The sequence below is a fragment of the Dama dama genome, chromosome 30 (assembly GCF_033118175.1).
Source record: "Dama dama isolate Ldn47 chromosome 30, ASM3311817v1, whole genome shotgun sequence".
Classification (NCBI taxonomy): domain Eukaryota; kingdom Metazoa; phylum Chordata; class Mammalia; order Artiodactyla; family Cervidae; genus Dama; species Dama dama.
The window spans coordinates 28706729-28910797 of NC_083710.1; the positions used below are offsets into that span (position 1 = coordinate 28706729).

The window sequence follows — 204069 nt, forward strand, 5'->3', positions numbered from 1 at the left end:
AAAATGTATAAATGTATAGTTATAGAGTAAATAATATGGATGTAATAAACAGCATGGTGACTACAGTTAATAATACTGCATTGTATATTTTAAAGTTGCTCAGAGAGTAGATCTTAAAAGTTCTCATCACAAGAAAGAAATATTCACAGATGATTTATTGAAGTCAAAGACAGAACTGAAGAAATTACACATGATACAGCACAAAGAGAAAAATATAAGAGAGATCAGAATCATAGAGGATAGAACAAAAATTGAATATAAAAAAATTGAATATTTCTTGGAGTTCCTGAAAGAGAATAGGCAGAATAGGGCAGAAACAATGTTCTAAAATATAAGAGTTAGGGAACTGAATTGTTCACTTCAAATGGTTAATTTTTCTGTATGAATTTCATCTCAAATTATTTTAATATATATTTCTTAACAAATATGATTTCTTATACATATTACACATATAAGGAATTTAATATACATGATACATATCTTAGGGCTTCCCTGATGGCTGAGTGGAAAAGAATCTGCCTGCCAGTGCAGGAAACACATGTTCGATCCCTGGGTTGGGAAGATCCCCTGAAGAAGGAAATGGCAACCCATTCCAGTATTCTTACCTGAGAAATCCCATGGACAGAGGAGCCTGGCAGGAAACAGTCAGATACAACTTAAGGACTAAGCACATACACACACATTATGTTTATCAGATTAATGAAGCAAGATATATCCCACATAGGATAAGTAAAAAAAAAATGTACAATGAGAGAAAACACAGAAGCATTGACAATCAACTGAAGTCTTAATAGAAGCCAGAATTGTGTGAAAAATATCATATCCTCAAGATGCTGGGAGACAATCACATCAAAGTAGAGTACTTTACCTAGCTAAAATGTTACTCAGGAGTGTGAACAAAGGAAAGACCTTTTCCTTTACTTAAGAAATAAGTAAAATTATTCCACAAGGAAAAACTGAGATAAAAAGAATAGCAAACAAAGAAATTTGCAAATATGCATAAATCTATACAAATATTATAACATAATTTAGGGAATGACATTTGGCAGGGTTATCAAAGCATTTAATCTACTTCATAAATTTCTCCTCCAGCACATTCCTTTCTCCTGTTATGTGATCAGGCCTTGGCTTCATCCTTCAAAGATTTTAACATGTGGCCTTTCTTTCTCCCCTTTTTTTGTCTCTTTCAGTACTGTAGCCTACAAATTTATAAATGTAAGACTTTTATTCATGTTTTCATCAACCATTCATGAAGTACTTGCTTTTCACCAGGGATTGTGCCAGGCACTGGAAATAACCAAACAGCTTACTGTCTGGACAGATAGATGAATAAGGACAGGAAATATCATGTTAGAGATGCTGTTACCAACATATCCTAACCCTTAGGAGAACAAAGGAGGGAGTAATTGATTATGAAACCTGAGGAGATTGGCGACAACTTAATAGAAAATGTATTTCCAAGCCAGCAAGGGAATCAAGGGCATTCCAGGCAGAAGGATACATGTGTGTGCAGAGAGGATTGGAGTGAAATCATATAACATATTAGAGGAACTGCAAAAAATTTTCCCATGGCCTTAGCATGAAAAAAAGAGGGGCTGGGGCCACCCCTAAAGACAGGGCTGGTGAGAAAGGCAAGGGTCAGCTCAGAAGGCAATTGGTCTGCCACAACTAAGAAGCTTGTGTGCACGTTCAGCCACTTGGTCATGTTCAACTCTTTGTGACCCCATGGACTATAGCCCTCCAGTCTCCTCTGTCTTTGGGATTTTCCAGACAAGGAAATGGAGTGGGTAGCCACATCCTTTTCCAAAGGATCTTCCCTACCCAGGGATCAAACTTGGGTGTCCTGCATTGGCAGGTGAATTTTTTTTACCACTGCACCACCCGGGAAGCCCATTTCAGTAGATGAACAGCAGGGAATTACTGAAGAGTTTTTAAGCTGGGCAGTTACATGGTTAGATTTGCCTTTAGATATATTTCTTGCTATCTATGTTGTAGGTTGGAGAAGGCAATGGCATCCCACTCCAGTACTCTTGCCTGGAAAATCCCATGGACAGAGGAGCCTGGTGGGCTGCGGTCCATAGGGTCGCTAAGAGTCGGACACAACTGAGCGACTTTACTTTCACTTTTCACTTTCATGCATTGGAGAAGGAAATGGCAACCCACTCCAGTGTTCTTGCCAGGAGAATCCCAGGGATGGGGGAGCCTGGTGGGCTGCTGTCTATGGGGTCGCACAGAGTCAGACACAACTGAAGCGATTTAGCAGCAGCAGCAGCAGCATGTGGTAGATAAATCATAAGATGGGATTTCCGGTTGAAAACCAGATACAATTGAATGTCAGTCTGTAGAGCTGACCAAGAAAACATCTAAAAAGTAGAGATTAAGATCAGAAAATATGGTCACCCAATATGAAAAATGTAGAGAATTAATAAAATGATAAAGAGATCAGTCAGCCTCAAAATATTTTAAATATATATCATCAGCCAAATGAGCTGACTAGAGATGTCACATATCAAGGACTGGACAGCCCTTCCATTACCTGGGATGACAGCAGGTTGATGAAGAGGATCTGATACCTAGATAGGTTTGTCTCCAGTATTGCAGAGAGCATTCATTGTTGGTCAGCCCCTCGTTCCATTTATTCTGCCTCTGCTCTCAGCCTCGTATTTATTCCTCGGAGCAGATTCCAGGACAGAGTGCCCTTAACAAGTGGCATGTACCAAAGTATCCTGAGTTATTGCTCCCAATATAAATTAATACCTTAATTTTCAGGTTTATGAGTCTCACTTTTGGTTTGAATAAATCAACCCCAAAGAATTCCCTCAACTTCAAACCCACTGGTAATATTTATTTTCCTCAGCCTAAGAAAGCTGGTGACTATGGATTCATCCAAGATAATTCTCACCCACCAGCAAGTTTTTCCTTGGCAATATTTCTGTTGCAATAATTAGCTATGATTAGCTAATGTCCTAAGAAGCATCCATCCTCCCTCTGAGATCCTCCAAGCTACATCCAACTCACCATGAAGAAAAGCTTAAAGAGATGAATCTCTGAATTTCTGTTCCTAAAGTGCTTAGTCATTCAGTCGAGTCCGACTTTGAGACCTCATGGACTGTGGCCCTCCAGGCTCCACCGTCCTTGGGACTTTCCAGGCAAGAATACTGGAGTGGATTGCCATTTCCTTCCCCAGGGGATCTTTCTGACCCAGGGATCGAACCGGCGTTCCTGCATCTACTGCATTGGCAGGTGGATTCTTTATCTGCTGAGCCATTGGGGAAGTACAGCGCTCAAATTTTAATTGATTGAACAGCTAGTTTCCTTTTACCCAAGGAACCAATGGTGACATTTTATAACACACTGGGAGATTTTTATAAATTTGTATTTTGGATCTATGGGCTTTGGATCTGAGGGCTTTAAAATAATAGAGTGATAAAATACATTAGCATTCCACATATTTTAATAACATGTTAATGAGGCAGTTTTAGAATTTCCGTTGACTTATGCCTTAAAAACTTTAGTATTACTTTTAAATTTTCTCAAATTTGTCATATTATAGCCAACAACAGATTTTAAAATAATTGGAAGCATTTCAAACACCATTGGTCAACCTCCCAGAAGAAGTTGTGATCTTTATGTGTAATTACATTTCTATAGTTAAATCCACATTTCTTTTTAGTTATGTTACAAGATATTTATAGTATCAATTATCAGCTTTGGACTGTACTTGAATCTTGTCACTTTCTAAAGTTGTTAATGAGCATGATATTCTGTAAAAACCAACACTTACATAATCACTGTACTATTGTCTTTCATCCTGAAATCATCACTTACTTGCTATCACGTTCTTTTCTTTCTTTTGTTATTTCACAGCTATAGTATTAATTAGCAAATAGCAGCTGCACCTCTGGTCCTTCATTGTCCTTTAATTCCTTCTCCAATCCATAAACCATTTTCAGTACTGACTCCCTTACCTACGTGTCTCTTTGTTCCATTCTGTTAACACTCATCCTCATATTTCCAAACTGGGTCAACTGCCATTGATTTTAGAACTGTTGGCATACTGCAATGGTGAGAACAATTCCCCACCCCACCCCCCCACCCCCCCCCCCCCCCCGCCCCGGGATATCTGAACATGTTGTGGTTTAAGTAGAAGAAAAGGGATTTTTCCTGCTGCAACCACATCTTATGGTGATTTCTTACTCACTTCTGATCCCTTGGCTCCCCCATAGGACACGGCTTGATTGTAGAGAAGCAGAGATGATATAAGAGCAAGCAGTGTGAAGTTCCATTCAATAGCAAGAATTTATTGAGCCCCACTCTCTGTGCAGCTTTGTCCTGGTATTCTGGCCGGTGGAGATGTTAGCTTCTCTTTTTTTAAGATCAAGGACAGACCCCACCCCCACCCAACTCACATCCTTGGTTATAACTGATAAGAGTTTCAGGAGAATCTCCATCTGAGAAGAAATTGCAGCACAAGCAGTACCTACCATTTGCAGCAACATGAATGAATCTAGCAGACACTATGTTAAGTGAAACTAGCCAGATGAAGACAAATACTGTACCATCCCACTTATAAATGTGGAACATTTAAAAAAAAAAGTTGAACTCACAGAAACAGACAGTAGGATGGTGGTTACCAAGAACTGATGAGTTGGGGAGATAAGGAAATGTTGGTCAAAGGTACAAACCTTCAGTTAAAATAAATAAGCTCTGGGGACTGAATGTACAGCATGGTGATTGAGTTAATAATAGAGCACTATGTAATTGAACTTTCCTAAGAGAATAGATTTTAAGAAAATGCAGTTATATGAGGCAATAGATGTGTAAATTAACCTGCTTGTGAAGTATGTTGTTGTTCAGGTTTCCCTGTCCATCACCATCTCCCGGAGCTTGCTCAAACTCATGTCCGTTGAGTCAGTGATGCCATCCAACCATCTCATCCTCTGTTGTCCCCTTCACTTTCCTTCGCTCTTTCCCAGCATCAGGGTTTTTTCTAATGAACTGACTCCTCACATCAGTTGGCCAAAGCGTTGGAGCTTCAGCTTCAGCATCAGTCCTTCCAATGAATATTCAGGACTGATTTCCTTTAGGATGGACTGGTTGGATCTCCTTTTAGTCCAAGGGACTCTCAAGAGTCTCCTCCACCACTACAGTTCAGAAGCATCCATGCTTCAGTGCTCAGCCTTCTTTATGGTACATCTCTCATAGCCATACATGACTACTGGAAAAATCATACCTTTGACTATGCAGACCTTTGTTGGCAAAGTAGTGTCTCTGCTTTTTAATATGCTGTCTAGGTTTGTCATAGCTTTTCTTCCAAGGAGCAAGTGTCTTTAGTCTCATAGCTGCAGTCACTATCTGCAGTGATTCTGGAGCCCAAGAAAATAAAGTCTTGTCACTGTTTCCATTGTTTCCCCATCTATTTGCCATGAAATTATGGGACCAGATGCCATGCTCTTCATTTTTTGAATGTTGAGTTTTAAACCAGCTTTTTCACTCTCCTCTTTCACCTTCATCAAGAGGCTCTTGAGTTCCTCTTTGCTTTCTGCCATAGGTTTGTAAAGTATACCTATGTCAAATAATCATGTTGTTCATTTTGAGTATGTACAATTTATTGTCAATCATACCTCAGTAAAGCTGAAAAAGAAATAGTAATGAAGCTCTTCTGATTGGGGAGAGATTTTCATAGACCCACAGTATTAGATAAATGGCATTAACTGTTAATATGGGTATCATCTTTCTAGAGTTTACAAAATATCTTCATTTCACTTTTTTCTCCATTTGAGATGTTCTCGGACTTAAATAGACTGGGACTCAATATGAGATCTGAGAATGTGGTAGGCTGAATAATAATGTTCCAAAGATGCCCACACCATAATCCCTGAAACCTGTGAATAGTAAAAGAGACCTTATGTGGTAGAAGGACCTCATGAATATGATTAAGGTAAAGATATTGAGATGGAGAGATTATCCTGGATTATCTGGGTGAGCCCAGTGAAATCACAGAGTTCCTTATAAGAAAAACCAGAAGATGATGAGGATAGTAGACGACTGGAGTGATTGGGAGGAAATGACTATGAGCCAAGGCACGTGGGAAGCTTCTAAAAACTAGAAGAGGCAAGGAGTGGACTGTCACCTGGAGGTACCAGAAGGAGCCAGCCCTGTGGAGACCTTGATTTTAGCCTTAAAACTGTGAAATAATAAATGTATGCTGTTTCAAGCCACTATATTTGTGATAATTTGTTGTAGCAGCAACATGTTAACTTACACACCTATGAAATGTTCCTGTTAAGTGTTTTCAGTGCTAGGGTAGGATTGATATTTCTGGTACTGAGTGCCTATGGTGCTTATATTATTACTGTTTTGCAGAAAAATCTCAAAGTTTTTATATCATCAAGTGAAGTGTGAGTGAAAGTCACTTAGTTGTGTCTAACTCTTTGCAAGCCCATGGACTATACAGTCCATGGAATTCTCCAGGCCAGAATACTGGAGTAGGTAAGCCTTTCCCTTCTCCAGGGGATCTTTCCAACCCAGGGATCAAACCCAGATCTCTGGCATTGCAGGCAGATTCTTTACCAGAGAAGTCACCAGGGAAGCCCAAGAATACTGGAGTAGGTAGCCTATCCCTTTTCCAAGCGATCTTCCTGACCCAGGAATCAAACCGGGGTCTCCTGCCTTGCAGGTCGATACTTCTTTTCTTTCTTTTTTTTTCATTTATTTTTATTAGTTGGAGGCTAATTACTTTACGATATTGTAGTGGGTTTTGCCATACATTGACATGAATCAGCCATGGATTTACATGTGTTCCCCATCCTGATCCCTCCTCCCGCCTCCCTCCCCATCCCATCCCTCTGGGTCTTCCCAGTGCACCAGCCCTGAGCACTTGTCTCATGCATCCAAACCTCGGCAGGTGATCTGTTTCACCCTTGATAGTATACTTGTTTCAATGCTATTCTCTCAGAACATCCCACCCTTGCCTTCTCCCACAGAGTCTAAAAGTCTGTTCTGTACATCTGTGTCTCTTTTTCTGTTTTGCATATAGGGTTATCATTACCATCTTTTTAAATTCCATATATATGCGTTAGTATACTGTATTGGTCTTTATCTTTCTGGCTTACTTCACTCTGTATAATGGGCTCCAGTTTCATCCATCTCATTAGAACTGATTCAAATGAATTCTTTTTAACGGCTGAGTAATATTCCATGGTGTATATGTACCATAGCTTCCTTATCCATTCGTCTGCTGATGGGCATCTAGGTTGCTTCCATGTCCTGGCTATTATAAACAGTGCTGCGATGAACATTGGGGTGCACGTGTCTCTTTCAGATCTGGTTTCCTCGGTGTGTATGCCCAGGAGTGGTATTGCTGGATCATATGGCAGTTCTATTTCCAGTTTTTTAAGGAATCTCCACACTGTTTTCCATAGTGGCTGTACTAGTTTGCATTCCCACCAACAGTGTAAGAGGGTTCCCTTTTCTCCACACCCTCTCCAGCATTTATGGCTTGTAGACTTTTGGATAGCAGCCATCCTGACTGGCGTGTAATGGTACCTCATTGTGGTTTTGATTTGCATTTCTCTGATAATGAGTGATGTTGAGCATCTTTTCATGTGTTTGTTAGCCATCTGTATGTCTTCTTTGGAGAAATGTCTGTTTAGTTCTTTGACCCATTTTTTGATTGGGTCATTTATTTTTCTGGAATTGAGCTGCAGGAGTTGCTTGTATATTTTTGAGATTAATCCTTTGTCTGTTGCTTCATTTGCTATTATTTTCTGCCATTCTGAGGGCTGTCTTTTCACCTTGCTTATAGTTTCCTTTGTTGTGCAAAAGCTTTTAAGTTTAATTAGGTCCCATTTGTTTAGTTTTGCTTTTATTTCCAATATTCTGGGAGGTGGGTCATAGAGGATCCTGCTGTGATTTATGTCAGAGAGTGTTTTGCCTATGTTCTCCTCTAGGAGTTTTATAGTTTCTGGTCTTACATTTAGATCTTTAATCCATTTTGAGTTTATTTTTGTGTATGGTGTTAGAAAGTGTTCTAGTTTCATTCTTTTACAAGTGGTTGACCAGTTTTCCCAGCACCACTTGTTAAAGAGGTTGTCTTTTTTCCATTGTATATCCTTGCCTCCTTTGTCAAAGATAAGGTGTCCATAGGTTTGTGGATTTATCTCTGGGCTTTCTATTCTGTTCCATTGGTCTATATTTCTGTCTTTGTGCCAGTACCATACTGTCTTGATGACTGTGGCTTTGTAGTAGAGCCTGAAGTCAGGCAGGTTGATTCCTCCAATTCCATTCTTCTTTCTCATGATTGCTTTGGCTATTCAAGGTTTTTTGTATTTCCATACAAATTGTGAAATTCTTTGGTCTAGTTCTGTGAAAAATACCGTTGGTAGCTTGATAGGGATTGCATTGAATCTATAGATTGCTTTGGGTAGTATAGCCATTTTCACAATATTGAGTCTTCCAATCCATGAACATGGTATATTTCTCTATCTATTTGTGTCCTCTTTGATTTCTTTCATCAGTGTTTTATAGTTTTCTATATATAGGTCTTTCATTTCTTTAGGTAGATATACTCCTAAGTATTTTATTCTTCTTGTTGAAATGGTGAATGGTATTGTTTCCTTAATTTCTCTTTCTGTTTTCTCATTGTTAGCATATAGGAATGCAAGGGATTTCTGTGTGTTAGTTTTATATCCTGCAACATTACTGTATTCATTGATTAGCTGTAGCAATTTTCTGGTAGAATCTTTAGGGTTTTCTATGTAGAGGATCATGTCATCTGCAAACAGCGAGAGTTTTACTTCTTCTTTTCCTATCTGGATTCCTTTTATTTCTTTTTCTGCTCTGATTGCTGTGGCCAACACTTCCAAAACTATGTTGAATAGTAGTGGTGAGAGTGGACACCCTTGTCTTGCTCCTGACTTTAAGGGAAATGCTTTCAATTTTTCACCATTGAGGATAATGTTTGCTGTGGGTTTGTCATATATAGCTTTTATTATGTTGAGTTATGTTCCTTCTATTCCTGCTTTCTGGAGAGTTTTAATCATAAATGGATGTTGAATTTTGTCAAAGGCTTTCTCTGCATCTATTGAGATAATCATATGGTTTTTATCTTTCAATTTGTTAATGTGGTGTATTACATTGATTGATTTGCGGATATTAAAGAATCCTTGCATTCCTGGGGTAAAGCCCACTTGGTCATGATGTATGATCTTTTTAATATGTTGTTGGATTCTGTTTGCTAGAATTTTGTTAAGGATTTTTGCATCTATGTTCATCAGTGATATTGCTCTGTAGTTTTCTTTCTTTGTGGCATCCTTGTCTGGTTTTGGTATTAGGGTGATGGCCTCATAGAATGAGTTTGGAAGTTTGCCTTCTTCTGCAATTTTCTGGAAGAGTTTGAGTAAGATAGGTGTTAGCTCTTCTCTTAATTTTTGGTAGAATTCAGCTGTGAAGCCATCTGGTCCTGGGCTTTTGTTTGCTGGAAGATTTCTGATTACAGTTTCAATTTCCGTGCTTGTGATGGGTCTGTTAAGATCTTCTATTTCTTCCTGGTTCAGTTTTGGAAAGTTATACTTTTCTAAGAACTTGTCCATTTCTTCCAAGTTGTCCATTTTATTGGCATAGAGCTGCTGGTAGTAGTCTCTTATGATCCTTTGTATTTCAAAGTTGTCTGTTGTGATCTCTCCATTTTCATTTCTAATTTTGTTGATTTGGTTCTTCTCCCTTTGTTTCTTGATGAGTCTGGCTAACGGCTTGTCAATTTTATTTACCTTTTCAAAAAACCAACTTTTAGCTTTGTTGATTTTTGCTATGGTCTCTTTTGTTTCTTTTGCATTTATTTCTGCCCTAATTTTTAAGATTTCTTTCCTTCTACTAACCCTGGGGTTCTTCATTTCTTCCTTCTCTAGTTGCTTTAGGTGTAGAGTTAGGTTATTTATTTGACTTTTTTCTTGTTTCTTGAGGTAACCCTGTATTGCTATGAACCTTCCCCTTAGCACTGCTTTTACAGTGTCCCATAGGTTTCGGGTTGTTGTGTTTTCATTTTCATTCATTTCTATGCATAGTTTGATTTCTTTTTTGATTTCTTCTATGATTTGTTCATTATTCAGAAGCGTGTTATTTAGCCTCCATATGTTGGAATTTTTAACATTTTTTTTCCTGTAATTGAGATCTAATCTTACTGCATTGTGGTCAGAAAAGATTACTGGAATGATTTCTTTTTTTTTTTTTTAATTTACCAAGGCTAGATTTATGGCCCAGGATGTGATCTATTCTGGAGAGGGTTCCATGTGCACTTGAGAAAAAGGTGAAGTTGATTGTTTTGGGGTGAAATGTTATAGATATCAATTAGGTCTAGCTGTACCATTGTGTCATTTAAAGTTTGTGTTTCCTTGTTAATTTTCTGTTTAGTAGATCTGTCCATAGGTGTGAGTGGGGTATTAAAGTCTCCCACTATTATTGTGTTATTGTTAATTTCCCCCTTCATTCTTGTTAGCATTTGCCTTACATATTGCAGTGCTCCTATGTTGGGTGCATATATATTTATAATTGTTATATCTTCTTCTTAGATTGATCCTGTGATCACTATGTAGTGTCCTTCTTTGTCTCTTTTCACAGCCTTTATTTTAAAGTCTATTTTATCTGATATGAGTATTGCGACTCCTGCTTTCTTTTGGTCTCCGTTTGCGTGGAATATTTTTCTCCAGCCCTTCACTTTCAGTCTGTATGTGTCCCTTGTTTTGAGGTGGGTCTCTTGTAGGCAGCATATATAGGGGTCTTGCTTTTTTATCCATTCAGCCAGTCTTTGTCTTTCGGTTGGGGCATTCAACCCATTTACATTTAAGGTAATTATTGATAAGAATGGTCCCGTTGCCATTTGCTTTGTTGTTTTGGGTTCATGTTCATACAACCTTTCTGTGTTTCCTATCTAGAGAAGATCCTTTAGCATTTGTTGAAGAGCTGGTTTGGTGGTGCTGAAATCTCAGCTTTTGCTTGTCTGTAAAGCTTTTAAATTCTCCTTCATATCTGAATGAAATCTTTGCTGGGTACAGTAATCTGGGTTGTAGGTTATTCTCTTTCATAACTTTAAGTATGTCCTGCCATTCCTTTCTGGCCTGAAGAGTTTCTATTGAAAGATCAGCTGTTATCCTTATGGGAATCCCCTTGTGTGTTATTTGTTGTTTCTCCCTTGCTGCTTTTAATATTTGTTCTTTGTGTTTGATCTTTGTTAATTTGATTAATATGTGTCTTGGGGTATTTCACCTTGGGTTTATCCTGTTTGGGACTCTCTGGGTTTCTTGGACTTGGGTGGCTATTTTCTTCCCCATTTGGTGGAAGTTTTCAGCTATTATCTCCTCGAGTATCTTCTCATGGCCTTTCTTTTTGTCTTCTTCTTCTGGGACTCCTATGATTCGAATTTTGGGGTGTTTCACATTGTCCCAGAGGTCCCTGAGGTTGTCCTTATTTCTTTTAATTCTTTTTTCTTTTTTCCTCTCTGCTTCATTTAGTTCCACCATTTTATCTTCTACCTCACTTATCCTATCTTCTGCCTCCATTATTCTACTGTTGGTTCCCTCTAGAGTGTTTTTGATCTCATTTATTGCATTATTCATTTTTAATTGACTCTTTTTATTTCTTCTAGGTCCTTGTTAAACATTTCTTGCATCTTCTCAATCCTTGTCTCCAGGTTATTTATCTGTAACTCCATTTTTTCAAGGTTTTGGATCATTTTTATTATCATTATTCTAAATTCTTTTTCAGGTAGATTCCCTATCTCCTTCTCTTTTGTTTGGCTTGGTGGGCATTTTTCATGTTCCTTTACCTGCTGGGTATTTCTCTGCCTTTTCATCTTATTTAGATTGCTGGGTTTGAGGGTGGCCTTTTTGTATTCTGGTAGTCTGTGGTTCCTTTTTATTATGGAGGTTTCTCCCAGTGGGTGGGGCTGGGTGTTTGGCTTGTCGAGGTTTGCTGGTTAGAGAAGCTTGTGTCGGTGTTCTGGTGGGTGGAGCTGGATTTCTTCTCTCTGGAGTGCAATGGAGTGTCCAGTAGTGAGTTTTGAGATGGGTCTATGGGTTTGGTGTGACTTTGGGCAGCCAGTATATTGACGCTCAGGGCTATGTTCCTGCGTTGTTGGAGAATTTGTGTGGTATGTCTTGCTCTGGAACTTATTGGCTCTTGGGTGGTGGTTGGTTTCAGTGTAGGTATGGAGGCTTTTGAATGATCTCTTATTAATTAATGTTCCCTGTAGTCAGGAGTTCTCTGGTGTCCTCAGGTTTTGGGCTTAAGCCTCTTGCCTCTGGATTTCAGTCTTATTCTTTCAGTAGCCTCAAGACTTCTCCCTCCATACAGCACTGATAACAAAACTTCTAGGTTAATGGTGAAAAGATTCTCCACTGTGAGGGACACCCGGAGAGGTTCACAGTGTTACATGAAGAAGAGGAGAGGGAGGAAGGAGATAGAGGTGAGCAGGAGGAGAAAAAGGGGGATTCAAGAGAGGAGAGACAGATATAGGTTGTACTCTGTTCCCTAAGTGTTCTCAGCAGCCCAGAATACCCACAGAGATTCACAGAATTGGATTGAGAAAAGAAGGGGGAGGGAGGAAATAGAGGTGATCTGGGGGAGAAAAAGGAGAATCAAAAGGGGGAGAGAGTGATCAAACCAGTAATCACACTCCTGAGTAAAAATGGGTACTGAAGGTTGGATTCTTAAATGTCCAAAATTGATATCAAATACTGAAAAACAAAGATTAAAAATCTAGAGTAGAGGTTAGACTCTTAAAAATACAATAGTAAAAAACCACAAAAACACACAAAAAATTAAGAAATATATATGGAGTTTGCTTTAAAAATAGGGTTCTTTTTTTTTTTTGGCCAGGTTATAGTGGGTTATAAAAATGAAAATTAAGGAATAATAGAGGAATAATAGAGGACTTAACAAAAAAGAAAAAGGAAAAAGTAAAAAAAGAAAAAGAAAAAAAATTTTTAATTAAAAATTTAAAAAATAGTAGTAAAAATATATCTAGGAATTTCTCTGGAGCTGTTGCAGGCAGTGTGGGATCAGTTCAGTTTCAGATAGCTCCTTGTTCGAGCTTACACTTCTTGATATCTATAGGCCCCTTCCAGTGTAGTCGGTGTTTACTACAGGGATTTTAATCTGTTGCACCTGTCACTTCTGAAGCGGTTCCCTTTGTTTCTTTGGCTTCTGTTTGAAGGTCTCTTCAGTGTCTAATTTCTGCCCTGACACAAGCGGGTGGAGGTGGTCTCTTGTTTAGGTTCTCTTGTTCAGTCGTGCTGTGGGGAGGCGGGGCGCTGCAGACAAATATCACTGGTGTGTATGGGAAGCACTCGCAGTGTTCTGGCCACACTGGGTTTGCCCCCGCTCGGGGCGGGTGTGTCTGCTTTCCCCGTCTACATTGCTCAGGCTTCAGGCTGCTCTCCAGGGAGCGGGCCCTACATTTCATGGACTTCCCAGGCCTAAGCTGCTCAGATTCAGGTTCTCGGGTACTCCACAAAAGCACAGACTCGGTTGGGCCTGCGTTTTGTGCCTTCCCTGCCCGAGCAGCTCAGGCAGCCAGGAGCTTGACGGGCGCACTCTCCCAGGGTGTGGTGCGCCTTATCCCCTCCCCGTCCCCGCCTCAGTTTCCGTGCGCACCGGTCACGGGTGCGCCTTGTGTCCCTTCTGGGAAGCTGATTTCTGGCTGCGACCCTCCCAGCTGATGTCGACCATCCAGAATCTCAGTAAGTCTTTGGTTAGAAGCTGGAAGCCCGTTTGCAGTTTGGAAGGGGATGCCGTCTCTGGGGCCCAGTTTGCCCCTTTCCCCTCCCCCCTGCCTCCAGCCTCCGGTGGGGGATGGGCCAGTCCGCCTCCGGCTAGCTCTTCTCTGGTATTTGCTCAGTCCTTCGTTCTGGGAACCGGTGGGTAGTGCCTAAGTTTAGGGCTTTTCCCAGGTTAATTGTCTCTCTCTTGCTATCCCACAGTTTAAGTTGCTATCTCACGTTAGCTCCCTCCAATTGCCCTCAGGGCATTCGGGCCCAGTCCTTACCCTAAGCAATGCCGCGCTCCTTTCTGTTCTGCCCCCACTTGCTGGTGGCGGATGCGAGCGTCTGGGGTAATTTTCTGCTAGGAGTTGCTTTTAGGCATGTAATCTGTGGGTTTTATTTATTTTTCCTCCCAGTTAGGTTGCCCTCTGAGATTTGAAAACTTCCCCAGACCTGCCAGTGAGAGGGTTTCCTGGTGTCTGGAAACTTCCTCTATTAAGACTCCCTTCCCAGGACGGATCTCCGTCCCTAACTCTATTGTCTCTCTTTTTATCTTTTATATTTTGTCCTACCTCCTTTCAAAGACAATGGGCTGCTTTTCTGGGTGTCTGATGTCCTCTGCTAGTGATCAGAAGTTGTTTTGTAGAGTTTGCTCAGCATTCAAATGTTCTTTCGATAAATTTGTAGGGGAGAAAGTGGTCTCCCCGTCCTATTCCTCTGCCATCTCAGTTCCCTCCGCAGGCCAATTCTTTACCAGCTGAGCTACTAGGGTACTACTAGTACCCTACTAGTACTTAGTATAGTAGTACTGCTTAAAGTACTACTTTAGTAGTACTATATACTACTTATATCATCGAAGTTGATCTTCTATCAAGTCCCAGTATTTTCCTGACAAGAATGCAAGATGTCTTTGCAAACTAAAGAAAAGTAAAATTGCTTAGTTGTGTCCGACTCTTTGTGACCCCATGGACTGTAGCCCACCAGGCTTCTATATTCATGGAATTTTCCAGGCAAGGGTACTGGAGTGGGTTGCCATATCCTTCTCCAGGGGATCTTCCCAACCCAGGGATCAAACCTGGGTCTCCTGCATTGGAGGCTGACGCTTTACCGTCTGAGCCACCAGGGAAGCAAATGCATAGCTACAAAGGAAAATTTCTTCTTTTTCAGTTGCCAAATAGGCAATCTCCTTGGGATTGGGCAAAGTTTTAATTACTCCTAGACTAATTAGCATTTTATATTAATAATGATTAGAATTTCACTAAAAAATTAAAGAAAAAAAACCCTCAAGTGGGATGGACTGAATAGATCCTGAAATTATCCTGCTACTCTAAAATCTTAATTCCAGTAGGGATTTTCTTGTTTCACACAGTTTCACTGAAAGTATAAACAGCTAAAATATAGTCTATGCTGTAATTTCTAACTAATGGTCCCATTTTTGCCTCTAATAAATCCTAATATGATAATGATAGACTTGCCTTTTGCTAAAATCCCTTCAGCAAATTTCAAGTTTATGCAACTGAGACCAAAAGAAAATTGAATTTTTTCTGCAAGGGAGACTGTCAAGCTAATTTCTCTAATGCTGTATGAGTCACGTAAGCCACAGTTAAAAGATTATATGTATTCAAATTTCAGAATTCTAGTGATTACTTAGGTTTCCTGATAGTGCTTCAGAAAGAGAAGTAGCAGCCAATTATATTTTAGGGGACAGACATATCGTATTAGTTTAAAGAAGGTGATTTTTTTCCCCCACAAAACACCAGATGGTCACTACCGAAATCGGAATGATTATATTCTTTGCAGCCAAAGATGGAGAAGCTCTATATAGTCAGCAAAAATAAGACCGGGAGCTAACTGTGGCTCAGATCATGAACTCCTTATTGCAAAATTCGGACTTAAATTGAAGAAAGTAGAAAAAACCACTAGGCCATTCAGGTATGACCTAAATCAAATGCCTTATGATTATACAGTGGAAGTGACAAATAGATTCAAGGGATTAGATCAGATAGACAGAGTGCCTGAAGAATTATGAATAGAGGTTTGTTACACTGTACAGGAGGCAGTGATCAAGACCATCCCCAAGGAAAAGAAATACAAAAAGGCAAAATAGTTGTCTAACGAGACGTTATAAATAGCTAAGAAAAGAAGAGAAGCTAAAGGAGAAGCTGGAATCAAGATTGCCGGGAGACATATCAATAACCTCAGATATGCAGATGACGCCACCCTTATGGCAGAAAGTGAAGAGGAACTAAAAAGCCTCTTGATGAAAGTGAAAGAGGAGAGTGAAAAAGTTGGCTTAAAGCTCAACATTCAGAAAACTAAGATCATGGCATCTGGTCCCATCACTTCATGGTAAATAGATGGGGAGACAGTGGAAACAGTGTCAGACTTTATTTTTTTGAGCTCCAAAATCACTGCAGATGGTGACTGCAGCCATGAAATTAAAAGACACTTACTCTTGGGAAGGAAAGTTATGACCAACCTAGATAGCATATTGAAAAGCAGAGACATTACTTTGCCAACAAAGTTCTGTCTGGTCAAGGCTATGGTTTTTCCAGTGGTCATGTATGGATGTGAGAGTTGGACTGTGAGGAAAGCTGAGCACTGAAAAATTTATGCTTTTGAACTATGGTGTTGGAGAAGACTCTTGAGAGTCCCTTGGACTGCAAGGAGATCCAACAAGTCCATCCTAAAGGAGATCAGTCCTGGGTGTTCATTGGAAGGACTGATGCTGAAGCTGAAACTCCAATACTTTGGCTACCTCATGCGAAGAGTTGACTCATTGGAAAAAACCCTGATGCTGGGAGGGGTTGGAGGCAGGAGGAAAAGGGGCTAACAGAGGATGAGATGGCTGGATGGCATCACCAACTCGATGGACATGAGTTTGAGTAAACTCCGGGAGTTTGTGATGGACAGGGAGGCCTGGCGTGCTGCGACTCATGGGGTCGCAAAGAGTTGGACATGACTGAGCAACTGAACTGAACTGAACTGAAAGGCAAAGGAGAAAAGGAAAGATATATCCATTTGAATGCAGAGTTCCAAAGAACAGCAAGGAGAAATAAGAAAACCTTCCTCAGCAATCAGTGCAAAGAAATAGAGAAAAACAATAGAATGGGAAAGACTAGAGATCTCTTCAAGAAAATTAGAGATACCAAGGGAACATTTCATGTAAAGATGAGCACAATAAAGGACAGAAATGGTGTGGACCTAACAGAAGCAGAAGAGGTGGCAAGAATATCCAGAAGAACTATACAAAAAGATCTTCATGACCCAGATAACCACGATGGTGTGATCACTAATCAGAGCCGGACATCCTGGAATGCAAAGTCAAGTGGGGCATCACTACGAGCAAAGCTAGTGGAGGTGATGGAATTCCAATTGAGCTATTTCAAATCCTAAAAGATGATGCTGTGAAAGTGCTGCACTCAATATGTCAGCAAATTTGGAAAACTGAACAGTTGCCACAGGACTGGAAAAGGTCAGTTTTCATTCCAATCCCAAAGAAAGGCAATGCCAAAGAATGTTCAAACTACCACATTATTGCACTCATCTCACACGCTAACAAAGTAATGCTCAAAATTCTCCAAACCAGGCTTCAATAGTAGTGAACCCTGAACTTCCAGATGTTCAAGCTGGATTTAGGAAGGGCAGAGGAACCAGAGATCAAACTGCCAACATCCGTTGGATCATTGAAAAAGCAAGAGTTCCAGAAAAACATTTACTTTTGCTTTATTGACTACGCCAAAGCCTTTGACTGTGTGGATCACAACAAACTGTAGAAAATTCTTAAAGAGATTGGAGTACGAGATCACCTGACCTGCCTCTTGAGAAATCTGTATGCAGGTCAGAAGCAACAGTTAGAACTGGACATGGAACAACAGACTGGTTCCAAATCGGGAAAGGAGTTCGCAAGGCTGTATATTGTCACCCTGCCTATTAAATGTATATGCAGAGTACATCAGGAGAAATAGTAGGCTGGATGAAACACAAGCTGTAATCAAGATTGCCAGGAGAAATATCAATAACCTCAGATACGCAGATGACACCACCCTTATGGCAGAAAGCGAAGAAGAACTAAAGAGCCTCTTTATGAAAGTGAAAGAGGAGAGTGAAAAAGTTGGCTTAAAACTCAACATTCAGAAAACTAAGATCATGGCATCCAGTCACATCACTTCATGGCAAATAGATGGGGAAACAATGGACAGTGACAGACTTTAATTTGGGGGGCTCCAAAGTAACTGCAGATGGTGACTGCAGCTGTGAAATTAAAAGATGCTTGCTCCTTCGAAGAAAAGCTATCATCAACCTAGATACCATATTAAAAGCAGAGACATTAGTTTGCCAACAAAGGTCCATCTAGTCAAAGCTATGGTTTTACCAGTAGTCACGTATGGATGTGAGATTTGGACAATAAAGAAAGCCGAGCACTGAAGCATGAATGCTTTTGAACTATGGTGTTGGAGAAGACTGTTGAGAGTCCCTTGGACTGCAAGGAGATTCAGCCAGTCCATCCTAATGGAGATGAGTCCTAAGTATTCATTAGAAGGACCGATGCTAAAGCTGAAACTCCAATACTTTAGCCACCTGATGCGAAGAACCAACTCATTGGAAAAGACCCTGATGCTGGGAAAGATTGAAGGTGGGAGAAAGGAACGACAGAGGATGAGATGGTTGTATGGCATCACTGACTCGACGGAGATGAGTTTGAGTAGGCTCCAGGAGTTGGTGATGGACAGGGAAGCCTGGCGTGCTATGGTCCATGAGGTCGGAAAGATTCAGACACAACGGAGCAACTGAACTGAACTGATGGGCATTTTTCAGGGTAGATGTGGGACATTGTTTCAGGAGTCAGAGAAACCTCTTTAAAAAGAGAAATAGAGGTCTTCTGTGGTGCTTCCGTGGATAAAACTCTACCCTCCCAATGCAGGGGGCCTGGGTTCAATATCTGATCAGGGAACTAGGTCCCACGTGCTACAACTGAGACCCAGCACAGCCAAATAAGTTTGCTTGTTTTTAGGAGAGAAACAGGACTGTTTGGACTGAGGGTGGAGGAGGTTCCCACTGTGTCTGGCCTTGTTGACCATCCTCAAACAACTTCCAGAGATTAATGTTTTGGGATCAAAACTAACTCAAAAAGAAATCAAATATAAACTCCAAGGATAAAAAGGAAATAAAGAGACTCTCCGACTCACCTCCATAGGTTTGCCACTCTAACCATAGCTTCTAGAACAGTCCTGGGCCCATGATAGACACTCAGTAGTGTTCTGCAATGCATGCATGAATTCATGAATACAAAAGGAGTTGCTTCCTTGAATAGCTTGCTAGGAACTACTGACCTGGAACCATGCCAGAGGGCTCTGTACATAGATATGTGAATGAAATAAAAGGTACAAGCAATGAGGTGAGAGAACGGGATTGTTGACTCCTTGATATTAGGCACCTTCTTGAATATGATGGGCATGAAAATGCAATAAATAGAAGGAGAGTAGCAGAGAATGAAATGTTTCTGCTTATACCTACTTGAATCCATACCATCAACCAGACGTCCATGCCCAGAACACAGAATACCTTGGCTGCCAGAAGCTCAGAGTCCTAACAAAGCCTGACATTTGGAGCCCAGTGAGGTATCCTCTGGTGAATTATGAAAGACAAAAACTGAATTTAAAATAGATTTGCCCAAGAGGATGGTAGAGTTGTTGAATCTTGAACTTTCATACCAGTTGTCTAGTAAGAGACTCCACATGCACCTTCAGAAAAAAAGAGGTACTACTTTAGAAACAAATGCATGAATTGATATATGAGCACAGAAAGCTATTTTATATACTCTGGTAAGTTTCTTTTTCGAACATCACCTTTTGTGAAAATTATAAACCTCAGAATTGCTATTATAAAGAAAAAGAAGAAGAACATTTTCCTCTGAGGATACAGCCCTCAGTAAGACTGTCTTAACACCAGTAAAGAAGTTGATCTGGACCAGCAGAGTGAGCCTGGCCTTAAGTGTATCTTTCCAACATTCCTAACAATGCCTATGTTCCGTTTAGCTGAGGGTCTCCATTTCCCTTGGAGAGTGAGGCTTTGAGATTTAACACAAATCTCCCAGGGAGAAGTCACACTTGAAATGATACCAATCTTTTCTACTAGGATAATTATCAAAGTTGTCAGGGGGACAGGGAGTTAGAGTCTGACAGCAGAGGAATGGGCCTGAAGGTGGGCTGAGGTCAGACTCACTAATTTACACTTTGCTTGGAACTGGCGCCAGGCGTCTTCAATGTTATCAAGCCCACAGTGCCCCCTGCAGGGCAGAAGGACAGGAATTTTGGTTGTTTTTTGTTTTGCTTTAGGTTATGCAATTGTCAAGTATTATTTTGTTAGAAATAGGATAAGGAGATATAGACTATGAATTGTCTTAATCTTCCAAAACAGTGGGAATTTAGCTTTGCCAGCTTGAATTTGAGTTTGCCAAGCTTATAGTCAGCGAAATCAGTACAATCTGAGGAATGACAATCTTTTCTTTCAAAAAACAAAGTCCTAAAAATTTAAATAATCTTAGAGAAAATATATAACCCACTTCCCTTCCCTTTAAGAGATATATTTTGCATCTTTATAACTTTTATGAATTTTAATTCTGTGTATGCTTAGTTTTAAATGGTTATAATTATATGTATTCTAAATGTCATTTAATATTTTTTTTAATCGAAGTTTCAATGGCTACACAGGTCTGTTAAGTTGCTGGATAATAATTTACTTAATCAGAGTTTTGTGCCTTGACAGTTTGACCGGTATTTAATCTAAATGACATATATGAATGATTTGTTTCCCTTTCAATTAGTTCTTTAAGGTAACAGGCATAGTGACTAGTGACACACACACAAACTTTGGAGGAAGAAAGGTTGAATTCAGACCTTGACTTGACTGCATTTAGACAATGCTCTGTGGGGATATTAATTAATCTTTAGGAAGCTCAGACATCTCTTTTTTGTAACGAGGCTGCTGCTGCTGCTCCTGCTAAGTCGCTTCAGTCGTGTCCGACTCTGTGTGACCCCATAGACGGCAGCCCACCAGGCTCCGCCATCCCTGGGATTCTCCAGGCAAGAGTACTGGAGAGGGTTGCCATTTCCTTCTCCAACGAGGCCAGTGAGACTTAAATGATAAAACACAAACACAGCCTCTGACACATGGTAGCGATGTAATAATAGCATGATGAAAGACAGCTATTGTGCTGCAGCAATAATTATTAACTCTCAAAATTATTAAGTAGAATACCTTTCCTCATTCTCCACTTCTAAACCGCATACAGCCAGTAATCCAGTAAAAACTGGATTTACTCACAGACTTGAGATTATAAGATGAGGTGGGTAAAATCAGTTTCATGGCTATTAATAATAACATATTTCTGTTTGGTTAACACTGGTTTGGCTTCCTTTCAAAAGGATTCATCATCTTTTGTGTCCGGGCTACAGCTGTTTGAGGTACTTTGGTCATCAAGCGTCTGGTTAGAAACCTGAGTGCATGTCTGGCCTTGTGGGTGAGGGGATTTACAGAATATTCTGGGAGAAGGGAGGTAACCAGAGAGGCTTTTTCTTTTTTTCCATGAGCAGCAAAAGCAAAGCAAGCCCTTGACAGCTGTTCCCTCCCCAGCCCTTTCCTGGCTCCTCTGGCAGTCATAGCTTCGAGGCCAATCCTTCACGTTCACTGTCCCAGAAACTCTGTAGTACATGGACACAACTACATCACAGTTCAGTTCAGTTGCTCAGTCGTGTCCAACTCTTTGTGACCCCGTGGACTGCAGGACGCCAAGCTTCCCTGTCCATCACCAACTCCTGGAGTTTGCTCAAACTCATGTCCATCAAGTTGATGATGCCATCCAACCATCTCATCCCCTGTCATCCCCTTCTCCTCCTGCCTTCAATCTTTCCCAGCATCAGAGTCTTTTCCAGTGAGTCGGTTCTTCAAATCAGGTGGCCAAAGTGTTGTAGTTTCAGCTTTAGCATCAGTCCTTCCAATGACTATTCAGGTCTGATTTCCTTTAGGGTGAACTGGTTGGATCTCCTTGCAGTCCAAGGACTCTCAAGAGTCTCAGCAACTCTGTAGTACATGTACACAGCTACGAATGTACATGTACAAACTACATCACAAATCACCAAAAAAAAAAAAAAAAAAATGGTTGAATCTAGATTTACCAAAGTGTTGAGAACAGCAGTTTCAGTCTTGAAGGGATCCAATTCTTAGAAGCTCCTCAGAGAAGTTCTGCTATCATACAGGGTTCAAATAGGAGATCTGTTACCTTCTTGACTGGAATATCTAATGAAAAGCTGCAAACAAACATCTGTATTAGCTCAAGATTGCAGTTAAATGGAAAGCAAAATTTAGAACAATAAGACCCTGATACAGATTAGTTTACAGGGGTCATATAACATTATCAGTTCTGTAAATAAATAATGCCCTTGGCCAGAGTGAATAAATAGGAAGCATCTATTTTTGTATTATAAATGGCAATAGAAATGAAGATATTCACACTTACAAATGGAATGGCCACTCTAGTACCTCAGTCTAACTAAAGCATAAAATAAAATGTAAGAAATCTAGAAAAATAAATGTTTAGGTCAGTCTTTACTAACAGAAGTCATGGAGTAATACTGTCCCTTCTGAGCACAGTAATAATTCACAACCCAGCCCCTAAAGTCAAAGCGATGTGTTGAATAAGTTTTGTGTGACACTGGAATCTCTTCAGTGAGATACGATAAGCGTTTCTGGAAATGTGGTGTCAAGGATGTCATGAAGTGAAAAGCTTTGAAAAAGAAATTATTTGACAGATTTAAGCCATTCTAAAGGGAAGTTTGAAGTTCTACTGAGTAGATTAAATTTGACAGAAAGTTTTAATTCAGAAACATTTCGAGGAAAATAATTTTGAAACCCTGAGATAGAGGGCAACATCTAAGGTAGTTAAGTCCTGAAGCATAGTGACCCTTACCCACCCAAACACACACGCGTGCACACACACACACACACGCACACACACACACACCCCACCACCATGTACTGCAAACATACATGCAAGTTTTTAAACATATCACAGACCACCATGAATGGGAAAGAAATGTTTCAGTGCCTGGGAGGCCCGCTGGGTGACCTGAACTTGGAAAACCCTCTGCTCTCTCTGCTCCCACTGGCCTCCTCCTCATCATGGACTCATTGGGGGTGGGCGTGGGGTGGGGGGACAGCGGGTATGGAAAAAAGGAGCACCTAACAAGGCAGTGGGCCTTGCTTCAGCATCTTGACAAGGGTCACTAAATAAGTCTCTAGAGTTATCTTCTTTGAATGCTGGCCCTCTAACAATACATTGGGCTTGACTCCTTATATTGGCAGATGGTAAATGAATAGAGTATGTACCTATATCTCTAGCATATGGTATCAGCCTTTTAAGAAATTAAGTCATCTAAGCACTTTTCTGGTAAAGCTATGGGTTTTATTTTATGCAAATCAACACCCCTTCTTCCTTCTCCTGTGCTATACCACAGACTTGCCAGGGTAATTTATTCTCTATATCCCTCTTAAAAGACAGAGATCTGAGATCACATTGATTCTAAAGAAATATCAGGACTTCCCTGGTGGTCCAGCAGTTAAGACTATGCACTTCCACTTCAGGAGGCATGGTTTCAATCCCTGGTGGGGGAACTAAGATCCCGCATGTCTCATGGTGCAGCCAAAAAATAAAAAAAAAAGAAGCAGCATTAACTGAAGGATATTTCCTGTAGTTAGTCCTATAGACCTAAAATGCTTCTTTTTTACTAAAGACTGTCTACCCAAATACCACAAAATAAATTTTTTGGAGAGACTCCTTCCTTCTACAGTCTTGGGCTCCTATCCTGCTTAAAGCAAAGATGGAGACTTGGTACAGACCCTGCCCCTCTAGGAGCGCACACTAAATCACTGCACACACGCTGCCTTACTGCCCTGACTTGAGTGTCCTCTTGTCCTTCCATTCATTTCCTGTTCTGGGCAGCACAAAAGTTCCTGCAAAGAGTTTCAGACCACAGTGGCTGAGGGATTAAAAAGGGATATGTACTAGTGGTAGTACTTGATCTGCTGCAAAAAATAAAGCAAAACAAAGGAAAAGTTTCATCAGTTCAGTTCAGTCCAGTTGCTCTGTCGTGTCCGACTGTTTGCGACCCCATGGACTGCAGCACGCCAGGCCTCCCTGTCCATCACCAACTCCTGGAGTTTAGTCAAACCCATGTCCGTTGAGTTGCTGATGCCATCCAACCATATCGTCCTCTGTCGTCCCCATCTCCTCCCACCTTCAATCTTTCCCAGCATCAGGGTCTTTTCAAATGAGTCAGTTCTTTGCATCACGTGGCCCAAGTATTGGAGTTTCAGCTTCAGCATCAGTCCTTCCAATGCATATTCAGGACTGATTTCCTTTAGGATGGACTGGTTTGATCTCCTTGCAGTCCAAGGGACTGCCAAGAGTCTTCTTCAACACCACAGTTCAAAAGCATCAGCTCTTTGGCACTCAGCTTTCTTTATAGTCCAACTCTCACATCTGTACATGACTACTGGAAAAACCACAGCTTTGACTAGATGGACCTTTGTTGGCAAAGTAATGTCTCTGCTTTTTAATATGCTGTCTAGGTTGGTCATGACTTTTCTTCCAAGGAGCAAGCATCTTTTAATTTCATGGCTGCAGTCACCATCTGCAGTGATTTTGGAGCCCCCCCAAAATAGAATCTGTCACTGTTTCCACTGTTTCCCCATCTATTTGCCATAAAGTGATGAACCAGATGCCATGATCTTAGCTTTCTGAATGTTGAGTTTTAAGCCAACTCTTTCACTCTTCTCTTTCACTTTCATCAAGAGGCTCTTTAGTTCTTCTTTGCTTTCTGCCATAAGTGTGGTGTCATCTGAATATCTGAGGTTATTGATATTTCATGCTTTTATGATATTTCATAAAAGTTTCATGCTAGATGTTAAAATGCAGGTTTTATAGTAGCTTGAAATCCTTTCAAGGAAACAGAGAAATTAGTAGGCAATGGATTATAAATAGGTGGAAAGTGCTTTGGCATGAAGGATAACACTACCGTCCTCAGGACTTTCTGACAACTGAGAAATAGAAGGGAGAAAAGATTGCCTGAGACATAGCATGACTTTAAGGGATTTGAAGAGAACGGACACAGGGACTGTGTCTCCAAGGTAACTGTGCTCAGTAACAATGGTTCTAAATGTGTGGTCCTGGATCAGCTGGACTGGTACCTCGATCAGTATCACCTGGGACTTTTTAGAGAGAGTCATTCTGGGACTCTTCTTTACCTACCTAGGTAGATGATTCCAATACTTGCTAAAGTTTGAGAACCACTGGAGTTAGATCTTGGTGGGGGTTTCATTTCCATGTTTTACCACCCATAGTGTGTTTGTGTGCATGTGTGTTTAAAATCTTAGAAGATAATAACCTTTAATTGTTTGCTTGTTTTGATCCATGAATGGAGGGAATAATAAAAATGAAAGTGGCATCAGTAAATAACAACCAGTGATCTTAAAATGATACTTTGGCCATCTGATGCAAAGAGATGACTCACTGGAAAAGACCCTGATTCTGGGAAAGACTGAAGGCAAAAGAAGAAGAGGGTGGCAGAGAATGAAATGGTTAGATAGCATCACCAACTCAATGGAAATGAATTTGAGCAAACTCCTAGAGACAGTGAAGAACAGGGAAGCCTGAAGTGCTATAGTCCATGGAGATGCAAACAGTCAGACACAACTTAGCAAGGGAAAAACAACAATCTTAAAATGATAGAAAAAGGCCAATAGGAAAATATGCAAATTGTTTTATATATTCTTTTACTTATCAAGTAGGAGGCCCTGGAAAATCTGTTGATGTAAAAATCATATTTATTCTCATTTGGAAAGAACCTTGGGAACATCTGGTACCTTCTCATTTTACAGATGAGCAACCTGATGGGTAAGGACTTACTGACACACCTGTGAAACAGAACTTCACAATCCGGGTTCTGAGGAAGAGGGACCACAGGTAAAAGTTCAAATTGAGTAGATATTCTTACTTTGAAAAAAAAATAAAATATGTAACCACATTCTATGAAATTAAATGGCTTAATTAACTGTCTTCCCCATCTCCTGGCTGCTTCCAGAGGCTGGTGGCTAAGACTCAGATCCTTAGAGGAACACATGCTCTCTCTGGAGGCCATGGATCAGCAGAGCAGACCGTGGCCCCAGCTGCAAGGCTCCCTCTGCCAAGGAAATGAAAGAGCCTTTTCACTCTCTACTTCTTCCCTCCCCCATGCCAGGCATGGCACCAGCTATAGCCCCCACCATCCTTCTGTGAATGCATGCCTCAATTCTGGAAGGAAATCCTAAGCAACTTGCCCAGGGAGAATTACTCTTGAGTGAGTGAAAGAATAAACATTAATATAATTATTAACCACTATTATTTTATTTATGCACAATATCCTTCCTTCCTTCAGAAGGTATGTAAGGGGACACTTTGTTTTTAAGGGGTGGGTATCTGTCTTATCCTCTCCAGACCTCAACATCTTTACACAGCAACGGGTTGGAGAGTCAGACCTGGACCTGTGTCTCAGTCATTCCTACAGTGCTGAGTTCACTACCTTGAACACATTAGGAGGTCCATGAATATTCGGTGAATTACTGAATGGATGTGAAACAGGAACAGGGGAAACTGGCAGTGGAAAGCATAGGGAAATGTTCCCATTTGTCAGATGAGGATAAGTTCCTAAGAGTTGAATCCTTTGTTTTGTACCTTTAGGAGTAAAGATTCTAAGAGTACATAGAGTCATGTTAGGATCACCCTGGAATAAAGCACAGCAAATGAGATCCATATGTGTCTCTGAGTCTGGGCAAAGAGATCTTCTGTATTCTCATGAAGGAAGGTACCTTGGGTTTGGAAATGTTCCAAGTCAGAGTCCAGACAATCTTCAAAACTGGGATGACTCTGGTTCCAGTTGAAAATGAAAACTCGGAGCTAACAAAAAAGGAACGGTGAGATAATAATAAGATTTTGAGACAAATTATGTTATATTCCATCATATAACATAGAAGGCATCTGCTAATACCAAACTATGAGAGCCCAATACCTATTACTCTGAAGAGGATAAGACTCAAGTGTCAGATAAACTTTCCCTTGCAATACTCCTAATAATTCTATTATTTTTCCTACTACCACTTCTATGATAGCTTTTAAGTGACTAAATGAATTAATACAATTTTCTTTTTTCATTTTGCCTGGGCCTCTTACTATTTAAAGTCTTAATAAGCAGTGAAGTGAAAAATATGTGGACCATTGGAAGAAAAAAAAAGATGGGAGGCAAATGACTTTGGAAGCAAATCAATAGCTGCTTTAACTTAGAAAATAATGGAGTATTTCAAGAACAAAGTCTGCAATTTCTTTTTTCTTAATCATCTTACTTGTGCTCAAAAAACTTTCATGCAACATAGTAAGATTTTATATTTTAGCATCAGTAATATGCATCCCAGATTTGATGGACATGAGTTTGAGCAAGATTTGGGAGTAGGTGAAGGATAGGGAAGCCTGGGGTGTTGCAGTCCATGGGGTCGCAAAGAGTCAGACACAACTGAGTGACTGAACTAAGTAACTGATTGGAAAATTAAAACAAATATCGTTAATATATTAGTAACTTGGACTTGTCTAAATATTAAATATCTCTAAGTATTAAATTTGACACATAGTAACCAATGGATTATCTTGACAAGATGTTTTAGGTTCTAACACTTTGATTTGCAAATTTTTCAGGCAAGGCATTTATTTTATTTTTTAGCCCCTAAACTACATAAAGAAAAGGTTCATTTTAAAAATTACAAATTAGTCCATTATTTTATTTTATTTTATTTTTATTTAAATTATTTATTTATTTTACTTTACAACATTGTACTGGTTTTGCCATACATTGACTTGAATCCACCATGGGTGTACATATGTTCCCCATCCTGAACCCCTCTCCCAACTCCCTCCCCATCCCATCCCTCTGGGTCATCCCAGTGCACCAGCCCCCAGCATCCTGTATCATTAGGCAAGGCAATTAAATGACATATTAGAAATAACTTCCTATGGGCAAATTATTAAAAATAAAGACAAGTAAAATATCTTGGATGAGAATCATAGAGATCGTGGGGAGGTAATATTTTTGAAACTGAGTCCTCCTAAAACCAAGTTCCCTTACAGAGTTTATGAGTTCCCTTACAGAGTTTAGCCTCTTTATCCAAGACTGCTTTCTTTTTCTTGTCCCACCCCTGGTCCCCTCAGGATTGAAGTATTCAAAAAAAAAAAAAGTGTGTTGGGGGGAGATTGAATAAAGCAGGACCCTGTGGGGCCTTCCAAGGTACATGTAAGTTTTCAGCCTTTTAGAGCTAATTTATTTTTGGAATTCAGCTGCATTCCAAAGTTTAGCTGGAAATTAAGTTGAGTATCATAAATGGGGTCAGTACTTTACACATAATAGCTACTCAGATATTTGACTGATGCTCTAAAATTGCTGATCCAGAATTCCTATGCAGGCAGGAAGTTAGAATAAAGAGAGCGAGAGAAAACAATAAGGAAGTATGGAGGTATGCGAGACAAGGGTGTTCTTGTGGTGGTGGTGCTGACTGTGGTGTGATTGTAGTGCGATAATTCTGGTGGAGGGATGGGATGAGCTTCCATGGTATTTCTGACATTTGAAAGATCTGAAAAGCAAAGAATTGTGGAATGCAAAGTCTATCCTAGAACAGCTGAAAGTGTGATGTGGCTGGAACACAGATGTAAAGAGAGGGAGGGAAGAGGGCTGAGGCGGAGATGGAAGGTCTTGGATGCCTTTGTAAAGAGTTTAGATTTATTCTCCAGGCAATATTAAAGCTTTTAAGTGAAAGAATGAAATGAACAAATTACGTTTTAGAAAACTCTGGTCATAGTTGGGGAAAGAATTGGGTTAGAGAGACTAGACAGAGGAGGCTATTGCAAAAATCCTAGTAAGAAATGACAGTAGTCTGAACTAGGGAGGCCATTGTGGGAGGTTTAAAGACATTTCAAAAGTAGAATTCACAAGATTTGGCTGTTGATCCTGTGCAAGGAGTAAAGAAATCAGAGGATGAGACTTCACTTCCAAAACACTGGGCACTGTAAAGTGAGGTGATGTGTCTTTAGTCCACTCATTACACAAATATTCATCAACCACCTATTCTATTGCAGGCTTGTGCTAGATTCTGGTGCTGAAGAGGTAAAAAGTGGGTAGATATTGATAGGCAGTTCTTGGGAGAAGAAACACATGAAGAGATGCTTGGCTTTCTTTGTGATCAATGTTGTCCATTAAGACAACAACAAAAAACATTTGGGGGGAGAACTGGCAGAATGATAAAGACGGAAAAGAATAATAATATCACAGTAACACATCCCAGTTTTATAGAATAGTGTACTCACACATACACACACACACACACGCAAACACTAATGTGCAGGAAAAATGGAAAGTATATACACTAAATTATTTATAATGATTCTTCTCAGATGATGAGGTTGTGGTCTGGTGGCTCCTATTTAATTTCTTGTGCTTTTTTTTTTTTTTTTTTGCATTTATCTGTATATATTTTTAATTTAACTACATATTACTCCTATAAACTAAAAATAACTAATAATGCTATTTTCACTTTGGAAAAAATGATCAAGAGCATTGATAGATAGTTAGGAGGATAGTAAGAGAACAGTCCTGGGAGCAGGAAAGGTGAGTGGAAAGGGGTTGAAAGCATGGAGAGTGGAGAGAGTCACTAGCAGTTCAGCATCACGTGCAAGAGACAGCCCGGCATCGTGCCTGCAAAAGGTAAGAGGGAGGGACTTCCCTGGCAGTCCAGTGGTTGACTTCACCTTCTAATGCAGGGGGTGTGGGTTCTATACCTGGTCGGGGAGCTAAGATCCCACATGCCTTGGGGCCAAAAACACCAAAACATAAAGCAGGAGCTGCAGTGTAATAAATTCAATAAAGATTTTTAAAAATCTTAATGAATAAATAAACAGTCAAAAGAAATAGGTTAAAAAAAAGGGTAATAGGGAACTAGGTACAGCTCCTAATCAGGAGAAAGACCTGGTCCCATGCACAGATCCATTTAGAGTCAGCACGGAGAATGAACTGAAGGGGGGCTGGTTAGTGTTTGGGAGATCACAGGACCTCCCATGGCAGGAGGACTCTGGTCAAGCTAAATGTTTAACCTTCCTGTGCCTCCTCTACCATGGAAATAAGAATAGCAGCTGCCTTACAGGGGGATGCATCATGAAACTAACGAAGGTCAGTTTTCAGGACTCTTCACTGTTATAAGTACTAATTTTGGTAATTGTGGTTTCCTTTTTTCTTTTTTTTTTAATTTTATTTTCCTGCGATAAGAGCACTTGACATAAGATCTATCATCTTAGCAAAATTTTAAGTGTACAACACAGTACTGTTAATCATGGGCACAATGTCCTAAGTAGATCTTTAGAATTTGCTCATCTTGCATAATTTAAACTACTTGTTGATTAACAACTCCCCATTTCCCCTTCTGCCAGCCCCTTGTAACCATCATTCTACTGTCTGACTCTATGAATTTGACTATTTCAGAATCTCATACAAGTGGAATTATGTAGTATTTGTCCTTCTGAGACTGGCTTATTTCACTTCTATAATATCTGTCTTCAGGTTTCATCCATGTTGCTCTATATTGCAGGATTTTTTTTGGTACTTGTACTTTTCTGTTCTTTTTCTTTACAACCTCTAAAACCAGACAAGTTTCAGGCCTCGGGAAACTTGAAGCCATTTCTGGCAAGGCTTAGCATTGCGTTCACGGTGAAATGAGCTAATCTGTGTTGAGTGTGTGACACATGGTACTTTCCATAGGAGTGTCAGCTGCTTCTATTATGTGGAAGTGCAATATGGATGGTGGGTGTATCTAGGATGATCCCTGAGTGTTCTGGCTTGGGCTGCAGCAGGCTAGTTTCCCATAGACAGACTATTTAGTTTTAAAATGAAGGAATACTGGTTTAGTTTTGGATATGTTGAAATTTAAAGTGAAGATAAAATATTCAGTGAGTGTACAGAAGGAAGTAGGTCGTGAAATGGTTAGAGAGCTCAAGAGTTGTTGCCCAGGCTCTAAGTTGTGTCTGACTCTGTGACTCCATGGACTGTAGCATGCCTGGCTCCTCTGTCCATGGGGATTTTTCAGGCAAGAATACAGGAGTGAGTTGCCATTTCCTTCTCCAAGGGATTCTCCTGACCCAAACCTATGGGAATCAAACCTGTGTCTCCTGCATTGGCAGGCAGATTCTTTACCACTGAGCCACTGGGGAAACCCAGAGTGCTCAAGAGAGAGGATATCAATTTGAAAATTATCCAAATACAAAGAAATAATTAACCTCACAATTATGGATGAGAAGGTCCAGGGAGCATGTGTAAAATAAAAATTGAAGAGGGCTCAGAACAGAATCCTGGGAGACACTAATCTTTAAGAATGAGTCAGATTGTGATGGTGGTTACACGAATCTGTATAATTTCAAAATACTGTGCACTGCCCTCCCGCACAAAAAGATTGCATATAAAAACTGGTGAAATCCAATCAAGGTCTGAAGTTGAGTTAATAGCACTGTACTGGTATAAATTTATTTTTTGATTATGTATTATGGTTATGCAAGATGTTATTTGGGGGAAAGTTAGGGAAAGAGTCCATGAAATCACTATTTTTGCATCTTCTTTGTTTTTATTTCAAAATTAGAAAAAAATTAAAAAAACAAAAAGCCTTGACTGCAACAGATTCACTGCAGATAGGGACGGACATACTCATTTATTAATAGATAAGGCTGACCCAAAGTTGTTGGATAATTTGGAGTAAGATATTGTGTGCTGACACTATTTTATGGTCTTCTTGAGCAGTGATCTCATTTCAGGCTAAGTTCTAAAGAATGCAACCAACTGCACAAGCTAAAACAACTGCGACATTCCTGCTACAGTCTGTCTCAGGTCAACAATAACCCTAAGACTTTATAGGAACAAAAAGAAAAGAATCTGGTAGAGGCAGAGAAGACTAGAGGGGAAAATTCTAAAAGGGAGTGGATCTAAGAGAGAGAGAAAAGCACCTGTTCAACCCAACACTAGGTTTATTCCCAGACATTAAGAAACAGAAACACTTCCATAGAAAAATTAACAAAGAAAAAGTAAAATTAACTAGTTTTTCTTTGGAGTTGTTGTTGCTTTCAGAAAAATAGCATCATTAATAATCTTCATGTATGTGCTCAGTCGCTCAGTTGTGTCCAACTCTTTGCGAACCCATAGACTCTAGCCTGTTGGCCTCCTCTGTCCACAGAATTTTTCAGGCAAGAATACTGAAGTGGGTTGCCATTTTCCAGGGGATCTTCCTGATGCAGGGATTGAACCTTCATCTCTTGTGTCTCCCGCACTGGCAGGCGGATTATTTATTACTGCACCATCTGGGAAGCCCTTAATCATCTTTGGATGTGTCCTACTCTCACAGATCCTTGGGGATGTAAGGATTGTTTGAAGTGATTTAATGCTGTGCTCTCAAAACGTGGTCTGTGGACCAGCAACATCGCATTCCCTGGGGACCTGCCAGAAATGCAGAATCTCAGGGCCCCTCCTTAGACCTATGGAATCTGAATCTGTTTATTTTTTAAAGCCTTCAGAGGAAGGCTTTGCAGTTCAGAGTTCAAGCTGTGCAAGCTGAAGAATTCAAAGCCCTGGTCCAGCCAATCCTGCCCTTCCACCACATTCATAATCATCAATAGAAAATAAAGAGGGCACTTCCTGCCACCATGGGAGAATAACCTCACATATGCAAGAAAGCAGTGGAGTAAAATTAATTTTTAAATTCTCTAGGAACAAAATCATATGAACTTTGCTCTTTATGAACTATTAGGTGGAGCCATATTAAAGTGCTTGTATCAGTGCTTTTGTATGGATCTACACAGTAAACCCGGTGATAGTGAAGGAAAGGGAAGCCTGTCATGCTACAGTCCACGTGGACACAAAGAGTCAGACATGACTTAGTGACTGAACAACAACAACAACCCAATATTTGCGCTATAGTAAATTTTAAAAATGAATTAAAATTTCCTCTGGTGGGGCTTTTTTTAAAAACATCAAGGGTTATATGATTCAGGACTTGTATTTTTTTGTTGTTGTCAGAAAGTTAAGGAATATCTCCCTTAAAAAGACAAATTCTTTTGACCATTTGAGGTTATGCTTAGTTTAATGCATTTCTTTCCAGAGAAGGCAATGGCAACCCACTCCAGTACTCTTGCCTGGAAAATCCCATGGACAGAAGAGCCTGATAGGCTGCAGTCCATGGGATCGCTAAGAGTTGGACATGACTGAGTAACTTCACTTTCACTTTTCACTTTCATGCATTGGAGGAGGAAATGGCAACCCACTCCAGTGTTCTTGCCTGGAGAATCCCAGGGACGGGGGAGCCTGGTGGGCTGCCGTCTATGGGGGGTCGCACACAGTCGGACACGACTGAAGTGACTTAGCAGCAGCAGCAATGCATTTTTTTCCAGAAGTTTGAGATAATGCAGATGGTATGCATTATTCAAAAGACTAGAGTAGAAACATACTTTTATTTGCTTTCAGTTGGAACCAGTTATACTATATTAGTATTGAAGCTGATAACAGGCAACATTACTAAGTGAATATGCAATATTACTTCCCAAGTAGCTCAAATGGTAAAGAATGTGCCTGCAATGCCAGAGACCTCTGTTGGATTCCTGGGCCGGGAAGATCCCCTGGAGAAGAGCATGGCAACCCACTCCAGTATTCTTGCCTGGAGAATCCCATGGACAGAGGAACCTGGCAGGCTACAGTCCATGGGGTCACAAAGAGTTGGACATGACTGAGCCACTAACACACACACACGCACATGCATTTTAGCTCCATGTTAGTATGTCTGTGCCTAAAGTATTAGAGAAATACAGCAACTCTCATGACATTTCTGGGCAGAGCAATCTAATTATAGATTTCCAAGTTGTTAGTGAACTTTTACAGACTGCATGGCATCTCAAAATGTTCTTTGTCTATGAAGGTATTAAATAAAGGACTTCAGGAAATAATAGGAAAAGGGTCACTTTGAGTTGAAAGTAGTGACTGTTCCAACACAACAAAACAAATATAGATGTGAAATTTCAGAACTTAAGGGCAAGGGGAGGAGGTAGGCTGTCCTCTTGCCACTTCATGTTAAAAAAAAAAAAAACTTTTCATTTGACAAGTTGATTCACTTGCCTACATAGCATAGCAGATTTCTTCAAAGATTTTCACAGATCTGTAAAATGGAGAGAGTGGTACCCACAGGATGGCTCTGAGAGGGAAATGGCATAATATATATACAAAGTGCCCAGCACAGTGTGAGATTCCTGGAAAACACCAAACAGCTGTTAGTTTTCTTATGTGCAGTCCTCCAGTGTCTCCTATTTCAGTAGTAGCACCTGGAGGCACAGCCAGTTGGTTAATCCCCAATCTGAAAACTATGCTTAGTCCCTTCCCCTCCACATCTCCTCTCCACTCCCAAACTCCAGGGGACTTATTCAGTTCAGTTCAGTCGCTCAGTCATATCTGACTCTGTGACCCCATGGACTGCAGCACGCCAGGCCTCCCTGTCCAGCACCAACTCCCAGAGCTTGCCCAAACTCATGTCCATCGAGTCAGTGATGCCATCCAACCATCTCATCCTCTCTTGTCCCCTTCTCCTCCTGCCTTCAATCTTTCCCAGCATCAGGGTCTTTTCCAATGAGTCAGTTCTTCACATCAGGTGGCCATAGTATTGGAGCTTCAGCTTCAGCATCAGTCCTTCCAACGAATATTCAGTACTGATTTCCTTTAGGATTGACTGGTTGGATCTCCTTATTAGGGTAGATATAAGACTAATCATTCTGGGACTGCTGATTTAGTTTCACATATTCCTTTAATGGCAATAAAATAATTTTGTCCAAGGACCAAAAATGTTAATTTTAGTTTTTACATTATATATGTATTGTTTGTTGTTTAGTCACTAGGCCATGTCCAACTCTTTTATGACCTCATGAACAGTAGGCCTGCCAGGCTCCTCTGTCCATGGGATTTCCCAGGCAAGAATACTGGATTGGGTTGTCATTTCCTTTTACAATATATGTATTACATGTGTGTGTATATATATAATATTAAAATCACCCAAGTAACTGCCAAGTAAAGTAGCTACCATTTATTCAGCATCTATTATGTTCAAATATTTTTAAAATTTAACAACATCTTAAATAGTGCTTACAATATGCCAGGCACATTTAATTTAATGGAACAGTTTTTTTCCTAAGCACTTTACACACAGTAACTCATAAAGTAGTTATCATTACCTCATTTTACCTGTGAGAAAATGGTGATACAGATGGCTAAAGTAAATTTGCCTAAGATCACAGAGCTGACATGGGGACTCAGAGGTTGAACTCGGGTAGCTGGTTTTAGGGTGTGAGCTCTTAACCACTCCAAACTGCTGCCTCTTTGTAGGGTACAGAGTGTGGCATACATTATCTTTGATATTGGCCAGGACAGTCCTCCAAAGTAGTTATTGTTATCCCAGTTATGTATAGGTGAGAACTGAAGCTTTGAGCTTAAATTGCCTATGTTTATGTAGGTAGTAGGTAAGACTGGCAAGGATTCAAACATAAGCACATTTGATAGTTCATGATTCTATGTTTATTTTTGGAACTAAATTAAAGAAACCCCTGAATTTCTAGTCTCGGTAAAATTTTCTTTCCTAGGATGTTTCAGATTCGTTCAAAATATGTTACCCCTTGGGAATTAGATAACCAACGAGACACTATCTTATAGTAGGAAATTTTAACTTTTAAAAAATATGTATTTATTTTAGTTTACTCATTTGGCTGCTCCAGGTCTTAGTTGCAGCTTGCAGGATCTTTTAGTTGTGGCACGAGAACTCTTAGTTGTTGCATGCGGGATCTAGTTCCTTGACCAGGGATCAAACCTGGACCCCCTGCATTGGGAGCTCAGAGTCTTAGCCACTGGACCACCAGGAAGGTCCCAGAAATGCTAACATTTTAAAGTTAAAAATTCTGGTTTAAATTGTAGTTCTACAACTTACTAGCCTTGAGATTTTGATCATATTACTGAATGTTAATAAACCTCATTCCATACTATTTGGGGGAATTCAAAGATATGATAAGGAAACTACTCATACTGAAATATAGTAGTAGAAAATGTCAATTTCAACAAAATAATTCTGAAAACAATCTTTGGGAATCTTGGCTTAGTCAGGTATTTGCTGTGTGGTTTAGAATATATTATATAAATCTTCTGAGCTTCCGTTTCTTCATCTGACAATTGCCTTCTTATTCCTGGTTCATAGAGGGTGAAATAAATGAAGTAGGTAAAATGGCCAGTAGAGGACCTTCCATAGAGTTGGTCTACACAAAAAAGATATTTATTACTACACCCCAAATTTATTTTTTCAAAAAATTTAATAGAAACTGTTTTTAATCTGAGTTAATCAAATTCCAAAAACTCTTACTTAAATTACTCTAATGGAGTAATTTATAGACTCTGAGAGTAGGCTTAATATATATACACAGTTTTCTATGGACTGGTTTAAACGTGATTTTGTTAGTATTTTAATTTCTGTTACCTTAGAACTGCCTAAGAAGCACCCTGCTGTTACAATCAAGCCTTGTGACTAAATAAAGATCAGTGATGCTTAGTTATGCTGTGAGCTGACAACACAGGGACTTGTCTATATGCAAATTAAACTAAAGAAATGTTTTGGATGGCAGAACTGGCTCTTTTAAAAGAAATAAGCATCCTCAAGATCACCTTCTATCCAGAATATGATTTTTAAAAAGCCAATAACTTTGTTGTTGGTAGTAATAAGTGTTCCAGACAAACTGGGACTGTAGGGGAAAAAAATAATCCAAATTTATTGAATTTCTTATCTTCACGTATTAATTATGACACCAAGTCATTGCAGCTGTCTTATAGGAAGATGAATATTGTTTAAAGTTTGCATTACTTTAGGAAAAGAAACTTTATTTATTTATTTATTTATTTGATAGTGGAGTGCAGTTTATTACACCGGCGGGCCCAAGGCAGAGTCTCCTCTTAGCCAAGGGCCCCGACCAGCATTTGTGAAAATCTTTTATACCCCATGTGTCCAAACCCACTACCCCAATTCCCTTGAGACTTACATAAACAAAGGAAGGGTAAATACAACTACAGTAACCCCATCATTCACGTGTTATGTGTTCAAACAGTCAATAATCAATAAGCCCGCAGTTACATTCCAAATAGTTAATAACTGATAAGCCTGTGCTTACATTCTGATAGATAGTGTCCGGAGGCAGGGGTGATTAGTGTCTGTTCTTCAAGATTCCCCTGCCCAGAGGGGGGTCTTATCCTTCCATTGTCATTCCCACAGGCGCTAAGCACAGAGTTCAGAGTCCACTGGAGAGGTGGCCACGCACGATCAGCACAGACAGGCCTGAGATGGAGTCCAGGCCCTATGAATTCCTTCTTCAATCCCCCCTCTTGATGCTCTTAGTTTCCATAACGAGCATCATTTATTGAGATATATTGTACCTTAGCCCTCCTGCCACCCACATGAGAGAATGCTATCAACCTCTGGGTTACAAAATTCACAAGGCATTGTAGGAAGCAGGGTCCACAAAGCAGTATGATCAAGATTACTATAACAACAGTTCATTAGACATGGCTTTCACTTTATTTTTAAAGCAACATCACCAATTAGAAATCCAAACATGTAAAAAAGACTAAGAAACACAGGCTGTTCAGGAAATAAATATGATTGAACCACAAAGAAAGAATTTCTGGATAGAATTGTTTGAAGTTTTTAATTATAAAATGTAACCCATGGTGTATTTTTACAAAATTTCATAAAATAGCAGACTTTTTTTCCCCCCATGAATAGCATCTTTTCTTTTGAACTCTGTGTGAACTGATGCATTCAAATCTGTGTCCAGTATTGTGTCATCTGCTGTAACATCAGTTTTGGGGACAATCAGGTTAGGATGGAGCTGCCCCAAGTAATGAAAGTGCTGAGGATGGAATTTCTGGATCTAGATCTTTCCATTCAAATTGCCTGAATATTGCCAGAAAAGACTTAGCTGTTCTATAAGGGGAATCCCCCCAAGACAATCAAAGATGTCCAATAATGAATTCCTGGTGTTCAGTGGATTTTAGTAGCAACTCATTGCACATTTTTCTTTTTTTCTTTAAAACCAATTCAACATAATTAAGATTTATGCAATTTTCACAGAAAAGTAGGATACAAATTCTATTCGAGTGCCCATAGACTATAAACTAGGAGGCACTGGAACATATTCAGGGACATAAAACAAGGTGCAAACATTGCATGGTCTAAAGGTACTAAAGTCAGAGTCTGTTCTCTTAACACTGTGGAATTACGTTAGAAATCAGTATCAAAATATATTTGAAAACATCTCACATATTCTCAAGTGCAATGTGACATTTACCAAGCGAGATCTTTGACTTAGTCATTGAAAGTCTCAATAAAGTTGGAAGACTGAAAAAACACAGAGGAGGTGATTGCAGAAAAGAAAACATTTAAATGAGAAAATTAATATGAAAGATAATTTAAAAACCCCAGGCATTTGGAAATTAAATGTCCACTTTTAAATGATGAGTGGATCTAAAAAGCCATAATAAGGAAAATTAGAACAGTATAAAAATGTATAGTAACAGTATAAAAATGAAAAGAGAATTTACCAGAATTTGTTGCATGATGCTCAATGCAACTAAATACAATGCAGAATCTTGAATAAGATATGAAAACAAATAATGGACAGTAGCATGACATTTTGTGAAATTTAAATAAAACTCTGTACCTCAGTTAATAACACTGTATCACATGTTAATTTCCTGTTTTTTTTTTTTTTTTTAGCAACTGTATTTATATTCTCAGAACTGGATTAGAAGTTTTAAGCCTCGTTCAATTTTTTTTTTTTAATCAGTAAGATGGTAAGCTTTCTAGACTTTTAGCAGTAACACTAGATGCCAGAATACATGGAACTATATCGGTTTTGAGTCGTCACATATTTTTCTTCTGCGCTTCCCCATAGGTGATATAGTCAAGAAGGAAAAGGAGCTAACATATAACTAGCCAACCAGCGCTGAAGATACCCTGTTCCCTTTATGCTTGTCATCCCTAATTACACAAAACTTGGAAAACCTTTACACATGGACATGGAATACTTAAATATAACCACCATTTTCGTTATGCATAAAATGAAACAACTTCACTGTTTTATCAAGGCGTTCTTTCACATTCCACTCACAGGTTTCTCCTACAAAAAGACATGCAGTGTTTAAACAGAAGTTTAGACTTCGTATGTATCCTTGATGGTCTTAGACTGAAGGGCACTGACATTTCCTTTGAGCCTCCATCTCCACCTCTTGTAGAAAATCTGATGCTCTCATCCAAATGTCCAGACATTCCCAAGGCATTCACAGTCTACAGGACAATTCTGTTTCTGAGATTATGCCTTCCCTAGTTTAGTTCTGTTCAGCATCAATTGTATATTTGTCTTGTTCTGGACAATGTAAGCAAGATGGATATTGAAATTTTAGAGAAATTTCCCAAAATTTTTAGTTCAAATTAAACAAAAACAAAACACAATGCATTTCTTTTCTTTTTTTGCAAACTACACTAAAGATTCAGGAAATTTAGGTTTCTTAATCACAAATCAAAACAGAATCAAATGCAATATGAGGTAAATTTTTTTCTTTTGAGTTTTCTTTTGAGTTTTTGTCAGTCTACTAGGATGCTTGCCTTCTCCTCTCTTCTGAGTGTGCACTGCTTCTCATGCTTCACTCCACTTTCTGCCAATCTCTGCTCATTTCTAATCTAGTAACAGTATTACAAAATGCTATGAGTATTCTTTCATTTATTTGTCTCTTATCTGCCTGTGTCCTTAGGAACTTGTGTGTACTTGCTCAGTAGCTTCAGTCCTGTCCGACTCTTTGTGACCCTATGGACCCTAGGTAGGCCACCAGGCTCCTCTGTCCATGGAATTCTCCAGGCAAAAATACTGGAGGAGGTTGCCATGCCCTCCTCCATGGGATATTCCCACCCAGGGATCAAACTTGCATCTCCTGCAATATACCTCTGAACCACTTGGGAAGCCTAAGTGGCTTACTGAAGCCATGCAGAGTAAGAACTCTAGTGTCTGGTGTTAAACCCCACTCTATTATGCATATTTTGTTGTTCTGTCATTCAGTCATGTCTGACTCTTTGTGACCCCATGGACTGCAGCACACCAGGCTTCCCTGTCCTTCATCATCTCCCGGAGTTTGCTCAAACTCATGCCCACTGAGTTAGTGATGCCATCCAACTGTCTCATCCTCTGTTGTCCCCTTCTCCTCCTGCCTTCAGTCTTCCCCAGAACTGGGGTCGTTTCCAATGAGTCAGCTCTTTGCATCAATTGGCCAAAGTATTGGAGCTTCAACTTCAACATCAATCCTTCCAATGAATATTCAGGGCTGATTTCCTTTAGGACTGACTGGTTGGATCTCCTTCCTGTCCAAGGGACTCTCAAGAGTCTTCTCCAGCACCACAGTTCGAAGGCATCAGTTCTTTGAGTTTTTCCAAGATATCAATTCTTCGGCACTCAACGTTCATTATGGTCCAACTCTCAACATCCATACATGACTACTGGAAAAACCATAGCTTTGACTATATGGACCTTTGAGGGTAAAGCAATGTCTCTGCTTTTTAACAGAGACATATATTTATACATATAAATATATAGAAAATAAGGTACTTTACTGAGCATGTCATTAACCTCTTTATAATATAAAAAGTATCAACTTGATCAGAACAAAGCCAAATCAGGTTAGTAAGAAATGTTAAAAGAATTGTTTTCCATAGTTTAATTAATAGGTTCTTTTTAAAAGATATTTGTGTATTTGGTAAAGAAACCAACTGAAGATCCTCTAGAGAAGGAAATGGCAACCCACTCCAGTAATCTTGCCTGGAAAATTCCATGGATAGAGGAGCCTGGTGGGCTACGGTCCATGATGTGGCAGAGTCGGTCCATGATGTGGCAGAGTCAGACATGACTGAGCACACACCCATGCAGGCATCCTTTCATGTCTGATGACTGGAATCATTTGAAATAGATTTGCTTCTAGCCCTATATATTTCAAACGTTGTTTCTCTTCCATCAGTCTTTTGATGCTGTGTACTGTAGGACATGTTCATAGAGCAATATGACCCTTAGCTGGCAACTTTATGTTAAATGGCAACAGATAAGCCTGCAGAATAAGAATTTTCCTGGAAGTCAGTGCTACAACAGGATGGCTAGCAATAACACAATCACACACAGAAGCAACTATAAACATATCTCATAATTAAATGCACAACATTGACGGTGCTAAAGCCTTTGATTGTGTGGATCACAACAAAGTGTGGAAAATTCTTAAAGAGATGGGAATACCAGACCACCTTAACTGCCTCCTGTGAAACCTGTATGCAGATCAAGAAGCAACAGTTAGAACCGGACAAGAAACAACAGACTGGTTCCAAATTGGAAAGGAATATGTCAAGGCTGTATATTGTCACCCTGCTTATTTAACTTACATGCAGAGTACATCATGAGAAACGCTGGGCTGGATGAAGCAGAAGCTGGAATCAAGATTGCCAGGAGAAATAGCAATAACCTCAGATATGCTGATGACACCACCCTTATGGCAGAAAGGGAAGAGGAACTAAAGAGCTTCTTGATGAAAGTGAAAGAGGAGAGTGAAAAAGCTGGCTTAAAACTCAACATTCAGAAAACTAAGATCATGGCATCCAGTCCCATCACTTCGTGGCAAATATATGGGGAAACAGTGGAAACAATGAGAGACTTTATTATCTTGGGCTCCAAAATCACTGTAGATGGTGACTGCAGCCATGAAATTAAGACACTTGCTCCTTGGAAGAAAAGCTATGCCCAACCTAGACAGCATATTAAAAAGCAGAGACATTACTTTGCCAACAAAGGTCCGTCTAGTCAAAGGTATGGTTTTCCTAGTAGTCATGTATGGATGTGAGAATTGGACCATAAAAAAAGTAGAGCACCAAAGAATTGATGCTTTTGAACTGTGGTGTTGGAAAAGACTCTTGAAAGTCCCTTGGACTGCAAAGAGATCAAACCAGTCCATCCTAAAGGAAATCAGTCCTGAATATTCATTGGAAGGATTGATGCTGAAGCTAAAACTCCAATACTTTGGCCACCTGATGGGAAGAACCAACTCATTAGCAAAGACCCTGATGCTGGGGAAGGTTGAAGGCAGGAGGAGAAGGGAACTGCAGAGGATAAGATGGTTGGATGGCATCACCGACTCAATGGACATGACTTTGAGCAAGCTCTGGGAGATGATGAAGGACAGGGAGGCCTGGCATGCTGCCATCCTTGGGGTCGCAAAGAGTCGGACACGACTGAGTGGCTGAACAACAACGGCAACCAACTCCACTTCTCCCTGAAAGTGAAAGTTGCTCAGTTGTGTCCGACTCTTTGAGACCCCATTGACTGTAGCCCACCAGTCCATGGAATGCTCCAGGCAAGAATACTGGAGTAGATAGCTCTTCCCTTCTCCAGGCACCCATGGATCAAACCCAGGTCTCCTGAATTGTGGATAGATTCTGAGCTACCAGGGAAGCCCTAGATCTGAAACGTGCTGCAGTCATGTAAACACCAAGGACAGGAAGGGAAGTCAAGTGTAGAGTCAGTGGTCTTAACTGACTGTGACTAAAATCTTTTTTCTTTCTGCAAATTTTAGTAAAACATACAGGTGAGCACATTTCAAGTGCTGCCTTGGAGGAAGCCTCTGCAAATAGCCTGTGCAAATAAAGGACCTTAATAGTTAACCAAATAACCCACATTATGGTGATCACTTAAAATAGAGTGGTAATGTTTAACGGGCTACAAAATCAAGTCATACAGGATAAAACACAGAGAGGAAAACTTTAATATGAGTTTAGTTTTTGTGGATTTTCAGTAAGGCAATTAAAACCCACCTTATTGAGAGTGTCAATTCTGCCTTAACAGCATAAGCACTGTGCAGACCAGTCCCCCCAAAAATCTGAAATCGCAAGAACAGAGTTTGTGTTATTTAAATCGAGTCACTCTGTCCCTTCCTCTGCCCTCCCGCCCTCTACGCTCCCACTTCCCAGACCTAGGAGTGCGCCCCACACCAGTGCTAGGTGTGGGCTCTCTGCTAGGAGGGTTGGGGCCCCAGCATTCCTCCTGCCCCAGTTACCTGTTGCTGAAGCTGAGTTCTGAGTGAGTGTGCCCAGCCACCACTAGAGGTATTCAGCACTCCCTTGAATGTGGCATTACTAAGGATACTGGGACCTCAGTGGTACCAGATGGTCAATGTTAATGAAGCCTTTTTGGTGTTCTTCCCAGAAACTGAGGAGGCAAATAACTATTATAACTTGGTGACAGATATTTTGGCTGTGAAGTGATTTTCAGTTTTTTAATTTAAAAAAATGGAATAAGGATCCATTGGAGTAAAATACAAATTTGCAAGATGTATCATAGTGATATGCAGCATAAGATTTGATAGTTTAAAGAATTGAATGACAATGCTGTTATAAAATTCCTTCTGTTAATTTTATTTTGTTTATGCAGGCAGTTTCTCAAGTTTTACATTTTTAAATATTAAAATTAGGATAGAATTGATGCTAAATCCTGTCTCATTTTGGAAAATAAATGATAGTCATCCACAAATATATGAATTAATTGAAGAAGTCTCTATCACCTTATCAGGGTATATTTCCAATAAATATATACTCTTTGTTCAATAAATGTTTATCCAAATGTATAATACATATAATATAAATAATTATAATAGTCAATCAAGGAGTTGTTATTTTTTCTCTGGCTGCACTTTGCAGCTTGTGGAATCTTAGCTCCCCAACCAGGCACTGACCCCAAGCCCTTGGCAGTGAGAATGTGAAGTCCTAACCACTGGATCACCAGGGAATTCCCCAGGAGATATTTTTAAACTGTTTCAAATATAATTTAAATATCATAAAATTCACTTATTTTAAATATGCAATTCAAGTGAATTTCATTGTACTTACAGAGCTGTACAACCCTCATCACAATCTAATTTTAGAACATCTTCATCACCCTAAAGGAAAAACCTCCTGTCCATTTACAGTCAATTCCATTACCAAGCCCAGCCCTCAGCAACCAGTAATCTACTTTCTGCCTCTTTATATTTGCCCTTCAAAGAAAAATCATTGAAAAAGAAATTTATGTTCATGTCTGGCTTCTTTCGCTGAGCATAATGTTTTTGAGGGTCATCCATTTTGTGGTAACTTTGGGAGTAGAATAGTATTTCATTGTAGTGCTATATTGCATTTTCAAAGATCAATTCATCTGTTGATTGACACTTGGGTTATTTTCTCTTTTGGCTGTTTTAAATAAGGTTGCTATGAACAATTCTGTCAAGTCCTTTTGTGCACTTTGTATATGTGTACAAGTATTTATATTATTGTTTGTATTATATGTAAACTATTTCCAGAACAAGACAGAATTCAACATCCTATTTCACTTTTAATATTTATAGATATGAAAACAGAAACTCTAGTCACCTAAACACACTATTAATAAATATATAGGTGTAGAAAGAGTTTTATAACAGGAACATCTCCCAGAATTTTGAACCAAGTAAAATGAAAACATCAGTTCAGTTCAGTTGCTCAGTCGTGTCCAACTCTTTGTGACCCCATGAATCGCAGCACGCCAGGCCTCCCTGTCCATCACCAACTCCCGGAGTTTACTCAAACTCATGCCCATCGAGTCAGTGATGCCATCCAGCCATCTCATCCTCTGTCATCCCCTTCTCTTCCTGCCCCCAATCCCTCCCAGCATCAGGGTCTTTTCCAATGAGTCAACTCTTCACATGAGGTGGCCAAAGTATTGGAGTTTCAGCTTCAGCATCAGTCCTTCCAATGAACATCTCCCAATATTTTGAACCAAGTAAAATTAAAACATATGTCTATAGAATCTCACCTATAAGAGGAGTTTCTAAGTCATATATTAATGGTAAGTCTATGTATAACCTTTTAGGAAACAAACTGTTTTTCAAAAAATGCATCATTTTACATTGCTACTAGTAATGCATGAGGTTTGAACCTCTCCACATTTTTGTAGGACACTGCTAAGCTGCTAAGCCACTTCAGTCTTGTCCGACTCTGTGCAACCCCATAGACCGAAGCCCACCAGGCTCCCCCGTCCCTGGGATTCTCCAGGCAAGAACACTGGAGTGGGTTGCATTTCCTTCTCCAATGCATGAAAGTGAAAAGTGAAAGTGAAGTCACTCAGTCATGTCCAGACTCTTCCTGACCCCATAGATTGCAGCCTACCAGGCTCCTCTGTCCGTGGGATTTTCCAGGCAAGCGTACTGGAGTGGGAGCACCATTGCCATTGGTACCTAATACCTAATAGTATTGCCTTCTCCATTGTAGGACACTAGTTAGTGTCTTTTTATTACTAGTGTCTTTTTATTACAACCATTGTAGTGAGTAAGTAACAGCATCTCATTATGTTTTTGACTTGCACTTTCTGAAAGACTAATGACATTGAGAATCTTTTCATGGACATTTGTATATCTTTGGAGAAATACCTATTCAAATCTTTTGCCCACTTAAAATTTTATTACTTAGGTTGTTGATAACTTTCATGTGTTTGAAATACAAGTAAAATATGATGATTTGAAAATATATTCTCAGTCTGTAGGTTGTACTTTTAGTTTCTTGATGGTGTCTTTTGAAGAGCAAATTGTTTTAATTTTGATGACACACAATTTACCTTTTTTTCTCTTTTTAGTGCTTATATTTTGGGGATAACTAGAATAAATATCAGGGTAAAATTTCATCAAGTGATATGGAAACATGAGTTTAAGGCAAAAAGGAATGGGGATTTCCCTAGTTGTTCAGTGGCTAACTCTCTGTGCTCCTAAATCAGGGGGAATGGGTTTGATATCTGGTCAGGGAATTAGATCCCACATGCCACAACAAAAGATCCTGTCTGAGATCTACAGGATCTACAGCTAAGACCTGGTGCAGCTAAATAAACAAATAAAAAGAAGAAAAGGAATGGTGTAACATTTTCCCCTATTAAAGAAATGCTTGTTAATATAGTTTTAAAAATTGATGATGATATAAAACTATCTGGTATTTAGGCTCTACTGGCTACAATTAAAAGTTCTGTATCTCTTATTTCAGAATGTCAACTTACTAGAAAACAATTTGTATCCTTTACAATTCTTTAAGTGAGATGAAAATTTTTGGTGCTCAATCAAAAATGAGGGAGAAGGTACATAGTCACAGTTTTTCAGAATTCTTTTTAAGGTGTATGAGAAAAATCATTTAAAACCACTGTATTAATGTATACCACCCCCTCCCCCAGTAGGTTTTTCTCTTTGGGATGGATGGCTGTTATCTTTCTCAGATTTCAGATAACTATTAATATACCAAATGGAACTACCAAATTTTAAACTTAAAACCCTCCCCCAGTAGTCATCCAGTATTTCCCATCATTAATTTTGACTGAAAGAAAGTGAAAGTCGCTCAGTGGTGTCCAATTTTTTGCGATCCCATGGACTCTATAGTCCATGGAATTCTCCAGGCCAGAATACTGGAGTGGGTAGCTTTTCCCTTCTCCAGGGGATCTTCCCAACCCAGGGATCGAACCCCGGTCTTCCGCATTGGCAGGCGATTCTTTACCGGGTGAGCCACAAGGGAAGCCCAATTTTGACTGAACAGAATAACAATTCATCTGGAATTAAGTCACTGCCATTCTCAAACAAGTCACTTAGCTAGTCTTAAGAGCTCAGGGCACTTTATACATATGTATATAGTTTTTTAAGGCAAGTCTATTCAAGACTGTAAAACCTGCCATTTGCAGACTGAAGAAAAACATACAATCTAACTTTCAAGAGTAAGCTTTATACCAGGCTCTTACTAAAGACTACTGCCCTGGAGACAGCGTCTTAGGTAATTTTGAAGAACTGCTCTGAAGAATCAGGGAGAAACCAGAATATGTAGTTTTGTGGAGTGTTTTCCCCTTAAGAGGAAAAAAAGTGGAACTTCAAAAGATTACTGCTAATCACAAAGAACAGATTATCTAAAGTTCATGCTCTTAGTCCCTTTCTCTATATCAGAAGATGCAAGAGTCTGGGTTCATTAATCTTTAGATAGGCATCTTCACTATCTAGGACCAAAGCACAGACCTGCTGTTGTGTTTTTTCTCCATCCTAAACTCGCCTCAGGGCTCATATGCGGGGGCAGGGGTGGCTGTACTGGCTTGATCCTTGCAGAACTGGAAAATCAGGCAACATTCCCTGTCCACGCACCGAAACTATCTTATTAACTTTAAAGAACTTTTAAAGAAGCATATGTTTACTTTGATTTTCCCTTTTTGACGTTCCATAGTCATAAATGGAATCAGCACATTTGCTATTTAACCTTAGGCGTCAAGAACTTTTTTTTTTTTTTTTTTAAACCATGCTGTTGCTACAAACTTCTAGCGCACACAGCTTCCCCTAACCATCAACCCTCATCGCCCACCGCTCTGGACCACTCCCTTCCGAGGCCTCGGGTCCGCAAGAGAGTAAGAGTCTGCGCAAGCGCCGGACCGTCAACGTGGCAGGGAGACCCCAGTTGGGGAGTCCGCGCTGAGTCGCTGGCTCAAGTGGTTCTGCCCAGGCCTTCGGCCCTTTATCTTTTTCTCCCCCTAGAGTTTTACGGTGACTCAGACGTTCCAAGTGGACTGACGTCACCCCAGAAGCCATTCAGAAGGTCTGAGCGGACAAAACTGAGGCTGGGAAGGTGGGGGACGAATCCGCCAGGCGGCGGGCCAGGCCCGCGTGGGCGTCACGTGAGGGCCGAGCTGCGGGGGCCGCACGCTCGGGTCACGCGGGAGCCGCGCTGGCGGGCGGGGCGGCGCGGCCGCGTGACGTGGTGCGCTCCGCAGCGCGCGCCTCCTCAGGCTTTGTCAGCCCCGGCGGGCGCGCGCGCGCGTGCGGGGCTCTGGGACCCGCGGGCCAGTCTGCGCGGAGCGCTGGGGGCGGGTGGCGGCGGCGGCGGCGACAACGACGACGGCACCGCGTCTGAGGGAGCGGACTCTGCGCAGCGGCCGAAGGGCCCGGCGGTCTGGCAGGCATAGGTGGGGAGGCGGCCGGAGGGAGGGAAGGAGTCGCCCCTGAGCGGACCCCCCCCCCCCCCCCCCACCAAGGCGGGCGGGTGGAGTCAGCGACCCGGGCCCGCGGCAGGCTGGCCGGGCGGGAAGGGCCGAGAAGGCCTCGGGCCCCCATCCAGGTCTCAGAGATGGAACTTTCGTGGAAGGGAGCGGTTTCGGGAGGGATTCGTTTGAGAACTTGTTCTTAGTTAACCCTCATCTCGTGTATCTACGGAACCTTGGAACTCGCTACGTCCCCTCCCTATTTACCGTTGGGTTGGAGGGCGCCGCCTGGCCCCCTGCCTGGCGGTCCTCCCGGAGCATCTGGGGACCATTCTGGCCGTCCCACCCCAGGTGTTTACCGATTATTCACCCTCTCCCGGCGCATACAGCTTAGTGAAAGTTCCGTAACCTTTCAGAAAGTCAGCCACATGGGGGTGGGTAGCTCGCGATTTTACTCCTTCGAAAACAGTTGTTCGTGTTTTGGGGGGTCGCGGGGCACTGAACGCTGCAGAAGATCCCTCCGACTTAGTTTCTCTGCCTGGAAAGTTGCTCTTGGAATGCGCAGTTTCGTGACACGGCATTATTGCGTTACTGTAGGGTTGGCCCAGTTCTCCGCTCTCGTAATTGTAAATGAATTGCTTTACTCTGTCACCTGAGGATGCTCGAGATTTGCTTTATTATATTGTAGTTTAATGAGCTTGTCTTCACTGTTGTTGCCTGTGAAATGCGTGGCCTTAAATGTTTAGGAATTCAACAATTTTATTTGAAATTTCCGAAAGCAAAAGTAGTATGAGAAGGGCCCCCTGCCATTATAAGTGCAGGTACTTTTTGGTTCACTCTCTTTTACATTAGCAGACTTAAGTTGTTGACTTTATGTGAAACGTATTTGGAATAAGAAGCTCTTTTCTCCTGTGCTCTCTGTTACCTGTGAGGCTTTATGAAATGTCACTATATATAGTTCCTGTAGCAAGCCAAAATAGGGCGGGTTGCTACAGAAGGCAGTTACAGATAGATATTTGGGGAAAGTTCCTGCCACTTTTGTTTGTTTGGTTGCTTTTATTTTGTAAAGGGCGAGATGGGTGGACATCAGAACAGCTTCTGCTGCTGCTCCTTCTAGGGAGATAAATGGTTATATTATTAAAGACCTGTTGTGATATTGATTGTTAGCATGATTGTTACTACTTTTAGTGTTTATGAGATTGAACTAATAAAGACGAAGTGTTTGGTTCAGAATTGAACCTCTTTGCTCCTAGTATTTTTTTAAAGCGCACGCGCGCGCGCACACACACACACACACACTGTTATATGAAATAAATGCATTTTATTTTTATTAGAACGTTTAAAAAATAGTTTAAATGCGCCATTGGTATCTGGAGCCAGGTTTTGATTTGTGATTGAAGGTGAATGTGGTGGTGTAGGTATTGTTTTATTTGATACTTGAGATTGACGTTTCAAGGACTTTTTTTCTGTTCTCAACTTTAAAAATTAAAGCGAGAAGTCATGTAATAATAGTGTTTATCTTTTCAAGGCATTTGATAAGCGCTTGACTATGGTTTGGGGTAGGATAGACTTCTTTGTTTTTAAGTCACCATCGTATAGTCCTTTTTTCTGTGAAATGCATCTTCTCAGAGACTACTGAGAAAAAGCAAATCCTGTAACAACCACAAAATGAAAATGTAATATTTTAGTAGGAAGTTTCTTTCTGTGATGAGATTACAAACTACATTTCATCTGCTAGACCTCCAGGCTGTTCTCTCTGCTATATATTTCCTTCTTCAAAGTGAAGAGGACAGCAAGGAAGGCTCTTCAGCAGCAGCTGACCCAGGAACCCCCCACCCCACACACAACATGGATGTGTGCACACACACACCTGCCTTCACTGTGAATAGCTCCCCCTGCCTTTCCTCCAGTGACACATTATTTAGGAAATTTTTCAGCTCACGCTGTGAAATAAGTTTTCAAATAAAGACGTTTGAAAGGTAATACTCCTTCTACCTAGGGTTCTTTTCTCATGCATTCTGTCTTCAAATGCTGTCTACCCTTTAAGACTTAAACCTGAAGTCTTTCTAAGTAACTGAAACAGTTCAGTTACCCTTCACACCTCCTCACTCTGCTCACTTGTTCATATAGCATGAGGTTTATCTTTGGAGTCAGACATGTCGTTTTCTTGACAAATACCTATTGAACCTGGCTCTTTGAATCTGTCTCTTCCACTCACCAGCTCACTGACTAGTCCTTGAGCAAGCTGCTGAGTATTTGTTAAACATTTTCTAAATCAGAACAACCCTCCAAGGATATGAGGAGTAAATGGAGCATATAACAGTGCCAAGCATATCCAGAGAGCTTAATAAAAGGTAGTAAATTATGGTGCTTCTAAGTGTCACAGACCATGGGTGTCTCATGTTTGCAATATAATATAGTGAGTGGATTTAGAACTGTGTTTTTAATTTACTTGTGAACCCCCAAAATAATTTGTGTAAAACAACTCCCCTTGCATAGGTCTAAGATGATTTATAATGTTTTGCATTATACTCTCAGGTGGTTGGAAGGGATGCAGTATCCCACATAGTATAGATACTGACATTTTAATATAAAATTGGTTCATCACTCTTAACTGTATCTCATGGGGTATAATATTGCACTTTTATATCCATCACCGTCAGTTTTTAAAATATATGCTATTTTACACTGTTCCTTTTTCTTGAAATTGTACTCTGATTTTATCCACTTCTACTTTTACCAACTCCTGAGTATTATCTTAATGTAATTTATTTATACTCAAAAGCTTTTTATTCTCTGTCATACATGTCTTCAATAAAAATACTTGTGTAAGTTGAAACTAAGTTTTAAATTTTTTCTTTGACTATTGCTCTAGGAGTTACTTTTCTTCTGGATTTAATTATTACAAGTAGTAATAGTTACTCAGAACAGCATAATACCTGTGGATTTTGATAAAGGCTAATTCAATATAAAAATGGAATTTTAGTGGAAATTTATATTTTAAGGAGATGGATAGTTGGAGTCATGCATAAAATTAAAATTGACACCTGTGACTTTTGGGCTGTTTCATTCTACCATGAATTCTGCCTTTCCATGCTGGGAAATACACCATACTAAAAATAGGAATGGGAGTGTGGTATATTTGGTAAAGTTTTGCAAATTGGAAAGACTATGAAAGGAGCTTGAAAGAGGAAAAGCAATAGCATGATAGCTAAACTGCAGGCATGTTGCCTATAGGTCTGTTTTAGTGAGGAGGGATCTGAAAGCCTTTTTCTTTCTTTCTTTTTTTTTTTTTTTTGTTGGTTTTTTTTTATTTATTTCTTTTCTTTTCTTTTCTTTTTTTTCCCCCATTGAAAGCCTTTTTCTTAAAATTATATATGTTGTTACACGTTCCTCGACAAATCTTCATGTTCCCCTGGGTACACATTCCCTCATTTAAAGACCATTTGAGCTGTGGTTGTCAACAGGGGATGATTTTGCAGCCAGGGTACGTTTGGCAATGCCTGGAGATTTTTTTAAAAAGTAATTTTATTTACTTATTTTTTAAATATTTGGCTGTGAAGGGTCCTAGTTGCTATGTGGGCTTTTCTCTAGTTCCAGTTGTGACTTCTCTTGTTGCAGAACATGGGCTCAAGGGCACTTGGGCTTCAGTAGTTGCAGTTCCCAGGCTCTAAAGCATAGGCTCAGTTGCTTAGCCTCATGTGGGATCTTCCCAGATCAGGGATCGAACCTGTGTCTCTTGCATAGGCAGGCAGATTCTTTACCACTGAGCCACCAGGGAAGCCCTGGAGACATTTTTGATCGTCACGTGGTTGGTAGAGGGGGGCGCTGCTTCTGGCACCTAGTAGATAGAGATCAGAGTGGGGATAAACATCCTCCAGTGATCAGGACGGCCTCCCATAACAAAGAATTTTCCAGCCCAAAATGTGAATCAAACTGAGATTGAGAAACCCTGATTTAGAGGATTAGTTTTGGAATCAGACTATCTAATTCTGTAATCTAAGGTGACGGGTTAGTAAACTCTTTTTGTAAAGTTCCAGAAAGTAGATAGTAAGATGTTTTAGGCTTGTGGGCCACATCATCTCTGTTGCATATCCTTGTTTTTATATGCTTTTAAAAATATGAAAGTAATTCTTAGCTCCAAGGTCTTTCAGAAACATGTGATCTAAAGCAGTTATGGCCTTCAAACCTCATTTTTCTTCCTTCTGCAAAGTACTAGTAACAGTAACAATGTCTCAAGAGTTGTTTGTAAGGACTGAATGAAATGCACATGTAGCTTGGTCTCCAGCACACATTAAAAGCTCTGTAAATGGTGTCCTTGGTAGTCATGATGTCCTGTGAAAGTGAAGTCGCTCAGTCCTGTCTGACTCTCTGCGACCCCATGGACTATATATAGTCCATGGAATTCTCCAAGCCAGAATACTGGAGTGGGTAGTCTTTCCCTTCTCCAGGGGATCTCCCCAACCCAGGAATTGAACCCAGGTCTCCCGCATTGCAGGCAGATTCTTTACCAGCTGAGCCACAAGGGATGTCCAAGAATAGTGGAATGGTAGCCTATCCCTTCTCCAAGGGATCTTCCCTACCCAGGAATCAAACCGGGGTCTCCTGCATTGTAGGTGGGTTTTTTACCAGTTGAGCTATCAGGGAAGAACACATGATATCCTATAGCACAGAGCAAAAAATGCCAAGTCACGGTGTTGTTCAAGACCCTGTTCAAGGCATTTGAGCAGACTTAAGAGTGCTGGTTAAATTCCTGGGTCAGCTCGCTATAGCCTGTGTAACCTCTGCTGTCTTGCTTTCTGAACTCTGAGTCTGCTTCCTAAGGAAGGTGGAATGCAGAATTCCTATCCCATGGTGTCTGAGGAAAGAAAGCATTCTACTGGCATTCTGTTCTAAAGACAGGATTTCAGGGTGGGATTATCAGTTTTCGTAGGGGATTCAAGGTGGGACAAGTAAGATCTCCGATGATGGTCGATTGTATGTGATGTTTTCTAAATTGAGGACAAATATATATAAATGTACACACACACACACACACACACTCAACTACTGTGAAGTCCCTGTATGTGACTGACCAGTGGTTTATTTTTCAGGTTAGAAAGTATGGTTAGGCTAGTTTGGTGATGCCTTTATAGTGCAGATGGTTGCTAAAAGAGCCTTAAGTCCTTTAAATTATCCTATCATTATAATTTTTACTGAGATCGCAGGAAAATAAAACCACAGTGTCTGTAGTAGGCACATGTGGGTATTGAGGGCTTGAGATGAAGGTAGTGGAAATTAAGGTATGCCTCAAGTGTAAAATACACACTAGGTTTTGAAGACTTAATGCCAAAAATAAGGAAAACTATCTCATTAATAATTTTTATATTGGGCACATGGTGAAATAATATTTTGGATGTTTTTGGATAAATAAAATGCTATCACTGAAATTTTTTACTTTTTAAATGTGGCTATTAGAAAATTTTAAATTACATATGTAGTTAACATTTATAATTCTGTTGGACAGTGCTGCTCTAAAGCTTTAGTTTACTTTTTTAAAATTAGTAATTGTTTTTATCCTGCACATATAAAGAATTAAATATTTTTATAAGGCTTGCAGTGAAAATCAGAGATCCCACCACCCTAGTCTAATCCCTTACTCCCAAAGCTTGTATCCATTTTCTTACCACACCTGGTCTTTCTGTCTGAATCTGTAATAAACAGGATGCTTATATTGTTACTTTATTTTTCAGTGTTAGGCATTGTCCATTAACTTCCTAGTAGGAAAGATGGAAGTTTAGGTCTCCCATGCTATGTACCACAGGCACATAAACTTTCTATCCATTCATCTTCCCATCTTCTCATGATGGTTGTATTATAATTTGGCTTGTATCAGGATTCATTATTTATATTATTATGATATTAATCAAAATTGAAACATGAAGTACATTGATTACTTTTCTTTCTAACTCAGCATCTTGTTTTCCTTGGAGTTAATAATTGTCTTGATTTTTATTTCCTTAGTTTACTGTGTACTTATCACTGATTAAACCCTGAGTCCTCTCACAGTTAATATGGATCTCTTCTGAAAACTTAAGAACACATTAGGTATTTTCTTCTATGCTCTTTTGAATTAAAGCACCCAGTCTTCTTTCAGGGCTGGAGAGAAATAGTGTTCTTGGTCTTGTTTAGGAGAGATCTGAGGGTCTACTTTGTAAATTAGCTTTGTTGTTGTTGTTTTTTTCCCATTTATTTTTATTAGTTGGAGGCTAATTACTTTACAATATTGTAGTGTTGTTTGTTTTGTTTTTTTTTTTTGCCACACATTGACATGAATCAGCCATGGATTTACATGTGTTCCCCATCCCGATCCCCCCTCCCACCTCCCTCTCCATCCCATCCCTCTGGGTCTTCCCAGTGCACCAGCCCTGAGCACTTGTCTCATGCATCCAACCTGGGCTGGTGATCTGCTTCACCCTTGATAGTATACTTGTTTCAATGCTGTTCTCTCTGAACATCCCACCCTCGCCTTCTCCCACAGAGTCTAAAAGTCTGTTCTGTACATCTGTGTCTCTTTTTCTGTTTTGCATATAGGGTTATCGTTACCATCTTTCTAAATTCCATATATATGTGTTAGTATACTGTATTGGTCTTTACCTTTCTGGCTTACTTCACTCTGTATAATGGGCTCCAGTTTCATCCATCTCATTAGAACTGATTCAAATGAATTCTTTTTAATGGCTGAGTAATATTCTATAGTGTATATGTACCACAGCTTCCTTATCCATTCATCTGCTGATGGGCATCTAGGTTGCTTCCATGTCCTAGCTATTATAAACAGTGCTGCGATGAACATTGGGGTGCACGTGTCTCTTTCAGATCTGGTTTCCTCGGTGTGTATGCCCAGGAGTGGGATTGCTGGGTCATATGGCAGTTCTATTTCCAGTTTTTTAAGGAATCTCCACACTGTTCTCTATAGTGGCTGTATTAGTTTGCAAATTAGCTTTGAATCCATCCCACATTCAGTCCTCTACTCTCTCTTCCAGAGGAGGACTGAATCCCATCAGTTCCTGTGCCTTTTGGAGGTTCTACCAGGAAATATATGTGGGGCTGCTTCCATGATTTCCTGATTGACAGTGTAGGCTTCAGCTTTCTCAGATCTGTTTTATGAGTTACCGTGTCTGCCGCCCCTTTGAAAAACGAGGTACTGTTGACTCCCTTCATCCTCCCTCTTTGTGAGTTATGGCTTTGTTATTTATTTTATTAAATGGATATATAATTATGGATATATGGATATATAATTAATGGATATATTAATGGGTATAACAAGGTGCAGTATAGTGCATTAATCCTAAATTTACAGATTTTTAATATATGCATACACTATATAGTCACCACTCAGATCTAGATAGAGAGCATTTCCATATGCTGTAAGGTCCCCTTGTGACCCTTTCAAGTCTGTACCAGCACCTGTAGTCATTATTTTTTTTTCTCTCATCAAAGACTAGTTTTGCTTGTTCCTCAAAATCATACAGTATAGTAGTCTCAGTATTAAATCTTTTGTATGTAGCTTCTTTTGTGCAAAGACTTGGTAAGTCATCCCCATTGCAGGCATCAATTAAAAAAAAAAAAATCCTGTGTATTACTGCGTAATATGAACAAGCCACTGTTTATCCCTTCTCCTGCGAGCGGGCATTTGGGTTGTTTTGAGATTTTGGCTTTTGTGAATAAAGCTGCTATGAATATTATTGTACATATTTTTGGTGTGTATATTCATTCATTTCTCTCAGTTATATACCTTTAAGTGGAATTGCTGGATCATAGAGTGAGTGAACGTACCTTAGATAGAAGTGCCAGACTTCCATAGTGGCTGTACCATTTTTCACTTACACCAGCAAAGTATATGAGAGTTCCAGTTTCCATCTTCTCTAACATTTGCCAGTATTCAATTTTAGCCACCTGATAAGTATATATAATTGACCTTGAACAATGGGATTAGAGGTGCCAGTCACCACATAGTTAAAAATCTCTGTATTACTGTCTCTGCCTCAGACATAAAGGAATTGATAAATAACAAGGGCAGAAAACTGAAACACTTTGGATTGAATCAGGACACAGACCCTCTTTCTTTTGATTCCACATGCTGTGATCTCTAATCAAACACAAACTTTTCCCCACACTTAATTAAAGAGCCATAAAATGAAAACAGTACTGTGTTTATTGAAAAAATAATCCATGTCTAGGTGGACCCATACTGTTCAAGGGTCAGCTGTAGTCCATATTTTGGGTTTTAGTTTCATTTCCATGAAGGAGTCATGTGTTGAATGCCTTTTCACATGACCATTTGTGAAGTATCTGTTCATGCCTCTTTCTCATTGAAAGAAATGGTTGTGCCTTTTAAATAATTTTGTGAGTCATTTTAATGGAGAGGGAAGGGGGATAACTGCATGTGAGAAACCTGCCACCTTTAAATAAAAGTAAGGTAACTTTAAAGCTTCATTCAGATACATTTTTTCCTCCTCATTTCTGTCCTCTCCAATATGCGATTCAACTTCATTTTTAATTAGCTACTGTAATCCAGAAGTATAATGAATTTTAGAATGAGATTCTTTTGTTCCAACCTAAAAGATATAGGAAACTTTTCTTTCTTAAAGAAACTGGAACAAGAAAATTATTCAGTATCTATATTCTGGCTTATTCTCTTATGTTTTTAATTAAAAAGATACTTAGGAGCAAGAGCAATATTTATCCATTTAACAAATACATACTGAGTATTTCCTGTATGTCATATCTAAATAGGCTTGGGAAATACATCAGTGAACAAAGACAAGCAAGGCTCCAGTCCTCTGAAGTATATTCAGGTGGGAGGAATTGATAATAAATAAATAAACAAATATCTAAATTAAAATATTTTAAAATATTTAATTTAATTAAATTTATTTATTATTTAAATTAATTTAATAATTTAATTTTAAATTAAATTAAAATATCTAATTAAAAATATATTTCCTGCTTTGCAGAAATGGAACAAGAACCCCAAGATGGAGAACCTATTGAAATTAAGATCATCAAGGAAGCATACAAGAAAGCCTTTGTATTTGTTAATAAAGGACTGAATACAGATGAATTAGGTCAAAAGGAAGAAGCAAAGAACTACTATAAGCAAGGAATAGGACACCTGCTTAGAGGAATCAGCATTTCATCAACGGATCCTGAATACACAGGTCCTGAGTGGGAATCTGCTAGGCAGATGCAACAGAAAATGAAAGAAACACTACAGAATGTACGTACCAGGTTGGAAATTCTGGAGAAGGGTCTTGCCACTTCTCTACGGAATGATCTTCAGGAGGTGCCCAAGTTGTATCCAGAATTTCCACCTAAAGACATGTCTGAAAAGTCACCAGAGCCTCAGTGCTTTAGTTCACTTCCTCAACACAGTGAAGTAAATGAAAGCACTTCAACTGCAAGTGCGGAGTCAAGTAGTACACCTGCTACTTTGTCCTTGCCGTGTCAGAGTCGTCCGTCCGAAGCACCTCCTGCTTACACTCCTCAGGCTGCTGAGGGTCACTACACTGTATCCTATGGAACAGAATCTGGGGAGTTCTCGTCAGTTGGGGAGAACTTCTATAGGAATCACTCTCAGCCACCACCTCTTGAGACCTTAGGGCTGGATGCAGATGAGTTGATTTTGATACCAAACGGAGTACAGATTTTCTTTGTAAATCCTGCAGGGGAGGTTAGTGCACCTTCATATCCTGGGTACCTTCGAATCGTGAGGTTCTTGGATAATTCTCTTGATACCTTTCTAAATCGTCCTCCTGGATTTCTCCAGGTAAGCCAAAGAAAGAGGTAAACAAATTTGAAATGTGTGTAGAATATACTACTTTTATTTGATAATATTTATGATGTGTCCAAGACAGTGAATGCAAAAAGGTTACTATAATTTCTAGTTCCTTTTTAAATTCATGAAATTTATGCGCCTTCAGCATCCATGTTTGCATTTGACAACATTTATTTTTCTTTAGATATAAAGTCTTGTTTTAGTATTAAATTTGTGATGACAGGACCTGAAGGAGATTGAAATATTCATTCTTTTAGTTTTTTATCTGAAGAAGAAACCTAATAACTTTAATTTCAAAAGGGATTTGTGTAATTCATATGTGAATGTGTAACCGTAAATTTCCACAGATGTTGTCAAGCCCTCACTGAGGGGCTAAACTGGGCTTGATGCACCCTGGTGTCTGGAATAGTCGTTCTCAACTAGTAGGAACCACCCCTGCAGTCTCCACACACCCTGGGATATTTAGACAGTAGTGGGGACGTTTTTGGTTGTCACAGCTGGGACTGGGGTGTGTGCTGTTGGTACTGGTATATATAGTGGGTAGAGGCCAGGCATACTGCTAAACATTAAACAGGATGGCTCTTATCAGTTAAAAAAATAACTGAAAATGTCAGTCATGCCAAGATTAAGAAACCATGGTCTGCAAGTAGAGACTGTGATGATAATCATCTGAGAAGCAATTCTAACTTTCCAAACATATACATTTACCAGGATACACTTGGTCCAAGAGCATAGACTGTTGCTAAATAAAGGTTGAGGTTAGGACACTGTTATGGAATTCCCGAGGTATTCTGAAGATGATGGTCCAGTATCAATCTGTTTTACTTTGGAGAGATGGGGAGATGGGTTTCTGGAAGTATAGATTCATATTTATTGAATATAACAAAAGGATCTGCATGGTAGGGAGATGACTATTTGAGCGAGGCACGTGCTTTTAAAAGTCCAGGTGATGTGGTTTAGCTACAGTACTAGTTATCTACATTTGTTTTCTTTTTTGGTATATTATATTTTCAATTCTTATGCAGCCTTTACTTTGTGAAGTCCACTTGAAGGTTGTTTACAGATAGTTGGAGATTTACTAGGAGTGTATGAAGGAGATATCTGGGAGCATTGTTGGAAGAAAGACTTCATTAATGGACAGGAAGAATAGTGTGAATCATAAGTTATTTTTTAAAAAGAAGCCTTAGTTAAGGTTGAAAAGAGTAGGCTTACTGATTCTGAGGGGTCTGATAAAAGATAAAACATTTTCTGCTGACCTGGTAATAAAGTGGCATTGTAAGAGTGGAATTTAAAAAACCTTTGGGTCCTGGTCTATTGGAGGCGCAGGGAGTGAAAACTTGAAACAGTCTATTGATTACATGAGCTCAACCATTAAAATGACTTATCCTTTAGTAAAAATTTGTTCTGTGCTTTTAATTCTGTTTTTCTAGTCTCTCCTATTTTGAGTCCTAAATAAAAAAGTAAGATTGTACCCAAAATTTAAGTCTTTTTAATGGACTCTTGTTTACATGTATTCAGGTATTTATAACAGTGTCCTAAAAAAGAATTGCCCTGTGTTTACTTAATTTTTTGTTCTTAGCAATCACTATTGCTTTATTTAGGAAATTAGAAATTAATTTAAAGTTGGCAGATTAGAATTCTGTGGCTTCTAAAAACTATTTTTCTCTTGAATTTAGTTTTAATATACTTTTTAAACCTGTCAGATTTGTAGTCAGTTCATATGGAACTTGGATATGAAGCTGCTCTGTGAAAGTGAAACTGGGAAGTCAGCCTGTGGTGGGTGAGCTCACCAATTTATAATACTCTGTCCTAAGAAAGGTCTGTAAATTTTATTTGAGATTTGAGGATACTCCATTTCAATCAAGGTGACCAGAATGTAGTTTATCTTAGAGAATCATGACACAGTAAAAGAAACCTTTCCCTAACTTGTGTCGTGTAAGTGTAACCATTACGACTTTTTTGGTTAAATCCACCACCTGTTGTTCGTATTTTTTAAAATGTCTCATTTTTTTAAACTTTAAGCAATAACAGCTGTGAAATTGAGGGAAAGATGTTATATTTTTCCCTAATACATATTGAAATATGTAGCTACTCAAATTTAAATAGTTTGTATATTACTTGAAGTCATTTCACATACTACAGATGGTTGTATATCATACTTTGGAAAACACAGCCATCAATTTTATTGTAACTTGTCTGAAGTTTGATTTTTATTAAAGCTGGAGACTGGCTTTTGAAATGACTAAAACAAAGATAATCCACTAAAATAAGAATTTGAAAATGTTTGTTAACCACTTTTCTAGGAAAGAGTCAGCCTTGCGTGCCTGATCTCTATGTATTTGTATTCTGTTGGTCAGAGATATGATAGTACACCAGAATTTTCCATTGTTTATATGAAATCTTTCATCTCTTTGACTCATATACATCACACAATATTTGATAATAATCAATTGTTCTTCCAAGTTTCTTAATATTAGAGAATGTCTTGGTGAGGGACAAAATTTTATTCTGGTCACTCCAAGAATAATGAAAATTAATACATTAGGATATTCTGATTTAAACTTAATTTCTTCTGAATTTAGATCTTCAGGAGGTGAGTTTAAGTCTTAATGTGATAATCTGACCTCCCCATATGATGTTGCTGGGCTACTTTTGGTTTAACTTGACAATAGATAGTGAATCCATAAATGTAACTTAATGTTCTTGCTCTATCAGATCAGGTTGGACTTAGTAAAAAAACAACAACAACAACAAAAAACCGTGTTTCTAATTAAAATAATTGTTTAGCTTCTCCGGTGGCAGATAGCATGTGTTTAAATCCTAGCTTCACTTTTTTTTGGTTGTTGGCTCTGAGCAGCTTAATTAACCTCTCATTGCCTCAGTTTTCTTGTGGTTAAAGTGACACTAACCAATTTCATAGTATTATTTTGAGGATTAAATCAGTAAATACATGTGGAGTACTTGGAAACAGTTTGATTTTATTTTATTTCCACAAAGAGATGTTTAATAATAAAGAAAAGCTTAAATTGCTTTGACCATTATTTATTTAAAGCTAGACTCATTATCGGTTAACAGTGGGCTATTTCAGGACACTGGTTTTAAGACTTTTAATTAGAGGAGCAGTAAGATTTTTAGTACAGTTGCTGTGTTGTGCAGGGGGATCAGACTAGCAAATGACTGATTTTTATTGGGGGTTTGTTGATGCTGATGGTTCTACAGAGTCTTGTAAATGCATTTCAAACCTTAAAGTGTGTATTTGCTAGTAAAACAATATCTAAAATCTCAGTGAAAACCTTGTTTTGTTAATTGATTTGTTTTCAATTAATCCTTTCAGGTTTGTGACTGGTTGTATCCTCTAGTTCCTGATAGGTCTCCAGTTCTTAAATGTACTGTAGGTGCCTACATGTTCCCTGATACGATGTTACAAGCATCAGGATGCTTTGTTGGGGTCGTTTTGTCATCTGAATTACCAGAAGATGACAGAGAACTCTTTGAGGATCTGTTAAGACAAATGTCTGACCTTCGGCTCCAGGTAACTTGTGTGATCACCTTCAGGATGAAAACCTACTTTAACATAATCACTCCTGCTTTCAAAGAAATTGTAATAAGCTCCAGTTTGATCAGTAGGAAATAGTATATAATTTGCTTGTGTGTTCACAAATATTTAATACACGTTGGGAATTGGCTATAAATAGTGATTATTGTGGTCTCTGAAATCAAATTGTCTCGGTTTGAATTTGAACTCTTGCACTTAATAGCTGTCTAATTCAAGTTGTTGATCTTCCCTATACTTTAGTTTCTTTATCATAAAATGAAGATAATAACATCTACTTTATTGGGCTATGATGAAGATTTAAAGTTAATGCCTTAAGGCACTTACATCAGTGCTAGCAAGTAGTGTGGGTATTAGCTCTTGTTATGGCCACTGTCTTACTTCTCAGTTGGAAAAGTGGACTAATGGGACTCAGTGGTAAAGTGAAGGTAATTTCGGCATTGAAAGTGAAGTCGCTCAGTCTTGTCCCCACTCTGTGACGCCATGGACTGTAGCCTACCAGGCTTCTCGGTCCATGGGATTTTCCAGGCAAGAGTACTAGAGTGGGTTACTATTTCCTTTTCCAGGGGATCTTCCTGACCCAGGGATCGAACCAGGGTCTCCCGTGTTGCCCGCGGACAGTTTACTGTCTGAGCCACCAGGGAAATTAATTTCAGCATTAGCAGATGGATAGTGTTAGACGTTTTAGCGGTATGTCTTGAGGAATAGGTTTTGTCTGAGGAAATTGTCTTTGTTCTTATGATTAACAAAGGCAAAATGTGATTTAGAAAGTGGTTGGTCATCCTGTGAACTTGCCTCATTTAACCCATTTTCTCTGCCCAATACTGATCTGTTTTAGGAAGTTGAAATAGAGTATAATGGAGATATTTTCTTTAGGTGTTCTTGCCCATCTTAATGTAGGACAAGGGAGGAAACCAGTTTTGATTGTGCCTATTGACAGTTATTAGAGGTTGAAGAAGATTGACAGCCTGGTAACATATATATATATATAGTATATATAGAAAACTTTTTATTTTCTCCTTCAATCAACAGATATTTAGAATTCATTATTTAACCTGGTTCTGTGTTAAATGATGGAATGGTAAGAAAGAACAGAGAGGGCTATAAAAAATACATATATAACAGCTCCTATTCTTGAGCATGTTAACAGTCTGTTAAATAACAGTATAGTGTAATCGATGATGGAAAAAAGTGAAAGGAGGTCAGGGAGGATTTCACAAAATAGTTTTGAGTTCAGTTATGAAAGATTTGTTCCTTTTATCTCAGAAAGTAGAATACACCTTCAGTCCATACCTATATTAAACATTTAAGGGCAAAGGTGATGGGAGCAGATCACCAGGTAAGAGATAGGCCAGAGAGTCATCTCAGTGTTAGACTGTAAGAACTGTATATGAGAATGACCTGATGATCAGTATGAACTAAAATGCCAGTTATTTAAGCTATGCCAGCAAAACCTATGACCCCCATATGGAAGTGTGTGTAGCCTCAATATGCTCAGGAGAGTTTACAAAGACAGCAATGTGGTCAAATGGGTATGGGTTCAAATCTAAGCTTTGCTGTTTACTAGCTGAAGAGAGTGCCGTTCTTAAGTAATCCAGACTTTTTATGGAGCTGTTACTCTCTTCACCCCTACATTCATTTGACCTGTATTACCAAGCTCTAGGCAAGAAATTAAACTGACCTTTAGTTGTTTATTTCCTCTGTTCGGTTTTATTTTTCGGTTGCATGTTATTTTTAGTTTTCTGTATTATCCTAGAACTCCAACAGTAAAAAAAAGCTTAGCTACTCACTGTGCTTTTGACTTGTCTTTACTCTTAAGCATTCATTCAGCAAAGTGTATGTAAGCAGATTACTTTCAGTGTTGAGAGCAGAAGTGAAAAAAACAAAAGCAGCCTTCCAACAATGCAGAGTAATTAAACTGGATATGAGGTTTGTTAACTTCCTTTAAACTCATTTAGTCCTGTATGTGTTTCCTAAAACTTACTTATTATTTAACTAAATTCAAATGTATCTGCATCTGATTTTATGATCACTTATACCAGCAACTGCTATAAGTTTATCTCGCATACCTTTTTGTCTTTTGAAATTTACTTTAGGCCCTATCATATGAACCAGAGAACTCAAAAAGGCTTGAGATTTGGTGATGCGATAAAAATAGAAAGACTAGCAAAAGTAGTTGTAAAACACTGTCATTTGAATAAGTATATTACTGCAGCATGATGTACCATAGCTTAGAAGAAATGCGAATTTGAACTAAACTGAGTACTTTATCCCTAGACCAACTGGGACCGGGCAGAAGGAGAAAATGAATTCCAGATCCCTGGGAGATCAGGATCTGCCTCTGACCAGTTGAAGGAAGCCAGTGGCACTGATGTGAGACAGCTGGACCCAGGCAGTAAGGATGTGCGTCATAAGGGAAAACGGGGGAAAAAGGTAAGTAAAGTGAATGAAAAATCAACAAGGTATGAGGGTGTGTTCTAGCCTAAAGGTACCTTTCACCAGTTTAAATTATTTATAAGATCCCCATTTACTAAAGCAGAGCAACTTGCAGCTTCACGGAGTGATCACTGGTAGGGTAATTAGAATCAGTGTTAATGTTTCCCTTTCCAAGTATTTATTTAAACTGTCTTAAACAATAGCCTGTGTTTGGAGGATACATCTTTTTCAACTATTGGAAAGATTTTTATATTTACATTAATGATGAATATGCTTTTTTGTTTTGTATTATCTTCTACCTTCCTATATACAGCGAGATCTTGGGTCTAGGTATACTTTTCCTTATACTGCCATTTTTATTAGGTTCCTTATGTCTTCATGTAGTCAGAAGAACAGAAAATGGGCTTTTAAAAATATTTATTTAGCAATTTTTTCTTTCATTTCTTAGATTCTGTGTTAATGTACCAAATGGTGAATTTGGATTAGAGGTCAGTAAGTATTTATTGAGTGCTAGAAAGCTGATCATAATAGAAAAAAGTTGAAATTCCCCATCTCAAATATTTACCATCTAGTGGGGAGGATGGATTAGCAAAGAGAGAATTTCTACCCAACGTGATGGTTAGATGAAAGTACACAGGTTGTATAGAAGGCTCGGTTGTACCTTCCAAGAAGATGTGTGGTGTGGGAAGCAATTGAGGAGGCTCCTCCTAGAGGGCATTATGGCTGAGATGAGTCCTGAAGTGAAGTAATCAAACCTATGAAGAAGGAAAGTACCGTTGTGTAGTATTGAATTATAAACAATTTGGCACTGTTCATTGTTGTAACTCATAAGTGCTTGGTAATTGTCTTTGAAGTTAATGAATGTCACATGAATATTGTACTTTTATACACCAGCTGTCACTGTGGGTTATGTTGAGCATCTTGAACCAGCTTTATGAGAACATGGGCATTCAAAATGGAAGTTAGAAGTTCATTTTTAAAAATTTAATTCATTGATTAAAAAAATCAAATTACATGAGATGGTAGATACCTTCAAAAAGCTTTACTTCCTCCTCATCCCAATCTACACCTTTTCTTTTGCCACTCTAGGTAATTTTATTAGTGTCTTCTGTTTCTTTTCTGGGTTTTTTGAGGTAGATGAAAGCAAACAAAATCTGTTATTATTTCTCTCTCTTTCTTATACAAAAGGTGGCATCATATAGAGTGTCCTAGAATTTCCTCAGTCTTTTTTATGTTGTATTTCATCGTATGAATAGAAAACAGTTTATTTAATCAGCCTCTTATTGAGGGGTATTTGGTGTGGTTGTTTGCTATTACAAACAGTACATCAGTGAATAACTTTGTAGAGCTATTGATTCATACATCTGTAGGTAATTCATCACATTCTTAGAGGTGGGGTTACTGTATCACCAGATCAGTGCATTTGTGATTTTGATAGATCTTGCTGCATTACCCTTCCTAAGGATTACACAGTTCAGACAGTACCAGGGGTACGTGAACACCTGTTTCCCCATAGCCTGCTCAGCAGAGTGGATGGTTGCTCTTTCTGTATTTTGGCAGTGTGATGATGAGAGAAATATACTGGAATATATTAGTTTGCATTGATCTTTTTGTGAGTAAAGTTGAGCAGATGTGTAAGGGTAACTCGAATTTTGCTTTCTGCATGGTGTCTAGTCATATCCTTTCTCTGTGATGTCTGGTCATGTCCATTTTTATTACTGGGTTGCCAGTCCTTCTTGATTTCTAAGAATTCTTAATATATTAGGGACATTAGCCCATTGTCAAAGATATGTAACTTGCAAGTATTTTGTTCATTTTGTCTTTAGGTTTTGTTTGTGAGTGGCTTTTCCCCATGTGTAGAAATTTTTGTTTTTAATGTTTTATGTTTTAAATCAGGTTGTATTTCTGTTGGGTTAAATTTGAGTTTCAAGTTGTTTTATAATATTATGAGGTCTGAATTAGCCTACTGCTAAGTATTTAGAATGAAAAAATAAATTTAGCTTTGAAATTTTGAGTGTTGGCCCTAGCCATTGGATTAGCAGGTATTTCTGTGTTTCCTGTTTCCATTAAAATGGAATGGCAGATTCTGTATTTATGTATTTTTATTTGCTTTTACTTGATGTCTGTCAAAACCAGTTCATTTGGATGCATTCTTCATTACTGATTGAGTCATTTAACACATCTTTTAACCTTACCGAGGACTGTATGCGTATGGGTATTTAGCCCTCTGAAGGAGCTCAGTCTAGTCAAGGAAAGAAAAAAGTCAATTTACATATAATCTGATAAATGCTGTATTGGAGGTATGTTGGTATTTAAATCTTACTTACCAGTGGGACCTAACATAAGACCAGAACAATTTTTAGCTTCATGGTGGTTATGGGTATTGTGTTTTATGTACTAAAATGTACTAATAATTAGGTTGGCTGGAAATACTTTCATTCATTAGTATTTATTGGATTAGTATTTTATTACAAAACGCTTATGGTTTTCTCTCATCTTAGTTTTTATTGTTTTCACTTCTTGAAATCTTTTTACCTAACATTTAGACCAAAGGTACTTCAAGTGAAGAAGTTAATCTGAGTCACATTGTGCCCTGTGAGCCAGTTTCAGAAGAGAGAGCAAAGGAGTTACCTGAGTGGAGTGAGAAGGTGGCTCACAACATTTTGTCAGGTATGGAGTAGTGGTAACTTTTTTCACTTAGGATGTGAAGCTTTTGGGTGGGTCCCATTAGAGAATACTTGGAAAGATACTATTTTATGTTCTGGTTTTAAATGATCAGTTTATAAATACTTAAAAATAGAACTGATCTCTTCGAATGTTACATATTGTCATATTGTTGTAAGTTCTTCTTGGTTTATTTTTCTCTTTTTTTACTCTTGGGAGAATTGGTAGTGAAAAGCTTCAAGAAACCCCAAGCTTTCAGAATAACTCTGAACGTAAAATCAGTTATTTTCCTTTCCCCTTGGAAATCCCCCCTTAATCTTGGTATAGGTATTAAATGTATAGTATGAAAGTGCAAGTCACTCAGTTGTGTCCAACTCTTTGCGACCCCATGGACTGTATGGTCCATGGAATTCTCCAGGCCAGAATACTGGAGTGGGTAGCATTTTCCTTCTCCAGGTGATCTTCCCAACCCAGGGATCGAACCCAGATAATGAGTCCTAATTTTATCCAGTTATTTCTCCCTTTAAAAGGTGCTTCCTGGGTGAGCTGGGGTTTGGTCAAAGGTGCTGAGTTTACTGGCAAAGCCATCCAGAAAGGAGCATCTAAACTCCGAGAACGGATTCAACCAGAAGAAAAGCCTGTGGAAGTTAGTCCAGCTGTGACCAAGGGACTTTATATGGCAAAGCAGGCGACTGGAGGAGCAGCCAAAGTCAGTCAGTTTCTGGGTAAAGTGACTTTAGATTCCTTTACTACTTTTTACTTAAATTAAAAATCTTCTTTTAGTCCAGATTAACCTAATCTCACTTAGATGGTTTCACTTTGAGGGTAAAGAATTCAGACAAAGCAGTTCTGCGTTGCTCCTTGTGGTAGGATCTGTAGACCAGCAGCACTGACCTGAAAGCCTTAGAAGTGTGTCGGGCACTGACACACCTGCTGATTGGGTGTTTCCAGTTCACAAAGTGTCTCAGTGAGTCACTTACCAAAGTGTGAGAAGCGCTGGTTAAAGGTTCTTTTGATGGGTTGGAGAGGGGAGCATCTGTGCCTTTGAAAGGGAATGTATTTGCCAAGTGTATTTACCATCCTGGAGTATGACATGCTTTCAAGGACAAGTCATTGCATTTGAATCAGGTTTTTGGTGTGTTTACTTTTATATACACTTAAATACTTTATTACTATTTCAGTTGAGTATTTGCTGATAGGGAGAAAAAGTACAAATTTGCTTAGCTGGAAAACATGATAGTTGGATCTACCAATCTTACATTGCAAATAGAAAAGGTGAATGATTCTCTTACTAAGCAAAGTGATAAAACATTATATTTAAGACGCAGTAGTTGGAGAAGACTCTTGAGAGTCCCTTGGACTGCAAGGAGATCCAACCAGTCCATCCTAAAGGAGATCAGTCCTGGGTGTTCATTGGAAGGACTGATGCTGAAGCTGAAACTCCAATACTTTGGCCACCTCATGCGAAGAGTTGACTCATTGGAAAAGACCCTGATGCTGGGAGGGATTAGGGGCAGGAGGAGAAGGGGGTGACAGAGGTTGAGATGGCTGGATGGCATCACCGACTCGATGGGCATGAGTTTGAGTAAACTCAGGGAGTTGATGATGGACAGGGAGGCCTGGCGTGCTGCGATTCATGGGGTCGCAAAGAGTCAGACACGACTGAGTGACTGAACTGAACTGAAGCTCTGCAAACACATCCTTAAACCAAACAATAGCCTTTGTTTAAAAAAATAACCAGCCTTGTTTTCATCCTTTTTTAAATACGAATGGTAACATTATACAATGAAACAACTTTAGATACTCATGAAAGAATTTTGCTTAGTGAGAATGGTAAAATCAAGGGGAAAATACATGTTTTTCTAAGTTTTTTTCTTTTAAATGGTTATACTAGTTGACGGAGTTTGTACTGTGGCAAACTGTGTTGGAAAGGAATTGGCTCCACACGTCAAGAAGCACGGAAGCAAACTTGTTCCAGAGTCTCTTAAGAAAGACCGAGATGGAAAGTCTACCCTGGATGGTGCTATGGTTGTAGCAGCAAGTAGTGTTCAAGGTAACATAAAACTCTGAAAACTGAGGAAGGTCTGTTTCCCAAGGGTTGGTTTTACTTACTTTTGAATATATTTTCAGGATTCTCAACTGTCTGGCAAGGATTGGAATGTGCAGCTAAATGCATTGTTAACAATGTTTCAGCAGAAACTGTACAAACTGTCAGATACAAGTAAGTTGAATTTTAGACAATTAAAATGATTGTATAGCTATTTTTTATTAAATATCTGATAAAGTTTTTTTCACTTGCTATTTCTAAATAGGGAGAAGAATAAAGATTCTAGAAATCAATAGTATTACTGTGACTTTGCTTCATATTACTAATTTTGTTATATTTGTCTATCATTAATGGAAAGAATAGATTCATGTTATTTTTAATGCCTGGAGTTTCTATATGCCTTCATGTTCTTGATGAGTGATGTTTATCTGTGATTTTGGTGGGGAAAAACTTGAATTATATTTAAGGTAGTATACTTTGCTAGTACTAGCCCCTTCTATATACAAGAATATTCAATTTTCACATCTTATTTGAATGTACCACTACGCATATGTATTGGAACAGACAGATGGTATAAGACATGCCTTTAAGAAATGGGCAAACATAGAACTGAATGATTTATCCAAGCTCATCTGATAAGTGGTATTAAAGATGAGACTTAAAAACAGGGTTTTAGCTCTTTCTTCTGTCTTTATAAGTACTGAAAGTCTAAACTCAAATTTAGTATGAAGGACCTGAGTTGCTTTTTTTAACTTTGAGTTTGTTTAGATCTTAATAGTTAATGTTTATTTAGAAGAAAAAATTAATCGTGTTCTCAGCTCTTGGTTACATGTGTTAATTATTTACTCACTGACAGCATTTGAGTTCATACTTATGCATCAGACATTGTGTTCAGTGCTTTCCATATGTCGTGTTTAATTTTTAATGCTGTTATCTCCATTTTATAGATGAAGAAACCAAAAGCATAGAGCATTAAATACCTGATTAAGAATTGCACTCCAGTAAGTGGTAGAGCTGAGATGTAAGCCAGGTCTTTGTCATGCAGTGTCAGGAAACAGTGCCAGGCCACCGCTCTCCTTAATGGGATATCTGTGTGAGTTTAGTATCTTTAATTCTTTTCCAGCACTACATCGGTATGTTTAGACTCCCTCCCATCATAGTAAATTAGCTAACTAGTAAATTACTAACTTAATTTCCAGCCTAAGTTGGTTTGGTCTGCCCAGTCTGGGGCAAACATACCTTTGAGTAAAAGCAACATGGCATATCATCAAGGAGCATCAGTTTTACCAGAGGACTTGGAAAACCAGATGCAGAGTAGATCTGAAATTTTGATGGAAATGTAAAACCCAAGTCTCCCAGCTGACTTCTTGCTACTCTTGGCATTGACCTCTAATCTGATACTCTGTTTGTTATGCCTTTTAGGTTACTTTGATGGATTAGTCATCATTAGAAAAATGGCTTCTTTTTTTGTTGCAAGTGCAGGAGAAAGTCAGTAGTGTTTTTTAGACCAAAAGTGGATTATTTTTAGATTATTATGTGCTAGCATGGCTAAATAGGTGGTCACATGAGTAAGTAGGAAGTGCTTTATTGGATTTGTCCATTTCCTACTCTTTAAAAAAATGTACTTAAGTGCTTGAATTAAGTTGAGTCTTTTAAAAAGTTTGAAATTCACCTAACTAGGAAGTACAAGGTTTTGGTGTAGATTTTGTATTTCTTGTCCTTAGTGAGGAGAACTTAATGTGATGTTAGAGTATTTTTACTGTGGTTTGGAGCTAATTTATTTCTGTTATGGTGTATATTGCTAGTTTTATCCTTTTTTCCAAAGATTCAGTTCTTTTTTTCAGAAAAGAAGCAGGTGAAGATTTAGTTAATTAGATTTGTATTTCCAATTATCAGGATACCTTAGTGTTGGCAGTAACTTTAATTAGAAACTTGGAAAGACGGGAGGGACAGTGGGAAATAACAGGTTTGTCCAAGTAATACTATTTTCTCATTTATGAATACTGTTGCCCAGAAGTAGAAATTACCTTTTAGGAGAAGAAACTGCAGGTATTAAACCAGTAATAATTCAGTGATATTTTTCACTGAAGAATTGGAAAATCTAGTTCTTCCATTTAGTTTAGTTCTCCATAATTGACATAAATTTATATTTGTTTACATTTATGAATATACACTTATTTACACTATGAAAGCTATTTGATAGATGGAACATTTGTATTTTTCTACTCTAATCCAACTGATGATGGTATTGTGAAGATAACTTACTATTATTTGAACATGTGTATTTTTATTGCCTATGAGAAATTACTCTCCCAAGTAGTTGTTTCAAATCTGCCTTAATTATTTTCACTATGCCTAGGAGAAAAATATGTTACATAAATTTCCATATCTGGTTTCTTGTAGTATAAGCAAATACAAATAATTATTATTTTTTTTAATTTAGGTATATTTAAAGGCAGGTTGTAGTAGATAAGTATATTCTCCATGCCTTTTATGGTTTTGATTCTGATTCAGGACTGTGTTCATTCATTATGAATGACTTACCTAATGACCTATATAATTAATTACACTCCTACTAATTTTTTGAGGTAAATGTATAAGAAAGATTTGTTAAGACTTTGTTTTTGTCAGTTATATTACTACTTTTATTATAATTTAGATTTAGGAGCAAGAAGACCTACAGGAATAAGGAAAAAGCAATTGAGGAACTTTAAACCTACTATACCTAATTGCAGTATAGTACCTATTAAATAATTCATCACTCTTCTTCATAGCTTCTAACTTTCACCTTTAAGTTCCTTTTTTCCACTCTAAATTGTTTAAAGGAAAATAATGTAACTTTAGTAAGTTAGGTGCATTTTTGTTTCCACCTCAGTAATATTTTATCTTAGAACATATATCTGTGAAGAATAAGCTTAGTAAAAATATTTTCCTGTAACAAATTAATTCTTTTAAGGTATAGTATTTAACTGGTTTATTTAGTAAATTTTAATTAAAGTTTCCCTTAAATTTTCACTGGGTGAAGGGGCAAATTCAAATCCGTTTGAGGGTACCCTCTTTAGCAGATGTCATATTATTCATAAAACTCTATATCACATCTACTCAGGAGTTCTATGGGATCAGTCTTGTCTTTTCAATATTGTAACTGTAGACATATTTAAATATGATCATTATGTCTTTCGCTTATTTTTTCTTTTCTACTAAATACTCCCAGTTTAACAATTCCATATATAGTGTGGTTTCCAGATCTTTGCTTTGTGAATGTTGTTCTCAAAATATGGAACCCAGAGTTGAATCTAATATTCTAGAGGTATTGCAACCAGATTGAGTACAGTGGGGTTGTCTCCCTTGTTTTGGTCATATTTAGCATGTGATAAATATGGAATAGAAGACAAAGGGTATGTCTTTATAGTAGCTGTTACTTTATTGACCCATATCAAACTTGTTTTTCTTAACTGAATTATAATTACTTTACAGTCTGAACCTTTGCCTTATTTTTAGACAGTTGATATTTGTACCTAAATAAAAACTTTACATTTATTTTGGCTTAATTGCACTTTGTTGATTTTGACCCATCATTAATTCTATTACTTTGGCTTCAGATTTTGATGTGTGCCATGTTAGCCTTATACATTTTGAGTTACCTGTAGGTTGAAAGACATGTCTTTCTTATGTCTTAAGATTTTTTCCACAGGTTTTTTTTTGTGTGTGTGTGGATAAAGTCAAATCACATGCTTACCGTAGCCTTTCTTCCTGATTGATCTTTATGCAAGATTTAATACTTACTGAGACTGGTGGGTCAGCTGTCTACACATCTCCTCACAGTACTGTCATTTCCCACCTTTCAGTTTTGTCTTACAGTTACTTCTCAGGGTGGCTGTTTTCCACACTCATTCCTTCAATATTTGTTCTGTCTGTGCTTGTACTCTGTACTCCCTTTTCTGCTCTGTGTGGCTATCATATATATACGCACACATACACACACCTGTGGCCACCTATATCACCTATATCTCAGCGACTCTTAGATCTTTATTTCCTCTTAACTTTTAATCTACAGGCTTATACATCCCAGCTGCATACCACTGCAGCTATTCAGTTCACAAGCCTTTTTTTTTTTAATTGATCCCTTTAGCTCCAGCCTCATTACCATTACCTTAGAATAGATATTCATCATTTTTCATCCAGCTTAAAACTTGTTTCCTAACTGGTTCCTCAGTCTTAAACCCTTACAGTTCATAATGCAACCTGTGATAGATCCTTCTGAAATAAAATTTGGTCATACCATTCCTACTGATTTCAAGATAAAGTTTAAACTCCTTAGCTTCACCTGTAAGGTTGCTTGTAACCCATCTCTGTTTGAGAACTATTAAGAAGCTATTTCTGTTTTAAATATTTAAGGTTAACATTTCTAAGAATAACTTTGAAGGTTGCATGTAAATTGAATTTTAGGCAGATTTATTAGAAAATTGTGATGAAATTTTGCTATAATGAGTGAAATCTGGAATCACTGCCAGGGTGTTATTTTGCTAAAGGTTACTGAATGCACTGGAGAAATTCCTGAAAAGTCTCATTCAAATTGACATCTAAATCCCATTGACTTATTTAGAGCATTCTTTATATTCATTTTTTATTGTTCTTAAATTGGTAGTATTCAGTATATAAGATGTAATTCAATTAGCTAATTATAGTTAACTTTTTTAAAAGGAAGAATAAAAAATAAGTTTTTTTTTTTTTTTGCCAGAGATAGGCTTTCTAGGAGTGTAGGGTCTGAATAAAGAGAAGAACTGAAGAGTTATTTATCAAGGCAAGAGAGGAGAAAGGGATGTCTGCCAGGAATCCTGGCTCCTGGACATGTTGGGAAGCAGAGGTGATGAGTGAGGAGATATTTAAAAAATAAACACAACTTCTGAAAAACTGTTCTGTATGGTCTTTAAAAATATCTTTAGTCCTATGGAATTTTCAAAGTGCTATCACATACACATTTCATAAGATAAAGGAGAGGAAATTTTATGAGGTACAAAGAGGTGGGGACTTCACTTGGGTCACATGGCTAATTGTTGGCCCATTTGGTATTAGAATCTTAATTTTCTGACTCCCAGTTTATGGCCACATTCTTCAGTCATCATGTCACTTCACTGTAGTTAACCCAGGCCTGGAGAGAGGAGCCCTGAGAGGGACCTGCTCAACCAGGAGTTTTGGGCACCCTTCCAGTGCTGAAACTGCCTCCGCCCTTTTCTTCTCATAGAGCCTGAGCCATTGCCACGTGATGACTGCATTTGTGACTGGGGCTTAATTGACTCTGAGAAGGCCCCATGTCTTTTGCAACATCAGCAATTCTGTGGAATTCTGAGGGGTTGCAAAGCAGCAGGGACTGGCAGAAAGCAGTCAGGAGCTTTTCCATTGGGTAAATGTTGCGAAAGCCCTAATCAAGAGTGGTGTAGACATAAGGTTTGACAGATTGTAGGCTCTGCTGTGCTCTAGTTCTGATTAACATTCTGAATGAAATATCATTCAGAAGCATTACAAGATTTTGCATATTTCTAGCACTGAAGTTGAAAAAAAAAGCAAAAAAACATGAATAAACCAGTAGGATCACAAATCACAGAAGGCCAGGTTAATAGTAATAGAGGACTTGTTAATTTGGAGGTCTGATCCTGTGTAAGAAAAAATGTCCAGATAGTGGTCACAAAGCATCTAGGAAACTTCAGTATATTCTGGAAAAAAGACTGTAAAATTTTGCCTTTTGTTCTTAATTGTTGTTTAAGCAATCCTCTATTTGGGGAAACCTATGGACAGGAAAAGATTTTAAAGCCTGGTACTTAGAAAAAGGTAAAGGGTAGAATAAGAAATAAGGGTAGAATAAGAATAAGAAAAAGGTAAAGGTAGAATATTCTACAGAAGGTAGAATAAGGTTTAGTGTCCTTGTATAACACCTCAAGTTGTATTTTCTTATGGAAATGGTATTAAACACCATCAGTTGTATTGATTGTGGTCAGGAATAACTGCTTTGTGTGATGTTTTACAATTTCCCAAGTCCTTTGCTCTACTTGAGAACCCAGGAAACTGTTAGAAGGCTAAGGCAGGGCTTACTTATTTTATTCATTCAACAAATATTAGGTATTAGGCACTGTTCTAAGTACTTAAGATACATTAATGAACAAAGCAAAGAGATCCTTTTATAATGGGGTTTATATTCTAGTGAGACAAACAAGCAAAACAAAAATAGTGGGTGTTTTTGTTTTGGTATTTAGAAAGTTGTTCTGTAGTTGTTGGTTCAGTCGCTCAGTCATGTCTGACTCTGTGACTGTAGCACGCCAGGCTTCCCTGTCCATCACCAACTCCCAGAGCTTGCTCAAACTCCTGTTCATCAAGTCGGTGATGCCATCCAGCCATTTCATTCTCTGTCATCCCCTTCTCCTACCTGCAATCTTTCGCAGCATTAGGGTCTTTTCCAGTGAGTCAGTTCTATAGTAGAAAAAGTCATTACTTTAGAGAAGAAAGAGCTGTTAAGGGAGGATTGATTGGCTGTGGGATGAGGCAATTAAAATAGGTAAAATGCTAAGAGGATTATAGCTGACTTGAAGAAGGTGAGGCAGTTAGCCATGTGGATACCTGGGGTGAGAGTAGTCTGCATGGATACCAGCCAGTATGAAGGTCATAGGGCCCTACATGCGTGCTTGGTGGGTTCAAAGAACAGCAGGAAGGCCAGTGAGTCTGCAGTGGGGTAGGGCAGAGTATAGTGAGAGAGATAGTTGTAAAATCTGTGTTTAGAGACAGTCTCAGATTCCAGTAGTTTGAAAGGCTTAACTAGAGTTAAGTTCTAACTTAAGTTAGAACTCAAAACCATTTATAGTGACCTATAGTTGTTTCAGTTAAAATTCTCTAACATTTCTAGAAAGAGATAAAAAAGGAAATAATGACTGATTAACAACCTTTATTAAAATTTACATTCTGTTCTTCAGCATAAACAGCCTTCATTGCATTAATCTCAGCCTCAGTTTATTTCATTTTTACTGAAGGAGAAAATACAGTGTTGGCACAATGTGATTTTATTCTTTACTGTGTTTTACATTATTAATTAAATTGAAACTTAATCTTTGATTTTGCTTCCAAGGATAATTTACTAATCACGTGACCTATTTAACACTAATTCAGAAGACTTTGATTTATGTTTGTAATTTTGTTGTGCTTTCTCTAATCTTTTTTTTTTTAAAGATATGGGCATACTGCAGGAGAAGCTACGCACAACGCAGTAGATTCTGCCATCAATGTTGGTGTAACTGCCTATAATATTGACAACATTGGCATCAAAGCAATGGTGAAGAAAACTGCAAAACAAACAGGACACACACTGCTTGAGGACTATAAAATCATTGATAATTCTAAGGGGGAAAATCAAGGAGGAGGAGCAAGTGCAAACATAAAAGGGGAGAAAGATGAGCAGAAAGGGGGACCAGAGAAGAACGGGGCAAAGAAGAAAGATAAGTGATGGAAGTGCTGTGCATTGCCTATACCAAAGCCTTACAGACGGATGCAATTTTGTTAAATAGGCTAATGTGGTAATCCTCACAGGTTAACCAGGATTTTTAAAATGTATTCATTCCTACAAAGTGACTATTTCATAAGCTTTATGTCATGTATTCTACTTCTGTGGAAAAGAATCAGTATTCTTGCATCTGATCTTTAGAAATATAGTTAACATTCTCTGTGAATTTATTTTTTTCTAAATGTGGCTAAAATATTTTTGCAGTTAAGAAAAGACTAATAATAGATGTGCTATAAACCTCATTAAACCTAATGATAATCTATTTTTGTATTTGCTGTCTTTGAGAAAGTGAAGTAGGAAGTTATTGTATTCACATATACATAAAATTGGCACTTCGTAACCTTAGTTCTATGTGTACTGGGAAGGAATTACTTAAAATGTTTCCTCTTTTTGCACTAATTGTGGATTTTTTTTAGGGTGCTTGTCAGAATTGTCAGTATGTAAGCTAAACAAAAACTGTGATCCTAAATGAAAAGAATTCTTGCATGACATTTAAATGACTTTTTCAAAACAAGGAATAGACTAATCATGAAAATTAAAATGAGTTTCTATAAAATAATATGGTAGCTTACCTCTTTGTTAGAAAATGGGACAGTCTTTTTGATTTTAAAAGAATACAAACAGATTTTTAAGTCTTCTAGATTTATACTGTTACTGATATATTAGGAACCTAGGAAATTTGGGACTGTGGTTGGTATTGTAACAATTTAAAGTGATTATTATCAGCTTAATTGGACAAAAATGTAATCACTTCTACTGTAAGTTTTTCCAAAAGGCTAAAATTTAGTGAAAACTAAAATATAAACAGTTGAGTTAATGAGTGGTAAATAATTTTTATTTTGGGATTCAGTCATTAAAATTGTATATACTAAAAAGCCAATGAATTAAATTATTAGAAAGGTTTTATTCATAGTTCAGATAATTCAGACTTTAGGCATCTATCCATCATGGATGGCATAACTGTGTCTTTTTTGGCAGAAGACAGGATATTCACAGACCTGTAAGCTACAAACATGTAATTAAAATAGCTAGTGGCATTTTATTTTTGTTTCTTGATTTTAAAAGATTGGCATTGGTTTTCATACTATAGTCCATTCTGATATTTCTGAACCTCCAATTGCTATTTACTTTATTAGACTTTATTTGAAACTAGAGTGCACTTTGTGAATAAACTGTCTTTCATTTACGTGGCCTCAAATGTATTCATGGGCTTGTATTTCAGGAACACAGAATTGGAGCCTTTTCCTAGGGCCAAGGATAATGTTCTATTTGAAATGGAAATAAAGTTGAATTAGTAAATAGCTTTCAGTCAGTCTCTTATTTAAGAAATGTAATGACAATTATGGAGCCTGAAGTTTAAAAAATTACTTTAGAGCAGAGGTCAGCAAAGCTGGATTGTCAACAGGAACCTAGTTGTCCCATTCACTTCATTCTACTCTGTTCACTTGTTTGTGGGTTGCTGTTTCAGATCAACAGCAGTTTTTAAATTAAGGCTTTTGAACTAAAGCCACACTGATGACAGGATTCAGTCTGTAACTATGGAAGTGGAGTGGAAATTAAGTGCTGAGAGTTGCAAACTGAAGGGTGAAGAAAGACTTACAGTGGAAAGTTACTTCTTAGTCAGAGTTAGTAGACAGGTTGTGACTAGTAAGTCTGGGTGAAGCAAGGGGAAAAGTAGATGTGTCACCCCCAAGATGGCATATCAGAGGAGTGGGTTTTTACATGAAGATGGAAGCGTGTAGTGGTGCTGGAAGCAGCATTAGAGGCAGGGAGGATTCCTGACCCTCCTTACCCAAAGGAGCAGGAATTTCTATAGACAAACTAGAGAATTAAACCCATCAGTTCTCAGCTTTTTACATTTCAAAAGCTATGATTTATGTGTGAATCAGATTTGGGAGAATCTGTGACTATCTCTCTACCATCCAGCTCACTCTCATCCCCACCTTCCCGGTCTATGAGAGAACTAAGAACAGTGGCTGAGGACGAAGAAGGGGAACGGAACAGACACTGGTGAGTGTCTGAGAGGGGACCAGCACCTTGCTCCCCACCACCTGCCTCAGGCTGGGCACAGAAGTTAGGAGTACAAAATCTGCCATACCATGTGACTACTGACATGCTGTGAGGAGAGTTCTTTTGCACTTTTCAGTTAAACTGTAGATTCTTTGAAGGCAGTGAACCTACTTGGTATCTTACACATAACTTTGTACAAAATAAGCCCTCAATTGCATTTAATTGAATTGATGCCTCAAAATGCTGCCAGTTATCTTTGGCCCACAACTCAGGACGGTTCATTTGGACACTAAACACCCTATCTGTCTAACGTACCACACTAGCTCACGTTCTGTTTAAACAATTCAATTCGAAACTTCCAGCACTGGCCCTCTTAACACCTGTGAACAGCAGTGGGAAGCCCAGCCGGGCGGGCGCCGCCCTGTGACGTCACAGGGAGGAGCCTGGCCGCGACCGTGAGGCCGTTCCCCCGACCAAGACTGTGAGAGCCTCCCCTCACCCGGCTTCTGAGTGTCCCCTCAGGCCTAGTGTTGTCAGCTGTGTGAGGGAGGGGCGTGGGTGGCCTCTGAACTGACACTATGTTGGAAGAAAGAGGCGACAACTTCGACGGTGTGAGCACCGACCGCCTTAAATTGAAGTTACCAGAAGAAATGCACCTGAAGTGAGTTTGGGGCCGGCGCGCGCTCCCGCCGGGTGTGGGGGTCACGGCCACGCCGCCAACGCGAAGGCCGAGTCTGGGGGGAGTCCAGGGCTCAAGGTCGAAGGCCCTGCGGCCGATGTGACAGCTGCAGGGTCACTGATACCCGGGGAGAGCTCTTGACATCTGAAAACAGTGTAAATTGACCTCGTACATTTGGTGTTACAAAGAGGCAGGTTTTGGACTGCCTTCAGGATCAGGTCAAATGGAGTATACTGTGTGCATATGCTTTAATACTAAAATGTGTGTGTGCTTTTGATGTTCCAGTAAGTTCAGGTTTTCTGTTTCAATTGCCAGACATTTTGTTCAGTTATTATACTGCTGTTTCATCCCTTTAGAAGCACTTAAGAATTGGTGACATTTTGTAAAAATGAAGCCCCCTCCTATATATATACTTATTAAAAAACACCATGTAAGTATTCTTACTAAAACTTTGGAACATTTTAAGCAGTTTTTTTTTTTTTTTTTTTTTTTAAGGTTCCCCTGTCCCCACCAGTAAGGCCACAGGAGGGTAGACTCACCTGTGTGGAAGCAGTGGTCTTCCTTTGCTTTCCTCTGTTAACAGCTCCAACCACACTCTTAGTTGCTCAGTCATTTCTTGGTCTGATAATAAGCTGTAAGCCCTCTGAGGACAGGTCCTGTAGTCCCTGAAACAGTAGAGTATAGGTACCAGTACTTTAGAAGAATCCTGCATAAGTTCAAATCCCAGCACTCTTCACTCAGCAACTACATGATCTTGGGGAAGTTAATGAACCTCTCAAGCCGCAGTTTTCTCAAATCTAAGACTGCAGTAGAAATGTTTATCTCACACATCATGTGGTTGTTACCAGGACTAAATGCCATGTTTGTAACACACTTAGCATTGGCTTGTGATAAACATTCAGTGGAAGTTGGCTGCTGCATATTGCTGTTCTTACTGGGTATATCTTCAGCACTTATCACAATGCCTCTAACATAATAGGCATTCAAAAATATGTATTGAATAAATGATTCTGTTGTATTTTGAGAACTACTATGCTTATTGATGTCCTAAATTGATTCTCTCTGTAGTGTTATGTGTGTATGTATTTTTTTTTTTCAGTGCTTCTTTTTTTCTGTTTGTATCAGGTTACCAGTTGTTACCTGTTGTCCTAGCTATTCCTTTTTATAGTAATTTGCAGCTCATTTGTTGGGCTTTGAGAAACCAGATAACCAAAAACTGTCAGACTTCTTGGGGTCAACTTTAAGAATAAAGGGTGTTAAGTGGTTACATGGAGAGCTTTGAGCTTTAGTGCATTTGAGTGTCCTTCTGGACCCAGGTTATCAGAAGCCTGTATTTTTTTCTTGATTCCTTATTCTCAACCAGACCATCAGTGAGTGATGTTTCATAGTATGGTGTTTCTGAAGTAGTGAGTTACCATGTGTTATTCTTTTCATGTTATTTTTAATTGAATCATAATTAACTAAATGTGTTCAGTAATAGGGATATAGTGCAACTCTCAGCGTTTGAAATAAGATACAAGATTGCAGAACTGGAAACCAAACTCAATACTGATGGTGAAGGTACAGAAGTAAATATTTTTATGTGTGACTCCTATATAGTTACTGTTCACTGTACTAAGATATCTGTAGTACGTTACGTATTTGGGATAATAGTTCCCAAATTTTAGTGTCACTTTTTGGCAGCATTAATAATAATTTAATATCGAGGCTTTAAAAATTGATTTTTGGAATGTCAAACCTGTTATTTTATAATTATTTATCAACTTAGGAGTTCAAAATGTTCATTCTTCAATTAGAAGAACCTTTGTTATGTGAAATCAATTATTTCCTTGATAAATAAAAAATATATATAAATAAATATATAAAATATATTATTTATCAAGGAAATATTTGATAAGGTATTTATTAATAAATATCAGTAAAGTTGTTACATAGATAATATCTGATATTACTATATTTGTTACAATATATTAATATCTAATTATATCAATAATTAATTTAATAAATATTTATTTAAATAAATAGTTACCACAAAGTTTTCTACATAATTTGAGTAATAACTTTTATACCTTAACTGCTAAAGTTGAGGTATAACCTTAAAATCCTTATCTAGGTTTTGACTATTTGTGTTGGAAGAATGGGGGAGGGGCAGGCGAGTGTTGTATACACACGGCACACCTAACACACAGGCATCCATATGTCCTTAAAATTTGTAATGTTTGTAAGATGTTAATTTGTTACACTTGATTGAGATCCTGCCATATGTCAACACTTTTAATGGAGGACCTTTCTTTTCCCTTTTCTAAAGAGGTTCACTGACTATTGGGAGGAAGTGTCAAATTAAAATATGAACATGACAAGTAATGTAAATTTTGCATAAGGAGAAATGGCACCTCAGGTAAGGGCAGCCTAACACAACTTGCATGAGGGAAGGGGCAGTCTTGAACTGAACGCTGGAGGACAGTAGGAGCTTATTAGGGTTATGGGGGTGGGCTTTGGTTCTTAAACCTGCTCATGCTGCTCTCTTCTATTGGGGAAGCTGTAAACAAAATGGATTAGCAGCCATATGATGACTATAATGCTACTTTTCATAATGCCCAATGCTCTGTTAGAGCTTGATTGGAGAACACTACTTTATCCCAAGGCTGAAGTAGCTTCCTCTGCCTCCCTTTCTATATCCTTAATGAAACCAGCTCCACGGGTGCAGACTGTTGGGTACACTTACTGAGTATTTGCACTGTCAAGGCTGGCTGGAATTTCCTCGTCCAGCTATTTACAGACAAAACAGGTCGTGCTCACAGGTACACACACAGTGCAATAACTTTGGCCACTGGTGAAATGTACGCCCAACAAGTTGTATTACCAACAGCTCTTCTCACAGGGAAGAGCTGGTTTGTGGGTATAAAGAGAAAAGGTAAAATGACAGGCGAGAAAGTTCTTTCCTCAGTGGGCCAAGCTAAAGCCTAAGATGGAAGGTGGAAACATTTATGCCTTCTTCAGCATCAACTAAGGCCAGGAACTGTGTCAGCAGAGGTAACTATTATTATCCCCATTTATGGAAAAATGAAGTTCAGGAATTTAAGTCACTTGCCAAGATCACATAGCCAGAGAGCGGCACAACCGTGACTTTATCCTAAATCACCTGTCTACTGCTACCGCCATTACTATGATGACTGCTGTCTCCCTGGTCAGTGCTCAACAGTTCTGGTTATCTGCTGTTGCACAGCCAATCACCCTGTGATCTAGGGGCCTAAATAACATCTCTCTCACAAGCCTTTGGATTGATTGTCTTCATCTGGGATGTTCCTAATTGGGGTCTCTTGTGTCATTGCAGTCAGATGTAGTCTGGCACTCAGTCATCTGTAGGTTCAGTGGGGTTGGACATTCCCAGATGATTCACTCACATGGCTGGTATCTCATCCTGGGTGTTGGTTGGGAGCCCAGCTGGGACAGCCCATCAGAAGTGCCTGCTCATGGCTCTACAGAGCTTTTGCTTCTCATAACATGGCATCTGGGTTTCAAGAGGCTGTACCCAAAAGCAAGCTTTCTAAAAGGCACAAGGACAGAAACTGCCAGGCTAGTTAAGGGCTACTCCCGAAACTGACAGTGTCATTTCCACTGTATTCTATTGGTCAAAACAATCATAGATTTGAGAGGATGGAGAAAATCTACTTGTCAAGGTCACATTGCACAAAGTCATGTAAGATGAGATAGATTCTTGGAGTCATCTTTGGAAAATGCAGTCTGCCATAGGGAGCATTAAATATGTCTTTTGAGAACTCTGATGAAGATGGAACATAGATTGTGATGAGAATGTGGCAGGAGATGAGATTAAGGTTTATGAAGAAGAGGAAGAGTAATATTTAATATGATACTGATGTATTTTTATTTATCCTGAAGAAGTGAAGTGAAGTGAAAGTTGTATCCAAATTCTTTGCAACCCCGTGGAATTCTCCAGGCCGGAATACTGGAGTGGATAGCCTATCCCTTCTCCAGTGGATCTTCCCAACCCAGAAATTGAACCCAGGTCTCCCACATTGCAGGTGGATTCTTTACCAACTGAGCTGTGAGGAAAGCCCTTTTATCCTGAAGGCAATGGGATGATATTAAAGGACTTTTCAAAATGAATTTAGTATTACTCAACATTATGAAAGAAATACATGCACAAGTGATGACCATGATACATCTGTTTAGGTGATTCTTTCACACTTCGCTCTCCTCAAATCTTGTCACCTCTCTCCCCATTCTCTCAGCGAATGAGCTTACTTTCCTCTTTCAAAAAGAGATAATCAGAAGAGAATTTACAAGTGTTTCTACCGAGAAAGCTACCCACCTGCCTGCATCTTTGCACATCATTTTATCTCCCTCCTGTTCCTTTGCATGTTCCGTGTTCCTCTTAGTTAAGGTTAATCCCGCCACCTGTGCAGCAGATCCAGTCTACCCTCACCTCCAGGATAGAACTTCAACAATTGATCGTCTTCTCTCTTTCCTGCACCATCTGTTTTCGCTGCTCCATTGGCTCATCCCTAACAGCACGCAGACATGCCAACTTTATTTTATCTAAAAAACAAGTAGCAGCTCTCTTTTGGCCTCACATTTCACCTTCTATAAACCCTTTCACTACTCCATGTATAGCAAAACTTTTCAATTTTTTTTTTAAATTTCCACTCTTACCTCTTTATTCCTGTTTAATCCACCTGGCTTGTGACAGGATTAATTTTTAGGCAAAACAGCCAACACAATGAACTTCAAAGGGATTCACATATTTTAATGGCCTTTTGAAGCCCTTTGGGATTCATAGGAAACTATATGCAAAAAAATGGTTTATGTTTGAAGTAAATCTGAATTTCACCATCTTAAAACTGGGCCACAAGACAAGGAATAGGAAAAAAAAACTACCTAGGGGACTTAAAAAGTGAGAAGAGTCATATTGGTGTAGGGGGGTTTGAGTGCATTTTTAAAAATTGAAACCTCACAACTACCCTTTGAAAAATGTATCACTTCATTTTATAGATGAAAAACAGACTTGGGGATTCATTAAGCTTTCTCAAGGCTGCGAAGGTGGGGAGGGACAGATCTGGAATTTGGATCCAGGCATTCTGGCATCAGAACCCCAACTCAGCCTCTATTTCTTTCCACTTAAGTTTCTTCAGTTTGCTTCTCAAGTTTTTTTTCATCTCGAGAAGAGAACCTTGATTTACTGAGGCTCTGGGACATTGACAATCTAGGTTCATCTCAGTAAATGCTAAAATATGTTTTTAATAAAATTTATCTTTCTTATTAAAAAATATTTCTATTTATCTTGATCTGGCATAATATTTAATGATGAAACATTAGAGGCACCCCCATTCCTGGAAAAACAGCAAAGATGCCTCCTGCCACCATTAAAATTTAATGTTGTTTTGAAGATTCCAGTCAAGCAATAAAATATGAAACAGAAATAAGAGTTATAGCTATTAGATAGGAAGAAATAAAATTATTATAATTTTAAACTTTTATAATTTGATATCTGTAACTTTCCAGAGGATCAGTGGAAAAACTAGTATATTAGTGAAAAATTAGAAAATGGTTGGATACAATAGTGGAAGAAATTTTTATTAAAAACATTTTGTGTAATAGTAACCAGTTAGAAAATAGAGTTTTTTAATATTGCACAACAGTTCCAGCCTAAATCATAAAATATCTGATAATATCCTTGATAAGAAATATTCAGGATCCACATGAAAAGAAAAAAGAAGACTATGACTATAGTGAGGTAATAGCCAGTCAGCAAGAATTCTCACCTTATTTAACATGAGAAATTTAATACTGGAGAGAAACCCTAAAATAAAATGTAATTGGAGAATTTATTAATAAGGTTTTATAAGAAGGACATAGACTTTTTCTATATCAGAGAATTGGGTATTATAAATATGCTCATTCTCATCAAATTAATTTACTCTTATTAAAACACCGAGCTATTTTTTCTTAACTTCAATAACTGACTCTAAAGTTAATTAGGTGAATAAATAGATGTGGATAACTGATAAGAATTTGTGTAGTGGGTGTCGACTGAAAAAAGATGTACAACTTGAGAGTTGTGAGTTGAGTTTTATTTGGGGCAAAATAAGGACTGTAGCTCAGGAGGCAGCATCTCAGATAGCTCTGAGAGACTGCTCCAAAGCAGAAGTGGGGGAAAGTCAACATATAAGGTTTTGGTGAAGGGGAGTTCAGTGCCATGAAGCACTCATTTTACAAAAGGTTTTTGTTAGTCATGAGGATTTAGTGCTTCTCTAGATATGAGGAGATGCAAGGATTGAGATCATAAAATCTGTTCCTAAAAACATCTAACTATCTATAAAGACCTGTCCCACGAGATTCCCTGGAGCACAGAGTGCCTCACTTCTCTCTGAACTCCCTCAGGGCTTGTTGAAGTTCAACAGCTAGAGCAGCTTGGGGCTCAATCTCCGTAGAGGCAGATGGCAAATGCCTTTGTTCTTCTGTCGTTGGCAGTGCTCTTGGTAAGTGCCAATTTGTAGTTGACAGGGGGTTGGGGGACTCCTGTAAGATAAAATAGAGCTATAATGACTAAAACTGGAAACAAATCAGTAGAACAGAATAGATAGTGTACCAGTTTGCTAAAGCTTCCATAGCAAAGTACTGCAGACAGACTGGGTTATTTTCTCACAGTTCTGGAGACTGGAAATCCAAGATTGTGATACTGGCAGAGTTGGTATCTTCTGAGATCTCCCTTCTTGGCTTGTATCCTCTGCAGTTTCAGTTAGAAAACACTAAGTCCCAGTAGATAAATACGAGTAGGACATAGAGACAACTCTTGAATGTGGAAAAGTACCCAAATTGTTTTTAAGTTAAAGAAATGTGTTGCCTATCAAAAAAGTAGAGTTTTTTGTTTTGTTTTAAGTGAAATAGGAACGTTATACTCTACTGATAGCAGTGTAGTACTACCCTTTGGGGAAACAATTTTGCAGCAAATTTCTTATGATAAAAATAACAAAACCAACTAACTTCTATAGCAATTTCTGTGTGTGCTGCACTGTCTTAAGAATTTCAAATGTTTAATTAATCCTCTCAATACCCAAGAGGGTAGGAACTTTAATTATCCTCATTTTACAGATGAGAAATTGAGGCACAGGAAAGGTAACTTGCTCAAGATCATAGAAAGACACTAGTGAATGGTGGAGACATGACTTAAACCCACTAGTCCTTCTTTGGAGGTGTTTTTCCTTATGGAGTCTCTTGAAAATTTGGTTAGGAGGACAACTTTACCCAAAGGAGATACTCTTTGCACCATACTTCCCTTTGGGACACATTGGTATTTTTATTCATGTAATTCTCACTGTTTGAATATTGTTATTCTCTGGCTTAGAATAGATGTCATTTCCCTCAAGAAGCATTTTCTGACCCTCTTCAATCTTGATCTCATTTCTCATTCCCTTCTGCCACCTTCCAGGTTGGATGTCCTTCTCTGTGTTCCATTACATCCAGTTAACCAAAGACTCTCACAAATATTCTGGCTATATGTCTCTCTACTCTCTGTGCTTCCCAGCTGTCCTACTGCTGATTGATTGACAGCAGGGACTATGTCTATTTTAGTTTTGTATCCCTCGTGCCTCGTATAGTGCCACATAGTAAGCTCTTTCCTTTCCTTGTTAACATTTTCTTATCTTACAGAATTTTTTCAAGTTAATATAACTCCATCACTGTAATAAATATAGTGAACAATACAGACATGAAAATCCATGTAGGGTCAAGTTTCAATTTAACTATGTTCTTTTTAACAGTTAAATATTTGGCATTGTTGTTTAGTTGGGCTTTGTTTTGTTAACGTGCTATCTCTCTTTGGGGGAAAAAGAAAAGTCTATATCTGAAAGGTAGGCCTCCACCTAGTATTGTCTTGCTTTATGAACTTCCTTCTTTAAGGTCAATTTTGACCATAAATCAAATTTCCAGTATTTTTCAATTTTTGGTTTGATTTTGCTTTTCATTGTAGTGATTCTAGCCAAGATTCCTTTTGAGATTACAAAGCAGTTTGATTTTTCCCCTCCAAAGTACAGTGCTTGTTTTTTGTTTGAGTTTAGAGTTAACGTAAAGGCAATGGTTTCATGAAATTATTACTGTACTTTTTCTCCCAAGAGACACAGATGTTTCTGCTAAACTTTATCCTCATAATCTGCATTTTAATAATGACTTGTTATGGGTTCATCTTAGGCCTTGATAGGTTGGCTGCTGTTGTGCTCAAGGCCATGGATCATCTTTTTTGGAGTCATGTTCATTGTGATTGTCTAATGACAGCACCACATCTCTTATCTGGGCTGTTTTCAGATGGCTGTTAACATTCCTTAGAATCAAGATTATTTCCAAAATTTGCCATTTTGAATTGTTAATCTTATTCCCAGTCAAGAGCATAATTTAAATAGTATTGCATTTTAAAGACAGATGAAAAATTATTTTTCAAGAAATTTTGCAAAAAAATTACAAACCTCAGTATATTCAATACTTTTGGCTTATCATGGAACAAAGTGTGGTAGGGAAAATAAAACTGTGTGCTCATTTTTTTCAGAAAAATAAAACAGTTGATAGTAGGAAATTGACCAGATTTTTTGGGGGGGGGGGCGTGGCAATACTGTTTTGTAGCAAGAAAGCAAAAAAGTTGTTAATTTCCAGTTTTGTGGACCTTCATCCACTTGTTGAGTATTTGGATTAATGACTTTGGACTTGGGTATGGGAGGATGTTCCTGCCCCCTTTCCTTGTAGACTACATTTGCTTAGAGATGAGGGTGAGGGCAGGGTTGTGCAGGGTTGAAGACCTTGGCAGTGATGTGAGCTAATGTCTTTCTGCTTAGTCTTCCATCAACTATTGTGTAGCAGAAATTGCCTCATATATGTAAAGAACATTTAAAGTTTAGAAACAGGCTATTTTTTTCTCTTCTACAAAGTGTGACTTTCCAGACTCAAAAACAAAAAGAATTAGCTTTGAGCCTTAAAGCTGAAAAGGAACTTTGTGTGTGTGTGTGTATATATACTTCTATTTATTCTTTTAAGTATTTCTTGAGAAATTTTAAATCTCATTCATGTCTTATTTTTAAAATCTTTGGTTTATTTTTTAAAATTTTTTAAATTTGTATATTTTAAATGAAATAAGGATGGATATTTTTAATGGTAAAAAGATAAAATTCACAAAGAAGATAGACATCATGAAAAGGAGCTTTTGATTCTAGGCTGTATCCTCCTCCTCCGCCTACAGCAATAAGGCAGATTGATGTTTTGGCCTCAACAGCCAAAGGAATTTAGTTAAAGAAAACTGCTTACAGATAAGAAAAGATGCCTGAACAGGTGGCCAGATATATAAGTAGTGTTACCATAGCACAGAGGTTAAGAGGACACACTTTCAAGTCTGAACAAACTGGGTTGAAACCCCAGTTCCCCATTCATTAGCTTTGTCACCTTAATAATGTTATTTGACATCTCTGAGCCTGTTTTCCTTATCTGTTAAATGGATAACTAAATGTTTGTAAATTAGGATTGAATCTGTTAATATATATAAGGCACTGTGTGCTTTTAAGATAGCAAACACATAATTTGTAGTTGTTAAATGGACTTCAGAATTCTTTTGCAAAGGAAAAAAAATGAATATTACATTGGATGTAACCCAAACATTTGGGTTTGGCCAAGAAGTTTGTTCGAGTTTTCCATAACATCTTATGGAAAAACCCAAACAAACTTTTTTGGCCAGCCCATTTATAGCTATTTCAAGTTCTGAGGAAAGAAACATGTTCCTGATATTTCCTCTAATAGAATTCCTTATAAGTATACACAAAGAACTCAAAGAACAAAAGAGGGCGGAGAGTGAGCAGACGAGCAATCACAGTATAGTGACTCTGAGGTCCAGGCTGGTGGGAATCTGTGAGTCTGCTGTCTACACAAATCCTGTCTAACAGAGAGTCCCTCCTTAGACATTAGTTCACTCTGGTGCATCTGTGTTACTAATAAAGCCCAGTATAGTGACAGAGTCAGGCTGAGCTGATTAATGTTGTTTTCATGAATAATGAGAGATGGTGAGGTGCTCTTGATCCTGCCCCCCTTTTCACTCAGGTGGTGAATGAAAAACTCATTAGGAGACACAACTTGAACTAAATGATCAACTAGAAAAGCAAATTGTTTCTCTCAAAGAGAAAATGGAAAAAATTTGTGAAAATCTTTCAGGTATGGAAGCAACTATATATATGTATGTTTCACAAGTTGAGTAAAAACTGGTAAAAGATCAATTACTTATATTTGCTTTGTTGTATACAGACTGTCTTCTATTTGTGTCTATGAACAGATGCCAGTGGTGAGTAAAAGATAGTTAAACTAAAGGAATAATTGAAGGAAATTATGTATATTTCCTGCCCCCAGGCAGATTCTACACAAAATTTTAAAGGTCCAAATAAAATACTTTGCTCAGTGGAGCTTTTCCTAGAATGTAAGGAATCCTATACATAAGGCCTTGATCTCTCCCTTATAAACTTGGACAGAGATTCTGTTGCAGGTACAAACAAAATGGAAGTGAAAGGATCTCAGTGGTCAGGCTGGGGAGGGGGGGGACTTGAGTGTGTGTATTCCTTGCAGTCTAAAAGTGCCTGTGTGCTGTGTGCTAAATCTCTTCACTCGTATCCAACTCTTTGACCCTATGTACTGTAGCCTGCCAGACTCTTCTGTCCATGGGATTCTTCAGGCAAGAATACTGGAGTGGGTTCCATTTCCTCCTCCAGGGAATCTTCCCGACTCAGGGATTGAACCATGTCTCTTCATGTCTTCTACATTGTCAGGTGGATTCTTTACCACTAGCGCCAATTGGAAATAGCTCTCCTCATACCCATCAGTTCCATCCTTGTTCCTCTAGAATACACACACACACACACACACACACACACACACACACAATATGTATAAAATCTAACAAAGAACCCATTCAATTAACTCACTGGGCTGCTTTACCTACTTCGTTTTTTGGTTGCCTTGTGACATTGTTTTTCCTTTGAGAGCTAATTTTCAGTTCAGTTCAGTAGCTCAGTCATGTCCGACTCTTTGCGACCGCATGGACTGCAGCACGCCAGGCTTCCCTGTCCATCACCAACTCCCAGAGTTTACTCAGAGTCATGCCAATTGAGTCAGTGATGCCATCCAGCCATCTCATCTCCTCTGTCGTCCATTTCTCATCCTGCCTTCAGCCTTTCCCAGTATCAGGGTCTTTTCTAATGAGTCAGTTCTTTGCATCAGGTGGACAAAGTATTGGAGTTTCATCTTCAGCATCAGTCCTTCCAGTGAATATTCAGGACTGATTTCTTTTAGGATGTACTGGTTGGATCTCCTAATTTTAATCCCTGATAAGTGAATTTATGTTTTATACTTTACAGAGCATATTCATTTGCGTTTCATTCATTCAAATATTTTTGAATATTTGTTTAAAATGTAGAGGAGGCCCATAACATGACTTATGTTGAACTCTTGCTGTTTTTATTGCAAGAATACTCAGACACATGAAAACCTTGTAAATAAATCAAGGGTACTGTGCATGAAGATGAAGATACAGTACTCAGCTAAATTGGCAGGACTTAACATTACTCTTAATAGTAGTAATAATTTGTCCTTAATTAAACATATCTGTATAATATGCAAATTAATTTCATATACATTATTTCTGTCTTGCAACAAACCCCATGTCATACAATTTAATATTGTTATTTTAATATATGTGATTCTAAGCTTAAAGAGATTGAATGATTTACTCAGTTTCACATGTCTGGAAATGTGTATTCAAATTCTCTTACTCTTAAACCTATGCCATTTAACTCTGCTGTACCAACAGCCCTGTGGTACTGCTGGTCAGAAGTAATGTGTGTTTTAGTAACTGTGGTAAGGCACTAAGCTGCTGCTCTATTCCTGGGCATTTATGGAGAGTACTCTGAATACCTGCAAACCTTTAGGCAAAGGTATAGAAAAATCATCTACTTTTGTTAATGAATTTAGGGATAAAGAAACTTTTTTTGCAAACCTATTATTTACAATCCAGAAATACCACTGTGACTATGTTTTAGAAAGTCAGAAAAATAACATGGGTTTTTTTGTTTGTTTTTGTTTTTTATTGTTGGAAAAGTGGCCAAGTTTTTTTCCTCTGCCATGGAGTCATATCTCCATCTTGTGGTATTTAGAAATTGCTGCAAGGGCTGTTTTAACTATGGGTAGAATTTTACTACTGCCTACAGAATGTAAAATTTCAAGTACTGCCTACAGAATATAAAATGTTCTGGCTTCCTTCTTCTAGATAACCCACCCCCAGTCCTAGCTCAAGAAATGAGGGCATCTAGCGTTATGGAAGTTAGCAACAAAGTGCTGGTGTGACCTGAGAGAAGGCTCCGCAGCATATCTAGGAAGCATTTCATCAGTTTTCTCATTGCTACCTCAGACTCTGTGACATACTCCTGTTCACAAAAAATGCATTTATTTCCCTTGATGAATTGTTATTCTTTTTTTTTCTTTTTTCTTTTTATTTTATTTTATTTATTTTTTTAATTTTTATTAGTTGGAGGCTAATTACTTCACAACATTTCAGTGGGTTTTGTCATACATTGACATGAATCAGCCATGGAGTTACATGTATTCCACATCCCGATTCCCCCTCCCACTTCCCTCTCCACCCGATTCCTCTGGGTCTTCCCAGTGCACCAGGCCCGAGCACTTGTCTCATGCATCCCACCTGGGCTGGTGATCTGTTTCACTATAGATAATACACATGCTGTTCTTTTGAAACATCCCACCCTCGCCTTCTCCCACAGAGTCCAAAAGTCTGTTCTGTACATCTGTGTCTCTTTTTCTGTTTTGCATATAAGGTTATCATTACCATCTTTCTAAATTCCATATATATATATATGTGTGTTAGTATGCTGTAATGTTCTTTATCTTTCTGGCTTACTTCACTCTGTATAATGGGCTCCAGTTTCATCCATCTCATTAGAACTGATTCAAATGAATTCTTTTTAACGGCTGAGTAATATTCCATGGTGTATATGTACCACAGCTTCCTTATCCATTCGTCTGCTGATGGGCATCTAGGTTGCTTCCATGTCCTAGCTATTATAAACAGTGCTGCGATGAACATTGGGGTGCACGTGTCTCTTTCAGATCTGGTTTCCTCAGTGTGTATACCCAGAAGTGGTATTGCTGGGTCATATGGCAGTTCTATTTCCAGTTTTTTAAGAAATCTCCACACTGTTTTCCATAGTGGCTGTACTAGTTTGCATTCCCACCAACAGTGTAAGAGGGTTCCCTTTTCTCCACACCCTCTCCAGCATTTATTGCTTGTAGACTTTTGGATAGCAGCCATCCTGACTGGCGTGTAATGGTACCTCATTGTGGTTTTGATTTGCATTTCCCTGATAATGAGTGATGTTGAGCATCTTTTCATGTGTTTGTTAGCCATCTGTATGTCTTCTTTGGAGAAATGTCTGTTTAGTTCTTTGGCCCATTTTTTGATTGGGTCATTTATTTTTCTGGAATTGAGCTTCAGGAGTTGCTTGTATATTTTTGAGATTAATCCTTTGTCTGTTTCTTCATTTGCTATTATTTTCTCCCAATCTGAGGGCTGTCTTTTCACCTTACTTATAGTTTCCTTTGTTGTGCAAAAGCTTTTAAGTTTAATTAGGTCCCATTTGTTTATTTTTGCTTTTATTTCCACTATTCTGGAAGGTGGGTCATAGAGGATCTTGCTGTGATTTATGTCAGAGAGTGTTTTGCCTATGTTCTCCTCTAGGAGTTTTATAGTTTCTGGTCTTACATTTAGATCTTTAATCCATTTTGAGTTTATTTTTGTGTATGGTGTTAGAAAGTGTTCTAGTTTCATTCTTTTACAAGTGGTTGACTAGTTTTCCCAGCACCACTTGTTAAAGAGGTTGTCTTTTTTCCATTGTATATCCTTGCCTCCTTTGTCAAAGATAAGGTGTCCATAGGTTTGTGGATTTATCTCTGGGCTTTCTATTCTGTTCCATTGATCTATATTTCTGTCTTTGTGCCAGTACCATACTGTCTTGATGACTGTGGCTTTGTAGTAGAGTCTGAAGTCAGGCAGGTTGATTCCTCCAGTTCCATTCTTTCTCAAGATTACTTTGGCTATTTGAGGTTTTTTGTATTTCCATACAAATTGTGAAATTATTTGTTCTAGTTCTGTGAAAAATACCATTGGTAGCTTGATAGGGATTGCATTGAATCTGTAGACTGCTTTGGGTAGAATAGCCATTTTGACAATATTGATTCTTCCAATCCATGAACACGGTATGTTTCTCCATCTGTTTGTGTCCTCTTTGATTTCTTTCATCAGTGTTTTATAGTTTTCTATGTATAGGTCTTTTGTTTCTTTAGGTAGATATACTCCTAAGTATTTTATTCTTTTTGTTGAAATGGTGAATGGTATTGTTTCCTTAATTTCTCTTTCTGTTTTTTCATTGTTAGTGTATAGGAATGCAAGGGATTTCTGTGTGTTAATTTTATATCCTGCAACTTTAGTATATTCATTGATTAGCTCTAGTAATTTTCTGGAAGAGTCTTTAGGGTTTTCTATGTAGAGGATCATGTCATCTGCAAACAGCGAGAGTTTCACTTCTTCTTTTCCTATCTGGATTCCTTTTACTTCTTTTTCTGCTCTGATTGCTGTGGCCAAAACTTCCAACACTATGTTGAATAGTAGTGGTCAGAGTGGGCACCCTTGTCTTGTTCCTGATTTCAGGGGAAATGCTTTCAATTTTTCACCATTGAGGGTGATGCTTGCTGTGGGTTTGTCATATATAGCTTTTATTATGTTGAGTTATGTTCCTTCTATTCCTGCTTTCTGGAGAGTTTTAATCATAAATGAGTGTTGAATTTTGTCAAAGGCTTTCTCTGCATCTATTGAGATAATCATATGGTTTTTATCTTTCAATTTGTTAATGTGGTGTATTACATTGATTGATTTGCGGATATTAAAGAATCCTTGCATTCCTGGGATAAAGCCCACTTGGTCATGGTGTATGATTTTTTTAATATGTTGTTGGATTCTGTTTGCTAGAATTTTGTTAAGGATTTTTGCATCTATGTTCATCAGTGATACTGGCCTGTAGTTTTCTTTTTTTGTGTGGCATCTTTGTCTGGTTTTGGAATTAGGGTGATGGTGGCCTCATAGAATGAGTTTGGAAGTTTACCTTCTTCTGCAATTTTGATGAATTGTTATTCTTGAAGAAAATGTCATTCTCTAAGAAGCAGAGAATTATATTTCTCTTCAAAAGAACAAAAAAATGTTAGAAGAACCAAGAGTGGGGCCACATACTAAGCAGAAAGGAAAGATAATGAAAGTTCAGGCTCCTAAGGAACTGACCCTTTCTATTCTCTGGGTAGATACCCTGAGTGTTCTGCTTTTCTTACACAGTGGAATTCAGGAGGGGTTTGTCTAAAGAGCAGGGATTAGGAATCTAAGCCAGGGAGCTGGTGCTGGAAGTAGCCAGTGAAAGTGAAAGTCGCTCAGTCCTGTCCGACTCTTTGTGAATTCTCCAGGTCAGAATACTGGAGCGGGTAGCCTTTCCCTTCTCCAGGGGCTCTTCCCAATGCAGGGATCAAACCCAGGTCTTCCGCATTGCAGGTGGATTCTTTAGCAGCTGAGCAAGGGAAGCTGAACAAAGGAAGCCCAACAACACTGGAGTGGGTAGCCTACCCTTCTCTAGCGGATCTTCCCCACCCAGGAATTGAACCGGGGGTCTCCTGCATTGCAAGCAGATTCTTTACCAACTGAGCTATGAGGGAAGTTGGAAGTAACCAACTGCTAAGCAAAAAAAAAAACTTGGGATCCTAGAATGCTGCATCCAGTCAAGAAATCTCTCTTTTCCAAGGACAGAAGAGATATTGTCTTATTCTTTATAGAAAAAGCAGTATTTGTGAGGATCAGACATGTACCATTTGTGTAATGCAAACATTTTGGTCTTATGTTAATATTAGGTTGATAATCAGAGAAAAGGGCTTAAATTAGTTGTTTCTGTTTGTAAATTTACAGACACTTTATCCTTGTTGTAGATTGCTTAGTCTTTTGGAGTAACCTATACATGCATACCAGAGAAGGCAATGGCACCCCACTCTAGTACTCTTGCCTGGAAAATCCCATGGACGGAGGAGCCTGGTAGGCTGCAGTCCATGGGGTTGCGAAGAGTCGGACATGACCGAGTGACTTCACTTTCACTTTTCACTGCCATGCATTGGAGAAGGAAATGGCAACCCACTCCAGTGTTCTTGCCTGGAGAATCCCAGGGATGGTGGAGCCTGGTGGGCTGCCGTCTATGGGGTCACACAGAGTCGGACACGACTGAAGCGACTTAGCAGCAGCAGCATACATGCATACTTAAGAAACTGATGTTTCTTAGTTTGAATACTGATGTTGAGTAACTTCAAATTGCAAGTTTGCTTATGAGCAACAAAAGGATGAATGCTTCTTTTGTCGTGAAGGCTATTAGAGATATATAAAGCCAGTACACACAGTGCCTGACAGAGTGAGCAGCATATTAGTTCCCTTCCTTCCTTCCCTTGATGAAAGAGAAGTATAATTTCATTGAAGCAAGTCTGTTGTGAAATTAACCTTGATCCACTTGAAGGAATAAGGGCAAGGGCAAAGCCCAGAGATGTGCAATCTGACTTACTAAGCTCTGCTGTCACACAAGTTGTGAATCTTCTGGTACCTTCTGAAAGCTCTGGTAGAATTCTGTGGGTTTTTGTACCTGTCCAGATAGCAGGGACTTCTGTAGGGATTTAATGCTTCAAATAAAAAGTGTAGAACCTTTACTTCCCTTAGGCCAGCTGGGTTATACATTTTCTAGCCCCTTTTGTTTGCATCCACTGGAAACAGAACCTAGAGCCTCCCTAATGTTCCAAGAATTTTCAGGTGTGTCCCACAAAGATCTGTAGCCTTTCCTTGGAAAGCTAGAATCTGTTTCAAGTGTACCAAACAACTAATGTCAAGGCTAATTAGGTTGTTTCACCTCTGATGAGCACTAGCTATTTCTCAGGTTCTGATCTGGCCCTCTGGGTTTCTTCATTAATCTCATTTAGGTAGGTTTTACGGAGCTGAAGACGCACTATGCTCTTTATCAGAGCTTGATGACCTCCAGTGTGCAGCCCCACAGATGATTCCCCAGCAGTATTCTGAGCAATCTTTCAGTGCTTTACTGTCATGACTAACATTTGGCGACGCGTGCCTTCTTTCCTAGGTTAGCTGCTTTAGGCCAAGTCAAGCTTAGTACCCATGACACTGCACCACATACAGGGAAGAAGATTGGCTCCTCTGCTTCCCAGCTTCTCTTTACTGACCAGCACTGCCACATCCTTAGCTGCTAGCCTGTCTATCAAGTTGTGTTCTTTAACTTTCAAACTCTTTAAGAATCACATGGATAATGTATTGAAAGTTTATGTTTTGGGGTTTACTCCAAGAGATCCTCATTTCGTAGGTCTAGGGTAAGCCCTGAACACTAGTATTTTTAGTAGACATTTCAATAGGTTCTATTGCAGAGCACAATTTGAAGGAAAAAAAAAAAAAAGATTTGGGGAATTTATATCCCTCAGAGAAAGATGGTGCAGACAGCCTGTGTTGTGACAAGTTAACTATAAAGTTTTTATCACCAAGTTCCGCCATTTCCCTGTGGCCTGCTCTACTGCAAAGTGGAAGTCCTAGTCCTGACACATCTGGAATCATGAAATCAATGATCCCTTATCTCTGTTTGGGATACTATTAAAAAAAAAACACAAAACCACAAACTGAGTGGTTTTTAAGTAGCAGAAATTTATCTGTCACAGTTCTGGAGGCTGAGAAGTCCAGGATGATGATGCCAGCGGATTCAGTGTTTGCTGAGGGCTCGCTTTCTGGTTCATAGACGACACCCTCTTATTGTGTCGTCACATGGTGCAAGGGGTGAAGGGCATCCGAGGGGGTCTATTTCATAAGGGCATTAAGCCTGTTCATGAGGGCTCCACCCTCATAAGCTAAGCGTCTCCCAGAGTCCCCCATCTCCTGATACCATCACATCAGGCATTAAGATTTCAGTATATGAGTTTGGGAGAGGGACATTCAGACTGTAGCACTCCTATTTCTCTCTGCTTATAATCTTCCCCCAGTGTCCTCTCCTTTGTTTTCCACCACATCCAGACAACTTGGACCCTTCAAGGAAACCTCTTGCCAACACATGTGCTCTGTCAATCAGACGGTAAGTGCACAGGAGATTCTGTTCCTAAAGCCAACAGACGGGCTGGTGGTGTGAGGCACAAGGAAGGGGGTGGAGAAACAGAAAAGAAACATTATTTATTTAGGAAAATATTTGGTCCACCTCAAGTGTTCTCTGCAGGACTTTTGGTCAATCTATAGAAAATCAATTCATAGAAAGACAATTTGCCAAAATCCAAATCCTTATAATTTGTTCTTATAATCTTAAGACATTTTCAGGAAGGTTCGATTTGTTGAAAATGGCCTGTAGAATCAATATGAGGTATTCTGTCACAGACGTCACCAGATTTGTGTTCTCCCCAAAGATCAGAATGGTTTATTTGGAGACAAATGTAACCTCAAATCAGAGTAAAGTTAAATTTTATGTGTAAATCTATTATAATAACAATGTTGTCCACCAGGGGGCGCTTGACACTTAAGCATGCAGAATGCTGTGTTCATTGTTACAATTGCCTTCCTTGAGAAGTATGACATATCTGCAAGTTGTGATTAACTGTTTTCTTAGAGTTTTCTCTTATAAACATTCAATAGAATGATTTTTTTAAGCTTGTAGTTTTTATATGTTCTTTAATAGAGCAATTACCACTATTTAGAAAAATAGGTGGCTAATACTTTGGCCACCTGATGTGAAGAACTGACTCATTTGAAAAGACCCTGATTCTGGGAAAGATTGAAGGCAGGAGGAGAAGGGGACGATAGAGGATGAGATGGTTGGATGGCATCACCGACTCAATGGACATGAGTTTGAGTAAACTTCAGAGTTGGTGATGGACAGGGAGGCCTGGCGTGCTGTAGTCCATTGTGTTGCGAAGAGTCAGACACGACTGAGCGACTGAACTGAATTGAGGTGGCTAATAGAGCCTCTTTTCTACTTGGGATAAAGGAAAGGGACACACAAAAAAAATCTTTAAGTATGTTGATTTCAGGTGTGTAAATATACCCTGAAATTTCTTATTCTTACCCTGTTGTTTCAGTCTTCTGTTAGAAGGTGACTTTTTACAAACAGATTAAGACATGAATATAGGTGAAGTATGATACTGCTTGCAATGCTAAGAACTGACTAGTTTCAAAAATAAAACAGCTCTTCCATAATAGGAGTAGAATTAATTGTGTGTGTGTGTGTGTGAGAGAGAGATTTGGGGTGGGGGAGGAAGGGGCATAGTTTCTAGTGGAGTCTTCAATTTAGCTGTAGCTTTAGTATATCTTTCCAAGCTGCAGTTTTCTAGCATGTGACCACTGATTATATAATCAGATAAAACCAGCTCTTTGGGAAGACCAAGAACTTGTGAGTCTTCCAGTGATTTGGATGTGATGGGATAAGAGACTGTGTGCCTTTGATAAAATTGTTTTTAAATAGTAGTTTATTTTGAAGTCAGTAAAATAAAGAATCAAAATCTAGAATGAATCTTAATGTTATTGTAGTATGACTTTATAATTTTTAAAGGATTTCCAATGTGTGTAACAATTTTATAAATGGAATTACAAATGTCTTGCATTTAATGGTCCATGACTGATGTAGTTTTCACAAAATCCAGTGTTTGTCCCCATTCTTTCAGCTCTCTTCCCCTTGCTCTACTCCAGAAAACCAGCAGCCAGGATTACTCCTCACAGCACAGGAAATTGGGGGGTTCTTCAGTTGAGATGTCCTTAAGAAAAGCAGTCAGTGTGTCCACCCAGAGAATGTATCTCACAGACTTCCCAGCACAGGGAGGGTCATTGACTGAGGACCCTTGGTCTTGGGCTTTGAAGTCCATCACTGCTTTTCACCAAGACCACACCTCCCACCGTTCCTACCACATGATCAGATGCAGGGGGGATACCAAGGCAGACGTATTCCTGGGAAACATAGTTACCCTCTTGTCGGTAATTTTGCCAGACTTTGCTTAGGTGGCTGCCAGCCTGGGCTGCTTCCGCTTCCTCCTGACGTCTCTTTCTCCCGTTCACGGGGGGGGGGGGGGGGGGGGGGGTCACACTTACATTACAGTTGACTACTTTCCCAGCCCTCTCCCACTCCTTTCCTATTTCCTTTCACACAGGCGTTTCTAATAATGGATTATTTTCACATCTAATCCCATCTTGGTATCTGCTTCTTAGAAGACCACGTCTACAGCTGGTGGTCCTGGGGGTGCTATGAGAAAACAGGGGTAACATGAGATTTGGGCCTGGCCCACTTACTATGTGACAGCCAGCAGGTGCTGTCCTAATCAGTAGATTAGTAGATCGGCACCAACGGATCCCGGCTCAGTGTGGCCATTCAGTTGCTAAGGACTTCACCAATGGCAACCTTGGAAAATGTTCTTATGGAGGAAAATACTGTGAAAGCAGCCGACAGACATTTGGAAAATACAGGATTATTACTAAGTTGTATTTTCATCCTTTGTAAGGATAATGAGAGGCTGAGAATAGTTAGTAAGCCCTTAATACCTAACAATGAAAAGCAGAGAGCCTTGGTGTGGTAGTGTCTAAAAGAAGCTGTATACAGTAGTGAAAGGGTGGCCACAACAGAACAGCAGGGCTGTCCAAGCAGGCCTTCTGGGAAGGGTGGGGCCCTGATGGGAAGAACCAGGGACCCTAAACCTGTGGCAGGACATCTGGATGACTGCCCATCGTGACTCTACCCCTCCACCCGGCCCCTCCGGGTGAGCAGAGGCGGCCCACCTCCAGCTCTGGGAAGGGCTGGAGCCCTCACAGTCCTGGAAGCTGCTGCACAGGCCTCTCACCGATAGGGTAACCATCTGCCCCTCTGGAGCTGCCCCTGCCTCTTCTCCTGGCTGCCAAGACGGTCAGGGAGGGTGGTGCTAAACATCTGTAATGTTTAAAACGAAAACATTCAGAACAGAGGAGCGGAAGCTGAGGACAGTTAGCCTAGTGAAAAGCATGACTCTTTGCTCATTTCCCAGAAATCACTGACCAAAGAAGTGGCTGCGTTACTAGAAGGAAGGACCCTGCAGTAGCAGTCCAAGTACGTATCATGACAGTATCTCCAGTCTGACCCTCAAGAGACCTCTGACCACGTCCCCAAGTGGTTGTACACTGCGGGAAAGGACATAACCAGGATGGGGGTCTAAGCCTGGAGTACACGTCACAGTGACCATGTGCCCACAGACTCGCCTAGCCCCACAGTGATGATTTTCTCAGTCCCTGAATACCTAATGAAGTACATATACTTGGCAGTTGAAGTTAACCTTCCATCAGGCCCTCATCTCTGAAGTAAAAGCTATCATGGTGCAGAAAACCAAATAGAAATGTGGGAAATGGTGCCTTCCCCCACCCAGGCCAAAATTGCTGAACAAAAATAATTTCTTATCCCAGGGAAGACAGCAGAGGGCTTAACATAGCTCTGTTTAATTTGCCAGTCTGACCTCTGCAAACCCTGGGTGTATCTTAGAGAAAGACTGTAGGTTACTGTAGACTTAACCAGTTAGTGCCCCAACTGTCTTGCCAGGTGTGGTATCACTGCTAGAGCAGACTAGCAGGTCTTCAGTGTAGGCTGTGCGGCCACTGCTTTGGAGAGTGTACTCTCCATTCTGACTAGAAAAGAGAGTCAAGACCAATTTGTGGCTTCTAGTTTCAGTTCCAGTTATGTATAGTGCTTGGAAGTCATCGATCTTGTCACCACACCAACAGCAAAGATGGGTAACCCGAAAATCAGTGATTCTACTCATTAAAAAACTGAATTTGCAGAGCAAAGTCCCACCCTGAAATCTGTATAAACAGACAAATCCAGACAGGCATTGAGATCTGCTTAGCCTGGAATACAAACTGATAGGAACACTTAAGTGGTAATTGTGATGCGTTACTGGAGGACGTATAGGCGCATCCATTATGAAAGTTGGAGACTTAACACCCCCTGTCAGTAATTGATAAATCAGAAAGGCAGAAAAATCAATAAAGATACTCAATAGCTTATCCAAATAGCATTATCAGTCAACTCAATCTGTTGACATTTAGAGTGTTCCGTCCCACTACAGCAGAATACAGATTCTCCTCAACCTTGGGTGTAACATTCACCAGTGTAAAGCACATTCTAGGCACCCTTTTAGACTCTGAGCTTCATGAGGTTAGGGTCTGAGTTTATCAGTCTCACTGTGGAATCCCCAGCACGATGCCTGACACACAGGAGGTGCTTGATGAATATTTTTTTTGCATAAAGGAATGAATTGTAAAATTGGGAGACAAGACAAGGAATCAGATCATCATGGGAATAGCACCAAGATACAGTCTTCACACAGAGAAAGCAGATGGAAAATATTTAAGACTCAAAGGTTAAAACTGCAAACCCACACTGACAAATAACAGAAATCATCCCTTTATTGTAGAAACTACCACTTGATTAATGTTCTTAAACCCCTGCTTTCATCATATCGCTTCTTTAATAACTTTCAATAGCTCCGGTGTTTCGACTCCTGAACTTAGTATCCTAAGCCTTCTCTAACCAGGACCTTCCCTAGTTATCTTACCTTGCCTCTTATTAATTGCTCAGATATTATTAATTGCTTCAGCTCTTGAATTTATCTATTTCCTATCTACATTTCTTGTATGAACCTCTAGAGTTTTGGCTGTATCTCATTTATATCTGATTAATATGAAAATAATTTATGTTCCATTTGTTTATTTGTAAATTAATTTCTTTCTGTATTTTAAGTGCATTTTTCCATTGACTCAGTATTAAAAATGATTAGATTCTATTTACACCTCTAAAAATGTATTAACAAATGATGTAAGTGAAGCATATTCCTACAGAAAGCTAAGCTTGGAATCCTTGGAGCAAGGGTCTATGTAGCAAAATTTTGGACTACATCCATCACTCCCTGATTGTCCCTTCAAAAACTCTCATTTTGGAGCATTGGTTTACTTCGTAAGGGTTTAATTTTCTATAGAGAACTCAGTCCATTTATCCTCTTCTACTTATAGGGCTTTCATTGATTTTCTTCTGGATCAAGTTTGTGTTTGGAGGTATGTATGTATGTGTACATGCTAGGTCGTGTCTGACTCTTTGCGACCCAATGGACTATAGCCCACTAGGCTCCTCTGTCCATGGGATTTTCCAGGCAAGAATACTGGAGTGGGTTGCCATTTCCTCTTCCAGGGGGTCTTCCCAATGCAGGGATTGAACCCGAGTCTCCTGCATCTCCTGCCATCCAGGCAGATGCTTTACCACTGAGCTACCAGGGAAGCCTGTATTTGGGGGTGGGGGATTGGAAACCACTTAGGACACCAGTGCATAATTTTTGAAGACAAATAATGCCTGCCTGAGAAATATCACTGATCATGTTTTAACAGAGATGTTAAGCAAATATGCATAGTGGAGAATTGTCACTTCCAAAGGATTTGTTATTTGTTATTGCTGTTATTTTTAGACACTAGAACTTGTCCTGTTAGAGCTGACCTAATTATTCCCATTAATACAATTTTTTTACACTTCTAATAATTACCAGCAAATATCTAAGAGAAAATCAGTAAGTTTTTAGAGAATGAGCTGAATTTCAGGAGGTAGGTATGAGCTCTAAAATAACTTGCAGTTTTGCTTTGTGGTGATTTAAATCAGTTGCTTCCATTTTTATTTGAATGTTTCTTTTTTTTTTTTGAATGTTTCTTTTAATAGATTCCATGACCCAGATCATGACCAGCAAAAGCTGTGTAGAATTCAACTTGGAGATTTTTTAATTTAATGTGTCAGAATATGAGAAATAATGGGAGTTATTGGGAAAGATCAGTTATTAGTTTAGGAATTAACATTCTAAACCCAATCTGTGTAATGCATTATTGTTCTGGTGCTTGGCTAACCCTTTTCTCTATGCTGTTCACCTATTTGTGGTGATGGGTTGATGTCGTGGTTTCCAGAACTATTCTACTCTGCCATATTTTCACAGTTCCCTTGATTATCAACTTTACTGCCTGTTCTTCTTTTTACTTATTTATTTATTTATTTATGGCTGTACTGGGTCTTCGTTGCTGTGTGGGCTTTTCCCTAGCTGCACCAAGTGAGAGCTTCTGTTGTTGTGGAGCACAGGCTCCTGAGTGCCCTGGCTTCAGTAGCTGTGGCATGGGGGCGCAACAGTTGCAGATCCCGGGCTCTCAAGCACAGGCTCAGTAGTTGTGGCACACAGGCTTAGTTGCCCCATGGCATGTGGGATCTTCCCAGAGCAGATCAAACCCATGTCTCCTGCATTTGCAGGCAGATTCTCTACCACTGAGCCACCAGGAAAACCCTTACTGCCTGTTCTAACACTGTACTTTAGTTACCCTGATAGCAATCGTATGAATACACACATATAGTACTCATTTAGTGTGTATTGTCTTTGGAGTCAGATTACCTGGATTCCAGCTCTGCCGTTTACTGGCTCTGTGCCTTTGGGCAAGTTATTTAAGCTCTATCAGATGTAGTTTTCTCAACAGTAAAATGAATATATTAGCCATCTCGGTGTCTGTAATAAGGATTAAATAAAATAGTCTGTGGAAATCATTTAGCACAGTATATGGCTATTGTTAGGGTTCAATAAATATTATTATTATTATTGCTGAAAAGGTACATATTATAGGCTTTTGAAGTAACAGAATGATATGGAATAGAAGGAATTTGCCAATGAAGGAATTGGTGGTCCTAATATTTAAAATGTGAGTGCATGTAAAAATACTGTTTATACTTTCAGAAATCCTTAAATGCATTGCTTAAACAATTAGAGAAAGAAAAAAGGAATCTTGAAAATCAAGTGAAAGACTATGCACTGAGACTGGAACAAGAGTCAAAGGTTTGTTTTTATTCTATGCTAAGAAATTCCTTTGGAACTGCCATGATTTTTGGTATGTTATTAAAAACATACTATGTAATTCTACAGTATACTTACAAAACTATTTTGTATACTATTTTTAAAAAGCATAGAGACATAACTTGGCAGTAGTCTTGCTAGAACTGTAAATCTTTGATATCAGTTTCTTTACTTTTGTATCTTTCACATAAGCTTACCACAGGACCAACAATGAGCACTGTACATACCTCGCTAAAATGTCTCAGGTAACTTGTTTCTTTACCTTCAGTTTTTAAGAGGTACTGTAAATTATGTTTTTCACTTTTCTAGGTTTTTTGATTGGCTTGGTTTAGTAGAAAGCAGCTGTTGGAATTAAAGGAGAAAAAGTACCAAGTTTCTATATATGGAAGGTAAAAAAGAAAACATGTAACTTTTATCAGTCAGTCAGTTCAGTGGCTCAGTTGTGTCTGGCTCTTTGTGACCCCATGAGTCGCGGTATGCCAGGCCTCCTTGTCCATCACCAACTCCTGGAGTCTACCCAAACCCATGTCCATTGAGTCGGTGATACCATCCAGCCATCTCATCCTCTGTCGTCCCCTTCTCCTCCTGCCCCCAATCCTTCCCAGCATTAGGGTCTTTTCCAGTGAGTCAACTCTACGCATGAGGTGTCCAAAGTATTGGAGTTTCAGTCTCAACATCAGTCCTTCCAATGAACACCCAGGACTGATCTCCCCCAGGATGGACTGGTTGGATCTTCTTGCAGTCCAAGGGATTCTCAAGAGTCTTCTCCAACACCACAGTTCAAAAGCATCAGTTCTTCAGCTCTGAGCTTTCTTCACCATCCAACCCTCACATCCATAAATGACAACTGGAAAAACCATAGCCTTGACTAGACAGACCTTTGTTGGCAAAGTAATGTCTCTGCTTTTATTTATTTATTTATTTTTTATGTCTCTGCTTTTAAATATGCTATCTAGGTTGGTCATAACTTTCCTTCCAAGGAGTAACCATCGTTTAATTTCATGGCTGCAATCACCATCTGCAGTGATTTTGGAGCTCAAAAAAATAAAGTCTGCCACTGTTTGCACTGTTTCCCCATCTATTTCCCATGAAGTGATGGGACCAGATGCCATGATCTTAGTTTTCTGAATGTTGAGCTTTAAACCAACTTTTTCACTCTCCTCCTCCACTTTTATCAAGAGGCTTTTTTAGTTCCTCTTCACTTTCTGCCATAAGGGTGGTGTCATCTGTATATCTGAGGTTATTGATAGTTCTCCCAGCAATCTTGATTCCAGCTTGTGCTTCTTCCAGCCCAGCATGTCTCATGATGTACTCTACATGTAAGTTAAATAAGCAGGGTGACAATATACAGCCTTGATATACTCCTTTTCCTATTTGGAACCAGTCTGTTGTTCCATGTCCAATTCTAACTGTTGCTTCCTGACCTGCATACAGATTTCTCAAGAGGCAGATCATGTGATCTGGTATTCCCATCTCTTTCAGAATTTTCCATAGTTTGTGGTGATCCACCCAGTCGAAGGCTTTGGCGTAGTCAATAAAGCAGAAATAGATGCTTTTCTGGAACTCTGTTGCTTTTTCGATGATCCAACAGATGTTGGCAATTTGATCTCTGGTTCCTCTGCCCTTGCTAAATCCAGCTAAATTCACATTCCTGGATGTCTGGCTCTAGGTGAGTGATCACACCATCATGACTATCTGGGTTGTGAAGATCTTTTTTGTATAGTTCTTCTGTGTATTCTTGCCACCTCTTCTTAATATTTTCTGCTTCTGTTAGGTCCATACCATTTCTGTCCTTTATTGAGACCATCTTTGCATGAAATGTTCCCTTGGTATCTCTAATTTTCTTGAAGAGATCTCTAGTCTTTCCCATCCTGTTATTTTCCTCTATTTCTTTGCACTGATCGCTGAGGAAGGCTTTTTTATCTCTCCTTGCTATTCTTTGGAACTCTGCATTCAAATGGGAATATCTTTCCTTTTCTCCTTTGCTTTTCACTTCTCTTCTTTTCACAGCTATTTGTAAGGCCTCCTCAGACAGCAGTTTTGCTTTTTTGCATTTCTTTTCCATGGGGATGGTCTTGATCCCTGTCTCCTGTACAGTGTCATGAACCTCCGTCCATAGTTCATCAGGCACTCTGTCTATCAAATCTAGTCCCTTCAATCTGTTTCTCACTTCCACTGTGTAATCATAAGGGATTTGATTTAGGTCATACCCGAATGGTCTAGTGGTTTTCCCTACTTTCTTCAATTTAAGTCTGAATTTGGCAATCAGGAGTTCATGACCTGAGCCACAGTCAGCTCCCAGTCTTGTTTTTGCTGACTCTATAGAGCTTCTCCATCTTTGGCTGCAAAGAACATAATCAATCTGATTTCGGTGTTGACCATCTGGTGATGTCCATGTGTAGAGTCTTCTCTTGTGTTGTTGGAAGAGGGTGTTTGCTATGACCAGTGCGTTCTCTTGGCAAAACTCTATGAGCCTTTGCCTTGCTTCATTCTGCACTCCAAGGCCAAATTTGCCCATTACTCCAGGTGTTTCCTGACTACCTACTTTTGCATTCCAGTTCCCTGTAATGAAAAGGACATATTTTTGGGTGTTAATTCTAAACGGTCTTGTAAGTCTTCATAGAACCGTTCAACTTAAGCTTCTTCAGTGTTACTGGTTGGGGCACAGGCTTGGATTACTCTAATATTGAGTGGTTTGCCTTGGAAACGAACAAAGATCGTTCTGTCATTTTTGAGATTGCATCCAAGTACTGCATTTCGGACTCTTTTGTTGACCATGATGGCTACTCCATTTCTTCTAAGGTATTCCTGCCCACAGTAGTAGATATAATGATCACCTGAGTTAAATTCACCCATTCCAGTCCATCTTAGTTAGTTGATTCCTCGAATGTCGACAGTCACTTTTGCCATCTCCTGTTTGACCACTTCCAATTTGCCTTGATTCATGGACCTAACATTCCAGGTTCCTATGCAATATAGCTCTTTACAGCATCGAACCTTGCTTCTATCACCAGTCACATCCACAACTGGGCATTGTTTTTGCTTTGGCTCCATCCCTTCATTCTTTCTGGAGTTATTTCTCCACTGATCTCCAGTAGCATATTGGGCACCTACCGACCTGGGGACTTCATCTTTCAGTGTCCAATCTTTTTCCTTTTCATACTGTTCCTGGGGTTCTCAAGGCAAGAATATGGAAGTGGTTTGCCATTCCCTTCTCCAGTGGACCACATTCTGTCAGACCTCTCCACCGTGACCCGGCCGTCTTGGGTGGCCTCACACAGCATGGCTTAGTTTCATTGAGTTAGACAAGGCTGTGGTCCTGTGATCAGATTGGCTAGTTTTCTGTGATAATGATTTCAGTGTGTCTGCCCTCTGATGCCCTCTCACAACACCTACCGTCTTACTTGGGTTTCTCTTCCCTTGGACGTGGGTTATCTCTTCACGGCTGCTCCTTACCTTGGACGAGGGGTATCTCCTCACGGCCGCCTCCTCCTGACCTTGAACATGGAACAGCTCCTCTCGGCCCTCTTGTACCCGGGCAGCCGCCGTTCCTTGGATGCGGGGCTGCTCCTCCTGGCCACAGCCCCTGACCTCGGGCGTGGGGTCACTCTTCTTGGCCTCGCTTGTGCACGGTCCATCGCAGCTGCACAGTCCATCGCAGCTGCTGGACTTTTATAAAAAGGTAAAAATAAGATATATGTTTCCCAAATTAATACATTTTGTGTACTTGTTTCTTTAGTTATTCCTTTAGTTCGATTTGTAATTACTAGAATTCACACAAATAAGTAGTTTTCATTCCTCTGTCATGAAAGTCAAGGCATTTTACCTCATAGCTATGCATGATGGTCTAAGATAGACCCCACACTGCTATTGCTGGAAAGTGTGTACTTACAAGCAGCAGGACAGGGAAGTGATCAATGAATTATGAAAGACACTGCACATACTTTCCACAGTTTTTCATTTGCTTTTCCATTTCATTTATGATGTTGTTGGTATATAGAGTTTTTGTTTAGATGTTGTCAAAGCTATCTTTTATTTATGGCTTCTTATGTCATATTTTAAAAGACTGTCTTTGAAAAAAAAAAAAAAGACTGTCTTTGTCTCAGTGTTTCACAACATTCATCACATCTCTTTAGTACTTATTTGGCTTAATATTTGACATTTAGATATTTAATCCTTATTAACTATTTTGATATATGTTTTCAGGTTAGGATGCAAATTCAGTTTTCAATGTGCATCATTTGAATGCAAGTGTCCAAAGAGGGGTAGGATGTGTGAATCTAAGGGAAAAAAATAAAAGATCAGGATTGAAGCAATGGATTTAGAACTTATTAGCATATAGATCGGAGAAGGCAATGGCAACCCACTCCAGTACTCTTGCCTGGTGGGCTCCTGTCTATGGGGTCGGACAGAGTCAGACACAACTGAAGTGACTTAGCAGCAGCAGCAGCATATAGATAGTAAATGACCCCATGTGAATGAATCAAATGCATCAGGGAGAATACACAGGGTGAAGAGATAGTCTGAGATACAGCTTTGAAGAGTTTCAGCAGTGATAGCCAGGGAAGAAGAACCAAAAAGAGGGTCAGTGTCCTCAAGACATAGGTACATGAGACATGGAGATAGAGGACCTTGAGGACTGGTTTTGACATAACAGTAATCACCTGACCACTGATTTGGTGTTTCCAGAGGCTTAATGAAGGGACTAGAAGGAAGGGAGTTAGCTTTGGGGATTGGAATCGAGAATGGAATGCACAGAACAACTTGAGAATGAAAGTCAGGGTGAGGGGTAAAGGCAAGCTTGGACTTTAGTGCCAACGAAGGTAAGTAGGAAATTGAGACAAAACTGCGGTCTTTTACCCGTGAAATGGACAATCAGTCCACCTTTTATAGTCCTGGATGCTTGGCTAGAAGCCCTGCTTCCTCCTGCTGTACCAGCATCCATGTGCCTTTCCTCATACCTTGCACTCTGTCTCTTCGGAATATGCTGTTTCTCCTACATTCCAGTTCTGCCTCCTTCAAGGTGTAGCAAAATACCCTCTCCTTTATGAGGCCATGATATGATGAGAGGCCACAGACTTTGGAGTCACTGCAAATTGGACTTGAATCCCAGATTTGTACCTACTGTGGTGTGACCTTTGGGGGCCTCAATTTCTTTCCTCCTCTGTAAAAGGAAAGTAGTGGGAGTATCTTGCGGGGGATTTATGAGGGTCTGGAGATATGATATATGTAAAGTGCTGAGTGAAATGCCTGGCACATAATTGGTTCTAAATTCCAGTAAACAGTGAATATTGTTTTCCTGTTTTTCTTTCCGATCTCCCTAGCCCCTCCCTCTGTGACAGGGGCATCAGCATTTCTACTTGCCTTAGCCATCCTCCTTTAGCTTTGTTTATCTGAAAAAAATCATTTGGGTGGAATAGCTCCTACTCTGATTATACAGGATCACTGAACATACAATCAAAGCGTATTTTAACAGCTTCCCAGGAAGATGTTAATCCTGTTTCCCTGTATAAATGTTAATAAGGATTTTCACTCCAGAGTGAATTGTTAATCTTTATAGTCAAAGATGGTTCTGACTATGTGAATACTATGGTGACTGGAAAGGTCAATGAATGATTTGCCATTCTTTCCATGCTGAATACATAAATAATTGATTCTTTAGTAGGTAACTAGAGCTGTTTGCTGAGTCTACTGTTTATATTTCTGCTGGCTTCACAGTTTTCGCTAAAACTGAGTTTCTACATCTTGGGATTCTTCCAATTTGCATGGTATATGGACAGTATGGACATTGCTTTTTAAGAATATATAGGCAATCTAGCCAATACTTTATAATAACTATACAGCATAAAGCAAAATGAAGTGAAAGTGTTAGTCATTCAGTTGTGTCTGACTCTTTGCAACCCGGTGGCCTGTAGGTTGCCAGGCTCCTCTGTCCATGGAATTCTCCAGGCAAGAATACTGGAGTGGGTTGCCATTCCCTTCTCCAGGGGATCTTCCTGACCCAGGGATCGAACCCTGGTCTCTTGCATTGCAGGCAGGTTCTTTACCCTCTGAGCCACCAGAGAAGCCCCCAAAATGCAGTATAACCTGTAAAAATTGTCAATCACTGTGTTGTACACCAGCGACATATAATATTGTACATCAACTATATTTCAATTAAAAAAGAAACAAAGGAGAAAAAAAGATATACAGACATACCTAGGAAATATTGCAGGTTTGATTCCTGACCATCAAAATAAAGTAAAACAAATATTACAATAAAGTGAGTCACATGAATTTTTTGGTTTCTAGTCCATATTAAATTTTTTTTATACTGTAATGTAGTACAACAGCATTATATCTAAAATAACAGTATCCATACCTGGTTAGGAAAGAGTTAATTGAGAATTGACTATTCCTCTTATCTCTGAAAGCAATCAAGAAATAAGAGGATAAATGCTAAATAAATAAATGCTAAATAAATACTAAATAAACTATTGTATTTCAGATCTCTGGCTCCTACCCAGTTTCTCAAAGGAAACAGATGGATCAGCTGCCTAAAATGAAAGAGAATCTAGTGAAAACGTAAGACTAGATCTTTCCTTTCTAATTAATTACATTCAAATGTGAATGGTACTCATGAAACAGGTGTCCATTATATTTTGGAAGCTTAACTTTTATAGCAACAATGTAAAATAGCAGATGGTAAGAGAACTTAGAGAAGTTTGTATTCTCCATTTACTATTTATTTATATCTGGTAGGTTCCAGGAATATTGTTCATCCTCAAACAGGATGTTATTTTCTAAGCTAAAACGATGCTGTTCCCAAGTAGAGCTTAGAACTACACCATTAACAACAGATTCAATTAAATGGTCTGCCTTAAGCTTTTAGTTTTACCACTGTGGGTGAGAATCCCCTAGAAGAAATGGAGTAGCCATCATAGTCAACAAAAGAGTCCGAAATGCAGTACTTGGATGCAATCTCAAAAATGACAGAATGATCTCTGTTCATTTCCAAGGCAAACCATTCAATATCAAGATAATCCAAGTCTGTGCCCAGACTGAAGGAGCTTAAGTTGAACAGTTCTATGAAGACCTACAAGACCTTTTAGAACTAACACCCCGAAAAGATATCCTTTTCATTATAGGGTACGGAACTGGAATGCAAAAGTAGGAAGTCAAGAAACACCTGGAGTAACAGGCAAATTTGGCCTTGGAGTACAGAATGAAGCAGGGCAAAAGCTAATAGAGTTTTGCCAAGAGAACGCACTGGTCATAGCAAACACCCTCTTCCAACAACGCAAGAGAAGACTCTATACATGGACATCACCAGATGGTCAACACCGAAATCAGATTGATTATATTCTTTGCAGCCAAAGATGGAGAAGCTCTATAGAGTCAGCAAAAACAAGACTGGGAGCTGACTGTGGCTCAGGTCATGAACTCCTGATTGCCAAATTCAGACTTAAATTGAAGAAAGTAGGGAAAACCACTAGACCATTCGGGTATGACCCAAATCAAATCCCTTACAATTATACATAGGAAGTGGGAAATAGATTGAAGGGACTAGATTTGATAGACAGAGTGCCTGATGAACCATGGATGGAGGTTCGTGACATTGTACAGGAGACAGGGAGCAAGACCATCCCCAAGAAAACGAAAGGCAAAAAAGCAAAATGGCTGTTTTAAGAGGCCTGAAAAATGACTGTGACAAGAAGAGAAGCGAAAAGCAAAGGAGAAAAGGAAAGATATGCCCATTTGAATGCAGAGTTCCAAAGAATAGCAAGGAGAGATAAGAAAGCCTTCCTCAATGATCAGTGCAAAGAAATAGGGGAAAACAATAGAATGGGAAAGACTAGAGATCTCTTCAAGAAAATTAGAGATACCAAGGGAACATTTCATGCAAAGATGTTCTCAATAAAGGACAGAAATGGTATGGACCTAACAGAAGCAGAAAATATTAAGAAGAGGTGGCAAGAATACACAGAAGTACTGTACCAAAATGATTTTCACGGCCCAAATGATCATGATGGTGTGATCACTCACCTAGAGCCAGACATCCTGGAATGTGAAGTCAAGTGGGCTTTAGGAAGCATCACTATGAACAAAGCTCGTGGAGGTGATGGAATTCCAGTTGAGCTATTTCAAATCCTGAAAGATGATGCTGTGAAAGGGCTACACTCAACATGCCAGCAAATGTGGAAAACTCAGCAGTGGCCACAGGACTGGAAAAGGTCAGTTTTCATTCCAGTCCCAAAGAAACGCAATGTCAAAGAGTGCTCTAACTACCATACAATTGCACTCATCTCACACGCTAGTCAAGTAATGCTCAAAATTCTCCAAACCAGGCTTCAACAGAACATGAACCATGAACTTCCACATGTTCAAGTTGGTTTTAGAAAAGGCAGAGGAACCAGAGATCAAATTGCCAACATCCACTGGATCATCAAAAAAGCAAGAGAATACCAGAAAAACATCTATTTCTGCTTTATTGACTATGCCAAAGCCTTTGACTGTGTGGATCACCACAAACTATGGAAAATTCTGAAAGAGATGGGAATACCAGACCACCTGACCTGTCCCTTGAGGAATCTGTGTGCAGGTCAGGAAGCAACAGTTAGAATTGGACATGGAACAATAGACTGGTTCCAAATAGGAAAAGGAGTACGTCAAGGCTGTATATTGTCACCCTGCTTATTTAACTTACATGCAGAGTACATCATGAGAAATGCTGGGCTGGAAGAAGCACAAGCTGGAATCAAGATTGCCGGGATAGATGTCAATAACCTCAGATATGCAGATGACACCACCCTTATGGCAGAAAGTGAAGAAGAACTAAAGAGCCTCTTGATGAAAGTGAAAGAGGAGAGTGAAAAAGTTGGCTTAAAGCTCAACATTCAGAAAACTAAGATCATGGCATCTGGTCCCATCACTTCATGGGAAATAGATGGGGAAACAGTGCAAACAGTGGCAGACTTTATTTTTTTGAGCTTCAAAATCACTGCAGATGGTGACTGCAGCCATGATATTAAAAGATGCTTACTCCTTGGAAGGAAAGTTATGACCAACCTAGACAGCATATTAAAAAGCAGAGACATTACTTTGCCAACAAAGGTCCATCTGGTCAAAGCTATGGTTTTCCCAGTAGTCATGTATGGATGTGAGAGTTGGACTATAAAGAAAGCTGAGCGTTGAAAAATGGATGCTTTTGAACTGTGGTGTTGGAGAAGAATTTTGAGAGTCCCTCGGACTGCAAAGAGATCCAACCAGTCCATCCTAAAGGAGATCAGTCCTGAGTGTTCATTGGAAGGACTGATGTTGGAGCTGAAACTCCAATACTTTAGCCACCTGATGCAAAGAACTGATTCATTAGAAAATATCTTGATGCTGGGAAAGATTGAAGGTGGGAGGAGAATGACAGAGGGTTCGACAGAGGATGAGATGGTTGGATGGCATCACCAACTCAGTGGACATGAGTTTAGGTAAACTCCAGGAGCTGGCGATGGACAGGGAGGCCTGGCGTGCTACAGTCCATGGGGTTGCAAAGAATCGGACTCGACTGAGCGACTGAACTGAACTGAACCTTTTAGTGAGGAAGTATGGACACTGCAATAAATGTAGGTGTCAGTGCAGTTTAAACCATGTTTTCGTATTTGAATAAAAATAATTTAGGATGAATAAAGAACAGAGGAATATTTTAGGAGTTTAGGAGGTTATGTCTACACACGCTTTTCTGTGGTCCTGTACTAAGTACAGAAGAATTACTCAGGCAGTCCTTGTCTTCTATAACCTTATCTCAAGGGGAAGTTGTCCTTATAAAGACATATGAGTCAATAAGGGAAAGACAGACTCATAGAAATCCAAGAACAGGAATTCCAATATAACTGGATCCACAGATACTAGAATTTAAATTCAGAGAAGCCGTAAAGACCTCAGCAGATGTTCATGGATCATCACTTTAGTGGTTTGCCATATTGGATGGTAATTAAAGGCACAGGCTTTGAACTTTGACTTCCTGGATTCAAATTCCAGATCTACTTACTAACTATATAACCTGTTTCTGTCTTCTGTCAGAGCTAACAGAGCTAATGATAGTATCTGCATCATAGAGATTTTGTGAAGTTAATAATGAGTAAACAAATAAATAAAATTTAGAATAGTCCCTGACTCAGATTATGAGATCTAAGAATGTTGCTATTATTATTTGTAGTATAATAGACCACTAGTTTATTCTCTGCTTCTTTTTTCTTCTCATTACCAACTGCCAATTTCACTTTCTACACTTTTACATAACAGACTCTGGTATATATCATAGTTTCAGTTTTATTGTAATTTTAGGTCACGTATCTTTGGCTTACTCATGGATTCTTATTTCCATCTTGTCCGTGCTCTACCTCATGGATTGTATTTTCTTAGCTTTAACTCACATTTCCGGAGACAAGCATCAGATTGGTCCATCTCATCCCTTTTTGGACAAAACTTTCCACATTAGGCCACCTCATGGGCTACTTCTAGGCTTTTGGATTGTTTGCCCTTGAGGGAGTTGCCTCTGTAGCTTGACAAGATGATATGATATGCTGTAACATATGGCTGTTCAGGATTATACGGTAAACAGAAAATCTGCATAGAGAGATTTCTCTGTGAAGGACTGTGGGCTGGGGGAACTAGGATAACCAGGTAGTTCTCCCCATGTGACATACTAGTGTTTTTGTTGCACACAATGGTAACTAAAAGATCATGATTAATGCTTATCTTATTTCAGGGTAAGATGTAATTAAGTGAATCAGAAGACAATGAATGCCATGAGAGGACCAGTAAAAAAGATTTCAAGATCAAACCATCTTTCAAAACTCAATCTGTGATTCCTGAACTGGATAATTTAGTATTTCTTCCCTTTTTTCATTTTAATTGAAGTTAGTGAAGTTAATGTTTCACATACTTTTCAGGGAATGAGATAGATAAGAAAGAGCTATCAATCTTATCTTTAGATTTTCTTCTAGAAGTTTGTTCTTTTGTCTGTATGAAAGTAATTTTCTCAAGTGACCATAAACCATCTAATAGCATTCTTAAGATTTTTAAAATATCCTAGTAAGCCTTAAGGTTGACATCATTACACTTGCTTTTAATGATATACTCATGATCTGTTCTGATAGTAACATTGCTATTTTATATGGATTCTAGTTAGCTGTTAGCTAAAAATGTGAGTTCATCAGAACTTTTCTGCTATTTCAGGCTATATCATGTTCAGCTTTTTAAAACTCAAGGTTTAAACAAAGCTGGAAATCAAATACATTTTAAACTTTGATTTGAACTATCATGGTGTTGTGGAAATAGCCTTCAATCAGGAATCACCTGGGGTATAGTTCCCACCCTGCTATGAACTTTAGAGATCTGGGGTAAGTTCTTTCACCTCATCTTCATTTCCCACATCTGTAACTGAAGCAAACTATACAATTTCTAAGGTTTCTCACCATTCTAGAAAGCCAGTATTTATTAATCTGTAAGATCCTGCCACTTAACACATGGAAATTTAAGTCATTTTATGACATGTATTAATTTATGGGGATGGCCTAGTACTTTGGGCCATACTTTGGCCAAGTGTTCACAATACTCAAGTCTAGAGTGGAAATAGAACAAGGGTATGAGAAGTGTTATTTTAAGGCATTAAAAAATTTACAAATTCTCTTATTTCTATTTAGATTGTTTTCTTACTGTTACCTATGTCTGGAAGACACATATGATTTATTCCCCCTGTTTAATAAGTTAAATTATTGGACTTTACAGAAATCACTCAGGGGTAAGTATAGTTTCTGGTATTCTTACCTTATATCTGGTACCAAACCCTAAATTATATTCAGTATCACCTATAATGGATGCCAAATGCTTTTCTCTAACTATTTATAGATATTCACTTTCTTTAAATTAGAATACATACAATTCATATAGACAAATAATTATTCTATGTGACTTTAAAAAAGTAATGCAGAGAAACAAAGTAACTTCCTGTAAATTATTCCAAATAGAAACCATTTGGAAATATTTTCACCGGTGTTTAAGCTAGCTACAGATATATCAGGTACCATGACTCATTTTATTAAATAATTACTAGATACTACATTTTTATTTATTTACTTCTGTGTACACTATTTCTAAAAAGGATTGTGTTACCTTTTACTAAATACAGAGATATATCTATAAATTGAACAAGCCCCATAAGATGAAAGATAAAAATAAAAGTTAGTTTTGCTAGATTCCCAACTAAGAAAAAGCTCTATTTTAAGCTTCTTAGTAATCAGCACAAAGAAAGAGCAAATTACACACCTCTCTCTTTTTTTAATGGAAGGGATATACAAGTCGAGAAAAAGTTATACTTAATTCTGAGCTCTGAAGATAATTTGTCATGTGAAGCTTTATACAAAGTTGCATTTACTGAAATAATCAGTATAAAATTTATACTTTGGGGCCTTTATTTTATTGAATATTGAAGTATGTATTAATATCATTTATTGATGTTTTTTTGAAGCATTCACAATTCCTGAAGTAAAATATCAGTAAACAATGTTTATTTCAAAAGTTTTAGCACCTATAAATGTATTACAAAATGTTAAAAAGTACCATTTATAAAAAAAATGTTGCTATAATTAAAAAGATATAATGAGTAATAATGAGGATGTGGAGAAATTAGAACCCTCACACACTGGCCAAGTGTTCACAGTACTCAAGTCTAGAGTGGAAACAGAACAAGAGTATGAGAAGTGTTCTTTTAAGGCATTAAAAAAATTTACATCCTCTTGTGGGGATGTAAAACTGCACCACTGCTCTGAAAACAGTCCGTCAGTTCCTCAGAAGGTTAAACATAGAGTTACCATGTCACCCAGCATTTCTACTCCTCTGGATACACCCCAGAGAAATGAAAACCAAGGTGCACATAAAAATGAGTATACAAGTATTTATAGCACTATTCTACATAATAGCTAAAAAGTAGAAACAACCCAAATATCCATCAGCTGATGAATGAGTAAATAAATTTGGATATTTGTATATCCAAATAATGGAATAGTATTCAGCAGTAAAAAGAATGAAGTACAACATGGATGGACCTTGAAGACATTATCCTGAGTGAACAAAGCCAGTCATAAGAGATCACATATTATATAATTCCATTTATATGAAGTGTCCAGAATAGACAAATCTATATGGACAGAAAGTAGATTAATATAGTTGCTGAAGGCTGATGGGGCTTCAGCATCAGCTGAAGGGGAGGATGGGTAATGGAGAAGAACTGCTAATGTGTATAGGGTTTCTTTGGGGGCTGATGCAGATGTTCTAAAATTAATCATGGTGATGGTTGTACAACTTCATGAATGAACTAAAAAATATTGAAAGCACTTTACGTGGGTGAATTGCATGTAATGTTATTTATAGCTTAATAAAACTATTATTAAAAAGCAAATATTAAACATGTTAACCTTTTAATATAAATTGGCAGATGAATTTTAATAGGATTTTATTTGATCTTAGAAAATATGATCTTAAACATTAAAATGCATTGTCATTAGTGCCATTGCTGAGTCGAGTATATTTTTAGCATAATTTTCAAATGAAGAAGATCTTTCAGATACTACACTAGTCAGAAGGACAATGAAGCTTATATACTACTTCCCGGTATTTCCTTGACTTCTTTTGAATAATCCTATCTCATTTGATAACCTTGTAGAAATATTAATAAAGCATCTTTTGACAATTTACTAGGGTTAGGTTTTTTACCCCTAATTTATAGAGAGCTATATAGGTTCTGTTTCAAAGACATTTTCTGGTTTTTATCATCTTCATTAGTTTTATCATGTATAGCTGGAGATCCCAATGTGAAGTTACCTATATCAATTTTAGTACTGTGATGGTCATAATCCACTGCACAAGAAATTATTTTGGATTAAGAATTATATCTTGCAACAGAAGCTTAACACTTTTTGTTTTGTGCACCAAGTGAGGGCCTTTCTAGGCCACATATAACATGTCCTTTCTTGGATAAATTAAGTAATTGAACAACAGTTATTTTGATATGTAAATAATATAGATTTTTGATTATTAAATAGCAGAATAACAGACTTATAACAACAAAGATACTGCAATTTTGGCATTTAAAGAGAGTAAGCATACCAGAATATGAAAAGCTGCTATTAAAATCACTCACTGTGATTGAGATATGAAAGTATCTTTAAAATATAATATAGGACTTCCCATGGCTTAGACAGTAGAGATCTGCTTGCAGTGCAAGACACCTGAGTATGCTCTTCGGGTCGGGAAGATCCCCTGGAGAAAGGAATGGCTACCCATTCCAGTACTCTTGCCTGGAGAATTCTGTGGACAGAGGAGCCTCAAGGGCTACAGTCCATGGGGTTGCAAAGAGTTGGACACAACTGAGCGATTAACATTTAAATAATAAAGCTGTATTTAAATACAAGATCATACCGTTTTGAGAGTAGAACACTATTTTTAAAACAAGTTAACAAATTAATCCAACCTATGAATTAGGAAAAAATCTTGAATTTATAGAGCATCCTTTTAACTTTATAAAGCAATTTCATGTTTCTGTATCAGTTACAGAGAGCATGTTACTATCCAGAGAGCTACCCAACAGTGAGTTTATTATCATCATTGAAATTGTTCGTGCAGTGGCTAGGTGTCACTTTGTCAGAGATGTTGCAGAAAGGACTCTGCAGTTGGGTGAATTTGATGACTGCCAGTATCCCTTCTGCTACTAAGATACTCTGATTCCCTGTCCATTCAGTCAGTTCAGTTCAGTTCAGTCGCTCAGTCATGTCCGACTCTTTGTGACCCCGTGGACTGCAGCATGCCAGGCTTCTCTGTCCATCACCAACTCCCAGAGCTTACTCAAACTCATGTCCATCAAGTTGGTGATGCCATCCAACCATCTCATCCTCTGTCGTCACCTTTTCCTCCTGCCTTCAGTCTTGCCCAGCATCAGGGTCTTTTCCATTGAGTCAGTTCTTCACATCAGGTGGCTAAAGTATTGGAGTTTCAGCTTTAGCATCAGTTCTTCCAATGAATATTCAGGAGTGATTTCCTTTAGGATGGTCTGATTGGATCTCCTTGCAGTCCAAGGGACTCTCAAGAGTCTTTTCTAACACCAGAGTTCAAAAGCATCAATTGTTTGGCGCTCAGCTTTCTTTATAGTCCAACTCTCACATCCATACATGGCTACTGGAAAAACCATAGCTTTGACCAGATGGACCTTTGTTGGCACAGTAATGTCTCTATTTTTTAATATGCTGTGTAGGTGTGTCATAGCTTTTCTTCCAAGGAGCAAGCATCTTTTAATATCATGGCTGCAGTCACCATATGCAGTGATTTGGAGCCAAAAAAAATAGTCTGTCACTGTGTTCCCATTGTTTCCCCATCTATTTGCCATGAAGTGATGGGACTGGATGCCATGATCTTAGTTTTCTGAATGTTGAGCTTTAAGTCAACTTTTTTCTCTCCTCTTTCACTTTCATCAAGAAGCTCTTTAGTTCTTCTTCGCTTTCTGCCATAAGGGTGGTATCATCTGCATATCTGAGGTTGTTGACGTTTCTCCCAGCAGTATTGATTTCAGCTTGTGCTTCATGCAGCCTGGCATTTCTCATGATGTACTCTGCATATAAGTTATATAAGCAGGGTGACAATATACAGCCTTGATGTACTCCTTTCCCGATTTGGAACCACTCTGTTGTTCCATGTCCAGTTCTAACTGTTGCTTCTTGACCTGAATACAGATTTCTCAGGAGGCAAGTCAGGTGGTCTGGTATTCCCATCTCTTGAAGAATTTTCCACAGTTTGTGGTGATCCAAACCGTCAAAGGCTTTGGCATAGTCAATAAAGCAGAAATAGATGTTTTTCTGGTATTCTCTTGCTTTTTCGATGATGCAACAGTTGGCAGTTTGATCACTGGTTCCCCTGGCCTTTCTAAATCCAGCTTGAACATCTTGAAGTTCACAGTTCATGTTCTGTTGAAGCCTGGTTTGGAGAATTTTCAGCATTACTTTGCTAGCATGTGAGATGAGTGCAGTTGTATGGTAGTTTGAGCACTCTTTGACATTGCCTTTCTTTGGAATTGAAATGAAAACTGACCTTTTCCAGTCCTGTGGCCACTGCTGAGTTTTCCAAATTTGCTGGGATATTGACTGCAGCACTTTCACAGCATCATCTTTTAGTATTTGAAATAGCTTAACTGGAATTCCATCACCTCTACTAGCTTTGTTTCATAGTGATGCTTCCTAAGGCTCAGGATGTCTGGCTCTAGGTGAGTGATTACACCATGATGGTTATCTGGGTCACTAAGATCTTTTTTGTATAGTTCTTCTGTATATTCTTGCCATTTCTTCTTAATATCTTCTGCTTCTGTTAGGTCCATACCATTTCTTCCCTTTATTGAGTCCATCTTTGCATGAAATGTTCCCTTGGTATCTCTAATTTTCTTGAAGAGATTTATAGTCTTTCCCATTCTATTATTTTTATCTATTTCTTTGCATCCCTGTCCATTATCAGACCAAAAAATGGCTTCCTAACATATTTGTTAATTGTATCTTATAGGCTGTGTATCTATAGGCTGTAAATATGGACTTTCAAAAATGTCATTGCTTTACCAGTAGCCAAAACTAGCAAAATTAGGAGTAATATTATTATTGTCCATTTGTTAAATGTAAACTAAAATTAGATATCATTTTTCATCTATAAAATAAACAGTGGTTTTCAAGAAGACAACTTTCAATGCTAATAGAGCTGAAGTTAAGAAGTTCTAATATACTGCAGTTGGGAATATAAATTCATATAATTCTTTTGAAAGACAACGTTATGTTGACTTAATGTTTGTACTTCTGGTAATCAAGTCTAATGAAAAACCCTGCACCTAGAAAACATGCAAGGACAATTACCTTGTCAGTATTATTTGTCATAGCAAAAAATGTACAATTAAAGGGAAATGCATAATTGGACTGTGCTTCTTCCACATGGTTAAATATTCTGCAGTGGTTAGTATTTGCTATCTTATATTAAAATTATTTCTTCTCATATATCTCCATTCTGACGTACTTCGGTGTACTTTATCTCCAGCACCTTAATATAATGAACACTCTTATTCATCATTTGTCACCAGCTAGCTTATTACCTAGTATATGACAGGCACACAGTACATTTTGTTTGTTTTCAGTGGAGTTTGCAAAACAGATCATGAGAGGACTTAACATTAGAAAGTTAACATAGTGATGCAAAGTCATACATAAAATATGATTTTAATGATTGGGAAATATAGGAGAGGCTACAAAAATGGGGTTTAGTCTACTGAAAGTGCCAAAAATGTGTTCTGTTACACAAATTTCCTGTCCAGCTCTACAGAGGAAGATAAGGTAGGCTCCAAGTGATGATTCAGAAATAGGTGGAGAGGGAGAGTGCCTTGTGGAGTACTAGAATGGAGCATGTTTTAACAAGCAGTTTAACTTAGGAAAGTTTACATAACTTTCCTGTCTTAAGTATCTTCTCTGCAGAATGAAGATGGAACTAATTGATTTCACAAGAAAAACTGCTAAATTGGACAGGATGGTGGGGAAAAACCGCCCATAAACTAGGACTGTCACAGTTACCTTACTTATCCCAGAATCTCCAAAACTTCCTCGTGTCAGTTCCCTGTGTCCTTCATTTTCCAACTTCCTATTCTTGGGTCAGTTACTGTACATTTTCAGCCTTTGGGAGATTTATTTCCATATTTTTAAATATGTGCAAACTGTTCTCTTGATTCTTAAGTTTTAAAATTCTTAAGTTTTATTATCGATTGACTTTCTTATTATAGTACATAAGGATTTTTTTCTCTCTTTATCCTTTTGCTACTCCCCAATATAAAAATCACAATTTTGGCTAAATCTTAAAAAAAAGAACTAATGGATTTCAAAGGTACCTTTAAGAGTATGTGATAGGGAAGGGGAGGGGGGAAACCTTTTTTATTTGAGACAATTCTGATATCTAATATGGTAAAATTAAGTACTAAAATCATGTAGCAAATCCATTTCTCTTACCTTGCTAGCTCTCATTTGATTATGGGGTACATGGAAAGTAAATCTTTCTGTGAGTGAATGAGTATGTGAAATTACTGAGATTTGGGTTTTACTTGTTCGAGCAGCCTATGCTTACTAATATGGTATCAAACAATATTTTTAGTAAAGCTTACAAGTCTTTGGATATCGTTTTCAGCAGATAATGATATCTTTCTTTGAAACTACTTAGAAATAAATTCAGCCTTTTATTGATAGTGATGGCCCCTGGCCTGCCTCCATCATTGAGTCAGATTCTAGAATTTCAGTTGATATTTTTAAAGAGATTATAACTCAGTGTATTTTCCAGTCCACTGAACAGAACCAAAATAATTTTCTTTCTTTTTTTCACTAAACAGAATCTCTTGCTCTTTCATCCACTGGTTTCTAGGATACTGCTCTTTAAGTGAAAGTTGCTTAGTCGTGTCTGACGCTTTGCGACCGCATGAACTATACAGTTCACGGACTTCTCCAGGCCAGAATACTGGAGTGAGTAGCCTTTCCCTTCTCCAGGTGATCTTCCCAACCCAGGGATCAAACCCAGGTCTCCCGCATTGCAGGCAAATTCTTTACCAGCTGAGCCACAAGGAAAGCTCTTTAAAGCCTTGTGCAAATGCTGTATAGTCCAAGCCAAATACAGGTTGGGCCCAAACAACTGTGGAATATACCAATCTGTGTCTGAGGAGAACCCATAAGCACTTCCACCCAGAAAAGAAGACCGCACACCATCTCTGGTCCATAGCATTTATGGAATCCTATTAATGGGGTAGTTTCCTGGATCAGGCTGTGATTCTGCTTCCTGGTAGGAGTGTCCTTGTTTATTTTTCTCAATGGCCTCTAACTCTACTCCCTGAAAGATTCTTGCCTTTCAATCTTCTTGTTCATATTTGAAGTGGGCTTTGGGCTTTAGACCTCCCTTTGGAGATGCACAGCTTTTAGAGCTCATTTTCTGTTAGAACAAACTTGGGTTCCCATAGACAGTGGCTTCTTAGTTCAAGTAGTCAAAAGCCTTTTAGTCCACGTTTATGGTTTCTTGGATAATATAGCTCTATTAAAATAGTAGTCAATTCCATGTATAATAATGACAGTTTTAGAGCAAGATTTGTTTCTTGGGCCTGTATCTCTCTCCCTACCAAAGGGCAGCTACCTTGCATCTGTGGTTGGGCATAAGTTAATACCCATAGTCTGATCTTTGCCACAGCTGTCCTAGTGGCTTCTTGTTGCACACAACCCTTCTAGGTCTTATTTCTTGTTTTTTGGGTCTAAAAGTAGCTGGCCTTTCCAACCCTTTCATGCCCCCAAAGTTCTGGGCTTTCCTTGAGACTCTCTCTATACCCTGTTCCTTGCAAACTGGCTGATGATATCCCAAGCTCATTTTTTTCTTCTGCCTTGTCAAAGGCAGTCAGTAACATCAGGCATGCATCATTATTAGTTTTCACACCTCTTTTCCTTCACCCACAGCTTTGCAAAGCACTTAATCTTCTGTGTATAATAGGGGTCCCCAGACTTGGTGTTCCTCCCTCCCACTGCAGACCTGCTAAGTTAATGCCATGCCAGTAGTTTTAGTATTAATATTTTGTTAATGCAGCACTTAATTTCAAGTTATCAATATTTGCATTATGACTATAAGAAAGAACTCTAGACCTCAGGGGCTTCACACAGAGGCTTATTTTTCTCTCAGTACAATCCATTCAGGTTTCAGCAGTTAAAAAAAAAAAGGATAAATATATCTTGAAAGACAAAGGAGACCAGGAATGGGAGAGGCACTTCAAAGACTTCAGAATTATTGAGTGTCTGTTAGGCTGGGTGGTAGGTGCATATACACTCATATACTTTATGTTGTACATCTATTACGTACATATATGTATGAAATTTTTCATAATAAAAATTTCTCCAACTGACTTTAACTCATGTTAGTATACATGTAAGTATTTACAAGGAAAGTGTGAACATCATTTTTTTCTCCTTCACCTCATCAGCCACCTTCACAATACCAGAGACTTCTTTAAGATTGTCTAGTATGTTTGTGATATAGAAATTCCACAGGACTTTAAGTCCGCAGTCTTTGTGGCTTAAAGGAGGCTGTGTGGCTTTGTAACTACTGATCTCCTCAGGCAATAAAGCCATAATCAGTGACTCCAGGGAAGCTGCTTTTAATGGTTCTGCTGTGTGGTTACCTGGAGGGACGCCCTCAGAACTATCACTATGGCAGTGCCTCACCTCACTCTGGACCTTGAGTGACACAGCCCCCCTCATCCATAGTGAGAGTATCACTTTGGTTTAGCTCCACATTTCCTAGTAAAGACTCATTCCATAAAACTAAACTCTGTTGTTAAAAGTATACTGGTATACTGGATGATGAGAAAACTGTCACATCTTAGTGTTATTGGCTGCAAGGCATCATTAAAAGTTGATACTATTATTTGACCTTCATCACTGCCTAAGGGCAGTGGTTCCTAATTCACTGGGGAAAACATATTTACTGATCACCCTCTATATGCTGCATACTAGAATACCAAGTGTAGTAAAGAAATCGCTGTGAAAGAATAACTATTCACAATAAAGTCAAAGTGTGTTATTTTATATGTATAACTGGACCACTTTGCTGTGCACCCGAAACTCACACATTGTTAAACAACTCAACACCAACATAAAATAAAACTTACATAAAAAATTATTATTTTAAAGTTACTTTGTATTATAAAGATTATTTGTTTTTTTTTTCCTCTAGCATTTCAGTGGCTTAGGCAAATACCAAGACTTTTTAAAATTAATTTTTATTGGAGTATAGTCGATTTACAGTATTATGTTAGTTTCTGTTGTAAGCAAATGAAGTGAATCAGTTCTACGTATACATTTATTCTTTCACAGATACCATTATTTCCTTTGTACTTACTCATTATTTTTTATCATATTATTTAAAGGAATGTTATTTTAAAGCATATACTATTACAGTTGAAATTTAAGCAAAATTAGGAAAAGAAGCAAAATGAACTGTTTTGCACCCAAAACAAAACAATCTCTGCCTTATCATGCTACTTACAATGAATTCTAATTGTTGAAGCAGAGATGTCAGACAGAGTTGGGAATACCTTGGGAATTTTCCTGTTGTCTCCCCAAATTAACTACCAAAGGAAAGTTTGAGTCAGAGAGTAGCATGGGAGAGCCCCCAAGCCAGGATGAATGAGAATGTTCAGGGGTAAGTGTACTAATAAACTTTACACTATGCAGTTGTCAGAGATGAGCCTTCAGGTTGGGAGAACCAACTGAGCTAAACAAAGGAGGCATGGGAGCAGAAAGGGTCCTAGCCTCTTTGATATAGGGATAACAGGGGGAGTTTTTAGACTGAAATCAGAACCAAGGGATAAATGGGTCAGCAGCTGGGGAGGGTCAGAAGAGATATCCAGAGTGGTGTCTAAATCAGTGAACTTTGTTCACAGTGGTCGCTGGCCAACGTTGCCCTGTCCTTTGAAGGTGGCTCTGGGCTTCTCTAGGCTTCAGGTGATTCATCCCTTCCGCACTGTAGTCTCAAGAAAGAGGCCAGTTTGGCTGTTGTGGGGATCCTACGCTGGGGAGAATCCCAGGACACTGTCAGGGAATCCTGTTCACTTGATCTAGTTTAATCTAGTTGACTTGATTAAAAGCTGAATCTTGAAAGCCAGATAGGGGCAAGAGAATGTGTGCCCTAGTGCCTCACTGAGGAATGAGAAGTTAATTTGATAAGCAGAGGAGCTTTACACACTTTAAATGAGGAAGGGATGAGATTAAAACTAACCTATCCACATTTCCTGTGCCACCACCAACACAACTGATACCGTTCTAACTTTGAGATACCAAGCTTGCCATTTTGGTGCCTGCAATATTTTTTTCCTTTCCTCTAAACCTTGTCTTTTTCTTTCCATGATGAAATGAGTGGCATTATGAAATAAAGGACAGGTTGTAGACTTGGAGGCAGAAAGACCGGAGTCCAAGTCAGTGTATACCAATCAACTACTGAAATGACTTTCATTCATTCATTCACATATTTAGTACCTGCTATGAGCCAGGCGTTTTTCTAGGCCAAGGTGATAATAGTGAATGATACAAATTTCCTCTTCTAGAGAGGGGAGAAAAACAAGTAAAAAACATATATATGCTGTATAACATTAGAAAAATTTTATAAAGAGAAATGGAGGGGTTAGATTCTAATTGGAGTATCCACAGAGATGACATCATAACAGAAATCTACATGAAATGGAGAAACCTGGGGAAAAGCATTCCAAGCAGAAGGATAACAAGAGCAAAATATTCTAGCTTTGCACTTACCTGGTATTTTAGGAAGAAGAGGAGGTCATGAGAGGTCCTAGGAATGGTAAGAGATAAGGTTGATGGAGTCAGATGATATAAAGCCTTGTTAGATTTGGAAAATAATTTAAATTTTTTTCTGACAGAAGGGTTTTGAGAAAGAGTTAATACTCTGACTTTTATTTTAAGAGATTATTCTAGCTACTCTATGATGAACTGCCTGAAAGGAGATGGGGGAAAATGGCAAAAGTGGAAGCAAAGGTCACCTTCCTTAGTTACCAGTATAAAAATATCCTTGTTTGCAATTCTATAATGGAAATTAACGGTCAAGTTATGGTACACTCTTGGATTCAATGTTCCAAAAATATTGCAGGCACAGTGTTTAAAAGTATATGTATTTTAAAAGTGAATTTAGTGCATTCAGTCAGTTCAGTTCAGTCGCTCAGTCATGTCCGACTCTGCGACCCCATGAATCGTAGCACGCCAGGCCGCCTGTCCATGACAAACTCCCGGAGTTTACTCAAACTCATGCCCATCAAGTCAGTGATGCCATCCAGCCATCTCATCCTCATAGTGCATTAGTAAATGTAAAAAAAAATTAGTAAAAATGATTGAAATCAGTTAAGTCTCTGGCTTTCAATCTCTGTGGTTACAGTCCTACTTACTTAGGAGAGCATTCTTTGGGCCTCAGCGTCTTTAAACAGAAAGGACAATCAGGTAATCCCTAGGTTCCTATCAGATTATAAACTGCTCTGATTCTGAGAACAAGCCAAGTATAGAACAGTTTCTAGAAAATATCTGGATGGAAAATTTCCAAATATTTTAAGAATAGGTTCTTCACGAGTTCATTTGAGGAGACCATGTGTACTGTACTACTTACAAACCTATTTGTAATTTGAATATTGTGAGAAATACATAATTATAATTTACTTTGGGGGGAAATAATGTAATGCATATAGCATATGAATGCTAGTAATTTTAAATGATTGGAAAACTATTTTCTAAGAGGAATTTGAATTGTTAATTTTGAGTATTTTTTAAATATATTTCTCTCTATAGAATTATTCTATTATTTTTTATATATTTTATAATTCTTGGTATTCAGCTTTCCATCAAGAATATAACTAGCATATTGTTACTCTAGGGGACCACAGGAAGAGTTCGTCTGTCCATTTATCTCCAGTAATAAAAATGAGTATGATTCAAGAATGTTGATGGTGAAAAAGAAGTTAAATGGTCTAAAATTCTGTGTTAAAATTCAGAAGGTTTATAGTAGAGCCTCTCAACCTCAGTGCTAATGACATTTGGGGCCAGATAATTAGTTCTCAGTTCTGGGAGGCTGTTCTGGGCACTGTATGATATTTAGCAGTATTCCTGATGTTTGCTCAGGACATCTGCTAGTTGTGACAATGGAAAAATGTCTTTAGATGTTGACAACTGTTTCTTGAGAGACAAAAATTGCCCCCAGTGAGTGTCATTGTGTTTCCATAGATGCCTGGTCATTTTCAGAGTAAGCTTCTTTCTTTTAGGAGATTGGAAACTTCTCAAATATCTAAATTGGTTCTTATGGAACCTGGAGTCTTATATTTTTGATACTGAAGAGCTTTATCACCTTTTTGCTTCCTCCAACACAGGAAATGATTACCTCCTCTTGCATAAATTTAGTCATCATCCACTCAAATTTAAAAGCAATGACTGTGTCAGTTTCCACAATAGTTTCATCACTATTAGCATCAGACTTGCTAATATAGACCTTTAGGTCAATGATAAACTTGATTACCAGACTGGGGAAGGTGCTTAATGCTGCCTCAATTCATCCCTACCTCAGTGCCTGGTGATGAATTCACCTATGTTGATATTATTGGGCAAGCTAACTGCTTCACAGATGTTTAGCTGAACACTCTTAGTTTCTGATTAACTGGGAAAACAATAGAGCCAAAATTCAGTTCAGTTCAGTTATTCAGTCCTGTCTGACTCTTTGCAACCCCATGGACTGCAGCACACCAGGCTTCCCTGTCCATCACCAACTCCTGGACCTTGCTCAAACTCTTGTCCATCGAGACAGTGAGGTCATCCAACCATCTCATCCTCTGTCGTCCCCTTCTCCTCCTACCTTCAATCTTTCCCAGCAACAGGGTCTTTTCCAATGAGTCAGTTCTTCGCATCAGGTGGCCAAAGTATCAGCATCAGTCCTTCCAATGAATATTCAGGACTGATTTACTTGAGGATTGACTGATTTGATCTCCTTGCAGTCCAAGGGACTCTCAAGAGTCTTCTCCAACACCACAATTCAAAAGCATCAGTTCTTTGGTGCTCAGCTTTCTTTATGGTCCATTTACAGCTTTCTTAGTATCTATTAAAATGTGTACATTTACTTCCAAAAATAATGCAGAATGATCCCATCAGAAATTTATCTGCATTTTTCTTTGCATGAAAATCATGGGCAACCACTACTATATTTTTGCACGCTGTCATGATCTAAATCAGAACACCGCCACCATCTGCTCAGGAAACAGTAGGCTTGCCCAGAGATGGGAGGTGGTGGGTCAAGTAGAGCACGTGTGTATTATATGTTCAAGTAAGATCAAGAGTCTAGCCAAATCCGAAGTGACATCCCCACCCCCCCCACCCCAACTTTTTAGCAATGAAAGAAACCGAGAACAGTGGTAAAGACAAGAGGAAGGATCCCTTGGGGTCGGGGCATTCAGTGGATCTCAATAAAATCTCTAGAAAGGCTGAACAAAGCAGGTTTCATAGCAGCCACCACCTGGAGATTTCTCGCTTGAGAAATGACGACGATTTGTTGTTGACTCACAAGACAAAATGAAAGGTTTCTAAAAATCTTAGTTTCTTAGTAGTTTGGAAAGAAAGCACCACAATCAGTCTTCACCATCCCTATCCTTGGAATAGGATAGGGATCCACCATCCCTTGGTCTTGGAAAAAGAAAAACAAATCCAGTTTTCTAATTCCTAATGTTTAAACTTGAAAGCATTCCTATAAGACACTGAAGACTTTTTAGACATGTCCTTGCCCCAGGCCTGAGCTGTGTGAGGTCCCAGGGCAAGTGAAATGGAACTTTAGGTGGGCTGCCGCTAGTGACAGGGTCTCCTGAGGCCCCGCAGGGCACCCTGGGGCGGCCCATCCCCATCACCCCCCCCCCCCCACCCCGCCTCCGGTCCCCCGGAAGTCCCCCCTCCCCCGACCTGGTCCTGCAGAGACTCGGAGCCACACGGGCGGCATGGCCACTTTAAGGGCGGGCCGGGGGCGGGCGCCCCGCAGCTGGAGGCCCAGAGCCATTGGCGCGGGGCTGGCGGCCGACGAGGCAGGCGGGCTGCCAAGCTCCTCCTGCGGTGAGGCTGCCCCAGGATCCGCACGTGCGCAACCTGCCATGGCTGCCTCAATTACCGGCCGGGAGTTCGGCCAAACCCCTGGGCAGGTAAGAGGCTGAGGAGGAGGAGGAAGGGGAGGCAGCTGCGTTTATAACGGCTCGCGGGCCGGCGCGGGGCCCCGTCGGGCGGCACAGCTCCGCTGGGTGCAGGCCAGCTCGTCGCGGGGACGGCCCCGGGGGCCTTTGCGGGGCGCGAGCCAGTCCAAGACGTCTCCCTGGCAACCCAGCTGGCTGCTGGGAGCCGTCGGCGGGCGCCTGCCTACTTCGAGGTTGCGGACGCGCTCGGTCACCTCAGGAGCAGAGGCCCGAGGAGGGAAGGGGACCAGGCCGTGTTGTCGTCACAGAGTCACCCCCTCGAGCTCTTGACGCTCGCCCAGCAGAGACTCATTTTCGGGGCCTCGGACCACCGGTGGGGCGACCCGAGGGCGAGACGTCATGGGCTGGTGACGAGATAAAACGGGAAAGGAAATTTTTATGTTTTCGCCTGAATATACAGAAGTTGATTCCACACGTTTCAGTTTGGATATGGAGACTTTTAGTCATCTTGAATATGGGAAAGTTGATCGTCAGGTCTCTAGTCTGCACAACTCGGGTGCCTTTTTTTTTTTTTCCTTTCACTTTGCTCACTGGCGGGGTGTCCGGAGTGTCCTTGCACGCCCCCGACCCCCAAACCGGCTGACGCGTGTCGAGATGTCGCCATTGGTGGGAAAAGGCGGCTGCCCTCCTCCCACATCCTCCCACCCTATTCACAAATCTGCCCCTACCCCGGCCTCGGGGAGGCGGGGGGGTGGGGCGCACCTTATTTATCATCCCCTCGGCAGAAATGCAGAATCATTTTTGTGACTCATTTTCGATAATAATGAAAGGGGATTAGCAGCCCACCAGGAAGGAAGCATAAGCTAAACCCCACCCCACCCTAGGAAGCAAGGCGAGCTGGCGTTGACTTTCTTCTATTTCACGTCTTGATAAATGTGAGAGGGAAACCTTCTGGGCGCTGTCGAGTTTTGTACCCCTGAGAGTGTTCTGCATACTCCAGTCTCTTCACTCCTTGATAACAAGCTTTCTGAACCGAATTACTACCACTTGGAAGTGGACCATGTTTAAGAGGTTTTTGTAATTCTTTCGAAATGGAAGCACTTATTGGGCTTCCCTCATAGCCTAGTCGGTAAAGAATCTGCCTGCAATGCAGAAGACCGGGATTCGATTCTTGGGTCGGGAAGATCCCTTGGAGAAGGAAATGGCCACCCACTCCAGCATTCTTGCCTGGAGAATCCCATGGACAGAGGAGCCTGGCAGGCTACAGTACATGGGGTTGCAAAGAATCGGACACGACTTAGCGACTGAAGAGAGAGAGAGATTTAAACTCAGGAAAAACAGTATTTTGGGGGTGTGTGATTCGGCAGAGCTGCACACAGTGGAATTCTGAATAAAATATCTGATGCCCAAGTAGTTAGTACATAGATGATTGTGGCTTTCCACCCTTAAGAGACCCCGAAGCCCCAACTAAACCCTTTGAGCAGTTTGCTCATTTCTCCAGATAGAGCTGCTTAAAGCCCTGACTCTTGGGGAAACTGGTGGCCAGCAAGCGCCCCGGTCAGGGCACGAGCCCGCCCAGCTGCTGCTGATTGTCAGGGCTGCTCCCGGTGATAAGAGTGACATAAATAACAGCTCACTAAAATGCAGGCGCGATTTGCTTTAAGCACTTCAGCACCTGCTGTTACTAATTAAGGGTTTAGCCTGCCACAGATTGCAAATGGAAATCCAGTGTTTTAAAAATGGCAGAGACTGCGGTGCCCTGCCTGTTACGCTGATCTCAGTAATCAGAGTGGATGAAGAGCGTGGGTGATGATGGTGTCGTGTTGTAAAAAAACTGCCAAAAAAAAAAAAAAAAAAACTGCCCACATTTAAGGGAGCTACACCAAAGTGTTTATCCCTGAGTGCTGGAATTAAATGCTTTTTATTTTCTCTTCGGACTGCTTTGAATTTTCCAACCTCCCACAATGAATATGTATTGCCTTTGTTAAGAGTGCAGTAAACAATTCAGATAGGAAAAAAAAAATTCCACCAAATGAAGCCTGGCATCAGTTTGGGTCAGGGTGCTCACAGGTGAATATCTTAGAGGTACTAAAGGCAGTTTTCCAGAACTGAATATACTAGAACGTTTTATTCATTTTCCTTTATTCTTACCAGTGGATTCTTCTCATCACCTGTGCTCATATTACACCATCAGCAAGCTATTTTTAACTGTATAAATATTCAAATTTAAGTTGATTAGAAGCTCTTCAGTTAATTTGAGTTACTTGGGGACAGCAGGGCAGTGTTCTGATCTGTCTGATTTAGGAACGTTCCTCGTGTGCTGATTTTGCAGGGCAGAGACAGAAGCTTTTGGCAGGAGAGTGAATCAGTTCTCAGACCAGCTTTATTTTCTGCCCCTCCGTGTCCTGTTGCAAGGTGCAGAAGGGCCCATGAGGAGTACTTTACTTCCTCATCTCTTTCAGAATCTCTTTCCACCTCTCCTCAGTTTCTCCCCAGTACCTGGGTTCTGCCTGTCAAATCTGGCTGTTGACTTTTCTCCACAAGACTAGCTGAGGAATTCTACGGAATTTAGAACTGGGCCTCTGAGCAGAATATTGCGGTGAGAAGCATTAGAGCTAGCCAGGAAAGGGTTCACATTAGTAACTGATGCACATTGTTGAAAAATTAACCTGCATTACCTGTGGCTCAAGTAATGAAGACAGCAGTTTGGTTTCAGGCTATTTTCACTGCCTGATGTGGACACATTTTCCTTCCAATTCTACTCTCCCCTTCCCATCTCCTTGATTTGATGAGTTCCATGTGCTCAAGTTTGGTGTTACCTGGGATCATAGAGCAGTACTACCACCTGCAGGGCATTGTACAAACATTTCTCCTTAACAACATTCCTGCGATTTAGTATTATTCAGACGGTAAAGCGTCTGCCTACAATGCAGGAGACCCGGGTTTGATCCCTGGGTCAGGAAGATCCACTGAAGAAGGAAATGGCAACCCACTCCAGTACTCTTGCCTGGAAAATCCCATGGACGGAGGAGCCTAGTGGGCTATAGTCCATAGGGTCGCAAAGAGTCAGACAGGACTGAGTGACTTCACTTCACTTCACCGTCCCGGCCACATGAGGACTGCAGAGGTATCTTACTCAGAGATGCTCGTTAGTGACTGAACAAGGCAACGAATGCTGTTATACCTACCTCGAAAGCCTTTGCCCTCTTCTGCAAACTGTGTCAAACTATTAAAAAAATATGTTGTATATTAACACATATATATGAAATCTAGGAAAATAGTACTGATGAACCTATTTGCAGAGATGTCGTAGAGAACCGATTTGTGGACACATTGGGGGAGGTAGAACATGGGATGAATGGAGAGAGGAGCACTGACTTGTTTACACTGTCATGTGGGAAATAGCTAGCTAGTGGGGAGCTGCTGTCCAGCACAGGGAGCTGAGCCCCGTGCTCCAGCGGGTGGGGTCGGGGGTGAGGGAGGGTCAAGGGAGAGGCGATGTATGTGTACACACGGCTGCTTCACATTGTTGTACAGTAGAGACTAACACGACTTTGGAAAGCAGTTATGCTCTAATTTTTTTTTTTAAAGGATCAGTAACAGCTTTAGTACAACTGATCTTCCACTATTTTTCCTATGTTCCAAGGATTGAAAGTCATTTTTTCTTAATAGCAAAAAGAAAAAAAAAAAAAAAAAGATTCCTGGGATGTAAGCCCCACGAGGACAGAGAGCTGGTCTGTCTGTTCACCTTGAATTCCCAGCACAGCATCTGCCCTGGAGTAGGGACTCAGTAAATACCAACGGTGAGAGTACTTAGACATCAAGTATACTTAAGCAGATGCAATAAAAGTGGCAGGAGGTCTTAAAGGGAAAAAAGAAACTTTACTACTAGAAAGGTTTGCAAGTGATTCATAGCCCAGGACATTCTAGTTGACATGTGTTTTTTAGTATAATGATTAATAGCACCCACTTTGTCCTCATAAGTCTCAGTTTGGAAGGTAAATTAAATGGTCAGCCCATCTGTAGCAGGCATGTTACTTTTGGACATTCATAGGTTGCTTCAGTTAACCTGGTTAACTGAAAAACAAAAATATAGTTACTCGTTTTAGGACCCCTTGTTAATGACTGTTTCACTGCTTGGTGTTTGGTTCACAAGGGATTGTAATGGTATAAAAGAAACCCTGTGCCCTAGTAGAGATTCTTAAACACTCTTCACTCAAAAGCATCATGGTGACTTAGACTCCCACTTCCTCCAAATATTAATGGAAATGAGGAATGTTTACAAAATTAAAAGGAAACACTCTAAAAGGGTCCTGATACTCTCTATTGTACAAATTCCAGATATCAAAATTCACTTAAGAGTGTTATGCTGTCTTCTCAGAATGTAGAAGGAGGACATGAAGCTGGTGACATGGGTTGATATTAGGCTATGAAAGGCCATGCTAAGGAGTTTGAATTTTTATTCTGTTTAAAATAGAGTGGGGCTGGAGAGTGGGATTGGCTTATGATGATCAATTGAGCACACCTATCAACATTCTGGCCTCCCCACTCTACTGGCAAGAGTTGCTCAACAGTGTGCTGATACCTTTTAGCACGTAAATATTGAAAAGACAAAAAAAAAAAAAACCCGGAGGTGGTATTCTAAATTAGAAGTCCATGGAGACATATATTCAGTTCATTTCAGTTCAGTTGCTCAGTTGTGTTTGACTCTTTGTGACCCCATGTACTGCAGCACGCGAGACTTTCCTGTCCATCACCAACTCCCAGAGCTTGCTCAAACTCATGTCCATCGGGTCGGTGATGCCATCTAACCATCTCATCCTCTGTTGTCCCATTCTCCTCCTGCCTTCAGTCTTTCCCAACATCAGGGTCTTTTCCAAGGAGTTAGTTCTTCATATCAGGTGGATAAAGGATTGGAGCTTTACCTTCAGCATCAATCATTCCAATGAATATTTAGGACTGATTTCCTTTAGGATTGACTGGTTTGATCTCCTTGCAGTCCAAGGGACTCTCAAGAGTCTTCTCCAACACCACAGTTTAAAAGCATCAATTCTTCAGCACTCAGCTTTCTTTATAGTTCAACTCTCACATCCATACATGACTACTGGAAAAACCACAGTTTTGACTAGACAGACCTTTGTCGGCAAAGTAATGTCTCTGCTTTTTAGTATGCTGTCTAGATTGGTCATAACTTTTCTTCCAAGGAGAAGCATATTTTAATTTCATGGCTGCAATCACCATCTGCAGTGATTTTGGAGCTCAAAAAAATAAAGTCTGACACTGTTTCCACTGTTTCCCCATCTATTTGCCATAAAGTGATGGGGCTGGATGCCGTGATCTTAGTTTTCTGAATGTTGAGCTTTAAGCCAACTTTTTCACTCTCTTTCACTTTCATCAAGAGGCTCTTTAATTCTTCTTTGCTTTCTGCCATAAGGGTGTTGTCATCTGCATATCTGAGGTTTTTGATATTCTCCCAGCAATCTTGATTCCATCTTCTGCTTCATCCAGCCCAGCATTTCTCATGATGTACCCTGCATATAAGTTAAATAAGCAGAGAGATGATGTGCATCCTTGACATACTCCTTTCCCGATTTGGAACCAGTCTGTTGTTCCATGTCCAGTTCTAACTGTTGCTTCTTGACCTGCATACAGATTTCTCAGGAGGCAGGTCAGGTGGTCTGGTATTCCCATCTCTTGAAGAATTTTCCACATTTTGTTTGTGATCCACATAGTCAAAGGTTTTGGCGTAGTCAATAAAGCAGAAATATTTGTTTTTCTGGTATTCTCTTGCTTTTTCAATGATCTAACGGATGCTGGCAATTTGATCTCTGGTTCCTCTGCCTTTTCTAAATCCAGCTTGAACATCTTGAAGTTCACAGTTCATGTACTGTTGAAGCCTGACGTGGAGAATTTTGACCCAAACTTGCCCGTGAGTGTCCAGGAGTCTCTGGTGGAAGCGTGGGACGGCAGTGGCCTGCTGCAGGGTTGGGGGCACTGAGTATAGCACTGCCTGCATGGGACCTTTTGAAAGAGGTCCATTATCTTCATTACCTCCACCATAGTTTGGCCTCAGGGCAAATAACGGGGAGGAAACACAGCCCCACCCTTCAACCAAATATTGGATTAATGGCCCCACCCATCAGAACAAGCTTCCATAAGCCTCTTATCCTTCTCCATCAAAGGGCAGACAGACTGAAAACCACAGTCACAGAAAGCTAACCAATCTGATCATGTGGACCACAGCCTTGTCTAACTCAATGAAACTATGAGCCATGCCATGTAGGGCCACCCAAGATGGATGGGTCATGGTGGAGAGGTCTGACAGAATGTGGTCCACTGGAGAAGGGAATGGCAAACCACTTCAGTATTCTTGCCTTGAGAAGCCCATGAACAGTATGAAAAGGCAAAAAGACAGGACACTGAAAGATGAAGTCCCCAGGTCAGTAGGTGCCCAATATGCCACTGGAGATCAGTGGAGAAAGCCAGAAAGAATGAAGAGATGTAACCAGAGCAAAAACAACACCCAGTTATGGATGTGACTGGTGATGGAACTAAAGTCCGATGCTGTAAAGAACAATATTGCATAGGAATCTGGAATGTAAGTTCCATGAATCAAGGCAAATTGGAAGTGGTCGAACAGGAGATGGCAAGAGTGAACGTTGACACTTTAGGAATCAGCAAACTAAAATGGACTGGAATGGGTGAATTTAACTCAGATGGCCATTATATCTACTACTATGGGCAAGAATCCCTTAGAAGAAATGGAGTAACCCTCAACAAAGGAGTCCAAAATGCAGTACTTGGATACAGTCTCAAAAGCGACAGAATGATCTCTTTGTTTCCAAGGCAAACCATTCAGTATCACAGTAATCCAAGTCTGTGCCCCGACCAGTAATGCTGAAGAAGCTGAAGTTGAACGGTTCTATGAAGACCTACAAGAACTTCTAGAACTAGCACCCAAAAAAGATGTCCTTTTCATTGTGGGGTACTGGAATGCAAAAGTAGGAAGTCAAGAAATACCTGAAGTAACGGGCAAATTTGGCCTTGGAGTACAGAATGAAACTGGGCAAAGGCTAACAGAGTTTTGCCAAGAGCACTCACTGGTCACAGCAAACACCCTCTTCCAACAACACAAGAGAAGACTCTACACATGGACATCACCAGATGGTCAATACCAAAATCAGATTGATTATATTCTTTGCAGCCAAAGATGGAGAAGCTCTATAGAGTCAGCAAAAACAAGACTGGGAGCTGACTGTGGCTCAGACTATTAATAACAACCAAATTTAATGCTTAGTCCTTAATGGGATCTTGATTTGAAGAAGATCTGAGCATTAAAAAAAAAAAAAAAGAAAAGAAAAAACACAAGAAATCTTGAAATTTAGAAAGCAGATGGAAGAATCAAATTGCCACTAAAACAAAAGTAGAAAAAAACCCCACAGCTTGAAAGACATGGAGAAGAGAAATAATGCCCAGGTGAAACAATTCTAGTGACAGTCCAGGCAGAATGTTAGCAGAAAGGAACATGAAATGGGCCCAAGGGCACTTCCCTGGTAAAGAATTAGCCGTCTGCAGAACCCTGGGCCAGCTGGGGCCCTGGAGTTCTTTACTCGGGACTCTCCCCTTTCATTCCTACTACAGCCAGAGCATGGAGCTTACAAGCCAAGAGCCAGACCCCACTGCTTTTTCTAAGGAAAATGAACTCTATCTGAGCCACGGGCTCCTGGTATTGGGTGTTTCCAGAGGTCTCCAGCTGACGAAAATGGAAGGAAAGGCAGCTGTCTCTACCCCGGAGGGAAAACAGAGTGCTTGGTTTTTAGAGTCAAGCTGCCTTTATTTAGACAAATAGCCAGTCCCGGTCTCTGCCCTCCAGCCTTTCTTCCACCATCCCTCCCGCTCACATCAAACCCACAGTCGGTGGTTCCTTTAAAAGAAATAGTGACTGGGGAAGCAGACCACCCCACCTTCAGGGGAAACTGCTCACACTGTTTCAACTGAGTCCTTGATTCGTATTTTATGTTTGGATAACCAAGAATGGCAGACAACTGTTCCAGGGATAGGTGATAAGGGTGGTAGGAAAAACTTCTAAATTTCTAATTTGTATCTTTAGAGGGGATATCATATCCTAAAAATAGCAGACTATGATCAATTATTAAAGGAAAAAAATATTAGAAATGAGCAATTCACATTAAATTAACTGAAATTGTAAAAATCTTTAGAATAGCACTAAAGCCTGAGCTAGTAATATGAACAAAAACTTAAGTCTCTCAGAAGTTGAGACATGAAGGATCAATTTAGGAAGACCAGCCTCTAATAGACTGTTCCTAAGGACAGAAACAACAGAAGGGAGAAAACGACCAAAGAAATAATAGGAGGAACTTTCTAGAGCTGAAGATCCACTGAGTACCAAGTGAGCTGAGTAAGACCCATACCCAGACACATCCTAGAAAAACAGAGTCCACAGCATGAGAGAAAAGCCCTAAAAGAAAAGCAAGACAGCCTTTTCTTTTCATCAGCAACTCTGGATGCGAGAAGTCAATGACCCAGTATCTTCAGAGTTCAGAGATAAAGAGATTCTAATGTGTTGGGAGTATTTTGATTAGAAAACCAGCATTGAATTGTGAGCCCTAATGCCACCAAAGAACATAAATAAGGAATTTTCACTCTTAAAACATTGTAGGAGCAACAGGAGGGAAAAGGAAAATTTGCTCAGCCTAACAGAAAGCTTTGGAAAAGAGAAACAAAATTATAGTGAATGGAAAACCTGAGATAACAAATGAAAGGAATAAGACCATTTCATTTTAAGTTATAAATGTTTCACAATTAATTAATGTTAATTAATTACATTATATTGATTACCTTAATTAGCTAATGCTCATTAACTAGTTCCATTAATGTAATTACTTATTAAAAACTCTAATTATGTATAAAAAACTGGAATCTGATGGAAAAAACAAAAAATTCAAATGTATGTTACTTGCAAAATTCATACAAAATCAAAATGATATAGAAAGCCTCAAAGGGATGCAAAAAACTAATTGCTGAATGTTAGAAAAACACCGCGGGAGGGAAAAAAGCCGCCTCTAAGGACCGGTGGTAAAGGCCTTTATTGAGCGGTCGCTCTCGGGCAGAACTCCCGGGGGCGGGTGAGTGAGGAGACAAAGGGAATCTGCGAGGTATGAGGGGGTGAGGAGGGGTTTTATAGACAGGGCCGGCGTCCAAGCCAGGTCTTTTCATATAAGGAAGAAAGCGCGGGCTACAGCGGCGGTCAGTGTCCGAGGGCTCTGGGTCGGTACCTGATTGGACCAGGCTGCAGGGGGTCAGTCCCCGGAAGTTTAGCCAGCCTCCGGAATTTGCCTTGCGGCACTTTCCCGGGGCATGCCCCGACCTTTCACTGAATATCAGAAAAAAATAAAATTTCAGATGAAAAGCATTAAAAAAAACAGATATTTTATATATAGTTTATTCTCAATGTAGTTAGCAATATGTGATATTTATATGTACTGAATAAACATAGATCACTATATATAGTATATATTAAATATTACAGTTACATATTTGTATGAATATATGAAATTATTAGGAACCTTTTTGTACCTAACCCATAGTTATATATAGAGTCTATAGTTAGAGAAATCAATAAGTTGACAAACCATATTTAGAGAGGGACAATTTATACATCTGCTTCATAAAGTGAAAGGTCAAATAGACCTAAAGTAAGTAAGACAGCAATGAACAAGTTTAATCTGAAAGCTATGTAAAGACTATATGCCCAATGGAATATGTGCAGTTTTTTTTAAGTATCCCTGTAACATTAAACATTGTATATTAAGTCACAGAGAAAATACCAACCAGTTCTAAAAAGTAGGAGTCATGTTGGGTACATCCACTGATGACAATGCACTGAAACAAGAAATGAGTCAATAGCCCCCAAAATTAAAAAAAGAAAAAACCACTAACCACTTGACAATAACTTCGTTATATAGGTGTTTAAAATAACACTTATTTTACTAGTAAGCATTAAGGAACAAAGCAGGCAGTCTAAAACTTAACTTTATAAAGTGACTTCAAGCCGAGATTTCACTGACAAGTTTTATCCAAACCTCAAGAAGCCAATAATTTCTTGTTTTATAAAATATTCAAGACCATAGAATAATTTTGAAGCTTTCTATTTCTTCATGGCTGGCATAACCTTGATACCCAAGCCAGATAAGTCAGTACCATAAAACAAAATTAGATCCAGTTTTACTTATGAACATAGATGCAGAAATCGAAAATAAAATAAATGAATCTGTCTGCTTTAAACATAGGTTTATCCCAGTAATTCAATGATGACTTGACATTAGGAAATCTATTAATGTAATTCACTAATGGATGATAGGAGAAAAAAAATACAGTCATGTTGATACTGAAAAAGCTGTTGATAAATTTTAACACCCATTTCTGATTTAAAATTCTTAGCCTCCAAATAGAGAACTATTTAAGTTGGTAAAGGGTATTGACCTTCAGTAGTGGTAAAAACATTTGAAATATTCCCATTATAGAAAGTCAGGAACAAGACATGCATGCTCAATTCACTCTTGCTATTTATCGTTGTTTTGAATGTCCTCTGTGTGTGTGTTAAGTCGCTTCAATTGTATCCGACTCTGCAGTCCTGTGGACTATATCCCTCTTGGCTCCTCTGTCTGTGGGATTCTCCAGGCAAGAATACTGGAGTGGGTTGCTGTGCCCTCCAGGGGATCTTCCCAACCCAGGGATCAAACTGGCATCTTTTATGTCTCCTGCATTGGCAGGCAGATTCTTTACCACTAGCGCCACCTGGAAAGTCCTTTGAATGTCCTAGAGCTTTAAGATCAATAAGTAAAAGACATAAATTCTGGAGACAGGGATAAAGATGTCATTTTTTAAAACTATATAATAACCTATCAAGGAAATTGAAGAATCAGCTAAAAAATATTGAAACTAAACAGAGAGTATCTAAAAGTACTTGAAGCAAATTCCTTATACAGAAATCGATAGTACTTCTCTTTGTCAGCTACAAGCAGTCAGGAAGTATAGTGAGAAAATATATCTCTTTCACATTGATGCTGAAATCTTGAAAAATCTAGGAATCAATGTGTGAAAACAGTAGAAAAATCTATGTGAAGGTAACTAGAAAACTGAAGGTCCAATATTTTGACCACCTGCTGTGATGAGCCGACTCACTGGAAAAGACCCTGATGCTGGGAGAAACTGAATGCAGGAGAAGGGGAGGACAGAAGAGGAGATGGTTAGATGGCATCACCGACTCAACGAACATGAGTTTGGGCAAACTGAGAGATGGTGAAGGACAGGGAATCTTGGCGTGCTGCGGTCCATGGGGTTGCAGAGTCAGACATGACTCAGCCACTGAACAACAACAGGAAAAATGAATAACTGAAGACCGGATTTCTCTGAGTCATACTTCCTAAATAGGGAGATGTAATACCATAATGATAGTCCCTAATTAATCTTAAAAGTAAATGCCAACCTTAATCAAAATTTCAACAGGACTCCTTATGGAACTTGACAAGTGGATGATAAAATTCTGTAGGAAGAGACATTGTGAGAAAATATCTAAGGACCAAATAGAAAAATAGTAAGGAGGAACCATATGCTCTAGCAAATATAAAACATAAAGAGCTAGTAATTAGACGGTGTGCTATTAACCAGGAATAGGCAAATAGATCAATGCATCAGAATGAAGTCCCCCCAAATTTACATACATACACACTTATATAGTACCTATATATGGCATTTGAAACTACTAAGAGAAGTTTATCTTATTCATTAATGCTGTTTTTTGATATTTTAATTGGGTTGTATTTAATATCTGTGTAGAATAAAACACAGAAATGAAAGATTAAGATGGAAATTATGTTTTTTCTAACTAAATGTGCTTGAAAATATCCCCAAATGAAAATAAAGAACCTTTTTGGTTCCTAATCTTGGAATTTGAATAGCACATATATTCCATTCAAAGAAAGGGTTTGGTTTGAGTATTTCTTAGAATTGGGGGATTTAAATCCTTCTCTGTTCTTTGAAATGTGTGTTTCATCAAAATCAATGATATAGTCCAATTAAAATTTTTTAAATGAAAAAAAAAATCGTATTTTCTCAACAGCAAGACTGCAAAGGCCATGCTATTTACTAAACTATTTTTCTGGAGCCTTTGATGAAGTATTAATTTTCTATCTAAAAACATTTTGTTTTCTACTAATACCTTTTATTTAGATGTTGTCTAAATAGTAATCATTTAAAATAAGCATATAAACTTGTATAAATTAGAAAGTAGTATTAAGAGAAACAAACTTTAAATTTTCTAAGCACCTAATAAATACTTTCATTCAGGACATTCAACATCTTCAAGTAAAAATTTTGTGGAGAGTTCTTTCTCAAATATGAAACTTGTACATTGTAATCACTCTGTTCAATAAAAGCACATTTTGTACATATATACATGTATATACATATGTATATATACATATATATATGTGCGCACACACACACTCATATATATACACACCCATACAGTTCAGTTCAGTTGCTCAATCATGTCCGACTCTTTTTGACCCCATGAATCGCAGCACGCCAGGCCTCCCTGTCCATCACCAACTCCCAGAGTTGATCAAACTCATGTCCATCAAGCGGTGATGCCATCCAGCCATCTCATCCTCTGTCGTCCCCTTCTCCTCCTGCCCCCAATCCCTCCCAGCATCAGGAACGCTTCCCGTGAGGTGGGCAAAGCATTGGAACTTCAGCTTCAACATTAGTCCTTCCAGTGAACACCCAGGACTGATCTCCTTTAGGATGGACTGGTTGGATCTCCTTGCAGTCCAAGGGACTCTCAAGAGTCTTCTCCAACACCACAGTTCAAAAGCATCCATTTTTCGGCGCTCAGCTTTCTTCACAGTCCAAGTCTCACATCCATACATGACTACTGGAAAAGCCATATCCTTGACTAGATGGACCTTTGTTGGCAAAGTAATGTCTCTGCTTTTTAATATGCTGTCTAGGTTGGTCATAACTTTCCTTCCAAGGAGTAAGCATCTTTTAATATCATGGCTGCAGTCACCATCTTCAGTGATTTTGGAGCTCAAAAAAATAAAGTCTGCCACTGTTTGCACTGTTTTCCCATCTATTTCCCATGAAGTGATGGGACCAGATGCCATGATCTTAGTTTTCTGAATGTTGAGCTTTAAGCCAACTTTTTCACTCTCCTCTTTCACTTTCATCAAGAGGCTCTTTAGTTCTCCTTCACTTTCTGCCATAAGGGTGGTGTCATCTGCATATCTGAGGTTATTGACATTTATCCCGGCAATCTTGATTCCAGCTTGTGCTTCATCCAGCCCAGTGTTTCTCATGATGTACTCTGTATATAAGTTAAATAAGCAGGGTGACAATATACAGCCTTGACGTACTCCTTTTCCTATTTGGAACCAGTCTGTTGTTCCATGTCCAGTTCTAACTGTTGCTTCCTGACCTGCACACAGATTCCTCAAGGGACAGGCCAGATGGTCTGGTATTCCCATCTCTTTCAGAATTTTCCATAGTTTGTGGTGATCCACACAGTCAAAGGCTTTGGCATAGTCAATAAAGCAGAAATAGATGTTTTCCTGGAACTCTCTTGCTTTCTCGATGATCCAGTGGATGTTGGCAATTTGATCTCTGGTTCCTTTGTCTTTTCTAAAACCAGTTTGAACATCTGGAAGTTCACGATTCACGTATTGCTGAAGCCTGGCTTGGAGAATTTTGAGCAGTACTTTACTAGCGCGTGAGATGAGTGCAATTGTGTGGTAGTTCAAGCACTCTTTGGCATTGTTTTTCTTTGGGATTGAAATGAAAACTGACCTTTTCCAGTCCTGTGGCCATTGCTGAGTTTTCCACATTTGCTGGCATGTTGAGTGTAGCACTTTCCCAGCATCATCTTTCAGGATTTGAAATAGCTCAACTGGAATTCATGGGGCAGGTTCATGGGGCAGGAATATAGAAGTAGTTTGCCATTCCCTTCTCCAGTGGACCACAGTCTGTCAGACCTCTCCACCATGACCCGGCCATCTTGGGCGGCCCCACACGGCATGGCTTAGTTTCACTGAGTTAGACAAGGCTGTGGTCCTGTGAAGAGATTGGCTAGTTTTCTGTGATTATGGTTTTAGTGTGTCTGCCCTCTGATGCCCTCTCGCAACACCTACCTTCTTACTTGGGTTTCTCTTCCCTTGGACGTGGGGTATCTCTTCACAGCTGCTCCAGCAAAGCACAGCTGCTGCTTCTTACCATGGATAAGGGGTATGTCCTCACGGCCCCCCCTCCTGACCTTGAATGTGGAGTAGCTCCTCTCGGCCTTCCTGCACCCGCACAGCCGCTGCTCCTTGGATGTAGGGTACACATACACACACACATACACAAATACACACACACATAAATCATGTGGGAAAGGCACCAGTTGGTTTCTCTCGTTAATAAACAGGTTTACCAGTAGAGTGGACAGTTGGAGAACTGGACCAAAAGAATCTTATCTATTGTTAATAGGATGAGAAAGAGACTTGTAGGACAACCACAGTAGAATGGTATTTGTGAGCAAAACTTTTTAAAATAGCATGACTTTCAAATCTGTTCAATACCTAGGTTCCAAGGACATGATGCCCTTGATGTATGCTTATAGTTGGCCGTTCAGTCCAGCTGAATAGTCAGTCATTGGCTATTTGTAACCTTTATTTGTTTTCTCATACATGATGACTTCTTTCTTTGTTACCTTTATTTATTTTCCCCATGCATGATGACTTATTCTCTATGCCTAGACGTTAATTGTGCAGCTGCTTTTTTCCTCTTCTTTCAGGCAAATATAGACCTCTTATTAGTGGGCGATGTCACAGTTCAGTACCTGGCTGATACTGTACAGAAATTATTTTCAAATATAGCAAAAGTCACCGTCATCATTAGTGATGTGAAGAGGGCAGCAGCACTTGTGGATGACTGCACGTTTGACATGGTTTTCCTGAAGCTGACTTCTTCACCAACTGCCGAGGAGCTGGAAGTGGTCAAATTAATCAGGTAAAATCTTGACTCTATATCTTTAGAATAGTTTTTATTCAAACTTGGCTTCTATAAAAATCCTTAGAAGATGATACTATTCTATTTTAATTTTTAAGGTGAGAGATATTTTCAAGGGCAAAATCTCTCTATATGTCTTTGTTTTTATGGCCAGTTTGGTATACTGTTATAAGAATTGTCATTTTAACTTAAAAAGTAATAGGTGAGGATATAAGAATTAATTGGTCGTAGAAATTTATTTGGTATATAATGCTTCCCTTAATTCGATAGGCACTCCATTTTAATAACGATATCATTAGCATGGCATATCTTTTCAGAGTTCATTAATTGTTACAGCAGATACTAAAACAGGTGACCACTTTGGGTCATGATGGCTGTGGGCTGAAGGTGTCTCTTTCAAGAAATTTCCTGATGTGAAAGAGCCATGAAGTTCTCTGTATCCACGGAGTCCAAGTCAATACCGATTCTATTACTCTTGTTTCATCCAGCAGGTCCATAGACGTTCTGCTTCTGTTTGACCCACTTCACTCTGGAGATCTGGGGTCTAGAGGTGAAGAGTTAGGTTCTTCCTTGCCTGATTACATACGATTTTGAGTCATTTAGGATGTTTTTAAATAGGGTTAGGTGAGAATGAATGTGTTTCCCTTCTGTGAGAAGACTGGATGAAGTGTAATTGCAAATAATATTGATATATGTTTAAGGACTTCTCATCATTATAGGAGAGGTCTTTCTAGACCAGAGAAGGAAGTTCAGAGCAATACTATAATCCCAGAATAAAAAGGAGCAAGAATATTACATTAGGAGAAAAGAAAGATGGGACTGGGAAAAAGCCAGAGCCACTGGTTACTTGTTAAAGACAAGACAGAAGACAGACCCTGCTCCTGGGGTTTCTTGGAACTTTTGGTCTTATGAATTTCATTGGCTTTCTACTCAGAATATGAACTAAACAAACCAGGCAAATTACCTCAAAGAGATTTCACTTCCAAAACATGTTGTGTACAATCTTCTTTCTGAAGATATGCCTATTTTGCTAATACATCTTTTCAAAAAGTCTCCTAAACATAGAGTATCTCTCATTGAAGGTGCATAGTATATCTCACTTATATAGCATTTTAAAGAATTTACAACAGCTTTATGAGGGCAGGGCTTCATCATTCCTACTCGGCAGATTAGAAACCTGAGGCTGAAGTGGCTTGCATGAGACCACATGGCTTCTGTTCACACAGCTCAGACTAGAATTCTTTATTCTTCCCTTCACGTTCTTTCTTCTAAATGTCTGTAATGATCTGGCTGTCTACACCTCTGAGATCCCATAAATGCCAAACTTACTCTAAACTAGACATATCGTTCTGGAAGAGCAGTGGACCAGCCGGGTGGCTTATCTCGCTTCATTCCATGGGCCGGAGTCTAGCCGTGCTCCTCCAAATGTGGTAAAGGCCTCATGTATGCGCATGATTGAGGCTACATTTTGAACCGGATAAGATTAAAGTTATGTTAAAGAACAGGCTTTATGTCTAGTCACAGTTGTTAAAAGCTTTAGGGACAGAGGAGAGAGCCTCTGTGTGATCCTTCCCTCTGTGGATTCTTTCTCTGCTCTGAATAGCAAAGCTTAAGATGTGTTAGCAGAGAGAAGAAGACAAATAAAGGAGCTAACTATACAGACATGTATATGACAGTTCGGTTATTTTGCTGTAAAGTCATTTGTTTGAAAAGGAAAAAAAAATAGATAATTTGTTGAGTACACTTAAATTTGGTCTCTCTCTCTCTTTTTTTTTTTTTTTTGGTCTCATTATGTTATTCTCAATATTCAGTTTAGATATTGACCAATACTAGATATTCCATACTTTGCTCTAGGTATGGGTGGGTGAGCATACCTCAGAAGGACCATGAGTCCTAACTTTCGTGTTCCTCTTTGAAAAAGGGACCAAGGTTTCTTTGTGGAAGCTTTGTGTTTCCTGATACTGACCTCAGCAGCTGGAAATGTCTCTGAAATTCCCACTCTTGTCCTCAGAACTGTTATGACTTTATGACTTATTGATACCCTTATGGACCATGTTTATATTTTGAGGCTATACATTTTCTTAGGATAATGAGTCTCATGAACACCTTGCCCCATTTATAAGGCATTAAATCTTTATCTTTCCTAGAACACTTTATCTCGAGTTTTGGGCTAACATTAAATGACTAAGCCAAGATAAAGGGTTTCAGCTTAGCTTTTTTATGCTGTATTTTGGATTTTTCCCCTTAGAACTTTGTCGGTGTTCTGTTATATCTCAAAATCTGGATAGGTTCAGGAAAATATAGAAGTATTTACCTTACTTTTCTCTCTTTGGGCACTTACGTGCCTTTGTCAGTAAGTAAAAAACTTACTCTAGAGTGAAACTGGTCCATGTTTATTTTCAGAGCACATGATCACAAATGTATGTATATCTATAATGCATATCAATTTCTATTGAAAATAAGAATGAATGTACTCTGTTAGCGATATAAACTTCTTTTAGGATAAAATGCAAGCAAGCTCATTAAAAAGATTTTAAAATTTACTCTTGCAGAAGAACTATGGTTTTGGCCTGGGACTAATCATGAAACAGTTTTAAATATTCATAAAAATAATAGTACTTTATACCCTGACATCCTCAAGAATGATGGCACGTCTCAATTATAGGTTGACATTCCTAGTTGAGTTCAGTTCAGTCAGTCATGTCTTACTCTTTGCAACCCCATGGACTGCAATACACCAGGCCCCTGGATCCATCACCAGCTCCTGGAGCTTGCTCAAACTCATGTTCATTAAGTCGGTGATGCCATCCAATCATCTCATCCTTTGCCATCCCCTTCTCCTCCTGCCTTCAGTCTTTCCCAGCATCAGGGTCTTTTCCAATGAGTCAGCTCTTCACATCAGGTGGCCAAAGTACGAGAGCGTCAGCTTCAGCATCAGTCCTTCCAGTGAATATTCAGGACTGATCTCCTTTAGGATGGACTGGTTGGATCTCCTTGCAGTCCAAGGGATTCTCAAGAGTCTTCTCAAACACCACAGTTCAAAAGCATCAATTCTTCTGCTCAGCTTTCTTTATAGTTCAACTCTCACATCCATACATTACTACTGGAAAAAGCATAGCTTTAACTAGACGGACCTTTGTTGGCAAAGTAATGTCTCTGCTTTTTAATATTCTGTCTAGGTTGGTCATAGCTTTTCTTCCAAGGAACAAGCGTCTTTTACTTTCATGGCTACAGTCACCATCTGCAGTGATTTTGGAGCCCCCCAGTAATAAAGTCTGTCACTGTTTGCATTGTTTTCCCATCTGTTTGCCATGAAGTGATGGGACTGGATGCCACAATATTAGTTTTCTGAATGCTGAGTTTTAAGTCAACTTTTTCACTCTTTTTGATTTTGATGTCATTTCATGAATATATTCTTAATGAGCCAGATGAACTACCACGCAGTGGTAAAGTATTTTAAGATGATCTCAAGATTCATATTCTTGGTTCCAGAATTTCAGGAGTGTTTGACCCTTGGTACAGCTCAGTTCTCAAAACTGAGCCAAATTCAAAAGGCAGACACTTGGTAATTCAGATGCATCCAGACACTCTATCTTACAAAGACCAGTACAGAACATCAGAGTATGTTGCAGATTCATCCACTGTGTTTGCATCCTGTTTGGCATTGTGATTTTCTAGTCCACGAACTTTCTCTGAGGTCCTTCAAAGTCTGTGATTCTCATGAGCTCAGGGCAGTACAGCGACAGGGAGGGAACACAAAATGTGCTTCCATCTGCTCAGTCAGCAAATCAAGTTTGATTCTGATTTCACTTTTTCCCATGTAGATCCAGTTGTCTGATCAGTTAACTTATTACTTCATTAAGGAAACCCAATCTCATGAGCCACAGGGGCCTTTCAGGTCGTCCTGTTATGTCCCCAAATTCCAGGACATCCTTGACTTGACAGTGCTGCTCAGAAAATCCGATTAGCCAATCTGCATGACCTGAATTCTTGACAGTAAACACTATAACAGCAAAACACCTAAGTAGTTTTTCTAAAAGCTTTATTCTATAAATAAGAACTGAGGAACATTCTAGATGTTTATTGTTTCTAGCATCACATCATCTGGTGAACTTGACTTAGGGTTGCAGCAGAAATTCTTCTGACAAAAAGCACACTGTGAGCAGGGCACACCAGCCTTCATATTGACTGGAAGAAATCATTGCATTTTATTGCAGGAGCCCTATTAGTAGCAAGTAAACTCACAGTTTTCATATTTATAGAAAAACTCTCAATTTTCTCTCTGAAAATGGTTGTTGTTTTAATTAATTAATAAAGGATATTACTTGTTACAAAGACCAAACTAGACTACACCAGGTTAATTTGATTGCATTGGGCCCACAGGCAGCATAATGGAAACAGTACTCAGGAAGGCTGCTCCTCAAAAATGACACTGGCTTTTGTCTTTTGAAATCCTTGTGCTATAAAGGAAGTGCATTTTAAAATGTCCCCTGGCTTCATATGGACTTATAAGAACCTTTTGGTTCTCCTATTAGATGACAGATTTCAGAAGCCAGCTAGGTTTTTCTGAGGTTCTTTGATCATCAGAGTGTACAACGCGGCTCAAAACACCTTTGTATGATCTTTTTATTTTTTTGTTCCAGCTACCAGGGACTGGACTTGGGGATGGGGACCAGGCTGGGGGTGGGCACTGCTGCAGTGTGAGCTTATAGCAGCCTCCAGTTCCAGAGGGTGCTGGAGATGGACGTGTAGGTGTGGACCCTAGAACATCAATACCCAGTCTCATGTATGGAGGAACCGTCATGTCATTTAAGCAGTGTATATGGTGAAACATGCTGCTGCTGCTGCTGCTGAGTCGCATCAGTCGTGTCTGACTCTGTGCGACCCCATAGACGGCAGCCCACCAGGCTCCTCCGTCCCTGGGATTCTCCAGGCAAGCATACTGGAGTGGGTTGCCATTTCCTTCTCCAGTGCATGAAAGTGAAAAGTGAAAGTGAAGTCGCTCAGTCCTGTCCGACTCTTTGCAACCCCATGGACTGCAGCCTACCAGGCTCCTCCGTCCCCCATGGGATTCTCCAGGCAAGAGTATGGGGAGTGGGTTGCCATTGCCTTCTCCGTGGTGAAACATGAGGGAAAATAAATTATACCCCAGCAAGCTGCAGATTTTTAAAATCTCAGGAGACCTCAACTGAGAAGGTGTTCATAAGGTCTCAGAACCTGCAATTTGGCTTTGATAAGTGAAAGAAGTGGTATCAGTTGGGGTGGAGGAAGGAGATTTTTGTTGTATTTTGGTGTTGCTTAGTTTTGCTTTAAGGAACATTGATTTAGTGGAAAGAGGACCTTTTTTGGTGACCCTGGAAACTAGAAACTCTTTCAACTTATTGATTTGTACAGAATGTGATTGAGAAGCTGATCTGTGGACCAGAGTGTTGGATTCTGGGACCTCTATTGATTGCTGGGGTTCCTGTACAATTAGGGCTCCACCGGCAGGGGAAGTGTTTGGGCTGGTAATTGATTCTGTTCTCTTGACAAAAATCCAGGAATTCCAGCTCTGTAAAGCTTGAAATTCATCAGGGTATAAAAATCCATATATCCAAATCTAACCTGTTTTCTGGTCAGTAAAATCAATTGAAAAGTAGAAACAGGATTATTTCTAAAAGAAGAGAATCTGTTTTTTAAAACTTCTCTAATTCTAGAATATTTTAACTTACAGTGATGTATTTTTTCATTAATTTTTTTATGAAAGTATTTTTTATTTCAAAAGTTGGACTAAACTACCCACTCAGTTTCTATCTGTTCAGTCCATTTGTGCCTCCCATCTCATCCTGTTATCCATACCCCTGGTATACTCTACACTTTTTCATCACTTACAAAATAGATATGAAAAGCTTACATTATGGCGGACTACCCCCACCATCCACGCCACACCCCCGCCGCCCATGTGCTAATGGGCCTTTCTTACTGTCACGTCAGTCTGTGGTCAAATTCTACCCTCCCTCCCACTCTTGCGTATTTTGACGGTAGAACAACTTCCTCAGCTTCTCATTGCCTCATAGAAAGCATATGAGGTTTCCTCTCTTCTTTCCTTTCTTTCCTCTTGTCTCTTTCAGTCCACATTCTCTTTCAGAATTCATAGCAAGGAATCAACCCTGAATGCACCTCAGTTGAGTGATTGTCACATTTTAGCAATATCCTGCTTGTTTGACATAATTGACTTAGTAAATATCGTGAATCATTTAAAGAAAGTTCTTAGTATGCCTCAGTAGTTTTTTCTCTGTCAGCTCTTGCCTGGATAGCTTACACTGTGGTGTCTCAAATGTATTCTCTGCCACCTTCTGTCAGTTCACCCTGTTGTAGGCAGAGTGGTCTCCCCAAAATGCAGAGAATCGTGTTACTCCCAAGCTTAACAGTTTCCATTGTCCATCTTATTGTATTTATTTATTGCTCATTTTAATGAAATACTGCATCTTTTACTTGGCCTAAAAGGCATACTGTAATCAGACTCCAGCCCTGCCTCCCTGTCTAGTCTTGTCTTAAGTGTCTGTCCTTCAGAAACTCTGTACTAGAGCCATCCTGGGCTTCTTTTACTTTCTGGAATTCACCTGCTCGTTGCACTCCCAGGCCTGTACATCTGCTGTTCCCTGTCCAGAATGCACTTTGCTGCTTGTCTGCTTCCCACCCTCCCACAGCCCCTGCCTGTCCTGTGGCTCCTCCTAGCCAGCTGGGGTACCTCTGCCTGAAGCTGCAGAGCAGGTTGGTGCCCCAGGCCATGCTCCCCTCAGACCCCACGGCTTTCCTTTGCAGCACTAGGCGCAGAGTTGCCACTGAATTACTCAACTACAGGCATTTGCTCAGTGTCTGTCCTCTCCAAAAACGTGTTGACTCCACGAGGACAGGGACTGGTCTTTCTGTCTGTTCCCGGTATCCCCCAGAGCCAGCACAGAATCTGGCACACAGTAGGTTCTCAGTATGTATGGCTCAGATCTCTATACTGTGTGTAATGTAATTTGGAGTGTAGAATAGAGTATATTTACTTTCAAATGCAGATATAAGATGACCAAATACTGTTCAGTGGGGATTCTTCCAGGTCTTGTTTTAAGGAATAAATAATAACCAAATATATGACCATATACTAATAAATGATGCTTTACATATTTAAGAATAGTTTGTCTTCAGCAGTTTTAGCTGTTCTCTTTAAAGTCAGGTTCCAGTATTCTTCTCCATGGAAAATCATTTTCTTTTAGCTAATGTCAATGCTCAGTGTCCACCAAACTATCAGAATTCCACCTTACTGAATTCCTAAGTATAGTTAACAATAATGCCACAATAAAAAAAAAAAAATCATGTTGGAAATCTTCAAGTGTATTAGAGAGAAAAGTACAATGAACTTCCAAGTGCCCATAATATTAATAGTTATCAATATACAGCCAATCTTGTTTCATACCTACCCTCTCCCACACCTCCTTCTCCAGCCTCCCATTCCTGCTCACTGGTAGGTTATTTTAAAGGCAAGGTGGATTATTTTAAAGCAAATCTAAGACATCATTTCCTTTTATCCATGAGAACTTGAATAAGTACCTATCTAAGATAAGGAATCTTTAAAAAGCAATACCAATAATGACACCTAAAAAATTAATAACAATTCCTTAGTATTGTCAAAAATCCAGTTGATGTTCAAATTTCTCTTGTTTATCTTATGATTTCTTTTTTAAACTGTGAGTTTTATACAAATGAAGATTCAATTTTCCTTTCCTTTTGATTTTTTTCTTTTTATCTTTTCTTTATGTGTTTTATAAAGGGGCCATTTGTCTTATAAATTTCCCACATTCCAATTTCATCCCCATAGCATCTTAAAAAATAATCCTCTTTTTTTTAAATGTCGTGTAAACTTGTAGTTAGATCAAGAATCTGGATAAGGTTTTGGCTTATTTTTTTTTTAAGTGAGAATAAAAGTAGTCCATCTTATATTCTACCTGATACATGAGCCATATTTTCAAATACCTGAGCCGTATTCTCAAAAATATCCAGATCATCAAAAACAAAAGTCAGCAAAACTGTCACAGTGCAGAATAGCCTAAGGGAGCCTAATCACTAAATGTAATGTAGGATCCTGGATAGAATCCTGGCATAGGAAAAAAAGTACATTAGGAAAAACTAAGGAAATTGGAATAAAGAATGAGCTTAAATTAATAATAATGTACTGATGTTGGCTCATTAATTGTAAGAAATTTGCTAAACTAATGTAAGGTGTCTGCAGTATAGGAAATTGGGTTTGGGGTATATGGAAAATCTACTGTTTTCATATTTTTTCTGTAACTGTAAAATTATTTTAAAGTTAAAGGTTTATTTTAAAAAAATCACCTCTTTCTCACTTACCCCTTGCCCAGTTTTAAACAGCTGGCATTAGTGGTTGCTATAGAAATGAACTGTAAAAAGACTGTTCTTATTAACAGAGTGAACTCCTGCTCAGAGAAGCCAGGGTTTTGACTAATGATTCAGAATTTGGATTTTCTTGCCCATTAAAAGGAAACAGAGAAGCTAAAGCATCTATTATATATAAAACTTTCAACAGAGCAAGCATGAGTTTCAGAATATCCCCTTTCCTTGTATTTTTCAAATAATCTGTAACTGTACTGTCCACCTCAGCCACACACTGCAGAACCCTCTTTGTGCAATGGCGTGAAATCAAAATGCAACATCTTCTCTTGTAAATTGAAAAAAAGAAAAAAATCCTTCTTATCCCTAGAGCTTCCCTGGTGGCTCAGAGGTAAGAATCCACCTGCAGTACAGGAAATGCAGGAGACTCGGGTTTGATCCCTGGGTCAGAGAGATCCCCTGGAGAAGAAAATGGCAGCCCACTCCAGTATTCTTGCCTGGAAGATCCCATGGATGGAGGAGCCTGGCGGGCTACAGCCCACAGGGTAGCAGAGTCAGACATGACCTTGCAGCTGAACAACAGCAGTCTTTTCCCTCACTGATTAAAGACGCTGCTGTCAGTAAATTTCCATATTAACATCACCGTTTTAAATTCTAATGAAATAAAGAAAATCACCCTGGTGTAGTTACTTCCTAATAAGCTAAATGTATGAATCCCAATTTTTTTAATGATGACTTTGCTTCATTTTAAGCTTCTTTTTTCCCTTTCAGATTTGGTAAGAAAAAAAATACACATTTGCTGTTTGTTTTTATAATCCCTGAGAATTTTAAAGGTATGTGCCTGTTGGGTATATTATTTGTTTTTTTCCTCCAAGTAGAAATCGTAAGGTCAATATTTAATACAAAGATTCTTAGGTTGTGTTTCAGGACATGGAGCTGATATTGCTTTAACCGAACCACTAACAATGGAAAAAATGAGTGTTGTGCTGAAATACTGGAAAACATGTTTCTCACATACTGGTGAGTGGAAAACAATTTTCCAAAGGTTTGAAAAATTCTAATTAAAATTCTATGAGAACTGTATTTATACATTTGGCTTTCCACTGATGCCTTTTATATGTTGAGGACTAACTGCATTCTCTATATTATAAGGACATATAGTCCTTGTTTATCATAGTCTGAAGAAAACAACACGCAAGAGGCAACACTACACATGGGCATCACAGATGGTAAATAGCAAAATCAGACTGATTATATCCTTTGCAGCTGAAGATGAAGACGCTGTATATAGTCAGCAAAAATAAGACTACGAGCTGAGTGTGGCTCAGTTCGTGTACTCTTATTGCAAAGTTCAGACTTAAATTGAAGAAAGTAGGGAAAACAACTAGACCATTCAGGTATGACCCAAATCAAATCCCTTACGATTTTACAGTGGAAGTGAGAAATAGATTCAAGGGATTAGATCTGATAGACAGAGTGCCTGAAGAACTATGGATGGAGGTTGGTAACATTGTACAGGAGGCAGGGATCAAGACCATCCCCAAGAAAAAGAAATGCAAAAAGGCAAAATGGTTTCCTGAGGAGGCCTTACAAATAGCTGGAAAAAGAAGGGAAGTGAAAGGCAAAGGAGAAAAGAAAAGATACACCCATCTGAATGCAGAGTTCCAAAGAATAGCAAGGAGAGATAAGAAAGCCTTCCTAAGTGATCAATGTGAAGAAATAGAGGAAAACAATAGAATGGGAAAGGCTAGAGATCTCTTCAAGAAAATTAGAGATACCAAGGGAACATTTCATGCAAAGATGGGCTCAATAAAGGACAGAAATGGTGTGGACCTAACAGAAGTAGAATGTATTAAGAAGAAATGGTAAGAATACACAGAAAACTATACAAAAAAGACCTTCATGACCCAGATAACCACAATGGTGTGATTGCTCACCTAGAGTCAGACATCCTGGAGTGCAAAGTCAAGTGGGCCTTAGGAAGCATCACTAAGAACAAAGCTAGTGGAGGTGATGGAATTCCAGCTGAGCTATATCAAATCCTAAAAGATGATGCTGTGAAAGTGCTGCACTCAACATGCCAGCAAATGTGGAAAACTCAGCAGTGGCCACAGGACTGGAAAAGGTCAGTTTTCATTCCAGTCCCAAAGAAAAACAATGCCAAAGAGTGCTTGAACTACCACACAATTGCACTCATCTCACGCGCTAGTAAAGTACTGCTCAAAATTCTCCAAGCAAGGCTTCAATAGTATGTGAACCGAGAACTTCCAGATGTTCAAGCTGGATTTAGCAAGGGCAGAGGAACCAGAGATCAAATTGCCAGCATCTGTTGGACCATGGAAAAAGCAAGACAATTCCAGAAAAACATCTACTTCGGCTTCATTGACTACACCAAAACCTTTGACTGTGTGGATCACACAAACTATGGAAAATTCTGAAAGAGATGGGAATACCAGACCACCTTACCTGCCTCCTGAAAAACCTGTAAGCACGTCAAGAAGCAACATTAGAACCGGACATGGAACAACAGACTGGTTCCAAGTTGGGAAAGGAGTACATCAAGGCTGTATATTGTCACCCTGCTCATTTAACTCTATGCAGAGTACATCATGCAAGATACCAGGCTGGATGAAGCACAAGCTGGAATCAGGATTGCCGGGAGAAATATCAATAACCTTAGATATGCAGATGATACCACCCTTATGGCAGAAAGTGAAGAAGAACTGAAGAGCCTCTTGATGAAAGTGAAAGAGGAGAGTGAAAAAGTTTATTTTAAAAGTCAACATTCAAAAAACGAAGACCATGGCATCTGGTCCCATCACTTTATGGCAGATAGGTAGGGAAACAATAGAAACAGAGACTTTCTTTTTGAAGGCTCCAAAATCACTGCAGATGGTGACGCCAGCCATGAAATTAAAAGACACCTGCTCCTTGGAAGAAAAGCTGTGACCAACCCTAGATAGCATATTGAAAAGCAGAGACATTACTGTGCCAACAAAGGTCCATCTGGTCAAAGCTATGGTTTTTCCAGTAGTCATGTATGGATGTAAGAGTTAGACTATAAAGAAGGCTCAGTGCCAAAGAATTGATGCTTTTGAACTGTGGTGTTGGAGAAGACTCGTGAGAGTCCCTTGGACTGCAAGGAGATCCAACTAGTCAATCCTAAAGGGAATCAGTCCTGAGTATTCATTGGAAGGACTGATGCTGAAGCTCCAGTACTTTGGCCACCTGATGTGAAGAACTGACTCACTAGGAAAGACCCTGATGCTGGGAAAGATTAAAGGCAGGAGGAGAAGGGAATGATAGAGGATGAAATGGTTGGATGACATCACTGACTCAATGGACATGAGTTTGAGCAACGTCTGGGAGTTGGTGATGGACAGGGAAGCCTGGCGTGCTGCAGTCCATGGGATCGCAAAGAGTCAGACATGACTGAACTAAACAGAACTGAAGAAAACAAGTGTGAATAAAATAAAGGGAACCATATGTACTCTACCTGTGGAGAAAGTTTGTCTTCAAAGGTTTAAAATGTGTTGCATAAAGACAAATGCAGTGTTGTAGTTAAGCACAGGGTGTTTTTTTGGTTTGTCATTTGTTTTAGTAGCTGCTACCATCATTCCTTAGTCATTTAAATGGACTTATTCATGCTTTGTCATTGTGTGATTATGTAAAAGCCAGCACCATTAACCTTGAGTCTTGTGCTTTGGTGAACACTTGTGTATAAATTATTTTACTTCTTTAAGTTAATAGAGTGATTATCCTTTCTGTTTTAGATTTTTATTGTGTGTTACTTTTTTGGGGGGGAGGGTTTAGATTTTTATATACAGATAATTGGTGTCAGTGCTTCAGTGAGACCTTACATTTCTAAATTCCTCACCTATACTGTATTATGTGTATTGCCAGCATCTAAACACTTAAGATAATTAAATTAGTTTTAATATGGCTTGTAAAAGGGCAGACTCCAATTTCTGAAATTAAATTCTACTGGAATCATTGTTGATCAGTGACTATTTATGGTTTTTCAAAGTCTGGGTTACAAGCAGGAATCTGTTTAAATTAAGGTATTTTTCTTCAAATGGACCTGAAAGACACTTTAGGGATCTTGATGGATAAGCTCAAACCCCAGATGACACAAGATTCAGTACACCTCTCATTTTTTTTAAATGTTCTTCATTATGGAGGGAAGATGAGTGAGTCTGTTTCGTAGCATTCTAATGGCTCCCAGACTGCAAGTGTCAGAGTTCTTCCTGGGAGAGAAATGGTAACCCTTCTGGACCAAGGGCCTTCTGTAATCTCTTCTAGTTTTGGTTCTCATTGGAAATAGAACAGCTGCTCGTCTCCACTTGTCTAGCACATTCCTGTTGGTCATAACCACATCTCACCAGTCATCTCAGCTCTGCTCTGAGGATGGGCAGCCGCAAAACAGCAAAAAAAGAACAACCCCCAAACCAAAAAACAGCACAACCGTCAGATGCTTTGACAATGCACCCACTTACTGAAGACTCATATGCATTTTCTGCCTCTGACATTTACCTGTAAATAATAAGTAAGCTCAGTTGAATGCATTTTAAGCACACCTATCACTAATTAGTAGAATCTGGTTAAAGGAGGCTGCTGTGGAGTAAATTGTATGTAGTGTTGTAATTTTGCTTTCTTACATGAGTTGTTCCATGCTTCACAGGCTGAAATCTATAAATTACTTTTTTATTTTAAAAGCACTGCTTTGTAAAATCTATTGAGTGAAACACAACAACTGTTTTTGATTAGAGCTTGCATGTGTGATTGACATCATCCTCACCAGTGATTTTATAACTAAAATGGTTCCTTTTTTAAAACTTGCAGTTAAGAATGAAATTTCTGTGAAGCCTGAAGAACCTGAGTTGCCTCTGCCGAAGTCCTACAGTGAACACCTGGGATATTTTTCTACTGATGTATTTGCTTGGTTAGTTTTTTTTTTCCTTAACTTTTTCCTAATAGCAATTTTTACTGTGTATGTTAACAGCAATTTTTACTGTGTATATTTCATTAAAAAACATTTCTGGAGGACTTATTGATTGTGGAACAGCAGCTCCAGTGCTGGGGGTGATGCAAAAGAAAGTATCTGTTTTGTGGAAGAAGGATACAGCTTGTTCTGTATTTCAGAATCCTAAGCTGCCACTGAGGGTGCATATTAAAGAAGTATCCATCTCAGTATAAGGAAGCACTCCACAGCCACAGGGGAGCAGGTTGAATTGTCAGGTAGTAAGTTACCCATCAGGTTCCCTGATAGCTCAGTTAGTAAAGAATCTGCCTGCAATGCAGGAGATCCTGGGTCAGGAAGATCCACGGGAGAAGGGATAGACTACCCACTCCCATCACTGGACACCTTCAAGTAGAGACTGGGTTAAATAAAAGCAGTGATGTTCAGACTTTGAAAACAATGGAATCCTGAGCTGTTATCCATCTGCCGCTAAGCTTTTCCCCAATGTCTTTCCTGAACTATCCCCCTGTTTATTGAAAATGAGCCTTTAAAGACAGTGTCTCTGTCTGTGTCCCTCTGGGATATTAAAAGTAGCCTTCAAACCTGCAGAGGATAGGCCATTGAACCTGAGGGCCATTTAAACCCTTTTAGTTCTAACATTGAGTGCTTGTAAAAATTCTATATTCGTTAATTTGTTTCACTTGAAGCTGATTTCCAAGGCGATTTTTAAATAGAGCATTTGACTATAAAGAATGGACAGAAGTGCTGAGGATTTGGGTGATGGCAGTAAGAATTTTGAGTCACTTCCAGAATTTGTAGAATGTGACCATCTACTATTTTGTACAAGGAGGAGACTTGGCACCCAGTAAGTGTGGTTAAACCAGGGATGCATTCACTTCAATAGTGCAGAGTTAACAACAGCTTTCTTTATCTTAAGATTTTAACCTCAAAGAAATTTTCTGTGTTAAACTTTTTTCTGGGAGTTGAGGTTGGGAAGGGTTTTGGAAGGCTTTGTGATTTTCTTGTGTTACTTAAAACTGCTTTTTGAGCTCTCCTCATCTTGTATCTTTGTTTTTCCTCACTATCTTACTAGTATAAATAAAAGTAAATTTTCAAATGAAGTCATTTGAAAGTAATTTATTTATCTTCAAATGAAGAAGATAATGTTAATTTGTAAGTTTCTTAGGGAAATATATTTTTAAATCAATTAAAAGCAATCTAGAAAAATAGTAGAGCCAGAAAATATCCATTAAATGACGCATTTTTACATGGAGGGAAACTGCACCAGTTGCTGATCAAGCTGGAATAGTGTATCTTGGCCTTCTCCTCCTCTGTACTGTTTTCCTGTAACGCACCTTTAATACAGTCATGTAATTTGGAATACTTATAATCAGTGAGGTTAGAATATTTTAGTACTGTTTGTGTCTGTTATTTATCAGTATCTCAGAATTTTGGATTGAATTTATGATAATCTTGATAATAAATTCTTCTGAAATAAAATATTCTGTACCAGTTACATGAGGTAAAATGCTTTGATAATTACTGCACCATTGTATAAAGCTAGGGATTTAGAGAAGCATCCTTTGACTAGTGTATTGATGAATATTTTACAATTGCCTCATAATTTTCCTTTTAAATATATGGTACAATTTTTTTCTTGTTTCTAGCTCTGAATCTCTAAGAAATGACATTGGACTTGATTTAAAGGCTCCATTGTCAAATTTTGAGAAAAGAAAAAAGATTTCTCTTCTTCATTCAAGCAAGGAAAAGCTGAGAAGGTAAATTTTGATACAGCACCCCCCCTCTTTGTTTAGCATTATTCCTTTGTAGGAAGAAATTACTTTCATGAATTTCATAGTTTTTTATAGCATTGTTAAAAGTTAGTGTGAAGACTTCTCTTATGGTCCAGTGATTAAGAATCTGCCTGCCAGTGCAGGGTACTTGGGTTTGATCCCAGTCCGGGAAAATTCTACGTGCTACAGAGCAACTAAATCCATGCATCACAACTACTAAAGCCTGCATGCCTAGAGCCCATGCTCCATAACAAAAGAAGCCCGGCAATGAGAGGCCCGGGCACCAGAAACTAGAGAGTAGCCCCTACTTGCTGCAACCAGAGAAGAACCTGCAGGCAGCAGCAAAGATGCAGCATGACCAAAAGAAAAGTTATCACTGTGAAACTAGTTTATCTGGCAACTGAATATATGCTACTCACTCATTCCACTTATTTAGCCATTCAGCAAGTAGGTGTGAGTGTAATGTGCCAGAATATGATTGGAGAATTGAGATAAGAAATGTTGCCTTCAAGGAGGTCTTAGCCTAGTGCTCAGACAGACTAATAACAAAAATATTTAGGAACAAAAATGCATAAAAGACATGTAATATCTGTACAGTGGTCACTCAAGATATTGCTGTGATAAACTAAAAACCTAAATCATGCATTATACATAATTATCAATTAAACCATTTATGTTATTAAGACCTCAGTCCTCACTAAACTGAAATACAATTTTATTCAGATCTAGATAATTTGAGTAGTTTTTTGTGTTTTTTTTTTTTTGGAAAAAGTTGACAGTCTAATTCAAAACTGTATGGAAAGGGCTCTGAATATAAAAGGCCTTAGAATAGAGCAATCTTGAAAACATCTAACAAAATTGGAATGTGTAAGCTACCTGGCTTTAAGACATAGTATACAGCTACATTTATCATTATTTTACTAAAATGAAGATGGACTGATAGATAATAGAACACAATAGCCCAGTATTAGACCCACATATTTTGGTCTCTTAATTTTCAGCAAATCACCAGAGCAAACAACTTGGGTAACAAAAGTCTTTTCTATAAATGGTGCTGGAACAACTGGACATCCATGTGAAACAAATGATGAAACTTGACCCCTTACTCATATCATGTGAAAATTAATTCAACATGGAGTATAGACAGGGCTGCTATATAAAGCTAGAGCTGTAAAGCTTCTAGAATAGGGCTGTTCAGTAGAACTTTCTGCAGTGTTAGAAGTGGTCTGTATCTGCTGTCCAGGAAGGTAGCTGCAAGTCGTATTATTGAGTATTTGAAATGTGGGTATTGCAACTTAGGAAATGAATTCAAATTTTTATTAATTTTTTATGAATTTATATTTAAATAGATTCATGTGGCTCATAGGTAATGAACTGAAAGCTACAGTTCTAGAAGAAAATAAAGGTTAATGTTTTCATTAGCTGAGGGTAGGCTATTGTTCCTTATGACACAGAAAGCAATAACCACAAAAGAAACAGTAGATGAATTAGGACTCCTCAAAATTTACAACTTTTGCTTTCATAAGACCCCACTCAGAAAATAAATAGGCAGACTACAGACAGGGAGAAAAGATTTGCAAAACAAATATATTGGCAAAATACTGACACTGGAATATATAGAGAACTCCTAAAGTTCAATAATAAAAAGACCTGCATAGGTAAATTATTTGAACAGACACTTCACAAAGGAAGATAAAGTGCCTAATAAGCAGCAGAAAAAAATGCTGAATGTAATTTGTCATCATGGAAATGCACATTATAAAACATGAGATACTACCACATATACCTCAGAAAATCCAATATTTTAAAACTAAAACTGACAATGTTAAATGTTGTCATAGATTTGGAACAACAGGAATTCTCATACACTGATGGTGGGAGTGTAAAATGGTAGAATTTGGGGGAAAGTTCTAAATTTATAAATTTATAAAATAGCCCATTGATTCAATTCCTGTACATTTACTAAGAGAAATAAAATATGCATTCACAAAAAGATGTATAGAAGATCTAGTAGTTTTATTCCTAATGATCAAAAATTGGAAATAGTGGAAGTGCTGATTAATAAGAGCCTGAATAAATAAGTTATGGCATATTTATACTTTGGAATGCTATTAATAAAAAGCAGCAAATTACTGACATAACAGATTATCTTGGATAAATCTCAAAAACATTATGCAAGTGAGAGAAACCTTACATAAAAAGACACATGTTGTGAGATTTAATTTATATGAAGTTAAAAGAGAGGCAAAAATCAATGTGAGAGGGAAAAATATCAAAAATGTGGTTGCCTTTTACGGGGAGTGAGACTAAGAAGGGACAGAAGGAACTTCCTGGGGTCATGAGAATGTCGGTGAGGTGGCTCGTGCCACACAGCTTTGTGCATTATCAAAGCTCACAGAATGGCACCCTTAAGATTGGTGCATTTTATTTTATGTAACTTTTACCTGAAAAGAAAATAATTTTAACTGTAGCTCATAATACGTTTAGGGGTTTAGTGTGCTGAAGTCTGTAATTTACTTTGAAATACTTCAGTGTAATGAAATGGATTGATGTCTGACCATTGGGATGATTCATATATGACAAAGCATGGACAGTAACTGTTCACTGTGGACTCCAGGTTATAGGTATTTAAGTGCTCCCTGTACAAATTCTTAATCTTTTCTGCTTTTAAGGAATAAGAATTTTTAATTCTCTCAGTCTCCCTGTATGTTTGAACATTTTCCTAATGGAAGAAATGTTTAATATGATTTTTCACTATAAAAGTGATATATGCCCCACAGATACTTGGAAAATGTAGAAAATAAAAGGAAGAAATAATATGTTCTATAGTCCAACTATCTAGAAATAATGACTAATTGACACTATTGTCACATTATTGGCCTTAATGGCTGTAATCATATTTTATATGCTATCTTCTATCTTGTACTTATATCCTATAGAAATACCCTATTTCTCCCTAGGAAGCTTTATATCCTTTCCGAGTCCAGATAATATTCTGCTGAACTAATATCCTCTAGCTTACTTAAGCATCCACTTATTTTGTGTCTTTAGATTGGTTTTCCTATTTTACTGAAAAGGAAAGTGAAGTCGCTCAGTTGTGTCCCACTCTTTGCGACCCCATGGACTGTAGCCCTACCAGGTTCCTCCATCCATGGGATTTTCCAGGCAAGAGTACTGGAGTGGGTTGCCATTTCCTTCTCCAGGAGATCTTCCCGATCCAGGGATTGAACCCGGGTCTCCTGCATTGTAGGCAGACACTTTACCGTCTGAGCCACAGGGAGGTCATTTTACTGAAGGGCTACCATAATGGGTATTCTACAGAAAGTTTATTCTGTGTTTGCAGTCCTTGTAAGTGAAAGTACCCTATGGAAGGGTGTATGAAGTTTCAAAGCCCTTCATCCATGTGTCAAATTGTTGACACTTCCAACCCTTTTACAGAATGGTCCCTGAGACATTTCCACGGAATCCCCAAAGCTTAAAGCCCAATTAAAATACCACCCACTGGTCTGGAATATTTGAGTTATTCATTGGCTATATGTCAAAGTGGATTTTTTAATCCATGTATTTTTGTCATTCTGAGGTTCAGAAAGGTTTAGTAACTTGCCTAAGATCCCAGCTAGAAATTGGCAAAGCCACCCTTTGATCCCATTTATGTCAAGGCAGTATTCAGCACAGAACATGCTTAAGAATGTTTATTAAATGAAAACTTGGATAACTGAAGGTTCCAAAGGCTTCGGTCAGTATGGTGTTACATGTCCTATGTATTTCCCTTCAGAACTATGAAAGACTTAGGTGGGTTTCTTTCTGGTATGAGCCTGGACGTCATTCTCATTTGCATATTGGTTTATTTGTTTTGCTCATGTGCCCGCCTTGTGTAAAGGAAGCAGGCTTTTGATTTTCCTTTGGACACTTCAGAACACAGTTAAAGCCCATGTATTTCAAGATGCTAATTGTGTGTTGTTGGAATTGTGGTCCAGATCAGAGTGACGGGACTATCCCATGGACTCTGTCTTCCAGGTGTCTCTCTCGTGTGGGTCACAAAAGGATTTACCCATGTGGTGTGTGATTCTCTCCTCTGAGGGTTGCGTCGCCTGTGGATTTCCGTAGGCAGAAGGGGTGTTCTCTGGTGTCCTCAGTGTCCGGGCGTCCTGCACACCCACAAGGACGAGTGCGCTGGGCTGCCATCAGCACAGACGCTGTATTTGGCAGCATATGAGCCAGCGCCCCGGGAAGCTGTGATTCCAGGGGCCGTGGAGGCTGCTGGCTTGTGGGGACATGGTCTTCCTCTGAATCGGAGACCAGAAAGGGAGGGGCTGGTTCCTTTATAAACAGACCCAGGAGGAAGATCGTTTGTCCTTGTGACAGGAAGAAAGTGGACTAATTATTCCTTACTTGTCACACTTCTCTGCTCAGAGAACGAATCAAGTATTGCTGTGAGCAGCTGCGTGCCCTGCTGCCATATATAAAGGGGAGAAAGAATGATGCGGCTTCTGTCCTCGAGGCCACAGTTGATTACGTGAAGTTTGTCCGGGAGAAAATCCCTCCAGCCATCATGGGCCAGGTGTGCAACTCTCAAGCCCTTGAATTTTATCCTCATAGACAATGCTTTAATGCTGTAGTTTCCTTTCTTCTTGTTTTATGATTGGAAATGTATGTCTGTTTGTATATTTTGAAAAACATCTATAGCTATCTATTGATAAAGTAGGTCTCTGTCTGTCTGTTTCTTAGATTACAGAAGTACTTCAGAGCAATAGGAAGTTTTGTAAGAAACAACAAATGCCCATCCAGCTATCTGTCCCAGGCACAATCATGGGACAAAGGTATGACAATCTGAATCTTGTGAATCCAAAGTCACCTTGTTATTTTTCTCTGATACTAATGCTAGAAATAAGATAGGCACTGAACCCACCCATACTGAGAACTCAGGCATCTACTAAGAATCAGTGAACCTTTCCCACTGCTGATGTGCATCATTGAATTACAGTGGATAAAATATATAATAGTCTCAGGCCTGGGATCCCTTCATGACTTGACTCACTCTTAATTTCTTTTGTTGTTTCTTTAAACCAGACTTCACAAGTAGTGCCTGTGGTGACTGACAGTGTATTCACGGCATGATAGATTCTAGCATTCCTCTGTGACCAGGGCAATCCAGCCTCATTTTTTTCAGTTAGGAGTCCTTAAAGAAATTTCTTGTGTAAAGGGTGGTGTGCCAAATGAATGCTTCCTTATTTAAATTGATTAGAATATGTAAACCAAGAAAAACTCTTAACAAGGAAAAGTAAACCTTTCCTTCATGTCCTAAATAACCATCCTGAGTCCTAGTCTATGCTTTGCTCTAATATTTAATACAGAGTTTATCTCTGTGCCTTTTAGAACTCTAATGACAGAAGAGCAGTTCAATTCAGCAATGTTCATATCCTTTTCTTTGAGAAATGCCTAAGGAATGTTTTTTGTCTTCTCAGGGAAAACAGTGTGCTGACCAGCACTTACTCACCTGGGACGGGCATCAGATTCCTGACTAACAAGCACTTGAATGTGTATTCTGTCCCTGCCTCAGGGGGGGCCTTGGATGAAGCTGTGAGAGGTGAGCTCTGCCCGCTGCTCTGCGGCTGTAGTGTATGTGGGCTTGTGTGCGTGTCCTGCTCACCCGGGGCTCCTATGTAGCCACTGCCGTAACCACGGGATGAGGCGTAGCTGGGAGATTGCACCCTGGGTCCTCTGGTGCTGTCCACTAGAAGGACACAGCTGGCCACAGGCATTTGAATAGTCTTATCCCAGAGGGTGGGCTGAAAATTGACTATCATCACCAGAAAGTTCATCTTGCTCACAGATGACGAGCACACTGGTGACTGTGTGTATTATGTGAGTAGAATCTAAAGCGAGGGAAGTATTTTTGTTAATTCAGTGCTAACAGTGTATAGGCAGACCGTGGATATATTGTGAGTTCTCTTCCAGGCCACTGCAATAAAATGAGCTTTGCAATAGAGTCACATGTTGTTTGATTTCTCAGTGCATATAAAAATTATGTTTACACCCTACCATAGTCTGTTAAGTACATGATAGCATATGTCTTAAAAAGTCTTATGCATGCCTTAATTTTAAAAAGTTTCATGGCTTTAAAATGCTAGCTGTAATCTGCACTTTCAGCAAATACTAGTAGTGATATCAAAGATGTGACAGTGTCATTGAGGTCATGTGCATATTGTGGGGACATAATAGAGACCACATGAACAAATGGGGTTACTGGGATTGATGTCAAAAGTCAAAGGAGAAAGGGGCCCAAAATAGGATACAGCCCTCCTTGCTCATGTATCAGCCTCAGGGTGTTTGTTAGTCCTTTTAGATTTTTTTCCTGACTTAGTGGGGAGGGAAGGAGAGAAGGAAAAAGTAGCCATGAGCCATGGTTAAACTGCTTAGAGTAGCTCTGGCTGAATGTCACAAAGAATGATTAAATCAGCCCAGATTAGATCAGAGAGGGACCAGGCCACAGGCACATGCCTGTCAGTGTTACTTCTTATACAGACAGTACTTCTGCGTTTTCACTCTTCATATGCTGCAGAATCTCTGAAACACTCTCCTCATGCATTCAGGCATGAGGAAAGGCATGAGGAAAGGCATTCAGGCCTTTCTGTGCCCCCAGATTTCTTGGTTTTATATCACCTAAAGTGACTGGTCCAAGAAGAAACAAATCCACTAGGACCATAGGCTTATGTCAGGTTCAGGCTGGAGGAGACCTTGAAGGTCATTGAACCAAACTCCTCATTCTGATTTTATTTAAATAAATTTTTTCATTTGAAAGCAATATTAGTCCTTTACTAAAAACCAGCTAGTAGTAGTCATATACAGATGTGAGAGTTGGACCATAAAAAAGGCTGAGAACCGAAGAATTGATGCCTTCAAATTGTCGTGCTAGAGAAGACTCTTGAGAGTCCCTTGAACTGCAAGGAGATCAAACCAGTCAGTCTTAAGGGAAATCAACCCAGAATATTCATTGGAAGGACTAATGCTGAAGCTCCAATATTTTGGCCACCTGATGTGAGGAACCAACTCATTGGAAAAGACTCTGATGCTGGGAAAGATTGACAGCAGGAGGAGAAGGAGGTGACAGAGGATGAGATGGTTAGATAGCATCACCAACTCAATGGACATGCATTTGACCAAACTCCGGGAGATAGTGAAGGACAGGGGAACCTGGAGTACTGCAGTCCATGGGGTCGCAAAGAGTTGGACATGACTTAGCGACTAAACAACAACAAAACCCAACTAAGATAATAACTTCATTTTTTAATGTATTTCTTTCAAGTCTTTATATATATGTGCATGTGTGTGTGTGTGTGTGTGTGTGTATATATTTTGGTAGTAATACTATAGTAGTAATCTTCTATAGTATTGGTCTTCCCAGTGGTTACATATGGTTGTGAGAGCTGGACCATAAAGAAGGCAACATGCCAAAGAATCGATGCCTTTGAACTATGGTATTGGAGAAGACTCCTGAGAGTCCCTTGAACAGCAAGGAGATCAAACCAGTCAGTCTTAAGGGAAATCAGCCCTGAATACTCATTGGAAGGACTGATGCTGAAACTGAAGCTCCAGTATTTTGGTCATCTGGTGCAAACACCTGTCTCATTGGAAAAGTTACTGATGCTGGGAAAGATCAACGGCAGGAGAAGAGGGCATCAGAGGATGAGATGGCTGGTTGGCATCACTGATGCAATGGACATGAACTTGGGCAAACTCCAGGAGACACCGAGGGACAGGGAGGCCTGGTCTGCTGCAGTCCATGGGGTCACAAAGAGTTGGACACGATGGGGCAGCTGAACAACAACAACATAGTAGTAATCATATCGGACCTCTGATTTTGTCTCTGACTTTTTTACTTAACATTGTGTCCTGTACACTTGTATTTTGTATTATGCAGCTTTTATCACCAGTTTAATGGTTTTAGTAGTTTATCCAATGATTTATAGAATAGTTTTCTTGCTACATTTAATGTTTCCAGGTTTGTGGGGAAAGTGATTTTATACATAACATTTCAGAAAATACATCTCCGTATATGGATTTTTTCTATATTTTGGACTTTCCTTGGGCTGGATGTAAGCACATGTGTAGCTGGCCATGCATGTTGCAGAATGGTTTTTGAAAGAGGAATGGAACAGTTGGAATCAGTTAAGTCTTTCAAATTGCACTTTCACCACTTAGGCCAGTAAATTGAAGGTTAGAGAAGTTAAGTGGCCACCTATGATCGCCTGATTTCTGTGATAAATCTGACCTGTAAACCAGAAGTGCTGATCTTAGTCAGCATTTAGACTTCATTAAGCTGCTTTTACTTGTCGTTTTCCATAAATTTATGTACACTTTTGCTGAAACGATTTTTTTCACAAATATTTCAGGTCCATTTGTATTTAAAGTCGATATAAAATTATATTCCTTTACTTTCATTTCTTTTAGTGTCCCGAAGAAAATAAATATTCACAGCATATGGACTACATTGTTACCATTCACTAGATATTAAACATTTTTTCTGCCTTCTAGTTACTGTACAGAATAGAGCGATATAACAATATAACCCACTCACTGATGGAAAAATCAGTGACCAAACTATTTGCGGCTGAATGGAGTTTTTCTTTCCAACATTCTTCCTTGCTTCATAGAATTGGTCACTTATTATGATGAAAGACACACACACACATACACAGGCAGAGAGATCTGATGCTTCTGTAAAATCTCTGTCTTTAAATGACAAGTGAACACTAATTTATAGTGTTTGTATTACACTAAATGTCACTACCAAAAAGTTCACTTTGTTTTTTTCATCAGCATTTGAGTGTCGCAGTATCTTAAGTTGGTACCGTGGGGAAATGAAATAGAGGGTGATTTATTTCAAATACAGTAGTTCAGAGTTATCAATTTGCATATACTGACGGATACTCTTTTTTTATTAAAGGTCAGTCCAGCTCTGCGTCAGAGAACGCTATCGGTGATGTGTATAAAACCCGAATCCCCAGCACAGCTCTGTCTCTAAATTCCTTCCACGCTGTCAGATACTATTCTAAAGTGGTCCCTTCCTATGACGCAGCTGCCGTAACAAATCAGAACACTCCAGTGCATTTCCCAACAGCTGTGCCCAAAGTCTCCAAGTTTCTTCCTCAGCACTGCAATTCTGTGCTGGGCCAGGCATGCACAGCACACCCCAACTGTCTGGTAAGTCTCCTGGGGTCTGTGGGTCAGACCGGGCTCTTTCATTCCAGCCCACAGGGGCCCCTGACATGCATCTTGTTGCTGACGCTCTGGGTTAGAAATCTCTCAGACTGGGGCCATGGGAGGCAGCCCAGGCACTGGTTCCCAGGGCTGCCCAACGGCTCTCTAGATACCCAGAGTCAGTCTGGACGTGGCCCTGCTGCTCTGACCAGACGTGACCTAATGGAACCTAATCTCCTCTAGCACCCCTCCTCACTGCTCCCCACCCCACCAGCCTCATCCTCCACTGGCCCCATGGCTGGCTGCTGCTTTATCTCTGGGCCCCAGTCACTTACACTGTATGAAAACCTGTTTTTGAAATGCCAGCCAGGCTGGTTTCACATCCCAGGTGTCTGCATACCACAGATATTTATTGAGCACCTACTGTGTTCCAGCATTGTGCTAACCACCGAGAATGGAGTGTCTAAAGATAGACCACGATCCCTGCGTTGATGAAGCTGAGTCTCATAGGGTGCAAACGTAGAAGCAGACAGTGGTGATGTGCATTGGAGCATGTAGGGGGAGACCCCAGTGTATGTAGTGTGACACAGATGTGGGCAAGGTTAGGGACAGTGTGTCCCTGAAGGAAGTACTATCTATGCTGAGATCTGAAGAGTGAGAATTAGCTCAGGAGAGCAGTCAGGAATTGTGAGTGAGGAACGGAAAAGCGTTCCAGGCAGATGGTTCAGCATATATAAACTGTGGTATCTTCATTTTGGGCAAGAATTGTGCAATTCCAGAGGAAGACCCAAACCAGACTTGCCTGCTTAAAATCGACTCTCATAGCCTTAATATAACTGTCAATACTTTTGTATATTAATAATAGTTAACATGTTTTGAGCACTCAGTAAGTAATGTGTACTTAATACAAATACCATACGTATTAATGTGGGTTATTTGATGAACCTCTGACAGTCATTTGAGGTAGGGACATCATTTCCATATGACATCTCTAGAGTAGGAATAATAGTGACTTTCCCAAAAAACATTTAAGAAAACTATTCTAAAGAGCATTAGAAAGACATTTTAAAACATGAAGTATCTACAGATATAATACTGTTGCTAATAATCATTAGTATACCAGTCTGAAAACTAGAGTAAATTAAAAAAAAAAAGGATTGTAACATTATTTTTTTAAAATTGTGACCTACACTTAACTGTATGTAGTTTTTGTTGGAGAATTGTTCCAAGAATATAATTACTTTTAGTAACTATGAATAATACATATTTTAAAACCTGTAGGCATATTCACCTAAAGAGTTGATGGTTTTACAAATTATTTCCTATTGCTTGAGGACATAGAAAATACATTTGTGTCATTATGAGTAAGAACAGGCCAGGATTCAATTAATGTGTTTTTTGTTTTTTTTTTTTCACCTTTGCAGCAACAGTTTTGGGCGTATTAATAGCACATGTTTGAAATTCACTCTAGACCACCTATTGGGTGCCGTTTGACAATACAGGAAGAATGGAACAAAGAATGATCTTGAAAGCTACACCCAGAGACCTAATATCAAAAGGGTTTGCATTGTATGGCTTCTGATAAATGTGCTAAAAGCTTCTGCAGGTAGAAAGAGAGGCAGCAAGAGTACTAGCTAGCCATAGGCTTTTATTAATACTTCGCTTCATACATACTTGGATCGCCCCCAACCAAAGTGCTCTAAGAACAAATGGCCTAGGTGACCTGGACACTTTTTGTTCTCAAAAAACATTCCACAATTTTTGCAAAAAGTACATTATAAAGAAGATCCACAATTTATGCAAAAATTACATTATAAAGATCCACATAGTGCATTGATGTTGCTAAGTACAGATATTGCAACTTGATTCTTATTTTTAGTATCATTGTGAGTTACTGTCACTTATTTCTAGGTGGTATCTTTTCCAGATTTGGCATTTTAGAGCATTTCCTTCATTATTCCTACTAAGATACCTTAATTTGAGAGATGTGTTTACCTCCTCACTTTACTACTAATGAATAAACTGACGTGTTTATTTTTGCATTTCACCTTCCCTTGAGTGAAATGAGAGCTAACAGGTAAATGTCTCTTTCTGGATCTTTAGTTACAGATTAGCAGGTTTTTCTTTGTTTTCCATGTCCTTCTCCCTATAGGCATTAGAAAAGATTGTTGGAAATAAGGGGAGAAAAATGTTTGTTTTATATTTCACTGAAATGTTCTTATGCATAAGTTTTATTATTAAAGGAAATATTCAGTTCTGATACTGAAAATGATAACCCATTTTTGTTCTGTTTAATGAATATGTGTTCCCTCTTTTAGTAGTGCTATGTAGGGAAATTAATTTTACTAGATTTTTGAGCAGTTTAAAAATTAGGTATATCCTACATTTAATGTTAAAATGTATAACTTTTCTTTGAGGATGGCAAGATGATGGAATTTGTAGATATTTGGCAAACTTGATAAAGGAACTAGAAGTTTCTAACTAAGATTCTGTGCTTTTTATTATAAACATGTGCTGGACTCTTGCTGTTGGGAATAGTAACGGCTTTGACATCATAGGAGAACCTGTTGAGGTGTTTTGAGCGCTGGGATGACTTCCTGTGTTCACAGCCGGTGTTAGTTTATACTGGGACTTGTTCTTTGCATCAGCATTTCCCTCAGTGCATGCATGCACCATGAGACACAGTTGTGGCTTGGAATTCTATAATACTTAGAAGGGTGACACACAGATCCCACCCACCTGCAGTTTTCAGTCCCCCCTTTTTTTTTCTCTTTCTATGTGAAGAAGAGGCTGCCAGATTCATCTTTTTTTCAGTGCTGGTCCCCATGATCCTTCATGCAAGTGTCCAAAATTACTTCCAATACTTGAATTTTATTTTTAATAAATTATGCTCTTCTGACTAAGTTCAGCTGTCAGCTGGGGAGGAAAGGTTAGTTGGGCCTCAGCTTGTAAAACTAGAACATGATTTTCCTTTGTAAAGTCAGGATGACTGGTCATGAGACAGTTGCAACGTTGTTTTCACAATGAAAAAGGTATAAAGAGTTTGTTGAGAAAAAGTGGCGGCTTGCAGGTTTTACACTGATGATTACAGCAGTCCCTTCCCCAGACAGGGATCAGGGGCAGAAGCAACTGTTTATTGAGCCCTTTCTGTGGCCCAGGCAGTTTAGGAGATATACCTTTGAGGAGAGGGACTTAGCTGTACTAGCCTCTAGACCCTCCATGTCAGCCATCTGACTGATCTAGATGGATGGATGCACAGGTGCTTGGATGGGTACCTGGGGGGAGGAGGAGCCAAGAGGAAGGAGTCATCTGAACATGGGTGATGATCCTGAGAAAGGAAAGAAGACATGGTCAGGCACTTAGGGACCTACTTGAAGTCAAAAGAGAAGGAACAGTGGAAGTAGATACTTAGCCATCCATCAGTATAGCTTTTACAGAGAATGTATCGCTACTCTGTTTACACCTATTTCCTGCCCCTCAACCATGCTTTTCTAATAGATGAGTTGGATGGTCTCCCAGCATAGCAGACATGGCAGTAATTGGGAGTGTTTGCAAACAAACTGTTGTCTGTTCAATGGAGAACAGTCAGATGTTGAACAACTCAAAAAATCATTCTGTTATTTATTAACTTTTCTCTAACTATTTATTTGGCAGACTTTATCTTGTTTTTTTTTTTAAAGACTTCTTTTTTTGATGTGGACCATTTTTTAAAGTCTTTATTGATTTGTTACAATATTGATTCTGTTTTGTGTTTTGGGATTTTTGGGCCTCGAGGCATGTGGGATCATAGTTCCCAGCCCAGGAATTGAACCCATACCTCCTGCATTGGAAAGCAAAGTCTTAACCACTGGACTGCCAGGGAAGTCCCGTGGTAGGCATTGTCTTAAATGCTGGGAAAACTATATAAGGCGTTGTCTTTTTTTATGTTCTATATATAGGCGTTTAGAATCTGTTGGGAGGGACAGGTTGGCTGAAACTGCAGTGGAGTTTAGTGAGTGCTAGGCAGGGGAGAATATGAAGTTCTCAGAAGCATTGCCCACAGCATCTGGGGATTCACAAGAGGCTATGGAGGTAGTGGTGTCTGTGGGTGTGTGCTAAGTTGCTTCAGTCATGTCAGACTCTGTGCAACCCTATGGACTGCAGCCTGCCAGTCTGCACTCTCCTCTAAAACTGGTAGTGACATGACTTATCTCTTGAGCTTGTCGTGAAGATTAAATGATGAAATATATGAAAGCTCTTAGAATGGTGCCTGGCACATAGTAAGCATTTAATACATGTTAATTCATCATATGATTATCATCACCACAATTATAACAATGATTAAGCTAAGATTTTAAGGGCCTGTAGGCATAAACTAAGCCAAGCCATGGAGATTTGGGGACTGGTTAGGGAGATGAGTTTTCAGGCAGAGAGAAACTCATTTGCGAAGGAACAAAGGAAAGAACAGTGTAACACGCCTGGAGAAGTGAAGGTGATTCTACGTGGCTGTGAAGAGAGTTCAGGCATGGGATCGAGGAAGAAGGGGGCAGGGAGAGAGGCGAGGGCCATTTGATGTTGCCCTGTTTGCACTCTGACTAGTCCTCACTGCTGCCACGGTATTGACGTCACCAGATTTGCATTTTAGGGTGACCATTCTGGTTCTGGTGAGTTAAAGCCAGAATGAATCAAAGAGGGGCTAAAACCAACTTGGCAGGGGAAGGACTGGCCATTTCAGTAATTCAGACAAGAGATGGCCTGAAATAAGTCACTGGCAATGGGAATGAAAAGAAGAGGCAAATTTGATTGATACTAAGAAGGAAGAATTAGCAAGAGGTGGTAGATGATCCGATACAGAGGTTGTGAAGGAGGACAAAGTAGTAAGGATAACACCCAGGTCTGGGCTTTGGTTGCTGGACGGGTCACAGTGAGCACTAGGGGGACACAAGGAAATGAGCATCTGGAGGGATGGCGTTGGATGATGACAGTTTCATCTGGGAATGTGTTACGTCTGTTGTGTGTGTGGGGTATCCTAATGGAGGTGGCCAAAAAACACTCAGATCTGCGCACACAGAGAGGCAGGGATTGGGGTGAGAGATGGTTTACGGTGTCTTCATCCTGAGGTGGGAAAATGTGGCCGGGGGTGGGGATTCAGTCGTTACATGGTGGCCTGGGTGACGCACGAGGGCCTTCTAAGCCTGCAATTCTATTACAATTCATCATGAGAAGTCACTCGGTCGGGCCGCAAGTGTCGCATGACACTGCAAGTTACCAGAGTTTTGAGACATGGGTAGAACTCTCTAAGGCAGGGGGTACAACTTGCTTGTGGTGGCTGTGTTTACTGTTTTATTTATTTTTTCTTCTAGTTTTATGGAGATGTAATTGACATACAACACTGTATAAGTTTAAGGTGTACAGTATTATGACTTACATATATCATGAAATGATTAGGACAGTAAGTTTAGGGAACATCCATCTTCTCATGTAGATACAAAGTCAAAGAAAAAAAATTTTCCTTGCAATGATGACTCTTAAGATTTACTCTCGTAACAACTCTGATATATAACATATAGCAGGGTTATTTATATTAATCATGTTGTGCATTATATCCCTAGTGCTTATTTATCTTATAAGTTTGTACCTTTTGAAACCAGCTTCATCCAATTCCCCCTCTCCCCAACCCCAGTGAGAAACTAAATTTCTCTAAATTTCTGGCTTCTGAAAAATTCAAAACATAGGCAATACTGGATCTGTCTCTGCTTTGGCAAAATACCAGCACATTGCTCAGGTAAGTAGTACCTGGCCCTTTATATTGGGCATCAGGTTCCTTCTAGTCACATCTCACCCAGCTTGCTTCCTGCATTGAAATGACTTGCCCGGTCCCTATAGGTATTCCAGTTTGTCCCCCACACTTGGGGGATGGAGAGTGGCAGCACATTAAAATACACATTCCCCGGCAGCATACCCCACGGTCAGATTGGCAGGCTTGGTCATGGCGGTACCAAGGAATTTATATTATTACAACACTGCCAGACGTTGCTGGCATCTGATTATCCTCCTTAAAAACACCCAGTGCACATAAATGGATGCAGATACCCAGAGGGGACATGAAGCAATATAAAAAGTGAAAATGTTGGTTGCTCAGTCATGTCCGACTCTGCGACCCCATGGACGAGACTCCTCTGTCCATGGCATTCTCCAGACAAGAATACTGAAGTGGGTTGCCATGCCTTTCCCCAGGGGATCTTCCCGATCCCGAGATTGAACCCTGGGTCTCCTGCACTGCAGGCAGATTCTTTACCATTTGAGCCACCAGGGAAACAGAATAGACAAAGTAAAACGTCATCGACTTCTAAACCTGAAGCACTTGTGGATTTATGAAAACCATGCATCTGGGGGTTCCTGTCTCAGAGACTCTGGTTCCATAATTCTGGAACAGGGCCCAGTAATCAGCATAGAATGATTCGGATGCACCGCCAGGTTTGAGGGCCACTGTTAGATTTATTAGTCGGTTGCCTTTTCCTTCTCCAGGGGATCTTCCTGACCTAGGGATCAAACCCAGGTCTCTTACACTGCGGGCAGATTCTTTACCAACTGAGCTATGAGGGAAGCCCACTCTTAGATTTATAACGTGCTAGTGAAGTGTCTTGTGAGCAGATGTCGAGGAACGAAACAGGAGGAGCACAGCCTCCCAAATTTCTGCAGCCCGTGGAAGAGGATCATTACTGCCCCACTGGGTGATGGAAAAAGGTTTGCTAAGGAGATGAGTTTCAGAAACTGCTTTGGTAAGTTAGAATGATGATCAGGTCAAAGCATAGCTGTGGGGCAATTCAAAGGCTCCGGGAGAGGACCCAGGAATGTTTCAGTAGAAATAACTAAGAAGAGTGAAAACCATGAAAGTGAGTTTGGTGTGAAAAGGTGTCTGCTTGGCTCACTTGTGCTTATCTTGATTGCATAAAAATTTGTATGAAGGGAAGTGCTTTCTCAAGTTTATTAAATGTTTATGTTTGTAAAAGTACAGGGATTGTTAAAAGCAGAAAGCCCCTTTTGCAATATAACTAACACCAGAAAACATGTCATGTCTCTGGATACTTATCACAAAATCCCCGAGACCAAACCTGAACCTTTGCAATTTTCTATCCCTGTTGTTTTCCCCTTTGCCTATCTCCCTATTACATGGAATGAGGAAACAGGAAGCCCTTGGTTAATCAGGTATCAAGAGCTGCTTTCATCACTATGGAAACGTGACACCCCTATGCAAGACAGAGAAACCTCTTATCTCTCTTGTTTTTCAAGGGGGATTTTTAACATCCCAAAATAATATCCTTTCTGAAAACAAAGAACAGGAAGATACACACACATACACAAAAACTGAATTACATAGTATGTTGTATGCTGCTGAATTTTACTCATCAAACTCGAGAAAAAAGCATTTTTCATTTTTGCTCAAAGCAAACATTTGTTTGAAGAAGAGGTCAGATTGCAAACTAGGTGGGCTTGAGTACTGCACTGAAATAGACTTCTAATGTGCACAGATACACTGGTTCTGAAAAGGTGTCTGCTAAACCATTTATCCCAAGAAGTCTTTGCAGACAGAAATTCCTTTCCACTTCTCTCCTCCCCAGATAGGCAATGTGAGGGTGTTGACAGTGGTGTGTTTTCTAAAACACTGAATTCCCCCTCCTGTATCCTGTCTCAAGCTATTTTCTTGTGTTCTTCAAAATAATAACCAAAGTTTTAAAAATACTATGACTTAGGACTTAGACTCCACACCATTTTTAAATCTCCAATAACAGATCTCAACTTGGCAAACACCGTGAAAACTGCTTGCAGGTTATTTTCCCCATAAACCTAAAGTTAATCTCATTGTTGGGCTGAAAACTATGGGGAAGTGGGAAATCGTTCCCGTAGCCATGTGTATATAGGTGCAGAGAAACAAGAATAAACTAATTCCCCCCCCACCCCCCCACCCCCATCTATTGGCTTGGACTAATACTAGTTATCTCATGTTCTGGTATTCTAACATTCCCAAATCTGTTGTTTCTAAACCATTAGAAGTAGGAAAACCCGTAGGAGATTCCCTGTGGGATTACTTGTTTTAATACTTTAAGATTTTATTTACTATAATTTAAAAAAAAAAAAAAAAGGTGGCCAACGTGGTTGAAGCATTGATTTTTGTCATCTACTGGAGCACTGTGACTGAGCTACCCTTCATGACCTTTAACTAGTGAAATCATGATTTAAGTTGCTGAGAATTCCCTGGCGGTCCAATATTTGGGATTCCATGCTTCCAGTGTGGGGGGCTTGGGTTCTGTCCCTGATCAGGGAACTAGGATCCCACATGCCACATGGTGTGGCCAAAAAGAAAACAATGCTAAAGGATTTTGGTGTGAAAAGAAGTTAAACTCTTATTGGGTTAGTGAGTCAGGACCTGGACAAAAATGCCTCAAAGCCATTGACAAGAGTTAAGAGAAAGAGTGAGATACCATTTTTTTTCTTTAGAAAAAAAATCAAATTTTGAGAAGTTTAATTATGAAAATATCCTCTTGGCATTTTACTGTTTCGTCACTAAGTCATGTCTGACTCTTTTGCGACCCCATGGACTACCAGGCTCCTCTATCCATGGGATTTTACAGGCAAGAATACTGGAGTGGGTTGCCATTTCTTTCTCCAGGGGATCTGCCTGATCCAGGGATCAGACCTGGGTCTCCTGCATTGGCAGGCGGATTCTTTACTGCTGAGCCACCTGGGAAGGTCCGTCTTGGCATTAAAAGACTTCTTAAAGGGTTAATCCTAATCTTAGGCAACCAAGAAACCATGCAGAATTTACTCTGAGCTCCAAATACTCCCCAGCTTTCTTGAGATGGGTGAGAAGTGTATGCGGAGAAGGGAATTCTTTTCTTGACCACCCAGGCCCTCACCCTGTGAAGCAAGAGCTGAGTTGCAACATAAATATTATTGTTGGCCAGGTCCTTTTAAAAAACCTCCCCATAGAATCTGACTGGCAGAGAATATGTTTATTCTTAGCCTCAGCTATCAATTCTCCCTAAAATGGAAAACCTACAACAAAAGGGGCAATAAAAACCCAGCTCTCAGGGGCGGGATCCTGTCAGCCCCAGAAGCTGGTCCAGGGAGATCACGTGAAGGGATCTGCCCTTGGCCCTGGTCCAGTGAGGGTGGGAAAAGGCTCCTACTTCTCCAGCCCAGCAGCCGGTGATGTAAATTAACTCTCCCAGGACCCACCTCCTCCAGCCTGGCTTCCGGGAGGGGAATGTGAGGTTGCTTGTAGAAATGGTTTGCTTATCAGAGGCCCAAAGTAGTTTGCAAAAAGAAGGTGCCTGACTGCCTTAGAGAAACAGAGTAAAAAATGTTAAGTTTCTGCTACTAGGATTGGCTTTGTGTCATTTGGGTATTTTGTTCAAATGCTAATGAAAGTTCAGAAACACTAATCAGATCCCATTCGCCAGGCCAAGCCAGGCTTCCAGCTGAAAATTGTTTTTCACTATCTACACACGGACATTCTGCTCCCAGTTTAAAAAGGCAAGGCTGAACGCTGGTGATTGCGATCCTTCCCTGGCCGGGCCAGGCTCCGGAAACACGGCCCTACCGCTGCCATCTTTCTGGCCCTTACGGCCTCCTCCACACCTGATGCCCTGGCTCATTCGTGGGCTCTGGGCACTGGGCACCTACACGTGGGCCCCTCGGCCGCCCAGAGAGAGCTTGGTGTCCTGGGAAGAGCACGCGGTTAGACGTGCGAGCCGTGTGCTTAGCTGCGTGCATTTACATAAATTACCTCTTCGGTAAAATAGAGGTAGCGGTAACTTACCGAGGTTGGGAGGATGGGAGATAATGTTTATCAGGTTCCTGGCCCACAGGAGAGCCCGGCCGCCCCTGCCTGCAGCCTCAGCCCCCCAGGACAGCGTGCCCAGAAGGAGGAGAATCAGCTTTCTCCATGTGTTGCAGGGCATCCTTCCCAGCTGTGCGGGACCCTAAACACGGAGGATGCTGGGCTTCCTCTGGGCTGTGGGGCTCCGTTAGCCCTTGACGGTGGCATGTGAGGTCCTGACTCTCCTCTAGGGCAGGATCTTTACCCCGCCAGCCTCAGGTGGAGCAATATAGAAGCAGGAAGGGAATAAGAGTTCATGTGGCTTCTCCTCAGGCTGCCGAACCCGAACCCGCGTTGGGGATCTGCAGATCCCGATTGCACTTCCGTCACCCCAGCCACAGGGGCTGGCCTGCATGAGAAGCAGCAATAGATTTGAATTGGCACCAAGGCTTCTGGGCTTTACTCAGGGCTCCTGAGAAATCAGTTCCTTTGAGTCTCATTTTCCTCATCCTACAGAGGAGAGGTTGCCCGACCTCCGGGATCTAATGCCTGATGATCTGAGGTGGAGTTGCTGTAATAATAGTAGAAATAAAGTGCACAGTCAATGGAATGCCCTTGAATCATCCCAAACCATCCCCAAACCCCCTTTCCGAAACCGGTCCCTGGTGCCAAAAAGGTTGGGGACCACTGCTCCAGAGCTAATACCTAACTTGCGAGTTTGTTCTGAGGATTTGAGAAAAGGCACTGGCGCCTGTCACTAAGGATCGCACCTTCCCGGTGGTCAGAGCTCAGTAAATCAAGTGTCTATTTCATCAGCACAGGCTGCGCTGTGTCCCATATTTGCTGAAAGCTTGCGTCTCCCCTGGTTCATCTCCCCCCTAACTTTCACTTCCCTGCCTCTTCCACAGACACCACCAACAAACATTCATCAATGTTTCTTTTGAAATAATGTTAATTTGTAATAAAGTAATTTGGGTTTATAAAATCTAAACCAAAACTGTAAAAAACAGTAAAAAATCTCTCTCCCTTCTCTTGAAATCCTGTTCTTTGGAGGTAATCACCCTTGACAAATCAGTGAGTTTCCTTCCAGACTTATTCACATAAAAACGTAAGCTATGCATGTGGAGAAACATTGAGATTTATAGGATTATGGTCATACTCTCTTGTTCTGCACTCCTTCTCCCCACCCCCCCTCAACTCATTTGTGGACATTTTCATGTCAGGATATTTAGACTTCCATCCTTTTTAATACTTGACACTGTGTTCTGTAGTCTACGTTTCAGGGTGCTGCTGCTAAGTCGCTTCAGTTGTGCCTGACTTTGTGCGACCCCATATACGGCAGCCCGCCAGGCTCCTCTGTCCCTGGGATTCTCCAGGCAAGAATACTGGAGTGGGTTGCCAATGCCTTCTCTGATGTTTCAGACTACCTCAAAATATCTTTAATTAATTTCTCAATGATAGGAGTTTAGGGGTTTTTTTCCCCCCATATTTAATTTTTAATTTTTACAAGCAATATTATAGTAAATGTCAATCGTGTCTTTGCAGAATTATGAAAATATATTTGCATGATACATTCAGCCAACAAATATTTCTCGAGTACCCTCTATGTAACAGACCCTGTGCTGGCAAACTCCCTAACCTCAAGAAGCTTAGGTTCTGGCTGGGGTGGGGGTAGGGGAATACATAAAATGCCATGTCAGCTGGCTGTGATACATATCTGAGGGAAGGAAGGAAGCTGGGGCAGGGTAGAGCTGGGATGCTATTTCAGACAGGGAGGGCACGGGAGACTCTCTGAGAAGTTGCCATCACTTGGGAGATGAGCAAGCCATTCTATGATCTGAGACGAGATTGTTTAAGGTAGAAGACACCAGGATCACTCAGGCTTCAGGTGGGAACAGGCTTGTGTGTGAATAGCAGGAAGGGAGGCCCACGAGGCTGGCGTGGAGCGAAGGAGGGGTGGGTGGAGAGCAACACGGTGTCCATCCTCAAAGTCCACTGTTAGGACTTCGGTTTCTTCCCGAAGAATGGGAGAGCAGAGGAGGTATGGAACCCAATGTGCATTATGAAAGGACCAATCTGAGCACTGAGCAGAGTAGAGACCGGGAACAAGAGCTGGAGAAGATCAGTGAGACACTCTTTAGGCAACTGAGGATGGTGCTTTATCTTGGGTGGTGAAAAGTAGTTAATGGAATCCTGCTTTGGGAGGCCTGGTGAGCATAGAAGCCGGACTGGGGTGGTGGTTGGTGGTTTTAGTTGCTCAGTTGTATCCAATGTTTTGCAACCCTGTGGACTGTAGCCTATGAGGCTCCTCTGTCCATAGGATTCTCCAGGTAAGAATACTGGAGTGGGTTGCCATTTCCTTCTCCAGGGGATCTTCCCTCAGTCAGTCAGTTCAGTCGCTCAGTTGTGTCCAACTCCTTGTGACCCCATGGACTGCAGCACGCCAGGCCTCCCTGTCCATCATCAATTCCTGGAGTTTACTCAAACTCATGTCCATTGCATCGGTGATGCCATCCAACCATCTCATCCTCTGTCATCCCCTTCTCTTCCCACCTTCAATCTTTCCCAGCATCAGGGTCTTTTCCAATGAGTTGGTTCTTCGTATCAGGTGGCTGAAGGATTGGAGTTTCAGCTTCAACATCAGTCCTTCCAATGAACACCCAAGACTGATCTCCTTTAGGATGGACTGGTTTGATCTCCTTGCAGTCCAAGGGACTCTCAAGAGTCTCCTCCAACACCATAGTTCAAAAGCATCAATTCTTTGGTGCTCAGCTTACTTTATAGTCCAACTCTAACATCCATACATGACTACTGGAAAAAACTGTAGCTTTGACTAGATGGACCTTTGTTGGTAAAGTAATATCTCTGCTTTTTAATATGCTGTCTAGGTTGGTCATAGCTTTTCTTCCAAGGAGCAAGTATCTTTTAATTTTATGACTGCAGTCACCATCTGCAGATCTTCCCTACCCAGGGATTGAACCCAGGTCTCCTGCATTGCAAAAAGATTCTTTACTGCTGAGTCACCAGAGAAGCCCCTGGATTGGAGGGTTCCATGAAAAAACAGGGGAAGATGGAGAGAAGGCAAGAGCAGACAGCTCTCCAAAGTGGGTGTTGAGGCCAGGGGTGGTTGCTGGGGGCATGTGGAGTTAGAATAGGGTTTTTTAAGGCAGGAGAATTTTTTAAATTTATTTTTATTTGGAAGATAATTGCCCTACAGTGTTGTATTTCTGCTGCACAACAACGTGAATCAGCTATATGTATACATATACCCCTCTCCCCACCCACCCCCCGAACAGGAGAAATTTCTGCATGACCATATGCTGATAGAAATGATCCTGTAAAGGATGAAAGACTTAGACTACAAAAAATGAAGGGTAATTGCTGGAACAAATGTTCTGGAGTGGCCAGAGGGTGGTTCCGCTTGAGAGCAGAGCAGCCCGTTGTGGGTGATGGAGGGGAGGCTGCCCGGCAGGCTCAGGTGCAGGAGTGATGACAGATGTGATGGGGGGGCTCACGGAAGGTGGAGAGGAGAGGAGGGAGTTTGAAATGATTTTCCAGGAGAGCGGGAGAGGGAGTAAGCCCTGCAGGGTGGGGCTGCTGTGCACACAAGTGTTCACTCGGGGACACAGTCGTGAATGTGGAGTCAGCATGTGTTTGCATGTTCTCCAGCGGATCCAGCTACCTGGTGGCCATTCGAGTTGGCAGAGATATACCTGGAGTGTTGCCCTGAGCAGCAGAGAAGGTGGGGGCTGGGGAGTGGGGGGAACATGCCAGAATCACTCAGACAAAGAACCAGAGAATTCTGGCCAGGAAGGAGGACAGGACGTATACCTTAAAGGGACCCGTGGATCCAGGTCTTGGTCCTGTCTGATTAAAAAATCATTGGAACCAGGCACCAGATAGAGCAGCAAGACTAGGGTAAGGTGGGAGTGAGAGCAGGTGTAGAGCTGAGAGAGGGGTTACTCAGGGCCCTGGGTGGGGAAGGGGTGCTGTTACTGGTGTAATGACAAGCGTGCTTTCTCGTTTGTGGAAAAGTCAAGTGTGATTATGAAAGGTTATTGAGAGAACACACACACCAATAACTGCAAGACCTCAGTTCTCCAGCCTTGTCAGCAATTGAGAATCCCACTCATATGAACCTTACAGGAAGCAAATATGTAATATGTAAAAATATGTATGTTTTATTTTAAGAATTCTGATGGGATTCTTTCTAATGGCCAGTTAACTGAGTGGCTTCAGTCATGTTGCTGAGGGATATTGTATTCAGTACTTGAATAGAATACGGACAGGAAGCGAGAGACAGAGGTGAGATAGAAAGTACATGAGCACATTAAGGAATAATTTACCATCAGCCAATATTCTCAAAAACCAGCCATTTCCAGAGAGTTAATAAAGTTTTCACAAGGTGAAAAATGTTATTTTAATAAATGTAGGAAGGGGAGTCAATTATTCGCTGATCTTGTTTACTTCCACTCAATAGCAATAAGCAGAAACTAATGTCTGAAAGACCCAGAAACACAGTAAGACACTCAAATTAATGTAACCCCAGATTTAGAGCTCAGAGCCGAGGAGTCAATGCCAAGTCGTGTATGCGCCAAGAAGGAGGGAGGGAAGTCCTTAGGTTGATAGCCTGTGACTGGATCCAGATGAGCCTCCTCTAGAGCTGAGTGGTGAGTGCTCTCAAAATCAGGGAGGATAAAGTTGGCATTTCAAGTATGTTAAGGGAAGGCAGATTACCCCAGAAACAATGATGGGACCACTGCTAGCTCTTTGGAAGGAAAAAAACAGCAGTAAAGCTTTATTCCCACTTCACTCAACAAAAGTAATTCCTAATAAAGATTTAGGAATTTAAAAACTCAACCCAAAAGTCATTAAAGAAAATAGATGAATGTTTTTGTAAACTTGAAGTGATGACTTCTTTGTTTTTTTAACTTATTTCTAATTGGATGATAATTGCTTTACAATGTTGTATTGGTTTCTGCTGTAGTGATGACGTATTTTAAAGAATGGCAGTGAGGTCCAGACCCGTGTGATTAAACAAACACACATACACTGTGTAATTTTTCATATTGTTGAACACTGTAAATTTTCAATTATTATGACTGACAAGTGGCAGGTTTCCCTGACATCCAAAAAAAAAAAAAAAAAAACCAACCTCTTTAAATCAATGAGGAAAACACAAGTAGAGAAAAATGGGCAAAAGTCATGTACAGCATTTCATAAAGATGAAACATAAAGGAGGTGAATATATGAACAAATGTTTTCACTAGTCATTGATAACAGTGAGCTATTTCTCACCTACAAGATTTAGCAAAGATTATAAACATTAATACAGGGTTGTCAAGAAGGTGGGAGAAAACCATCCTAAGTGTGGAAAGGAGCTTGAATTTGCATCACTTCTTTGGCAATGTCCATCAAAATTTCAAATGTACATACTTTTAATCCCACAGTTCTATATCTAGGAATGCATTGTAAGTTCAAGACTTTCTCCCCCTGCAGAGGGGCCATACAAGACATGAGAAGGGCACAAAAATACAATTTTCTTCCTCCTGTTACAACACAGAATTACCCCTTCTCTATAGATTGAAACCAACTCCTAAAGAGTTTTCCATGTCATTTAACACAGTCACCACCAGAAGTCTAAGCTACCCATGTTCCTTTCCCACCGTTTTGACATCCCCTATGGGGACCCTGGCACTCCCTTATCCTGAACCCAGGCTCTTCTGAATAGAATTCAGTCACTGTCGGATCCTTTGTACTCTGCTGTGCTACTTTCTAGACTCACCTTCTACTCCTGGGTCCTGGGTCTCATCCCCTCTTGATGAGGATGAGATGCAAAGTCCCTTTAGCAAATACCCCTCTTCCCCTATTCCTCTTGAATAGTGCTTCAGACAGGGCAGATCCCATAGCACAGTGAACATACTTTAATATATCTCATTTTAACAAACCAACTCAAAAAATCCTTTGACTTGACCTCACATTCTTTCAGTTAGTGCTCCGTTTCTCTATCTCTGTTAGACTAAAGCTTCTTGAGAGAACTGTTTCATGCTTTCCATCTTCACTTCCTCACCTCCTACACTTCCTCACCTCCTATTCTCCCTCTGGCAAGTGTCTTTTTTTGGCCACGCCATACAGCACGTGGTATCTTAGTTCCCAGACCAGGGATCAGACTTTCACCCTCCACAGTGGAAGTGGACCACCAGAGAAGTCCCTCTCCGGCATGTATTTTTACTGAAGTATAGTTAACCTACTGGGAGGTGCACACATAGGAGGTATACAACTCAATGAATTATCATAAAGTGAACACACTACGTACCAACCCCCTGAGCAAGAGATAGAACACTGTGCACGTGTCAGAAATCGTGTTCCTTTTTCTTCTCACTACCGTCCCCTCCTCCTACAAAATAACTACTATTATTATTTTTAACACATTGTTTTGCCTGTTTTTGAAAAAGTGTTTTGGAGTCATGCCATGCGTATTTCTTTGCCATGGTTTCTTTTGCCCAACATTGTATCTGTGAGATTCACTCAAGCCGTGGAGTGGAGGTTAGTTAGATCACATAGGGCCTAAGAAATCCAGGTAAGAATAAAAAAAAATTTTTTTTTCAAAGGGAAATGAAGCCCTTGGAAGGTTTTAATAGAGGAGTGACATGATATGTTTGCACCAGAAGCTTCACTTGACTGCTACCCTAAGAACAGACTGTGGGCTGGAGAGTGAACATGAAAACCTGAGACACTGGTTAGGAAGCTGTTGCAACGACCCAATCACACTATTAAATTCTTCAGCTTTAAAAATAAAAGGCATTTTAGGTCAGTCCCTCAGAGGAGCTAAATCAAAGTAGTGATAAACGGGGCTCAGTGCTGGACCTGCGATAATGAGGCCAGCTGTCACAATTGAGGCCCAGAAAATAATTAACACCTTCACAACAAAAATAGCCACCGGAAGCAACTGTAATCTTCAAAATTAAAATAGGATAATTTATGGCTGAGAATAAATAGAAGCATTGATATTTTGAAATGGTGGGTCTTAAAAGTAAATACTTCCTCAAACATAGAACAAACTCCAGGCTAGAAAAATCAATCTAATTTCAACTCCAAGGGGGAATGATGGGATAGTAATGACTCATCAAAAGCTGATTGATAGGCAGTATTAAAGCTATGGATTGCCTAAACATATATAATTGGAGATACAGTAACGCCCTGTCCAGCTGTAAGGTTTTGCAGGTGATTTACATTTGTTCTTGCTATTCTTAGCACTTACAGTATCACAAAAATTTGTCTTCTAGGTAACATGTTTTCAAATGACTCAGTTGAAATCAAGGATTACCTGCGGTTGGATTCTCAGCTATAACTGCACATTTTTTCTTGGTCCTGATAATCCTCATCTTTTGAAATGGAAGTTTTAACATTTTTACTTGGATTCAAATATTTGGTTCTGTGTTGGTTTTCACAGCACTCTGGGCAGAAAATGGGATTGGTCTTTGTCAGTTTCAAATCTAGGAACATGACAGACCCCTATCTTAAACTGTATCCAAAAATGTACTCAAAATGCATTAAAGACTTGAACATAAGTCCTGACACTGTAACACCCTGGAAGATACGTATGGATGAGCAACTCAGTATTGGTTTTTGCTATGTATGAGCTTTTGGATTTGACAGCAAAAGCTACAATAAACAAATGTGATTACATCAAATTAAAAAGCTTCTGCACAGCAGAGAAAACCATCAATTAACTGAAAATGCAACCTATTAAATGGGAGAAAATATTCACAAACCACATCTGATAAAGGGTAATGTCCAAAATATACAAGGAACTCAAAGGTCAGTAGCAAATAAACAAATACCCCAATTAAAAGATGGTCAAAGTATCCCAAGGAAGATATACACAAATGGTCAGATACATGAAAAAATGTTCCATATCACTAACCATCAGGGAAATGCAGGTCAAAACCACAGTGAGATATATACTTACACTGGTTAGGATACCCGTTATCAAAAAGACAAGAGTCAACAAATGCTGGCAAAGATGTGGAGAAAAGGGAATCCATGTACACTGTTGGTGGGAATGGAAACTGGTGCCGCCACTATGGAAAACAACATGGTGGTTCCTCAGAAACTTAAAGCTTGGACCACCATGTGATCCAGCATCCCCACTTCTAGGTATACGTCCAAAGGAAATTAATTCATTATCAGAAAGAGATAGCTGTATTCTCATGTTCCTTTCAGAATCATTTACAATAGCCAAGGTATAGAAACAGCCTAAGTGTCTAAGTGTCGACAGTGAACAGATAAAGAAAATATGAAATATTTTGTTGTTGTTCAGTCACTAAACCATTCCAACTCTGTGACCCCATGGACTGTTGCCCACCCCCCCCCCCCCCAGGCTCCTCTGTCCGTCGGGTTTTCCAGGCAAGAATACTGGAGTGGGTTGCCATTTCCTTCTCCAGGGGATCTTCCCATCCCAGGGATCGAACTGCCATCTCCTGCATTGGCAGGTGAATTCTTTATCACTGAGCCATTAGGGAAGCCCTATGTATATCACCATATTGTATAACTGAAATTTGATAAGAGAGAACTTAAAACTTCTCTCTAAAACAAAGGTAAATATGTAAATATAAAGAAATCTAGGAACATGGCAGATAATACCAGACCATTTCTCTGTCCACTGCAGATAATCTGTCTGGAGTAGTAGCACCAAGATTTATTTTTGTGGGGTAGCCTGGGTGCCTGCCTCATATATCAACATTAAAGATTAGAGTTGTACCAAATGCAGTTTTCTTGCTCATCTACCTATTAAAGACTTATTTCTAATGCATATATCTGGGCATTTCACTTTCAGCTTCTACCACCTGTGAGGAAATGCTCCCTTTTGAGGCAAAACTCTTTTAAAAAGTTTTACTTTTTGTCCCAAATTTCTCTCTTGAATTCTCTCTTAAACTCACTTCTACAAGCTTTTGCCCCCCAGAATGGTCTTGGCAAGGTAACCGAGAGCCTCAGTGTTGCTGTCTCTATAGCAACTGTTGAGAATATTTTTTCTACCTGCCTACTGAAGACAATTCCTTTGCCTGTATTCAGTGATTCAGTGAAGAGTGATTCAGACAAGAGTCTGAAGCCAGGCTGCACGTGAAATCCAGCCTCCATTATTTCCTGGTGGGGGACTATGAACAGGTTACCCTTCCCTCTCTGTGTCTTGGTTTCCTCGTCTGTGAAAGTGAGGAGTCGGAGAACCAGCCTCTCCAGGTTGTGGTAAAATTAAATGAGAAGACAGGCCTGGCACACAGGAACTGTGCATTGTGTGTTAGCCGTATTATTATTGGTGGTGGTGATGCTATCGCTGTTCTCATCTGAGGCCAGTGGCGCAAAGGAGACCTGTGCCAATGGATTCCAGCCCATGGACCCTACTCGCTGAGCTGCGGCCGCTGCTCAGGCTGCCTCGTGCCATTCCTTGCTTCTTGGGGCACCAATCAATAACTGTGTGAGATGAGGCAGGGGAAGGTGGCTTTAAGAGAGGGAGGGTAATCACTGAAAAATGCTACCATTAGATTGGCCTTCCGTTTGGAGTCTCTAGGAACATTTTAAGCTTTGTAAAGGCGGTGAGGGTGTCCTGTATTTCTTCTGAGCCCCCTGCACACCGCCGTCCTTAGGCAGCTAAGTCAGCAACCCTCAATCTCTTTTCTGTCAAATCACACAATGGCTGCCATGCACGTCGACTCTCAAGGGGATGCTCAAGATTCAGTGGAATTCCCAACACTGGAGCAAGTGGTAATTTCATCCTGTTCTCTTGCTAGAATGCAAGGGAGAGTGACAATAAGATAGGAAGACAGTTTAGTTGGCTCCAATTCACTTTTTAAAAAAATAGATAGTATGCAAGCCTACCTTCACTGTTCGTAATAAGTTACTTTGGACAGTCCACACTGATCACCTCCACCATTTTAACAAGCAACTTTCTGGGTGCGATCTGATAGAACAGTGATGCCAGGGAGCTACAAGATCAGAGGAGAAGAGGGATGTTTATTCATGTTTCCCAGCAAGTCTTATGGGTCCTTTCTTTCCAGCTTGACCCTCCTGCAGGAGCAAAAAGTTTTATGCTAAAGAGGGCTTAAAGGTCTTGGTTTGTCTCTTTAGCACATCACAACTGCATGGAAGACGATGTTCGGGTGAGAGCAGTGCTCTCAATGGCTGGAGTCCAAGATAGAGAATAGTTCCAATGTCTTCATGATGCCAACGTTTGAAAATAATGTTTGACAAAATTTTTCTGCATAATTGGAATATGAAGCAGATGCAGAATAATTATGAAAGGGGGAGGTTTGGGGGAAGGAGCTGTATCAAGTCAAGGAGAAGATGGTGAAAGGGGTTGAAGATCAACGAACATACTGTGCAAAAGAACACAGGGCTAAAAAGAGGACTCAGGGTTAAAGAAAAACAAAAGTTCAACTCTTTTTCTTTTACATTATAGTTTATAACAAGATATAAATTATACAATAGGACCTGGCTTATCTATCTTACATGTAGTAGTTTGTAACTATTCATACCAAATTCCTAATTTATCCCTCCCCTCACCCCTTTCCCCCTTTTGGTAACTTTTCCATGTCTATGACTCCCTTTCTGATTTGTAGCTCTTCCCTGGTGGCTCAGATGATAAAGAATATGCCTGCAATGCGGGAGATCCAGGTTCAATCCCTGGGTCAGGGAAGATCCCCTGGAGAAGGGAATGACAACCCACTCCAATATTCTTGCCTGGAGAATCCCATGGACCAAGGAGGCTGGTGGCCTACAGTCCATGGGGTCGCAGAGTCAGAAATGACTGAGCAACTAACATTTTCACTTTCTGATTTGTAGGTAGGTTCATTTGTATCATATTTTAGATTCCACATGTAAGTGACATCATATGGTATCTGTCTTTCTCTGTTTGACTTACTTCACTCAATATGATGAGATGATCTCTAGGTCCATCCATGTTGTTGCAAACGGCATTATTTCTTTCTCTTTTATAGCTGGGTAATGTCCCATTGTATGTAAGTACCACATCTTCTTTATCCACTCCTCTATTGCTGAACTCTTAGGTTACAAAAGCTGAACTCCACCAACCATTCCTCTTCCTCTCTCTTAGTAAATGACAAATCTGTTCCTCACCAAGGCAGAAAACGCTGAGTCATCCCTAACTCCTCTTTCATACCTTCCATCCAATTGATGAGCAAATCCTATCTGAGTTTCACAAGCTTACTAGAACCTGACCACTTCACCCATCGTGGTCCAGCCACCAGTATCTCTCACCTGGGTTATTGCAACCAGCCTCCTAACTGGTCTCCTTGCTTCCACTCTTGCCTGCATACAATCTGTTTTTGTTTTTGTTTTTTTCCATAGAATAGCCAGATGACCTTGTAAATATTTAAATTAGCTGTCATCCCTTTGCAAATATCCAATGGTTTCTCATCTCATTCAGTAAAAACCAAAGGCTTTATCTCGAGTCTGAGAGACCTTGTGTAACTGTGGTCCTTGCACTCTTTCCAGCATCCTCTTGGACAACTCTTCCTCTCTATCACCCTGATCCTGTCTCGGGGTCACCCGGGTGTGCCTTGAACAAGCCCACCACAGGAACTCCGTGTTTCCAGTTCTTTTTGAATGAAGTGTTTTCTTCCCCAGATTTGCTTGGCTAACTTATTTCATTCAGGTCACTGCTCAAAAGTTCCATCACCAAAGAGTGCTGGCCCTTCTTTATGGGCGCCTCAATCCTAGGCATTCCTTCAGCAGCCAATGCCTGTGAGAAAATGGGCAATGTCAAAATTTCTAGAAGGTGTTTTATCAGGACCTAAAATGGAAAGCTTCTGTCTCAGAGATTAAAGATCAAATATTCATTCATTGTCATCAGTAAGTACATTGTTCCTTCTCCACTTCAACTTCCTTCTTCGTGGTTTTAAAGAATGGTAATTTGGGAAATTAATTTGGGAAATTTGGAATTTAAATCCCACTTTTTCACATAGGTACGTAGTCTTGTAACTAAGGTCTTCCACACTGGCCCTGATTGTATTTTTATCCACTCTTAGTTCCAGAGACCTTTAATTACAAAAGCTACCCAGGGAAGCACAAGGTGAAGCCAATTGTATTGATGAGAAAGAAAACAGCAAATTAATAGATCTAATGATTTGGAGTCTAAGATATTCAAGAAGGGTTTTTTTCCTCCCCACTTTAAAAACATAGGTAGGTGTAATGTTATGTGGAGTCGGGAAAGTCTTAACTTATTCTGACAGTTTAAACTCCCAGGGCTATTTATTTATGAGGCTTTAGACATTTTGTATGCACCTCACTCAATCACGTGGTGAAAATTATGCTCGGGTGTGAATATCTGCATGACCACGCATACCCTTCTTGTGTTTCTCACAGACCTTTTGCGTCTCAAGAGGGATGAGCAGCTGTTGTGGAGCCTGATGAGCCCAGGTCTGGGTGAAAAGAGCCCTGAAGAGGCCCTGGTGGGGATGGAGGGAAGGCTCAGAAGCTGTTTCCACATGTGGAGGCTGGGGGAAAGTGTGGCTCGTGGTCATTGCAGCGCCTCCCACCTCCAGGGTGTAGCTCCCTGCCCGGCTCCCTGGCAAGGCTCAGGGCTCCGATGGAGGTGGGGAGGAAGCGTGACCCTTCTAATGTGTCATGACCTCTGCCCTTGGGCCTGACAGCCAGGCTCCCAGCCCTCCCATTTCCCTGCCACCTCTGATTACTATTGAGTTCATTGTCCACGTGGGAGGCACACGACCCAGGTCTCCAAGCAGCCTGCGAATCTACTGGAGATTCCCTTCACAGCTTGCTTTTGCATCTAGAAACCAATGGTTATTAAAGTCATAGGTTCAATTCCTGCCCCTGGGCCTGGGGATAGTGTTATAACTCAGTAAACCAGTGCTTCTGGTGGCTCAGACAGTAAAGGATCCGCCTGCAATGCGCGAGAACTGGGTTCGATCCCTGGGTTGGGAAGAACCCCAGAGAAGGAAATGGCAGCCCACTCCAGTATTTGTGCCTGGAGAACCCCATGGACAGAGGATCGTGGCAGGCTACAGTCCATGGGGTTGCAAAGGCTCGGATATGACTGAGCGACTTAAGCACAGCACGAAACGGTGGTCCAGGCAAGAATCGTTTCTTTCTCTGCCACCCGGGCTGTAGTGTCATTCTCTCTGTTTTTGTTTTCCCGAACAAGGAGGCTATGACAGAAGTACGGCTATAGTGGCTGATTATGGCCAGACTGGGGAGACTTCCATGTTAGTTACTACCAACAGGCTGAATGCCGTGGGCCAGCAATCTTCAGCTTCCTCAGTTGTAAAGAAAGAAAGAAAGTGAAGTCGCTCAGTCGTATCCGACTCTTTGTGACCCCATGGCCTGTAGACTGGTGGTTCCTCCATCCATGGGATTTTCTAGGCAAGAGTACTGGAGTGGGTTGCAATTTCCTTCTCCAGGGAATCTTTCTGAGCTAGGGATCGAACCCGGGTCTCCTGCGTTGTAGACAGACACTTTTACTGTCTGAATCACCAGGGTAAGTCGTCAGTTTTAAAGGAAACATTTAAATAAGTTGTTGAAGTTTGAGTCCCTTTCTGAACACCTACCAAATTCCAAAAATTGAGGAGGTTTCTCAGACTGAGATCAGTAGCAATTCTATCTGCAATTTCCAAACAGCAATGTCCTCTTCAATGTCAGGGAAAATTAACTGTGGTCAATTTGCCAGGTATCTATTTTGGTAAAAATTTTACCATCTTTTTATCCCCCCTCTGTTAAGTATTTTCGATGCATTTTTCTTATGTAATGCTTAACACAGCTGTGTGAGAAGTATTATCACTTTCATTTCACAAATGAGACAAAACAAGATTCCTATTAAGTTTTCCAAAATTTTAGCACCAGTGAGTCTGGTATTTGAATGCATTCTATGTGTAATTGACATGGATAGGTTTAATTCTTATTCAGGATCAGAATTCATTATCTGAAATTTGAATGCTGCTGTTTATCTGTCCATACTTAGTCAATCTTCAGACTTTTATTCACTTTTCAGTTTGAGGATTTGACTCTCTTATAGGTGATTGGAAGTATCAAAGTATACCATTTTAAACTGGCAGACAAAACAGTAAAAGGTTAAACAGGAGAAAAGGGAGATTAATGGCACTGGAAATGATAAAAATGCAAAATGCCTACTAGAACAAAGATTTAGATCTTTCCAAACACCAAAACAAGCATTTAAAAGAAGCAACAAGGAAGACACACCAAATAAAAAATAAAGCAAGGTAAATATAACATAACACACCTAAAAATAATATAACAGAATTGAGATCCAACAAATCAATCATATCAATAAATGTGAGTGGGTTTAACTTACCGATTAAAAGAAAAAAACTCAAATTGGCTCCTAAAGCAGAGCCCAATCCTATACTATTTATAAGGAACATAGCTAGAGCACCTGAGTTTTAAGCTAAACTTGTGGACTGGGCTCTTTAGACTCCACTCACTATGATGGTCCCTTGTAGAGTTACTCAGACTGAAGTTTGCAGGTCCCCAAACATACTGAGAGATGCTGAAATATGCTGTGGTATTTATTGCAGCATCTCCTAGAAATATTTAAGATTTTTTTAAAATCCCACAGTATCCTTATTATAGCGCCCCATGGGGGACATTCCTACCTTGCTTTTATTCTCAGAATAATTTTGTTTTTTGAGTAATGTGTTAGTTTTCATCTTACAGTTAAGCATGACTCTTGGGAAGCTTGGCCACGAGTATCTCCATTGGAAACAAATGCATGTCATTATTTTATTGTTTTAGCCTCACCACTATTTTATTTTACATTATCACCTATACTTTTCTTTCAAAATTACCAGCTCTAATCTTTTTTTAATTGAAGCATAATTGACCTACAACGTTATGTTAGTTCCAGATGAGCAACATAGTAATTCATTATTTCTATACATTACAAAATGATGACCATGGTAAGTCTACTTACCATCTGTCACCATAAAAAATTATTGCAATATCACTGACTGTCTTCCCCATGCTGCCATGCTGTACACTTCATCCTTGTGACTCATTTATTGCATAACTGGAAGTCTGTATCTCTTACTCTCCCTCACCTACCTCACTCATCTTCCCACCCCTCTCCCCTTTGGCAGCCACTTGTTTTTCTCTGTCTGTGATTCTATTCTGTTCTGTTTGTTCATTTGTCTTCTTTGTTAGATTCCACATCTGATTGAAATCGTACGGTATTTGTCTTTTTCTGTCTACTTATTTCACTTAGCATAATCCCTCAAAGTCCATCACTATTGTTGCAAAAGGCAAGATTTCATTCTTTTTACAACTGAATAGAATTACATTGGTGTAAAGTTTTCTTTTTTTTGACGCTTTGTCAGACAGAAATTAGTATAGAGTGATGCTGGTCTCTAGATTGAGTTGGGAATTATTCCCTTGTCTTCAATTTTCTGGTAGAGTTTGTGTAGTATTAGTATTATTTCTTCTTTATCTGGTATAATACACCAGTGAAGCCATCTAGGTCTGGGGTTTCTTTGTGGGAAGGTTTTTAAAGTGCAAATTCCATTTCCTTCATAGGTAAATGACTATTTAAGTTATCTCTTCTTGACAAAGCTTTGGTAGTTTGTCTTTAAAAAAATTGTCCTTCTCTTCTCAACTATAGGATTTGTGGGCATAAAGTTGTTAGTAAGAGTCTCTTTTTAATACTACAGTACCTGTAAAATCTGTATTGCTATAACCTTTCGCATTCCTGATACTGGTAATTTGTATGTATCTTCTCCCTTTTTTCTCATGGTTTCTTTAGATGTTTACCATTTTATTGATCTTCTCAAAGAACCAGCTCTGGTTTCATTGATTTTCTCTATTGTTTTGGTTTTCTATTTTATTAAAAATAAATAAATAAACTTTATTTCTATTTATTTTCTAATCTTCATTATTTATTTCCTTAGGTTTTATTTTGGGAAACCAATTAGAAAGACCAGGGATATCATATGTAGAATTTGTAATGAAAATTCCTTTTGTGTATATGGTTTTAGGAATAACATTGACTTCTTAGAGAATAGGGCTATTTGCTACTTTATTAATTGCTATATTGAGAAGAAATGACAAGAAGAAGCATAGCATTGCAGTTTGTATAGCTTGTTCTAGAGTTGTGTAAAGGCTATGCATACCTTCCAGATTTAGCATCCTGAATCTTTAGATCTGCCTTTTACCAATGTGATGAATCATATAATTTCAACAATAGCTGACACTAAGAAAAAAGGAAATAAAGAACAAATTGCTTTCAGGGTTTTGGTAATTTCTTTACAAATACAATAAGCACTGTAGGAAAAATTATTTGTCATGTTGACATATTAGTTCAATTCTAGCTGTGAATTATTACATTATGTGACTCTACCCTTGAGAACGTTTCTTTTTTGTTTTTCCTACCCACTTGCTTTTCATTCATCTTTCCTGAACTGCATTTGCTTTCTAAGTATTTTCTAGGCTTAATGGTTTAGTAGAAGGAACTCTGACTTTTGAGACAGATTTGCTCCCAAATTCTTAATCTGCCACCTTATAATTATGAGAACTTTGGAAAGTTACTTTATTTCATAATGAGTCCAATTTTCTTAATAAATAAAAATGGAACTGAAAAGCTTATGTCAAAAGAAGTGTTGTGAATGGTAGAATACATATTAAGTGGTGTCATTTAGTAGATTCTTAGTAAATGTAATGCTCTTTTTCATTGTGTAATGATGAAAATACATTAATACAATATTTTGATTTGAAGCTATGATACAGTAAATTTAGAAGCTTAGATCTACTCTTTTCTAATAAATGTAGCTTCCATCATTAAATGTCAATGCTTTTGTTAATTTCAACCTAATTTCAATCTCTCTGAAACTGATAATTCACACTTAAAGTTGAAATCCTGAGATGGTTCCTCATACTTGTTGCAAAGAAAGAATTTAATGTATAAGTAGACTGATATGGAGCCAATACAGTTGGTGAATTATGCCTTCCTAATTATATGTGTACGATTATATCAAATATGAAAAAATAGAAAGCGGGAACATGACATTTACTTTTATATTACATGCTCCATAACTGGGAGGTAGAATGGAAATAGAACATACTCTTTTGCCAGTCCTTCACTCTTGCTTCCTGTGGTCACTTCCCAAATAACTTTAAACCTAAATTCTAGCTATTACATCATTTCAGTTGTCTTCATCCATCCTTTTTTTTTTTTTAAAGAGGGAGACGTGACTCTATTTTTTATTTATTTATTTTTCCATTTATTTTTATTAGTTGAAGGCTAATTACTTTACAATATTGTAGTGGTTTTTGCCATACATTGACATTAATCAGCCATGGATTTACATGTGTTCCCCATCCCTATCCCCCCTCCCACCTCCCTCCCCATCCCATCCCTCTGGGTCTTCCCAGTGCACCAGCCCTGAGCACTTGTCTCATGCATCCGACCTGGACTGGCGATCTGTTTCACACTTGATAATATACATGTTTCAATGCTATTCTCTCAGATCATCCCACCCTCGCCTTCTCCCACAGAGTCCAAAGGTCTGTTCAGTACATCTGTGTCTCTTTTTCTGTCTTGCATTTAGGGTTATCATTACCATCTTTCTAAACTCCATATATATGTGTTAGTATACTGTATTGGTGTTTTTCTTTCTGGCTTACTTCACTCTGTATAATGGGCTCCAGTTTCATCCATCTCATTAGAACTAATTCAAATGTATTCTTTTTAATGGCTGAGTAATATTCCATGGTGTATATATACCACAGCTTTCTTATCCATTCGTCTGCTGATGGGCATCTAGGTTGCTTCCATGTCCTAGCTATTATAAACAGTGCTGCGATGAACACTGGGGTACATGTGTCTCTTTCAGATCTGGTTTCCTCAGTGTGTATGCCCAGAAGTGGTATTGCTGGGTCATATGGCAGTTCTATTTCCAGTTTTTTAAGGAATCTCCACACTGTTCTCTATAGTGGCTGTACTAGTTTGCATTCCCACCAACAGTGTAAGAGGGTTCCCTTTTCTCCACACCCTCTCCAGCATTTATTGCTTGTAGACTTTTGGATAGCAGCCATTCTGACTGGCGTGTAGTGGTACCTCATTGTGGTTTTGATTTGCATTTCTCTGATAATGAGTGATGTTGAGCATCTTTTCATTATCCGTCCTTTATTGAACATCTGAATTAGACACCCAAGCCACCAGAAATCTTGTACTTCCCATCTCTTATTGTAGCTATTTTGTTGACGGTCAGTTACAAGCTCACTGGTTTTGGCAGAACATTTCCTGTGGTTACATGAAGTACATATTTTCTTGCTAGCATGTGACTGGGGACGACTCTCAACTTTGAAAAGTCACAGTTCTTTGCAATGTGGATCCACAGGGAATTCACAACATGGCTATTTGCTTTGTTCCAGGCTTGTAGGAGAGCCCTGCCGAAGCTCTAGATCTCTTTGACTTCTGTCTATGACTTCTCAAAGTCAAAATGTTAGTCACTTAGTCGTGTCCAACCCTAGGTGATCCCATGGACTGTAGCCCAGGCTCCTCACTGTATGGGGTTTTCTAGGCAAGCATATAGGAGTGGGTTGCTATTCCCTTCTCCAGGGGTCTTCCCAACCCAGGGATCGAACCTGGATCTCCCCCGTTGCAGGTGGATTCTTTACTGCCTGAGCCACCACGGAAGCCTGTCTATGACCCCTAGATCCTCTTTAAAAGGAACCTAACCTGATTAGGTCAAGCCAACCCATACTCAACAAGTGGGGATTATATTGAGTGTGTGCACAGAGAAGCAGAAATCTTGAGTGGCATCTGAGAATTTTTCCTACCAGAAGTTCTTGTATTTACCTTTTAAAAAACTTAGGTTGGTTTTATTTTGTTGTTTTCTTTTTAACGTCTGATATTAGATGTTAGTTCATTGGTTTTCTAATGTATTTTCTAAGTGAGTGTTAGTCGCTCAGTCATGTCCAACTCTTTGCAACCCCATGGACTGTAGCCCACCAGGCTTCTCTGTCCATGGAATTCTCCAGGCAAGGATACTGGAGTGGGTTGCCATTTCCTTCTCCAGGGGATCGTCCCAACCCAGGGATAGAACTCAAGATGTTCTGCGTTGCAGACAGATTCTTTACCATCTGAGCCACCAGGGAAGCCCCTGTCTTTTCTAAAGTCCATATAATTTTTTCTTTGAACAGTGTATTATTGAAAGTATATTTGGAAAGTTTTAAATGTATGGGTTTTTAAAATTAATTTCCCTATAATTCATTTCTGTCTTAAATGTATTATAGGAGAGAATAGTGACTATGTGACATCAATACTTGAGAATTTGTGAATTTTTTCCATTTTCTTATTATAATTCTGTCAATTCTTGACTTACGTCATTGAGATCATATTTTGTTCATACCAACTCACAACCAATGTATGTTCTTGATCAATTGAGTCTTCTATCACTATGTAAAATCTCTTCATCACTAGAAACTTTTAGCTAAAATATTTTCATCAGTGACCAATGCATAATCTTATTTTATATATGTTTGTGTTAAAATATACCTTATTTAATGCATATTGTTGAAACATTAACATTGAACTCAAGCCAATAGCACTGTGATCCAGGACTGAATGAAGCTTCCTTAACATGTGGATCTTCTCCAAAGGCACATCACGGCCTTCGTGCTCAGGGACACTAGACAGCACTTAGGCACTAAGCTTGGAGGACATTTTCAATAGCAAAGTCACCAGCAAAAAGCACAAAGATGGGGAAAATGTGGTACTAAATAGACTGTGAAAGGACACATGTTTAGACTATGAGAGCTGAAATTTGATGGAGGGTCACTATACTTGACCTCAGCTGGGAACATCTGTGCAGAAACTCAAATATTTTGCCACTCTGTGCATGGCCATGAATGACCATGAAATTGCTACAAGTATTGATTTTGGGTTACAAATAAATTTTAGGAGGTAGGCAAATTTGCAAATATGAATTCATGAACATTGAGGATCAACTGTAGTTGGTCTTTTTTTTTTTTTTTGGTTTACGTGTGGATTTAATTTATTTAAGTTTTTGACACTGTTGGCTTCCTAAATCTGGGCTTCATGTCTCTTATCAGTTCTTCAAAAAGCTAAGCCATATCTTCTGCCATATAGGCATATCTGCCATATTGGCAGAGGATAAGGTGGTTAGATAGCATCACTGACTCAATAGACATGAATTTGAGCAAACCCCAGGAGATAGTAGAGTCCAGAGGGGCCTGCCATGCTACAATCCATGGGGTCACAAACAGTTAGCCATAACTTAGCAACTGAACAACAAAAATAACAAAATATCTTCTTTGGATATTCCTTTTCCCATTCTCTTTCTGAGACTCTATTTAGATGTTTTTTCTTTAAACTTTTTACTAAATTATTATTTATAATTCAACTATTACTTAGTATCTTTTGTCTCTTCATTTCTCTGTGTTGCATTGTGAGCTAATTCTTTGGATCTCATTTCCAGTTTGTTAAATCTTTCTGTAGTTGTACAAATTTGCTAAACAATCTGTTGCTCAGTTTTTAATTTCAGTTATTTTATTTATAATTTTAACAACCTGTTTTAATACTTTTTTTTTCAAATATTCTTGGTCATTTTTTAATAATACCCCACTCTTTGCTTGCAAGTTGTATCCTTTCTTCTACATACATATATTTTTATAACCCATGTTAGATAATTACTTTGATTCTGTCAGAAATCATTTTGATTCTGATCCTATTTTTTCTTCTTTATCTAGTTCATACTCACGATGCCTTCTTAACTGATATATTGTGTGATTTTTCTTTTAACCCTAAGCCTATATTCTTTGCAAGTTTATCAGTGGTGATCTTTGAGGCCGACGTTAAAGATGGATTTCTTCAATGAGGATCTAGTCTGCTTCTCTTAAGTGCCTGGGGACCATTTTTAATTGAGAACTCGAAGACTTTGGGGGCCCTTAGGAAGTTTGACTTTAGGCCGCAAACCTACACAAGGCCCAGCTTGTGTATCTAAATTCTTAGAGAATCGTTTCCTCCCCTGTCCTTGGCCCATCTCTTGCTCCTTGAACAAGCCGCTTCCCACTAAGTTTTCAAAAGACTATTTCTTCATGGAATCACACTCTTCCACCTGTTACTAGCTAACTTCAGGTCTCTTCTGAAATGTTACTTCCTCAGGGAAGAGAAGCTCTCTATGAAGCTCTTTGTTCTTTTCCCTCATGGTACTTAGCGATATTGGAATTAAAGAATTATTTGTGTAAGGTGTATGTACCATCCTACTCTCCAGAGACCGTCAAAGTCATCGGCAGGGGCCTTGCGAATGTATCTCATGATTGTACTGCTCCTTCCTAGCACGGTGTCTGGCACACTGGAGACACTCAAAAATTATTTATTGAATGAATGGATGAAGCAATGGAAACTTGTGAGTGATTTATAGTGATATCCGTAAATATCCAGGGCCTCAAAATATCAGGAGTCAAGGATATAATCCTAAATATAAAAATGGGAATTTCAGCCATCACCGGTTCTCTAGATACTCATTTGCTGTAGAGAACATATTCTTATTTGCTGTAGCTAATGCAGCCTGCTGTGACCATCATCTGTTGAAAGCTTTTATTCACACAAGAGGAGGATGTTGGTGTGGTGTTGATCAGGTTGACGGGAGGCTGGAGGGGTCACTGGCGTGTGATGGTGACATAATGTGTCCAGAGGGATCCTGCTCAACAGGTTAGAAAGGTGGATCCAATAACAACACACAGTTTAACAAGGAAGATACAGAACACTGGACTTAGGCCCTGTGAATCTAACTGAACAAATACGAATTGAGGGCCCTTAGAGCCACGCATGTGAGACACAAGGAGATCTTCATTAACTGGATGAGTCAACAGTGCGGCACACCCGCAGGCACACTCGTGTGGCCTCTGGCTGCTTTAAGAGAAGCCGCGTGCGGAGGACAGTTGAAGTCGTGGCAGACGCCCATCACCACCCAGGTCCAGAGGCAGGTGTCGAGGGAGGTCCTGACAGCTGCCCACCACTGACGCTTCCAAACCATGTCCTCTGGGGAACAGTTGAGGGGCTCGGGGTTCCTAGTGGAAGTGGAGCAGAACTTGGTAGAATACAGTAGGGCTGTCAAGGAGAGGCTGGGCCATTAGATCTGTCCTCTGTGGATCCAAAGAGAAGAGCCGGAACCACCAGGCAAATTTGAGGGAAGTGACTCTGGGTTTTAGCTTGAGGCTCTGCCAGCAGGGGAGTGGGTGGTGCATAGCGCCCCTTTCCTAAAGGAAATCACACATCGGAAAGTGGGATGTGAGCTTTGAGAGGCTCTCTGTCTGCTTTGGGAGGGCCTCTTGGGGTGGCAAAGTCCCTGGTTCCTTTGTACAGATCCAGAACTTGTGTAGTTGGGACCCATATCATCATGTCTGATGTGCCAAGCCAGAAACGGCCAGTTAAAAAACTAGTTTTAGAGATTTTTGTCCATCATATCTAGAATCCCCTGATCTATCCTAACTCTCAGAGGAGAATCTCATTTCTCTTCTGAATGTGCCATGTTCAGAAGCAGCGGAAGGGAGGCTGAAAGGCCCCTTGTGGTGGCAGGGATTCATGCACAGGGTGGTGAAAACCGGACTGGCTGCCACAAGGTCCCTCATCAGGGAGTTGCTTTCATTTAGGAAAAAGGCAGAAGTAAGTGTTCTGTAATTAGAGGCGATTAGGAAACGCTGTGGGGTATGCCATAAAGAGCCTTTACCAGATGGGAAGAAATACAAAGGACAATTAAAATGACGATCATATTCTATAAAACTATTTCCCACTGTTGTGGTGGGCACTGAATATGCCTGGTATCCCAACCCAGGAGCATGGATGTCCCAGAGGACATGTAGAGGCTGCATGGTCCCAGAGGAGGACTGAAGAGAGATGATGACCAGGCCAGGGTAAATTCCCCCTCCTAGAGGGAAAAACAGGAAGTACATCTCATTGCTAATATCCCTTATTGTGTAAGCCTCTTTGAATCTGCATGATTAAGCACATTTTCTATGAAGAAGCCAATAAAAGGTACCTGAAAAAGAGGTATGTGTCAACTAAAAATTATTATTCTTTAGTTCTCTTTATCTCTCCTAGCCTCATCTGAAAACTTAATTTCAAGAAAGAAAATGAAAAAGCACATTTAGATCAGATTGTCCATCAACTTTGTGAACGAGCATGAAGGGCAAATCTTCTCATGAAAAGTCTTGCTCAGAGAGGACAAGCTGATGGTACCCATCACTACAGAAAGCAGTGTTCACAAAAGCAAGAGTTGTTCTCGCTCTCTGTTATGAAATAATAAATCCACTGGTTGAAAGACTGCATTTTTCCAGAAGAGATTACACTTCACATTAGAATTTGGTATTGCTTTATAGGCCATAGCAATTGGAAAATTGACTTGAATCTTAAACACAGGAACTTTTAAAAAATGGAGTTGGACTTGAGATTTATTAGCTACATGACTTTGGGCAAATGAACTAACCTCCCTCTGCCTAAATTCCTTCATCTCTTAGATGAGGATAGTGACGCCTACCTTGAATGGTTCTTAGGAGGATGGAAGAAGAAAATGTACAAAAGCCCCCCAGCACAGCAAAAAGCAAGCACTCAGTTAAGAGGTGCCATCAACAGAACAATGTCCAAGCCATCGTCATCTTGCGGGGTGCAGTGCTGTAGCTGCTCAGAGCAGCAGCTGGGGTACACAACTTAAACAGCATTAGTTTTAGGGAGTTCCAGTGAGATCTCTGTTGCCTTCAGATTTTTATGGAGGAAAGGATGGATTGATTCCAGTCACATCTTTGATCAGCAGAACTTGGTAGAATACAGTAGGGCTGTCAGTACTTTGATCAGTACCTTGGTGATGTATAGAAACTAACATCAGTTTTTGAAAATTATTTGAACAAGGAGTTTCCTGGTTAAATTTCATTTCAATCAGGAATTATTATTGAATAGGAGTTAGATATGCCACACTGGAATAATTTAGGCACTTCTATAGTTACTTGGGGGCTTCCCGGGTGACACTAGTGGTAAAGAATCTGCCTTCCAATGCAGGGGACACAAGAGACATGGGTTCGATCTCTGGGTCAGGAAGATCCCCTGGAGAAGGCCATAGCAACCCACTCCAGTATTCTTGCCTAGAGAATCCCATGGACAGAGGAGCCTGGTGGGCTAGGTCCATAGTGTTGCAGAGTCAGACATGAGTGAGGCTACTGAGGACGCAGGCAAACCCACTCCAGTGGGTCTCTTGCCTGGAGAATCCCATGGACGGAGAAGCATGGCAGGCTAGTCTATGGGGTCGCAAGAGTCAGACACGACTGAGTGAGTAAGCACAGCACACATAGCTACTTCCATTAGGTTACTGGCTACCATTCAGTGCCAGCCTGCTACCCTGACTAAATGACAGGACCAAAGTATGGAGGCTGGTGAGTACTATTCAGGGCGCCCATCTATTTACTTATCAGTTACCCTTTGGAGTCGTGAAAGGGTTAATAATGCCCAACAGTTTCTAGTGACAGCACATCACAATTGTGAGGATCAAACTCAAAGGTGTTTCTTTGGACATTATCTGCATATCCCAGGTTGAAGAGCTAGGAAAGAGGAAGATATGGTTGAGTTACTTAAAGTGCTTAAGAAATGACCCTGATAGAATACCCATAGGGGTTAGGAGATGGAATATATTTCTTGGTTTAGCATTTTGGCAGAAATCACTTGGCATCTGTCATAGGAAAGATAAACAGAAACTCTTATTTCTCTTCTCATAATACACTTGGCTCCTTACTTTCTTCGCACTTACCCCTTGGCCTCGTTTTGATTAGAATTTGAAGGAACAGTCTCAGTACTTTGCATGTAGTTAATTTGGTGAGTTTATTGTACTCATCCCTGGGCTATTCAGGAGTTCAAAAATAAATATGCAGCACTTGTTGAATATGTAACATGCATCTCATTTGAGTTGCATTTTATAACAAACTAATTATTTAGTATTTACATAATACTTTGAAAGTCATTTAGAATAGCTCTTATTAATAATAACTAGTCAAATATACATAATGGGCTCAGCTGATAGAAAAAAAAATTGATTTTCCATTAAAAGGTGTAAGCTCAGGAAGAGAGAGAAATACCTGTGTATTTGTGTATGTGAGTATTTGGGACAAATACATGTCTCAAGGGGCTTCCCAGGTGGTGCTAGTGGTAACCTGCCTGCCAAAGCAGGAGGCATAAGAGACCCAGGTTCAATCCCTGGGTTGGAAAGATCCCCGGAGGAGGGCATGGCAACCCACTCCAGTATTCTTTCCTGGAGAAT

General features: G+C 39.6%; 2 protein-coding genes across 6 annotated transcripts; both read left to right on the forward strand.

The window, feature by feature from the left end:
* The first annotated feature begins 47866 nt into the window (after positions 1–47866).
* SPART (spartin) lies at positions 47867–77370 on the forward strand. Of its 5 annotated transcripts, XM_061133739.1 has the most exons (11): positions 47867–47988; positions 55029–55186; positions 56782–56843; positions 57003–57814; positions 61158–61355; positions 63654–63809; positions 66359–66482; positions 67007–67201; positions 68371–68529; positions 68607–68697; positions 75739–77370. In XM_061133739.1, exons 4-11 carry the CDS (start codon positions 57005–57007, stop codon positions 76010–76012), a joined length of 2007 nt encoding a protein of 668 aa, XP_060989722.1. In that variant the 5' UTR covers positions 47867–47988; positions 55029–55186; positions 56782–56843; positions 57003–57004; the 3' UTR covers positions 76013–77370. The 5 variants fall into 5 exon arrangements, with proteins under 5 accessions (XP_060989722.1, XP_060989720.1, XP_060989721.1 ...); XM_061133737.1 differs by lacking the exon at positions 56782–56843; XM_061133740.1 differs by lacking the exon at positions 55029–55186 and having other exon boundaries at positions 47882–47988.
* An 89-nt stretch (positions 77371–77459) lies between these two features.
* Positions 77460–171138, forward strand: SOHLH2 (spermatogenesis and oogenesis specific basic helix-loop-helix 2). The gene is given in 18 exon segments (XM_061133742.1): positions 77460–78740; positions 80239–80318; positions 88851–88963; positions 89050–89088; positions 103674–103776; positions 103983–104035; positions 110278–110354; positions 112613–112646; positions 144416–144630; positions 153778–153839; positions 153922–154026; positions 157849–157948; positions 159634–159744; positions 164173–164320; positions 164488–164579; positions 165225–165346; positions 168707–168963; positions 170385–171138. Coding segments are annotated over 18 exon segments (1815 nt in total). The 5' UTR covers positions 77460–78657; the 3' UTR covers positions 170406–171138.
* The last annotated feature ends 32931 nt before the right edge of the window (positions 171139–204069 follow it).

Excerpts from the sequence above, each read along its gene's own strand:
- SPART (XM_061133737.1), top strand. The coding sequence starts at position 55,150 with ATGAGTTACCGTGTCTGCCGCCCCTTTGAAAAACGAG. Across the intron at positions 55,187-57,002 it reads CCGCCCCTTTGAAAAACGAG|AAATGGAACAAGAACCCCAA; the intron begins GTACTGTTGACT and ends CCTGCTTTGCAG. Across the intron at positions 61,356-63,653 it reads TGTCTGACCTTCGGCTCCAG|ACCAACTGGGACCGGGCAGA; the intron begins GTAACTTGTGTG and ends CTTTATCCCTAG.